Source organism: Fringilla coelebs (genome assembly GCF_963513975.1).
Source record: "Fringilla coelebs genome assembly, chromosome: 9".
Taxonomy (NCBI): domain Eukaryota; kingdom Metazoa; phylum Chordata; class Aves; order Passeriformes; family Fringillidae; genus Fringilla; species Fringilla coelebs.
This window is the reverse complement of record NC_140067.1, coordinates 26,566,878-26,820,949: the sequence shown is the minus strand read 5'-3', so window position 1 is coordinate 26,820,949 and position 254,072 is coordinate 26,566,878. Positions and strand designations below refer to the sequence as shown.

Below are 254,072 nucleotides of genomic sequence, written 5' to 3'. Positions count from 1 at the left end.
CAATGTGAAACCATGCACTGGAGCACACAGGATTAGTTTAACTCCAAGGGATGCTCATTTTAGAGGTGGATGACAAGTGTGATCATTTCAGCATCACTACCTGCCACACTGCTGATGAAAAAGCAGAAGGCAGAGGATGGAACAGTCACATAGGGAATTTGGTTAATTGTCTGTAAGCAAGCAGTACAGAGAGGCAGGTCTGGGATGGTCAGCAGAGCCTGGAGGAGAGTGGACCTTACATTCACCCTGGGGAGTGAACATCTATCTACTGCACATCTCCTTCATATTTTCTCTGGGCTGGGAAAAATTCCACAAGCAAAATAGCAAGGTTTTAACCAGCAGAGATGTGATACTGGGGGCTGAGGAACCCAGTGTACAGAACACACATGGGTTAATGAGCCTTGCCAGCAGACTGGCAGCATTTCCCAGTGCTGCAGGAAGAATAGGGAATGTGCCCAAATAATGAGGAGAACTGCAGACCAAAATAGGGAGAGGTGATAGTCTCAGAAAAGTTCACTCTGATGTAAATTAGGGGGCTATTATTTGTTAGTAGGCTCAAATTTGTTTTTGGAAATCTGAAGTGGATGAGACCAGAGAAGGACAATTAAGAGGAGTCTGCAGCCCAGGTTTCAGAAAGAACAACATGTGTTAAGGCTTGTAAAGTTCATAGAAGCCTCATGTATTGGATCAGCAGGTTCTGGTCATGCTTAGCCAACCAGAGTATCTACAAGCAGGATCCCCCACAAGCCCCCTCCTATCTCTGGAACATCACCCCCCAGGAGCTCCAAAGGCTGCTAGCAGGCTGGCCTGCAGATCCAGATGTCCCTGGGTGCACATTGTTTCCTTTGCATTGGAGAAAGCTGTCTAAATCAAACTTTGCTAAAAAAACCCGAATCATTATCATTGGGTTGTTCTGCAGAGAGTTCTATTTAAGCCTAATCTTTTTCCTCTTCTCTGATAAAGACTTCTTCCTCCTCCCCAGGACTGGCTCATTACTGGAAGACTGAGGACAGATTTTCATAAAAGAGATGGAGAATTCATGTCCTTTCCATGACCCCCAGTTCACACCCTGGGAAAAGACCAAGGAATTTCTCTTACTAAAGTGCCCAGAGCAGGTGCTAGGAGTCTGCCCACCTCAAATACCATTTAACCCTCCAATAAACAGAGACTTTAATTATAATCAGTCTTTCAGACACTCTTAATCTAGATCAAACCTCTGTCTAGCTTGGAACTCAAGAGGACTGCATTTTCTGGCTGCACATAAGCACTGGGGCTAATACTTAATTTTACAAGTTTTACAATGTACTTTCCACAAATCTGAGCATGAGGGTATTGAAGGATAAATCAAAGACTATGGACACAACAACAGCAGCAGGGATTTACCAGTGGCAGAAGCCAGCACTGCTGTTGAGCAAACTCCCATCTGAATAAAAGACACTTTTATTCCCTCTCAGCTGGGAAGCCCCAGAAGTTGCTGCTCCATCAGTTTCTTCATAGAAACTTCCCAGCTTGCCTTTCCAGGCATTTCCCTGGGTTACAGAGCCCTCTCTTCCCCATAAACAAGCAACTCCTCCTTTCTTCAGCATGAGACAGGCCCATGGGCACACTCTCAGTCTCCCTGGGAAGCTGTTCTCCTCAAAGAGAAAAGCTCTTCCTCCATCCTGACCTAAGGAGCTCCACCTCTACTGGCAAGACAAATACAGAGGTGTCAGCATTTGCTTCCCTGTGCAGAGACACCACCAGTACCAGGCCCTCCTCACCAGCATTGTCCCTGTAATTCCCCCCTGACAGCTTGGATCTGTCCCTGCTTGAGGCAACCTGGAGGAACTCATGGACAGCACAGACAGATTCTCTGTCTGCCCACAAATCCACACTGAGCTCGTAGCAGATGGAGCTGCTGCTTGTGAGGTTGTGCAGCTTGTCAAGACCTAGAAACAAAAGACAATTACTCTTTGAAGTAGGAAGCCTGTTCACCTCTGCAGTCTTAGACTCTCACCCCATGACCATTTTGGTAAAATCAGCTATTTCCTGCCTCCTCCTTCTCTGCTTGAGGCTTCACGACAATTTGCCAAGTTTATGCTGTCTTATCTCAGTTTCTGGCAAGAGACAGAAATATCAGAAGAAACAAACAACCTTAACCAGCACAAGACTGGCTGTACTGCAATAGCATTTTTCCCAGAACATTTAAAGACTCTTGCTCCAAAACTTTGCCCTATTTAATGCTGGATTCTCTGATTCACACACTGCATTTTCTGGCTGCACATAAGCACTGGGGCAAATACTTAATTTTACAAGTTTTACAATGTACTTTCCACAAATCTGAGCATGACCTGAACACTTAGACAAAACAAGCTTAGACAAGATCCACAATGCATTTGGGCTTCTAAACTTCACCAGGATCAGAGGGGTTTGACAGTAATACACAACAATTTATTTCAGTGGAGAAAATCCCTTATCACTGAAAGGTGAAAAAGCTAATATTTTTCTCTGGTTGTTTAGGGAGATTGCTATCAGAGAACCTCAGACCTCACTGCTCCACATTCACACACACTCCCCACCACAAGGCATCTGTGCTTCTGCCTCCAGATTCCTTTAAGCCACTCAGCACCTCCTGTGTGGCCAGAGCTGAGGTGCATGCTCACAGCAGCAGCAATGAGAACACCAACAGGCATCAGCTGAACTGCACTGACTGTACATACACATAACCCCACTACCCTCCCTAGGACATGCTACTCCATTCAGGAAGGAGCTGAAGAGAGAAAGGAGCCTCAGCTAGCATTTGTATCATGTCCATGTTATTGCATTCATCAAAAAGCAGGAAGAGGAGCAGAGCCCCTCTCAGTATTCCCCTGCCTCTGTCAGTGCTCATGTCACAGTGCACCTGCAGCAGCCTGCTGCCATCCTTGTTCAGGTAAATGGTGCACATCTCACTGGAGGCATTTCTATTCTGCTGCACCTGGCAGCAGTCTGTGGGATACAGGCAGAGGAAGCTCACTGTGTGAACAGAGCAAGAAAAACTGTCCAGCAGCAAAGCAGGAGGAGGCACTTCACCTTGGGAAGCTGCTATGGACAAGGGTACTGAGAGAGAAGCACAGAAAGCACAGGGCACAGCTGCAGGTAGCAGATGTTGGCCTTCCCCACTGCCTGGGAGCTGGCACAAGGATATGGTCCCCAAGGGCTGCAAGAGATGGAAGTTACTCTTCAACTTCAACTTCCAGAAGAGTAACTCAGGGCCAGCATCCCAAACCTTGAGGAGAGGTCCCTACACATTTCCAAGGAATGTGCAAAAGACCTCTCTTGTGAAAGTTTTGTGTAGCTTTCATAGTTTGTAAAGTGAAGTGTCTGTCAGTCAGAAATTCGAGGCTTATCTCCCTTCAATCTGCTCTCAAGGCAGGATGTTTATGGTCAGCTGGGAATTCCACCTCCCTGGTACCAGAGATAACTCACTACAGGACAGATATCTTGGGTTATGTCACCAATTAGCAGATTCCTGCAAGGGGGGAAGGTGACCTGAGCTGTGGCACCAGCTGATGGAACAGATAAGCTCTTCTGTGGCAGAGGGGAAGTCCTGCTACACCACTGCATAAATGAAAGACACAAACTGCAGTGCAGGTCTTGGGCTGAACTGCAGCTGCCTGAAAGTCCACCAGTGGCCTTCACAGCTGGCAAGCAGCAGAAGCCTAGACCAAACACTGCAAGCCTTCTGCAGATGTGGTTTGGGATGTTCTGTGAGCCCAGCAACTGGCTCAGCTGTGCAGTGCCCAGGAGCCCCTCACATGTCTGCCTAGGAGTGTCCATCAGGCTCATCCCTGAGGAGCACTCACACATAGGACAGGTTTAGGCTCATGCCCCAGTCCTGGAGCACAGCTCTGATGTGGCCTGCTGAGAGCCTCTACCCTTTGTTCCCTACTGCAGATGAAGAATGACTTTACAGGCTTTGTTGCTGTCATGGTTCAGTTTTCTTTAGTAAATGCAGGGATACAAAGAAACCTAGAGCTTTACAGTTCAGCCTGTGCTGGATATGGGATACCAGCTCCTTCACTGGCATCAAAGAGTTTTCCAGTCAACAACAGTCATCAAAAAGTGTCTTATGAGGTGCCAGCAAGGGGGCTGCAGTACTTCCTCAAGATAAATGCAATTTTTAAATGTGTTGAAAGCAGCAACACTAGAAGAAGCTTCTCCCTAATCTTCATCCTCTGCTTACTGTATTCAATATATTTTGGAAACATCTTAAGGAAACAATTTGATGAGGTTTTAGTGGCTTTCTAAGTTGTACAGAGGAGGTCCTTGGTGAGCAGTGCTGACCTCCAGGGAAGAGTGCTCCAGCCCTGAAGTACACCTAAATTTATAACAAACTATAAATGAATAATTTATCTCAATTCCTTGCTCTTCCACAAATTTCCTAGGAGGGCTATGGATACGTTGTTGTCTGTCTTTTTTGTACAAACTAGCCTGGCCCTGAAGAATGCTATGAGGATAATCATAACAAAAATTATAATGCATCAGTTAAACGATGCAGTCACAAAAATGCCACAGAAAAACACAAGGCCACGCTTTGTCTGTCTTAGATAAATGAGAAGAGTCGAGCAGGCTGGCTCCTCCCAGGAAATGCTGCACCCCTCATGCACAGTGCTACTGCTTAAAGCAGATAAAAAGGCAGAGAGGAAGAAATCAAAGCACCAAATGTAAGAGCAGGGACAGTAGCACTGTAGTGCCCAGCCCATGCTGTTTAAAATGCTGTAAGCTCATTACAACTGAAGACCACATTACACCAGGCTCATGAGTTAAGGGTATTCCATTATCTAATCAACTTGTGCTTCATTTAGGAGAGCACTAAACAACTGCTCTAAATGAAACAACCCAGAAATGTCCTCAGACAAGTTCACTACATCTGTATCTGCATCTGGACAGGAGAGGGAGCTAAAAGGTACCAAATCCACCCTAAGAAGGAAGGGATGGGAAGGGCAGCCTCAGAGGCTGCGGTCTCACAGCATTACCCTTAAAGGCAACGGCAGTTCCCATGGGTGCTGGGGGCCATCACTGTTTTATTAGACTATCAAATACATTTGGGAAAACAAATAAAATTTGGGAAATGATTCTATGTCTAAAGACCTAAAATACCTTGCTTGTTTTTTCTCTCCAGCCCAAATTGGTAAATATAACAGAAGTTTTATCTTTTACACTGACCATATAAATAACAGCTACTCCAGCGAGTCACCCTTGGATATTTGTGGAGCCAAATCATTTTGTACTGCTGGACAGAGTGCAAGGAAGATAAAATAGGTGTGCTGCCTGCTTCCATGTCCTGCCATTCTTGGTACACTGGTAACCATATCTGCACATCAGAGCCGAGGTGGCTGAGCTCTGGCAGGGTCAGTCATCCTCTGCCCTGCACTGGGTGAGATGGGCTGCTGGCTTCTGTGAAACAGCTGAGTGAAAAACATGGGTGTCCAAACAGGGCTGCTCTTACTCCTTCTCCTCATGGGCCCTGCTCATTTCTTCCACCTCTCATCCTTTATTTCTTGCCAAGGGTGAGCCTGAACTAGCAAGCTGGGGGGTGCCCGATTCTGAGATATTTCAGCTGGGGTCTCCTCACAGCTAGGAGAGCAGAGCTCTTTCTTTGGGACCAACAGAAGCACAGCCACTACCCAGGCAGAGACAGAGCTCAGGCAGAATATCCTGTCACTGACTTTTGGTTTCTGAAGTTTACAACATCATCTTGCCTGAGTTATTTTGGGAATTAACCAAAAAAACCCCAAATCACCTGCTCAGAATCCGCAAAATGCAGGTCTCTGCCACTTTCAAATCCCTCCCACTGTTACAATCTTTTCCCTGCCCAATTCTCAGATGGAAACAGAACACTAGATTTCAGGAGTCCTGATTTCATATCACAAGACAACAGCCTGCAGTAATGTGGCCCTTTGAGGACAGCCATACAACCCATGACCTTTACAAAGAACAACTTTTTTGTTTGGTTTATTAGGATTTTTTAATTCACTGAACTACTAAATACATCTTAGCAGCCTGAGCAGTGAAGGTCTTGCAGATGCCTCTCAAATTATTGGAACAGCATTTCTTATCCTTCTGGAGCCTCTAAATTCCAGGGCACAAATGCACAACAGCCACAGTGTAATTTACCCCACACCAGCTTAGCTGCACTGTGATTTACCACGCATTAGCTGTGGTAAAAGTTGTGATGTACTAATGAGATATACCACCTGCATGTACAAATCTCAGCTCTTTTGTGAGATGAAAATACATTACTTTTCACTTTAATGAAAGATGCTGAGGCTTGTTTGTACCACCCTAGAGCAGCACACGTTGGGAATTGGGAATTTGAATAATCACAGCTCAGCTCGTTAGCAGTATGAGATGCTCACCTGTGGCAAGAAAAACCAAGCAAATTATTTTCTTGTGTGATATGAAAATCAAGTTTGTTCTTTAGGTCTAATTGCACTGCAGCTGAGTACAGACTGTGCTGCTCTGCTCTTCACTACTGAACTCCCTGTGTGCCACAGGAGCTGCCCAGACATCTGTACCAGTGAGAACATGGGCTGGCTCGAGACAATGAACCAGCTTAAAAGTAGGGGACTGACTGATCCCCTCATGTGAGAGCTTCAGACAGTCCCACAAAGGCCCCTGAGGCATCTCCTGTTATGTCTAGTCTAATTGATATGCTGAAATGTGCTGGCTGACATCCTCAGTTGAGCACCCCAAATATTCCTCCAGGTAATTTTTGTGAAGAAATGCACATTGCATGTACATGAGACTATTTGTCAATAGTCAGTAGAAACTGCTTCTGTACTCGTAGTCACAGATGGATTGGTGGAAATAGAGGCAAAATTTCATTAAGACAACAGTTCAAGAATTTTCTCAATCTAGCTGCAGACTCAACTGCAAACACCCTTCCAATGGAGATTCCCTGTTACCAAAGAACAGCAAGCAAATATACTGTTTGGAGATTTGATTTCCCATGTTTCTTAATTTATATTATTATCCAAATAAACATGTTTTTTCTTTCTAACAAACACTCTGCCATGATTATCTGTCTGAAATGTTTATGAATCCCCTGCCCTGTTGGGAAATGCTACAACAGTCCCCCAAATAAATGCTTGGATATGGTTTATAGCATTTTAAGGGCAAGGCATGAATAACACATTGCAGGTGGTCATGAGGTTTGAGTTTTGGCTGTGGTTCTCTGTACTAATAGCAACTGGTCCCTTGCCATAGAGCCTGTCCACAACAGGACTCAGGAGTCTTAATCTGAGCTGGAGACTTGTTCAGCCACACCAGTAAGAATTACATGGATTTTCTACCTCACTAAAAATGTGTGCAAAGCAGGAGAAGCTTTACCAAAACAAGTAAAATTGATGAAGGATTTTGACAAACTCAGCTCCCTCCAGTGCTGCTACAGCTCACCTGTCACAGTTCTGCTGCTTGCCTTCTATGCTCCTCTGCCCAGATGTTGGTGACATGTTCCATGTCTGGCTTCAGATCCAGTAGGGTGATCCTGTCATTTTCACTGCCCACCTGTATTTCCTTGGGGTCTCCACCTGCTGAGGTGTATCTCCCCATGTGCCTGTCTGTTGCAGTAAAGTGGAAAAATTATAAAAAAAGGCTTCTTAAAATCAAACCTGCTCTCTTGGAATCAATCAGTGGCTGGCTTGGCAAGCTAGCATTTGGCAAGTTCCCATGTGAAAACAATCCTGGTGGGAGCAGCTCATTAGCATAACAAACTGTTCCTGGGTGAAAAAAACAACTAGCACCTGTATAAACTGTTTTTACACTGTTAGAAAAATGAAAACTCTCCCTCACAAACAACCGTCCCTGCACATAGACACCAAGAGTTTTAGTGACCAATCAATACAGAATAACAACTTGTTACTAACAATAAAGTAATTGACAAGAAAGCTACTGACCAATTGGAGTCCCACACGAGGTCTGTAAAACTGTATTAAAAGGAGTTATGTGAATAAAAAATGGGCTTTTTCCACCATGAAGAAAATGGAGTCTGTGTGATTTATTTCCCTACCTAAGGGAGCCTCCACCTTATTCCATGAGACAGTAGTGGTAACTTTGGTCACTCGGTTGGCTGTCACATTGGTTGGGCTATTGACTCCTGAGACAGCATTTCAAAGTGCAGGACTAGCTATCTCCAGTTGAATTAAACCCCTAAAACTCCTGTCATGGCATGTTAGGAGGAATCTCTTCCCTGGGAGTGTGGAACAGCACTGGCATAGGTGCCCAGGGAAGCTGTGGCTGCCCCTGGATCCCTGGAAGTGCCCAAGGCCAGGCTGGATGGGGCTTGGAGCAGCCTGGGATAGTGGGAGGTGTCCCTGCCCATGGCAGGGGGGTGGGTTAGATGATGTTTAAGGTCCCTTCAAATTCAAACCATTCCATATACACATTGCCTTTATTTTTGCCTTACTGCTTTGGCCAGCAAAAACACTCACTTAGGTTTCCCAACAGCCTTTGAAAAAAAAGCATCCATGGGAAACCAGGAGAAAGAAGGAATGTTCTGTCATTTAGATGAAACTCTCCATTTCTTTCTGCAGGCAGAGCTTGCAGGCTACCTGTCTCACCTGCCATAGGTACCAACTTGAGGATTACCTAGGTGCCTTAAAGATCTAGAAATAAAACAACACACTTTTGAGACAATGTTAATATAGGAGGTAACATAAAAGCTGGTCTTTAATTGGAGGCCTCCAGGGGCAAGCATGGAAAAATGCCCACCATGAATACAGTTTTATAAGTTTAGCAAACTAGCATAATTACAAGAATCACCAATTAGAAACACAGGTGAAAAGGCAATTCACCCCCTTGGCTCAAACTCTTCTGGAGCCCCTCTTCTTCCAGTTGTTTATAGCAAAGTGTCTTGGGAGGATGGCTCATCCTTGGTTCCCAGGGGAAGCAAAATTAGGATTGAGGCCTTTGGAATGTGTTTTTCTTTCTGCCTATTGGAGTAGGAAAAATGCTGCAGTGAGCCAGGAGCTATAGAGCAACAGTCTACAGAACTACAAATAAATGAAGAATATATAAAAGCAAAAATCAGTTTGGCATCAACCTTCTGGCTTGCCCCCTCCCAGCTTCAAGTACAGTGCCTACCCTTTCTCTGCCTCCACTGCCAGCCATCTGCTGCTCCTCCCTTTCTGCCTTTCCTGCAGACCTGTCTCAGACTCCCTCAGGTTTTGCTATTTTAGCTGATGAATCAGAACTTGGTGGCAGCTCTTGAAGTAGCTGGTATTTGGTTATTTGCATCTCCTAAATTCCAGGGGTTACATAAGAATATGAGCATGGGAGTTATTATTTTCCTTTTTTAAGAACCTTTGCATTTCCCATGTCTATCAGGAACAGCTTGAAAACACAAATCAAGTGTGTTCCAAAAAATCAGAGTCTACACAGGGCAGAAGAATAGCCTTAAAATGACAACGGGGCTGTTGTAGGTTCTGTTGTTTTTTAAAAATTTCGTTTTAATGGAGTAATTTACACAACAACCTCAGGAATGTCAGGCCTGATATGGAAATTTTCAGTCTTTGGAGGCAGCATGCCTACCCTTTTGTAAGAGATGAATTTCAGAAATTCCATAATCTTGTAAGCAGAATGAGAGTTTAAAATTCTTCGAGGTCTCTTTTGCAATAGAGTAGCTCTATTCAGCCAGTTTTCTTTAAGACAGTCAATTAGCCAACAGAGTTGTTATTCCATACAGAGGCTAACTCACTACACTTAGCCTGTGTCTGGATGGAGCTGTAAGTCAAGTTAAGGGTGAAGTTATTGTAAAAAAGCAAAACACTGAGCTAGGCCTAGGGTTTAGTGTTTAATATGGAATGCAGGAAAGCTCAAATAAGGTATAAGCAGACCTGGCTGCAGGTCATGCATGAAGAAGCAGTCAATTATGAACCTTTTGTGCTGGAATTTTGAAAGATCTGTCCCCAAACCCTGTATTAACATCCCTGTAGCAAAAGCAACTTTCCACATACCAGTCCTGCCAGTCACTGAAGATGGTTTCCCTTCTGTGTTGTCCTTCACAAGTATGACAGTGGCCTCATGTTCTGTTCCAGGTTTGAGGCCTATAAAGAGCAAAAGCACTGCCAACAGTTAGGGAAGATGGCATTTCTTCTTGAAGAAAGCTGTTTTGTTTAGTTTATCCAGCTCCAGGTTTGTCAGAGAGGGGAACTTAAAGTTTAGATTTCTATCCAACTAGCTTTTTGTCTTTTCAATGCTTTGACCTAGGCTTGCCCTTAGGGCAGGCACATAGACTGCTGCAGGTGGGGATTTCCATAATATCAGCTCTGAAACTGAAGAATGCACTTTTTTCCTAACAAGGACAGAATTAAGTGCATGAATATGCCTGGGAACTTGCTACCTAGAAAGCATAGCTTTCTCCCTGTGGAGACATCCCTCCTTATGTGACAGGGAGCCCAAATAGATCTCACTGGACATTCACACAAGAGAGAAGAATTGTGTCTGATTAACAGTCTGACTGTTAATCATTCCTGCCACTTCACCCACGAATCCTCACCAGTGAGGATGTATCTGCTCTTAGGGTCACTGCTTTTGGGCACCATGACCTGCTTCTCATCCATCTCCACCAGGGATCTGAACTTCAGCTGGTAATAATGCACATCTGTTTTAGGGCTCTCCCACCCCACTTCCAGGGAGTACTCCACCTCCTCTGTCACTCAGATGGCATTGGCTGCAGACCAGACTGGGAAACACAGCAGAGAAATGTAGGGAAGCAGCAAAAGCACAAAATAGTAAATAGAAGACAGAAAAGTCACTGAACAATGCTCCTTCCCTGCCCAGATTCCTACTCTGACATTTTCCTCAGCCAAACTGTGGAGTCAAGCAAGGACAGCACTACAGTTACTTCAACAGGTTTAGTTTTATCCATGGTAACAGTCCAGCTCTGGTGTTTGCTGGCTCTCAGTTCCCACCTGCTGTGCTGGAAACAGGAAAAGTGCCAAAATCACCAAGCTTTTCACTGTCTTTGCCCACTACAAGCAGACAGCATAGTATCAGCTGCTAGCCAAAGGACATTTCAGCTCTCAAGGGGCTGCTTCAAATGCACAGCCTTTGCATATTCAACCTCTTAACCTCAGCAGGATCATGCTCATTCAGCCCTGGGAAGAGACTATGAGGGGAAATCACTGCTGCAGACATGTTTGGACAGTGAGTACCTAGGAATGACATCCTGCCTACTTTAAAGTTCTTTCTACATCCAGTGCATTATTCTTAGTAACATGCTGTCTTGATCCTGCATGCTTCCATTCCTGCTTCTTGCAGCAGGCAACACTACAAATTCCCTGGAATTCACAGGTGTCAACACAAGGAAGATTTGGACAAGAAAAATGGAAAGAGAGGAAATACGCAATATAGTCAGCCTTAATGATCCAAGTCTAGGAACAGATTCTCCAGAAAACAATGACATAACTCTAGGCTGGGAAGAGAAAATGCTTTCCCTGAAATCTAACTTTAAAGATTTAAAACATATGACTCTTCAAATAATACTACCTGCTCCTACCTGTACTTGCTTCTAGATGCTTGGGCTCACTGGCAGTCCCCTTCACATGTGATGGAAGTGTGACATTGTGAGATTGTGAGACCCTGGCACCATGCACAATCTCATAGCTGAGCTGCTCTTTGGGCACATGGATTTGTTTCACCAACATTCATACCCAGCTGGATAATCAGGAGGTAATTATCCATATCAGTCACTGGATCCTAGCTGACAGCCAGGGAGCTCTCCATGGAGCTCAGCACCTGTGTATTTTGGGAAGAAAGGACTAAAAGAGAAAGAAAGAAAAACATTGCAGTAAGGATCATGACTTGCCACATGGCCAAGCATGAAATTTTTGCAAACCTATTTTGACTAAGAAAATGCAAAACTAGAGTTCCCAGCCTGTAGTCATCTTGGATTTATCCATTTCTTTCTGCTTAACAGCATATCATTAGGTAGACATAAATAACGCAGCCAGTAATAAATATAATTTCCTGGATGACTCTTTGCCTCTTCTAAACCCACACTGGCACGAGGAAAACTCTTTTATAAAGCTCTCCCTTACCAATGCATCTAGGAAGAGAAAGACAAGTCTAACCCCTCTTTTCCTATAACTGCCAGAGTTAATTAAAAATGCCAACTGATCCCCAAAACTGGGAAGTGCAGCTTCTCCACAGCAGAGGCAGGAAGCTGAGTTTTTCTGACTGAGTACTGATGGAAACTTACATTTGGTGCCTGGAGGAGACCTGGGCCAATCTGCTGCACATAAGACATTTCAGGACACCAACAATACCTCAACAGTTTTGCCATGAGACAGACAGCTCCTTGAAGAAGACCTTGAAAGCAATCTATATAGAATATCTGTTTACCATCAGGTTTACCTGATTTTAATTACAAGTGAGCTCATCCTAAGCTAATCAAATAATCTATCAGCTGTATTTCATTAGCAAGTTTTGTGGTTTGACACTGGCCAAACACCAGGCATCCAAGAGAGTCACTCACTCGCCCTCTCCAGCTACAGCTGGGCTGAGGAGAGAAAAAATTTAAATGAATGGTTCATAAGTTGAAAGAAGGACCAAAACAAACACTCCAAGGGCAAAACAGGCTCAACTTAGAGGTACAGAGTGAGTTTTTTCTGAACAAAATCGAGGAGGATAATGAGAAGTAAAATAAGCCCTTAAAACACCTTTTCTTCCCCCAGCCTCTCCTTCCTTCCCACTGACAGTGCAGGGAGACAGAGCATAGGGGTTTTGGTCAGTTTGTCACCCAAGGGTTTCTTCTGCTGCTCAGGGAGAGAAGTTGTTTCCAGCTATGCTTTCCCACCCCAACCCATCCTCTCCCTCCAAGGGACACAGAAACTAGCTCCACCTTTTTCACCTGCGCAGACTTCTGAAACAAATCAAATATAAGAGATTGCTTCAAAGCTCTGAACAAATTTACGTCTAAATTCTGCAGATTCTCATCACAGTCCATTGCAGGAAACCCCCAAAGCTTTGTTTTGTGTGGTTTACTTCCAAACCCCTGGAGATGAGGTCCCCAAAGAGACAGACACATGCACAAAATCCCTTTGCTCAGCACCTAGTGATTTATAGCATTCTGGGCTGTAACATGATCTTGTGACTAATTAGGGCTTCATGGAATCACAAATTGAGCTCAACATTTTCCTGGGCTTAGAGATCATTTCAGAGGAGAAAACCCTGGGCACAAGCATTTCTGTCAAGCATAATGAAAGAGAACAACTCTTTTGGCTTCCTCATCATATAATAAAGAGATTTTATTTTCCCCTGCTGTTAAAGAGTGGGTTTAGCTGACTTTTTGTGGAGAATATCATGTCATACATATAGCAATAGCACCATATTAGGGAAGAATGCCTAACAGATCTGCCAGGCACAGAATATTCTCCTAAAGGAAAGGATAAAAGAAATCCTGTTCACATCTTTTCAGTTACTGCAGAGGAAATCACAGGACAATGAAAGCTGGAGAGAATATGGAATATTTGTGTGAAAGTTTCCAACAATCTAACTCTGTAAGTCTTCTTCCATCCTACTGCCCTGTGGTTGAAGATTTAGGGTATCTGTCTAATATCATACATTAGGAACAAGCATTCTAAAAAGAAACCCTTCTAGGTTAAACCCTAGCTCCATTAGATCCAAAGGCAAAACTCCCATATATATTAGCAGATATGTAGCTTTATATGGTTGGAGGAGAAAACCTGGGAGAGCTTAAGCCCTTCAAAATGGGCTTAAAAACCCCATTAAACACTATTGTACATTTTGTAATAACAATAATACATGTCCATAATACAGGATTATTGATGTGTGTGTAGGGCTTCAAAATCTTTGGAGGGCATCTGCTCTAAGAAATCAGAGACAAACTGAGCTTTTTCCTCAAAACAAGCAACAGGAATCTCAAAGAAATTTAAAATTCTTTTCTCTTACCTATCAAGTACTTTGAACTGTCTGGTTCAGAGCCCTTCTGATGCAGGCACCACTTGCAAAGGTAATTTGAGCAATCCCAAAAGTGACCAAATCCTCTCCTCTCCCCACTCCAGCTGCAAAGCAGCAGCAGTCCCTGCAGGGAGTTTAAGAGCCCATGGACCAGATGAAAGGAGCCAATAGAGGCCTCGGGGCGTTTCCCTCCTACAAACCACCTAAGGAGCAGGCTGGCTTTGGGAATGATTCCCCTGCTCAGCATTCCTCTTGCCCATCAGCAGGGAGAACCATTTCCCATTTGTTTTATGCTCTGCTACTAGTCAAAAGCCAGAAAGCCTCTCCAGCTCTGTACATGTCTGCAAGAATCACAGGATAGTTACTGAGACAACCATATCAACAAGCACATTTCTAATATTAATGATGAGGAATTCAGGCGCAGCACATCAGAAAATAAAAATTAAAAAAAATAATATAAACTCAGCAGCAGTCAAACATAACATTTATTCAGCACAATACTTTGAAAAATCCCTCAAGAACTACCCACATGGTTATTTAAACAGGTGCATTACTGAGCCCAGTTTTTAGCTGACAAACCCTCAGATTCTGAACAGTTCCTTTGATTTACTACAGCCAGAAGCTGTGCTGAGGGAGGAGAAGATTCTAGCAGCCTGAGGAATGCTAACATGCATCATTAATCCTTGCCAGTCTCAGCTGGGAAAATGCCAATCACACAGGTGATGCTGTTGAGCAAGTGAGGGAGTCAGCCCTGGCTGAAGAAATAGCTCTCCTTGGCATCCTCACCCATTCCTCCTGCATCTGGACCATCTAAAAAACACAAAAGGGGAAGTCATATACAAAATATTGTAGAAAAGAATGCATGCTGTAACATCCAAATCCCCTTTGATTGCACCTATTTTATCTGCTCTGCTGATATATATACCAATTAATTTTACCATCTGGAAAACTAGCAAGTTATAGAGAATTACAAAGCTTGAAATTCTCCCCTTGCAAACAGCAGAAAGCTACCACAGTAAGCACCTAGAAAAGCTGCTGACTGCAGCATGGATAATAAAATTTGATTAGCCAGCCAACCTAGCTAACTCTTCCAGATTATTACATACTTCTGGACCAGTATAATATACCAGTAAAACAACTAGCACACACAGAGCAAGCAGCTTGACAAACAGAGAACCAGCTTCTCGAGTGACTTTTTGAATGTAGCTAATGAGCTGATAGAAACAGAAAACTATGAATTCAACGTCAAAACCATGATACATGTTCTCCCTGAAATCAGGAAATAGACGTATTTTAAATGCTGCCTAAGCGAAGTCCCAGTCAGTGGAACGGGACAGTTTCTCTCACAGAACAAGAACAATGGAAGCAGAATTTCCCATTTGTTTTTCTCTGTTTAGGGTGATGATTATTCAGGTTTGGATATTACCAGAAGTTTGGACAACGCTCTCAGGCACGCAGTGGTATTCTTGGATTTGTCCCGTGGGGGGCCAGAAGCTGAACTCGATGATCCTTATGGGTCCCTTCCAATTCAGAACATTCTACAATTCAAAACCCACCAGCAGGAAAATCCCCTGCAAGCCACAGGTATAAACCCAGGAATTTAGGAACACTCCTAGGTGATAAACAAGCAAAAGAGACCCCTAAGAAACAGAGCTAGCCCAGCCTTTAGCAGAGCTGCTCATCCCGCAGCAGACACGGGGTCAGGACGCTTATGGACGACAGGCTCACAGACACGGACCCACAACGGCGGGGCAATGCCTCTGAGTCAGTTTTCCTGCTGGGACAACTTTCCCTGGCATTTTCACAGCCGCTCCCCTTCCGCCCAGGATAACTCTGCTGCACCCAAGGCCGGACTCCGATGTTCCTGTGGCAGACCCAGCTGCCTGCAATGACGGGAGGTGCCAGCCAGCCCTGACAGCAGCTCTGGGACACACGAAGCACAGCCCTCAGGCGCGGCTGCGGCTCTCCCCGCAATTCCAGCCCGCAATTCCAGCCGCAGAGGGTTAAGGAGCCGGGAATGCACGTTGGGAACGCGGCACGGGCGGGAGGCGGGAGCGGCCCGAGGGGCGGCCTGAGGGCGGGCCCTGCCCGGGCCGTGCGCATGCGTAGTGCAGTGGCAAGATGGCGGCGGCCGCGCTATGTTGGGCGCTGAGGGCGGCTCGGCAGGTCAGACCGACTCCCTCCCCTCCGTTCCTCTTATCCTCCTTCCCCGCGTCTCTCCAGCATCCTATCTGCGCCGGGGAGCGGGCAGGGGAGATGCGGGTAGTGTTGGACCGCTGCGGGCTCGGCCCTGTCCCCGCGGCGCGGGAACATCGCGGGTCCGGTGTTAGGTAGCGTTCGGTGTAGCTTGGGGCTCTCCGTGTCTCTCTGTGAAGAGAACTTGCTAACACTTTATTTAAAGTTCAGAGCTATATACTAATGCGCTAGGGAATCTGGAAAGTATGAAAGCTAAAGCTCTCAAGGCATCACTGTTACTGGTCAGGAAGTCGTAGGCAGCGTAAGAAGTGTAACGTGGGACCCAGGAGTGAAACGATCCCGGAGACACAGGAGCCGAGGGAACGGCTGGAGCCGTGTCAGGGGAGGCTTAGGCTGGATATTAGCAAAAGGTTTTCCCCATGCGGGTGGCCGGGCACTGGAACAGGCTGCCCAGGCAGCGGTGACGGCCCCAAGGCTGCCAGAGCTCAAAGGCTGTTTGGGAAACACCGAGGCACGTGGTGGGATTGTGGGGGCCGTGTTGGGCCAGGCATCGAACTCGATATTTGTCAGTCCCTTCGAACTCTGGATATTCCATGCTTTATGGAAATGACAATTCATCCTTGACTAGGGTAGACTACGTTCAACAGGCAGGTATCACAAATTTTACTTTTTCAATCAGGTTCTCCCCTCGTCCTGCCCAAGGCAGGTGCGGAGCTACTATGTGGACTGGAGGATGCTGCGGGACGTCAAGAGAAGGAAGATGGCCTATGAGTATGCAGATGAGAGGCTGCGGATCAACGCCATCCGCAAGAACTCCATCCTCCCCAAGGAGCTGCAGGTATGCCAGCCGCCTGGACCCAGACAGGGCATGAACCACACGTGGCTCTTGCTGCTCTGGTGTGCTCAGGGCTACAGCCGTCACTTTATAGGTCCAAATGGCTGTCCCAGGTCACACATGTTGTGTTTCCCCAGCTCACAAGCACAGACTCATGTCATACTCCATAGTCCAACAGCATGTTCACCTGACTGGAGGTTGTGTGCATTGGGTTTGGCGGTTTTTGAAACCAGTGCTTGTGGAAGCAGTATATGTAACACTAAATACAGTGAAGTTGCATACATACACTGCCCTTAACATACATTGACAAACCTATTTTCTTTACTTCCAATAATTCAGAATAATAAACTCTAGATTTTTTCTTATTTAAAAATCTGAATGCCTGATCCAGCCCAAACCACCAATCTGTGTGATTACAAATATTTAATTTTACTTCTGGCTGAGCTACAAGCATGTGAAACCTGCATCAGATGTGGGTGTTAAATCTGTTCTTAAAAATCAACTGCCCTGCTCTCAGCCTGCCTTACTAAGACCAAAAACATTTGCACGTATCAGACTATTCCTGTTTGATCTGGCCATGATACTTGCACATCCTGGGAGAGAAAGCGTATGAATTTGCTTTTATATATTGACTTTACCATTCTTGGGCAAGTCTGACTGGTACTGGGTGTTCTTATGAGGCAAAACCAATACAGAAAAAAGCCCCAAAATAAGATCATAAGGTCCTGTAACACCCTCCAAAGAACCCTATATGTGATCCCTTTTACTGACATCTTAGCATGCTACCTTGGCAGGTAGTTAACAAACAAGATATATTTAAATTCAGCTCATCTGAAAGGACCAGCCTACCCTGCAACGAGGAGAAAGCCAAAGGCGTTTTTAACTAAATGTAATTCCTGGCCTGAGGTTATTCAGTCTGTAATAAGATTAAATCTTGGGTCTCTTAGAGGGCTAGCCCACCCTGGGACAGGGACTAAAATCAGTGGCTTGAGATTGTTCTGTCTGGGGGTCTCCACGTGGATCAGTTTACATTCACTATTGGAATGCCCAGAAAGGGTGGGCTGAGCAAGGTGAAAGCTCCCAATTAAATAGCAAAGCTTATTCATGAGGTGGTAGAGAAACTCGTGAGGGTACCTAATCAACATCTGGCTTTTGAGGTCTGGGAGTAAGGCCCCTCTAAATCCCAAGGAACACAGATAAACTTTTGTGTTTTGGTCTTGTGTTTTAGGAAGTGGCTGATAAAGAGATCGCTGCCCTGCCCCGGGACAGCTGCCCCGTGAGGATCCGGAACCGCTGTGTGCTGACGTCCCGCCCCCGGGGGGTTAAGCGGCGTTGGAGGCTCAGCAGAATTGTTTTCCGCCACTTTGCTGACCACGCTCAGATGTCCGGTGTACAGAGAGCCATGTGGTAATAATCTCCACGTGCATGTGCAGTCAGGCAGATGAAACACACCAGGCTCGTTTGTGTGGGTAATTAAAGCAAGACTGTCCTGCCTCAGAGCCCAGCATCAATGTCAAAAAACGAAGGGAAGGAGGAGTTGTGCTGATTCATTAAACTTACTGGATTACAGTTGGTATCAGCTGACCAGCAGCAGCACAACTGCACTGAACTGATCTGTGTGAGAGGCAGTTTGATTGTGAGGAAAAATCACTACGTGATGGTTGCAGAACTAAGCTGAGGTTTGTGGTATGGGCAATATTAGAAATAAAGACATACAGCACAAGGCTTGTTTAAGCATTTTTTTTTTGTTGTTGCCATCATATGGTAAGTTCATCATGGTAATTTGGGTAAAAGCATCAGTAAAACTGCACAACAGGACAGAGTGGTATTCTGCTGTGAACAAGGGCAAGCACAGAGTGGGAATAAAACATGGCCTCAAGTTCAGATACTCTTGCTATGCTAACTCAATATATACCTGTGTTAACGAGAAGACAACGTGGCTAAAGGACCTGTTACAAGCTACACTGTGCTGGTATTTCTCCTGTTCGTAGCTCAGTCCCATGCTTTAAGAACAAGGTGACAAGGAAGCCCTAGTCCAGACCCTAACAGGAGAGTAATGGCTTCCTTAATTCACAGGTAACAACAAATCTGTCCCTGGGAGACACATGAGAAGGAGGCAGGAAGGACACAATTAACAACAGGCTTGCTGCTAAGGTCATGTTTGCCCTGTACTCTTCTTCAAAGCACTGCAGTAAATGGGGAGCAGTGGCTGCTATGTCCCCCTCCTCAGCAGGGGCTGAGAGGTGGCAATGAAAAGGTCAAATACCACTAGCAGGAAACTGACAGCAACCCATCACACCCGGCTGAGTTATAGTTTGGTGTATAAGCCGTCTTAATATATTTACTCTCTTACCGTAAAACCCTTTCAGAGTTGATGGAGAAAGTGGAGCTTATCTCTTGTTTCCTACTTCACACTGCTGGAGCCAGGGCAAGCTCCCTGTCCCTGGTCTCCTGCTGATGACTGCAGACTGCATCCTGACTGATGCCATCTCAAAGATGGGCTCACAGCTAGCCCAAGCACTTTGATTTCCAAAATTCATAGTAATAGTATTATTAGACAGGAATCGTTTCTGAGAGTAATCATTAAATTTGAATACCACAGGATTAACACCATATTGTCTCTGCTTAACTATCAAATGCTTAGATTTCTGCTCTCTTCAGCAGTTCTCCCTTTGTGACATGCTTTATAGTTCAGCACCTCCCCATTTTTTAATCAGAAAGCTACACCCTGTGAAGTGAGCATGACACTAGCCCCAGCAACCACATGGGTCCAGCTGCCACTGGCAACAGAGGCCTTGACCCATCCTAGTTTAAGATTCCTTTACTTTTACATTCTGTTCTCAGTTTCACAGCACTACCTACTCATCTGAGAGGCTTTCTCAAGGAGGATAAGGATATATACCCTATGCTTCACTCCTCAGGAAATGCTGAACCACTTGACTGACAGAAATGCTTTAGAAGCTATTTTATTTAAATATTTTCTCCAACCTGAAATGGAAAATGACTGTCTTTGCTTGGAAGAAGGTTATGTAAACGATGATCTTTGCAGCACAGCGTGTCTCACATGGAAGATCAGTTTTAAGGCGGCCCTTAGAGTGCTTTCAGATATCCATTGGTATGTCCCCTTTGTACTGCTTTTCTCTGCTTTCAACCCAGGCCTTGTTGATGGTGCGCTTCATCTCATCGTCCCCTTCCGCATACATCTTTTTTAAAATGTTCATAAGCCCTTCACTAGGATCTGCGGTGTCATAGGCAGCCTTCCTGTAAGACAGATACGCAAGAAGGTCAGGAATACCCAACAAAAGGAAGTGCTAATGTTTGTTTGAAATGTCCTGGTAAGACTTTGGAAAAGTCTTTAGATCATGGCAGTCTCAGTCAGCTTCCAAATAGGAAGAATCCTAAGAAACATCTTTTAAACCAAGTGCAAGCCGAGTAGTACACCTAGAGATGTCCCATGGGGTGGGACATTATTTTGATGTGAGGCATTGTGCAATAAACGTGACCCTGGAAGCACTCCCAAAATTAACTGCAGGAAACAAAAGTGAATTATAACAGAGAAAGTGCCAATACCTGCCTTGTGTTATGTGACAGGTGAATAAAAATGGAGAAATGACCACATCAAGCACATTCACAACCCAAAAGGCTTTTTTCCTGCTTCCCATTCTTCAGATGATCTCCAGAGGTTAACTGACTTCTTAACACATTGCATTTCAAAGCAATTATTTCAGGTGATGAACAGTGCCACCCACAGTCAGCACCCGTGGAGGACATGAACTGTATGACCTGACTATAAATAATGCCCTCTCTATCCCATTTTCCAAAATCCTGTAGGTAGTCCTAGTGCAGTCGAGCTCAAAAACAGCAGATGAAAACAGATCAGCAGAGGGAGCAATTTCCTCATGCTCAAGGCTAACCATCGGCCGCACAGACCCTGGCTGGGAGCAGCACTGCTGGAGCCACTCGTTTGACAAGCAGTAAATCTTCCAGTAAATCTTTGGGAATTCTCTGCACAAGATACAGGATTAACAAAGTGACCTTGTCCCTCCAAGAAACTGCATTAATTGTCAGGTCACTTTCTCTTAAATCTCCTGTGATGCCATGTGAGTGGATAAGGCTGTTTTGCCCTAAATTCCGGTACTTATACCTGATCAGTTTTAGCAATTCACTCTAAAAACATACACAAAATGAATTGCTGTTGGCAGGGATAAAATTCTCAAAAGTATTCTCATTCTTCAAGGTGTCTGTACATGTAAAATAACATTAAATCATTATATGATATACATATATATATTTTATAAAGTCTCTTGTCCCCAGGTGTTTCCTGTTGTCATTTACCACCCACATCCCTGTGTGTGCCTAAGCTGCCTGCTGCTCCCAAGCACCTGAAGTGTTACAAACTGGCTTGAGACTTTGGAAAACCATCTAAGTAAACAAAGACCTGCTTTGCCAAAGGCATCCTGAGGCTGGGAGTTCTGTGCAGGCAATTCACACACAAGTGACAATAATGATTTTGACCAGTAGAGCTGCAGGGGATCTACCCACGCATTTCTATATAATACACACTTGATCTAAAAACAGTCACCTCACTAATGCAGTTTTTGCAATGAATGCAGCCATCAAAATGCAAATGAATCTTTCATTGGTTGATTGCCTTCAGAATTCTCACTGCAGCTCTTCCCCATCACATGTCCTATGATGCAGCCTTCATCATTAGCAATAAAACAGTGGAGGAGTGGCAGCTACTCAAAGTATATTTCTTCTACTTGCAGTTCTACAAGTATCAAAAGAAATCACAGCCTAATGATCCTCCAACATCTCAGGGCCTGTCCCCCAGACCACCAATCATCAGAATAACTGCAGTCAGTACAGATCTCTCCCAACAGTCCCAAAACAACACAGAGAACAGGAAATGGAAAACAAGATGGAAGGTTGAAAAGACACTTACTCTTTCTCTTTGCTTTCTTTTTCCACTTGAGTGAGACAATCCCATTTTTCCTCCCGCTTCTTCTTACACATGACAAGGATCATGTCTGTCTTTATCTGTATGGTGAACAACAGCAAGGCATGAATTTAGAATGCTTCAAAGGGATGCCAATCAAAATGAGTAAGGTTAGCTTGTAATATAAGCCTTTTCCGTACTCACAAAGCTCTCAGCTATCCATCATTATGTAGCATACAAAAATTATAGCATGTACTCAGCCTCAGGGTACAAAGTATTAACTCTACTGTGGAAAATTTATATATGTGGTTAATATAATACTAGTACAGACTTACAGTACCAATACAGAAGAACATAACGTGCTGCAGGAACACAGTTTAGTGATTTGAAGGATGCTCAAGCACCCAGGACTTCCTGGTAAAGAGTGACTCTATTTACTAGACTTCTCCAAGCATACCAAATTGAGGTAGAGGCTCCTCCAATTTATTTCTCCAAGGACAAGAAACTAGTTTTAGGGTATTGCTTAATATTGCAACACGTTTGCAAGTTACAAAGCCTGTTGACTTGCAACCCTGACCTAAATTTCACAAAGAACTCCTGCCTGCCACAGCAGACAAGGGTCTACTGCAGCTTTAGCTTGGCTTAACAAGTACATGACCACTGCTCGCTTTCATACTGTATTAAGAATCACTCCTGTTTATTTCAGCTGGTTTAGTTTCACTCTGTGCTCATTTTAGGCCAATTTCCAATTGAACCAGTAGTTCTACACATCTGATGTCACCAAGTACAACAAAGAACTCACAGGAGGTATGTGACACATCTCAGCCTGGAAAGGTGCCACAAGCAGGAGAGTACAGATATCAGGAGTCAGCAGCAGTACAATGTTACCAGCTGCCCTGGTTTTGGCAGCATAGAGTTAATTTTTCCCTTATAAAATTAACATCCTGCTAGGGTTAAACCACCACACCAGTGTTCAGTTCTGGAGCAACACACCCTTACTAAGGCAGAGCAGGTTCCAGACTTGGCTTTGGGAATTAAGCCTATTTAAGCTTCCCAAGATTTCAGTCTGCTGACAAATCTCCTACAATCACAAAGAATTTCTCAGAGGTATTTAAAAGCACAAAGATGTAAATGAACACTTGGTGGTATTTTCTGCTTAATTATTTCTGAAATCCTGCTGGTGAGCTATTAAATATCCAGACATGATCTCTTGAAATAGGATTCCAGAGACTAATTCTGCATTATGACAATCACAGATTAATAAGGCTCATGTTCACAGTGCAGAGACTTAGCAGCAGAAGGGAGGGACTGAACATTAGAACGGAGTCTCCTGAACTAGGCAGGCAATGAACACGATACTCTGTGAGGGCTCTCAGTGACCTCTAACAGACAAGGTGCACTGACCTTTCTAGAGCTGCCTTCCACTGAGATGGGCTTCAGGAGGTTGTTGAAGGTCATGGTGTAGTTCTTCCCATTCAGATTCTTCACTAGCAGATCAAATGACCTGGACCCAGGAAGTGGAGGGAGGAAAGGCAAAAATATTCCAATCATTACATTGCCTGAAAACTGTTTACCAGGCTATTCTTTCCCACTTCTTTGGAAAGTAGAGTACTTCTTGGGAAAGCAGGCCAACAGGCTTGAATTACTTTATTCCCAGGCCTCTCAAAATGTTCAGTTCAATTTTAACAGAGAAATTAAAAGGACCAATCCAGACTCACAACAAATCGAGAACTTTAGGATCCTTTCTACCTACAAACTTGGAAAACCAAATTTCCTTAATGTACACCTCAGTTCTATCACCACAAATACCCAGGGCTAACACTGCCTCGTCAAGCATGGTGAGGTGCACTTGTAAAATGAAAACACCCTGATACCCTCAAATGCTACTAAAAGCTAATACAACTGAAGTTTAAAAAAGGAAAAAAGAGAGTGGAGGAAAAAAAAGCTAATCCAGCACTCCTGCATTTCATTGTTTTTGTTGTGCTACAAGATGAACTCACCTCTCTGTGAAATTCACTTGCACATTCTCAGTGGGAAGCTTCTGGACACCATTTAAAGAGATGTAAATCTTAACAAACTTATCTGACTGATCCCAACCTGGAAGTGAAAGAAAGGGATTAAGTTCTACCTTCCCTCCATAACCTTCATGCACTCCAACTTCCCCCACAAAGCCCCCTAGAGCAACTAGGGTCTTTTCCTTACTGAAGCGATTTTCAGAGTGATAAAAGGAAAACATGAATTATTCAGGAATAACTTGAGAGCAAAGGGAGATCCCCCTATGTAGCCCTGTTCCCTAATCCCTGCAAATTCTGAGAAAACCCATGTATCAGCTCAGGTCAAAAGAGAGCAACGCCGGCTGTGCAGGGAGAGTCAGAGCCAGCTGTTTGCTCCCACTGCCGTTTCCTTGACCCAATTCTTCCCCTACTCCCTGCATCTTGAGCAATTCCCTCTCCTCTCACCTACATGGGGAGCAGAGAAGCCAAAGCTTACTCTTACATTCCTGCCAAACACTAAGCAATGGAAAAATACCAGCTGGTACAGCAAGGATACTTAATGCATCCCACCAAATGCTGTCACACAAACATGATCAATACACACTGGAGATGTGGAATAAACAATTAAGGCTTCACTATGATGCTAAATGGCAACTCTAACTCCCAGTAATGCCACCCTGCCATGTCCTCAGAGAGGTGCTGGAGCTCCAGAAAAATCATCTTACCATAATTGTTTATTTTCACTGTGTACCCTCCCAGTGATGACTTTTCTTCCTCTGGCACATCTTTTGGCTTTGGTGGAGGCTGATTCTTGATTTCCAGCTCCAGCTTTTGTTTCTCTGCCACAAGGACATCACGAACCCGCTTCCTAGTGGCTTTCGTGAGCAGCTCTTTAACCTCTTCCAAATCTTTCTGCAACTGGTTCAAAAACAATCAATCACACGTATACATTACATACAGTCTTTGTGCTCAGGGCTCACAGCTTTTTATGACAATTTCACGTATTCCAGAGGCTAGAATTTCAGCTTTATCACGTCAGTACTTTAGTTTCCCACTACAACCATTTAAGCACCCCTTCCTCACCCCCTGTCCACTCCTGTGAAAATGTCCAACCATAAAATCCTCATTCACAGAATGGGTCGGGCTGGAAGGGTGCAACTCCCCTGCTCAACCACGGCCATCTCAGAGCACAAGACTGCAAAAGACCTCCGAGACCACCACTTCAGACAAGGTTTAAGCTCTCAGTGCTTAACTCTTCATACATTAAAAACCAGCAGGAACCAACAGAAGCTGGGCGGATAGCACAGCTCCCTCAACACGCCCGCCGCACGGTGAGACTTCCACAGCCCTCAGCGAACGCGAGGACTGACAGCTCCCCACCTCCCAGCCCTGGCCCCACCGCTGCCCCCCGCCCAAGACCCCGCCTGCGCCCGGGGAGCACAGCCGGGAATCGCCTCACCTCCTCCCGCGCCACGGCCATGGCGGCTCCCCGTGGAACCTCTGGAACCTTCCGGCCGCGGGAAGTGACGCGCGGCCCCCGGCCCCGCCCGCTCCAGCCCTGAGGAGGCGGCACCGGGAGCGTCTCCCCCCGCCTGATTCTGAGGGACGGGCGGGATCGGGAGCGTCTGCCCCCGCCGGGCTCTGAGGGGCGGGCGGGATCGGGAGCTTCTTCCCCCGCCTGATTCTGAGGGACGGGCGGGATCGGGAGCGTCTCCCCCCGCCGGGCTCTGAGGGACGGGCGGCACCGGGAGCGTCTTCCCCCGCCTGATTCTGAGGAACGGGCGGGATCGGGAGCGTCTCCCCCCGCCGGGCTCTGAGGGACGGGCGGCACCGGGAGCGTCTCCCCCCGCCTGATTCTGAGGGACGGGCGGGATCGGGAGTTTTCCCGCCCGCCGGATTCTGAGGGACGGGCGGGATCAGGAGCTTCCCCACCCCTCAGGCTCTGAGGGACCGCGGCGACCAGGAGCTTCCCCCCCCACGAGGGTCCTGAGGGGCGGCGGGGACCAGGAGCTTCCCCTCCTCCCGAGCACTGAGGGACTGCCGGGACCAGGAGCTTCCCCTCCTCCCGAGCACTGAGGCTCTGCCGGGACCAGGAGCTTCCTCGCCTCCCGAGCACTGAGGGACTGCCGGGACCGGGGGCTTTTCCAGTGCCCCGGGCTGCTCAGTGTGAGGGGCGGCCGAGGCGGACACGGGTTAGGTTTTTGTTCGGCGATCGGAAATCTCCACCTGATTTTAAAGCAGGTGCCCCCGAGCTCGTGGCTATCAAGGTCCTAGGATAATTTTGCAAAATAAAGTGTTGTTTTCCTTCTTCTGGGAAAGAGTACAGGCTCATGTGGTGGAGGTAAATAGGGATCAAAAGGGGAGAAATCTCTGTTGGCGGCCTTTAAAGGAAGATGGGTTTATAAGCTAAGTGCCGTGTTCTGTGGCTGCTCCTTATTTTAATGGTTAGTAAGGTAGAAAAAGACCTCCAAGATAAATTCCAGCAAGGTTAAACTTTCAAGTTCTAAGATTTCATCAAATAAAAAAACAACCAAATCCAACAGAAGTTGGGTGGATGGCACAGTGCCCTCAACACACACCACCGCAGAGGGAGACCCCCTCCCCCAAGAACAAATACATAATAAGCTTTCTACAACAAACCCAGAGAGTAAGTTTTATTGTTGGGAAATTGTTCTGACCTGTAAGGTCACAATGTGTACTGTGAGAGTGACTTTGTGAGTAAGAGACTTGGTTATCAAACCATTTGCAAGGAAAATGTGGCTTTTATTTACAGAGCATTTGGCTATATGCATGTAAAAACATACTGGTGTAATGCTACCAAAATTCTCTTTTAAGCATTTTCCTCATCAAAAGAAAAACATGACTGTTGATGCTGTTGCTAAATCAGCGCAGTGAGCACCTACAAAAAAAAAAAAATTTCTGTAGCCCCACTGGGCATTAAGATTTCCCTGGAAGAAAACGATAAGGCAATAGCATTCTTTCTCTCAGCAGGAATGTAGAGGAGGCAGTGTTTGCCCCCAGATGTCCTTTATAAACGGTGTGGCCCAAGGCAGAACTCAGCCCTTCAGCCCTGAAAAAGTCCATTTCTCCAGAACAAGGAGCTAGTTATAACGCCTGTTTTACCAAACTGAGGAATGTCAGCTCATTTGCTGATCTATGGGCTTAGGGTCTGGGTTTCTGTCTCTTCTAAAGGGAACATCCAGGAATTTATCTGTAAAGAGACTGCAGAAGTAGGGAGGAAAAAAGAAATTTGATGAAAATGAGTTTATAGAAGCCCTGAAGCCAAAGATTTATGTTCAAGTTGGCATTCCCCAAAATGGCTTTAGCAGATGTTGCACTGAGGTGTTTATTACAACCCTCTGCTGCAGTGCTTTAGGATCTGCCGTGGAGAAATGATCTGCAAAAATGAACTGTGGGTATTCTAAATTTTCATAGGACTAAGCATAAGCCGGACCATCTTCAAGAATAAAATTTGGAGACAAGGTAGTTGATGTTATCTGGGAAATACAACATGGTAAGCTGGAATGTACTTTTCTGGCATTTTTTTAAATTGGTTAAGGGCAGTTGCTTGTTGCAGAACATGTCACAGTTGAGACAGCCACAATGCACAGAGTATTACCACACCATTTCAGAAGGCTTCCAGCACCAACCTGTACAGAGCATCACCACACCTCTTCAGAAGGCTGCAAGCATCTCCCTTCTTGTTCTTTAGCCCAACCTTTTACACCCCTCATGCTCACACACTGCACCTGTGTGCCCTCTGTTCCCTTTAGTGCTGGTCAGTGCTCCTGGGCACTCCATGGCTCATTGTTGTCAGTGCTGCTCACCTGCTGCTCATAGCTGTAACCCATTGCCCCAAACTGTGTCCCTACAGTTGTTTATTCAAACTACTTCCTTATAATTTTTTTTTCCTGTGTAGCAGCAACTGAGAGAAGGAAATTTTTTTTTGTTTTTTAATTTAGCTACTAATCTTTGAGATTCTCCACACTCAGTTGTGGTCTTATATTATAGTTGTGGTCTTATAGTGGTCAAGTGCTCTTATTTTTACAATTTAAATTGGTGTTGCTTTCTAATTTAAGTTCTGGCTAGAGGAGGAAGTGCTTTTGTTAACATAGAAATGCATTTAAAATGAGTCTGTAGTTTGTTTTTTTACTTAAGTTTTTTTTTTTAAAGTGTTTATTTAGTTTCCTTAAATGGTGAGCATTTCTGTACTCATGGCACTTCCCTTTGAGTGGCAGCTTCCACCTGGAAGAATTGTTACTCTTGTCATGTAAAAACAAGCTCCACATAGCTCTTCTTTGCAGGAAGCTGCAGCAGCATCTGGATGCTGCCTGCTCTCCTGACAAACACTTTGGATAGTGATGTGCAGGTAAATCCATACAAAATGTTATTATTGCTGGTAAATTTAATCTTCAGCTTTTGTCCCTCCTTGCCTTATCTTCCCCTGAAGTCCTGTGTGCTTTTGCTGTTATCTGGGAACAACGGCAGTTCTTCTCAGTTAATGGAAAATAAATCCTGGAGCAGTTGCTCACGTGGAAAAATGGTTTTATAAAGCATTTGGATACTTTTGACTGCGGCACACTCTGCTCTGTGCTGTTCTCGCTCAGCCCTGCCTCTCAGTAGTCACTTGCCAGTTTCTTGCTGTTTCCTTCTGCCCCCTGTGTCTCTTCTGCGGACTCGCTGCCTCAGGGCTTGTGTACTCCAGGGAAGCACGAAGATCTTAACAACAACCATTATCCCACTGCTGTGTAACACCAAGCTTTAGGAAAAGCATTCTCTGTGCTGGACGTGTAGAGCAGAGGAGCAGGGTGAGCCCTCAGCTCGCAGGCACAGCTCCCTCTGAACAGGGACATTATCCTAAGGAACAGGCTGGAATTAGCATGCACCCCCTTCGGACAGCCAGAATGCCAAGTCACTGTGCCCCGGTGAGCAGAGCTGCTGGTGAGAACTGCGTCAGAAAACCTGACACAGCAGCTGCTTCTTCCTGCAAACACATTTAAGCTGCTTCTTAAGTAAATGGCTTAGGAAAATAAGCATCTTATCCCCAAGCTGTTTTCCATTTCCATTTATTTTACAAGGCATCGTTCACACAATGATAACAAGGTACTGATTTGAACAATTCTGTAACAATTAAAAAAGTAAACATTTTTTGTGACCAGGTACATTGAATTGCACTTTTAATAACAAGCATTACACTTATATTTTCATGTTGTACTTTATATAATACATGGATGTGTTACCCAAGTAGTGGTAGTACTGAATGGTTCTCACTTGGAAGTGTGACCTCTGTATGATGCTCTTTTTTCCCTAACTCTTCAGGATTTGTGAATTTGGGACACACCCAAATCACAAAGGCAACCCCATATCTGGAAAACTTCATGGTCATGGAGTCAGAGCTTTGGAGCTGCTCTGTTTTCAGTGTGCTGGAGTAAATCCACCTTAATGGCAGACACAGAGGGAGGTGGATTATGCTTGATTAAACACTTTTCTGCATTCATATGTCATCTTTCCCCAGTTCAAAGTAGCCAGAGCATCTTCTTCCATGGGAAAGCAAGAGTTCCCAAAGCTCAAGAGAGCTCCTGGCACAGCTTTTGAGAGTGGTATAGCAGAATTGCAAACCCAGGGATAACTGAAAGACAGGAATTGAAATCTGAAGAAAAATCTGGGAACATCTGCTGCGGTTTGCATTGGTAGTACCATCCATGTATTATATAAAATACAAAAATAAGAGAAACTGTAAGGAAATTAGTACAGCCCAGGATTCTGGTGGTATCAAATGAAATTTATGATACCAAATCCTTTTGATGTATTTATCCCCTTGTCATTCTGTGTCATATATATTATTCTATACGTAAGATATAGTTCTCCAAAGATACATATATATTCCTTTACAGGTTAAATAAAAGCAAGTCACACTGGAATAAGAAAATAATAAAAAGTAATATTCTAATTCTGTACCCATTTTTTGTTTTTCAGGTAAAAATAGCATGAAATACATTCAGTAGCAAAGCCATTGGGACCCAGGGGAAATGGAGAGCCCTGTATTCCTGGAGAATTGACCTGTATGTGTTAAGTCACAATCCTGAAATAAATTGTGTAGACTTCTGACCTGGGAAGGATAAGGTCTTGATCAATGCTGAGCATTATTTATCCAGTTGCAAATTCCTTGCATTCTCCAAAAACCACCTGTGAGTTAGCTCAGTTCTAAAGGCTGCTGTGACCTACACCTCTCCTAACACCTGAGAGATCCAAACTCGAGTGTTTCATCATGTCTCCCCTTAGTGTTATTACCTGGAAGGAGCTAATGGCACAGTTCCCAGTAGGATATTAGCACAAGAGACAGACAAATAAGTCAGTTTTAACCTCTGTGTTTGCACATCTGGTGCAGCCCCCTCAGCAGGGTCCAGCAGGGACAGTCACAGCAGTCCCTCAGACCCGAGGGGAACATCTCTGCCCTCTCTTCACTATCAATCAGACATGACACTTACTACAGTTTTCTCTCCAGCAGCTGGAAGAACACCAGCACTGTAAGGTAAGAGGGCTTCTGGTATCAAAGCCAAGGGTGTTTAGGCTTAGGAGATGGTGCAGAAGTTGCCAATTATCCCTGAGTCTAACAGTAAATGAAAATCCTCTGAGTAAATGAAAATCACCTGATTATAGTTCTCCCACACATACAAGTAGTTTCATGGATTTCACTGCAGCTACTTAATAGAAGGAAGGGAACAGCCCCACCTTGGTCCTGTGGAGAAAGCATGGCATGTCACTTCCAAATGTTGAGAGTTTAGTGCCAGTAAATGCAGATTTTTATTTACTCCTCAACTACCACTTTCAATCAATGAGTGGCATCACGACCCTGAAGTCAATGGGGTATTTCATGCTTTGTGAAGGGACTGAACTCTTGCAATTCTTGACTTTTTATCTCCATCTCCCCTTGTAAATGGCTGGCTTTATTTCAAGTTGTTCTTAACACAGTTGCAGAGATGATCATGTATCTTCAAAGAAATTTCAAGGGCCAGCTAAGAAAAGTAATTTAAAACGTCTAACAAAGAAAAAAAATACTGCTTACCTGTGTAAGCACTTAGTGTGTTAGCACTTAGCTGTAGCAATGAAAACTCAGCTGCAGCAAATTAAATCCTCATTAATGGACAGGACAAGGGTGAGTTTGTCCACTGGCAGTACTGATTGCATGGCTGACTAGCTTTGCTGAGACTGTTTCTGCCAAACCCTAATGCAGATGCACCTCAGGGATTTCACAGTTTCTTGGCTTCTCTACTCATGGTATTTTCTTTTTTTCTTTTTATTCCTCTCTAGGTACATTTAGAAATGTAAACTAAATGGAATAAGTCCTATTACTTTAGAATATTGAGTTCGGTTCACAAAGATAATACAAGACTAGTTCACAAATGTACCACACAACTAAATCAGCCTTGCTTCATTTAGCCTGTAAAGTGTTACAGTCAAAGGAAAACCAACATTTTAAAGTGAAAAGAAGTACTTTTTTCTTTTTTTTTTTGCCCCCCATATTGGGCATCTCAGGAAGAGATTATAGTCCAACAAGATAAAAGTTGTAGTAAAAATATTCTTTGGAGGTTTGTTCCTAATCAAAGTAAATACTTTATTTCAGAATGGTGCATTCTTAATAAAATTTAAAAATAGGTTTTAGTTCCACATATATATTTATAAAATTCAAATTAATTTTAATAAAAGTTTGATCTGAACACATAGTTTACTACAGACTCAGGGAAAAAAGGTTGATCACTCCAGACTTAGGAGCTATGTTAGCTGTTCCAGTGCCACATGGAAACAACAGTTTCAGTGAGACCTTGATGATGTTTCCTGCTGAAAAGCTGAGCAGTAAGCCAGCTATCCCTGACAAATCCACCAAGGATATGTGTGTAGGTAGTTTTGTCACTCAGAGATCTCTTTTCTTGCAGGAAACTAAATTTCCCAACAGCATCTATAGTCAGCAGATAGAATTTTAACTTGCCTGGTTTAATCATGGAGTCCTGCTCCTTTCCTGCATTCTGAATATTCATCAAGGTAATGCCACAGAGCTATTTTCTTACTCTTTCAGCAATGCTGAGAGGATGCAGTTTCCACCTAAATGTTAATCTTCCAAATGCCATGGCTACAAATGCTACCTTGGATCTACAGCTGGAAGGTGGAACTTGTTTAGTGCCTTTAGGGTCATTGCTTTCTGAACTTCCTTTGGGTGAGGTAAGCCAGCTTCCATCTGTAAAAGGGTTTGAAATCATCATGGCTAGCAGGTAGCAAATGTGGTTTTGCTCCTGAAACTCAACTTCCAAAGTCAGAAAGCAGCTACACTGAGAAAATGAATGTTGTGTCAAAGCTTGTTCTGTGAAGCATGGTGACCTTATTTACCAGTTCCTTTTTGATGAATTTGGGAAGTCCCACTCCCATGATCTACTCATTGGACCCTCTGAGATGATTCAGCTCATTCACTTGATAAAACATGAACTGTAGGGGGATAAATCCACCCACATCTTCTTTTGTTGTTGTTTTTAATTATCTTCAGTACATACTACAACAAGGACAAGGGACAGGACTGTACAATGGGGAGTTGGAGGGCTGAGCAGGAGTGAGCTCTTAACTCATCTGCTCAGGGAATCACAGCCTAACACATTTCTTTACTCATTCTTACTGAGCTTTTCCAATCATGGTTTTAAATCCACTTGTAAGTATGATTTAAGAGAAATGAAACAAGAAATTCAGACACTTGTCAAATAACCAGTTTCCCTCATGGGCACAGTACTCTCAAATGCAACAATCAGATGTTCACCAGGTATCCTTAAATGTCACTTCAGATTTATTATGAATTCAGATTCACATTCTGAATGTGAAGCAGAACTGGTAAATGAATGACTAACACTGGGTTTAGTCAGTTGAGGGAATGGAAACATTTATGCAAATATTATGAGCAAGACAGTGACAAGGGAAAAAGAGCTTTGATAACATTTGCAAAAGGAATACCTTCTGGTTTTCCCCCTTTTGTTCCTCACTGTATTAATAATTCCAGATAATCACTGTTCTTGAAGGTACATTTAAAAATATTAAAGTTTTTAACTCCTTATTTTTAGAAGAGAGAATTGTGTCATGATGGTGATCATATTTTGATCTCTACTTCTATCAGCTGACTGCCTTTTGGAAATTTTCCTTTGGCACTGGTAACATTAAATTTGTCGTAGCCTGTTGAAAATAATTCACAATTATGCTTGACAACAAAGCACAAGATGGGTATTATTAAATTTTATTGTACAAAACCGACAATGTATGGCATTCCTTAGAATTAAAAAAAAAAAAAAGATCAAAACAGAACTAGTGTCCCTGGAAAAATCTTGTAAATGAAACAATTAATACACAACATTTAGTCCAGCAATGACATTTACCTGCAAGACCATCTTCAGACATGACACGTATAATTAAAAAAATATTCCATCAGTTCAAGCAATAGTTTAATTTTCCATGAAATAAGTATTTCTATGAACACTTTATGTTTAGTCAAAACAAATGCTTTTGAACTTTCTTACCTTAAGAGATATAAAACAACCAGACAGGTTTGGGAATCACCAGAGAAGTCTACCCCCACAGGAAAGTCTAGGGCTTGTATTCCACTTGAAAATGCTTGTTTTTATAAAAATAAGTAATACCAACAAAGTGTTTCCTAACCAAACACTTCTAGCAAACAGATCTTGTTTTTAGGGTATTTTATTCATCAGTGCAGCACAAGCCTCCTGGGTGTTTTATTTGATACCTCATTTCTGTGTCAAATTTGGAATCTGAATATAGACCCAGGGCAGGGTTTTCATTACTTTTATTCATGAAACCTACCCTTTATTGCACAGGATTTACAAAAGGTCAAAACCATGCAAGGTCTCCACTCTGCTTCTCAGCAAAAACATCAAATAAGTGTCAAAATGGTTCTCCCTTTATCCCAGTGGAAGGAATTATTCCTTGGAATTCTTAATATAAACATGAATTAAGAAAAGGGAACTAGGGGTCTTTATGTTAAATTCCAGTTGGGCTGTAAATAGCCTTTTAACAACAGGGTTACAAAAACTGCACTGGTTGTATTTCTGAAGGAGAACCAACCCAAACGAAGAAGTTGTAAGGGAAGATCATAGCAGCTGTGCCAGGAGAGCACAAGCCTACCTTTGCTATGGCCTAAGCTTTACAAAAAGTGCTTCTCTGCAGGATGCAGTTGCTGGGATAAACTTCTGAGATGGTCCCAGGGCCTAAGTTATCCTCAATGTCTTACACTGTGCTTTCTAGGGAGAGATTATGCTCTGTATTATGTACTGTACATTTTCCATTCTCTCTCTTCCTCCAGAAGAAGAAAAACCTTCTATGCAAGACAATAATGATTTCAAATTAGATGTGTATTAAAGACCTAGTTTTGAAATATTTATTTAACATCTAGTCATATAAAATAAAGTGTAAAAGTATGAAGGTATCAGAACGTGGCTTTCAGCAAGGCAGTATGGGAAGTAGGAATTCAACATAAACCACGACTTTTTTTTTTTCCTCCCCCTTTGAAAAGGGTCACATCAGAAAATGAATGAAAAACACTGAAGAATTTCACTTCAAGCCTGCACTCCTGCCTCATTGTCCTTTGCCCAGGAGGAGGGAGCAGTGGAAGGATCCTCCAAGGTTTCAGCTGTGTTGTTCTTTGTGCTCTTGAGCCGGCCGTGGCTGAACTATGTGCTGCCCTCTCTGGGAGGCACGGGCGGCTGCGGCTGCGGCGGTGCCTGCGTGCCTGTGGCCGTTTTGATAGAGTTCAGGGTTTTGCTAAACCAAGAGTTTTTGGCAGCTTGGATTTCATTCATAAGGGCTCCTCTCTGGTGCTCCAGCTCCTGAGAAAGCAGAATAGTCAGAATTGATCAAAACCTAATTAATTAACAAAGAAGCATCTTCACACTCAGTCCCTGCAGTCCGGCACTTCCCTTGCAATCTCCCAGGCACTGGGGAGAGAAGACATTCAAACTGCTGAAACAGCACAAAATATTCAAACACAAATAAAATCATCCTCTTCTTTTTAAGACAGCTTTTTTTCCTGAAAGTTCAGATATACAGGCATGCAGGTATGTGCTCCCTTTTGGAACAAGTTTTTGCATGATTCAGAATAATCTTGGACTGAGCATGAAGTTAAGGTGACCACCCTGCTGTACTTGCATTCCACGTACCTGAATTTTGCACTTGGCTTCCACAAGCTGCAGTTTGGTCTGTGCAAGCTCCAGCTCCATCTCTCTCAGCTGCTTCTTCAGTGCATCCTTCTCATCATCTGTTTCGATGCCTTTGTTGTCCGTGCTTACAGCAGGCACCTTCAGTGCCCCCTCCTTGCTGAAAATCTCACTGCAGTGTTTGCAGGCCATCACCTTACCCTGAAATACCCAGAAAGCTCATTCTTAATCCACGTTACAGGAGCTGCTGTACTTCCTGGAAGAGCCATTTTACTTGTCAGACTGCCTCAATCTCAAACCATCTAGTACTGCAGTTTTTATAATAGCCACGAAAAGAATTTGAGTCGTTCATGAACAATTTTCAGGGTATGTTAACCAGTATAAAAATTCCTAAAATCCACTTAGCATGCTCTAAGCACACAGACTTTGCTCCTATATTAGAATCTTCTTGCTACCAAAGCTTTGTAATATTTAGGTCAGCACAACTCAGAAGAGTAAATTATGTCTGAGTAGATGAAACAGCTGGCCTGGCTTGCACAGACTAAAACAGGACATTTAGCTATTTCAGCAGAATATAGGAACATCAATCCTAGAATTACTTTATGTTATCATCAATAACATTATAAAGACACTAAAAAGTCCAGTTCAGCTTGAGTACTAAAGAAATATGTAGTAGCAGAGGGTAAACAACTCTGCCTACTCAGAACTATTACTACTACTACTATTATTATTATTATTATTATTATTATTATTATTATTATTATTATTATTATTATTGTTGTTGTTGTTGTTGTTGTTGTTGTTGTTACTACTACTACTATTATTATTACTACTATTATTACTATTACCTATCAGGAAATGTTTACCTCTCATGCAGGTGTTTCTGTTAAGGGGTTTAGAGAAGGGAGAGGAGCCCCTGTGGATATTCTGAGGATGGCCCTAGCTCTGCCATTTGGTTTAATTACTTAAACCAATTCTACTTAAATTACAGAAACCCAAATATATAAACCTTGTCCCATCTTGCCAATTCCAGTCCCTCTGCTGTGCACACTTTAGAAACAACATGTTTGGTCTTCTTTTTTTTTCCCAGTTAATCAAAGCATCCAAGTAAATATTGTTTTCTCTACATTTTTTACCAAAAAAATGTGTTTTAACAGCAAAAAGAAAAGCCAAGTACTAAATGCACCTCAGTTTGAGAGTTCCATGGTGTCTGATGCAAGATAAAGAACCGTGAAAGGAAATAAACCCTTTCCTTGTTTACATCTGCTGAAAAATGCATGTGGGGCTATTGATGTGCTTTACCTTCAGTTCACATCTCAGTTCTGGACCCCTGGCACTCAGCAACACCTGTGTTAGAAACATCCCCCGTGCAGAGACATTGTTCTCACCTTCACAACTTCCAGTTCATCCTTACTGGCTGCTTGTTGTTTCTCCAGCCTGGTGCTCAGCTGGGAACAAATCTGGAGCAGAGAAAGCAGTCTCTTAGCTCAAGTTTACTGTGCTAAAGTAGAATCTGTGTGCTTTTTAACAATGGTTTTTGCTAGAACCAACTCCTTAAATTCTGCCTCACTCAGTATATGCATTCCCCCCTTAACAACTCCACTGCTGCTGCTAATGGTAAAAACCCAGCAGTATTCAATACAGAACCAGAATACACAGACAGGGACATTTTATGGATGAGTTGGTTTATGATGTTTATACTGCATTATGTCACAAAGTACAGAAGCATTCACCCTACAGTACTAAAATTAGCTGAAAGACAGGTTATTCCTGACTGCCTGATTAGGAGACTATTAGGAAAGCCATAAAAAGATTTATGACAAATTACAACATTGCTCTCTGAAAGCCTGAAAGGTGGAGCTTGTTTGAAGGATGAGATCTGCAATGCTGAAAATTCAGCTCTTGTAACAGGTTGAAAGAAGAAATATGAGAGAGGATCCCTGGAATGGTACCTGTTTATACTCTGCAATAATGGCTGTGGTTTTCTTGATCTCAGATTCTGCCTTCTCCAGCTGCTTCCTGAAGACTTCCTTCAGCTAGGAATTGAAGGAAGAAGTTACACAGTACACTGACAGAACTTGTCATCTGATTGTTTTCTTTGTGTCTTGCTGTGTTTACAACAGCTCTACAGCTGCTGCTTATGAAATTCTAGTTCTCAGACAAGTGTCTGATTTACTCAGTTTACAAATATGGATTAAATCAATGATAACCAAGAAGTCTATACTGTGACCCTTTATCTCTGGTTAGAGAATTCTCCTGTAATTTAATTCCCATTCTCTCTGTTAAATGGTGGTACATCATGGTCCACAGAACACAAAGAAAAGCATTACTGTTAAGTGGGGTTTACTGATTTAGTTTTTGTTTTCCTGCACACTGCCACAGCAGGTTTGGACAGATTGTTTGTTTGTTTGGAACAAGAAGAATCTCGCAACACTGTCATCTCCCTAACAGGAGAAAAAAATCTGTTTGGGTCTGTGGCACTGAGTGGAAGCACAGCTAACTCATCCCTCCTTCAGAACCACTCCACTTGGAGAACCCTTTCAGTAGGAAAAAAGCCTCACTGCCTTACTTATGGCAAACAGAGTCCATTTTAGAGAGACACAATGAATTAACATTAACTGTTGCAGTCACTGTTGCCAAATAGCAAAAATAAAAATCAGGGTATTGCTTTTGAAACCTACATGTTAGATATATAGGATTACAGAACAAAGGCTGAGTATTTTGCAGCTGAGTAGAAACCAGGTCTAGTCAGCAAAATTCTCCCGCCCCTGTTCTTCTGCTGCTGGGTCTGGCTTCAGGCAGGAACATTATTAAAGTGATCCAGCAGCTGAATCCAGAATGGGCTCTTAAAAGGCAACAACTCCTCCAGCTCCTTCATTTAGATGTTTAAGAGAAGTCATTTCTGATCACATCTCCTTAGCTGGGATTGCTCACCACCAGTGACAACAATCATTACAATACTTGGAAGAGGATAAGCTATGAAAAACTAAACATTCACAGCTCAAGTAAAAAAAAACACTGAAAAATGTACTTTGGAAAAAAAAATTACCCTGGCACTAGAAACTTTTAATTGAAACTGCATTTTAAGGACAAAATCCTTTTCACAATTGCAACACAACCACACTTTTCTGCCTATCATTTTTCTTGCACTTACAAACTAAATGGGAAAAGCTGGAGGATGCCTTACCTGAGCAGTTTCCTCTTCCTGCTTCCTTTTCTCTTCCTCAGTCTCCACTAGCTTCTGTTTGGTCAGGAGAAGCTCCTTGTTCAAAACATCTGCTTTGTCTTCAGCCTAGAGTCAGAGACACTTGTGTAAATCAGATGTTCTCTGTCCCAGTACAAACACCCTGGGATGTACAGCTCAGAAATACACCAGGTTCAGGTTTTAGCATTGCCTTTTCTTGCCCTCTAATGGCTCACATAACTTTTTGATATGAAATCCCCATTTAGTGAATTATTTCACTGTGTTTCAACACCTCTGCAAAAGAACCCTTTGGCCAATTGTTTACCTATGCCCAGGTGGCACATAAGCACAGATATTATATCCTAGCACAAACAGTGATGCATAGAATATTTTTGTTGGGGGCAATATTAATCTAAGTGAGAGCAGCATGATTTCCCCCCTGTGTAACTTCAAATAACTCATTCCATTTTTTAATCTGTGAGCAGGGAAAACATAACTGTATAATACTTAGGTGTCTGCATGGTACCCTACAAAGTGATCAGGCAAAGGCAAGTGTAAGAGATAGGACCACCAGGAAAATGGTTTATTGGTGCAAATAAGTATTGCATGAAGAAACCTGATAATTGAGAATATAATTTTCTCTGGAAGGACCAAGCTTGTGGTGACACACACAGGGAATGCTTTGTTTTTGTGAGCGCTGTCCTCACTGATCATCAGGAGAGAAATTCCAATATATCCAAATGTTTCTCAATGTTTGGATTTATCCTGTAGGCCTCCCCAGTTGGGAAACACACATAGCAGTCACCACCCTTCCTGTTCAGTAATGAGGTCCAGGACAGGAAATGTTTGTGGCCAATTAACACTGACTTTGCTGAAATTACAGGAGGGAAAAGGACATTGGAAACAAGTAACTGTATAGAACTTGTCTCTGAGCATAAGTTTGGTTTTCTACCACTGTGGTGGTATCAGCTTATCTTTCTGCCACAGCAATAAAGATTAATGAGGATATTGGTGGTGTCTGAGGGCAGCAGAACCAGCCCCACCATCTCTGTGACTGAAGAGATGGATTAAGGATTCCTTCATTGCTTAGTGTGTGCAATAAGGCTGTATGGGAGGAGAAAGGAAAACAAATGGTGCAAGAATGGAAAACTGATGAGATAAACATCTTAGAACAAAAGTATTTGGGGATTACAAGGATACTTTTGATGAAAGGCCTGTTTAAGATATGCTTTGAAGGAACTACAAATCTTTCTTCCTTTTTTGTGCTCATTCCTGTTTCTCCAAGCACCTGCAGTGTAGAAAGGGAGGGTTGAATGTGTGGTTCTCTGAACACCATTGTGTCTGGGGCAAAGGGCTCTGAATGCTGCTGCCCTCCACATTCCAGCCTCCACAGGGACACCAGCAGTTATCAGTGAACACCCAGGAGCCCGTTGAATTTTTGGTGCTGTGCCACTTCATTATCTCTGAATTTTGTTGGCTGTACTAGAAGTGCTGTGAAAAACAGATCCACACAGACGTTTTGCAATGCTTGAAATTAGTCTCCCAAGAACTACATGACACCTTTTTCAAGGAAATGTTTGTTCTTTGCTATCTGCCTAAAGGTTATGGCCTACGTTTTCTAAACAATCCCCAGCAGAGGAGATGCAATCAGTCTTGGCCAGACCCCACTGAATGCCTACATGGCACACAGAAATACAGCTGAGTGCAGCTAGGAGCGAGGCTGTCAGGAAAATAAAGGCAAACAATAATCACACTTTGAGTGTGTTCATGCTTTCACTTGAGCACAAAGCAGGGCTCCTCCAGCTGCTGCTGCCAGGCCTGAGCTGGGAGCCAGCTCTGTTCCCATTACCTGGTCCAGGTCATTCCTTAAGGCAATTTTGCTGGTCACAAGCTCATGGGCAAGGTCATCGTTCTCCTGCTCCAGCCTCATGCTTGCTTCTTGGAGCCTGCGGTTCTCCCTCTGTGGAAAGAAAGGAACAACCAGGAAAGGAAATTAATCCTCATGATGAGCAATGAGCAAGTGCATGGTGTGTGCCAAACACTGAGAAGGCAAGAGTGCACATTAAGACAGGACTGCTGCTCTGGGAAACAACAGTGAATTAAGCCAGCAGTGCAAATGCAGCTATTCCACTTACATCCCACTGGTTTGTGTTGTGAAAGGGACACACTGATTGTAGTGTTTCCCTGTCAAAAATAAACACTGACCTCTCCACAAAAGCACTTGGTTTCTGCTTGCTCATCATCTAAAGAAACCAGGCAGATAAATCCCCCCCCAGCATCAGTGAACAGGGACCAATTAACAGTTACTCATAATAATGCTTCCAAGCAAAGCAGAAAGCTGTCCTGCTCCACTTTACAAAATCCTGTCTGCAGGGATCCATAAAAATAGTCCACTTTGTAGGTGATGCAGGGCCAACTTCCCATCTCCTGTGGGGCCAGCAAAGAACAGCATTTAGCAGGGAACTCCCTACAGCTCCAACATCCTGTACCACCATTTGTGCACTGCTCTGCACCTCATGCCAGTGACACCAGGGTGTACCTTACAGTGCCAGGTGGAGAGGGCAGCTCAGCCCCCAGGACCTGCTGGGGGCAGTGACAGGAACACAAAATGCACAACTTGGAGCCTGCAGGCTTCTGCTTCACTGCCCTCCCTGCCCACTCCACACAGGCAGAAATGACTATCTGGAGCATTAACCACAGGAGGTGAAAGAACAGGAGAATGAACAATCATTCATGATTTTTAGAAATCTGTGACTGCTGCTCTAGAGTTGAGAAAAAGAACCACTGTGGGTCAGTGGACTTCTAGGGGTTCAACATCAAATACAACTCCTCATTTTCAGAAGAACACAGCCAGGTGGGACAGGCAGAGGTGCCTTCCTCCTAAAGGATTTTAAGACAAAAAAACTGTGCTGGCATTCCATCACTGTATATCTATACCAAAACAAGCTGCAGGGGGAATCTCTGCACTATGGAAATTCAAGGAAAAGCACCATGTTCATATGAAAACTCATAGGTGGAAAAACAATAACCTATATGCTGAAATTTCAAAAAGGACTTATTCTCACCTGAAAGGTAACTTATGTTCTCCAAAACAGAACAGTGAAGTCCAAATGTAACAGTAAAAGTCAATCATATATAATAATATATATTAGCACTTATAACATTTTTCAAGGGTTGTTCAGTGAATGCACTCCTACAAAATCTGATTTCTTGCATAAGTTATTCACCTGTTTTCACTTCTTCCTACTCACCAGCTAAGAAATTGCAATTTTTATTTCTGTTGCAAGCAGATTCTGCATGCTTGTCTTAAACAAAAACAGGAGCTCTAAGAGGATGCAAAAAAAGGTCCCTTCTGTGTGGGAACTTCCTCTGTGGCAGGAAGTGGAACCTCTACAAATTTCCCTTGTTAATGGGACCCTATTGTGTAACTAGAATAGGCACTGCCCTGCACAGGGAAGTAAGATGGTTTCCCTTCCAAAAGATTGTACTTTGAATAACTTGTTTTGTACCAAAGCTAAATAAAATGCCTTTGTCTTAACCCAGTTAAAATAACCACTGCTAAAACATACACAGCTTTGGGGATCTTTCGTATTTTAAATGCACTTTAATCTGTTTGGGACAAGGAATTTTAAAAATTAAAGTAAAATTTTTCCGTAAACATCATAAAAGCTTTAAAGTGTAAAACCAAATTGCAGTCAATAATGATAATACTAATAACAATCTCTGACACATCTTTATTCCTGTATTTCATTCAGATCATCTTAGAAATGCTGATTTTTATAGACTCGGCTCTTGCCAGTTGTCAGAACCTGAGTTCACCTAACACTTGAGACCTCAGTCAGACCAGGTTCTGCAGCACCAATACCTTTTCACAGGGATGTTGCTTAGAGAAAGAAAGCAGCAAATTCTTATGACTTTCACAAAATAACCAGGTTGGCTTTACCATTTTTGCTCCGTCTTTGCCAAAAGCTTCAGTGTCTGCCAAGCGAGGCACGCAGTGTGAGGCTGAGAGCTCCTGCTTTGCATTTGCAGACAAGTGGGTAAGCAAGCTCTGTGCTTGGAAATGCACTATCCTCCTCTTAAACTGGGATTCACGGGGCAGGCTGGCAGTGAGTTAAAGATCTCTTACCTTGGGCATCCAGTCAATAGCTACAAGATGTTTTTAGCTCATTCACCAAACTCTGAGTGTCCGGCTGAAAGGTTCTCACAGGACCACCTTTCCTCTTCCTCCACCCAGGGCAGTATGCCCGATTAGCTGGTTTGTCTTTTGCAGCTCCTCCCCCCAGGTCCAGCAGTGTAAAACTGCCTCCCTTCTCAGGAGGAAACTACTAACTCTGCCTAAGTCTTAAAATAAAAACTAACAGGACACGGTAAAGACAGAAAGAGCAAACAGCGCTCTTCATGTGTAGCAAGCTATTTCCATAGGCTGGGAAATATTTAGAGTTTTATGAAATATGCTCACAATGACAAAGTTCAGCAGATGGAGCTGGTCTGTCACAGCAGGACTCACATCAGAGGCAGCATTTTTAACTGGCATCAGCCAACTAGTCAGACCTGCTAGTTGTCCCTGGTGTAAACAGACAGCTTCCTGCCTCCTCTCCACAACACTACATTTACTATGACAACCATTTCCTTCTCCTCAGCCTCAGAAACTGCTCAGTTTCTACAGTCAGTAAAATAACAGATCCCTCTTTCCCAAATTCCTCCTCCTGGTTACTGAAGGTGGCTGGTGAACTCAGGTTAGCTTTTAAAAGGAGGATACTGCATTTCCAAAGAGGACAAACAAAGCTGATACACACAAACACAAATCAACTTACCTCCTGTAAAGTCACAGACCAATTACTGCTTTCAACCATTGGTGTAAAGACAGTGAAAACAGGATATAAAGAAATTTCTAATACAAAAAAAAAAGTTGCTTATTCTTCAGTGGGTTTTTTGTTAAGAGTTTTAGAGAGAGATACTCCCGCTTCCATCACACACTGGGTGGAAAGAAGATGACAAACTTGAAAGCAGGAGGCAAGCCTCAGTTCAGGATGACTGAAAGGCTGAACTCCACCCTCTGCTCCCTTCCAGGCTGCACCAAGGAGCAATTCCTGAGGAGATTAGTGGCCGTGATGCATCCTCTCTGTGCTGTACCCAGCTGGGGTGTAATGAGTCACCAACCTCGTTAAGCAATTCTGTTTCTGTTCAGCAACACCCTGTGCTGCCCTTGGCTCGGGGAGGGTTAGTTTCCTTCGTGGTGGTTAGTATATTTTGGGTTTGTGCTGGAAAAGGTGCTGATAGGACAGAGATGGTTTGGTTATTGCTGAGCAGGGCTTGCACAGAGCCAAGGCCTTTTCTGCTTCTTGTAGCTCCTCGCCAGTGAGGGGGCTGGGGGTACACACCGAGCTGGGAGGAGGCACAGCTGATCCCAACCCACCCCAAGGGACAGTCCAGCCCACAGGGCACCACGCTGAGTGTGTAAAACAGGGAGAAGGAGAAAGGAGAGGGACCTTTGGAGTGATGGCATTTGGTTTCTCAAGTCACTGACACGTGTGATGGAGCCCTGCCCTCCTGGAGATGGCTGAACAACTACCTGCCCCTGGGAAGGGGTGGCTGAGCTCCTTGTTCAGCTTTGTCAGCTGAAGTGTCTTCATCTCAACCCACAAGTTTTGTCACTATTACTCTGGGGATTCTCTCCCCCACCCTTGTGGTGGAGTGAGCAAGCAGCTGCCTGAGTTGCTGGCTGGGTTAAATCAAGATATCCAAACTCTGAGTATGAACAGCTCCTCAATGATGGAATGAAAACACTGACTAAAATTCACTTTCTGGATGTGAGCAAACTGAGGTCTTCATAAACTCAAAGGAAAGGGCTCTTGATGTTGGAGGAGCTCCAAAGGAAAATCCTGTGAGCCTCCATCTAGAAACCCAAAAAGCTTTTACAGCAAGCAATCCAGGAAAGCCTCTCGTGGTAAGCAACACAGAGTTGTGTTTTCTGTTTGGTGACTCAGGAGAAGCATTCCCCAAAGTGCCCCAGCACATCTTTTAAGAAAACAACAGACAATGTCCCACAGCAAAAGTCACCATGATTTTCCTCATGATGGTTAACATTCAGTACCCCTGACTGAATAAAGATGATCAGTGTATTAATTTTTGCTTCCCCTTCAAAACACAGAGAAGGCTGTTACAGAGAAGGCTGTTATGTCCAAATTACACATTTATTCACACAACTTCTCCATTGCACAAGGAGGTCAACAGAGGAAAAGGAGAGAACAGCAGCATCTGCTTGCAAAACTCCAGCCCTTCTTTGTATAACTACATCCTCTTTATTTTAAATCAGTTCCCAGGCTCACTTCTGGAATTTTCTCATCAAGTCAACCCAAATCTTGTTACATGTGGCATTCTCAAACACAGAAACAAAACTCCATAATATTTAGAAAAACATCAACCTGAAATCTATTCCTATTGTTTTTACACATATGACTCACTTTTCTTCCTAGCTTCTATAGGGAATTTGTAATTTAACTAAAAGTTACAAGATTTGGTGACAAACAACAATTTAGAACATATTTCACTTTTGCACCTTTTAAAAATCTGACAAAAATGTGATAATTTGTTAAAAACAATAGAAAATAAAGTGAAAACATGTCTAGAAAAACTTTTCCTAAATAATACCTGTAAATACAGAACGAAACAAACATCAAAAATAATGGCACTCTTTAATACTGTTCCTCTGGTAAATCAAATCCCACCATGTAAAACAGGTGCTGGGCAGGAACTGCTGTGTGTTTAGCACAGCTCATGGGAGCAGATGAACTGAACCTGTCAGGCAAACACAGCTGGTTCCAGACACTGCAGAACCAGCCCATCTCCCTTGTTCTCAAGACTCCCTCTGAGGGCAGGGTCACAGGGAGGTGCCTCACTCAGACATCCTTCATCTCTGCAGCTCACTACAGCCCCTGCCTCTGTGGGCCTGACAAATTCCTGCTGGTAACAGCAACTCTAAAAACTATAGCTAAAAACTATCAATTGATTTAAAGCTCTTTTCCTTCTTGACCCATATGAGGAACATTCTGCAGGGATCTCTACTCCAGTGATCCCATCCAAGAAACATCCCCTTCCTAGGCAGCAAAACCCTCACTTTGTTTTGGGAAGGGAAACTGTAAAAATTCCAAGGTTGTAGGGCAGTGGGGCACAGCCCACAGAGCAGGAGCTGACAGCAGTGCTGTGCCTGCAGGCAAGGCTGGCTTTTGTCCTTTCCCAAGCCAAGCCTGGCTGCTGGAAGCCCTGCACAGGTGCTGCCCAAATGAAATGCATCTCTGACCATGCAGGCTGCAGAGTGCTCTCCTAAAGGACAAGCAAAAAGCAAGGCTGGCTCTCCACGTGCTGCCTGGGAGGATCCACACAATGACATTTTCTTGCTGCCTTTGGAAACACTCCTGAAATGTCAGTTCCTACAAAACCTCAACTTCACATATCAATAAAATCTAACAAGCAAGACAAGGAACAAAGAACATTTACAAGCATTTTTCCATGACACCCATCAACTGAAAAACGTGTCCAGACTTTGAAGTTAATGTGCAACTAACCTATATTACAGGGACTCTCTAATCACAGCATCCTTAAGAGGATCAGACCCAACACAGCTTAATAAAAAAATCCACAGTGAGATTCAGCAGCACAAGCCAAAACCCTGGGCTGTGATCTTGACTGTGACAGTGACTCACATCAACAGTGGCCCAAGAGTCACTTCCTATATCCTCATTTGTAGCTTGGATAATGTTCTTCACAGTGCATTGACCAGGATTAACTAGTTAATACGCTTCCACCAAGCTTTAAAGAACCCCTCTTTGTTTCCTAAGCATTATTTTAACTCCACAGTACTATAAGTGAACCACTAGGAAAATACTTAAAAGTTAATCAGCAGCCAGTTGTGATTTTTTCCAAATAGGTCATACTTGCTATTGGTTCTCAGCAGCTACAGCAGTCCTAAGTCTCATAAAAAATAAAATCTCCACCCTTTGACAGCAAAAAACCTACACTTAAAATATAATTTTCTCACAGACAAATGATTAAAAAAAAAAAAAAGTCAGTTTGACTTCGTACCTGTAAGTTTTCCTTGTCACATTTATGAATTAAGGCACACTCTCTCACCACAGACCTCCATACTCTGGTTTTCTGAACATGGTGCACTTTTCTTATGTTTACAGGCCATGTCAAGCCTGTTGCACTCTGTGTGATTTGATTATTCACCCCTCCACACCCCTGGAAGACCCCAGAACAACCACAATGGCACTAAGATATTAAGGCACAATGAAGAACAGCAAACAGTACAAGGATATGACAGAAATGTCAGTTCCCAGCCATCCTGGGCAGCAGGCAGTAAAGTGCTTCACCCCTGGCAGCTTCACCTAGAGCAAACTGAATTGTTCCAAAGAGAGGGAGGAATAACCAGATCCCAAACTCTCAGTTCAGTCAGTGCCCAGAGGCAGAGCCTCCAGCACACAAAATCTACGGCAACAGAACGTGACAATGAAAGCAAATACATTGTAAAGCAAAGCTGACCTGAAATTGAAGAACTGTTCTTTTTCAGTGAACTATCAAGCTATCATATTAACAACTGAACCTTATTTCTGTGCTCCTTTAAAGAGGAATATCCATCACTATTAACTCTATTGCAGCAGTACCTCAGGACCCCAGAAGAGCTCTGGGTCCCACCACAATTGTAACAAAAAATTACTGAAGCTTGGTATAAACAGGAATGAATAATAAGGATCATATCAGCCAAGGAAGAGTTCATCTTCCAAAGTCTCTGTGGATGCCACTGCACACAGCTTGCACTAGAACAATGTGTATTTTCTCCTTTCTGTGTCTGCAGCTGAATCACCCTTTGTTTCTGCGGCTCATGAAGATCTCCCGTAAAAGTGCAACAGCAGGAGAGTTACCTACAAACATATAAACTGAAAGAAGAAAAATATTATATGTGGCTACTTGCAGATGTCTTAAGAGTTACAAATTGTGATTGAAATATTCTTGGGAAAAAGGGCTAAGTCCAAAGTTTCAAAATGCTTATTCAAGAAAGGGGATGAGTTCGCCTTCACTTCCCTAAGGTCTGCATCCCTGGCACATCCCAGGGAGGTGAGCACGGTACACACACCTCTATTAACTGCAGGAGACAGCTCACTCCTCGTGGGATTCACCAAATTCCCATAGAGCATCTCCCTACCTTGTATCTGTCCATAGGATCTTCCTGCTGCAGCTGGCTCTCTCGCATGGTTTGGTACTCTCTCTCATATTTCTTCAGCTTTTTCGTTGGCACCTGTGGAGTAGATTTGGGAAACATGCATTTAAAAATGAGAGGAATGCTGGAAAAGCTGACTGAAAGCTCTCCCTACCAACAGGAAAGTGAGGAAGTGCTGGAGAGCTGCTGCTGAATAAAGTCTCTCCCCACTGTCTCCCCTCCCCTAATCATTAAGCTGTGTCAAACACTTACCAATACAGCTCACATCACAGAAATCTTTCTGTGCCCAGTGCTGCTAATTATTCAGACATTTAAAGGGGAACAGAACTGGAGACATTTTAGTAAGACTAACAAGAAGAAAAAAAGCACAGACAAGTGGGAGAACAGGAAAGAGGAAAACACATTTTGATACATATGATTCACCGAAACAATGCTTTAGCAAGACAACTGTTAAAAGTGAGATGAGAACAAAGGAGTGCTCATACAAAAGGACCAGACAATTCCCTGGGGGAGATCCAAGTAATGGTTTTATTGCTGAGAGAGTATTAATGTCTAAATTACAGCCTGTGACCAATGCCCTCACAAAGTCTGGCATCAGAGCCCTCCTAGGCAGATGGAGATGCTGCAGTGCAAGCCAGCAGAGAGGTGGCTCGGAGAAATCACAAACAAATTTGGTAAACAGCCATGCAGAAAGGTCAAAACCCAGGCTGCTGGATCCTGGGAACACTTCCACTTCAAACACTGATCAGAAGGAGCCCGTGTTCTTTTCAACAAGGCATGGGGAGCCTCTGCTTTCCCTTCACCTTCTGGTTGGGTATGCAGTGCTCCCATCTGTCCCTGGAGACCTCTGACAGCATTACTGAGGTCACCTGCTGGCAGCTGCAGAGGTCCCTCCTGCCATGTACCACCAGGAGTACAAACACAAGCTCTCCCTTGATCTGCCATGCAGATACTGCTATGGCCTGCATTGATCATGCTGAGCTGCCTCCTGCTGTGAGGACATGCCACTGTCACCTTGCCTTAGGGCAAAACCTACTGCCACTGAGCAGAGATGGGAGTTTCTGTGTAGTTCTGGAGCTGTTTTCTCTTTGCTGGTTGTCAGCCCAATGCCTCTTTGCTCTGCAGCACCCAAAGGGACCAAGCAAGTGCTCAGTGGTGCAGCAAAGGGAGGTGTAAGTAGCAAACATGAAGCCCATGATCTGCAAAGCATGAATAAAGCAGCACCAATTCCCACAATTACTGATGGAACCTGAAAGCAGCCCCCTTAAAGCAAACAAAGAGAAAACAGAAAAGACAAAAACATGAAGGACATTGGGCAAACATACAAGAAAATTTCACTTTGATGACACAAAACACCATGAAATGGAAGTGACTAAGAGATGCTTTTATACATTTCAACAGAATAATCCTCCTAACACAAACCAGCCAGCTTTGTCTTGGCTGCAGCCTGAAACTGTCGAGGCTATTTAATAATCATAAAAATTAGAAATAATTTCAGTATAGTGTTTTAAGTGAAATAAACCCATCAAATGTCAAAAGCCTGCTCCATCCCCTCCTTTCACCACAATTACTGGACTTTCATTTAGAGAACCAGATCAAAACTCTCCAGCTGGGGTGTGATAAGGACACCCTCCAAACACAGTTCTCAGGTTCTGCTGTGGAGCTTTGTGCTCCACTATGCAACCACCAGGAAATAAAGATAAATATGAGGGAGATTTTGTGGTGCAGCATGGCAGAAAGGCACAGCACAGGTGTAACTTAGATGATGATCTGTTCAACCAAAGATTTTCCTGATTCTTGATGCATTTCACTGAAACCTTTAAAGTGCATATAAGAACTAAATTTCACTTCACAGACAGACAGACAGAGCCCTGTGAGTGCTGCAGGAAGAATCCTGCCATCAGAAAGAACAAGAGACGTAAGACAGATTTTGTGTCTGTGAATTTATAAGCTTGTGTGTCTATAAATTGATTTTGCATGTGTAAACAGGGAGATAAGGGTGGAAAGTGAAGGTAAAGATTGCAGTCCCAGCCCTTTACCCCCTATTCTTATGTGAGCAGTGCTGCTCACCTTAGCCTGGCACTGGGGGATGGGAGCTTCCTCCTCTCATTCATTCCATCACCACTTCTCATCTACACGCTCTCCTTGCTTGTATTTCAGTTCCAGCTGTGAGCAGGACCACGGGTGGGTGCTCTGGGGCCTTGCAGGCATCATCTCCCTCATCCAGCACCACAGGAGCCATCCCATGGGCTGGGCTGAGGGATGGCCCGTGTGCCTGGCACCCTCTCCAGCAAGGAACCAGCACAGCAACACTTTCCTGGGAATACTGACAGTAAATAATGCCTGAAACAGGCATCAGAGCATGCAAGCATCAGGCTTGACACAGGAAACAGCTTCCAGCTCTTTGAAAGGTGATAGTGTCTGATGTTAATATCTATTTCTGCTCCAAACCTTAACTGGGAAGTACCTAAATACAGTGAAATTCTATCTTAAGGGGAACTCCTACCACAAACCAGTCAATAGTAATCCATTTATCTTGTAAAACAGAAACTGGAGCAAGTATGCCCAAGAACTTTGGCAGGGACCACACTTCACTGCCACTGTCTATTCAGCCACATTTCTCCAAGGAGTTTGATAATTTCTTGCAGCACTTTCTTCTTCTGAGTATACACTAATAAATGGAAAAAAGAAATTTAAAAGCCCAATTCCATATTTCCCAACTTAATTCCCTGAAACAGTTTGTGAATTCAACAAGGGATTTCTCAGTAAGCATTTCCATAAGTAAGTGCACAGTGCTAGCTATGCTTCAGTCTTCATGAACTGATCCTGACCAAAGTGCTCATAAATTCTCTGTAAAAGCTTCTGCAATATTGATTCCTTTTTTTCTTTCTTTAGCACCATGGGGTATATTGGCTTGAACTGATGCTTATCAAATTTAGGAGACTCTTACAGTGTATAAACATTCCTCATAATTGTTTATCTCAATATCTTATCTCATTGAGTTGTTTTATTTTATTGCCTTCGAGTATAAAATCATGTTGTAAGTAGTTATATACAGGGAAACACCCAGGCAGAGCATCTTAATAAAACATCCACACAGAAGAACTGAATGAGCAAAACTGCTTCCTGAAAAAACCCAATGGCACCGAATGCTTGAAGGACTCAGTGCATTGTGGAAGAGAAACTTTGGTTTTAGCTGTCCCTGTACATCAGCACCTGCTCAGCTCCAGGAGACCCCTCCCTCACTCTGTGATCTCTTCAGCTGTTTACAGGCAGCTCAGCCTGCCCTTGCTGGATCCATAAATCACACCTAGACTCCTTCCTCCCCCTGTTTTATGGCTCTGATGCAGCTGCAGCACTCAGAGCAGGCAGTTATGGCTGGGCTCATCTGACAGCCGAGGAAATGGAAGCAGAGATGGGAAGTGATTTCCTGAACACACTGCAGACAGCCAGAGGCTGATGCAGAGAGTGAAATCCTATTACTTCATTTCTGATTTCCAGCACCACCACAATGCCAAACTGAGCAGGGGATCTGTTTCCCAGCTCCCCACTTCTTTCTACCTAGCACTGCATTAACACTCCAAAAATACATTGTCCCACCACATTAGCAGTGTAGCCAGTATTCTCTAATCTCCCCACTCTTAACACTTTGCTCTCTCTAGTTCCTGCCTCAGTGTAAAAAAAGAAAAAAAAGAAAAAAAGGCAGCTAAGAAAGTGTGCAGTGCCTTCCTTTCTCATTCTTTGAAGCAAGTGACATAATTTTCTGTTTCACTGGCGATGGATTTGCTTGGTAATTCCAGCTGAGGTGGGGATCCTGCCCCCCTGCAAAGGTGAGCACAGACCCTGGAGCAGCCCAGCCCAGCTCCCATGCATCCATCCCACACAGCTGCCCTGCTGTGAGCCCCAGCACAAGCCAGGCTCTCCCCACTGCTGCCATCAGGACCATTTCCAGCTGAGAAGCCTGCTCAGGAATGCTGGGGCCAGCTCTCACAGCCACAAGAGGCTCTCACAAGCCACACCACAAATGCCTCTCCCTTGAGGAGATGTGAGTTACATCTGTGTGTGCTTCATTTCCTTCACTTTATGATTTAAAACAGTATCAGAAGAAATTTCACAATGAGGCTTGGTTCTGTGAGCTTTAAAAAGAAGCTCAGCAGATTAGCAAGAAAAAATTTCCAATCACATGCAGCATCTTAGTTCACACTCAAAACTGTGCCATTTTGTTCCAGTTAATACTTTATATTTGAAATACAACTACATCAAGTTCCAGGAAGCAAGCAGCTCTATTTTAAGGAATACAGCTCTATTTAAGTACTTTATTAATCCAAATGAAGATTGTAGTGTAACAAAATTAGATTAAAAAAACTGACTTGGTGCTATTCATCTAATTTGTGATAACTATGAGCAACTGTACCATCCTTTCCTTAAAATGTGGTTGGCAAAGCAATGCAGAGTATCCTGTCTAGGAATAAGGCTCACAAGTAGATAAAGCCATTTGTTTTTTTTCCTGGGAGGAGGGAATAATGAAAAAGAAATAACAAACCCCACAGTACTATGGTGACACAACAGACTTGTCTCCTGGATTGGACTTTAAAGGGGGGGGGAAATGGAATATTTTACTTAGCTACTATTGCAGTATAATCTAAACAACTCTATCTCCAATGAGATCTTAGCCACAAGCATGACATCTGAAAGGGAAAATTGTAATTTCTCTCTAAAAACCTCTATTTGGGGTGGGTATTCTGCACAGAAAACCCGCAACATCCATTTGTAACAGCAGGATTGACATCAGCTGCCTAAACAGAAATTCCAGGCTGGAGCACAGCTTGAAGAATTCCCAACTCCCCTTTTGACACCATGCAGGGAAAGGCTCACTGGCACCAGGCTGTTTTACCAGTTTGAAAGCCTGGAAGAGCCCTCCTCCAGTGCTTCCACCATGCCACACTATCCCATTCATCCCATACATCCTGCAGCCAACCCCACTGACAAGCTCCTTCAGCACCACCTGATCCCTGGTTTTGGGGGACAATAAAGCCCCAGCTGTCAGATGCTATTTTACCATCTAAGCCAGAAGGAAGGAGTTGTTCCCTGAAATTCCTTGGAGAGATGTCCTGCTGAAAGCATGCCTGAGCATCTGCTGCACAGCAGCATCTTTCTACCTCGTGTCTGGAAACAGAGCTGAGAGAAATGCTCTTTTTGTAAAAGCAAAACAGCTCCACCCCAGCACACCTGAGCATCCCTTCCATGCAGGGGGAGATGTTTCTTCTTGCTGTAAGTCACCTCCTTGCCAGCTCTGTAAGTTTAAGAATTCCTGAAAGGAGTCTTCAGGATTACAGAAAGCCAACCTGAAGGCAAAGGAAACCAGCACTGCTGTGAATTTTACTTGATTTCTCTGCATTAGCCCATTATCAAAATGTCTCAATTGCAATGGCACATTCAAAGCAATTTATAGAAACAAGAGAAAGGCAGGTTGCAAAACTCACAGAGCACCTGCACAATTTACTGTGATTCGAGCCAGCAGCAGCAGAGTCAGTGATGCTGGATCATTTCCAACACCTGATCCTTTTGTCAGATTTGAATCTCCACAATGTATTTCCATTCAGGAAAATCCACTGAACCAGGTACAGCTCATTATTCTTCTGCAGCCCTGCTGTTTAAAGATCTGCTCAGTTAGGCTCAGTTAGCAAAACACTGAACTCAGAGTAAGCTGAGACAGAGATGTTCAATAAGCCCCATTGTCCAGCAGTCCTGCAGCACCACAGGAAAAGGGAAAGGAATTTGGATTCCCTGAACTGTAACTCTAAACACCAGCTTGTGCTTTTACACTGAGCACAGTGCCTGTGTTTGAGAGGCTGCAGGGGAGCCTGCACCTACAAAAAAGGGCCAAGGAAAGGGTGGTCTCCCTGTGGCAGATGCTTTCCAGAATCCCAAAATGTCTTTCTGCCATCAAAAATTCATTTGACAAATAAGAAATCCTACACAAGCAGAACAAATACATAGGCTTTGCTAATATTTATCCACTGAGGATGTGTAACAGCTAGGGCTGTTCTGTTGCTTTGTTGATGTTTGTTGTATTTTGTTTTTAGCAATATTACCTGCTTTGAGAATAAATGCAGTGCTTTGAGTTCTCACAGGGTGCATGTTAGACTTACTTGTGGTGTCAGGAGCTATATAAGCTTCAGTTGGTGAATTGGTGACGTGTGAAAAACGCCAATCTCTTGTTTTTAAAATTTTAAAAGTTTAATAGTAATTAAATGGTTATAAAAATAGTAATACAATTAGAGTAATAAAAATTTGGACAATTTGAATTAGGACAACATGAGACAATAAAAACAAAGACTTAAGGACAGTCCAGGTACCTCTTTCTGGGCAGAATAAGCCCGAAAAAGGGCTCATGTTAACAGAGGATTAACCCTTAAAAGCAACAGCCTGTTGCATATTCATACAGCTCATCCATGATGCATCAATTCCATTCAAACACAGGATTCTGTCTGGGCAGTGTCAGTTTCTTCCTCTTAATCCTAAAGGCGTCTTCAGGGCTCAGTGAGGCAGGAAGAAGTTTGTTTCTTCTGATAATGGAGCAATAAATTCTCTTTCTCTGAAAGACTGAGGTGTCCTGTGCCTGCTATCTCAGTGCAAGTCCCCTCTTAAAAAAAAAAGAGTATCTCACATAGCATAGCTTCTATTTTAACATTTTGTTATAAACTAAATTTAACACACTTCTTAAAGAGAATTAATACAGCATCACTTTCTAACACAATACATATAAGATTCATTTTAATATTTGTGAAAAACCAATCATAAAATACACATTTTTCACACATGGAAGGTTTATTATCCACTTCAATTCTCTTTGTTTTAGTAACGAAGAGACACCCTGAGTAGCTGAATAGCAGTGCTTGGAAATGGCCAATTATTTCCTGCCCTTGCAGCTGATGTCCAGACAGAAGTGCTTCCTTTGCACAGGTAAGGGCTGCAGCAGTGAGACACACACCGGGACAGGAACAGCCAGAGCCACTGCCAGCCTGCACACCCTCTGCATCTCAATGGCTCTGCTCAACAGGAACCCTGGGGTGTGAAAAATGAGTATTATATGATTGGATTTCACAAATATTCAAATGAATACTATATGTGTTATGTTAGAAAGTGATGCTGTATTTAATTCTCTTAAGTAGTGTGTTAAATATAGTTTTAGGTTATAACATAATGTGAAAATAGAAACTATGCTATGTGAGATACTTTTTTTAAAGAAAGGACTCACACTGAGAGAGCAGCCACAGGACACCTCAAAAAAAAAAAAAAAAGGAAAAATCCTACCCTCCAACACTGTCTGATAAAAGCATCTTTACAGTTTTAAGTCTTCTCTAGCACTGGCTTCACTACCACATGAGGGATTTATTTAGTAAAAGCCAGACCCTCCAAGGAGTATCCAACAACCATAAAGCATGAATTGAAAAGCTCAGGAAATGGGTCAAAAAGCCATTGTGAAAGGGAATCATTATCCAGTGACATCTTTCATTTTTGGTCAGTGACATTCTGGGTCTTTCTGGATCAAAGATCCAGCACTATCAAACACTGCATCAGTGGCCTGCAAATCAAAGATAGAATCCAGCTAATAGAATTTGCAAATGACACACGGAAAGAAAGAACAGTGCAGAAGAAGAACCAGAAACTGCACACACACATCTGAGTTCCTGGAATTGGTACCTCTGCTGAAACACACCACTGTGCTGGCTCCAGAGCACATGTCCACAGGGCTTTACTGCAGCTTGGAGTGGGCTGGGATCCCATGAGGAGATGGGAAGGACAGAGGATGGGGTAGTGGGAGGCACATGCTGGGAAAGCAGCTTGCCATTGTCTGGGCAAGACCCAGCTCTTCCTCCACAGCCCCCTCCCTCTCACCTCACTGCTTGGGGGCAAGCTGACCAGAAAAAACCTGCAAAAATACTTTAATTTAATTATTTGTGAAAATGTTCATTGCATCAATACCACTGAGAGTTCAGCCCTACAAGCAGCTAGGAGGACAGGGAGCAGTGTGGGACTGGGAATAAACACTGCTACAGAGAGAAGGGAGGAAATACCAGACCACCTTACTGCCAAAATGTGACTGTCCTGTCAGAGCCAGGCTGCAGCAGAAGGGCTGGTGTGAGCCCTGGGATGCACAAGGACAGGGGAAAGGAAGCTGATCAGGGAAGGTCAGCCCTGCATTGTCACTGGGACCAACACTGTAATACTGCATCTAGTCCTGGGAGGGGCAGCTGGGGAGAAAACTGAGCAGGATGTAGAGCAGAGCCCCTGAAATGTTCATGCAGAGTGTAAATGCCCCACAGTGAGAGATGTAGGAGCTCAGAATCCTCAGCACAAGGGAGCTGCTCCAAAGGCAAGGCAAGAGGATTGGGACAGAATCTGGCAGCTCCTGCCCACAGAGAGGGAGGGACAGAGGTGGGGACAGCTCCTTGAGACAGCAGGATCCCTCCTTGTGCTGGATAGGAAAGGGTTCAGATGAGGACTGGATCTGTGGAAAGAGCCAATTGCCATAACAGTGACCACCCAAACTCCCCAGCTCCTCTGGCAGCAGCTCCAGGGAAAGATGGGCTTCAAAAAGGGCTGCCAGGGTCTCTGTACTGCAAGACTCCACAGAATTAGAGATTCAAGGAAAAACTGAGACTGGAAGGGCTCCAGGGGGCACACAAACCAAGCTCCTGCTCAGGCAGGGCAGTTCAAAGCCAGAGCACGCTGCTCCTGAAGGGCTGCAAGGATGGAGATGCCAGGGTCTCCCTGGACAGAGCTGCTTTCCCTTGTGCTGAGCCAGAACTGACTGAGCTGCAAATCACACCCATTTGTCATATTGCAATGTCACTGTGTGCCTCAGAGTTTGGCTCTCTGCTTTCTATGAACTTCTTTTAGGTGGCTGGAGACTGCAATTAGATCCCTCCTGAGCTTTCTCCTCCTCAGGCTGAATGCCTCAATTCTCCCATCCTTCACTGTGCAGTCAGACCCCACTATCCCATCAGCCTTCCACTCCACATGCTTTAGCCTGTCAAGATCCCTGGGCTCTGTGGGCTCAGGAGGATTCAGGGAGAGAGACACATTTCACTGGCACCTGTCTGTGCACAGGTGATCCACCACAACTCTGGACATCCTGCACTCATGCTGTCCAGAGATGCAGTCCCCATCCTGCAGAGATGATGGAGTTTATCTGTTGGAAATTCCTCTGGCTGCCCTGCAGGACTCGAGACCCTGACAGGGGGCTCAGAGACCTTGGCACAGAGCCCAAGACCCCTGTGCCTTTGATCTTGACCCATGGAAAAAACAATTGCCAACTTTTATATGAAGAATTACAAGTCAAGAAAGCTTAAGTAGAATAATAGTTGGTCATGGGGTGAAAAATAGCTTTTTCAGGTTTTTAGAATGGGGGCTCGGGGTCCCAAGATGGAGGAATTTGGGCATGCCCTGTCCTTTTTCCTTCTTCTTCCCAGCCTCCATCTTCTGGGCAATGTTGGCATTTTTAGGTTGGTTTAGAGTAGAAGCTCACTGTCTAACATGGGTGATAGGTATTGGGAAGTTATAGTAAATAGTGTACATGTAGTTTTAGTATAAAAAGATAACACTGCCCCAAGGATGGGCAGTGTGGCTCAACCTGACCTGCCAGACAGACCTTGGCGGGTTGGAGAAAGAATTTTATAGATAAGAAACAATGAACAACCTTGAGAACAAGAACTGAAGAGTTCTGACTCCTTCTTCGACTGCTGGGCTGGGAAAAGAGACTTTGTGACACATCTGGGGGTCGCTCTGACCAGCAGAGATTCCGAGATTTATCCACTCAGGATTTTGCATTTGCCTTTGCTGAACCTCAGCAAGCTCCTCTCAGCCCTGGTTTGTGCCCCCTGGAAAACAGGGTGCATCCTCTTCTGGTGTTAAACACAGCCCCACTAGCAACCCCCAAAAATGTTCAGCTCCCTGCCAGTTAGACTTCAACCCATGGATGACCATGTACTGCACTTCTCCCTCCCAAGCCCTTCACCCTCTTTGCAGCTCACCCACCCACTCTAAACCTCCTCAGTTCAGCTGTGATGAGAAGCTGAGAGCTTAAAAATCCTTATGGCAGGGTGTGCCAGTGTGCAACCACAAATTCTTTCTATGAAATGGCTGATAATTCCCCTGAATAGAGAGCTAAACACAGCAAGGCAGGCAGGAAAATGGAAACACAATGAAGCTTTCCACAAGAACGTCCTTCAGCTCTGGATTAAGAGGATTATACCACTTAGAATAGCATTTTTATAACCCCTCGAGTCCAAGTTTTCTGCAGATAAACTGAGAATTGAAATTCCCCACAGTAAAGCTGCTCAATTCTTGCACAAACTACACAGCAGCCCACTTATATATGCTGCTCTCCCTGTCTGTGCAAAGTAATTTCAGAACAACTTGAAATTCTGAAAGCAAGACCACACTGTTCAAAACAACTGCATTTCATGGTGACACTGCAATATGACGAATTTTATTATAATATATGTTGGGGGATTGCTATTATACAGTGAAACATATTTAACAAAACCTTATCTCAGATCATCCACATCCTGTTTAACTGCTTGAGAGCATCAGAACAACATTATAAAAATACTGCTAAGCTTTCCAGTGAAAAATACAGCTAGAAGGGATGGACCCAGATAACTCAGATGGACACAGGTGATGATGGATAACAGCAGACAATTCTGACTGTGCCCAGGTTCATGCCTGCATGGCTGTGTCAGGTCACACAGGGCTGGCCTAAAGCACAAGGAAGCAGCACAGCTCTCACCTGGCCTGGTTTGGCATTAACCCTTTGTCACCTCACATCATGACTCTGTGCAGGGGACACTCCTGTGCACCCCAGCCCATGGCACAAGCCAAAGGAACTGCAATGAGTTGCTTGTAATGCCAGAAACCTTCCAACAAGACCATCCCAGCCACAGAATGAAAACCTTTACAGAACTTTCTTTTTCATTCCTTGCAACCTGACCAGCGTAATAAAAAGCTTTTCAAAATAACTGAAACTGCATTTTGCAAAGCCAGCAGATGAACCTCAGATTGCAACACAGCTGTGCTATTAATATGAACTCTTAGAAAAAACAAAATGTGCACAAATCCTTCCTGCAGAATGTCCCTTTGTGTGTACAGACCACACCTTTGTGCAGGCTGGTGAAGTGACTGTGAGAGAGTCAACACAATTTGCCTGACTTATCTTGACTGTCAGCTTGTCCCACAGTTAAATGTAGCAGCAGAGAACCAAAATAAAACATTTTTGAGCCCTCAGGTCCTGTCCTTTCATAGTGCAGACACCCATGCATTGTCCAGTCCTATCACAATTCTGAGGACAGCTTCCTTTTAAACTTCAGGTTGTATGCACCATTATTTGCTTAGTTATTATCCTTCAAAAACCAGTTAAAAAAGCAGTTAGGTGTTTCCTATGTAAACCCAACAAAAAAAAGATTTCTTAATTTCTTTACTAGTACATGATGCGCTGAAACATGGAATCCTGGAATAATTTGGGTCAAAGAACATTTAAAAACCATCTTGTTCCAGCCCTCTGCTGTGGGCAGGGACACCTTCCACTAGACCAGGCTGCTCAAAGTCCCATGTTAATACACAAATATGTTAAAACACTTTGATTCCAGGGGAAAAAAAAAAAAAAAAGTTGATCAGAACAAACCCTTACAGTAAAGTCAATTAGTCAGACCCTCTAAATAAAAGTAATAATGATATTTTCCTCCCATGGTTGTTCTCTGTTTACTAGGAGGTAAGCAGTTAGTTCGCAGAGAAATATTTTTCATCTTATTTTCAGAGTGGCAGAAATCATCTCGTGATGTGATGTGGGGCTTTCACACCAGTTCCTCTCTCTCCTGGTCACTCATAGCTGATCCAGAGATGCAGAACACAATTCCTGTTGTGCTCTGTAGCTGCCCTGACCTGCAGAGCCATCACTGAGCCCATCCTGGCAGCACTTCCCAAAGGGTTAAATCACAAGGTAAGCCACCATGACAGCTCTTCTCACCACAGGGATTTAATTCAGCAACTGCAAGTGCTAGCTCTAGAACATCCCAGCAGTTCAGGGCAGGAATCCCCCAAGAAAACCCTCTGTTCATCAGCCTTGCTGAAAGAAACTCACCCTAAGGCTCTCCCAGAGCTGCCGGTACCAGGCTCAGGTTAATCCCATTGCAACACCAGGTCCTGTCTGAAGGAGATCCTACTCTGGCCCTGCAGGCAAAAAACACATGCTGCCACAGGCACCAGCCAGGGCAGGGCAAGAGGGAAGGCTGTGGCTGGACAGTGAATTAAGGGACACCACATATCTAAAGTGTGTGACTCCTGACATGCTTTTAACCAAAGCCTGCTCAGAGCCCAGCCTCGATGGTGACCACATCATCTTAGAGCATGGTTTTGGCTATATACTGAATTTCTAGGTTTATTATCTATTTGTTGTAATGGACCTTGAAAATTCTGGCCTGAAGAAGACCAGAGACAGGAAAAAGCATCATAATAAAAGGGATTGGGCAGAATTCTGGTTTTCATCCATACTACGTGAGATGCAGGAAATGAGTTCATGCATCTGAGATCTCCTGAGCATGGACAGGCAGAAAAAAACCTGAGCAGGAAACAAGCACAGCTTTACCCAAGATACAAAAAAGCAAATTTTCCTTTTCTGAGAACACCTTCCTTTGACTGGGTACAAACACACACCCAGCCCCAAATCTGCACCCATGAGCACTTCTTTGGGCTGCTGAATTTGTGTTTAGCCTGAAATGTTAACTGCACCTGCTTACACATTAACTTTAACACCTATACATACATTTTTATTTCAAAGCACTCCCTCTGACTGCTTCTAGGCATCCTGGCTCCAACATGGGCTCAGCTGTAGGATCTGAGGCCAAAAATGAACTCTTGCACCAAATTTCAGAGCCTGCAGCTCCCTCCAAGCACTGATATCTCCATGACAGAGGGAGGTGATCACACTCTACATGCCACTTACAGAAAGAGAGATGCTATCTATGAAGAAATAGCATATTTCATTCAACTAAAAGGTTTTTACAGATATTTATGCTGATTTCAAAACATATACAAGTGAAACATCACCACTCTCCAGGAAGGGACTGTTTCTCTCAGATTTCATGATGAGGGTACCTGCACCCCAGAAACAGCATCTACCCTGACCTCTTGACTTACATTCTAAGACTCTGCAGCTGGATTAGCTTAATTATTATTCCAATTATGTAAAAAATATTATTGTAACTATGATCCTACTGAGCAAATAATCTTCATCTAAACCAAGAAGAAGTTAGAATTTCTTCTTCTTCTTAGAACTCCTAAACTTAAGAAAGCGATTTTAATAATCACATCTGAAATAGATTATTTTCATTTTGTTAATGCACGGCAGCAAATTTCTGAAAAAGCCATAAAACAGAAACTAAGTCATCAAGAGAGAAACTGAAGAACAAAGAAGGGCACTGAACAGCAAACTTTGAGCATGACTGGCAAAGGAGGAACACCTACCACAGCTTTGGGTTTGCTGCCTGCCACCAGGCTGGCCAGCAAATCCTCATCTCGCAGCTGCCCAAACACGTGGGCATCGTAAGCCACCACCATGGAGACCTCTTCCATCATCCTGGCGGCCCTCAGCAGCTCAGCAGCTCCCAGCCCAAGGCTCAGCTCCTGTCAGTTGTTCACACCCAGCTGGAGAGGCTGCTGGGGAAGGAGTGTCACCAGGGAGAAAACATGACCCAGCAGATCGGCTTTGCCTCTCCGGGGCGCCTTCGGTATCACGGGAAGCACACAGGGCACACCTGCTCCCACTCCCGGCTTGCAAAAGGCTGCTGCTCAATCTGGAGGAAGGCAGGAACCTGCTTTAGTCCCAGTATTAGGCCAAAGATGAAGCAGCAGGAGAACAGATTAGGATTAAAGAAGGAAATCACTGCTGTGCTTCTCCAGTTTGGTAGCAATCGTTCATTCTTTATGTCCAGTTTTCTCCCATGAGAGCTGATAATCCTGTCTTCCCTTCCAACAAATTGCTGCTTCTGGATTATTTGTAAATTCACAGAGATCGGTATAATGCTGATTTCTTTCAAGCACTCCTTGAAATTTTCAGCCAGTTTCTAAATCTCTCCTTTAAAATCTTTTAAAACACACACTTTTGCTTTTCTGCAGTCTCATCTGCATTCATGTACCCCTGTAAATACTTTGATTTTAGCAGGAAGATGGTGGCATCAAGTCACAACCCTCCAAAAAAGTGTCCTTCAGTTTCCAAATGTAATAATGGGTAAAACAGCCCTGAAAAATGCAACAAGGCTGTAAAACTCTTTCTTGAATAAACTGCTATCTCCACAAATGAAATGAAAACAATTTATGCAGTTAAAACTTTCCACAGAAGAAGGTTTTGAACTGAGATCTGGCACTGGTCTTGTTTTAGGTAAGAAGTAATATGTTATCTCTTGTCTGTAAATCCTAAATAGCGGAGCAGCCTTCCAAATAGCTCCTGATTACAAATTCATTTATCATAACTTCCTTTAATCTATCTGACACAAAGCAAAAACAGCACAAGGAAAAAAAAAATATGGGAAAAATTAAGACCCAGGACTCTGAAAACTACAAATGAAAATCTAGAAAACCATACAGGATTTGAAGAAACAAACAAAACGTCCCAGAACAAACTCCTTTCAGGACAATCAGACAAGGTAAAACTCCATCCACTACATTTTTATCTTCTCTGGAAGCCTTTTCTTCCTGGTGAAAAATCATACCTGCTCAAGAAACAGAAATTATTCTGGCCATCCATTTGTCTCCAAAAAGAGTCCGTGCTCGATGCAAAAAATCCGACAGAAATGTCCAGTGCAGGTTGGTGTGGCATATGGCTACACTCTTGTTTGCCAGAACGAATAGTCAGACCCACCTTGCTTTTCTTACTCCTCTCTTCCTGGAGTATCGTTATCAAAGATTGCAGCTATCTAAATAGCACCAGGTGCTATTTGCATTTGAATAGGAAACTTGAGCAACAGCTCTAGCGGCCAGGATTAAAACCCTAACATCTCTTCCACTTATATAGTGGGGAGAAATTACATGTTATTGCTAGGAAACACAGAGTTCTAATAGGCTTATGGCAAACAAAAAATGCAGCACTTGAGGTTAAACTCTTGAGACTAAAGCAGATTCTGATCATGCTTAACCCTTGCAGGATGAAGTAAGATATTCTTCCCTTGAAACGCACCTATAGTTCGTTCTTTCCTTGTTTTTCTTCAAAGGCAATTTTTCCCAATGAATGAATTAATTCCTCTAGTAGAAAGACTTCAGATTCCAGCTCGACAAAAAGGTAGCTCTCCGTGTCACCTGTAGAAAATTCCTACCTGCTGTTCCAACCCCCTCTCAGCTTTTCTGAAGCCTTTAAACGCAGCTTCCTGCTCACCTCCACTGCCCTGGGGGGGTTTGGGACCTTCCTGACGAGCGAGTTCCGAGCGTGGGGCTGCAGGTGCCGCTCCCCGGAGTGCTGCTGGAGTTGGGTCCCTTCCCACATCCCTCCCCGCATCCCTCCCAGCCGCTGGCACCCGCTCCAGCAGGGCTTGGCATCGCCTCGGAACAGCCAGGTAGGCAGGGGAGGGAGCAGCTGGTGTAACAGCAAACATTGCCGTGTTAATTAATGAAAGACCAGTTTAATTCTGCAATAAGGGCAGGAGGTGGAGGATGCAAATTGTCAAACGCACTCCACAGCTGCAGCCAGTCGAACCCCTCCCCTCATTTAGCCAACAGGCATTCCCATTTACAAGGAATTATACCTTATTTTTCTTTTCCTCTTTAGACAGAGAGGTTACAATTATTTAACAGAACTACATCTGCATATTATTGTATAATTAGTTCAGTAATTCTCATACCTATTCATAACAAAGGGCTTACAATTTTGGCGTGTTCCAACTAGCAATTGCAAGAACTACCAACTGATTTGTGACGTTGGCTGATGCATCTCTTTAAATAGAATGTTCCTCAGTTGTTTCAAGCTAATGAAGTCGAGCTGCCTGCAAATCCTCTGATCCTGCATTTTACCTCCCTGATAACAGCCTGTGCTCTCCCCTGAATCAGCACACAAAACTGTAACTACCAAGCCAGGCAAATGAAATATTTTGAATTAAACTGACTGAAGGAAACACATCCAGCCAGGCATAAGTGCAGCCTGCTCACACCTGAGTAGCTGGAAGGGACAGGGCAAGCACAGGTGCCCTCCACCACCTCCCCAGGCCACACTGCACACTCCTCCCAGCCCCTCCATGCAGAGCCTTCCCCTCTGCTGGCGTTTTTGGGTGCTGAAGTGATGGATAATCTACCCAAAGACAATAAAACCCACGTAGAAGATTCCTATTTCCTTACAGCAGAACGAGTCTCTGCCTAACACCACATCTACCTCGCAGCAGCCTTTCCCAAGGACCAGGACCACAGCCCCCTCCATGACACAGCTGTGAAATCCTACCTCTAAAGCAGGAATTTTTGGAGAAGCCGTGCAACCAAGCAGTCAGGAGACAGAGGAGAGCCAGCAGAAGGACAGGTGAGCTGCAGGAAACTGTGAACTTGTTAAGGTAAGGAGCTCTAATTGCAGTTGTTGGGATTTATATGCCGGTGGTTAATAGAGGTGAACGGAAAATTCCTTGAATTGAGCAAACCAGCTCTCCTAGCAAAGCAAAATCCTGCTCACTCCCAAGATAAATTCATTCTCACTCCACCCCCAGGAATGTCTTGCTGCTATCTGACAGGGATAGGATCTTCTGACAGACAGGGAAGTGAGGTATGTGCAGCTCCTTGGTAAGCCTCCCCTCCTGCCACAGCTCCAGGAACACAAAGGCCTTTTCTGTGATTTGCCTCTCATGCATTAATGAATCCGGGAAGATCACAGCCATCTTCAGAGAAGGAAACATAAAACCCCTTTCAGAGCACTTGGAATGGCATTTGGCAGTCTTCAAGGTAAGTTTACATGTCTTTTTCCCCCAGTGGGAATGAATAACGATAGTATCAGCTCTTGTAATTCTGAACCCACAGGAAGGGCTTTTTCAGACGCATCCAGCAAGTGAAAACCACCTGGTTCCAAGTCAAACTCTGTGGATCACACACACGGTTCTATTCTCTCCTCACCCACAAAGGGCTTGCCAACCATCAGAGAGCAGCAGAAACTGGAGCTCTGTTCCAGTTTTAGACATGCTTCTGGATTCCACGTGATGCTGGAATGCAGAGTCACCACGGCTCTCAGGAATGACCTGCACCATTCTAGAAATGCAGTTTCCAGGCTCTGACTGATTGGTGACTGCTTCTCCCAAGATTTATTTTTATTATTTAAAATGTCAAATTAGCATGGCCTATTTTCTTCCCCAAAAGAAGTGGGTGTATGCACCTGTGTTTCTCCTAAAATAATTCTCCAAATGTGTGGAAAAATCTGGGCTTGATGTGCTTTAGCACATACAGGGGCAAATCCTCCCTATTAGCTTGCTCCTGGTTTGAAAGCAGGCACAAGTGTAAACTCATTTCTGCAGATTAAAGGCAGCAAAGCCATCCCACTGGAGAGAGGGAATGTGCTCTCCCAGGGGTGGCAGAGGTCAGCCTGGCTGGAATTGCTGAGGCATTCCTATGCCAATTCCCTGTGTATCCCAACACAGGGAAGAGCTGAGGACTTGAAAATCTTCATTTCATGATGCCAAATACCCAAATTCCGCTCTCCCAGCCTCCCCAAATCTGCTGCATGCCACACTAAAAGCTTCCAAGCAACAACTGCTGCATAAGGATTTTCTTCCACAGTGTTCCTATAGATGATCTTTAAAGAAAGAAAGTAAAACTCTTTATCAGCCTCACCCCAAAACTCCCAAGGGGGAAGAGCAGTCCAGCCAATTACTGCCCAGTCTACTGGGACTCACTCCCTGGATACCTCTAAGCTCATTCTCAGCTAATTCTGTTCTGTGTCTTTGCTCTGTTCCTCACCGAGGTGGTTATTAGCACTTGAAATCTTAAGGGTTTGGGTCAAGTTTCCTCTTCATTTCAGGTTTTACATAACTTAGAACTACAGCTAAATAAGGCATGCCCAAAATAAAAATCTGCCTCTTTTGATTTCTAGAACCACACAAACATGAACGAGATTAAACAGCAGCATAGCTGGAACAGCAGCCTACAGGTATGTGCTCATTATTCACCTCAGTCCATTCCAGATTATTTTGAACCTCTTAAAATGAATTCATGAGCCTCTTTTGATTTTTAATTTATTAAGTTCACATTTTTACTTCATGTTTTCATCCATCTTTCCTATTCTGCCACTATCACTTTTTCTAAGGGCAACAGAAGTAATTTCCTCTCTCCAGCTAGGCTTCCTTCAGATGTGAATTGTCTGCCAGAAATATTTTGCTTCACGAATTTCCTTCTTGCCTGCTGAGAATCTGGGTTAGAGTTGCACTGACTTTTTGTTTGTTCATGTTTTTTCCAGTGGCAAAGGCAGCACAGGACTCCAACTGAACAATCCAGTGGATTTTATTGCTTAGCCCCACAAAGAGCTACGGTGTGATAGGTGACAGAGGAACAAGGGAAGAACCAGACATCCCTGAGCCAGTATTGATACCAAGGAAAGGAATACTGACTCTTACTGTGAGTTTTTTAAAATTCTAAGCAGGTTTTACAGGATATTTGGGGCATACTTTGTATTTACCTAATGTAACCAATTGAGCTGAACATATTTCCTCTTTCCCCATCCTTTTGTTCTGCCAAAACGGGGCATTTTTTTTTCCTGTTTGGAAAAGCAAGGGGTGGCACCAGTGAGCTCCCCAACAGGCAAGGCTGGTCTGGAGTAGTGAGAGCACTACAGCCATGCAGAATGAACTGGCAGAAATTCCTCATCTGCCTTGGAGCATAATTCCCTGAAAACCAGCAGGCTTCTGCCACCTGTGTCCTGTGTCACCCCTTCTCTTTGGGGACCCTTTTTCATCTCCTAGACGTCTGATGTCAGTTCCATGACTGCAGACATCCACAAGCAACACAACTCCCCAACTCAGAGATCTGCTGACAGCTCCAGAGCAGGGCCAGGTGCCAGGGACCTTCCTACACCTGCCCACAGCCGTGGCCAGGGTCTCCTAAACCTGTGCAAGCCAAATCACCGCCCCTCAATGGGAAATTAACAACCTGTTTGCCATTACAGGTGTCCCTCATATTCCCTGGGGCTACTAATCCAAGAACTGAATAATGCTTACATGGCATTTAGACGACACAAATGGCATTCAGAGCTGAATTTCATAACAGACTCAACACTACCTGGGAAATGTATTTAAACTTGTTGAGTTTATCGCTTCACTTGGGATTGAAAAGAAAACAAAATGGGTCAAGCATATTATCCAAGAAAATTAGCATAAGAGTTGTATAGGGATGCTTTGCATGGTTTACATGGATTTCTGGCCTGGTTTCAGTACAGGTTGATTCAGAGATTTCAGCCTGCTGTCTTTTCACTTACAGCAAACAAAAGATACTAATTAACATTAATCAGCACATTAAATAGCAACATCTGTCACACAAAGAGACTCACACAGGGCCCAGGATTCCATCTCTCCATGTTTTTCATTCTCTTCCCTAAGAGGGGTTAATGGTTCTTACCTATGTCCCTAAGGAAGACTAATAAAGGTAAAAATACTGGAAAATGCAAAACTCTGAGCTGTACCATTGCTGATGTTGGGTGTCAAGTTTGCCCCAGTGCTGAAGCAGCCATGCTGCACAGGGAGAATGCAGTGACTTGTTCACCTAGATGACCTGAAGTGCCTTGCTTCAGGTTACATTTCAGTATCTTTACTGAACATCACTTTGCACCTGACCTTCAGTCTGGGACAAGAAAAAAAAGGGGAAAGAAGAAAAGGCTGGAGAGCCAGATGCTATGAGAAATTCTTGTAGTTAAGTAACAGGAAGAAAAAGGCAGGACCCCAGCACATCCTCTGCTCATCAATCCCACAGGAGCTGGCCATGCACAGACTCACCTGGGCTGTGCTGGTACCTCACTGACACCCTGACAGGAGCCCTAAGGGAAAGCTGAGACATTTCTGGATGGAAACAGCACAATGGTAATGGCATATTCCCAAAACAGAAAATAAATCTGCCCTATGATTGCTTGAAAGATGAGATAAGGAGTAATTAAGACTGAAGTGATGTGGGTGAGCAGGAAATGGCACATGGTATCAGCCAGGCTGGGCTAAACCAGGCAGACCAGTCCAGGCACCTTCCCTGAGGTTTAGCAGTCAGTGTGACTGTGAGACAGTCTAGACTGAGGCATGCCTGACGACTCTGAAATGAGATCATCTCATGCATTTTGCATTAAAAGTACAAACTAGTGCCACCTTCCAGCAGAGTGGCATGTCCCTCAATGCTGGAGTTAAAAATCAAAGCATTCACTTGGAGGCTGCAGGACTGAGTGCAGCCCAAAACCATCCAGAGCACAGCACTTGCTGCTAAGTGTTGATACCAAAGGTAACAAACAGCCAGCTGAGACAGAGAAAGCATTTGACCTGAGACCCATTTGCTAGGAAAGGCAGAAAGCAGCTAACTCTGCACTCCCCTGGACAAATCCCCTGGCAATTTGCACAGGTCAGCTCCAGGGGAGAAAGGAAGATCAGGACCATGCAAGCAGATCAGCTGTATAAGACTCCCAGTAGTATCCCCTAATCTAAAGCCCACATAATCCCCTGCCCCTAAAGCCCTATTCATCATCATCCAGTACAGTGAAAGGGAAATTCTGTTCTCACAAGATGATTTGGGAGACAAACTATTCCAGTACTTAACTGTGCTGATCTAGTCTCCCACTGGGAAAATCTGCATCTACATTTAATGCTTCAGTATAACAGAATGACAAAAGCTTCTGTATTTACATGTGATTTAAAGATTACCCTGTCTTGATTTGACTGTTAATAAGTTTATTTTAAGAGCTCAAATGGATGTATGGAGGGGCAGAGAAAGCAAATGCTGCCACCAGTTATCAAAAAACTCTGTGTGATAATCAGGTATTTCTTCAGAAACCAGAGTGATTTCCATGTATTTTCCTACCCTCCCAATCTGGCTTATTCCAATCTTGTCTTTTATTTAAAATCTTGACTATGGGTCTTGTATTACTTACTACTATGATACTCAACTAAAAGAAATGAGACACTCCCTAAAAAAGTACCAACATAAGGGATTGCTCCAGCTCAGCAGAGATGTCCACAGGGCTCCTGTTGACTCCTCTCAAGGGCCAGCTAGAGGCCTATATTTTATTTAGAGACAAAATTGAGCCATCGTTTCTAATCTGTATTTTAATTTTTAGTAGAGGAAGTGTTTGTGCAAAATTCGTTTTGCAAGAAATGCAAGGCAAGTGCTGGTAATGAGTGAGAGCTAGATTTTGCTTGATCTAAAGGAAGAAAACCCCATCAAACAAAGAAAAACAAAGGATGCAATAAAATTTAGAATGATTTGCAAAAAAAAGTTTTTAAAAAGAGGCTTCTATCACCATAAAATTCCTTAATGTATTTATAGCACATATTTTATATGATCACCATCATTAGTTTCACTACTTGGAAAGTCAATGAAACAAAATAACCCAGCTCACAAGAAAGCAATAACTAACATGAGGAAGAAAAGCTGTGCTGCTGTCTACAGTGAATTTCATGTGTCATGGAAGTCCAGGCACCTGCACAATGGTTTCCAAGGTTATAGATGTCCTTCCCTCATTGGTGACAGAGTAACTCTGTTTCCCATTACTCTGTCACAGAATCACAGAACGTTTTGGAAAGGACATTTAAAGATCATCTTGCAATGAGCAGGGACATCTTTAAAAATAATTCCTCTAGAAAAGCAGTGAAGGATTTGATCACCTTTCTCAGACAGAATTGTAGATGAAAAAGGTATTAGGGTTGTTTCTTGAAAGGCAGAACCTTCCCAGAGAAATACACATGGACTTAGTAACACTCCTGGCACTGGAAGAGTCGCCTGGTGACTGGCAACTGATTTATCAGGAGGTTACCTGGACATCCCCAGCTTTAAGGAGAGTGAAAAAAATGAGTCCTACTGGTGACACTGGTGATAGAGCCTGAGACTGCTTGGTCTGACATGAGGGTGACGGTATCTCATGGGGAAAACTAAAACCCAAAGGGTTTTTTTCCTTTTTGCTAATTTAACTGTGAAACTGAGAAAGACCAGAAACAGGTCTGAGTCATTCTTCTTATCTCTGCTAATTAAATGTAACAGCAGCAAGAGAAACAGCCCACTCTGAGCTGGAGATGGAACACCCTAACTTGGTCTGTAAGTGCTTTTGGCCATCCCTTATCAGCAGGGCATGGCAAAACATCCAGGATATTTTGTTGGGCAATACTGTGATTTTTTTTTTTCTCACTTTTAATATTTTTTTTTCATTTTTCCAGTAAGAATTCACAACTGGTACTCTGTTTATCAGTACTGTTTGCATTCCTGTGCTGCTCTTGAATCTTTCAGAGTTACAGGAGCTCAGGGTGTAGAGAGCTGGCTGGGCCCACTCCCACCAAAGAGAGAAGAAGAGTCTGCAGCACAGGTCAGTGATCAGCACAGCCATGGGGCAGCTGTGTCTCTGCAATGCCCCTGGCAGCTCAGGGTTACTTTGCCCTTTTTCAGCATTGCAGACCACCCCACATTTTGCCAGAGCTCTGAGAGTTCAAGAGTGACAGCTGAGTGTGCTGGGTGGGAAGAACCAGAATGAGAAATGCAGAGATCCTCACCCATCCCAGCCACTTCTCTGCTTCTGGGTGTTAAACATCATCTCCTGTTCCCTAATTTTCTGACATCTTGTAGGAAAGATCCTATTCTTCCTATCTTCAACACAGGAAATTAAGATGTGTTGAGTCATCTTTTCAAATGTACCTGAAAACCCCTCTCAGGGCACCAAAAGTTATTCCTGGCCCTTCAGGCTGGTACCAAGTCTCCTGAGCTTTGTTCAGCTGAGAGAATACATGAGGTAACTTCCCCACCTGAGCTCTGGGTGAATGATGGCACCAAACTCACACCTGACACAAACAGCACAGCTTGGCTTGTGAAATCTCAGATGTATTAAAAATCTACTTGAGCTGCTGGTCAGCAAAAGTTTTACCATAAGCAACCCCTCTGGGTGTAAAGAAGTGGACACCCCAGTGACAGATGTGACATAAATGACAAGACCAAGAGTCTATTCTGAAAAAATGAGAATACATTATGAGCATGCCAAGCCACTCAGATATAATTTAGCTTTCCAAATGGGTAATTGAATGCTTGAAGTAAATAAGAAGAAAATTCAATCTGGAGTTAAAACTTCACCTTCCTCATCTCCCTTCAAAGTAAAAAAAATTTGCATCTGGCCTTGTGCACAACCCTTGTTCTGCAGGGCTGTATGTACAAACCCAAGTGTTCATGTGCTTCTCCAGAGAGTCAGGCAATAGCTGGATCATCAAAGCAGAAAAATTATTTTCTAGCAAAAGGAATTCCACAATGAAAACTACAGCAGTTAGACAAAGAAGCTGTCAGCTAGTGCAGCCAAAGGCTGTAAGGAGAGGGCCCAAAAGGCAACATCTCTTGAAGAAGTATAGTCCAGAGACTGAGCTTCATCAGTGTTGGCTCTGCTTCATGAAACAAAAAGGAAATAGGGGGAAAAGCCAGTTTGGTCCCTGTTTGTTGCAAATAAATCTCTACAGGATTCACTCACTTCTTTCTCAAGCTACAGTATTGTTCAGGAGGTGCAAAATACTGGAGCTTCTGAGAGGCTCTGGATTATCTCTGAAGTTTTTACTGAGGAGTGTGGCAGTGCTTTCACCAAAGAAAGATGTGAAAAATGAGTATTTTAAGATTGGCTTTTCACAAATATTCAAATGAATATTATATGTGTTATGTTAGAAAGTGATGCTGTATTAATTCTCTTAAGTAGTATGTTAAATATAGTTTTAGGTTATAACATAATGTGAAAATAGAAACTATGCTATGTGAGATACTTTTTTTAAAGAAAGGACTCGCAGTGAGAGAGCAGCCACAGGACACCTGAATCTTTCAGAGAAAGAGAATTTATTGCTCCATTATCAGAAGAAATGAACTTCTTCTTGCCTCACTCCACCCTGAAGATGCCATCAGGATTCAGAGGAAGAAGCTGACACTGCCCAGACAGAATCCTGTGTGTGAATGGAATTGATGCATCATGGATGAGCTGTATGAATATGCAACAGGCTGTTGCTTTTAAGGGTTAATCCTCTGTTACCATGGGTCCTTTTTTTGGGCTTATTTTGCCCAGAAAGAGGTACCTGGACTGTCCTTAAGTCTTTGTTTTTGTTGTCTCATATTGTCTTAATCCCAACTGTCCAAAATTATTATCACTCTAATTGTATTGCTATTTTTTATAACCATTTTATTACTATTACATTTTTAAATTTTTAAAAATAAGTGGTTGGTGTTTTTCACAAAAGACAAGCAGGACAAACAGCCAGGCCATGGTGCAGAATTCCTGCCTGACGCTTTCCTGGTTCTGAGCAGTGACTCACACCAGTGTAACCCATTCTCTGCTTGCCAAGGAGGCTCTCTGGGCAATGCAGGATGGAACAGAGCACACCAACCACTTCCAGCTTCTCTGCTTTGGGGAGCACATCTGGAACAAATGGCACAGCAACATCTTCATTACTCCTCTGCTCTCCTCAGCAATCCACCTGTAGCCACTAGAAATGCTCTGCCAGTTTCTCTGTGCATGCACACTCCATCAGCAGCCTGCTCCTGCCCTGGATACAATTTCAGACAAAGCTGTGCCCTGGCTGGGATCCCAGCCCCACCCTACAAAAATGCAGTTGGTCCTGCAGAACTGCCTGTACAGCAGGGCTCGTCCCTGCACTGCTGGCCAGGGAAGGATAACCATCTCCTCACTCTGGCAGAGCTGGTTGGGCTACAAGAAGCCTGGAATGTGGACACTGCTGAAATTAAAGCAGCCAGAAATGAAGAAAGAAGAAAAATTGGCTTAAAGCCATCTTTGTTCTGACCCTTTTTATTTCCATCAAGGACTTTGTGACCAAACACTGGGTAGGTAATCCAGCTATGCCTTTAAAACATACTTCCATTACACTCCTGGATGCCACTCCAGCTCAACAAATATCCTGAGAAGTTTGCTCAGTTGATGAACAGGAAAAACAGGGCAGAGGATGGTGCTGGACAAGCAGCTATGCAAGTCAAGGCACCCTGGTGCAACCTGGAGCCTTGTGGCTCTGCTTCTGCAGCAGGGAAGAGATCTGTTTAGCTATGTAAATAAGATGCATAAATAAATAAATAAGAATTGGGCTGAATAAAAAGCACCCAGACCCTGGCCTTTTCAGTATCTTAGCAACAGGCTGGCTGCTGCAGGGTAAGAGAGCATGAAATCAGCATCTTTTCAGCTAAAGACAAATTGAATGGAAATGTGGGGAGGTGGCTTTTTCCTGGCAGCAGTGAGGAAAGAAGAAGTAACTGGTGAATCTGATCCTGTGGGCATCCTTTAGGAGAGGCTCCTGAATGCAGGGATTGTTAATTAACATGACTGAGAGGCTTTGTCCTGCCAGCAAACTGATAAATTCCAGAGCATGCCTGGGAAACCAATAATTCAATCTTGATTCAAATGATGTCTGTTACAGTCACCTCCTGGGTTAATTACTTATTAACCATCTTAAATAGCTCAAACCCAGTTCTGTTGGGCTCCCCTGGCTATGTTAGTGCCAGCTGACCACAGAGCATGTTTTCAGTGGCAGTTACCTAAAACATTTCCCCAGCACTGCATGCTGAGGTGTTATCACCATGCTATCTCTTCGTTCACTAAAGGAATGTGCACCCTGTGAATCTTTAAGTAACTCAATCTCAGCAATGCAAATCCATTTATTCTGGCCAGGTAATTCCTCCCCAGCCTTCTGGAACAGCCCTGTGTGGACACAGAAGAGGATCATTATATAGGCAACAGCTACTAGAGAGAACTGAGCTATGAGAGCAGCAAGAACAACATGTGGACATTTAGTGGAGGATTTAAATGAGAGTTCTGAATAAAAGATTTCTCTGGGTCACCTAATCTGGTGTGGGATGGTGGCTGGGGCAGCTGAGGGGCTGAGCAGCTTGTCCAGGAATCCAGCACGAGGAGCAAAGGGAAAACACAGTGACCTTGCTCCCTGCTTTATACACACCCTGCACAGTGATAAGTCATTTCACTCCCTATTTACAGATAACTTGTACTTATGTGACACTTCAGCTACAGTGAAAACCATCTGGGGGCTACCAGTGAACCAAATTTATTTAGAGCAGGGAAATTTCTCACCTGCATTTTATCCCCTGAGTGCCCCATCACAGCACTTCATCTTTCCTCTGATGGGGTTTAGAAGCCATGCCCAGTTCCATAGGCAGGAAATTACCTAGGACAGAGCAGGATGGCTGCTTTCAATCTTTACAACTTTAAAAACGAATTCTGCGTCCTTGGGAGCTGCACACAGAGATGCATTTGGCGATTTTTTGTTCCCCTCTTTGTCTGGGGTTGAAAGGAAGGCGACTGTGGCTCAGTGAGTGAACACTTAGAGGAGATAGCCTCCATTTCCTTAATGAGCCTATTAAGTGACTCATCAAAGGTGTAACGAGCAGTCTCAGAAGGGAGAGACACAGAGAGAACTGACTGCACGGAGATATTCCTAGTGCACACAAACCAGCCCATATGCTGCAGGAGTTAATTGGGAATAACGTGATTCCAGGGCTAGAGGAGTACACAGATGGAAAATACCTTGTCACTTTTCCTTTTTGCTGGCTGGTGTTGCCTGTGTCTGAGCTCCCAGCTCCATCTTTTCCTGCCCTGATCGAGGGATGACAAAATGCTGCTGTGACACATCCATCTCTGGGGTAAATGCAGAGTCAAGCACCTGGTTTGTGCTCCCTGAGCCTGAGCAAAATCCATGACTGAAGGAGGAGAGTCTTGGTTTAGGTCACAAGAACCAATGACCATATCAAAAGTCAAATGGAATTTTGTTTGCTTTCCTAAATGAGTCCCTGAAGGTGTGCATGCCAGGATTGAATCTCTCCAAAGAGATGAAAAAGTACTGCTATATTAACACAAATACAGCAGGCATACAGCAACCAGCTCACATCACTCTCCAGCACACTGGATTTTATTTACAAGGTTCACTATGATCCACTGTTGCACATTTTCCAGAATCTTGTGTTCTGATTGTGCATTAGGAGTGGAGCAAGAGAAGCAGGAAGAACAAATAGCATCAATAATGCTTAGGAGACTGCAAGAGATGTACTAAAACACATGCCTGTTTCTCCTGAAATGTCACTTTATGTCAACTGCCATGGTTTCCAGACTGACAGAATTGAATTATATTGTAATTACATCCTATTTGGACAAGGTCACAAGAATAAAAGCTTAGTGCTTTCCTCCATTACAGGTGCTATATGTTCTTACACTCCTGGACTTTTTCTAATGGCAACAAATTTGCCTTCAGCACAAAATGCTGGTTTAATTCCATTAGTGCAAGGTGAGACACATAAAAAAATGAAGAGCCATCATTAGTGACGTTTCTGAGAAGTCTCCCACAGCACAGATGTCTAAATTCTCTAAATTCTCTTCCTAATCCTTACAGTTCATATCATAACAGCAACAAAAAGGGAACAAACACAAACCCAGACCTGTGTAACCTCACAACAGCTGCTTGTTTTACTCGAGCCCTCACCAGTGAGCACAGGTGTGTGAAACCCCTTGCACCAGGAACTTGAACATTTCTCAGGCTTTCTCACCTTTCCAGCAGTTTCCCCCCAAATTCCTGTGAAATTCTGTGTTTTGTGTCAGGTACACACAGGCAATGTGTGCATTTGTGATTGTGATATGTGTGGAAACCGACCATGGGACAGTTATAAAGAGGAATTCTAATAAGAACTGAGAAAAGTAAAGCATGGAAGAAGCCTTTGAACCTGTCCTTGGTTTGCAATTAACCTTTATAAGCCTTAAATTGATTTAGGAGCATTTGAATTAAAGCTTTAAGGATGTTGTTTTTTGACAGGAACTTTCTGCTTGTAGTTAAGCCTTAAAGAGTTTTGCAATAATAACCTTTTGAGGTATAATTTTAGAATATTGCTGGTAGTAAGGGTCTTTTGAAACTATAGCTTTAGAATATATAAAAAGGAAACCTGCAGCTTGAGAAAGGAAGATGGACATCAACTCAAGGACTTATAGGGTCGACCAAGGCAAGCTGAACATCACTGTTATGAGATTTATAGTCCTTGCAATCAAAAGGTGGACCCACATCTGGCAGCTGGACTTCACCAGATGAAATACTCCCTCCTTCTTTTGGAAACTGGACCATCACCTGGGATACTCCTTTTGGGATGTACATCCTGAGAAAAACTAAATCCCAATAGTGTATAGAATTGTGACATAAAAATTTGGAATAGAAACTGCTGATGAGTAAAAATTGGGAATAGAAACTGCTGAGAAAGCTCATGAGTTCCCCTATAAATACCTGTGAGCCCCAACCATCAGTGTGCAGTTGGAGGGAAAACTTCCCCCACTGCACCCAGCACTGTATTGCTCATACTTTACCACATTAATTAATAAATTGATTGCTGCTTGAATATTGGCCTAGTCAAGCTTCTTATTTCTAATGTTCCTATGACAGTGTATAACCTTGTATAATATTCCTGCATGGTGGATCAAGGGTTGAAAATCCACAAGTCACACAGGTAAACAGCTGTGTTGTTTGAACAGGGAGCCTGTGTGGCAAAGCCCTTCTTACTGACATTTTGTGGATGTCACAACAAAGACAGACTAAAGGAAAATAGAGAGGGAGTCTTGGCTGTTCCCAGGGGAGCCTGGGCTCCCAACAAGCCCCTGTGTGAGCTCCCAGCCCAGTGCTGGATCTATAAATGTGCTGCTCCTTCCCATTAGAGACTCAGCCAGCAGAGCAGACGCTGCTTGATGGATGAGAGCAGTGGAACATGAGATGGGCTCTGGCCCAGCCCACAGCCAGCCCTGCTCCCAATTCCCCTCAGCAATTACTGCTGCCCCTGGGATGAGCATTTGCACTCCAGGCTGGCAGTTCAGAACCTGGTGGAGTTCTCCAGGCTCACTGAGTGCAGGCAGCACCTTCTTCCCCTTTACACCCCCAGCCCTGACCAGAAGTGTTTTTTATCGAGTCTTGAAGCACTTGGATTTGTGGTGTTGGCTGGAGAAGATGGCTCTGGTACATACTGGGACAAGAGGAAAAAACATATGGCTAAACCAGATCCCCATCAGCTAGAGAGTCATTTCCTTTGCAGAACCCCTCATCAGGGCAAACACAAACTGTGCCAAGGAAAATGCTCCTTTCCCACCACATGTCCCTCCTCCTGCAAAAGGAACATGCCCTGCTTCACAATGTGCTTAGAAAAGGGAAAAACGAAGCAAGTTCTTTTGAAGGAAGCTCATTACAACACAAACCTGCATTTCACTTTGCATTACAAGAAAAACAAGGGCCAAATTTGCCTCAGAGCTTCCTGCTGCTACTTAAAGCAATGGAGTTTGTGTCCCTACAAGCTTACCTGAGTATGATGGTCTGGACAAGCAGCTGTAATGAAGAAAACTGTGCTGGGATCTGTGTTCTGTGGCACCAAAATACAGTTCCTTGCAGTGAGAGAAATCTCTTTCACCACTGCCTCATGAGGAAACACATCACACTTACTGTTTTCAGCACTGTTTCACATTTGAAAGTAAGGCAGTGGTGACAAGGTGATTGAATTTTTTCCTTATTTCTGACAGGTCTGGTAGATTGCACAATCATCAAAGGGAACAGCCTGACAATAAAGTTTTGTGTGTCATCGACAGTGGGAGAAGAAATGAGCCTGAGGTAAGGAAAGCAGGTGCTCAGATGCTGAAGCACTCTTCCATTGCTAAAGAATTCTTCAATTGCTAAAGCATTATTTAATCCAGCTGCTTGCAACAGGTGCCCTGGGACACACAGGAGCAAGTGGAACATGGCACCCTCACCAGTTAGGAAGCATGTCACTGTCATAATTTCTGAAAAATTCTCTTTGCCAGGATTTCTTCTCCTGGGAAGCTGAAAAGCTTCAGAGAAAAATGAAAACACTGTTATCTCATTTGCTTCTGCTGTGTTTTGCTGCTTTGGAATGTGGTTGGAGATTGTTTATCCAACAGGTGGTTGTTTGATTGGTTTCATGTGAATTGTTTTCACTTAATGACCAATCACAGCCAGCTGTGTCAGGACTCTGGAAGAGTCATGAGTTTTTCATTATTATCTTTTAGCCTTCTCCTGTAAGCATCCTTTCTCTATTCTTTAGTGTAGTTTTTAGTACAGCATAATATAATGAAATATCATATCATACAATATCATAGATCATATAATAATAAATTAGCCTTTTAAGAACATGGAGTCAGCTTCATCAATTCCTCCTCTGACAGGGGACCCAGAAAATACCACAGAAGCAAAGCCCTGATCCCTTCTGCAGCTCTTCCCACTGCTCCTGACTGGCTGAAACAGAATCAGTATTCCCTGCTGGGCAAAGAGGGAGCATCCTGGGTGGCACAGTCAGGTGGCTCACTCAGACTGCCATCAAATTGCTCCTCACAAGGATGCACTGTAAGGGCATTGATCTTGTGCTCTGAGCTGTGGGTTAACCAAATGATGTCTGAGATTACACAGGAGCTGCTCAGACAGCTGCTTGACTCTGTGAAGAACATCAGCTAGAGTTTAACTGGTTTTCCCCCAGAGGTTGATGCATTAAGCTCTGAGCCTCTTCAAGCCATGCCAGCCCAGTGTGTGTGTGTGTGTGTTAGTGAGCACACACCTGTGTTTCCTGTGCAGGTCAGGAGTGAGGAGCACCCTCCAGGCTGGTGCCATGTGCAGCTGCACCTGGGCTGGGGAACTGTTGAACCTGAAGATTTTGCAGCTCTGCTGTCACAGTAACTGAGTGATTTAAGGTGACACTGGCCCCTGAGCCATGCATGCACACTGAATTCATGCCTGTACTTCCAGATTTAAGAGTTTATTTATTAACACAGAATCACAAAATGATTTGGGTTGGAAGGGACCTTAAAGCCCATCTTGCTTCAATTCTGTGCCATGGGCAGGGACACTTTTCACTATCCCAGGTTGTTCCAAGCCCCATCCAGCCTGGCCTTGGACACTTCCAGGGATCCAGGGGCAGCCACAGCTTCTCTGGGCACCCTGTTCTGAGAGCCTCACCACCCTCACATGGAAGAATTCCTTCCCAAAACCCCATCTAAATCTGTTCTCAGTTTGAAGCCACTGCCTCTTGCCCTGTCACTCCATGCCCTTGTAAACAGCTCCTCTCCAGATTTCTGCATCTATACTAATTATTATGCTGATTAATAACTTGGAGATGAGGTTTTCAGTTTTTTTCATGGCTTTTGACTAACTTGCAGAATCAAATTTTGGTTAAAAATTATTGTCCAGGAAATTGCATAAATTAATTAAGCAAAGGAAGTTGAAAGAATAACAGACAGCTAGGGCAACCCAGTGAGGAGGTCTGATCTTCATCTGCTGCTTGACATGAGGTACCAGCCAGATGTAATCTACTTATGCCCAAACACAAACAAATTGAACAATATAAACAATGTAACACCATGTTTACCATACTACTCAATCTCCACAAGGGAAGCAAGGCTACAATATGCTAAAAAAAAAAGCAATTAACTGTAGGAAACCAGAGAATCTTGAAGCAAAGCAATCAGAAGATCCTAAAAATGTGAATATTGCCCTGATAAAGCACCCAGCTACAGTCCTGCTCCAGTAGCTGCACACTGCTCAGAGAACAGCCAAGTTACTACTTGCTGAATTTAATTTCCAACAGTGTCAATAACGCCAAAAACAATGCCTGGGGTTTGTAATGGCAAGTTATTAATAAGACTTTGAGCTCTCAAAGCTGCTGTCCCTGCAGAGCTCTGTGTTTATGAAATGCAGCCACTGTCTCCTATACTTAGTTTTGTTTGTCCCCTCATTTTCAAAGCAGAGGAATAAATCCAAGTGCAGGTGCCTGAGAAATCAAACACCAGCAAAAATACATGAAGACAGTGCCCCCAGTGCTTCTTCTGTTTGTTTGCAAAAGGCCTGGGGGAAGTAAGGGGAAATTGTTAGGCTTTGCCTTTTCTTTTCCTTCTCCTCCCAATTATTTTTACAGGTTTAGCTCTAGGTCTCAGCGCTTCAGAATTTGTCACCTCCTTTAATTTGTCAGAAACCAAAATGAATCCAAAGTCCCATCCCAGCTGTTCTCTGTGCTACACTGAGAGTGAATCTCTGCTCTCCCCCTGAGCCACTGTGGCCATTGGCCATGAGCTCTGGATTATTGGGGCTTTCTGCAACAGAGAATCCCAGGATGGAATCGCGGGATGGAATCGCGGGATGGAATTGCGGGATGGAAGCGCGGGATGGTTTGGCTTGGGAGAGATCTTAAATCTCCACTTGTTCCACCCCTCTGCTGTGGGCAGGGACTCCTTCCCCTAGGGCAGCCACAGCTTCTCTGGGCAACCACACCAAACCCCACCTATGGCTGTTTCCAAAAACTTCTTTTTTTTTTATTCTGTTACATCTGCAGGAATAAAATAACCACATCTTTTCTGAGAAGGACACATACCATAATGGCTGATCAAAAAAGACAAAAGGCAGCTTGAATTTTTTTCCCTAAACACAATCACTTCCCAATGCACGTATTCTAAGATTTCTAGACTTAAAAAGAAAAGCTAATTCTCTGTGGGTGCCCTGAACTCCCAGCAGACAACAGAGCTTCTTCCTCTGCTGTTCAGAGGAGAAAATTCAGAGTTTCTCAGGTCACAGGAGTTGAGTTCTAAGAAAATAAAGATATAATATTTTTCAGGGTCATAGACAGCACCAAAACTTTGGCTGGCAAGGGTCATGCCTTGGCCCCAGGGTCTTTCTCAGAATTACTATGCTGACTACTGCCAAGCTGCTACCTGCTTCCTCAGACCTGACTGCCTGAAAGAGATCCAAGAGAAGCACAGAGGAATTCCCACCTCCAGGGAGGTTTTGCCATCTTAGGTCTCAACAGTTTTGTTGATGTTTAAGTCAGCATCAAGGAACACTTCTTTGCCAGCATAAACATGGGGTGCAGAGCTTGTTTGCAGGTATTTCTGCATCTGCACTTTTACCTACACCTCTTTTTCCACAAAATGTGAAATCCTGTGGGTTTGTTCCTTTTAATTATGGTTGTAAGTGCTGATGCTGGGATACATTTCTTCCTCTACAGCCTCTTGTGCATCACAGAAGTGTCTTTAAAAAGGACACCATCTTACTGGGGGAATAAGAGGTACTGCAAACCTGCCAGGCACCACATGCTTTCTCCATAGTCAAACTCAAGGAAAATCAGTTACTGGGTTTGTTTCCTCCAAAGAAAGAGAGAGTTGAGACTTTCCCCTCTCACTGTGCTGTTAGAGGAACTCCAGACACTGCTACTGCTCAGCATACAGGCCACTGCAAGGAGAGAACTTTGTATGAGATATTTTAATGTGTCACCTCACAGGGGGTGAGTCAATGCTCCAGCCAACCTCCATCTGGGACTGGAGTTCAGTTTGGGAAAAAGGTTCCTTTCCTCTTACTTCTGGAGCTGAGTTATTTTAGACACATTCTGGCAAAGATGCTAAAGACAGAGCTGTCAACCAGTGTGGCTCCTGCCATCTCCATCTCCTGCTCTCTGCACTATTTCCAGACCCAAGGATGGAAAGCAGCTGGTTTTCATCCAGGGGAAGGAGTCAGATTCAAGAAGCTCAGGCCAGAAGGCCCTGCTGAGGATGCTCTCCTGCTCCCACTTGGAACAGAAACATCTGGTGTCACACTGAAAAGCCCTGACTCCTGATGGCACCAAGGGGAACAACGTGGATTTAGGTGCTCTGCTGAACCATGGAGCAGCTTTCAGGTGCCCTCCTTACCTTGCTGAATGAAGCCAAATTAAGAATTTGGGCAAAGTGATACAACTGCTGGGGATAGAGACAAGAAATGTTTGTATCAACTTTTCCACATCAAACTTGTACAATTCTTGGAAGACCTTTACACTGCAACACTACTCTGGTTGATGCCACTGCTCACAAGTACATATGACAACTAGTGATTAATACAAAGACACCAAAATATTTATACTCACTACTTTAAATTGTTAAAATGGGATTATACTTAAATAATAATAACATTGTATTCCTTTCCTATTGATAAAGAATTAATGACATACCTGAAGTCTCTTAAAATACCAACTCAGTGCAAATGAATAGAAACCAAACCAACCAAACTAAATAAAATAACTGAACAATTTTACTAATGCTTAAACACCATGAAAATATAGCCTCACTACTGGGCAACATGCCTGCTCACTGGAATATTAAATAAGTATTCTAAGTTAAAACAAATAAACATTTCAAGCTCCAACTGCTGTTTTACATTAACAACATTCCTTTCTACGGTGTGAACACTGATTACCAAGATTACAATCACATTTAACATCCAACTCCACTGCAGGCACTTTAATGTGATTTCCAGAGGCTGGCTCATTGCAGTGCCCTACACCACAAAGCTGAGCAGAAAGAAGGAAGCTGGAGCTGCAACAGGACAGGAATTAAAAACCATGACCCTTGTCACCAGGACAAGTGGATCTGCACTTCAGAGATAACAGCACAGACATAATAAGGCCAATTGATCATTAGCTTTTAATAAGAAATTGCATACAAGCATGGCAGGGTTTTCTGTACATCTAAACCAAATTCTTTTCAATTTGGTTTGGCCTTTTCTGAAGAAGTTGATAAATGAGCAATTTTTAACCTGTCCTTTACACTGGAAGGTTAAAGAGATACAACACTGGTAGAACCAATGCTTGTGCACTTTCAGGGCCTTTCTGCAGTGACCTCCTCTGCTTTCCTGTTGCATTTTGTGTTGTCTTACCATGATAGCAAGATCCCCAAGTATCTGGATAAGTACACACATATAGAGATAAGCACAGAGTGAGGGAATGCTCTAGAGAGAAGAGAGACAGCAAACCAGCTCTTTTTAATCCTACCCATTGAAACTCACATAAATCAACAGGTGAGTTAAACCATGCCTGTAAAAAATCACATCCAGACAGAAGATCAACAGAGGTGTGAAGCAAGTCAGTCATCCCCACCAGTAAGGTGTGAGCTTCCAATCACCACTCTCAATTGAAAACATTTAAATGGCAACATTATAAAGTAAACCTGCTTTAAATGTCACCAAGGAACAATTCTGAAATGAGAACAAGCTTAGCACAGCTCCTGCTACTGTAGCCTGTTCTCCTTAACTCTGCTATTATCCAGGCCCTGGTGCCAGCTCCAGCTGTGGGTGACAGCCTTGGCAGTACAGTGAGAGGTGACAAAAATGTGTGTGGCTGCTTTGCACTGGAAAAGGCACTGTTTTTATTCAGGGCCACTTGCTGGTCTCACTGAAGGTGCTGCTGGGGGGCCCAGTATCATCCAGAAGGGAGATTTACACCGTTGGGAAGAAACTTCTCCTAGAAGAAGTTCAGTGTTTGAGATCTTTCCTGCTGCTGAGGATGGTGAAAGATGAGACCAGGAGTCACTGCAGTACCTGAGCCAGGTGACAGAAGGTGTCCTAGAGATGCTACAGAACATCCTGCCCTGCAGGTTCCTGTGCATCTCATCCCACATGTTCACCTCACCTTCCCTGGGCACAGGGGGGACATCCCACAGCTAATCCTGAGGTTGTCCCCACCTGTCCCTCTGGTACACTCAACCTCTGACATTTCCAGAGCTGTACTAGAACACATTCTGAATTTCCAGAGCTAACATATGCTGAATGTCAGCTCTGCTTGTTTCCAAATGCCACGGGGCAGTCAAAGAGAAATGGGCACAACTCCCTGAATTCACTGGAAAATGACAATCCAGGCAATGTTCATATGGAATAGATCTCCCAGTGAGACTTTCTCCTGTTCCACACCTCACCTGCCTGAAGCCAGCTGTAAGCAGATGTGATGGGATTCCTCTATTAAAATCCAAGCTCATTACAAGTTCTTTAGGACACACACGGATCTGTGCAAGAGAAACTGCAAGAAGATGCAAAAGGCAACTGAGGCAGATGTGAGCATTAAGAATTTGTCAGATGTTTTCATAAAATAGCACCATTAGGATTAACCTCCATGAAAACTAGAAGAGAGTCTTCATTCATTCATTTATAAAATTTGGCCTCCAGAGACACAGAAAAACTTCTGAAAAATCTTGTAAAGACAGGAAAATGAGGAAAGTAAAAAATCTCTGCCCCAAAGCATAAGCATAAAAATCCCTCTATGATTTCTATATTGTTTCTTAGGCTCTGTTATTTCATAGCATGAATTAGTTCAAAATGCTCTTCAACAATGGAATATGACCCAACAAGCTCTGCAGGAAAACACTACTGTTAATTCTAATTCCACTGATGTTCCCAGTGATTTACTAGTAAATGACTGAAATCCAAATCCAGTGAAAAACCACCAAAAATAATTCTTAATTGAAAATGACATTCTCTAGCACATTCTACACAGAAATTTCATTTAATAGCAGCTTTTTTCTTTGTATTTGCAGATCTACTCTTGAGAGGAAGACAGATACCAACCTTTTTCTCACAAAGTAGTATGATAGACCTATTTCCAACACAGCACTTTCAAAATCCAAGGGTTACATCTTGAATTCACTGAAAAGTTGTGAAATTAAGGAGAAAAAGCACCAAGTAGTTTTAAATTTGCCTTCTGCAGGACTAGAATTAGCTCAGCTAAAGCTCAAGAAAAAAGCAAGCAAGGAGAGGTGGATTTTTATTACATGTTAAACTCCTGTTTTGTTTTGCAGTAATGTGGGAACAAAATTAAAAGAAACACTGGAAAAGATACAGCTCACAATGAAGCCTGGCCACAAGACAGTTCTGTCTTTAGGGTTTTATGCCTCTGTAATTAGCTGAGGAGTCTGAAGAAAATCCTCCATTCACTTACTGTGTGATACTTGCTCTAACACCCTCTATTGTTTCGTCTACAAGTACCAATACAACCCACAGGCAGTAGAAAGACACACAGTGCCTCTTTCATACAGCACAAAAAAAGCAGTTTAAGGCTCTGGTTTGGTGTTTTTTTTTAACAGAACAAGTTTTGCTGCATTCAACAAGACAGACTACTGCTCTTGATACAACCTCTGCTCTCCCTGGGACTCTACCACTGGTGATGGTCAAGACTAAAATCTCCTGTTTGAGCATGTCAGCTCCTGCAATTTTTAGCACCTGTTGGCAAATAATTAAATGATTCTAATGTGTAATTATAGAATCATGGACTAGTTTAGGTTGGAAGTGATCTCTGGAGGATATCTTGTCTAATCCATCCCCTGAAGGAGGGTGACCTTCAGCAGTCACTCAGGGCAACCTGTTTTGAGTGTCTCCACAGATGGACACTCCAGAACCACCATGGCCAACACCTTCCTGGCCCTCCTAGACAGCACAAAAAACATGTCCAAAAGCCAATTTATTGTCACCAGTTAAGAGGATCCCAGGACACATTGAGGACTCAACAGCCACTGCTCCTCATCCTCATCCCACACCAGAGACCATGGCCAGAGGGATGCTCCAGTGACCATGGGGACAAGTGGCACCTGTGACAAGGGTGCAAGTCTGGGGACACACACTCATTTAATGTAAGTTTCACCCTCCCTCCAACAGGGTCTTGAGCTGAGTTTCCTCACTGAGTTCCTGAAGTCCCTTACAGGATGAGTTGTACACCCAGGGAGTCAGCAGAGCCCAACTCAAGTCCTAATCACACCAGAGCAGCAGTTACTGACACAGCAGAAGGTGACTTCAGCCTTCCACTTCTTCCCCTCCTGATAGCCCCAGGTCTTGGCTCTGAAGTCTCTGTTCTTTTCAGTAATTCCTACTAATCCTCACACACTTCTCTACAAGTCACACACATAAGGGGGGGGTGACTCAACTCCACGTTTGCTACACTCACCTGAGCTTTTCTCTTAAGCAGAACCCACAATGTGTGAAATCCTGTGCAAGCAGTGAATTAATTCCCTGTCAAACCCTGCCCCTTCCTGTCAACTAACAGTTCAGAATGTCACTCTCTTCCCATAACTGGCCCCAGGTGCTGAACCCTGAGCACTGAGCAACTGCCTCAGGTGTATTTCAAAATACTTCCCCATCACATACACATACATCCAGTACTAAATGAAAAACTAATGACAAATAACATCATGTGACATACAAAATATTGCACAAGGAAAGGAGAAAGGCATGAGAAAATTGATAAATAGCTCTTACAACAGGTACCATGAAGACTTCTACTTCAACCTCCCACCAGAAAATACACACTGAGTAAGTAGCATAAAGATAATTATCCTGTACTTGCTAAGTCCTTCAATTACTCATTTTCAACAACCAAGCAGAGGACTAAATACTAAACATCAAACTGCAGCCTTGTACTCACAAATAGTCTCCTTCAGCAGCAGAATTGAAATTCAAGTACAATTTTACTAAAACATTTGCACAGATCTTCTTTTCCTTGGCTGGAATAAACATTCAGATGGCAAGACCTATTTTTTCCTAAGATCAGTGTTTTAGCCAGAAGGGAAAAAGCCCTTGCTTAATAAATGATGAAATTAAGCAGCACAAGGGAAATTAACAAATATATTGAGAGAGATAAATAAATATATTGAGGCAGAGTGCTGCAAGAACATTCTTCCTAGTGGGATGTTCTCTGTCCATCACTGGGCCACACCAAACATGCACTTCCCATCAGAAATGACTAAAACACTTCTTCTCCAAGATCAAACATTAAGCCCCTCCATAGCAATGCATATTTCAACCAAAATAAGAAAAAAAAAAATCCAGGACCTTCCAGAAGACCACTTTATGAACCTCTGCAGCCATTTTAAACAGGTTTTCACCCTCAACAATTTACAGTCATGCTTCTCTGATTTGGTTCAAGTCCAATACTTGTAGTCAGTAAGTTCAGAGTAGCCTAATTTCTGACAGCAGAATCTTGAGTAGGGTAGAATATAAAAACATATTCTGTCTTGGTAAGCTTGATATACAAACAAAACTCTTTTCTACCTCAATTCAAATGTATTATACACAGCACTCAGCAGATAAACAACTTCTGAGCAAAACAAATAATATCTGAGCTCTGTTTGCATGATTATCATACAGTGATTAATTGGTTTACTGCAGTCACTGTTTATAAAACAAATAAGGAATTAGTGAGTTCTGATAATTGTTGATGATGCACCATTTTTCTGTTTTAATTATTAGCTTGTACCCAAGCAGACAAAGAGAGAAAAGGTTACAGATTCACTTTCTTTAAAGACAGAAGGTGTGTGTGTAATTATACAAACACATGTAAAAAGCAATAAACCAGTGATTTAATTTCTTTACTTTCCACATGCTACTGCCATTCTTAACGTTGCATTTTACTCTTCCTGTACAAAGTGCTGGCTGAATGAGTGGCAATGAAGTCCATCCTTACCTTAATATTGCAAGCTTGTTCCATGAGTCTCCGGGCGTTCTCCTCAGCTCTGTACCTCTTGGGCAACTGAACCCTGAAGAATTTTAAAGCTCCTTCAAAATCAGCCTGTAGAAGGTCCTCTTTGGAGGTCTGCAATTAAACACAGGGAACTACAGTAAACCCTGGGAACATGCAGTCACGCTCTTCTACTTGATTTGTCATTTACTGGATGCATTCCAGACCACCAATATTCACATTAGCTCTAAGTCATCCTCCTTGAAATCAGCTCTTTTAACTCTGCTCCATAAAACAGAGGCTAAAGGCCATCCAAGGAATCCTAGGCAGGGCAGTACAGAGGACTGCAACATAGGAATGGATTTTATCCTTCTATACCTGCCAGGTAAGAAAGGGATTCTGGCTCAGCCTGTCAAGATGTCAGTGAAGAATAAAAAAACCCCAAACAAGCAAATGACAAAAACCTAGGAGAAATTCTTACATTTCCTGGAAAGCTTGTGCATTAGACCATTACTGATTCTCATGGTACTGCCTTAAAAAGACAAAGCATATATATTTAATGTATGTATGGTCACAGACATGAAGAGCAGAAGCACATGATTCATACAAGGCATCAGCAAGTCAATGTGCTGAAGTCTGTGACACAATTTCTCAAAGAACACTGTGCCAGAAAACGTTCTACATGTTTATTTCTACATCTCCCATGCTCCTGCACCTCTCAGTGGTGTCAAGCCTAAAAAGCCAGAAGATGTTACACCTGCACCATGAATCCAATCATGTCCCTGACAGAGCCATGTGATTCACAGGGACAAATGTGTTCATCCTCCAGGTTACTGAGACCTGCACCAAGAGTTCAGAAGGTACCAAATCCCAAGCCTTGGGATAGTTCCTTTAAACGGTTCACAGAAACTGAAGGTCCTGATGGGACATTCAGGACATCATCTCAAAAATGTGAATTTCAAGGGGTTTAGCCCAGAAAAGAGTAAACAAAACTCTGTCAACACAGGTACTCATATGGTGGAGATCTACTCTGTATAATGTGTGCAACTGCAAATACCTCAGCAGCAGCACATGCACTTTTGGTTAAGGTTAATTGCTGAATTAATTACTCACGTACCACCACCACCACTTCCATGTGTGCCAACATTTTCATGTGGGCATCCTCTCCTTTCTCATGAGTAACAAACACCCAGTGTCATTTTTTGCCTCATAACACACAGTGGGTACATTACACACACATCGGTTCAAAGTCTGATTCTTAATGATGTTGTTATCCACTGGAAACCAGAGGATCCCAAAATGGCTTGGGCTGGCAGGGACCTTAAAGGCCACCTCATTCCTACCTCCTGCCGTGGGCAGGAACACCTTCCACTAGACCAAGCTGGTCCAAGTCCCATCCAACCTGGCCTTGGACACTTCCAGGGATCCAGGGGCAGCCACAGCTTCTCTGGGCACCCTGTGCCAGGGCATCAGCACCCTCACAGGGAAGAATTTTTTCCAGATACCCCATCTACCCCAGTCCTCTGGCAGTTTGAAGCCATTTCCCCTTGTCCTGTCACTCCAGGCCCTTTTCAAAGTCCATGTCCATCTCTGTTCTTTTCTTTCCTCAGTGAGTTCACCCAACATCTGTTTGATCCTCCTGTTGCTCCCTGCTGAAGAAGCTGCTGGGTCATCACTGCCAGGCCCTTTTCAAAGTCCATGTCCAGCTCTGTTCTTTTCTTTCCTCATTGAGTTCACCCAACATCTGTTTGATCCTCCTGTTGCTCACTGCTGAAGAAGCTGCTGGGTCATCACTGAAGGGACCCAGGAAAAGCTGCCTTGGGGGTGCTGATGAGAAACATCAGCTTTACAAACCATCCCATCTGATCCCATCCACAACCAGAAATGTTCAGCTTTACAAACCATCCCATCTGATCCCATCCACAACCAGAAATGTTCACCTTTACAAACCATCCCATCTGATCCCATCCACAACCAGAAATGTTCAGCTTTACAAACCATCCCATCTGATCCCATCCACAACCAGGAAACATTCAGCTTTACAAACCATCCCATCTGATCCCATCCACAACCAGGAAACATTCACCTTTACAAACCATCCCATCTGATCCCATGCACAACCAGGAAACGTTCAGCTTTACAAACCATCCCATCTGATCCCATCCACAACCAGAAATGTTCACCTTTACAAACCATCCCATCTGATCCTGTCCACAACCAGAAATGTTCAGCTTTACAAACCATCCCATCTGATCCCATCCACAACCAGGAAATGTTCACCTTTACAAACCATCCCATCTGATCCTGTCCACAATCATTGGCAGCTGCACAACTTGGCTGAAGCCCAATCTGATGAGGCTGAAGTGTTGACAGAAAGCTGGGGCAGTTGGTATGGGATGAATTAGATCCACCATCCAACATCATACTTCCCTGGGATGAGTCCTCCTGAGGCTGTGAATGCTCTTCCCCACTTCAAGCCAGATCACTGGGCTGGTTGTTGGAAGCTGTTGAGTGTGGTGGGAGCAGCTGGTCGTGCCCAGCACCTCTGCCAAACCCATGCTGGAGCCCAAGGGCTTCCAGGGAAGTTCAGTGGATAACAGTGGTGGAGAAGCAGTAAAGGTTTCATGGGATCACAGAATCCTTAAGGTTGGAAAAGCCCTCTAAGATCATCAAGCCCAAGCACTTACCCAGAACTGCCAAGTCCACTGCTGAACCATGTCCCTAAGTGCCACATGTGCACAGCTTTGGAATTCTTTCATCACTTCCCCAGGCAGCCTGTTACAATACCTGAGCACCTCTCCAGTGAAGAATTGTTTACTAATGTCCAATCTAATAGATATTAGGAAAAAATTCTATTTTGATACGCAGCTCATCTCTCTTCCTTTGTTCTCAGCCATGTTGGTATCTGCCATCACTACCCAATTCAAACAGATTTCCCAATTACATTGCCAGTTTGCCTTCTTGGGATGCCCCTGCACATCCAGTCCCCTCCTCTTCCCTTCCTTTACAGCAATTCTGTGTAAAACATTTCAAATCAGATTTAATTTTCCCAGGTCTCTGCTTGAATCATTGTTATAGTACTATTTTTAACAGTCCCCAAAAAATTACATTTATTAAACTGTGACTATTGACAACTTTGAGTTCTCCATGCTGAAAAGTCTATAGTCAAAGAAAATCCCACAAGATCATGGAAATAAGAACTTCTCTAACAGAGTCTGCTCAACTAAGATTATAGTTATGAAAACTGCAAACCATCAAATTGTACAGGTTGGTTAAATGAGTGATAGAGCCCAGGCATGTCAGTTCCTTCCACTTCACTGAGAATATTTCCATTTCCTTAAAATCATCTGTTCACCAAAATACTAGTTTCACTATTAAAATCACATTTTAAAAAAGTGAAAAATAGAAATTTTGGCATCCCAGGATTGACATTTCTTGACATTTTGTGGCTTTAATCAATAAATTATGAATATATCTCTGGAAACTTCTGCCAGCTGTTTGAGAGGCAGAGATTTGTAAATCCTTGGCTGAAGTCACTCAACTCCTGAAACTCATCAACAGCTGATTTCTAAACAGCTGATCTCTCTTATTAAACCAGCTCTAAGTTTAATGAGCTAATCACTAAAGTTTGGCAGGTGCGTTGCATTTTTGAACTTCATAAAATTTGTTTATTATTATAGATGTTATATTTAACATATTTTTGATTAAAATCTATTTTCAAACCCAAGCAAATAAAGAGACTCAGAATTATGACCCAAAGGCTCAGTTTGCATTCTAGGGTTTGAGTAAATATGTTCTCAAATGTTCTTCCCACATCACTTAAGTATTTCAATATAGTCATAAAATTATCTTAAATGAATGAGCTGAAAATTAGGAAAAGCCCTTTCCCAAAAGTATTAGCAAAGCTTTCAAATCTCAAGGTAAAGTTTGGAAAAACAGCAAATGTTCAAAAAGCAAGAACAGAATCTGAGAGACTTAAACAATGTTAATTCTTTTTTTTACTAAATACCATTACTGCTACTTTCCCCAAAATATTTAAGAAACTGTGATTAAGACAAAGGGAAAAGCCTTAGATTTTTTCTTTAATTTAATTTCTCTGTCTTCAATTATTAATCCTGCTGCTTCATTTATTACTGACTCTATCAAAACTCCTATTCCCACCTGGGAACCAACACAGCAGAAGAAATTTTGGATGAACCACATTGCACATCCTTAATTTAGTTCTTCCTCTTTCATACAAACAGATAAAAATTACTTATTTCCATGGAATTTTAGGTATATATTTAGATTCCTGTAGAATGTCAGTGAGCATAAACCACCTGTTTTACACTTTATTGAACATGTGTCAGAGAAGAGGCCAAGAAGATGAAGACTGAAAAGAACCTGGCTGTGCTTTACTATTAAATTTGCTTCTGGCACACTCAAAATGTATGTAAGTATCCTCCAATTTTTCAGCATTTATATACATAAACATGGAATTAATTTTTATATATTAATATATATATGTTTTTGTATATATTTCAGTATTTATATACATAAACACGAAATTTAATACTATATTAATAAATATACATTTATGCATATATTCTATATATAAATATGAAAATTATACATTTATGTATATAAATGTATACACGTAAATATTTGTATATACAATTATAAACAGACAGTATTTATACACATAAATATGTATAATATAGATTATATAGAGTATGATGTCTATTTATATGATATAAATAATTATAATATACATAATAGGAAAGTATATATTATAGGTATAATTATATACATAATAGGAAAGTATCTATGATATATATAAAAGTATAATAGGAAAATACAATATGAAAGTATATATTATTTATTTAATTATAATTTTTATATATAGATATATATAAAATATTCAAGTATCTTTTGTTATTTAATGCCCATAACACACAGATCTTAACTTCTTTAAAAATTTTCTGGTTTTAGCTTCTTAAAAAAGATACACAGTGCCAAACCCAGGTACACAAGCTATTTATTGCTGACCAAGAGTGCAGTGCTGCATGCTGCAGGACTTAGCTCTGTGCTGCCCTTTGACATGAGTCACAGAGCTGAGAGCTGCTCAGTGAAATTTACATTTCACAGAGGAAATGTAAATCCCCTGACCTTCTGTGCTGGAGAAATTTTAGCTCCAGGCCTGGGCAAGTTTGGTGGGCAAAACTGTGCTGCAGTAACATCAGAACACACACAGGGCAATACACCAAACTCCTGCTCTGGCTTTTTTTAGGCTATATTATCAAACACTTCTTTTCCTAAATAAAATCCACGCTCTCTGTAACATGTTGGTACAAAAATGCTGTGGGGGAAAAAAAAGCCCTCAAGGTTTGTGAGTGGAGAGTTGGGATCCACAACCACAGCGCTGATCTCGTGCACACTCAGTGAATGCCTCTTCAGCCCTGCCTTTCTATGCAGCTCCACACTTACATGGCAAAGTTCATTCTGCCACACACTGAACTGATGCAGGTGGGTAAGAAAATCTCCTGGCTTCACCCACTCTGGGTCATTCCAAAGGGAGCAAAACCCCAGAACTGCTGCTGTTCTACCTGGCCAGAAGTGTGCTCAGGTAGGAGGTGATCAGAATTTTTCTAAGACTGGCATAGATTGTATTTATCAAATAACACTGCAATGACACATGCTCTACCCACCCCAGGCATTTATCCCCAAAACCACAGCAGAGAAAGAAGCTATGCACATTAAAAAATAAAAAAGTGTGTAATTTTAAGAAACACTACTTAAATTTAAGAAACACTGTTTTGAAGGATCTTCAGTTCTGATCAAAGTGCAAATTCCTGGTCCTCAGACGTGTCTCATTTTTGAAATGTCATCAGAACACAGTCTCTCCTTTCTGAGAAGGGTGTGTGTCAAAAGGCCTGTATGTCAGGAGAGGCATGTTTGACTAATAAAACCTGACAGGGAATCACATTGACTCTGCAAGTCAAGTCTCTCTCATTACACAAAGCACTATTTGTATTATTTTAGCTTTTCCACACTCTTTATTTCCTTTTAATAAACAATACCATGCCACTCAGCAAAGCCAAACTGCCTGGAAGATAAGGGATGTGAAATTGCCTGGTGATCTCCATGGGCCAGATACAAAGCCTGGTTAAGTGAAAAAAAGCTGGGTGGTTTTGTCTCTGCTTTCCTTAGAGCTCATCACAGCACAATTCAGGGTGATTTGGCAACCCTTGCCCAGGAAAAACCATCAGCAGGATGAGTGTTTTGGTATACTGGGAGATAAGTGGAATAATGATAACACACCCAAGAGCTCAAACCATGCATCATCAGGGACCAGACTCAATTCTACAGGTGACTGTAAATCCCCAAATGCAGCTGCACTGTAGCAATGTGAATTTTTGATTTTTTATGTGACATCTCCCAGAGCAGGGACACAGTGTTCCAAGCACCCACGCTGTTTGTACCACTGAACAGGTTGTAACACACAGAGCACATGGATTCCTGTGGATCCTGAGCAGCACCAAGATGGGTTCAGTAGGATGAAAAAAATGGACAGGTCACTGTATATAACAACATTATATGGGTGTGGGAATAAAGGAAAGGCACCATAGGAAATGAGGGGGAGCAGGAAAGGACTGTGTTCCCATGGATCACACAGAAATGCCGTTCTGGTGCGCCAGGCCAGGGACAGAGCTGCAGCCAGGCGTGGTTACAGCACCCTGAGCAGACCCAGCCAGGTCCAGGCACTGACTCCTGGATTTGCCACTCTTCTGTGGGTTTGGGGCTGCTTTCTACAGGAGCAGAAATGGTAAAAGCATGTTCTCTCATAGCATGGCACACCAACTGCAGGCACCCCCCCCCACAAACAGCATTTGCCATGATGGATGAAAACACCCATAACAATTTATTTCTCAGATCATTCTACACAGGCATTTTCAACTTTTTTACATACTGTCAACTGCCTTTTGAAAACCAATCACAGAAACAGCCAAAAGCCAAAATGCATCAACACAGCCTGATTTTGAAATGATGAGTCTGTAAAGCCAACCTATGATGTGAAAAGTATAAAATCTGAAATGCTGACCATTAATGCATTTGGCATCAGTACCTAGAGGGTGACTGGGCACACTGCTTATCTGGAATCATTACTGAGAACAAAAGCACTCGGGGATTTAGAAAAGATGGTTTTTATGATTCAGCCCTGGCTGATGATCCTTCAAGCTAGTTAAGGAGTGGCACTGGTCCCCATTAGCAGGACTAGTGTCCAGCCTTGCTGAGCCAACATCAGAAAGAAGGACTCCCTGCTCAAGAGATGGATTATGAGGAGCTGAGAGGAAAAAACAAGAGCCCTCTCATCCCTCCTGGGGGCAGAGGCAGGGTTGGGAGGGAGAATGGCAAACTCCCAAGGCATTCATTTCATGAAAAGGTGATCTCACCGCAAGCAGCCGAGGCACAAAGAGGCGATGCCCCATGCCCAGAAGTTCCAGCACCCGACACGCGTATTCATTCACCAGCTTGCTCCTCTCGTCGTGCATGTCCTGGGACTTCTTGGCAGGTGGGGTGAGCTTGGCAGCCGGGCTTTTGCAAGGTACCCCTTCTTCCATGAGCAGCAAGTAGTAAGAATCCAGAGTGAGAAGAACGGGCTTTATGGACGGCAATTTCCAAAAGTGCAAGATTAGGAGAGCCAGCCTCCAGTCTCTGGAATGGGTTTGGATGGCTGCTCCAGCAACGCCCCTTTAGCCTCTCAAGAGGAGAAAAGCATCTTTGCTAAGAATCAAGGAAAAATATGATCCACCGTGCTGGCTCAGCCAGAGTCCGAAGGAGATTTGAAAAACAAACCAGAGAAACCATGGATCTAAAAATGCACATAAAAAGCAGGAAAATGGCAGGGAACGAGCACGGGGCAGCTGGGCTGGGAGCAGAGCAAGGGCGAGCTGCGGGGGCTCAGTTCCAGCGCGGGTGTGCGGGAGCCGGGAGCGGCAGGAAGGGCAGCACAGCCCGGGCAGTTGTGAGGCTGCACAGAGAAAAGGATGAGCTCATTGCAATCCTGCTCCGACAGCAGCGCTCGCTCAGCATCAGCCACGAACGGGTGGGAAAGGGGGGCTGGGAGCAGCAGGAGGAGGGGAAAGAGGAGGAGGAGGAGGAGGAGGGGGTGCCTGGGCACCGGGAGCCTCTCAGGGGGAGAATGCCGTAATAAGAAACCAATGGTGAGCACGGACGGACGGCCGGGCTCCCACCCTGCCACCCTCCATCAGCAGCACATCAGCCGCATCTTTTCAGGCTCCCTAGCGGGGAGGGATCGGCCTCCCAGCCGATGGAATCGCTTGTACATGCAGTCTGCTCGGGAATGATGAAACACAGCCACGGTGTGGGTGGGGCAGGGCACCCTAACCCTCCCGATGGCCACCGGAGAGGGGCCAGGGTGCCGGGATGCGCCCGGGGAGCCACACGCAGCCCGTCCGCTGGCTGAAACGCGGTCATGTAAAACACCAGCAACGCCAGCGCCGTGCTCTCGGGAGCTGTTTCTAAATCTGGAGGCGATGGGCAGCCAGGGAGTGATGTCAGCACTCGCGTTTGGATGGATTCTAGAACAGCGAGCGGGATGCGGTGATGTCACACCTGGAGCGGCCCCGCCGCCTCCCCGCGCGGAGCGCAGCCCCCTGCCCCGGCCATCTGCTGCAGGCACCCGGCAGGTGCTGCTCCGGCTCACCCGGCTCGCAAAACACGGCTTTGTGCTCCTTCCTTCCAGCCTCACCGTAACGTGGGGTGTGGAACACAACAACACCCATTTCCTATTGCTTTCCAACTGCAATACACCGAAATACTCCACGTTTCTAACATAAAGCTCATCATTTAAAACATCGTGAGAAGCTCTAAACCACATCAATGGCAAACATTTCTGTAACTGTATATTTAAACTCTAAAAATAATTTTCCTAACATATCAAGAAAAAACATATTTACTTCAAATACTAATAGAAAGCAAATATCCATAGGATGGGGTCACTGATTTGAAATAATAAACATGATCAAGGTGTAGCCTTTGCTAATGTAATTAGCCCTGAAGAACAGAAAACACAAAGTAGCTAAAATGTGGACATCGTGGAGTGAAAAGTGAAGTGAGGTATAATTATACTAGGAATCTGTATTTTAATATATAGGGGGATAGGGAGTGATATGTGAAGTTGCTGGCCTGAGGTGACACGTGAAGGAGCTGGAAAAGCATTAAAGCAGAAGTCAGAGGTCCAAGGCACCAGAAGATGCCAGTGGGGCCTCAAAGATGATGACAGAGGATTGACTCAGCTCAAGGCCCTGCAGATGTGCAGTGGTGAACAGGCTGCTAGCACAGATGGTGCTCTGCCAGCTGATTTCAATCCCCCAGCTTACAAACCAGTGTTCTGCAGGTGAAAATCTGCAAAGGCTGCTGCAACTCTGCCAGGCTGAGATGCAGATGTTCACTGAGGGCCTTGTGCACAGAAGCCACAACCAACACACATTTCATTCCAGTTTAAGGCTGTGGGCAGGATGGGAACCTTCCCATTCTTTCCAAGCTCCATCCACAGGCAGTTCCAGGGATTCAGGTTTATTTTTCAGCCTGTGACTCTGCACACGGGTGCCCAACCCAGCACAGGTTACACACCAGAAATGTTTGTAGGGAAAGGGTTTAAAGGAAAGGAGGCAGCTTTGCCTATTTCTGAATTCTATGTGAAACACAAGCTGGTCAGTGTGATATTCTAGAAACATCTGCTGCTCTGTGTGAATGAAAACCTTGCTTAAAACATTAAAAAAGGAAGAAGTGTGGGTGCTGGGAACAGGTTACAGAACTGACCAGGTACAGAGGCACCTGTGACCTGAGGGCTCAACAGGCAGTGGGATGGGGGATTCAGAGCACCAGCAGAAATTACTTTGTGTTTTCTGTTCTTCAGGGCTAATTACATTAGCAAAGGCTACACCTTGATCATTATACACAGAGAGAACACATGAAACCAACTGGTTTCCAGAGCAGGTTCCAGCAGGGATCCATGCTGGTTGGTTCTTGGGAAGAGGATGAAGGATGGGATGACTGTCTGCAGATCTCCTAAATTATTCAGAGATTTAAAGACAGGGGTTACAATAAAGAACTGCAGAGGGGCCATAAATGAGTGACTGGGCAGTAGAACAGCCAAGGAAAGTCAATGCAGATAAATCTAAATTGATGCATATGGAGAACAGCATCAATTTTCCACATAAATGACAGACTGAGAGCTTGACAATTGCTACTCAGAAATGGATCTTGGGACTCACTGAGGAGAGTCCCAAGGTCTGATATGTGGAGGTCAACAAAATGCATCAAATGGTGGGGGCTAACAGGGAAAGAGCAGAGATCTAAGCAGAGAACACCATTACTCTTCAGTAACTTCATGTGGGATTCTTCTCTGGTGTCATTCACCATGCTGATCCTCCCTTTTCAAAAAAGGGATTTCAGAGATGGAGAAGTATTTAGAGAGAATCAGAAGGCTCCAAAGGAGGAGATACAAACAGACTGTGATTATTAAGCCTGGAAAACAGAAATTGCTGTGGGGTATGTAGACTTATGAAGTCCTGAGCGTTGTGGAGAAAGGGAAGAGATACCAAGTGTCCAAAATGCCTGCTGACACAGGAACCTCACAGGGTCCAAAGCAAACAAAATGATCATTAAACTGAGAAAATCTCTGGGCTACTCACTTACATGTGTTCAAAAAGCCAACAACAACAACAAAAAAAACCAAACATGAAATAACTACCCATGCAGAATTATTAAACATGAGACACCACTTCTGTCTTGGAGTTTGCAAGACATAAATTGCCAGAGGCAAAAGAAAATTCTTAGAAGTCTTTCCCACATATCTGCTGCTGGCAATGAGGCACTGGGGTAGACAAGCCAGCACAAGTCTGGTGTGGAATGATGATTTGGTATGTTTTCATTCACTTCAATTACATACTTGGAGAAAATATTTTCCCAAAGAAGGATAAAATTTGCTAGGTACATGAGAAAGACACACTATATTCAAATTATACATAAAATGATTAAATTAATTATAATCTTTATTTATATATATATAAAAGATGTAATAGTTATTTAAAATAATTATAATAAAAATAATGGTTTCAGTCAGAACTGTATGCAACCCTGAAAACACCATCTTCCCTTTCCAACATCTAGAAATTACCAACACGTGATATAATAGGAGTCATTATTACCTAAATCAGAGTTCAGTGCTGCTAAATAAATCCAGGTCAACAAATTTCATGTTATTTACTCTGCTATCAAACCTCCTTTTGAAAAGGGAGTATGTCTCCACCCTCAAAATTCAAACTTAGGGTGACCATTCACCTCATAGGAACAGAACTGATTTTAGGTGTTAGGAGGAGATCAATGGGCAGAGAGAGTAACTAATCAGCAAAGGATGGATTTTCAACACACAAATAAATGTGGACTTCTAAAAATAGAAAATTTGTTATATTAAGGCTGGAAAATCAGTGGTCTGGAAGTAGAATGATTCTGAACATTTTCAGGCACAGATTTCTCTTTCTAAAGAGATCATCTCCAAAAGTCACCCAGGACAGGCTTTTGGGGTAGAGGAAGTAGGCCTGTGGGAAGAATTATTTAGCCCAGAAAAACTTAAAATTTAAGGAAATCTTCAATTTAGAAACTAGAAATACAAAACCAATTGAGGGCCTCTTAAAGCCTGAATTTCTTGTGCTCTGCCCAATGCAGAAGGCCTTAAAGGAGATGAGATAGTTCTGATCTTTAGCTCCACTTCCTCAGGAGTCAGCTCTTACCCTGGGATCAGTTACATGAAGAAGATATAAAAAAAGGGATATAAAAATAAAAGACATCTCTTTTGCCTTGGATTCTCATGTGGACATTTCTGATTTTTTCCTTGAGAAGAGCCTTTTGAAAATGTACTGCAATTACAGAGCGGACTAAACAAGCTCACCTAGAATCAAACCCCATTCTGGCTGGGAAGGAGTCCTGCTTGTCATTTTGTCAACTCTTGCCCTAAAGTAATGATTTAAAAATCAGTTCAGGCTCCTCAAGCCATTGCAAATGCAAAGAAAGAACAGACCAAGAATAAAAACTCTTTAACACAAGGCCTAAGTGACATTACCTACAATCTTTCATCTGATACCTCTCAAAAAATTACAGTAATTGCCCTAATTTCATTCCTGACTCAAAGGCAATTGACATTTCTGAATTATCTGCATTGGTAATATGCAAGTTTTACCTAAAACAAGCACCTGTGCAGTCTTCACTGCCTTCAGAGGTTTAGCCAATAAGATTATAGAGAATTTCTGTAAGATATGGAAGAAGTTGGTCACTCAAACTTTTTCTTATATTGCTTGCTTTTATATAAAGGATAAAACTGATTTCCTTACTTGCTGTGATGACTTGAACCCCTTGGGTTTTTCCTTTTCCACTTCCTTAAAAGACAACATTACTTTTGAAACATTAATGCTCCAGGCTAGATTGTGGCAAGTGATAATTTCAGGAGCAGATGATAAAGGGAGGCACAATCCCAAGGGATGTCACACTGGTCATTTCAGTTTCCACTGGCAGCCACACATCCCTGAGGGAATGCGTGGAACCTTCCCATGATCAGCAGGACCTAAGGTGCTCAAAGACAGATGACTGCTCTGATTACCTCCACTTCTCACAAGGAGAAAGTTTTAAACTGTGCCTTTAACACAGAACAAAACTTCAGATCTGGTTTGAAGGTTCTGGTGCAAGTGGTAATTCAGGAGAGAACTGGTCTGGGTAAAATCTGAGAGGGGTTAGGTCAGATGTCTGCCCAAGGAAGACAAAGTGAAAAAAGAAAAGCTGCAATTGATGATGTGTTCCTTAAGAATTGAAATGTAAATCTATACAGAAGTACAGCCCAATTTTATTCAGAATTTTTGCTCTTACACAAATTCCCTTCTAAGGTAGGGACAAAGTGTTTGTGGAACCCTCTGGTTAGTCAGGAATAATATTTCACACAAACATAAGAGCACAACACAGTCCTCAGAGTTATCAGAGCAAAATTCCTTAGAAATAAGAAAATACAACATGAATAGAGAAAACATGTTGTGACGTCTGTTAGAGATCCAGTCACCTCTGGAGGTGATGCAGGAGAGAATGGCTAAGATGCAGTTCAACCACCCTGAGAGTACTGGCTTATTTAATAAACAATGTGAATGGGATCTATCAACACTTCAAGGTGAGAAAAGCACGTGGGAGTGGTGCTGGAAGGGAACTGTTCAAGCTGAAGGACAATGCTGATGTAAGAGTAGCTGAGGGTTAAAACCATCAGTAATAAATCCAGTCAGGACTAAGAGAAATGGCCTTCCAGCAGCAGTTGTGAAAGCTGCTGGTGCAGGTTCTGAAATAAATGCTCTGTCACATAATGGCACAACAGAGCAGGGAGCAGCTCTTCAGCCCAGGAGGTCCTTTTCAGTCCAGATACAGAATGAAATAAAGGTAACAAATAACCCTCCTTATCCAAGGTAATTTGGACACATTTTCTTTTAGAATCTGTATCTGCCATCCCTGCCATTGTAACTGGGGTAGTGCTCCCTGATGCCTGGGACACTGACTGACACAAAGGGCTTTGAGACTGAAAGTGCCAGCAGAAATAACCAAGAAACACAACTCTCCTGTTTGTGAAATGCTCAGAGATCTCCTATCACATGCAGAGAGGAGGAGTGAGTGTCAGAACTCACAGGCCCCATTAGAAATGCTGCTCACCTTGACCTGAATTCAAGGAATGATTTAGAAAAGCACTGGGTTTAAGGTATTATAGGGCCCAGAGTAAATCTCTGTAAGATAACAAAGCACTGGCTGGAAAACACAAGCACCAACAAAACCATTTCTCACTCTTTTCTACCCATTTTCTTTTCAGTATCATAAACCTTCCTGATCAGAACTATGGCTTTCCCCTAGCAATAAGTAACACATTTTTTAACAGTCATACAAAAAAATTCAATTTGCAAAATGTTAAGTGTTGTGAATCACAAACTCTGTGAGAAGATGAACTCTAAAAATGAAAGGTTTGGACATGCACCTGGTTCATTCTTACATTTCCAGTGACCATGTGCTCTTCCCTGCCTTTTCAGGAATTAACAGCAGCGAATCTAGAGGCTGAATTCTGCACAATCATGTATTTTAATTCCCGCCTCCGTTTGCTAATTCCAAAATAAAGTTTGCCTTTAGCTAGTTTTGCTGAGTTCTAAGATCATAAACAAGATTTAAGAATTAATCAGTGAAATCCCTCTGGTGACCAGGACCAGGAGCCAGGGGATGGCTGGAGCAGTGCCAGGGCAGGGTCAGGCTGGAGATCAGGGAAGGTTCTTCCCCAGAGGGTGCTGGGCACTGCCCAGGCTCCCCAGGGAATGGGCACAGCCCCAAGGCTGCCAGAGCTCCAGGAGGGTTTGGACAACACTCCCAGGGTGGGATTGCTGGGGTGTCTGTGCAGGGACAGGGGCTGGACTTTGATGGTTCTTGGGGATCCTTTCCAGCTCAGGACATTCTATGATTCTATGAAATACTAAAATAAGAAAGGAAACTTACAATTTATTTCTTTTTCTTAGCATACATGAGGATTTTAATGCTTTTAATTTCCAGCAAAGAAACAGACTAGCTGATGACACATGGGATTAGGAAGTGTGCTGGCACTGGAAGGGTGTATTTTCCTGTCCTTCTCATTAATCACCTTAATTGGGATTTTAAACATGAAAATATCAATGCTGTTTGTTGTTTTAAACCACGGATTTTTATGCTTTTCCCACCCTGGGGTTCTCCTCACATGCCAGTGCTCCAGTGCATTTTCCACTGCTCAGAAAATGAGAAGTGAGGAGTCAGGATTTCCAGCAGCTCAGGATCCTGAAGGGTAATTCAGATGCAGTCCCTACATGATGCAAGTCAATGACTCCCAGTGTGAGACAGTGCCACCAGCTGGGGACCCTGAGCAGGCTGAGCAGCACATTTGGATGCTACAGAACACAACTCCATGTTTGCCTTTGATAAGAAATCAGATTAATGCCCAAATGATGACTTTCACAGCTAAAGAGCTTTAATCCTCTAGCTGTTCATTGCTGCTAGCATGCTCAGAGTGTGGGAGAAGGGAAGAGGAAGGATTCCTGTGAGTCTCAAATGTTTATTTTCAAAGATGACTGCACCAAGATGTCTCAGGCCATTGGTCACAGAAGCAGCACTGTCATTTCCAAACTAACAGCCCTGAGTGCAGGAGAGTTCCAGATAAAAGCTTCTCTTCCACTGCTATTTAGTGAGGGATTTGGATGCACACACCTCACTAGAAGCAAGGAAAATGGCATTTACACAATAACAGCTCCAGTATTCCACTGATGAAGGAGTCCCTTATCCAAATTTACAATAATCCAGTAGGTTGTGGATGAGAGAATAATTGCTCTGTTTTAACAAAGAACAAATCCTTAGGAGCTGTTTTTATTCACTCCAGAAGCAGAGACAGACAAGAGCTTTGAAACAGTTTTTAAAGCAGTTTTTCTGCAGCATATTCAGTTTCTATAACTTGAAAAGAGCACCACACTAAACCACTCTGCTCCTAATGATTAGGAGAGATTATGAACACATTTGAATAGGACAAAAATTACTTCATTCTCAACTCTTTTCTTCCCTAACAGAAGAGTAATTCCTGCTGAAAGCAAATCAGAATGCTAATTCAATTTTATGTAAGCATCAGCTCCATCTCCATGCCACTGTAGAACTGTGCTCTTAGATGAGTGTTTCTGACTTAGAATCTTATCTTTCTTACCTCGGTTTTCTTTGTTTGGCTGCACTATAGAAATACTTTGTCACATGAAACCTCCTTTACCATTTATTTAGTGTCTATTACTGCTGAAACAGGCATACACATGCAAGAAGAACTACCATTACTGCTACAAGCGGAATGAAACCCAACTCTTTACCTTAGAAAATAGTTATAAATAAGAGTGAAAAATTAAATTATTGAATTTTCTATTGTATTTGTGGGGTGTCCCGATGAAGAAAGGAATGATGAATTTGACTTTATGTTCTTAGAAGGTTAATTTATTATTTTATAATATTATATTAAAGAATGTTATACTAAACTATATTGAAGAATACAGAAAGGATATTTACACAATGCTAAAAAGATAATAATGAAAACTTGTGGCTCTTTCCAGAGCCCTGACACAGCTTGGCCCAGATTGGCCAAAGAGTGAACTCAGAGCAGAATGCAATGGAACAATCACCTGTGGGTGAACAATCTCCAAACACATTCCAGATGAGCACAACACAGGAGAAGCAAATGAGATAAGAATTGTTTTCCTTTTCTCTGAGGTCTCTCAGCTTCCCAGGAGAAAAACCCTGGGCAAAGGAATTTTATCAGAGAATGTGAATGCCACAGTTCTCCTCTGGAATATCCAAAGAGAAGCATTCAACTGGAAAAGCAGCATGTCATGGGGTATACATAAAATGAAGACTGAACACTTGTGGTTAAAAGAAACTGGGCTAATTATTCAGCAGGAAACAAATTCCTTATTGGCTGTATGACACCCATGAAGTCTTTCCAAAGTTATATTTTCTAAACACTTGTTCTGCTGCTAACCTTGGTTCAACCTTTCCCTCTCACAGCAGCAGGAAATATAAAGCAGGTGGTCCCAAAGCCATCCTTCATAATTAAATTGAACTCAGTTCTCCTTCCCTGAAAACCCTGTCAGCCATCTGCAGCTCTGTGCAAGTTCTCTTCCTTTTCTTCTTTAGCTTTAAGATCCCTGAGTTGGCACCTCTGCCTCTTCCCAGAACCTGTTCCTGCCATGACAGCACCAAAACCTGCTGGGTGTGGGCTGGGTTCTTCCTTTCCCTTCCTCACTAGTGTTAGGAAAATTAATCCACAAACACCAGAGGTTTATGTCCAAAGAGGAGACAGAGGAGTCCTTTTACTCTATTGCAATAAAGGGAGAGGCCATGGGGCATTCCCCCAGGATCTCTCCAATTTTTGGAGGACGCAACCTCCTTTTTATCCCAATTTCCTGGCCACATTTCCCTTCTGTCTTTCCCCACTGGCTGAGGTACTTGAGAGGTACAGACTGCCTGCAATGCCTGATACCAAGGATTCCCCTCTAATGTACAACCCTCCCTTTTAATTTTGAATTCTTATGGAATTTAGGGGGTTTTCTTCTCAATTGTTTCTTTCATCTTTCAATGTCTAATTTCATTTATCAGCAAACCTACAGTTTATTTGTAAAAGCAAATATCTTTTTTTCCATTCATCAATCAATGGAATCCTTCCCATTGTTTCTTTTATCTCCCAGTGCTGGTTTTATCTCCCAGCAGACCCACAGCTTGTTTGTAAAGACAAATCCACTATTCCTCCCACTAGCATGACATAAGCTACTAGATTTCCTATTATTCATACTGGCCTGGAAAAATTGAATATTAACAAGCCGCCACAGCTGCAAATAAAACATGGAACAGGAAGAAAAGAGCACACATTTCCCTCCCTCCTTTTTACAAATTTCAATTTGTGCAGGAGCACTTCCCTGGAAAGATATATGAAACCAATTTCCCGTTTATAGGAGTCTTCATTAAATACATGCACTCAAGTAGAGTCACAGCCCCATTTTCCACACCAGCTGGTATTTCCACACCAGGTTATTTATTTTGGACATTTCCTCACCATAAGGATATGCACCCATCTCCTGCCCACACTGCAGTACTTCACTGAAGTCACCTGCCCTCAAGTTGGACTCAGTGATCCTTTGGTCCCTCCCACCTCAGGAGATGCCATGATTCTCTGAAAATATACATGTTTGAAAATTTCAAATTGTTTTGTTCACAGCAGCACATGGATGTATATTCCTGGTGGGGAGCACTTCTGCCATAGGATTTTGTGCCACAGAAGCTGAATCTCTGGGAATTACTCATTGCTGAGCACCTCAATCAGCAGCTGTTTGCTCTTTTGAGGAAAATGCCAAGGAAATCCCACTGGAGAAGGAGCAAGAGGGCAGTGGTTCCAGTCTGTATCCCCATTATGGGGTGGGTGTGTTAGGAGTGACAGGTTGTTCTACCCTGTCAAATTTCAAATTCCATACTGTGTGCTTGCATGTGGGCTGGATTTGAACCAGAGCCAACTCGTGGAGGTCACTGTCAGATAACTCTGAGCTTATCTCACTGCACTCAGTGCTTTACCTGCAGGTTTATTTGTTTAGGTAAATTTTGTGTCCATGCCAAAGACAGAAGTGTGGTATTTTCTGGTGGCAGGAAGGAATGAATCTGACTCCATGTTCTTAGAAGGCTAATTTATTATTTTATGATATTATATTATATTCAAGAATGCTATACTAAAACTCTACTAAAGAATAGAGAAAGGACACTTTTCAGAAGGCTACAAAGAATGATGATGAATCTCATGACTCTCTCCAGAGTTCCAACACAGCTGGCTGTGATTGGTCATTAAGTGAAAACAATTCACATGAAACCAATCAAACAACCACCTGTTGGATAAACAACCTCCAACCACATTCCAAAGCAGCAAAACACAGGAGAATGAGATAATATTGTTTTCCTTTTTCTCTGAGGCTTCTCAGCTTCCCAGGAGAAGAATCCTGGGCAAAGAGGATTTTTCAGAAAATATGATGGTGACACAGAAGTTCCCCATATTAGAGATTACTGTTCCTATCACAAATACATTTGATACCAGCCAATCACATTTTATACAAAAGAACCCAGACAGAAAATAGGTTTGCTGTGAAATGAATCTGAATTGTTTTCTTAACAGTAATTATATGAGACATTTAAATCTTTACACTGCATCCCTTGTTCCACAAGCTTGATGATGCTATTAAGTTTAATAAAAACAGATCTATCCTAAGCACAATTTTGAAGACACCTCTATCCAAATGGATATTTCTCCTTCATTCCCTTCTTCAGAGAGAGAAGGGAATGAAGGATGAACATGAAATGAACACTATTCTTGTTCCTTTAGACATGATATTAAGATAATCAGTATTTTAGTTTAATAAAATATTTTTTTTAAAATTACTTACCTTTAAGAGAGCCAAAGCCACATGGAAGATTATGTTCATACCCTGAAAAGAAGAAGAGCCTTCAATCAGTCCCAGCATACAAACCTTTTTTCATACTTATTTTGTGGCATCAAAACTCAATGTAAGTCCCTAGGGAACACTTCCCTTTTCCTGCTACCCTTGGAAGTTCCTCACTGAAGCCCCAAGGGAGTTTCCAAACTGCCACCCTGGGGGAAGATCTCAGCTCTTTGGGGCTTTGGGAAAGTTCAGTGGTGCCTCAGGTGCTGTGGATGTGACAGGCTGTCCCTCCCTGGCAATGCTGGCTTCCATGACCAGTGCAGGATATTGGCATCAGCAAAATGCATAATAATATTAATAAATATTCCAGGTGATAGATTTTTGTTAAGTAACCAAGCTCAGCTATGATTTATCAGGTATAATCTTGCATACTCAAACTATAAAAAAACCCAAAGTAGAACAACCCCCAAAAGACAACCCCACAGGTACACAAGAGACCTTTTTTTACTGTGTTTAGCCAAAAGTCAAAACTATTTCAAAGCTAAACAAGCTGCTCTCTGTATCCAGTAGTTGCTTGCTGGTTTGCAAAAGCTGGAAATACAAATGCATTCAGTGAGAAATACAGGGACAGCAGGCATTTATTTGAAGATTAAAGAAAGTCTGCAGCCTACATATGTTGATAATTTAAGATTATAAACAACTTTATCTTCATCCAAATATGAAAAATACCATATGCAGTTCCCATGTACTTCGTGTTCAGACTGTTTTCCTGAATTGCATTTTCCAAATCTTCTTGCCTTGTTTAATGGCATGATAAATCTTTTCTAACAATAGCTCCCAGAGCTGGTATCTAGAAACATCTCACCACATTTGCACACAAGTAATACTGCAATTATATTTTATTGTTGTGGGATAACAACAAGACTTGTGACAAGGAAATGTTTCCAAGCAATTTCTGCTTCTGCAATTGAATGTGTTTCCAATCCTCTTCCTGAAAGCCTGAGACCATCCTTCTATAAAAATTAGCTTTTATAAAAACATGCTGGGACTTTACAGGAGCTTTCTTGGGAATAAATTGTATTTTTAACGTAGATAGTATGGTGCCTTTCAGGCATTGTCCCATTAATGAGTCCTGGAAACGCTGCAACATCAGACATAATGAATATTGCAACAATGAATTACTTTGCAATTCACTGCATTATCATTGATAACGAACTGGTTTTTCCCACTAGAGGTCACAATTGCAGCAGGACTGAATCTTGCTTCATCACTAGGAAACCCTTCTTCCAAATGGGATAACAATTATTTCGAGTTGTTTGGCTTTATGTGCTTCTTTTTAATTGAGAAATGTAGAAAAACAGAAGTCCAGTTGTGACTTTCAGTCATGACATTGATAATACCAGAGCTCCAGCAGCACTGAGTAAGTTCATAGTACTTTCAGGTTTATTTCAAATATCAACCTGAAGTCAAGAGTTAATTCCACACAGTTATGCCATTCACAACTTTTACTTTCCAGCAGAGAGGACTGACAAACACACTATCTAAAATGATAGGGATGAGAATGTAAATGAGAGGAATATCAACAAGCTATCACAAACACTGCACTTTGTTCTTAACAAGCTGATCAGATTTTGTTATGATATGAGTAAGACTACTGCATCTAATAGTTGGAGTGATGCCTCAGGTTTGGGCTTTTCTAGTTTTCAGATTCTGTGCTGCTTTAGTGTGTGGGTCTGGGCTTCGTATGAGGGGATGGTGAGCTCTGTGCACAGAGCAGGGAGACAAAACAATTCCTGCTCCAGCTGGGCACCAAGGACAAATGATCCAAATCTCAGGCCAGGAGCACAAACCCCGTGGGCTGGAGAGAGAAAAACAAGCAGGGTGGGACTGCAGGGGCTAAAGCTGGGATGGGACAATGAACTGCAAGGTGCAAATGGAGCAGAACTGATCCCAGGGAGAGACCCCGTGAGCACTTGTCCATTTTGGGGCCATTTTGGTTCACCTTGGGTGCAGCCCTGGCTGGGCTCTGGTGCTGCCCAAGGTGGATCCATGGAGGCCTTTTAATAAATCCCTGCTTTATTCTGTAACTCTGCCCAGCCCCTGCTCCAGGCCAGCCTTCACAAGGCATCAGGTCTACTGAGGAATTAGTGCTCTGTGTATTTTCTGGCACAACCATAAGGAGATGTACATCAGTTCTCATTTATTTTCTAAACATTTTTTTTTCTGATCTGCCTGAAACTAATGCTGTTTCTGAATTCAAATGAATAAACTCTCTCCTGGTACTCCTCTTACACCACCACTCCTCACATGGACAGCAGCTGCAGCAGAAATAGGTTTCTACCTGCCTTGAGAATCCCAGTCTCTTTCTCAAGCCTCACCAGGCAAGGGGCAGCTCACAGACCTGCTCCTGTTACTTGAGGTAACTCCATCAAGGCTCAAGCACCCTAAAATCAGAACATGAAAGGACTTAAAATATCCCCATCCAACTATCCTGAGCAGCATTCTGCTACTCTCAGCACCAGAAAAACACCTGCAGCCTCCTCCTTCCTCCAAGGCAGAGGCAAGTCCTGAATCAATGCAGCATTTTCAGCTGAGGCAGTTTCCTCCTGCCCAGTGGGACTTGCAGGGCCAGTGCAGCGAACAGCTGGGTGGACTGGAGCTGGATGCTCCTCCAGGTGGATTTCAAAGCACTGAAAAAACTCACCCCATGTTTGAACAGCACACTGGATAACCACTGATCTGCCTGCTGCAGTTATTTGTCCTAATTCATGCAAGATTCTTCTTCCACAGCCAAGTTTAATGATGATGATTATGAAAAAGAAGGCTCAGCTCATTTTGTCACAATCTCTTATTTAAAACCTTACTTAATTTACCCCACAGTGATTTATAAGCTTCAGCTTAAGCTTCTTCAGCTATTTTAGAAGGAAGACCAAAAATACCAAAGTGCACCAGACATATAAATCATTGGTAGCAATATCCCTCCAGCAGTTTGAGAATGGAAACATGGAAGTACATACAAATCATCCATGAGGGGGAAAGAGAAGGGAGCCCATCTGAAATGAGCTTTTGAGAATCACTTTTTAAAACCAAAGGTCATGTGCTTAACTAGGCATTTTGAAAGAAATGCTGCATGTCTTGGAAATGGTTTATATCTCATATCTTGGGTGGGGTTTTTTTTTGGTTGGTTTTTTGTTTTGTTTTTTTGGTGGTTTGTTTTGGTTTTTGGTGTGTGTGGCTTTTTTTTGCTGTTGTTGTTGTTTGGTTTGTGTTGCTTTTGGAGGATTTTTTTCTTGTTTGGTTTTTTTGGTTTGTTTTTTTGTTTTATGTCCAGAATGGTCACTGCCTCTTTCAAACCACGACACTGTAATACCATGCAGATCTCAAATTGAGATTTAAAAAATTTGCATGTGTGAAAGTTGTCCAGAATTTCCTTAACACTTTTTTTAATACAGAACAGTCAAGAGTAAAATTACACACTTTTAAACAAGAACTTGTAAGAGCACAGGAATGGTGAAGGGCTTGTCATCATGTCCTGTCACAGCATGAGGTGTTATTTAAGGACCCTCTGAAGCTTGTGTAGAGGCCTTGAGAACTTTAAGAGAGCTCATGAAACTGGTACTGGGATGAACCCTCACCATCCAGGAAGTCCCCATTTAATTCCCAAAGATTGTGCTTCACAGGAACATCTGCTTCTTTGAGCTATGTGTCAAAAACCCTGTAATTTCCAACCACCACTGGAAGAATGTTCTCATGGGCAAACCAGTGAAACTCTCTCATGAGACTGTAAAAATGAAATTACTCATGTGCACTGAAATTCAGACTGGCTGAAAGTAAATGGAAATCTTAAGATGCTAACTCTAGTCTAGTGAGAAATTTTCCAGTTCTTAACTCCCTCCAAAGTCAAGATTCCTCCTGCAGATAGAAGCCTCTTTGAAGAGTCCTCCCTTTGAGTCCCTCTGCACTCTGAAACAAAATGACTTTTGAAAAGGCCTAAAAATTAGGCTGGGAACAAAAACCAAACTGAGACTGGTAAAGCTGCTATTCTATGGGACCCAGTTTGCATTCAGTGGGACCTCTGTGACAGAAAGGCTGCCTGTGGCTTCCTGCTGAAGGGAGGAGGGACAGATTTCTACAGCTGACCCAGCCAATCTGCCCAGAAGCCAGGAAAAAGGAAGTCAAGGGGCAGCAAACCAATATTTGCTATGACCAAAATTCAACAGCCAAGCACAGAGCTAAGTGAGGATAAACAATTCAGTTGTGTATATCTGGGCAGCATTTGCACTGGGGATTACTTTAGAATTTTTCTCGTGTTTCTCTTGCAGCTTCTGTTTAGTGACAGAAGCTGCAAGAGAAGACAGACTATATTCAATATTAGCATCTCTCCAACCAAGCAACCAAGACCTCCTGACAGACCTTCCTCTGGTTACACAGTAATACCCTTGGCACCATCTTCACCAACAAAAGGAAGTGATTATCTTAAAAAAAAAAAAAAAAGGAAATTTAATTCATCAGTGTCCTTATCTGTGGTTTTTTCCCCTGGATATTCATGACACGTGAAAGGAAACAGTGAAAGCCCTGATAAAATATTTCACAAGTTCAGCACCAGGTAAAAAGACAGATATAAGAGCCAAATAATCACCTCCTTAAGGGCTGAGAAATCTCAAGCCCCACATGACATGAACCTCTTCCAGCTTTCTAATAACTGAATTTTCCTGTCTTTAAAGGGAGACTAGCTATTCAACTGAAGTTAACTTGACATTGCTTCATAATTCCAAAGGGTTTCATAATTATGTGTTCAGTTGCACAGTCTTTCAAGGGAGCTGCAGAGGGTAATTGGGGTTACAGACTCTAAAGGAGAATTAAAATTCTATTTATGTTTTGGATGGGTTTCAGCAAAACAATTACTTGGCAACTCTAATATGTTGAGAACACACAAGAAACTTTAGCAATGTCACAAATATCTTTGTTTTGTTGACAAGATGAATATATGGTCTGAAGCTCAAAGTTGCCTTTGTAAGCAGGGCAGCCTTGGAACATGCTCTGCAGAGGCATGCACGTTAATTAACATCTTTTAGGCAGTTTGTGTAGCTTGTACATTTATTCTAGCTCAGTGACAAGATGACTAAAGGAAAAAAAGGTTGAAACACTTGTTCAAATAAGGCACAACACGAATTAGCAGGTTTTGTGTAAACAACAGATACAGCTTTCTTAGTGCAGGAAAAGATCAAACAAAAAGCAAATTACAAAGAGATCTCACTGCTAACCTGTGAGTTCAGCGGAGTTCTCAGACTGGGCTTCCCCAAGTGACTCCACATACATATACAGCCTGAAATTCTGCCACACAGGGAAGGAGAGAACCCAGAAATCTCCCCCTGATCTATGAGTCCATGAAAAACACACACAGCCAATTAAAACCACTTGACTGAACTATTAGAGAAGCAGGTACCAGGGAGATGGCAAAAACAGCACCAGGGGATTCTGTATTGATTTCTGTCACTTTTCTGTATTTTGCAGCACAAAACAGCACACAATAAATACCAGGTATGATTTCATATGAGATTTTGTTTGTTTGGATGCTTTTATAGAAATAAATGGGATTTAGGAGTGAATATTTGCATGTTTTGGGTGGTTTTCATGTAATTTGCTGCTGAGGTGTTGCTATGGCTGAATGAAAGTAGAGGCTGCTGTGAGAGCAACATTTTTTTTCCTCTCCACCTTCTGTGACTGTTTGCAAAGAATAAAAATTTACAGCCACAGAATTCAAAGTCTTTTCCACATATCAAACTGTTCCCTTGCATGAGGTACTTCTGCAGTGATACATTCCTAATTCACCAGCAACTGCTTATGGGCTAGCAGCATTTGTCAACCAAGGCAGACACTAACTCCACTTTTCTGGTTTGTAAAGCTTTCAGTTGAAGGGGTTTTAGACATTCCTGTGCCTTTTCCAAAACTGATTGATACAGGACAAAGAAGGGGGCCTCAATCCACACTGGGCACCAAGGGGGTTATCACACACAAGGAGACAAAAAGAGGTCTTATCTCTTTATTTAACACAGGTCCTCCAGCTCTGGGATGGAAACAGGGAATGGCTGTTAGATGTGCTCAAGGAGGAGGAATCTTCTAGATCCCAGTTTTCATGAGAGCAGACAAGGTGAGGGCTTCAGAACATCTCTTGACAGAGAGCTGTGCCTCGTTCTCCCTCTACCTGTGCTCACATACCACGAACAAAAATACATCCCCATGCTAAATCAACATCTGCCCCCCTGCACTCCCTCTGATCTTCTTCCCAGTGTTATTCCTCCTCATCCTCCCCCTTTCCCTGCCATGACACAGCCCTGGCTGCTGTCTCTGTGAACCCTGACATTGATCTTCCCTTTCCAATGATAAGCCAAATGCAAAGTTCACATTTTTATTTTACATATTCAGAAAGTCCGTAACAGCCTCAGATTCCAAGCACAAAGCAACAGAAAGTGTTTCAGCACAGGCAGACTGCACTACCCTCTTCTTTAAAAACACTTCCTAAATTAGCTCAGCTTCCTGGATTTGCTCATGGAATATCACTCTCTCATTTATGATACTTTCCTTCAGTTTCTAAAGTGTTTTTGAAGCTTGCCAAAACTGTTTAGGATATGCTGCTATTCCAATACAGCAGATGGCACTAGTGTTAAGTAAGCATTATGGAAATTTACTGTATTCCTAGAAAAAACAACCAAATGAACATCAACTAGCAGGTGGCTAAAATATTTCATGAGCAATGGGGAGAGTAATGCAGAGCCACAGTGTGAACATGGCATTAGATGTGTCACCCCTCTAAGGCCTGAACAAAGTCATTCAAACCAGTCACTCATCATTTTCACCCAGATCTTAGAACATTTCTAAGAAGCAGCCTTAACATTTAGGACCACAAAATTTATCAACATCACCCAACAGGTGCCTTCTGTTCTTGTAAGTTATCTTGGAGTGCAGACTCTTGGGAGACTGTTTTTCCTTTGCTCATGCTGAGTGTTCATCATCAGCCTTGTTATTTTGGGGATGAACAGGCAGCACCATGACTGGAAGATACATAAATTATGGATGCTCACAGGAACAGCTGGACATCCTTGAGTCAAGGGTTATGCCAGAACCTCTCAGATTCCATTCTCTATTAAAACACCCTTCTCCTTGGCTCAAGCCTGAATTATTATAAATTCTCTTAGAACATTTTGTGTCCCCAGTCCCCATGGCAATACAGAACATGGTATTACACACCTCCAGCAGTTCTGCTGTTGACTGAATTTTAAATGCAAACACCTTATACTACTTGTAACCTTCACTTTGAAAAGAACTTAAAATTGTTTATCATTATAATCAGAATGTTTTTAACACACACATCCAAAAGCTTTAAGAAGTTCCTCATGCAGCACACACACAATCAAATCCTACACCCTTCTTTCTTTCTATCTTAATTTCTGTTCTAGTGCTGAAAAGCCCCCACAGTAGATTACAGCTGTAGATCATCACATGAATTAGGCAAAAATCACTTTTCCTTTGGATTTAATAACTCATCTAACTGCATGAAAGCCAAACATCTGGGTCTAGTAAACCTGAGGTTATCTCCATTGCAGACCTCCCACAATGGTCATGATGGTTGACATGTCAACAGATCCTTGAGTGCAGCAAGCCAGCATTACCACTGGACATCCACATTCAAATTCCAGTCATCCCTCTGGACTCTGAGAAAACCTATTCTTCTCCTTCTTCTAAATTAATTAAAAGCTAATTATAGCAGTCTGGGAAAGAAGTCCTTTCCAGTCTCTACATGAAACAGCAGTGGCTGATAAGGATTTCAGCAAGACTCAGCCCTCCAGCAGGCCGGATGCAAAAGGATTGGGCAGGAGGAAGGACACAGCCTAAATGCCAACATTTATTTGCCTGTATTCCTAAAAGGAACACAAACAGATGGCTCCTGGCCTTTTCCAACCAACATGTATGACATTGACTTCACTCTGGGAAATAGTACTGGAATAACATAGACAGCTCCAGCACAGATCTGTGCCTACTTAGAATTTAAGCCCTGGTTTTAATATGCTGTTACCGTAAGAGATTTTATTTCTAGCAAGTTCATTCTTGTGTTTTGTATGATTTCTTAAAATATTCATAACTGGAAGGGTTAACAAATGTAGACAACATGGCAATACAAGTAAGTTTAAAAAGTTTGATTTTTCTTCCCCTATAGATCCACAAAAGACAAACAAATGTGCACAGTCTTCTATTTAATTCACATTTCATCTCAGTACAGATTTACAGAGGAAGTGGGCTTGTTCTTGACTCAATTCCTGAGGAAGTTTAATAAATTGAAATGTTCATCTGTTCTTTCTCAGCTCTGTTGAAGGCATCACAGAAGACTCTGACAGTGACAGATAAAAAATAGCAGGCTGTTATGGTCCCTCCTCCTCGGCCGGCCCTGAGCGCTACCAGACGGCGTCTCCTGGCACATCCATCCCCAGCAAGACACACACAAGACAGAAATCAACTCCTCAGCATCAATACTTGTGATTCTGCTCTGATTTTCAGTGTTTCATTAGGAAGGAGTGCTCCCAATAAGCAAATCTCCACAATGTGGTGCCAGGTTTTAGCTATCTGTAAGTGCTCACTTAGCAACATCGCGGTGTTCACATTTTACATGATTTTTTTAAGACACCTATCAGCCTTTGTTGTAACAGAAAATTTCTCAAAATCGATTATAAAAATTATTTTACACAATATTCTGAAAGCAACAGTTGATAAATAAAGGCCAAGGAGTGATGGTGTCCTAGCTTTCAATCCCCCTTTCTGGCACTGCACTCTGTGGGGTCCTGTGAGAGGCACTTTCCCTTCTTTGCTATGAGCTGTATTAGTAAATATTAAATTATTTAAAACCCAAACCTGATAATTAGCTGCATCCCTTTGTATCCAGTCATGATCAGTCAGAATGGCAGCTTAGTAGTCAAATTACATAGTCAAATTATGCATTATGTACTAAAATAAACAACTGTCTGTGTCAGCCCAGGAAGGGCAGCATGCAGGAGAGGTTTTTGCATATTGCCTAAAAGGAGAGAAGTACTGTTCTTAAGAATTTTATATCCCCCAAACCTGCACATAAAAATAGCCAGATTAACCTAAAATGGAGGTTACCCATAGTGTTTCAAAATTCTCAGCAAATAATGGAATGACAGCTTGAGCTCTGCACCTCCTTTAGTTTTGCCAGAACTGTATATATCACAAAAGGTTAAAGAAATTTATTTTTTAAGCAGAAAAAAAAAATCATGACAATTTTGAAAACGCTAACAGATTATCTGCCAGCTGGTTTGGGTTGTTTTTCTCTTCTAAATGCCTACTGAAGGTCATTTATTTAGTGTTTTTAAAACAAATATTTTCATTTTAAATTGAATAGTTTAAAACACAAAATGAAGTGAAATGTCAACTGTTTGATATTCTGTAGCACAGCCGAGGTGCAGCTGTTGCACTGAGGACAGCTCTGAGTGACAAGAGCTTTACCTAGATGAATTGCTATTTCTGAGCATGACTTTAAATAAATAATTTAAAATAGAACAAAAAGAGACAGCAAAACAGAGCAGGCTTGAGAAGTGTTCAATAACATCATGTCATATTGACAGCTAAGACTGACAAATCCAAATACAACTCTGCTTTTCATCAACAAAAATGTTCTTCAATGCAAACAGAAATAGCAAAGGGGAAAGTACAAATGAAACAGCTGCAACAGGCAGCTAAAAGGAGCCTTGTAGGAAGATCTCCAGGCTCCAACTCACACAGTTTGCTGTTATCACATTAAAACTTTCACCTGGATCAATAGGTTTGTGTTTTTATTACAAGCAGCTGAGCCTTCTAAGATGTACCAGGTACTGTGGTGGTGTACCTGCCTAAAGCCCTAAATTATCTTCAAGCTTCTGTCACAGGGAAGAAAAAGAATTCCAAAATGCTTCTGCCCCAGAACTACTCAGGTAATATTCTAAGATCACTGGAAATTGAAGCAATTTAAAGAGTTTATTCACATTTTCAACAGCCTGGTGGCAATTTTAAAAATTCATCTGTATCTATGACAAATTAAGGAAAAGCCTGGAAGCTTGTTTTTAAATACTTAAGACAATTCACTTCAAAGTCTTCTTGCTTTTCTGGGGATTTTTTTCTGCAGAATATGTTTCAGTGTTAGCAGCTGCCACTGTTTTTTCTCCTTCCAGTTGCCAAAATTACCAGCATGCTGGTTGTTCAGAGATAAAGTAAGGAACAATTTCATGCAGAAAAAAAAAAAGATGTTTTGATTTCCTCCCTAACTCCTTTTAGAGGCTGACTGGACACACAACTTCAGTCCTTTGTCATGGAATGGCTTCTTCCTGGTTCATACACCTACAGAATTGACTTGGTGTCTACAATGAGGGCCAACTAGATTTTTATTTTAATATGACTTTAATCTCAGAGCCACCTGTTACTTGAGGGTGGTTGACTCCTGACTCTGAGGAGCATTTTTCTGATAGCCCACACTGGTGCCTCAGGACACTGCCTCCTCACCGCCCCAAATCTTTCTCAAGATGTCTGCATGCCTCTTCTCACTGGAAATAAACTTTCTTACTCTTTCTGGTGTATTTTAGCTGTAGTAAAAGCTTTACTCCTTTTTAGCTGTGTGTGATGACCCTCCACAAACACTGACCAGTTTCCCTTTCCCTAGCATGTTCTAATGTTGCACTCTCTTACTTTCCCCTTGGATTCTCCTTGGATTTTCACCTTCTTTCCCACCCCAATTGCTTCAGACACACTGAGATAAACATAGCCTTGCTTTGATAACTGAGCACCAATATGCAGAAATGAAATAGTCTCAAGGACTGAATCCTACCAAGGCACCTGCAGCAAGCCTGAAGATTCTCAGAGAAAATATTTCACAATAAAAAGTAACAAAATGAACTCAACAGTGTTTCATATTAGTGAAGCCTTCACCATTTAAAAGTATCAAATGTTTTATCTATCTATTTATATTCATGTTAGTGACCCCTTGAAAGTGGAGAGGAAATCAGTGACAGGTTTAAAAGCAGGTGTAATGCCATGGACACTCTGACTCCCCATTTACAGAAGTAAGGACTGGTATTTTACCAAAATAAATATTCTAGATTATCAGCCTATTCTGACTGGCTTTTAAAAGAAAATTAGATAGATCTACAGCACAAGCACACACCATTTTGCATCTGGAGTAGTGCATTTCTAGCTAGGAAAAGAACCCAAAGAAAGGAGCTTCCTTCAGTTGTGTTTGGCCCTTCTCACTCTTTGTTCAATATCAGGCCAACATGCACCCTGTCTATCTGTGGGCACTCTGAGTCAGGCCCCTTGGAGAGCTTTCCTTGCTAGGTGTCTTCAAGAAATTACAATTCCTAACTCTGAATAATCATTTAACAAATTAAATGAAAAACAGATGTGTGCATCAGATATTCCTCATTAGACCCCTCAGCAAAAATAATGAGGCAATCCACAGTTCTAACTTGGAAACCAAACCACTGTTACACTGAACACCTTCTGTTCCATACAACCAAGGTTTCTACATAACCACACACATTTTATAATCAAGCAGTAAAGGACTTCAACAAACAAAATAAACCAAGAAGAAACATTGATGGAATGCAGGAAGAAATTTCTGATTCAATATTTTTTTTTACCTCACAAAGTAGTAAGTCAATGATGTGGAAGACCATGCAGAGTGGAAACTTGGCAGTAAAAAGAGTGAGAAACCACTGGGATGCATACATGTGAGCTTCCAAATTGAGGTCCAAGAAATGGCTGTGCAAGTCTGGTAGCTGCTCCTGCAATAAAGGAAAAAAATCAATGTCTCAGAGTTACTCATTAATTTGAGTTCTTCATCCATACTTGCAGTAAGGAGCAGGGTTGCTAAATATCTAAAACCACAACAAAATGAAAGCCTGGCTTCTTTTGAGCAATGAAAACATTTTCTTGATAAATTTCAGTGCCCATGGTTACAGTTTCAGTAAGATATTCTATGGATTCTGTGGATTCTATCACAGTTTCAAAGAATATACTGAGACTATACTGAGAAATTCAACAGTGGAAAGGCAGAGCAGTTGTAAAATCTCTGTCATGGTGTGCATTTTTAAGTTATTCCTTTGCTGTGTCTTGCTGTAAATGCTTCTGCCACAAAAAAACAGTGGCTGCAGGAACCAGATCACTTTGCAGAGCTTGAAAGCAACAGAGCACACAACTCCAGCAGACCATTTCTCTACCTAGGAGCACATACAAGCAACACAAAATAAGCACTGAAAATCCTACTGAACAGTGATGACATGGTCACTTAATAAAGTATCTTTGTTAAGAGTATATTTGTTGATAAAATCTGTTTTGTTTGTTAACAAAACTCTTAGTGGACATGAGTAAATATTGAGAAGCCCATATGCTGAAGTGTCACATTAATTAGTATGCAATTCCACTCCATCAAGTATGAAATATGCACAATTTGACATCTGAAAAAATACCATTAAATTAGCAATAGTCTGTTTTGTTTGGTTTCAACATATCCCACAGAGGTACCTGTGGTTATCTGTGAGAGTTGACTTCACCAAGCAGCTTTTCACTGTGCCAGCAGAAGGGCAGGGCTTAATGAACTCTCAGTAATTCCTTATTAGTCACAACAACAATGTATAACATTTACAGCCCTTCAGTTGTGCTAAACTGCTTGATGAAATAATTCCAGCTGAAAAAAAGAGCAGAGTCTTGGAAGAGACAATAAAACCAGCCCAGTGGTCCACACTTGATTGGTATTTCATAAGCATCAGGATGTCCTGATTTGCCTGACCTCTTAACCCACATAAGTCATGGGAAGTAGGACAATGATGGAGGCAGTCCAAAGGATACACTGGCCTCAGCAGCACAGAGATATTCTCTCTAAGCAACATCAGAAACAGAGAGGGGGAAAAGGCAAATACCTGCTTGCATACAAAGATTAGCTGCAGAGACAAAAGAAATTAGAAACAAATCTGAATCAAGATGTTTGAATTCAGCTATTAAACTTTGCTTTACCCCACCTCTAAAAGGAGAGGGGGTTTGATTGTGCAATAGCTTTAGGAAGCAAAACATTCATCTCTTTCACACCAGTATTTCCATTTAGGAAACAAACTGAAGGAGAATTTGTTACTCTGGCCCCACCTGCATTAACTTCTCCAGCTGGAAAAATTTGCAATGGAGATCTTCAAAGTTATTTCTGTAGAGGTCCCTCAAGCCATAGTCATACATTATTTTCACAAATACACAGAATGCCTGCTCCTCTGGCATCTGTTGGGAAAAAGACACAAAAATAAGGTTAATAACAGAGCTAAGGCTGGACATGGCTTACACAGACACACACTTCAACACCTTGGGCACAATGAATTCAGAACCTGGGATGCATCAGAATTTTCAGCCAAGTACTGTGAATGCTGAATTAACCAACTAAAATGCCAGTTATCCTCCTTGATGAGCATCTGGATTTAGCCCTGTAAGGCCTCCTTTGAAGAAAATGTGGGATCATGTCACAAGTTCACGTGTGTCTACATCCCTACAGCAGCACAAGTGCCAGCAGCATTCTTTCTGTCAAACAGGTATGAGAACAACCAGTACAAAACACTCAGGCACATAAAAACAAAACAAAAAAAGGAATGAAAATAAAATAAATAAAAAGACAACTACTCATGACAGGGATGTCTAATGAGAGATACTTGGTTAAATTGGAAAAATTCAGGAGAACAAAGGTACAGCCAACCTCTAGTGAGAACAATGCTCATCCACTGTCATCCAAACCCCAGGATGTCAAACTCTGAAGTCTGGTTTCCCACAATCCCATCTATTAGCATGCTGACTTCTTCAGAAGCCCTGCATCCATAATCTCTTTCATTCTGCCCAAAATGTCTCACCCAAGAGTGCTTTGGAAGGTGGCACTAACAATTGTCTGAGCCACTCCACACTTCTGTTTGTTGGGTGGGCCCAGTGAATGCTGACCTGGTGGGAAGCCCTGTGTCACAAAAACCCCACATCACCTTCCCCTGTGCCTTCAGGTAACACAATAAATGACAGGCACAAACAGAACACAAATCAACCTTTCCATCACATTCAAAATGTGCTTTCTTTTGGAAGCACCAGATTGTAACAAATAAAAACAAGAATGAGAATCAAGAACAACTCTTGACCTTTTAGTGTATTCACTCATTTGGCCTGCTGCCAGCTTCTTATCAAATAGCAGCTACAGATAAAAGCTCAGCATTTTCTTCAAAGTGAATTTTAGGCTCTTGATATTTCCCTTCAGGGTTTCATCTTATGCTCAGCCCATGATTGGGGCCTGTCTCCAGGGCCATGGGCAGACAGTTTCATTTTCATTTTCAGACACAGCACAAAGTATTTCCAGATTGGATGATGCCTATCAGTCTGGGCTTGATTTACCCAAGACAAATTCTTAGGAATTTCAAAGTTCTTCATCACAATTTTATCTGGATGGAATGATCCCCACTGACAGCATAAAAAAGCTGCAGACAAAGTAAAGGGAAGAAATAATTTGATCCTGACCAAAAGGCTTGAATCTGTTCTGTAAGACAATGAGTGTACATTTCAGGGGTTTTGGTAAAATACAATTATTTCTAATGAAATGTCAGGTGCTCATGCACAGGCACATCTGCCCTACATGCTCAGTCAGACTCTTGTACTTTGCCAACCATCTCTGCCCCAAGACAAGGAGATGGAACAGAGGTCAGGACTGGGCCAAAGAGCTCCCCCAAGTCCTTGCTCTCAGTGAACAGAGGTTCTCCAGTATTACCAACCCCAAGAATTCAAAATCATAAATCAAATTTTCATTTTTTTTTAATTTAAGCAGAACACAAATTTTGGGCATTGCCATTCTGATTTTTAGCATTTAGATATTACCCTTTGCTATAGTTTCTCTGAAGTCACATAAGCCAGACATTTTAAATTTTTTAAAGTGAAATTTTAGGTGGAGGTTTTTTTCCCCCCACAGACAATTACTCTGAAAAATAGACAAGAAAAGAAAAGTCAAGTACTGTGAGCCTCACAGTACAATTATTAGAGTTGGCAACACTGTTTCCCTGTGACTGGAAGCTACCTGCATTCCCTTGATGAGAATTTCATCAAAGAAGCAAAATCACAAAACCAGAGGATGGAGGTTCAGGTTACCCAACCATGCCAGAAACACAGGAACATTGAAGAGAAAGGATAACCTGTCCCAGGGAAAAAGGCAAAGGAAGGGGTCTGGAAATCCATGAGAAGGTAGAACAGTTAGGAGGGTCTTACAAGTGTTCACAGCATACAGATTTTTGGAGAATTTGAGAAAAAGAGAAGTTTGAGGGCATCTTAGGAAGCTCCCCAATCACATGGGCTCATTGAGACTCCTTGCTTCTCCCTTTCTCTCAGCATTTCACTTTAATACCCTGTGATGAAACCAAAATTTATATAGGGTTTATTAAAATGAGTGTAATTTCCATTTAACAGTCCCTGTGTACAGGCAACTTCCTCCAGCTCCAGAAACTCTAAGAACAGAGTTGATTCTCTGTAGCAATTGACAGTACAGCACTAAGGGAGAGGAGCTGAGGTATTAGTCAAATGTTAAGAATGTGACACCCACACATTTCTAAGTAACTCTGGGATTGAAAACAGCTCATTTTTCCAGTGCAGCTTCAAAATCCTGCTTTGGGTAAAAAATTAATTGCAAACTAAGTGGTAGATAAGCTGTTTTACAGTATATGTTAGACTGCAGTAATGGGACTAGTTGGGGTTTATTCTTAAAAGATGTCAAGCTTCTCTGCAATGCTGTTGCTGTGTACCATGGTTCTCAAGACTTCAAGGAGTCTCAGCTTTCCCTAGGAATTACAACTTAAATTCATCTGAATTTCAGTTCCCAATGCCCTGGGAAGTGTGTGTGTAACATACATAACACCAGCAGCTGTCTCAAACCCACACTTCAAAAGGTATTTCAATCCTGACTGATTTTACTAATTAAAACCTGAGAGAAAAAGCAGGCAAGAGCTTGAGTAAGAATTGTGGTTGAGCTTTGGGGTGGCTTATTCAGATAGAATTTACCTCAATAAATACTCTATCTGAAACTGCTGCTTTGCCACTGAAATATCAGATGTAAAGCACCTTGCACCTATAAAACTGTGCATTTATTTATTTATCTCTGGACACATAGCCATGTGTTTATAAAGGAAGCAACAGATTAAAGTTTGTACAGTTTTTGATTACAGGCTAAAATATCAAGGTTAAAAAAATCAGCTTTCCCTCAGAAGATATTACAAAATGTCCCTAGTAGAAAAAATCTTCCAAAAAATCAGTGAAATTATTAGCTTTGATGATCTGCTCTGAGAATGTCTCCTGGAGTTAAATTCCCCATAAACACAAAGGGAGCTTACTTAGGTGACAACTAAATTAAAAGAAAAAATTAACACATAGCAAATTGGTTTCAGGTTTTGACACAGAAGTACTTGAGAATTTAATTGATTTCTCCTAGATAAAGGAAATCTACACTCATGAAGATAGAAACCATTAATCTCTACAGCCAAAAAGCAACAAGAGGAAAATTAATACAGGCAAATAAATAACAATAAATATCTGTCAAACAGCATGGCTGCACTACAAGTGATTTTACAGCTGCCTTGGTTTCAAATATCAAAGCTTTCATTCTGCAATTAACTCACATGAAGCAGAAGCACAGCTGCAAGGAAGGACTGTCCCTGGCAATAGCCAATGTCTTCATCATACACAGAATAGGCCTAGAAAAAAGAAAATTAAACTGTATTTAAAATGCATACAGGCATCACCAAACTGGGACATCAAGGAGGACACAGCCAGGGTCTCAAGGGGACTGCAAGGAAATGGAAGAGATTGATTCCATCAGGAGCTGGAGTGACAGGACACAGGGCAGGGTGAGATGGGACATTGGGAGAAAATTCCTCCCTGTGAGGGTGGGGATGCCCTGGCACAGGGTGCCCAGAGAAGCTGTGGCTGCCCCTGGATCCCTGGCAGTGCCCAAAGCCAGGCTGGATGGGGCTTGGAGCAAACCTGGGACAGTGGAAGGTGTCCCTGCCCATGGCAGGGATGGGATGGGATGAACTTTAGGGTCTTTTCCAGCCAAAGCCATTCCATGATTCTCTGTGTAACACTACTCAGGCTAAAATCACATAGGGGGTAAAACTGTAACCACTCTCACCCACAGGTCCCTCTGAGCCCCCACCAGATGCTGGAGTTGTAAATTATTATTTTTATTTTTCAATCAGCCTAAAAAGAGATGGATGCAATTTCCCTTCACCTAAATCAAGGATAATTCAGCTCAGGTGCTAATGATAGAATTTTACCAGTGCAACAAATATAACATGAAAGCCAGGGTAGTTTGTGCTGGGGGGAAAGTGAATGTTTGTTTTTGGAAAAACAAGTTCTGACATTATGCAAGTACAGGACCTAAGGTTAGAAAACTGCTGAGAACTACTCTAACCTGAAGATTTCATCAGAAACAGTTTCTCCATGCCCTTGTTATGCTGAAGAATGAGCAAAACTCATTTTCCTACGCTATGACAGACATGCTTTTTCTTACTCTTAAAAAATCCCCAAACTAAAATAACTAACCTTTCCTTCCCCTTCACTTTTCCAAGATGAGAAGACAGATACTGTTTTTAAAGAGCTGTCAGAGGATGTGAAGAATTTGTGGAAATTTGTGAAAGTCTAAGCAGGAGCAGCAGGACTGACACCAGGGTCAGGGACATCCTGAGGGGAAAAAGCAAAATACTGAGGGTGCAGCTGGGGAAAACCAAAGCAAAGGACAGAGCCAGAGAGGAAGGAGCCACAAGGATCAGACAATCCACTTTTCAGTCAGATGGACTTGGGAGGAATTCTGCAATGACTCTGGAAGACAGGATTTCTCTAAGTGCAGAATATTCTGAGTATTCCCTTAAAGGTCACTGTTTCTGAACAATCCAGCCTTACATTTCCTTTGGGAAAAGCTGACCTGGGACTTGCAGCCCTCTGCAAGTCTGTGCTGCTCACCACCCCTTTGAAAGCTGTTAGATGGCATTAGTCAGGAACTGAGTGAAAATAATCCCAGCCCCGTGCTCAGTTTCAGTGGACAAGAAAATCCAAGAAGTCACAGAAATCATTGAAAAATGTTTAATAAACCATCACAATCCAGCTTACCAGCTTAAAACAGCTCCAGTCACAAAAGTCAAACATAAAATCTAACCTGAGAAGTGTGCACTGGCAGATACAAGATTCAATTGGGAAAAAAAAAGGATGCTCTTCATAAAGAAGTTAATTAGCCACTAAGTATTAAATTCACAGAAATGACTTTAGATGCTTAAATTAATATTTTATATCATAAACTAGAATCATTCACTGGTTAATCACCATCATGAGTCTTTATCTATTTGTTGCCCAGATCTATCAGTCTGTAGATGCCTAATGTCTTGTCTCTGTAGCTTTCCTAAATGATGTATTATTCGTGGTTTTGATAGCCCAGCTCCACTTAGAAACAGATGTGCAGAATTACAAATGAGAAATTTGATTTATGATTTCTTCATACTATAAAAAACCACTTCTAATTTACTTCAAAAAAATCTAGGCTGAAAAATGAGCATCAAATTATCAATGCCTGGGGATTCTCTGTTGTGAGAAGCATTATAGTGAATAATTTGCTGAAAATAGCAATAAATTAATCCAGACAAGTGATTTTAAAATAAGTATTGAGAAACCAACACACTGGAGAAAACAAAACTGCTTCCAAAACTGACAAAGATTGAAAAGTACAGGAAGTTGAAAGAAATAAAAACATACTTCTTATGAGATTCTGAAAGAAGTTGAAATTACAGCAAAAGAGGGAAAACAAGGAGGGTACAAAAAAAACCTCACTCTGCAGTTAAATACTAAAATATGATGGAAGAACAGCAAAGTTTCTCATAATCAACTTCTTAAACACCTTTGAGCTCATAATAAATCCATTTCAAACACATCCAGAGCAGGAAGGTAAAGTCTCTGCTTGGAAAATAGATGGTCAATGTAAGGAAGTTGTATTTAAGCTCCAGCAGAAAATCCCTGTGAACTTTCCTTGTGTTTGTTTTATCACAGAAGAATCACAGGGTTTATTATCCTGCTGGAGCCATTCCTAACAGGGGATGTGTTGAAGGATCTGTGTCCAACAGAGTATCAGAAGAAATCATAAATTAAAAGGAATAAAATTACAGAAAAATTATTAAGAACAGACAGTATTCACCCAAAAAGCTTGAGGGAACAAGTAAACTAGTAAATCACAAATTGCCTGATTAAAAGAGAAGAGATAAAAAAATGGAAACTTTTCTAAAAAGGTTGATCCACAGAACTACAAATCAGCAAGCAGTGGATAATTTGATTTAAATAAAAAGATGAAATTAATTAGTGGACACTGCCTATATAGGAGAAAAATGTCAAAGGGCCCCAGTAAAAAGATGTAGCTATTGAAATGCCTTTGAAGCAACTAAAAACCATGAAAAAAAATTAACTGCTTGATCCATTTTTTCCACTTTTTAAAAAGTTTTTTTGAAGAAGATTTTTTTTGAAATTCATTTCCACAAGGTCCTTCCCCAAAATCTGATCTTGACAAGCAGCTGTCTGCAGATACTTGGACACAAACTTCAGTTCTGCAACAGAATTAGATCAAACAAAGAAAGATTCTGCTCTTAAGTCAAAACATCATAATCCTGACAACCAAAGGTTTAGTTTTTAATGAAGCCTCTAAAATATGCAGGATTTTATTGCATCTACCCAATGCAAAGAGACTTTGGAATCTTAATGCACATCACATTTCCAATTATACTGTTTTATTTTTAAGCAACCTATGGGATTTGCTAGTGCTGAAATATGATGTAATTAACCAGAATAACCTCAAAAATAAGGATGCTGCCTACAGATACCACCATTATATCATATCATTAACTAACAGTCTAAGATTAACTAGTTAAGATTTATGCTTCTAAGGAACTTTCATTTTCCACATGAAATAAAAACAAAGCAAAATCCCAAATCCCCTATTTCCACTGCAGTCATTGTAACTTTTTAATTTCAAGAGGATGGGATTTTTCCCATGACAACCTGTGACATCTCACAGTTTTTAACTTATTACTCTCCTAAACTCTTGAGGAACTTCCAATTACAATTCCCCAGTTAACTGAGATTTTAAATATTCTCTGTCTCATAAATGGGATTTAATGAAGGTTCTGACTTGAAGCCTATTTTCATTCATTTTTAACTAAATGAAGATCTCACAGAATTGAGACATCTTTTTAATAATTATCTGTATTCTGAAAAGAGCTACTATGGAGTTATTAGCACTTCATCAATAGAAAGTGAATTCTTTGGAAGCAGATTCTTCTCAAAGTCCATGACTGAGAACCATCTGCACTTTGGGAAAGTGAACCAAGAACTGGGCTGGGCAGAAAATCTTCTCCAAAATAATTAACAGAAGAAAATCTCCCAAAGTTCAGTCTTCTGTTGACAGAAAAATTCCATGTACTAGCATTTAAAAGATGAAGGGAATTTTAAACTTGAGTTTGGATTTCTGTAATTCTGTCTGTGAGTGCCAGCAGATTTAAATGAGGAAGAGGAGAGGTTATGCCTCTCTATGAAATGACCAAGGGAAGCTACTCAGGGTTTAACACAGATGTAGCTCTGTGCTGAAATCTGCTTTAGGAGACTTAAAAGACTTCCATGGTGTCTGAAATTCAGAGTGTCTCAGGAAAACATCCATACTTTGATGCAGACTTTTCACCCAACAAGGTATTTTATTATTTTTCTCGTTATTTAAATTATTATTATTAAAAGTATTGATATTTTATTATATTTTTATTACTTTCAATTTTATTTTAATGTTTTTACAACAAGGTATTTTGTTAGCTGCTCAGTCACTAAATAATTTTAGTAACAGCAGAATTTAAAACTCCATACCTGAATAATAAGACTAACAGTCTGAAAGTAATAATATTCCTAAGGGTGCAGCATTGAGTATTTCTGGAATTTCTGCATTAACTGAAAACTGTATTTTTAGACATTAGTTACTCACTTATGGAGTACCAGGAAGAGGCTGTTACACAATGTGCCTCTGCCAGAGCTGGGAGAGCTGAGAGGATGAAGAAATCTTCACTCTCAACCAGGCAGGCCCCAAGCAGAGCATTCCCAGAATTCTTCAGGATTCCAGAGCTGACCTCCCCACTGGTTCAAGCTCAGCAGAAAATTCTACATAATTTCATTGCATCTTTCACTGTGTGTAAGAATGGGGCTGCTGAGTACAGATGCACAGAGAAGGATCTTTATTACAATGCAAAGAGAAGGAGACAAAGTAACACTAAATATCCTTTGAATGAAACAAAACAATATTTACTAGCACTGCTCCTTCAGCTCAGGAGCAAAGAAAATAACTAAAATAGGTGAAAAATAATTTTTCACTGATTGTGTTTATCCTATAATTGGCAAATAGATTTCTGCAGGAAGAAAAGAGATCTGCTCTCTGACATATAATTACACCTGGACAAACACTGAAACTTCCCATTTGTAAATCTGAGGAGTTACTAAGGATTGAAAAATGTGGAAGAATACGTGCACAGTGAGGTGACTACCTGAAAAGACATGCTGAAATAAAATGGAAATGAAAATGTAAAAAAAAAATACCCTATGAAAATTAGACTCAGGCAGCACTAAGCAGCAGCACTGCTGAAGCATAACCCATCACTCACAGCTTATCATGGGCATGGAAGCTGCTGGTTACAGAAGAGCAGCTCCAAGGGATTTCCATATTTCAATATACAGCAACAAAAACTAAACCACCCCATAACAGAGCCCTCTCAGTGTTAGCATTGCTAGAATGCAGTCTGAATTCTCTCTTTTAATGTGGGTACCAAAAAACACACCCTGTAACTAAAAAATAAAAAAAGTGTTTGGTCTCACAGCAAACCAGCTACCACACTGATCCTGCACCTAAAACCTTCAGGCAAGTGAGACCAGGACTGGGAAAAAAAAAAAGCTACAAATCTCATCCACAAAGGGATAAGTATTTAGTAACAAAATAGATCCTGATACAAATAATTCATATCCTTCTGCAAGGCCTCAGCTTACTGAGAAACACTAACACCAACTCTGAACCTCTGAGCAGTAATTCTACCATTTTCTGAAAATCACTGTGTGTGTTCTCCCAGTCTGCCCAGTCCCAGCTCACTGACTGATTTTCCTGCACCATGCTCCCTGTTCCCCATGAGAGTCACAGCAGTTGTTTGTTAAATAGGAGTTACTTTAATCAGAAAATTAGGGAAAACTCATCTCATGTTAAATTCTGCACTGCACACACTACAGAGAGCTGAGAGGATTAATTCTGCCAGGTGCTTTTATTCCCTGGAGCCTCGAGCTGGGAGTATGGACAGAGCTTGGAAGCAGGCACTGAGCACTACTCAGTTATGCATTGTAACACTGAGGTGAGCTCTTCAAACACAGCTAGAATTTGCAGAGTATTTCAACAGAAAACAGGCAAGAAGCAGTTTTCCCAAAGATTCCCCAAAATTTGCTCTGTGAAAATCCAGCTTAAGTGGTGTCCTCAAGTGAAATCTCCAGTCTAGAATCTGAAACTCTTTTCATTCCTTATCACCACTGTCAGTCCTGAAGTTTATTTTTAGGCACTTTGTCACATAAATGTTCTGCAACAGAAAAAGTTCCCATCTTTCCTGGTTTCCTACTGTTCTGAAGAGGAGATAAAGAGTTGGAACAAAAACTGGCCGACCTGTTAAAAAGAGGCAGTGAGCTTTTAATGATTTTCCTTTTTATCTGACAGCTCAGATCATCTCTCATTTCAGTGGAGAATGAAGAAAATGCTCCTCAGCTTTCTGCCCTCTCACTTGAGGACAGACCCTTCCCAGCCATATTCAATAATCTCATTCTTCAAACTTCTTGTTTTCACATTAGAATAAAGGGATAAGTACCCAGCACCTCTGGTAAAAGTTATTCTAGTAACACAAAGCTGCCACATTAATACTTTCAACACAGATTATTATTTTTTATTCCCAATAGAATGACAATTTTATAAGCAATATTTCTTGAAAACCCACATACTGGAGAAAACATTTCATTAATTATAAATTCAAGATTCAGTCAGACCTAAACAGACATCTGTCACAGCCACAGCCATTTAAGAAAACCATGAGAGGATGAAGGAGAAGTGAAAATGCTGGAAATCTCTGCCTGGAAACCTCCCCAGCAGCTGTGTCTGATCTCAATACTGGCAAGTAGGTATGAACCCTTCAATGTACAGAGTAAATTTCTGAGTAATTCCATGTTGAAGACTGGATGTGGCTGTTCTACCAGAAAGCAATGCTTGCCAAATCCTTCTTTGAACCAATGAGCACATGAAAGAATGAGGGAGTCGCTTAAGATCACCAGGATTTTTATAAACCCTTCACCAAGATCCCAAAGGCTTTTCAGGGAACTGAGCTGCTATAGAACATCCCCTTACACACTCAAATAATTCAATAAAGGAGAGAAAGCCAAAGGCAGGAACAAAGTCACTTCTAACCCAGAGAGTGAAGGTGAGGTCACTCATAGAACCCTGCAGAAAGATGTGCTGCAAACATTCACAAACCTTCAAGAACACGTAAAAATAGCACAGTAAAAATAAAAATACATAAAACCAGTAAAAATAAAACCCCATAAAAATAGCACAAAAGGCTGCTGATGAGACAAAGCTGTTTGGAGTAGGGAATTAGAAAGTGACTGCAAAGCTGCTATGCAGAACATGTTCTATCAAGAACAAGTGTCTGGGTGACAGAGGTCATTAAACTCCAGGTACACACAAAATGTTTCACAGGAAGAGCTTGATGGACACACAGAGAGGTCTCTGATCAAAGATCACAGGATCCCAGAATGGTTTGGGTTGGAAAGGACCCTAAAGCTCATCCAATTCCACCTCCTGCCATGGGCAGGGACACCTTCCACTAGCCCAGCTTGCTCCAAGCCCCCCAGCCTGGCCTTGGACACTGCCAGAGCTGCAAGGATGGGGCAGCCACAGCTTCTCTGGGCAACCTCTGCCAGGAAAAGAGCTCCCCATATCCCACCTATCCCTGCCCTCTGTCAGTGGGAAGCCATTCCCTGTGTCCTGTTACTCCAGGTCCTTTTCCAAAGTGCCTCTTCAGCTCTTTTGGAGCTCCTTTAGGCACTGGGAGGAGCTCAAAGGCCTCTCTGGAGCCTTCTCTTCTTGCATTTTTAAAAATGGGGGTTATGTTTCCTCAATTTCACTCAGTGGGAACTTCACAGGATGCCCACGACTGAAATACAATGGACAGTGGCTTAGTAACTTCACCTGCCAATTCTCTCAGAGCCACAGATGCATCTCACCAGGTTCCATGGCCTCTCAGGCTCCTTGGAACATCTCAAACCTGATCTTCTCCTGCACTGGGCAGTTTTCCATTCTCTCTGCCCCTGCCTTTGCCTTCTGTGGCCTCAGCAGTGATGGTGGAGCACTTGCCAGTGAAAACAGAGGCAAAATGTCACTGAGTACCTCAGCCTTGTCCGTGTCCAGGGTTAAGCAGGTTTGCCCTTTCCTTCTGGACAGGAAGGAACAGTTTCTCCCACACTGTCTCTAATCTTAGTTTTATCACAGATGTACCCATGGAATGTTTTCTTGTCATCCTTCACATCCATGGCCACATTTAATTCTATCAAGGCTTTGGTTTCCTAAACCTGATCCCTGTCTGCTTGGACAATTACTCTGTACTCCTACCAGACTAGGTGCCCTGGTTTGCACCCTCTCTAGGCTTCCTTTTGTCTTTGAGTTTCTCCAGGAGCACCTTGTTCATGCACACAGGCCTCCTAGAGTTTTTGCCTGACTTTCTCTTTGTCAAGGATGCAGCACTTCTGAGTTTCAAAATCATTCAAGACAAGAGAACTAACTGTGGCTCTGACATTCTCTGAACAGAGAATGTCAGAGCAATCCTCTCTCCCAGGATTTTTCCTGGGGAAGGCACTGAGAAGCACAGAGAGAGGAAAAGAAAACAATTCTTATCTCTAGTCACTGCTCCTGTTGTTTGGCACGTGTGGAATGTTATGGGGATTGTTTACCCAAAGTGATTTGTCAATTGGATTCTGCTGGGGATTGTTTCATTTCCTTGGCCAATTGGGTCAAAGCTGTGTCCTGTCTCAGAGTGTCATGGTTTTTTCTTTACTATCTTTTGTATAGTATAATATCTCTTTAGTACAGTTACAAAATAGAATTAATGTAATATAGTATATTTTTAATAAAGCAATTGTTCAGCCTTCTGAATCATGGAGTCAGAGCACCTTACTCCCGAGGTTGGGGGCACCTTGATACAATAACTAACAGCTACAGCAGCTTTCTCTGCAGGAGCAGGAGAGGCCTTGAGAACAAGGAGAGCCCCCAGATATAGAAAACATGCAGAACTAGTCACATTATTTCCTACAGGAAACAACCCAGGAAGGTCTGTGCCCCTCTGAAGCTGCCTGCTGGACAGATAATTCCTCTAAGTTGTTTCCAATTCAGACAGATTCACTCCTTTATTTGTTCTTTACTAAACAAAATAGACTGAGATACCTTAATGAAAAAGAATTTTTCTTTTCAAAGAATATTCCCAAATTCTTTCATCATTCTCACAGAACTACAGATTCTTTCCAACCTAGAATAGTTGTCTTTAATTCTAGACACTGTAACTAAAAGCAGCTGCAAAACACTGAGGTCCATCCATCTCCACATCTTTTACACCTCATTATTTACAATCCCCTTTTTCTCTGTGTCATCATGATATCTTCATGAGAAAGAACTTCCTGGTTTCTTCCAGGTGACTTACCAGAGTACATGGAATGAAGAAGGGATATTCCTAATGCTTTGACTGAAATCCATTTATTCCTTGTTTAGGAACCTGCTGGCCAATCTTTAACTCCTTAAAGTCTATCCTGTTCATGCTCTAACTTGTCCAGAATTTATACATTCTGACCTTAGCAGGCTACAGGAGCTACAGAATTCCAATCAAAACACCTTCACTAGGTGTACAGGAACCTGTACTTCTGGCTTTTTGTGTTAGCTTGTCATGATCTATTTTCAGTAAACTCCCAGGCCTTCATTATAAAATACTTCTCACATTTAATTCTTGAAAAACTGAATTATTCCATCATTGTTCACTTAACTGGTATCAAAGTGAGAAGTCCACAATTGCCTGCATTGTTTTTCTTATCATAGACTGGCACATGAACTGATTCCTGTAGCCCTCTAGAGCCCTTCAAGATTAGGAAGAAATCACTACCATTGGTTGAAAGTTCTCTTTATTCCCTAATTTTGTACTTTTTTAAACTGTGAATTGCTCACAATACTGAATCCCAGTAGCTAAGCAGCTATATTTCATAGTCATCTAAATTATTATTTGAATAGGAGTTTGTATCACCACAGAATTTATCTGGGGAACAGGAAAATGTGTCATTATACCCCAAAGGCTGATCACTTTTTTCTGCTTGCTATGACAACTCCATTATTTCTAGTAATCAGCAGGAGGTGGAAACAGCAACAAGGAAGAGGAAGGGAAAGGGAAATGGCTTTGCCTAAGGCAATCATTCATTCTGTAGGAACAGAATGAATTCTACATTATATAACATCCTACAGAATATTCTACATGAATTTTAGAAAGAAAAAAAAAAGTGAAACAAAAACTGACTGCCAAAACCACAGCAAAGTCTAAAACTGCCAGGCAGAGGAGTCCCTGCCTGGCTGCAATATTTTACCTCCTGGATCTCTCTCGAACAACAGAAGTCTGTCTGTACAAGATGGACAAATCTATTGACTTAGTACCTCAACTTTCCCAGGTGCAAATTGGAAAACTTTAAGAGTGTTTTTCATCAGAGGTGATCTGGCAGCTCAGAGTGAAAAACTCTGCTCACACACTGCATGTGGAATGGTCAAAAGCTTGTTCTCCAGGTAATTACCTACAGACATTCCGGTTTAACCTCACAGCAGAGCTTCTCTGTGGGTTTGTTTCTCCCCCTGTGCAAATCTCTCCACCTCAGAGCAGAAGAGGAGTTCCTACACTACTCCCTCTGAAGAGGTTCCTCCCTCTCACCTCAGCAAAGCCAGCTTGAGCCTCTTCTCACCTGCACCTTGGGAGGTACAAAATGCAAGGCTGTGAAAGGGAATGCAGAAACACCACAGCCTCCACACACAATCTAAACAAAGCTTTAAAATCTTACTGATTAACAGCTTGGACCAGAACAGGGTTAGCAGGGCAAAAGAAAGTCACACAAAATAGGGAACTTTAAAATTGAGAGCACTGACTGTACCTTACAGATTTTGTACAGAGATTCCTGCCCATCTCCTTCTGTATCCTTAAAATAATCATGTGCTGGATATGTACGATGGATATCTCGCTTGATGACACTCTCCTGAGCAGAATCCTGTAAAAAAGAGAGAGAAATCCTGACACATGAACCCATTACCAGCATAATTAAATGTAACATAATAGAGAATTCAGCATGTACTCAACATGGATACATTAGATAACTGCTTTGCTGACTTGTCCTAAATGCTTTGAGAAGAAAATGAAAATCCTTTTTAGTCTCTTACGCAGTTATAGCTTGACAGTTGAACAAGAGCAACGTGGTATGTTTTTTGTCCTGCAGGCTTAAGGTTCAGCTTTAGAACTCTGAGGAAATTACCAGTTGTTTATTGTTGGTGAGGTTTTACCACAGATCATATTCTAACTGCATTGCCCTGGCAGTAAAAAAAAACAACAACAAAAAAAATCCCAAACAAACAAAATAAACGCACGAAAAAAACCCATTTAAAAAAACCAACCGAAAAATCCCCAAAACCCACAAAAAATTAGGCTGCCTCTGTCTTGCAAGCTTAAAGCTACTAATCTGAAATGTTGTATGTATGAATCAACCATAAAAAGTGTTAATTGAAAACTCATAAAGGATTTCTATAAAAATATGGGAATCAGTGCAGACAGACCTAAAGAACACCACTGTGTGGATGAGGAAGTTGTATCAAAATGTCAGAGAAGGAACTACAACAGTTAATTGTCTTCAGGTTCCAGTGAGCTGGACCTTCAGGTTGGCAAATATCAAATGGTGCTTTTCTCCATTACCTTTGTAATCCTAAAGGAAAAACCAACAAAACCTTCTCCTGGTTACCTGGAATATAAATCCCTTACAAATAACTTTTATCTTGAAAACAGAGTATTTCTGTTACAGAAAAGCTTCTAAGCTCTCAGATTGTGTCTTGTTAACCAGGATTCTCCATTAAAAAGCTTCTTTACACCAGCTGGAGTCAGCAAGAAGGTAATGTCTTGAATTTCAGTGGTTTTTTTAATTTCATAAAGTCTCTAGAGAGAGCCTGTGCCACACAGGAATGCAGCTGCCAGGTAGGCTTAGGCAGAAGTCTGCAGCAATTCCCAGCTCCAGTTCCTTTTTGGATCCAGAACACCCCAAGGAGTCACTCCAGGGGAGATGATCCTACCCCAGAGATGCCAGCTGCATTTCTCCATTCCCTTCAATGGCAGCTAAGGAAATGGCTGCAAGAAGCTCAAACATCACTTTGTGTTGTCTCCCTAAAGTTGATGGCTTCTCTGAATCTTGGCTATCATTGATCTGTCCAATTACAACATTCTCATGCTCAGTGATCTCAGCTGTGGCTTCCCCTTTGTTTGACATTAATACCTCTAGTACCAGAGAGCAATATGATCTGTGTTTTGTGAAGCCAGAGAATCCCAGAATGGGATTGGGTTGGAAAGGACCCTAAAGCTCATCCAATTCCACCCTCCTGCCATGGGCAGGGACACCTTCCACTGGCCCAGCTTGCTCCAAGCCCCATCCAGCCTGGCCTTGGACACTTCCAGAGATGCAGGGATGGAGGGAACCTCTGCCAGGGCCTCACTGCCTCACAGGAAAAGAATTTCTTCCCAATATCCCACCTATCCCTGCCCTCTGTCACTGTGGAGCCATTCCCCTGTCCTGTCACTCCAGGTCCTTTCCCTAAGTCCCTCTACAGCTCTTTTGGAACCCCATTAGGCACTGGGAGGTTTCCCTGAATCCTTCTCTTCTCCAGGCTGAACACCCCTGGCTCTCTCAGCCATCCTTTCCTCACAGGAGAGGTGTTCCAGCCCTCTAAAATGCCAGGCACATTTTTATATGCTATGAAATGAAAGGTTACAAAGAAAGGTGATGCTTTCATTATGCCAGCTGGTACCACAGGAGAAAATAAACACATTTTTATGCTTTTGCTGTGTTATCATAATTATTCTCAGGACATCTAAGCAGCGTGCAGCCATCAGCAACCAAAAATAACCACACTGTCTAAATCACAAGCAAACAAACACGGGCTAATAACAAAAAATTTATAACAAGCAGTTCTCTAATCAGACTTCTCTAATGATTTTTTTTCATTTACGTGGCTTCCAAATACCAAAGAGGCTGAAGAACTGCAGTCTGCCTCCCAAATCCATCTGACCATGCAGTTAAATTGTGAGAAAATGCCTGAAGCAGCATTTAAGATCTACCAGCAAAGTTACAGAACCTATTATAGAAATCTGTTACAGATATTTTTCAGCATGAACTTGAGAAGATCCAGGGGAGGTTTCAGGAAAATCCAGCACAAGGTTTTCTAGTCAAGCTGAGACATTGTGCTTGACTGCTCAGTGCTTCTCTTGTCTTGAGTGGAAAAGCCAAAGTATAACTGAGCACACAGAAGTTGACAAGGAGAATGCCCAAGTTAGGGCCAAAGATATTTGTGTAAAAGCCCAAATGCACATGAATTTTACTGAATTAAAAGGAGCCTAAAGCAGTCTTAATTCAGCCCTATTAATGAAAGCTGTGTCCAAAAAATAGAGAGGAAAATAATTAAATGGGCCCAAAATAAGATTTACATGCAACAACTGGAGAATTAACTCCTTCTCAAAAGACAACCTCTCTTGGAAATAGAATAAACCCATAAAGGAAGAAAACAAGGTAATTAGTCTAGAGGGAAAATAGAAAAATAGAAAATAGAACTACTTAAAATAGATAGAAACTTAACTAAAGTATTTTTGATCTTTTTCCAAGTAGAGTTTGTAGACAGCACTGCTCTCAAGTACCAAAGCACATGAGTTTACAGACACCTCCATTTAGCCTTTCAGACCATTTTTAGTCTTCTGAAAGTCATGATTAGTTAGTTTATCAGGAAAAAAAAACCAAGGTGAGGTGGCTATCAAGGCATTCAGGGTTCTAATGATCTTACTTCTAAAATTCCTGTCAACTCAGAGAAAATACTCTACTGAGGAAATCATCTTCATATGCCAATGCTATGACAGCTGCCATGCTACTGAACAAGCTCTGCCTCGAGTTCTCTCTCTTCTAGAGCAGCTGAATTTCTGCAGTGGAGCAATGCTGACTCCTTGACACTCCTGTCATTCCCAGCTATCAAGAAGCTGCTGAATATGGGCCATTAATGCCAGAAGGCAGATCAACACAGAAATAAAACAGAGAGAACAGAAAACTGTTTATGTTAAATAAATGTTAAAAGAAAATGAGGAGTACATAAGCAATCATAATAAAGAAATACAGGGCAATCTTTATGCATTCATTTCAGGAATTTTTTAATTAAGAACATCTCACACACACACACTCCAAAAAGAATCTCTACTCATTTGCTGTCACAAGTGGAGCCAGTCTGGTGATGAATTACAATTAGGGAGCAGAAGAGACTCCTGGAGGTAGAGCCTTGTTTATTTTGTTCCAAGAACTGAAGAATAAGCATTGTATCAGCCAGAAGAAACTTTTTAAGAAAGAAAAATCTCTTGAGACTTAATACTTGCCCCAGTTTTGCCCAAAATTGCTTTCATGAAAACAGGCACATTCCTAATGAAAAAACTGCCAAAAGCACTCAGCTGAGTTTTCCTTACTGTACTGCCCACATTCCAACTTCTGACTCAGTATGAGAGATGCAGAATTGCAGTTGCAATTAAAGGAATTCAAGAGTTTAATGTGACTACTGAATAAATAATAAACCAGATAACAGGTGTCTCAAAGCTGGCATTCAAACTGGGCAGCACTTCTGACCTCAATCTCCTTGTGCTCCATTTCCCTGGTTAATAATAATTCCCCCCTCTCAGTGGGGTGTTATGAAAATCAATTAACATCTGAAGCACTGAAATTCTGTAGTGATGAGTCCTGCAGAAATGCCTGATAGGAGAATAGCAACTCCAGCCTCAAATCCTGATCTGAATGGTGTCCAGTGAGGCACAGGGTTACACAAAGCAAAAACAGCAAGGGGAAAGAAAAAGAAAGCAGCTCATTAAATATGCACTATTCCTTGTGTGCACAACCAGGCAGAGATCCCTGGAAGAAAACAACCCAAAACAAAAGAGCTCAGTGGGATCAAGAATATACCATTATGTACATGAGTAGGCAATTTTCATGCTGTACTTCACTTCCAAAAGCTTATCTCTGACCTTTAACTCATTCAAGTTGGGTTTTATCACATGTGTCCACATTTTCTAGTGCAAGGTATCACTACCCATGGCAGGGGGTTGGAAGGAGATGAGATTTAGGGTCCCTTCCAACACAAACCAGTCTGGGATTCTCTGTGCTGGAGACTCAGTTCAAGTACATCTGCTTGGTCCATTTTAAAGGTCTGCATCTCTGGTGAGGCTGAAAGAGCTGATTTTGAAGCAGGCTGTCCTGCCTGTACTTCATCCCCTCACTAGATAAAACTGCTAGATCCTGAACACCAAAGAAAGTAAGAAAAGGGGAAAAAACCAAAATGGGCTTTCAACATTGAAAATTACCATGCCCAGGAAATGTAGTGTGCCATGCTTCTTAAGGATCAGGTACTGAAACTTTTCTACATGTTGTATGGAAAGTAAAAATTCCTGGGCCAATGCAGACATGCACCACTTGTTTATCCAGGATGTCAAACACGTCTGCTGATAACTGGAGTTGGAGGTACCCTCAATAAACTGCCTCCTAATCCTGAAAAGCCATAAATTTAAACACTGACTTGCCAGATGCACGTTACTGACATTATGACATTGTTTCAGCAGCCAAGTGTTTGCTGAAGGAACAGATTTTTGGTGTATTTTTAAATTTTGTTCCTTCAAGTTCTCTATGGTTCTGTGCAGTTCCCCCCCCATGCACGTGGGAATATGAATAATAACTTGAAGCCCTCTAAAACACAATCACAAACAGGCAAAAAAATACAGAATACACAAAAGTGATGAGGTCAATCAGCCTGGGTTTGAAATGATCTGCAAAACCAGCACGTAGCTCTGTTCTGTTATTACTGATGTCCTACCAAATTCCTGCTTTCAGTGAAACCTGACAGCACATTTGCCAACACATCTTATACACATCATCAATCCCTTTCCCCTCCTCATTTTCCATACATATTATACCCTCCAAGTAGAATGTGTGATCCAAGAAAATCCCAGGTTCTCTACTAATCAGTATTTGAAAAAAAGATAAAAAAAATCAATAGCTCTTCCTTTGAAAGACATTGAATAAAAGATGTCTGGCTTGTTCTCAGTTCTTCTGTAGTGTTTTTGTAACATATACCTTGTCATTCAGCTCCTGTCTATAAATAGATTTTCTTTCAATCAGCATCAGCTTTTATTCAACCAAGAGCATCTAAAACTCAGAGAGTATTAATCAACAGACAAACAGAAACTGAGAAAAAACCAGAGGATTATTCTTTAGAGTATTTTTTTAAAAAACAGTTACATATCAATATGCTGAAAGTCAACACAGTATTTAGGTTAATTCAGTAAATACCCTGCTCATCTGAACTTTGCCAATCCTGGCTCACTATCTGCTGTATTTATTGCCCTTTGGACAAAACTGCTTTCCACAAGCAGAAGGAACAGAAGGGTTCCTGGCCACAGGGCCAGATCAATAGTTTGTTTCTGAGCAGCCCTGGCAGGTCACAACTGGAGCTAAATTTAGTATCAAAGTCTCTCTTCTCTCATCATTTTGGATTACTAATATAGCTCTGCCCAAAAGAAGTAAACACCTTTTATCAAATTATACCCCATTTTTCTCAAGCTGTGTTTGAGCAGGTAGTGACCAAATTTTGAGAATTTCCAAGACAGGATCCTCAGAAACAATCTACAACATGTCTCTTTTTAGGCCAAGTATGCAAATTCACCTATAATTTCTAAATAGACTGGTCTCTACTTGTTAATAAGCTGGTGGGATGGGACTCTGCTGCTTTTACACATATTACCAGTGGAACTGCACTAGCCAGGAGCTTGTTAGGAACTGGTGTATCACCCACATGACTGCCAAGGAACTGGGAAATGATGCTCACTTTGGAAGGCTGTCAAAGTGTTTCACAGAATCCCAGAGGATCATTAAGATTGGAAGAGACCTTTAAGAAAGAGCTGTGTTCACCACTAGATCACATCCCCAAGTGCCACAGCCACACATTCCTTCAATGCTTTCAAGGATGGTGACTCCATCACTGCCCAGGGCAGTCTGCTCCAGTGCCAAGTCACCCTTTCAGAGAAAAAAAGATTCCCTAATATCTAAATTAAACCTGCCCTGGCCCAACTTGAAGCCATGTCCTCTCATCCTGGCAGACAGTTTTTCTCAACACTTAAATCAATCTTAAAACTACTTGGGAGCAGGATGATGAGGACATATTGACCACCTGTCCAGCATAAGGTTTTTATCCCTCTCAGAAGCTGCTGCTGATAGTTTTTAGCTGCAAGATGCTGGGCAAGGTAGACCTGGGTGACAAAGAATGACAATTCCATGGTTCTTAAAGACTGTGGAAGGAAAAGGAACTCTGAGAATAATATAATACCTATGTCAATACTATTCTGCAGGCAGCTTTAAAAAAGAAAGTGATGTGTTGTGACAATTATCTTGAGAAGGAACTGTTGGAGCAAGTCCAGAGGATGCCACAAAGTTGATATGAGGACTGGAGTTTCTGCCCAATGGAGAAAATCTGAGAAAGTTGTGGCTGTTCAGCCTGGAGAAGGGTCTGTGGAGACCTCACATCATGTTCCAGCATCTGAAGGGGCTACAAGGAACCTGGAGAGAGACTCCACACCAGGAACTGAAGTGGCAGGACAAGGGGGAATGGCTTCACAGGGCAGGGTTAGATGGAATATTGGGGAGAAATTCCTCCCTGTGAGGGTGGGAGGCCCTGGCACAGGTCCTCCAGTGAAGCTGTGTTTGCACCACTCTGGAAGTGTCCAAGGCCAGGCTGGAGTGGAAGGTGTCCCTGCCCATGGCAAGTGGGTGGAATGAGAGGGTCTTTAAATTCTCTTCCAACCCAAACCATTCTGGGATTCTATAGTGTAGCAGTCACAGAGGCAAAAAAACCAGCTCAGCCCTTAGCAGGATTGAGTCATCAATCAGCAACTGAGGAGATGACATTTTTCTCTAAAAAAATCCCAACAAAATTAGATCAGACACAAAACAACTCTCCATAAACTCTGTTGTTCTGAAAAATAAAAGATATCCATGACCTTTATTATCTTTGTGGTTTGTTTTCCTTCTCCCTCTGCCATTCTGTACACTCTCTCTCTCTCCTATGCTACTGAAACATAATGTATTCTCCTTACTCTCTGCCATATCCTCTCTGAATGTTGTTGACAGAAGAAAAACACTATTTGTGCTACTGGGCAAGAGGTCAGCTTCTGAATGCACCAGGCTTGATGCTTTACTACTGGCATGGAATGGGATGAATTCAGAGTTACTGCCAAGGACTCAGCTTGGAAGCTCCCTGGAAGAGCTGGGGTGCTCTGTACACCACCTCATGGCATTTTGGATATGTTTTTTCCCCACATCTGTTTGTGGATCCCACAGTATTTCCATTTCTATTTAACTATGTTGGGGCTTTATTTGGGTTATGCTATCTTTAGCAGGTATGATATCGAGCATTCATTTGTTAAATGTTGAAGACAATTGTTTAAGCACTGGATTTTGGCTGAGATTTGATCTGGTTTTTAAAGGCTAGCACACACCACAAGGTTGGCTCTCTGGAGGACATGAGGATAGATTAGCCCAAGTAAATGCCACATTACCCAGTTTATTCATGGCCATTTCACCTTTTTCTCTGATAGGTCTATAGGCACTACTTTAGAAACAGACACTTTGTAAAACTGACAAACAATGAAAAGGTAACCAACAGATTCATCCATGCAGCAAATAATTTTGTCCAAGCTCCTTCTGGTTTGCTGATTTTTAGGTTAGGTTTCTGATTATGTCTCCTCTAGTAAAGCCACAAATGTATTTCTAAAGATCAGAAAAAATGTTCTTGTAATGAATCTGCAATTTGACATTCGAGTATTTCTGACTCTACCACCAACTCAGAATAATCTGCAGAAGCAAGTGGAAAGGTTAAGGCCTGTTTCTAACAAGAAATGTTTGATTGCCCCAGTATCAGATGGTTGTGGAAAATTCATGTGAAATGGAAGAAGTGGTGTATTTGAATCCTTGACTCCTACCTATCTACCCCAACTGATTGTGCTCCAAAACTTACTATGATTTTTTTCACAAATGCCTAGAAATTTTTACAACAAGAAGTATAAAACCCCAAAAATACTGTAATTATTAAAAAAAAAATCAATTTTTTAAGAAGAAAACCCTGGGTCTTAGAAGGTAAGTTTCCTATAGCATTATTGACCAGGAGATGTTTATCCAGTCACATTTCTATAAATTCTGAAATTAGGCTACTTTTGCCATCAAAAGATAACACGATCAATGTAACCAGTTCAAGTCTCATTTTCCAGACTTGTCCTTTACAAGTCTGGAAGTCTACAAGTCTAAGGAAGAATTCCAATCAAATTCACAGCTATACCCCAGCACACCCTGACCTTTGGCATCTGCTTGCTGCTAGCAAAACATTAATAAAAGGAGAAAATGCTGCAAGTTTATCCAATTCAGTGACACTGATTTTAACAAGGAGGAAATGCCTTGCAGCAGCATGCACATAAAGAATTGCCAATATATTGTCTTTTAAAAGCTCCCTAAGCTTGTAGTCATTGAAGCACACAGACTTGTTTCTTCAAAAAGGAAGCTGCTGTCCCTCATTTTCTTAAACAATGGAGTTCTTCCAATAATCCAGGCAGAAACACTTCAGCAAGACCCAGGGCAAGATGGAATGTTTACATACCAACTCAGCTACAACCCAGACCCACTCCCTGACAACAGCTCTGTATTTCAGCAATCCTTTGATATCCTGGACACCTCACTTTAATACTTGCTGTCACAACATCATCCTCACCTTTTCTTTGCTGCAAAAGGAACTTCATTATTTGGAAGGACATTGTTCTGTAATGGAATCTTAATAGTCCTGGAAGGTGAGCGGTTGTAAAAACAATCTTCTCAATTCTCTTTGTAAGAAATCCAAAAGCTGGTGGGTTTGTTGACTTGAGAGCCCTTTGCACCACTGAACACTGACTTCAGCCCACCAGACCAAAGACTCGGGCTCTTTGGGAGCATCAAAGATCAAAATCACTTTTCAACAAGATCTCTAAGTCTTCACTCCAGACTGAGGAAACAGTGCATGGCAGAAGATGAAGGCCAGCCAGAGAGTTAGGGAGAAAGAGAAAAATACAAGCACATGGGGTTTGTGCCTGCCTCAGTCACAATGTGGAAGAAATTATGAATGTGCTGTTAATGCTGTACTAGAAGGAAAAGTTAAGTAAGGCCAGCTATTGGTGCCCACAACACTTCATCCTATTTTCTTCCTGGTTTTTACACAAATTTACTTTAAAAAGTCCTGATTATTTACAATTTCTGAATCCTTCCCAGTGTCTGAGACACTGAAGACAGCTGCTGAACCTGCAGCCCTTCAGGTGTCTGCTGAGCAACCAGCAGGCAGTGTGCCCTGTGAGTGCATCCTGCAGTTGGCTGCAGGACGAAGCATGGGCATAAGCAATTTAGAGATGCTGATACAAGGAGACTACTTAGCCCTTCCCTTGAGTCTTCCCCTGGTTTCAAGGAGAGGGAATGCAGCACACAGAGACACTGCATATAGCTAAAAGCAGGTTTAGGCAGATGCTGCTTAGGCTTACAGTGAGTTGTAGCAGAGCTTATTCCTAGAAGTCTTTAATACAGCTTTAGATGAAATGATGAAGAAAAATGCTGGAAGGACAAGCATCAAATCTTTGACCAGGAAAGGACCTCTGGAGGTCATCCAACCTGCCTGGCAGGGCAGGGCTTGTTGTCCTGGACCATTTCCAAGCAGCACTGGAGGTGAAGACTCCACAATCCCCTGGGCAACCTGTCCTTGCTCACCCCCACGGTAAAGGAATTTCCCTGTATGTTCTGATGAGGCCTCCTGTGTGCCCAGTGAGGAGAGCCTGGCTCTGGCTTCTTTACAACCTCCCTCCAGGTATTTATGCACATCAATAAGATCCCTGGAACCTCTTCTGCTCCAGGCTGAACAGTCACAGCTTTCCCCACAGCAGAGATGTTCCAGAACCTTCACCTCCTCACTGGCCCTTTCTGACTCCTTGAGTGTCTCAGGGTGCTACAAATTGCCATGCCCACCAGCTCATTCTGTGTCTCCAACTCCCAGCAAACCAGCACATTCAGGCTACAGAGATTTCTGGATCCAGCTTCCCCAAGTTCCCAAAGCCCCATTTCCCAGCAGAGAGAACAGCACCACACAGGACAAGTGAAGGGCCATGCTGGAAACCTCTGCATGTAATTGGGACCTGTGGGGGCCATGTGTGAATCACCACAAGAAACTCTATTTTTGCTTTTTAAAATATTGATCCAGTTAATTCCTATTGTTGGAAAACTGGAATTCACTTTCGATTGCCTCCTCAGATTCAGATCAATACAGCACTGACATCAGACAGGATTTATCTGGTCACATATGGGTCATAACCACCAAGAACAGACAGGGAAAGGACAGCACAGTACACAGAAATAATCCAAACTTAAATTTCAAATGTTACCAGTCTTCTATATACTGCTTTTTTTGTGTATTTGAACATCTCTCAAGCACGTCGTAGAGGCTTTTATAGGAAAAATTAGATTTTAGGGATACTGCAGCAGTTTTGTCTGCTTGTCAGAAATCAAGGAACCCTATGTGCATCTCTTATTTAATGATTAAGTTTAGTTATTCCAATTTTTGTTACTATAATGGGGAAGTTACCCTGATTTACACATAATCCTGTTACTTCACAATAATCTCTTACTGATTGCTTTGATTTTCAAAATAAGACATGAACAGAATTTCTGTTGATGTCTATGCAAACTCTCTCAATGACAAAAGTGAATCTGTTTAAACATGCTAATTCAAAGTGAACCAACACTGTCTCCTTGGCACCTCTGACATTTCTGCCAATGAGCAATACAAAAGGGAAAATCAATGATTTCCCATCCCATAAGAAACAAGGAATAACCATGAAACATATCAAACCAACTGCTTTCATCATCATAAGATGCAATTAACTCATTTCAGTATAAACCCTTCCAGGCAAAGAAGAGTAAAGCAAAGTTGTAATGATAAAATGAAAACAAACCACAACATTCCTTACAGGGAACGGTGCATTTGCCATTTTTACCACCATGGACAACTGTCACCTCACAAAGTGAAGGAAATATTAATTGGAAGAACCATTTAAAAGTTCATAAATGCATACTAGGAAAAATTAAAGATAGCTTTCTGCTACCTCTGAACCCACATTTCTGTAACATCACATTGATTTATACATCCATTTCCCTCCATTTATATGCAACAATCACATTTTCATGTGAGCAGTATTTGTGAGTCACGTGCAGTTTATATTTTTTTTTGTATTTTCAGAGGCTGTTCTTTCTGGAAAAGTGAGTAGCCTTTCAGTATCTATGCATTTGCAGACTAACAGACTGCTTTAGTTTGGGTCACTTGGCTTATAAAAATGAGATCCACACAAGGTTTAGAACATTAAATATGAAAAGTTCAACTGAGAACATTAAAATCAATTTATTGTGTTCTCTTCTTTTATTTAGTACTGATTTAAAACTGAATGCCATACACTGTGCTCAGTCAGAGGCATGACACCCCTTGTAGTGCAAGGTCCCAACTAGAGCTTGGGATTAGGACTCAGTGGAGCTGATGATTTTTGTGTGTCCCTTCCAAGTCAGGTTTTTCTAGGATAGGTTTCTAAGTGTGTACATCACCATTTTCAGGAAGTACATAGCATGGCCAGAGGATTAGAGTAAGACCCAAAGAACATCACATGATACTCAAATACATTCCCTAATGGCAATCTAAGGAGAAAACTACTTTACAAAAGTCATTGTTATTACTGGCACATGCAAGCAAGTTAATAATAAAAAAAATTTACCAACAAGCAGGAGAGCTGGCACCCTTTCCTTAAAACATGAAGCACATCTAAATTAAGATACAGACAACCCCATGTACCAAATCTGTGAAATTGGGACTCTCCTGTCACAGACTGTGGCAGAGAGGGCAAACCTAATCTTGGAAATGCCTTCCCTTCAGGGCAGGAGGAAAAACCTGCCAAGGAGCTCAGTTCAGTGTAGGGAGAGATGTCTCCTCACTCAAGGGGTCTCACATGAAATATGGATGCATGTGCTGCTGGCAGTTGCTGAAACTTCAGTTAATGGGTAAGAAACAGTGAAATAAAATTCAAAACTCACAAAAAATTGTATTAGGTCTTCTTAAGGACTGCAACAGAGCTATCCCACTACATCACTGAAATAAAACCTGATCTTTGGAGCAGGATGATCACAGAATCACAAAATAATGAGATTGGAAGAGACCTCTAAGATCAGCAAGTCCAACCTATGCCCTAACACCTCAAATAGCCTTTAGCACCAAGTGCCATGTCCAATCTTTTTTAAACACATCCAGAGATGGCGATTCTACCATCTCCCTGGGAAGAGCATTCCAGTACTTCATTATTCTTTTGGTGAAAAACTTCCTCCTAATATCCAACCTATCCCTTCCCTGAGGTAGATGATAAAGCTGCAGAGCCCATTGGGATTGGCATCTTGTGTCTCTGCCTTACACAGGATGTATCCAATTCTTTTAGGGTACAAAGAGCATCTGAACAGAGGTGAACAACACCCTTGATAACATGTCTAAATCTTTAGTCAGCCCTGAAGTATTTAGTTGGACTGGATGATTGCTGTAGGTCCCTTCCAACCAAACCACTTATTTCATTTTATTTCAAACCTCCAAAGCCACAACGCACTTCCACTCACTCCTCTCATCTTCCAGTTCCTGTGTGATCCCTTCAGCAGAGCACAGAGGCTCCCAAATCACAGCAAATTCCCTGAGGGCACACAGCCCATCCAAGCACAGAGCACAGTCACAAGGACATTTCTACCAACTCAGTGGGTCACAAACAGAACTCTGCTTAGGAAAAAAATCAGACTAAATGAGCACATCTCTTTGTGGATATGCTAATTACTACAGGGCAGCATAATGGTGAACATTTTTTATGTGCACTTTGGCATTGTAAACTTCCCCAAATTGTTTTATAATTATGACCCAAAAGGCAGGTGTACCTTGTCTAAGGATCCATCTAAATGACTTTATTAAGATAATGAGTCTGGTTTTTGTAGGAATGGACAGAACAAATGTTGATCAGGGCATTAGCAGTATTGAGTCTCAACAGCAGTTCCACCTTCTCAAGAGCAAGAAAGAAAAATAAATTTACTGTTACAGAAAGTAGGTTACAGCTTTTCACTTAGAGATTAAGCAGAGGGAAAAGATTAATGTCCCATTATATAAATGTCTTACTAAGATAGAATATAAAATGTGGAAAACATAAAAACTAGATAAAACCAGATTCAATAAAACCAGATCTGAGTCTAAACACAAAATGGAAGTTTTCCATAAAGTACCTGCAGCTTTTTCTGCAATGATTCAGTGAGCATAAACACGGGTTTCTATTTATAGGAAAACCAAAAAATGTGTGTCCAGGACACACCTGGAGTGTCTCAGCCTTCTGCTCTCCTACATGACAGTGCCCACTTACCCAAGTTTCCTTTTAATAAAAAAAAATTTATCAACAAAGATCCCAAAAGTATTTGGCTTGATGCACAATTTCTTACAAATCTAACATGAAACCAGGATATAGTATTAAATTTCTATTATGAATAAATTGCTATGTAAGTCTCAGTGTAACATAGGGAGCTAATAATTTAGCAGATAATTCTAGTTTTATAATTGAAGATTTTATTTAAGTTTTTTTAACCCCATTAAATCTCCCAACACAGTGCCACAGTGGCTCAATCAGCAGTTAACAATATTAAAGTTCACAGCCTGTTATTTTCAGTTCAGCCTTGCTTTGTGTGATAGAAAAAAAGAAAAAAATATAGCAGTTCAGTCTCAAGACAGATTTTTAAATTATCTCTATAGTTTTCTTGAAGCTAAATTTGCTGTTTCAAAGCAAGTGGTAGAAAAATTACTTAAATGTTCTGCCCAATCTGAGCAGCAGTGTCAGCTACATATCAAAAAATGGGATATTAAAGTGATAAGAAACTTGAAGGAAAAAAAAAAAAAGGGCGGGGGGGTAAACTTCCAGATTTAAAGCTCCAGGGATTTATCATACCTAAAATACAATGATTGTAATTTTTAAGTTCCCTTATGTTACTTCATATACTCTAGTGTTTAAAGAGCTCATCACAAATCAAAGTGTGGGGAGAAAGATAAGAATTCCCAATTTCACCTGAAAGATGACTTAAAACTCAGTGTAGGGGAGATGGAGCATCCATCTTTCCTCTGATAACACTCACAAAAGTGCAGTTTCACCATGTCCAGGAGACATGGACTTTGCATATTTCCCAGCTGACCTAGGGATGACCCCTTCCTCCATGAAACACATTTTTGGTTGGGCTATGAAGAGTTAAAACTCACAGCACTGACTGTCTAATTCTCAGGCCTGTCATATAATTAAACAATCCACCAGATCTTTTGCTTGTATGTCCTTTAACACAAACAAACAAAATACTAATATCTAAATTACTAACTTAAAAATATTTATTGTTCCATATGCAAATCACATAATTCCTATAATTCTTGGTCATCCATGACATGTCATGTATTTTAGCTTCACAGAAAAAAAATATAATGCATAAAACTTCAAACAAAGTGGCTTTTGCTTTGGATTGTTTCTCCCTGTGCACTGTTCCAAGAAAACAATATAACACACACTGCAGAAGGGCAATACATTAAATTTGCAGAGGGGTCTCCTATTTGTCTTTGAAATTATTCACAACAAACAAATGGTCCAAGAGCAGACCTCATCAATAATTGACAGGATGATAGGAGGAACCTTGCAGGACAGAAACAAACAGTGCTGGGAAACCTCTGGGCAAGAACAAGGAAGAAAAATACAAAAGAAAAGCTCAGGAACTACACTCATGTGGGTTAAGATAAACCACATCATCACTCAGTGAAGCAGCAAACTAGAGCTGGTTAAACTTTAGAGCTGGCAGAAGTCTCTGTCTTCATGAAATAATATCAAAGTGATGACTGGCACAAAAATATTCCATTCTAAATACACTGAACACACCTTCAATACAGACTGAAGTGCATTGCTATCACTGCAAGTGAAAAGCAAATGTATTTTCCACACCTATTTTCCAGTGGATAGCCAATTTTCCAGGTATAGCCAATGATGTTGTTTTTTGAGAGAAGAAACAAGTATTTCAGGAAGCTTGCAAAAAAAATCCCCTCAAACCAACAGCCCAGACCTTTAAGTATTTAACTGTTAATTTGTAGGTCAATAGTTCTTCATGCTTTGTTAAGCTTACTACTGATTTTCCAGCTGGCTCCCAGAGAGAGGAGAAGAGCAGCTCTTAGCAGCAGGCTGAAATTACAGCCTGAGTGCTGGGAACATGTGAAGCTGCTCAGAGGTTCCCACACATCACCTCAAAGACAAAGGAAAAAGCCAAGAAAGGGATTTATTCCAGCTAAGCAAAATCAAATTGTATCTAGGAGTTGTCTAAAATCCACATTTTCAGGGGTTTTTAGAGAAAGAACCAAGGGATGACTGAAATCACTAAAGATACTGCCTGGCTTCTGTTGTTACTTTCTGTCAGTAGAACTACTGGAATTTTTCAAGATCTTAAGGAGTGTCTTTACATGAAAGTAAAGAAATTAAAAGATTACTTTACATGAAAGTAATAAAGATTACTTTACATGAAAGTAATCTTTTAATTTCTAAGGATAAAACTGTCATTATGGAAAAGTGTGCAGTATTACTATAATATTTTCTGAGAAGTTTTCTTTCCCCAGGATTTTTTCCTGGGAAGCTGAGAAGCCTCAGAGAGAAATGAAAACAATAATTATCTCATTGCTTGGGAATGTGGTCTGGAGATGGTTTATCAACAGGTGCATCTTTGATTGATTCCATGTGAATTGTTTTTACTTAACCAATCACAGCCAGCTGTGTCACACTCTCTGAGTCAGCCATGAGCTTTCATTATTCATTCTTGCTAAGCCTTCTGATGTATTCCTTCTCTTTCTTTAGTACAGCATTTTTTAATATAATATCATAAAATAATAAATCTAAGTTCTGAGAACTTAGAACCAAATTCCCATCTCATTCTAGGGACCTCACAAACACCACAGTGCAGCTCCAACCTGCATAGCCACTCACAAAAATTCAAGTCAACAGCTTGTAGAATTGTGTTTTATACTTCAGAACTAATTCTGTGAGGCCAAATGATGACAATTTAACCCTACAAAGACACAATGATCCTATTGGAAATTAAGGGGATTAAACATACTGAGCATCACTTTGAGTCAAAGGGCAAATTAAGCTGTGCCTCCATTAGCCATCCCCTTCTGAAATCCTGTACCCCAGCTCTGTAAGGAGCACATGGCAACTGCAGTGACCATGGCTTGTGCTGCCCCTCCCCTTGGCTGTGCATCCCACACACTCCCCCAAGCCAGCAGCAGCACTTATCTGGTCACACACTGAACTAATCTAGGCCACAGCTACCCCAGAGGGAAATACATCATTAATTTCCATCCAGGTCAGCTCCCTGATGACTCTTCTGGCTGCTCACACGAGCCACAGCGGCAGTGCAAAAGCAGAGGAGGTGGCAGTGGTCAGCAGGGCAGGCCAGGGGGCAGGACTGCAGCCAGCCCAATTTAGAGCAGCTGCAGCTCTCAAGGAACTCCCTCTCATCTCTACCAAAAGCAGCAGCTCTGTACCACTTCATCTTTCATGGAGGGAAAAGTTTAAAGGTCCTCTGCAACTGAAAGTACTGGAAAGAAGAAGGCACAGCAGCAGCTGCCCTAAAGAGGGGCTGCCATGATTCATCAGCAGCTGTGACACAGAATCTCCCAGATCACCTGTCTGCCTGCTGTGCTTACTTCTACCATTTAAATATGTGTATATTTACTCAACATTGTTGTCATTTTACTGCAAAAGTTCCATACCTTCTCAGTGATGTCTCACGGGCAGCTCCTCACAGCACTGACTCCTTCTTCACAGCCCAGCCAACAAACTCCAGCTCTCTCCTCACCCCTAACCCACTGTTTTATAGCACCCATCCCTATTAGACACAGCTGTGGCCTGTTAAGGGCAGGGCTGTTCCTCATCTTTGATAATGAGTGCAGCTGCAACTCCTCAGGGCTGAGATTACCTTCTCTTTATTTTCTTACATTCTATCCCCCCACAAAATCTTATGCATATTATTATATATAATATAATGTTATAATATAAGGATAATATATACACAAGTCTAAAATTATGTATATTGTTAAATATGTGTATATCTATAGGAAGAATTCTGTCTGCTGAAGCAGTGTAGGAATGGACATTTGTTATCAACAAAGAGATGGGCTTTGCCTGATTGCTCATTAACTTCTTGGAGATTTCAGTGCCTCCTACCATCATGCAGTGCTCCCTATAATACTAGTTAGCTCTCTACTCAGCAAAGTTATCTGCATCTCTAGCAGCCAATCCTATTTTATTTTCCTCCCTTAACTAGTTTTTAATGTATTTCAGTATTAACACAAACAATATTTCTAAATGCAGCAGTAATATGCTGTGGTTATTTCTTAATCTTGAAAATGCATTGAAACCAACACACTTGAAGCTTTTAAAAACAAAGTAATTTACATGGTAACTAGTCAGGCACAGAAGATCAAAACTTGGCCAAAGATTCCTCTACCAGGTAACTGAAGGTAAAAAGAAAAACCTCAGCTACAAAGAAATGGAGACCAGCCAAGTTAATTTTGCACAAAACCACACCAAGTAAGAGAGCAAACCACACCAAGCAGAGAATTGGATTTCCAATCTCTCATCTTTTCTGTGAAAGATGCACAACGTTGACAGCACAGATGGCACCGACTCAATCCTAATCAAAACTAATGAAGTTGAACTTGATACACAACTCTTTAATGAGCAGAATGTATTTTTGTTTTCTCATCCATTTTAAAACTATCATGCAGCAATAAAATAATTTAGACAGCACAAGAAATGCACAATGCATTATAACAGAGGTAGTATTTTGTGAACACCTGAGAAAGTTTGTAGTAAATGATGACATATAGAGATATAATTGAATTGAATTTAGGTAATTTTCCTGTCCATATATAAAGATCAATTGGTATCATACCATTTATCTTTAAACAAAGAAGTCCTGTTCAGTTTTTTTATTTTTAAAAGAAACTCTACAAGGCAACACACTTCAAAAAATACCCTCATTAGCATTTAAATTCATATAATGCACATATAGGGGAAAAAATATGGTAATGACTTAGATGACATTTCACTTTGCTGGCAGCTACAGAATTAAAATCTTCATGCTTGAGGGTCAGAGAAACAGGGAAAACCTGGAATAACTAAAAAGATGTACCCCATCTAGATCACTATGTCAGTGCTGCATACAATTCAAAATGAAAAAAAAAATCTATATTTTTATTAGATGTCTTTAATTATTTTCAAAATAAAAATACCTACAATATTTCATAACAAGTAATATTACCCAAAAGAAAATAGAATTAGTGCATGGCTTACAGTTAAAAAAAAAAAATCAATCACAAAAACAATACAATGGGCTTTAATTGTCAATAAGATGAAGCAAGAAAATTCATCTCCAGCATGGATCAGGCACAGTGCATTATGCCTCCATTTTGAGTTATTGACAAGCTGTGGCTGCAGTTCCATGTTATTCCATGGAAACATGGCTGTGCTGCCCCAGGCACTGAGGGAAGCAAGGGAGGGTTCTGGCACAACTGCAGCAGCACCCAGTTTGGCACCCAGCAAACACCTGCACTGCACTGCAAGGCAGGAGTGGCTGGAAGGTGAGAGGAATAGTGGATTTGTCTTTACAAACAAGCTGTGGGTCTGCTGGGACATAAAACCAGCACTGGGAGGTAAAAGAAACAATGGGAAGGATTCCACTGACTGATGAATGGAAAAAGATTTTTGCTTCTACTCATGAACTTTAGGTTTGCTGATAAATGAAATTAGGCATTGAAAGATGAAAGAAACAATAGAGAAGAAAAACCCCTAAATTCCATAAGAATTAAAAATAAAAAGGGAGGGTTGTACATTAGAGGGGAATCCTTGGTATCAGGCATTGCAGGCAGTCTGTACCTCTCCAGTACTTCAGCCAGTGGGGAAAGAGAGAAGGGAAATAGGGCCAGGAAATTGGGATAAAAAGGAGGCTGCATCCTCCAAAAATTTGAGAGATCCCAGGAGAATGCCCCATGGCCTCTCCCTTTATTTAAATAAAGTAAAAGGACTCCTCTGTCTCCTTTTTGGACATAAACCTCTGGTGTTTGTGGGTTAATTTTCCTAACAAAGGTAAGGGCAGTTTCCTTGGATAATACAGAACTTCAGGGCATCTCTCCTTATTCTGCCTCCTCACAGGCTTTTATCAGGCAGGCACCTGGAGCTGCAGGACTGCAGGCATCCAACTGCACAAGTCCTGCTGCTTTGGTAAGAAATGATGCTGTGAAATTCTCCTTATAGCTTTTTATAAATGTGCTGTCAAACCCCAAATCAAAAGTACACAAATAGGTTAAAAACTGAAAAATCCCATGTTTCATCTGATCTGATTTGAAATAAAAAATAAAAGAAAACACCAAATTTCATGATGGGAACAGTAAAATTAGTGTTTTTAACCCTCCCTGCCTCACTTAACTGTTGTGCAAACAAGAGTGAAAAGCACATTACAAAAGATACTCTGAATGTAATAAAAACAGCCTGTTAGCATTTTTATTAATTATCTTCATAAATATATATTGTGCCTTGCAATTAAAATTCCGTGTGCCTGAGTTGCCATGGCAGCACAACTTCCACAGCACAATAAATTCTTCCAGCTCAGCCAGGGCCAAGGCTACAAAGCTGGAGGCAGGCTGGATTTGGAACATTTCAGGGCAACCAGTGGAGACAGGGCAGAGATTATGAGGAAAAAATAGCTTCCACTGGATAGAAAATGCAGGAATCGATATTAAGCGAGCCTTGGGCGTTTCCAGGGTGACTTGTGAGGAATGCAAATTCTGAGTTCTTTCTCTTTTTTCCTCCCATTTGAAATTGCCTTCCTGGTGCCCTAATAGCTAAAAACAACTGTGCCAGACTCTTTGGGCAGCACTCACCTTGGGCAGCCCGGCTGGAGCTATAAATAGTGCTGCTGCCATCTGCCACTCTGTCCCACACTGTCCCTGTGCTGCCAGGGCATGGCCAGACCTTTTGCCAGGCCTGCAGGACCACACTGCCAGGCACAGATAATGAGGTGAGGAGCAAAAATGGGACCACTGTAATTAACTGCTGCTTTGGTAGGCATTACTAGGATGACTGCTAAGAGAATCTGTAAAAGTACAATTAATAATATTGTCTACAGTGTGTGCAGGCATTTCTCTTACTGTGGAGTTCAGACACAGTTCTCACAATGACACCCTGCTTGCTTTCAGTTTCACAGAAATAAGTAATAGGTAAAAATAAACCTCAAATATCAACTGCAGTAGCCAAAAATAATCCAGTTGGGGAGCCTAATCTAATGATCTGAGTGAGTCAGCACCAAGAAAGCAGAGTGAGCTGAGAGAGCAGGGTTTGCCCTCTGCTGCCCTTTTGCTCTGTCCACCATCCCCAAAGCAGAACAGACAATGGGGCAGACCCTGTTACTGCTGCTGCAAGACAAAAGATGACAGGAAATCATCTTTTCCCTTCCAGAGTAATCCAGACAGCTCGGAATTTCAGAAGCAACCCTCATGCTGTTGGCATGTCTGTGTTCAACATCTTTCATGTAATGCCTATCCCAAGGAACAGTGGGGCCCCTCGAGCACATGAGGCCACCATGGCTGAGAAACCCCTGATTTCACTGGTGCAATACACTGCACTGAGTTGACTGCAAAATTATTGTCTGGCACTGCCAAATAACATTGCTAATTTGGGAAAAAACGTTGTATTGGAAGTGTTCAGGGCCATGTTGGACAAAGTGGTCTAGTGGAAGATGTCCCTGCCCATGGCAGGGAGGTGGAACCAGATGAGATTCAAGGTCCTTTCCAAACCAAACCATTCCATGGTTCTATGACAACTGATCTCTATTTTCCCATTATTAAATACTTTTGGGCTTGATTCTCTTCTTACTATGGTCAGAGGCAGAACTGCTACTGGTTTAGCTATGCTATGGCCACACTGTTCATAAATAAAAGTGACATCTGCATAAAGCTTTTGACACAATAATTCAGAAATTATATATAAAATTCGGCAATGCATACCTTATATTTCTAAATCTATCCTTGTAGACTTGCAATCAACTGACTCATAAAAAGCACACATTGCTTAATTTTTTTAAATGTGCTTCTGAGTACCTTGGGTTGCCCAATATTCTTAATGCTTTGAACATCAATCTCCTGTTTCTCTGTTTGCTCCTGTGTTCATCCCATATTGATGTGATTCATATACCCATATTACCATGGGGATATAATATACCCATATTTCTATGGCTAATCCTTCTGTACTCAGCACCTGTGGTGCTGCCCATGGAACTCTGCATGCCCTGGGTCAGGTCCATCAGTTTCATCTCCTGTAACTACAAAGTGGAGAGGGAGCAGCAGAGAACCACCAGGATGGCTTAAGGCTAAAGCCTGTGACCCAAGAAAAGGCCAGGACTGCCTGGTTTGAGTGGACAAAGAGAAGGTCAAAGTGCAAGACAACTGCAGTGTACCATGAGGGAAACATCCTGCTCTGATTCTCTATGTTCTATACTTACAGAATCTCCAAATCATTTAAGCCAAGTACTTTTTTTCTGCAATTAGGACATGGCTTGTATGTAATGGTACACTGGTATTTTCTTAGTACAGGAAATTTAAATTTTCTATCATTCTGATAAAGAAACTGGTTTGACATAAACCATAACTGCCCAAAGCCTTTTCAGGTAGAAAAAAATAACATCAAGTGATAACCTTTTGTTTATCATAGCAATATCTCTGAACAAGTTTGTTACTTTATAGCCTCTACATAAATGTCTCCAGCAGTGCTCAAACCTACTCTAAGTTTTCTGCCACCAAATCAAGCAGTAGTTTCCAACATTTTCCTAAAGGATCATGCTAATTGCATCATTTTATGATGATGCATTTTAAGCCTGATTTTGCCTGCAGTCTTCCAGCTTTTGGGGGTCTGTCAAATTCTAAAGAAAATACTTATTTCCTCTACATATAAAATCTAACAGGTGCAGAATGGGAGTTGTAGTTTCAGACCCATCTGCACTCAGTTTTAAATGCCAGGAATGGTCACACCAACAGCTTTGTGAGCACAGTCACACTAACACAACTGCCACTCACCTTCACAAAGGAGAGGTGAGAATAACAAAATCTCATCTACCCCAGGCTATTTTCCTCTGAGATATCCTCTACTCATGCTGTGCAGTGATGGGACATTGGGAAGCCAGAGCACCAGCACATTATCCAGAGAGGATTCAGAGAGGTCTGTCAGGTTTTCCTAGACCCAGCTGTAGCTGCCTTGATTTAGTGACAGCCAACAGTGCTGTTCCCAGGGAAAGGCCTAACTGCATGTCCTTTAGACAGCCCTTGTCCACCTTATAAGGGCTGTGCCTCCTGGATGCCCCTGCAGGCACATGAAGCTTTCCTGTCTCTGCATCTATTTAAGACTGGAGCTCTTCAAGCACACTTGGAGTAGAGAAGAGATTGGTAAATAGAGATTCCACTTGGGAATCATGCTACTAACTTGCCTAACTAACAAAAGTCACTGCTGAGTGGGCTGAGAACATGTTCCAGCTCAGCTCTCTAGTTTGCAGGATCACAGAACAGTTTGGGTTGGAAGGGACCCTGAGGATCATTTTTATCTGCACCTTCCACAACACCAAAGCATTCCAAACCCCACCCAGCCTGGCCTTGAACACTCCAGGGATGCATCAGCCACAACTTCCAGTGTGGGTCTCACCAGAGGCACTGGTTCAGGAGGATGACACCTGGGGATCAGTGTTTTATCCCCTGACAGCAGCCAGGATCTTCCCAAGCTTTCCCACTTCCTCTGAGTGACCACACACCACGCCTGCCTGCACACAGAGATTTGTCAGTAGTGAGGTACCTAAAGAAGTCACTTCAGTACCTAGAGAGCAAGCCAGTAGGAGGAGATAACAAATATTCACACATGTTTTTTCCAAGGCAATCTTTCTGACAAGGTAATCTCTAATGTACTCTAACCCACGTACTGTTAACTTGTGCACTCTTGGCACTTTAAATATCCACTTTTGCTTCACATGGGAATTTTTGCTTCAGCAGTGGAGCCAGTGAAATAGGAACATGACTGTTCTCTAGGCAGCCAGCAGAATTGAAATTTCTCATAAGTGAGTCTATCAACGATTTTGTTTCAATTGTATGTTCAGACTGCCAAATTGGATAAAATGAATCCTTTGTTTAACTTTCATCTCATCCCTGAAAAGATAAATTCACCTGCCTGAATAAGCAAAACAAGCACAGATGAGTTTTTTTCTAAGCACAGAGAAATAGTAAGTCATGGAAAACTGGAGGTACAATCAACTAGCTTAAAAAAATCTTTTATCAGTACAGAAATAAAGAGCCAAATTCATCTGCAATTTTAGAGTTTTTTGACTACAACAGAATCACAGAGGTGTTGAGGTTGGGAGGGACCTCTGAAGATTGGCCAGTCCAAGCTCTGCTCACAGCAGGGCTGCTCAGGACCACATCCAGTCAGGGTTTGAATATCTCCAGGGATAGAGATTTGGCTGCCTGTTCCCTTATTTCACAATTCTCACAGTAACAAGTTTTTTTCTGAGCATTCAACAGAATATCCTGTATTTCAGTCTCTGACCACTGCCTTTTGTCCTGTCACTGGATGACTGTGTTTGCCTCACCTTCCTTACCAGCCCCAGGTTTTTGTACACATGGGTGAGACCTTCCCCTTCCCCTTGCCCTTGATGTGTGTTTGGCACTAACATTTCAAACCTGAGCCTTTAGGAAGAGGTCACATTTTCTGAGCACATCAGCTCCCTCTGGACAGTACACCTTCCAAAACTGCAGCACTGCTATAAATGGGTAAAACACACCAAGCTCTCAAACCAATACCTTTGGAAACAGCATATTTCTTTGATAATGTCTGTATTTAGAGGAGATTTAACAACATTTTTTCCTTTTTTGCATCAGACAGAAAGTTTCCATCACAGTGAGGTTTCCAGACCAGAAATCAGTGTTTTGCTTGTAAAATACTAAGCCTGAAGCACTACAGGAGAGTAGCAGAACAAAAGGGTTTTATCATTATTCTTCACGCTTTAATTACCTTTATCAAATGCCAACTGAGACAAGCTATTTTTAAACCCTACCACTGATTCTGTAATTACATTACATTACATTAACTTAACACAGATTTTATTCTTCTCTGCTTATACAGGTCTGCCCTAAATAAACCTTAAAATATTTGTGCAGAAAGTGCCACAGGATATTTACACAGCAACCAATTTGAAAACAGCAACTTCCAGACACAACTTGAAGTTAAACTTGTCAGTTGAACACCCACAAATTACAAAAGAAAACCAAAGGATACACTGAAATGATTTAGCACTTCAGTAACAGAGATGAGTGGTCATTAAATGATTTCCTATTATGTGGTGGAAATACAATTTGTAATAGTGCAAATACAAATTGACATGGTGTCATTTTAGTATTACTTATGTGGCATCATTGTTATACATCCCTCGAGAAAACAAACAATGAAAACACTTTTTTCTTTTTTTATCATCACTTTCAGAGTTAATATCTGCCACTAAAATAGTAATATTTGCCAAAAAGCAATGGAAAGCTATTAAATTAGATCATAATGATTGATATTAAAAACTTCCAGTTTTACTTATCATCAGTTTTGTAAGGAAGCTTCTTTACCTTAGATAAATCTATATTTTGAGTTAGATAGATGAGTCTTTCTGGAGGCCCTGGATAGAAGGTATCCAGCACTGCAGCCATCTTAACACAGAGAAATTGGGAAGAAAAAAGCCACAAACCTACCACAAAAGTCCTATGAAGAACAGCTGAATGAGCAGGGCTTGTTCAACCTGGAGAAAAAGAGGCTCAGTGGGGACCTGTGCTCTCCACAATTCCCTGACAGGAGGTTGTGGCCAGGTGGGCATCAGGCTCTGCTCTAAGGTAACAAGTGACAGGATAAGAGGAAATGGCCTTATCCCAGCCAGGGGAGGTTTGGATTGGAGATCAGGAAGAATTTCCTCACAGAAAGGATGCTCAGGCATTGCAAAGGGCTGCCCAGGGAGGTGTGGAGTCCCCATCCCAGGAGCTGCTCAAGGAATAGCTGGACATGGCACTCAGTGCTCTGTTCTGGTGACAAGGTGGTGATCACAGGCTGGACTTGCTGACCTTGGAGGCCTTTTTTCCAGTCTAAATAATTCTGGGATTCTATTCTATAGAGAGGGAAACTGTGCACCTGCATACTGAGAGAAGGCAGGAGAGCAGCCCACTGGAAAGGAAGGAGAAGTTGGCACAGCCCAGCCAGAACCAACACAGGGTTTACATCTAACACATCAAAAGTAGGGACACAGGGAGAAAAATGAGTGAAATGTCATGGACTAACACACACAAGCAGCACTACAAATTGGAACTAGAGCTGAAAGGTTTTCCACAAATTTCCTTTTCTGGGCAGGGTCCTAATAAGGATTTGGACTCACGCTCAGAAGGGCTTTTTCTGGCCAAGCAACCCTTACAATTGTTAATGCCTGATGGCTGAGCACAGCAAGAAAGGCAGAGCACACCCATCTCACATCTGCTGTCTGCCTCAAAGCTGGGACCTTCAGACATGAGAAACATCTATTTAAATCCTTAAGCCCAGGAGAAAATTTAATCCAATTCTTCCGTATCCAGCCCACTGAGTGCTCAAAGGCTTCTCAAATATTCAGCTCTTTCTCAAACAATCAAAGAAAGCAGAATATCATCACAAGGGGGGGGTCAAAGGATGGACAAAGGAGGGAGAAAAAAACTCAATCTATTACCATGAAAAATTATTTTTAATAAATCCAGATCTTGGTAGACAGTCTATTAACACAAGCTTAAAAGGTGAAGAATAGAAAGAAGGAGCAAAGATCCCAACACATAAAAAATTCATGCTGTTTGATTTGAAAGGCCTCTCTCTTTCACACATTTTGAGCTGGAGCAATAAATGCTTTTTAGGAATATTCTTAGCATTGTGTAACTTGCACATATGTGCAAACTCAAAATATAATGCAACCCTTCATTGTTCTGGAAAACTAAAGGAATGCTAAGTATAGCTCAAATCCTGACAATATTTTTTTTTTAAAAATACCTAATTTGTTCATTCTATGTTCTTCTGCTTTGATAATTATTTCTTTTCATCTCTCCCTGACTCACACACTGAGGCGACCAAAGGAGAATGAACAAATAGAGGTGGGAGGGGAGTTGAGAAGTGGCATGGACTTGAAAAGCTCTGAATGCCTTCAATCATCTGGAAAATCACAAGTACCAATCTTTTAACTTCTGTAATTAAAGACTCATGACATGAGCTGAGCAGCTCTTAGGAGTTCACTGCTAGGTACAATTACATTTAAAGGCTTTTCCTCATTTTTTGGTGCTGCTTTTAGTATCTAACACAATATTTAAACCACTATACTTTTAATTCCATACTGAACAACAGGGCCTGACTTGCAGTTGTGAAGGGCAAGAAAAAACTGTTGGAGAGGCACTAGAGAGGAGCCAGAGCTCTGCCATTCCCCAGCCATGCTGGTTTGAGACATGGCTTGATGGAAAACTACACCTTGATTTTATGGGTGACAGAAATGACAGCAAACCATGCTGAAAATAACCAAAAGTGAGGAGAAGTTGCATTTTCCCCACAGTGATGTGTCAACAGTGCTGCATCCATCTGTGCTGCCTTGGGGGGGGTCCCTCAAATCTCTGAGGGCTTGTCTTCTTCTTAATACTGCTAGAGTGCCCTCGTGATATGAAATAAAAACTGAGAGCAGAAAGAATCTTAAACATGGGGAAAGAGAATAGGCATGGTGGTGTCCTCCATGGTCAGATTTAAACTAGATTTTGAGTTGCTGCTTCTAATATCTCCTTTCCTCTCAATTTTCTGCCTAATTTTGGCAGCTATTGTCAGCAGGTATTTTAGAAGTACAATGCACACTTCTCAAAAAGGATATTGCATGTCACCACTTGCTGCGCCACATCCACACCAACCCACACCCACAAGGAATTGTATTGGATAATTGGTCACATTTGAAGAATAAGAACTGAATTTTCTAAGGACTAAAAATTGCTCAGCACTCCCTACAATTAAAAGACAATAGTATGTACAATATGCTGTATTTCAACTCTAAATTTAGAAAAATCACTATCTCCAAGTTGAATACAGAAAGTCTTAAAAGAAATTATATGCATCAAACACACAAGTAGCATTTTATATTTAAAAGAAAGAAGTGAAATATAAAATTTAAAAAAAATTGCCATTTAAATCAAGTTGAAGTGCACGAAAATAACATTGTGGGGCCAAAACACAAGGCTGTAAAAGAAGGAGCTTGGAGGTTCTTTTTTTTCAAGGAGAAAGAGCAGTAATTCTGTCAGGGCTCAGGCCCAGGAGATAGGAATCAGGATATAGGGGAATGCACTTGAAAGTAATCCATGTCAGACTGCTAATACCAACATTCATCTCTTTGACATTTACAGAGACCAACAAACACAAATAATGTGCAGACAGTAGATAATCTGTTTATATTTCCACTTTGCTTTTTAGTTAAGAATAGATTTTGTGTAATGAAAGGGTTTACTGAAAGCTACAGACAAAGTTCTGCAATTTTTCAGCAATTATTTAGCAATTGTTGCAATTAAAGAGACAAAACCAGTGGTTGATAATTTCTCCTAAAGAACAGCAATCTCTGTTGATATGAGGAAGGTTCTCCATCACTCAGTTTTTAATCCTGATTCTCCTAAACGAAAATAACATATATTCTCCTTATTCTCCTAACAAAATGAAGTAATTATTAATTTTTAACTCTGCAAATACAAATTTTATCAAGGCCTTAACAAATCCTCAGACCTTGTGGATTCCAAGCCCTCTGGTTTTTAATAATATTATCATATCCAGAATCGGTTTGGCATGTAAATGTAGCAAAGTAACATGTTCAGAGAGTCAGTTTGTACCGAATGAAATGGCTGTATAAATAAATTTATCTTTTTTCCCCTCCAGTATTTTCAAGCAGGAAGAAAGCTTCTAAGTTCTGCCAATTAAAAAAAAAAAATCCCAAACATTTCTTTCTAAATACCTAAGAGCAGAAACAGAAAATAGCACTGTTCAAAGGATTGTGGAGATAGAATTAGGACTGGTAAATCCTCCCAAGACAGATTTTTCCCACTTTCACACTAGAGACAGGGCAGGCAAATGGACTGAATTAATTTTTCACAACAGTGAAAAGAAGGAGAGAGGTATTTTTAGAAGAGAAATAAAACCAAGGTTAGTTTTTAAGAGAAACTCTCACTGGAGACCTTCTCCTTCCAGGATTCCTACCAAAAATTCCTCTTAGCAAATATAAATACAAGAAAATCTAAACCCCAAATAAAGGAATAAGAGTAAGGCAAGAGCCTGGGCTGGTAAGGAAGGTGCACAAAGCAAATTAATTACTTTTATTAGTAGCTGTACACTCTGGGAACCACAACATATATACCTGACCAGCTGAGTCTAAACATGCAATGACTTGTACAGACATAACTTAATTTATCTTTCATATAAAGTAGAACAAATGATTGAACATTAATACCTGAGTTTGAACAGCTACACTAGAGCCCATATTGGGTACTGGAACTGAGCAGTTCAGTGACCTACAAAATATGGGCCTTGCTTAGAAAACTGAAAAAATACCTGAAATTTTTCAGAGCTGAAAGCTAACTCAACTCAATTACATTCAGCATGATTTGGAGATTTCTTTTTGCATACACTTCCACAATGATTCAAAATTTTCCTCACATCAAACAGTAACAAAACAAGCAAATTTTTTGTATGTATGTGCTGTGATGACACCATTTGCCTGTTTTGTGCAACTACTGGAAAACATTCCATGGGAGTGAGTACATTACCCCAAACCTCCTCCTTGCTTGTGCTGTGTGGGATATTTCTTGTCTTACCGAGCAGCCTCATTGGAAACTCCTCCCTTTGTTTGCAAATCCTCCATCTCACTAACAGCAGAACTCCCACATCAGTAAATACTACCTAGAGCCCATATCATTTCCATTGCTAACACTGATGGCAGTGAGGCTGCTGCCTCATTTTAGCTTCATGTGAGCAGCACAACTCTACCTCAGCTCTGACTCAGACATCCTCATTTTACCGTCATTATTCTTCAAACTCTTAGCTGAGCAGTGCTCTAAATCATTATTACTCTTGGTTTTTACTCTTAGTTTTTGATTTTAGCACAATTACAGTTGCTTTGCTAATAAAAAATTACTGGTTTTCCACATAACCATGGAATATTTCCCAAGCCTTTTGGCATGATGGGAATCAGAACATGGAGAGATACAGGTTTTAAAGAATAAGATCAGCAGCCAACTGAACACTATAATACAAAAGTTCTTAACAAAAATGGGGAATATGATAATAATTATTAAAATTTGTGCAACAGTTGTAACATTTGATTTAAATTGTGTATATATATATATTTAATATGTTAGATACTAAAGGAATCTGAATAACACAAAAATTAAAAGGAAAACTGTATTAACATTTGACTTGTAAGGAGAAAATGACTGGCTATAATTAAGACAAATGAGTACACTACATTTCCATTTAGCATACAGAACACTATACACTGTCCCTGGATTTAGAACACTTTCTGCTAAAACCTTTCTTAAAACAGACAGGTGCCATTTCCACTTAACAGTGGTTAAAATCTCTTGGCAGTAGTACATGCATTAAATATGACCAATGTGAACAGGAATAAAGGTTATTTTCTTTTAGACAGCAGCATTCAGAAGAAGCAATTATCTCTAATTGGCTTCTGCCTACCAGCACCTACTCTTTTGGAGATGACAGAGGCAGAGAAGCAGTGCTGCCATGCAGTACACCAGCAGGGCAGATGGTTTGTAACAAGAAATGAAGATGAGACATTTGAAAGTCTACTGACACTCTTACAGTGCAAATTACAAAGCAGTTCCTGAGAAAAACTGAACTTATTTTAAATAATTACTAATGTAAAGTCATAACATGAAGTAAGGTAAACTGAAGTTGTTAATTGAACTTGATGCCCCTCCTGAAGAAAATTAACAACCAAACAGCTCTGTTTCCCTCTGGCTCCTCAGCAGTAGCCTGAGAGCATCCCAGCTGACACCTGCTGGGCAGTATTGTCCTTCTATCTCACCGGCCAAACGGAACAATCCTCTCAGATAAAGCACATCTACAGCCATCCTGAGCCACCCTGCAGCCACACTCCCTGCAGTGCTGCCCAGCACAGCTCAGGGCCTCCAGCATTTCCCCCTGGGCAAATGGACAAAGCCAAGTGTGCCATGGGAGGCAGAAGGAAAGCTCCTTCAGACCTATCAGTTACTCCCTCCTCGTGAAACAACAAGAGCAGGATGTGGCAACACAGGGAGCTACCAGACTACTCCAGCTGAGCCTGTGCCTCCTCTCCTGCTTTCAGTCCCGTGTCATTTAAAGTTCTGTTCTGTAGACTGGAAACGGGAGCATCAAAAGCTAAGAACAGCAATGTCCAGAGGAATCCCCACACAGTGCTTCAGGTAAAAGCACTGCGTTATACACTCCACTTTCAATATATTCATTATCTCTTCTCTTTCTTCTCCCAAGTGTTTTGCTGTTGAATCAGCTGAGCAGGATTTACAAAACTTTGCCTTCCTCCTGAAACATGCTCAGTTTCAGTAACTTTAATAGCGCTGACTAAATGCTAGCACTAAAAGCATTCACACACCATCCTCTAATTAAAAGTGTTCATCGGTGTTGTTTCTGTTTCAAATTTGTTTGTAAAAGCTTCACCACCACTCTGCGACCTCTCCTTTATCTTTTCAGTTCCTCTACATTTGTAGCAAAAAGTCCCAAGGCTGCTTTCAGTACCCAATTACAGAACAATGTTATCCTCTAACTGCCTGAGACAGCTTTTCATGAAACTTGCACTCACCAATCCATCACTATTAGCAATGCATTAAAATGTATTTTTAGCCTCATTTCTTATGGAAATGAATCTTTCCCACTTACTCCAGCCTTCTCTCAGTTTGTATCTCCATCCAATACCCATGGCCAGGGGCAGCAGGAAGGGATTTTCACTGACATATATGAGAAAGGCACTTGGCATTTTTAATTGCAGCCCATTTAAATATTTTTAGAAAAACTGTTTATGACCAGTAGGTCAGAAAAAAACCCCAAATTACTTCAAAATTTGTGTTTTCACTAAATCCTTACCTGGATTTCACTAAATCTGTCCTTCCCAGCACTGACTGCAAAGCCAATACTTGCTGTACTTGTGAGTAACTAGCTAGTTACTTACCAAAATGTATTTCAAAAAGGCTGGAACACTACATTTAGAGTGGGATTTTTTTTTATTTCTGGGTGTGTGGTCCTGGGGACTTGAGCAGAGGTAGATTGGAAGGTTAAAACCCATGACAAAAATCCGTCTTGATTTAAATTTTGGCCCAAACCTTCTTCTGCTTTGTGGTGTACATACCTCTGTTTGATATTTAGGTAACTGAGCAAATTGCTCTTGCATCAGTTTCTTCTATGTGGTTCACTTTTCTTGTTTCTCCAACACTGAAATTAATTCTCATGTAGAAACGTACAGCACCATTTCCTTCACAAAGGGAACCACAATTACACCCCTGTCCGTAGCTTTGTACCTTCATTTTTGTTACTTTTGAGGTCAGCTGTGTTTTAATCATTACTAAAACATTTTAATTCTGCTCTTTCCTTGATAACTTCAAGTATTTAGTTGTTTTGGGGAGGACTGAGACCTTTGCATCTAAACCTGGTCAGAAGACAGTAAAATACACATGATAATCAACAATAATAATTGGCATCATCTGCAGCAGGAGGCACCTGGGGAACAGCACTGCAGCAATCACAGATGTATCTATTCACAGTAATAATATCTTTTCTCAGCTCCTTATTTTGAATAAAGCATCATGAGTTACACTCTAAACAGTGCTTCAAATCCTTACATTTATTTACAGTCAGTAATTCATCCCCATCCACATTTTCCATAAATACACTACCAGTACAATTTATAGCTCATTTAATCTTCCCATAAGCAATGCTACAACAATCCCATAAACCACTGATTTAAGCCTCCATAGCACATCCATGTAAGTATTAGAATTATCCTGCTATTTTACTCAGGCTTTTTAAAAAGCTGTATGTGGTGGTGAACCAGTATTTCCTGCACTAACAACCTAGACTCTTACTAGAATTTTGCTGCCCTGACCATATAGCTTGGATATTATTCACATCCTCTTATCCACCTAGAAATGCCATAAACATGAACAACCAACTGTACCTGGAGGCTTGGGAAGTGTGGTTAAGTTGGTATCAAAAAGTTCATTTTTCACTGAAGAGTATTTCTTTTTTAATGGTACCAGAATGACCCTCAGTTCAGACAGAGCATCAGTGACCTCTGCCAGAGGCTGCAGCATCCCTCAGATTTTAGAGCACTGGCTGTAACAAAAGGAACTGCTGAACACTTTCCTGCTTTACAGATAATTTACAGAGGCCCGTTCTGAAGCATGCTGACTCCCCAGGATAAGAGTTTTCACACCACTCTTCTGATCCTTCACATTATTTTTATGGGGATAAACTTGCCAGTAATGTCAGTGTAAGATTTTTCATAGTGGTTTTTGTTGCAGGGTATTTTTTGGGTTGATCTGTAGAAAATGCAGCCTCATCAGAAGCAGAAGTTTTCTTCACACTTTAAGGCAGAAAATTTCCAAACTCTGAAAATCAGCCTGTCTGGTTATCCTGAGAAACACATTGACAGCTTTCCTGAGAAATCTTCTGCTAAGCTTTCAGTTTCACAGAATTATAGAATCAATTAGGTTGGAACAGACTTCCAAGATCATCGAGCAGAACCTATGACCCATCCCCACTTTGTCAACCAGACCAGAGCACTGAGTGCCACGTTCAGCTGCTCCTTGAACAGCTCCAGGGATGGGGACTCCAGCACCTCCCTGGGCAGCCCCTTCCAATGCCTCAGCACCAGCAGCATTTCTTCATTCCCATGAATGAATTCCCATTTCTTCATTCCCATGAAGAAATTCCTTCTGATGTCCAACCTGAATCTCTCCTGGCTCAGCTTGAGGCTGTGTCCTCTTATCCTGCTCCCACAAGCCAGGAAAATTACCAATTCTAGCAAAGCCCTTCTCCACAGTCCCATAAAAGCTTGGAATTGTGTGACTGTTGGGGACAACATTAAGAATTGGAGTTCTAAAACTTAATTTTTAAAAAATGCATTATTCATCTCAATGAATTTACATACCTGGCCCACTAAAGACATTGGTTCATTCCTTAGACAAGGGATGCTGCTGATCACTCTGGTGCAGTCTTGCTTCACACCAAGAATTCCCAGAGACTGAGCAAACAAGGTGTTCCCAAACACTGTTTTTCAGCTGATGCTTTTCTAACCCTGTTTTACAGCTATTATTGCTCAAATCAAGACAGCACATACCAATGTAACAGTACTGACTTCTAAGAAAACTCTTATTTCTAACAGAACTGTTTTGTTCCATAAACAGTGGAATTGGAAAAAAACAGAGTGAAAGAATGGATGTTTTCTGCTTCTTGACATTAACAAGAAGTTAAAAAGAAATCTTTACTGGATGATGGAAACAGATAGAAGAAAAATTACTGCCTGTTCCAACAGAGCAGAATTGTGATTTATTCCAACCCACTTGTTACCTCCTATTTTCTTTTTTATACCAATCTCATATCTAATAGATGAAGTGTAAGTCACCCATCCTGGACATTGGACAAAGTGGAACTGCTGAGATTAGGAGCACAACTTAAAAAATAAATTCAAGAATAATTAGGAGCAACTTAATGGAAACTCAGCCCAGCAAGACCAAGCTCTCCATGAGGGTGCCACCACTGCACCAGCAATGGCAAACACAGGCTGCAGCATTTGTTTCACTTGATTTCATTTACCCCCATATTGTTCAACCTTTCACCCAGTTAAAATCTCTTTTGGAGTAGAAATCTGAGTCTTGGAAATAGTTTTTGTTGATCAAAATCCTTCTTGGTTTGCAACAGCAATTGCTAGTGCCACGGAGACTTTCAGTTCCCAATTTAAACTCCAAAGTAGAAAATGTGCTATTTTGACACTTTGTTGTTAGGAGGAAGCACCTAAACAGACCTTTGAAAAGAATTCAAACTTCCATTAGTTTCAGTTCCCTCTTCCAACAGCTCTTCCTCACTTCCTCTCATTCTGCTTCCACCCACAATGCTCTCAGGACAACATGGAGCTCTGCTTGCTAGAAAAGCCTAAAAAAACCTGGCTGCAACTACATGGGAAAGGGAGAATCAGAAAAAGAGAAGAATGACAAAATAAACAGAATTAAATATATAAATGAATGAAAAAGAGGAGGAATGTAAACAACCCATTACATTTAGCTGATAACTGTTCCTGTCAGTAGCGTCACCATCAGTTCCAGGGAGACAACAAAACAATCAGAATTGAATTTAGGTTAAGTAACTGTAATCCCTCCCTTGGCTAAAAAAACAATCCTCATGTAATAGATGAGTTAGAAGAAAATAATCAAATTTCAGATCTCAGTAGGTTTATAGGCTATCTGTGAGGATTATTTACTTGTTTTAGTACGAAATCCAGAGTTGCTGAGTCACCTCTATGAGATGTTGCTCAGCAATGCTGAAAAATCAGGCCAGGTCTATTTAGGAGCTTCAAGTGAGTGTTTGAGAATTTTACTTTAAACCCCCAGATATCCAAGTGCTGTTCTATCTTTGCTACACCTCAAAAAAGTTCACAATATCCAAAGCTCTAAAAGCCATGAGATACAATTTTTGTCTCCAAAAGCCCTAGCTATTCTTGATTATTTATTGCCACTCTCACAGCCATTTGAGAGTGACCTTTAAATTTCAAGATCTTTCCCTGTGGATATCTACTTTACAATAGTGAGTTTTGGAAGAGGAGCAGTGAGGTTACTGATGTGCCAGGAATAGGGAACCTCTGAGAGGGAAACAAGGATCACCAAGAACTGCAAAATTGGTTAGAACCCCTCTGGATCAGCTTTTGGTCATATCCTAATAAATGAGGGGGCAGGGGGAAGGTGGATTTATCTTAGGTATATTACAGGATAGAGAATTTATTCCTGAAATATGAAAAAATATTAGCTGAAGATTAAACAATATAAAGAGAATATAAGCTTAGAGACTGAGAAGGTGCCAGAACAGATCAAATTTAGATCATCAGGTATTTTCTTCAAGATAAAAGTAATAATGCACAACCAAGTAGAAAAAGTGGTTGTTTGAAACCACAAAAAAGCCCATCTTTTTTTTCCTAATTAATTTTTAGTAGGAAAATTTAGTAATTAAAAAAGCAGCAAGCTTTTCTAAGTAATTTTCCCCTTCACAGGTCTAAATAAATTATTTTCATAGAAAAAAAAAAAGAAAATTATAGAAATCAAACCTAGTAAAGGTGAATATAACTAAGCTGGCTTCTCTTTTCTTTATGCTCTGTCCTACTGAGAGGAATAAATTAGCTAATCAGAAGTGTAAAAAAAAATTACTCCAGAAGCCAATATTTGATAACAATACAAAGAAACACCCTCACAAATAAGGAAAAGGTTTTAGGCAAAATATTCTGACTCCAGCTCAAACTTACACCTTTCCACAGCTTCCCACACTGAGTGAAGGGAATGAATGCTTTGCAGTATCACTGACTAAAATCCATTTTGTCATTGGAGGGGTCAGTGCTGGTGAAGGGATTGCTCTGGTCGAGCTTTGTTCTGTTGTTTGCTCCAAGGTGTTGGTAACAGCAACTGGATGAGTTCCAATCCCAATCTGGAGTTCATTCCATGCTCCCAGATGGGATCTCTGCATGTGACAGGCAGAAGAGGAAGGACATTCTCCTTCACCCTAGCTCAGCATGGATTTGTGCCTTTCCCTATACACTTACACATACTTACCTACACCTATATACACATATATATATATATATATAGAGGTAAGTACACTTATGTATACCTTACCTACATCCTATACTTACCTCCTGTGAGTTCTCCAACTAACAATGAAATGAGTGTGAATGGAACAATGTCCATTCTAAGAAGAGATCAAACCAAAACCAAAAAGAAGGCAAGTGCCCTTTCTATCAGTGTTGAAAGCAAGTTTTCATCACGCTGGTTTATCAAAACTACTCATCTGTTAGGAGAAGTAAACAACTGGGTCTATGTTCAATGTTAGTGACATTTTTCTATATGTTACAACTAAAATAATTATAAATATGATGAACATGTCAGGTTCAGAGCAAAGATTATGGTACCAATCTTCTGAACCAGGCCTAAAAACTGGAAGTTACCAAACCAGGATCCAATTCCACGGCACAAAATATTGAATTCCATTCTAATTCTAACTGTGAATTCATCGAACTCCAAGAAGAATGGAAGCTAAATATAGCACAATGTATGCTAATATTGCCCTAATTTTGAAAGGAAATGATTAATAAGAAAGCAGGTCAACTCAAACACTGCCAGAGATGCTGCTGCAAAGAACCAAAAGAAGTGAAGAGACTGACTCAAGAGAAATCATTCTGTCCAGGTCTAACAGCAAAAGCCACAAACTGAGCTTGATTTAAATGCTGGGGTTGTTTCGTTGTGGACAATTAAAGCAGAAGAATAATAAACTGAAGTGTGGCTAACAACCTTCTGTTATGTACAAAGTTCTCACAGGATAAAAAAGGCTTCTTGCAGCAACAGCCCAGGAAACAAATAATCTAACAAAAGTTCTACACACCATAAAACAGTTACAGAATAGTTTTCTGTTTTTAACATTACAGTTTCATAGAAAATAAGGTTTTTCATAAGAAGTTCCCCACATACTCCCTAGAGCAGTTGAGATTCCAACTCTAATTTTGAATTTTCGAATGGTCCATCAGACAACCTGGACAATAACAGCTGACAGCAACAAAAGTGAGACTGAATCTTTCATCTAGTCATGGAATGGCTTAGTGCCTTTCATATGGTCATATTTCACTTCAAGGAAAAAGGGCAATATCCTGTTCAATTAAAAAAAAAAATCAAAGCAATGCAATTAGGGGGAGAGGGAAGACTCGACAAAGAAACTAAAATACAATTTAGCCAAACTCTTTGGAGATACAAAGTAGAGCTACAAAGTTTTTAGAAGTATAACTCGAGGATATTATTTGAGCTGTTCTGTGTTTACCATGACAATCTATATATTTAAACAGGTTTTTTACTAATGTGAAATACTACAGCAGAATATTCCTAGAACTAGTGTTTTTACATGCACGAAAAAATAAAGCTGTTTTCAAATCCTGCCTGTCAACTTGCTCATTGCAAAAATAGACAGAAAACGTGAAGTGCAATGTAGCAAACCAGAGCTAAGTGCTCTCTCCCTTTCCTCTTTCACAGTCTATGATTTTTTAGCAGCATTTTTTAACAGAGATGAGAAATGGGAATTTTGGTACATATGTTAACATATTGTCTCCAGCTGAGCACACAAACACAGATGCACATTTGTTTCATTAGCAACGCTCCTGCTCCACTCCAGGCTGCTGGGAAGGAGATCTAGTGAGTCACGGGTGTAGCTGCAGAAAAAAAATCAGTTTAGGGCTTGCCATATCACTGTTAGGCTGAATATGCAAAATTGAGTCAAACTTCCTTAAAATTCCAAGGTTCCCCTGAGGGAATGGGAATTTTCTTGCAGCAGGAATGAAGGGTGAATATAACTGAGTTATATTCACCTGTGATAGGTTTGATTTCTATAAAAATGTACATAACTAACGACACTAACACACAATTATACTTAAAAGCTGCAGAAATGCTTTTGGATAAAAATATTGCCAAGCTTTGATGATTTCTAGACTGCAAACATTGTTAGGAGACATATTAGAAATACCTGCCTGTGCCCACACCTTCCTTTTTCAGTACTTTAAACTGGCAGTGACAACAATATTTCCAGAACAGTAACAGAAAAAAAAAAAACCTTCAGTACAATCCAAATATCCACCTGCATCAAGCTTTTCTGTACAAGCACTTTTCTTTTCAAATAGTAATTACTCTATAAGAAAAAAAATGAAAATACTCATGGTCTTGCTGGCTTCTGCAAGCAGGATGAGAAATTGTACTCTATGAAAATGAAAAAGACAAACTCAGTCATCAAAATAACTTAAACACTGACATCCAAAACTGCAATTTTGCCTGATATTTTCCCATCTTCTCCACAACATGAAGAAGAGCAATTGAAGCTAGCCTGAAGGTGCAGGAGTACATGGAGCTGCAAAACAGGAAAACAAACTGGAGCACAGAGAATCCACCTCATGATTTAGGCACTCAAATCTAGTAAAGGACAGATCAAGAATGCACCTTAAAAAAAATCACATTTTATTCACAGAACATTACTATCAATACTGGCTTTAAAAGCAAAGGAGAAAATGTCATTAGGGACAAACCTATGTTAACTGATCCATTTTAAAATGAAAGAGTAAGATGGAACAGCCTTCCTCTCTAAAAAACTAACAAGGATATATAGTTTTGGAGATTTGCTGACAGGCAGAGCTGTTTCCAATTCTATAAATACATCAGTGACAGTTTTCTCCAGATCTAGTTTGGTTTTATTTCTCAATAGATAACACATAATTTCAGAAAAGAGATAACATTCTGCTGATTAGGAGTGGAAGAAGGTTGCTGGATGGGATTCTCATCATGGCTCATTAAGGTACCTGCCTCAGCTTAGCTGTTCTTTATTATCAACTTTGGGGACTGCAGGAATACTTGAGAAAATACCAGTTATTTGTTGGGAACTGTAAACTATATGTGATCAGCCATAACAGGCTGTCAGGGCAAAGAGATTTTACCAAGGATTTTTTAATTCCTTCTTGAATCCCCCACTGCAATCCCTGCCTTTTCTTATCCTGCAGGTTTGACACAAGTTTTCCAGTGTCATGCTGAAGGGAAGGACTTGCTGGATTTCTGATGAGCCAACTGCAGACTGGTTGGGGCACTTGACTCACCCCATGGGGAGCCAGCAACCCTGCCTGTGCAGCATCCCTTAGGCTTCTAAAAAACCCTGCTATTTACATGGGGTTAAAAAGCACTTTCTGCCATGACTGCCTATAAAATAGCTTGGCTCTAACCTACTATGTATATTTTTTTCAAGTATATCCCTAAATACTTGATCTCTGAACTAGCAATACAGTCCCCTTCATAACTGCTTTGTTGGTGCTTTTCCAAAAGGTATTTTGCTCCTGTAGCAGGAAAAGTTGGAGACAGTTGATGATAGTGACACTTCCCCCACTGCCACCTTACACACACACACACATACAAAAACACACTCTTCCCTAAACCCTCTGGAATTTTAAACCCACTTCAGCCTTTACCACCCAGAGAGTTTTTGGTCAGTGCATCCCATCATTCACTATACACACAGTTTGTTTTTATAGCGCTACCTTCTTTTTCCTGGGTTCGGGTGTTTTTTTTTTTTTTGGTTGTTTAGCTTTTTGGTTTTTTTAATTTTTGAAACAGTATACCCAGTTCTCCCCCAGGACAATCCCACCCTCAGAGATTTCTCAAACTCCCCTGTACCTTAACCCTCTTTTCTAAGTTAGAAAATCCTAGAGCCTAACTCTCCCTTTGCCATTCCTCAGAATTCCTTCCAGCTGTGCTACCATGGACTAGTCACAGCTGGGGTTCAAGGTCTAGGCACATCATGGTGATGGTAGAGATGATTTCCAGTAATCTAATTATTATTTTTATAATTACTAATATCTCAACAGTTTTTGGTAAGCCATGGCTCCTTAAACTACCATCTCTACAAGGTGATGTACAGAAACCCAAAATTCCCTCACAAAAAGCAGATTGAATTAATTTTATCATTGTATGAAAAGCAAGACCAGCTTTTCTTCAGAATTAATATTTAATCTCTTGAATTTCAACTGTCCCTGGGAATCCAAATCTTTTCCAAAACAAATTATCAGCAGGTATTCCTCACATACAACACATTTCAAATGTCTCTATACCATGATAAAGAATTTTCATCTTGGTATAATTTATTTTTAAACAAAATCAATACCATTATTACAAGAGCACTTCGTTATGATTTTTATTTTCAAATTACAGCCATTACTAATGCAATGAATTTCATAAAAATAAGATGATCACTGAAGTCCAATTGTATCAATGACCCACCATCACAGACATACTTTTCCCAAAAAAAGGGGGGGAAGTGGACAGAACTCCCAGCAGCATTTAAGCAATGACCTTCCAGTTCCACCAATAGAACCAGAGAAAATACAACAGACAGATAAATTATCTTCATAAACCCCATCCAAAATACTGATTCACCACCAAAATAGAGTTTTTTAGTTAACAACATTTACAAACAAAATCAGAGGCAAACGTTTTAGGCCAACAGAGGATGTTAGAGAACTTGTTATCTGCCACTGGTGCTCTTGCCAAGAGACCTGAAATGTGGAGAACGAGGTACAGCAATCCTTCTTTCAGACACAATGAAATGCAGCCCAAGTACATTTCAGACTGGATGCAGTTCCCTTCAAGGACATGACCTTTCCAATACTCCAAAAAAAGTTTTTACATGAGTCAAGTGAAGAACACAGCTACAAACAAGCAAAACTGGACCGAAAACTCAAATTTAAAACAGAACTTCCAAAATTCAAAAGCCGGAGTTCAAGTAAAGCACAGCCAGAAAATGGAAATAATGAACTGGTTAGAAGGTCCCAAAGTAAGAGATCACAGAAAGCATGTGAGTCCAGAGTTGAAAAATCAAAAATCTTGAACATAATTTCATTATGTCAGCATGTAGTTCTGCTTACATGTGTTAGATTTCATTCCTTTCTGTAAGGCAACATGAGATAATTGCCTGGACAATATCAAGTATCCAGTATTACAGGGAAAGTAGTTTTGGATAAACACTTTGCATTTACAGCTTGTGGTTGCTAGCTTGGCTTTGGTAATTTCAGCACACACTTAGAACTTATCCAGCTTGAGCCACAAAGTGGTCCCCAAAGCCCCTGAAATGTAGGAAAAGCTGCCCCTGGAATCTTGCCTTATATGACTATTTACAGTCCTTATGTACATACAGTGGCATTAAAACTCCCTGTAAAAATTGCAGTGCCTGAAAATCTACCTGATTATAATAAAATTCTCATATGAAGATCCTTTGGCATGTTGAGACCACAGATGAAAACCAGATTACTCTGTTCTTGACCTGATAACAACTCAATACTCACAGCACATAGATCTGTCTTTTTTAAATGACAATGAATTTCCTTACCATTAAAAACCCTGATAACCACAGCTCTGGAAAAGTCCTGCTGAGGCAGTTTAAGGCATTATTGCCTCCAGCTGTCTCTCATCCCATCTGCAGAGAATGACAGGCACATGCATAAGTTCAGGCCCACACACCAGTACCCAAAACTGGGTTTGTGCAGAACTGCCAAACAGCAGAGCTATGAGGAGGTTCAGCCAGTGACTTTCCTAAAGCAGAACAAACCTATCACAGAAAACATCATTTGTCTATTCACAATTCTAAATTCAGTTGCTCCACAAGAAGGACTTCTCCATAATACCTGCACAAGCATAAACAACACTGGAGAGATGATACAAGGGCTGGAAACCCTCACCTGGGACAGGTATTTGAAGATGTTCCTGCCTAAAGTGTATGAAATTTGAAGTAGAACATGTTTTCACAAGTAACTAGGGACATCTGTTATATTTGCCCAAACCACTACCCTGTCCCTCATTTAAATATCTCATTAATTGGACTTTTTCCATAATGAGAAGAATTTGTGCTTATTGTAATAATATATAGAAGAAGGGGGGAAAAAAAAGGCATTTCATTTAAAGAAAACAAAGAATAATGCTGTCAAGTTGCAGAAGTGCCCTCAGATGATGACACTGACATCTCTGAGCTTCCCCTCCTCAAAAGCTTTGAGTTTGTCTCTTTTTCTAACACTGCCAGCTGTCAACTGTAGATTGTGAGCTTTGAGGCAGGGATGAACATCACACAGGAAAAAAAGAAAAGAAACTCTTTTTCCCTGGTAATCACTGCACTTAGAGAAGTTTCATTTTGCTCCCAGTCACCTTTTTTTTTGTCCAGACGGAGTCACATGGCGTTTAAAATGAATCCCTGCAGCCCTGCTGTCACAGTCTGCTCCAGAGGGTTAAGGCTGGCAGCAGGCAGTGGAAGACTGGGATAAAGTCCCAAAGGTTTTACTGCCTGAAATTACTTTTCCTAGCCAGCTGAAAGCACTAAGGTTTCCTTAGATTCATCCTACCTTTCACAGTCCTTGCACAAAGGAGGAGCCTAAAGAAAACTGGATGTAAAAATGAGGGGTTTTCAATATTTTCCCAGGGCTGTGCTGGGGCACGGAGCCATTAACAGCTTCTTCTCCATTCACATCCCACTCCTTCAGCACTTACAGCTCATGGAGCTCAGGGGATTGTCCTAGTATCAGATGGGGAAAGGAATAATTTCTTTACAGAATGACTAGAAAAAAAATATGTGTAGGAAGTTCCTCTTAAATACCCTTCTACATTGCTTTCATGCCATCAACAATAATGGCATAGGCTTTGGTTAAAAATGCTGAGATCTATGTATAAATTCAGTACATACTTAGAAAAAAATTGTATATGTCTATGTAAAAAATGGAGGGGGGAAATCAGGTTTACTTGAACTCTATATTTGGTTTAGCAAAAAACATGTAATCTTTGGAAAGTGCTTCCTTTAATTAATGTTCCAGGCAACACTGTAAATAACAGGAAAACACCACCTCAGTGATGCTGCCGTTTCTGGAAAGGTCTGCTAATTAATTGGCACCTAGTTAACAAAGCAGTGTTTGGTTTGGCCACTTAAATGACATACATGAAAATTTTCAGTGAAAAAAACCCAACAAAATCAATCAAATTCAGCTCTTCAGTAGAAAGATGTGTAAGAAAAAGAGCCAGAGGGAACAGAGGGCAAGGATGAAGTCAAAGCCTTAAACTTCTCCTTTTGGTGATAGGGACAATAAAAAATCTGCAAATCAGCAGGTCCTGGTGGATGGCTGGGGAGGCCACTGCCATCTTCAGTGACATTCCTCCCCCACAGCAACACCTGGCACTGCTCCCCGGCACACTCAGCTCCAGGACCCTGGTGCTGCCCAGCGTGCTGCAACTGAGCTGGAAAGCTGCTAAAGGGATATTCCCACCCTGGGAACAGCAGGGCTTGGCCTCAGAGATACAGACCCCCAGCATCCCAACACCAACTCTCAAAAGGGAAGAATCTGGATATTTATGTGCTTAGCTACAACTGTAATATGGAAAGAGAAAACAGCTCCACGTTGAAATGAAATAGCTATTGAATAACTCATCATTAAATCTCGATTTCTAATATTGACTGCTAAGTTCATTTACCCATAAAACGACATTTTACTGCTTTTGTTGAGTGTAAAAACTAAGTGTACTCAAGGATGTTTCCTTGTCAGACACTAATGAATGAAAATTAATCAAAAAAACAATAAACCCACTATTTTTAAAAGGTCTTACTAAATTACCTGTGAAAGGCAGGTCAATAAAGCAACTTTTCCCAACTTTTCAACAGAGGAAACACAAAGACTGCACAAAAATAAAACCTGCACACTACCTCATGCTTCACCAAGTACAATTACAAAATGGATTCTTAAGCAGAAATAGGGAAAGAATATCTTACTATAAAACAACAAGTAAACCTTAAAAGATAGCAATGTGTTTTTCATCACTACAGTTCCCTTTCCTGTTCAACAATAGTATTTTAAGAAGAAATTTACTTAGCTAGAAAATAAGGGAGCACATAAAATTTAGTGAAGAAAAAAAATACTTCTCTGGTAGCTCTTTTGCTGCCATTACATAGTTTTTTTGACTTTTCCTTAGGCTGCACACATGAGGTTCCAGAAATGGTAAGGTAATTGACCTTGACATTGCCCCTGATATGCTGCAAACATAAGTAGTCCAGAGAAATGCAACCGCACAACACAATCCACCTGCCTAAAGGAGTTTTTTGTATATATATATTTATATTTGTTTTGTTTATCTATCAGGCACATAGCTTCATTTTTGGTTTTTTTGTTTAGTATTTTACATCTCATTCTTTTTCATTACCTGTATTATCAACAATGATTTTTTCACATCAACTTCTTTAATCAGTGTCTGGTCTCCCATTTACCAGGTATTGCATAAATCGTATAGATCCTCAGGCACAAGAAAGTGGGAACCAGCTTTAAAAGCATCATTGTTTAATTAGGTTTTCCTACAAGAACATGCAGCTTTATATAATGACAGAACAAAAATCAAAAGTGACAGATTGGGTGACTGGAATTTCTGGTTTTTAATCCATTAAAATGCCCAGCCTTCTAATTCTGGAAGAGAATTTGGCACCAGCTGGAATCCTCAGACAGCATTAGTAAACAGTAACAAAACGTCCCTCAAATAAAAACTTTAAATCATGAGTTTAGAAAACACTTCCATAAAATGAAACACCCATACTAAATTTAAAGATTCACGTGACTGACCAGGTCAAATCCTGTCACCTGGGAAACAGAAAGAAGAAAAGCAATACTTAAATCTGCTGAGGATGTTTCATTTGACAGATTCCTGGAGACTTATAGAGAAAAGGGGAAATGTGACTTTACAGCAGCTGAAATTCCGAGTCCAGGGAAGCAAATTAGTGTTTCAAACACATGAAACCAGTGTTCAACAAACCAAAAAACTCTTAAAAGGGGTGGAGGACCTTGGAACTTACAAGCTGGTTCCAGGCTATTGGATTTCTCTCATATTCTCTCCCTCCAAGAACAGCCTGAGGAAAAAGGCAATCTCTAGTTCCACCCAACAAATCCACAGACTAAACAGGATGGCAAAGAGGAACACATTGCTGACTGTGCCCCTCAGGGTGAGCAAACTTTGAGGTGCAGCCCCTGAGGCCAAGCCCTACCCCTGACCCACCATTTTCAGGCAATAAACCTTCAAGGAGCTGCACATCAACAGCCCTTACTGAGGTCACACAAACAGGGTTCAGCTAAGGCACAACTGAGTTTGCTTGGGTGTTTGTCACATCTGGAATTACAGTACCACAGTCACAACACACTTGCTGCCCATAGCCCCGGCTCACTAAATGCCAGTTTGACTTTAAGCACCTGCTTAGAACTTTTCTTGGATTCCAGAAGGTCCCATAGAAACTTGACACCAGAAACACCAATGAAAATCAGATGCTCTGAGTGGCCAGCTCTGGAGAACAGAAATAAAATGACTTTACTGGTAAGAAACCAGCCCTGGGAATTGTGAAAAATAAGATATTTCATTGCTCCCTATCTAAGCCTTTCTTGGAAAAAAATGACAAAAAAGTGACAAAACTAAATGAATCCAAGTCATGTTTGTAGGAAGAGTTGGGTTACACAACCATACAGAGCAGCAGTGAGCCAAAAGAGCCTCCTGAAATAAACATGGACTTGGCAAAATAAGGCAGCAAATACATTCCTGTAGACATGGAGCATTCTGAGATCCATGCCAAGGGCACTACTCATTTTTCCCTAATATCTGTGAGTTGGGTGTCAGCAACAGCTCAGCTCAAGGAATGCTTCAATGAATCTACTTTGAAGATGTACAATGCCAGAAACCAGAATATGAACATTGTAGACATCAAGTAAGCAGCTTTGAAATTTGGATTTGAAATTGTTCACTCGAGTCCTAACCCAAAAGGACTTTCCCAGAAAACACGGTGTAACATCAGGGAACTAACGCAAGGCTGAGTTTGATTGATATAATACTACTTTATTCCATTGTTTCAACTTTCTTACAGGTTTTAAAAAATGTATAGGGGTTCAGAACCACCTCAACAGAACAAAGAGTACAGTATTAAGGGAGCTCTAGAGTCAAACCACAAGTGTGCACACGTGGTCAGCTTTCATTACAAAAAGTAATAGGCACAATCTTTACATATGCATTTTGGTGAAAAAAGGAATAATAGTGCAGTGTTAAAAGGCACCAATGATCAATAATTGGGCCTTTTTTTAAAAGCCAATAACCATCTAAGAAAATTACATTTGGTTCAAAGTTATAATTTAAATATTGTATTGATTGGCATGCATCTGAACCCCTGGCAATTTATTACACAAACTTTATGTGTGCCCTTGCAAAATCAAAAAGATTTCATCAGTGGACCTGAAAGTCAGTTCAGTACAAAAGGACATACCAAAGCTCTCAGTCTGTATTTAACACCAAACTGTCTTGTTTACCTCCTCTGAGAACACTTGTCTAACAAAGAGCTGCACAGATGTATTTCTCTTAAAGCAAGTGTAAATTTTATGATCCTGTAGCATTGACCTACTCCATGTGCTATGAAAACATTAGGCACAGACCACAATTTACATTTTCCTTAAAAAAAATATGGTATGTGCAAGTGAGGTTCACACAACAGACTGACAGCTACAAGAGTAAGCTCTTTAGATTTCCCAAAGAAAAGGGTCAGTTATTTTTAATTTTCTAAGCAGTGCTGCACTCTGCTGCGTGCCATTATCGTATCTGCATTAGGAGCACCTGTGGAACCAGTAAGGAAAAGCTTCAGTACACCCTAAAGGACACTACACAGACTCCATGTGCTGATTGAAGTGGGTCAAGAGAGCGAACAACTGAAGAAATCATTGTACTGCAGCCAGCCAGGGAGGGCCATTGGATGGTTTGGAACTCAGGTAACCTCACAGGTGCCCTCAAACTCACCCACCTGCACACGGGAAAACAGGGATGCACAGGATGGGAAAAAAGGGGCAAATGAGAGGGAGAGCTGCTGTGTAAGTTGTACCACAAGGTGCCAGTTTGTCCCAAAGCGTCATGCCCAGGGCAGGGTTTGTTTATGCACTGCAGATTTTTTGTACAACTGAAATTGTACAACATGTGAGCAAAGACAGAGCTGATTATTACCTGCAGTATCTACTACAGTCCTCAAGTATATAATTTACGGATAGCTGCATACTGTGGTGTTGATTGCTTCCTCTTAAATGCATTAAAATTCTGAAGGCTACAGTATACTCTGACACAAAGACAACTTGTCTACGAGGGGGAAAATGTAAGATAGTAACTAACTAATTTGTTTTACAAGGAACCTCCTCTGATGTGCTAGTTAATTCATGCCCTTTAGAAGATTTTTATTTCTGACTTTCTTCATCATCTCTGTTGAATTGTTCTCCTGACAATTTCACAAGAGTTCAGTGACCCTTCCTACAGCCGCCTTTGCCTTTTCCAGAATCCCTTTTAAATTCACTCTAACACCACGGCAAGCTGTTCAAGTAAACATTTCTCTCTGGCAAGTTTCCAGATACCACAAATACTATCAAAACTCAGCATTTGATTACATGCACCAGTTTTCTTTAAATGGAGCAGGAATTAGCCCGTTTCCTTGGCTTAGGGTCCCGTACATCCCTGTCTTTTGAACACACACAAGATGAACATATTGTCTCTGACAGTCTCCGTAGTCCCAGCCTGAAAACGCTGTTGGAGAGGCTATATATCACACAGTTGCAGAAACTATTGCTTATAGCAAGCCACGTAGTTAGGAAGGAGAGCGCCGGGTTCTCCAGCACCCTGGAGCTCTCCAGCAGAAAGTATATGATATAAGGGAGCCAGAGCACGTAGAAGACGCTGGTTATCCGGAACAGAACCATGGCATAGCGGCGGTCGGGGCTGTGCCCAGCCTCCCCAGCAGCGTCCCCCTCGTGGTTGGGAAACCGAGCTCTGCGGTCACTGATCTCTTTGGTGTGCTGCCGGCAGATTTTAAAGATGTGGAAATAGGTGAAACATATGACAAAGGCAGCGGGAGCGTAGAGTAAGCACACGATAAAGCCAGTAAAGTAGGCATTAGTTAGCCAGGAGGTAGCACACCATTCAAAAATATCTCCGTGGTAACCAGGCTTTCCCCAACCGAAAAAAGAAGGCAAGAAGATCAGGCAAGAGTATATCCAGATGAGACTGATGCAGATTCTCAAGCGACAAGGTGTGACCAGTTGGTTATAGGAGAGGGGCTTTGTTATAGCGAGATAGCGATCCACACTGATGCAAGCAAGACATGCCATAGAGACGCTTTTGAGCACAGAGATGATGTATCCAAAAACTTGACAAGTCAAGGACTCGTGGACACCTGTTGAGTAGTGGAGCAGGGACAAAGTAGGAACCAAGCAGCTGACTCCAACAAAAAGATCAGCATAGGCCATGGTCTGAATAAAATAGCTGGTGGTGTAATGATGCAGGAGCGGAGCGCAGTGGAAAACAAATATCACAGTTAAGTTACCCGCAATAATTAAAAATGTTAGCAAGACAATAACAACTGTCTCAAGGATACAGATGTCAACTGCATTGTAGTGACCAAATCCAAGAGGGCAGGAGAGGTGCTCAGATATGTTCATAACACTACTGCTCATATTCAGAGTCCTCCATTCAATCCATCGGGACTGGTTCATGTTTTGTGCTTAGGGAACAGTGCAATCTGAGCCTTAGTGAGCAGGTGACCTGCTGAACAGCAGCTAAACTCTGCTTCAGCGCCTCACGGTCTCTCCTTGCAGACACTGCCAGTGCTTACATGGGAGAGGATTAGAGTCCCATAGCTGTTGATGCCTCCTCAGCATCAGTGCATCACCTCTGGCACACCTTGGCTTTAAGGAAAGAATGAAAGAAAGAAAGAGAGAAAGAAAGAAAAGAAAAACAAAAGCCAGAAAGAGAAAGGCCACTGATCAGCTCCTCCAGTGCTCTTGACCCATCTTTAGCAAACACAAGGCACTTCTAAAACAAATAGAAATAAAAACTGACAAAAGAGACACATTCATTTCCCAGGGAAGGAGGGGAGGGAAATCTCTGACTTATTTTCCTGAGAAAGGCATTTACTTTGGAATATACTGGGGAGAGGGAGAGGAAGGGAAGGAGGAACCTCAGTACAGCTCAGGTTTCCTGGACCAGCCGTTACTGGAGATAATCTTTATGTCTTAGTTTAAATCACAGACTGATTGGAGATTAAAGGAAAAAGTTCATCCTCTAATGCTGTCTTTTCTTGTTCGATTCAGAAGATGGTACTCCATCTTATCCATGCTATTCATTGGAAAGGTAAGGGAAACATCTTTGTCAAGGTTAATTCCAATAGACTCACCACTATTTGGGTATGAATAATGAATTTTATTTAGGGGGAGACAGGTAGGGGATGAAGGAGATTTGTCCTCTGACTCCCAAGAAAGAAAACATACATCTCACATACAATGAGGAAGATCATGTCTATTCATTTAGAAATGAAAATAATTTAAAAATAGATTTTGGAGACTCATGTCAATATTTACAGTTCCTTTAAACAGTTATAGTCCATTACAATTACGAATGCCAAAATCATAATTCAGTGTCCCCACAGACAAAATAAATCCTCTTGAATTTAATTTCAGCAATGGCAATTTATAAGAATCATCTTTAGAAACTCTGCCATATCTACTACAGTGGATCAGCACCCAGGAGTTCATAGGTATATCCATGATATTGCTCACCTCTGTAGCAACAACTGAATCATTTCACAAAACCCCACACAACGAGCTCAGAAACTTCCATCTGCATTCTGCTGGGAAGCTAATGAAATGCTGATTTGACTAGAAAAGCTGCCATTGTTTACTACTCCATTATTCTGTTGCTCAGCTTCATCTTCTCAGGGATTTAAGGTTTCTATATTTATTAGAAGATCTGCATAATAAATAGTTGCTTAAAAATTATTCTTCTATTTGCAGGACATTACCTCGTTCATTTTATTCACAGCTATGGAGAGAGAAAACATTAAAAGCATCTTCTGTGTTCAGTTTTAAGTAAATGCTTGATTAGTTCAGGAATCATTAGGCAGGTAATTAAATGTATACAATCTTGTTTTTTGAAAGGCCCCTAAAACGTTAAAACCATCATTAATCCTAGAGTTCCTGAGACTAGAAGACCAGCAGTGAAAATTAATGAATCCACATAAAATCATCTCCAAGGTCATTCAGCTGGCATTTGCTTTAAGTCTCTTTAAAAGTACCAGGATCTCTCTGATGTTTCTGATAGTCCTTGCCGTGTCTTCAGGACGAATTTCAGATACTAGAAAAGCCAAATGTTCAATTCTGTCGCAGCACTTTGAGAGAAAGCATTCTTTTTGGAGTTAATATCCTGTCGTGCACCGCCACGCTGTACAGAAAGTCCTTTCAGATTTTATAACATCCCCGAATATTTCCGCCTATTTGCTCCCTTTGTCTATAAGCAACAGAGCACGTACAAAACCACTCGTTTCTCCAATTCCCTGCTAAAGCAATAGAGAAGCTTTCTCACCTACACGCATCCTCACCAGCCGCTATGTCCAATACTTGTCAGGGAGTCAGCGCTGTTACCGCGGTGCGGCTGGAGCGGCTGCCGCTGCCTCCCTGCTCCCCCCGTGCGATCATTGCCCGCACCTGAGCCCGCTCCTCCTCCTCCTCCTCCTCCTCGCCGCCGCAGCCCGCCGGGCGCTGGAGCGCTGCCGGCCGCTCCCCTGCTCCCGGCACATCCAATGGCGCCGCCGCTGGCACCGGGAACGGGAACCGGGAACGGCACCGGGAGCGGCAATGGGAAAGGGAACCGGGAACGGCACCGGGAGCGGCAATGGGAACGGGAACCGGGAACGGCACCGGGAGCGGCAATGGGAACGGGAACCGGGAACGGCACCGGGAGCGGCAATGGGAACGGGAACCGGGAACGGCACCGGGAGCGGCACCGGACCCAACGAGCCGGGCACCCGCGGCTCCCGAACCGCTCCGAGTGCCTCGGGAGGAAGGCAACACGTCCCTCCCGGAGAGATGTGTGTGCATAATCCAGACATAACCCAATGAACTACCGTCATCACCCCACTGAAAGTGTTTGCTAAAACAATCCCGTGTTATTCATTGGGCACTCACCTTTCAAGGATCACCTGCTGGGGTTTAGCTTGGTAAATATCGGCTACAGTGCCACACTAATTTTCTAGTCTCCCTCATAAGCCCCCTCTGTAAATTACATGCCCAAGTTAATTACTTCTAAACTTAACACATATAGGTTACAAAACTCACCTGTACCCATTTTTGATACTGTACCAGTATTACCAGCGCCCTAATAGCTTCAACATCAGTTTAAATACAAATACTTGAAACACATTATTTTCCAAACTGAACCAATTAACTCAGCTCTCTACTCCTGCAAACAGATGCAGCTATTCCCTTAATAAGTACTCAGAACTTTTGGTTACTTTGTGCTTCCTAAAAATAAACCCAGTCACAGAAGTACAAGCATCAAAGTTATCTTACAGACACTCCATGCATCCTCAGACACTGAAACAGCAAATTTAAATACCAGAACACCAACCACAGAACAGCATTTTGGGCTATTGACCAGCAGAAGACGTGTCATGGATGCTTTAACCAAGCAAGTGATTAGAAACTGCAGTGATTTAAGTCCTTCTAGCTCCATGGCAAACCAAAGGCAAAATTTTAATAAGCTGCTCCTGAGTTAACATCTTGTATTTCGAGTATTGCCTGGAGCCAGCGTCGAAGTCTGAATGACAAGTCTGTAGCAATGTGAAGCAGCACAAACTGCAGCAGTGTAAGAGTGGTTTGCAGCAAGGGCATGTGATCCTTTCAAAGTCTTCTAGCAGAGGATTTAAGAAAAAATTAAACTATCTCCGATAGCTCAGAATGGTAAATGGATGTAACAACAGACTTAACGACTAAATCTAGACCCTGAGCACAGCTTTAAGCCACAGTTATCCATACCAGAGCAGAACAATAGGGAGCAATTTTTATTCCTCCTCTTCTCACTCCTCCTGTGGGGGAGGAGGAGGAGAACAAACAGCGTGTACAGGCATGGCAGTGACCAGCACTTCTCCCACTTCCCCTTAGGGCAGATCGTGGTTGGCACCAGGGATGTGAACAGCTAAAACATCTTAAAATGGACATCAGGGAGCCCCAAAGGTACACAGGGGCATGAGATAAGCAAAGGTACAGCCTGACAAAGCAGATCAGAGGAACTTCGTGCTCAGTACATCCTGCTCCACACAGATTTAAGGACTGGTAACTACTGAAGCTTCCAGATGTCACAGTGACCATCGAGTCACCTTGGTGTCAGGTCAGTCCCAGCTGGTGCCTGCTGTGTGAGCCCAGAGTGCTCAGCTCTGAGAACAAGCACTCCTGGCAGCCATATGTTTCAGGTCTGCTAGGAGAAGTCCAGGCTCTGCTGAGCAGATAAGAGGAAAATCAATGGCAACCTCTGCTGGCTGGTTCTAGACACAGGTAAAATGTGTCCTCTAAAGAAATTTTAACTGAAGGGACAAAGGGGTTCAAAGGCAGGGAAGTTTGACTTCTTTGGGAATAGGAGCAGTCTTCCTTCACTACCAAAAAACCAGTCATGCTGCAAGCTGCCAGTGGCTTTATCACCTCAGCCACTCGCTGTAAACTGCACCATGCTAACAGCACTAAGTTGTACTATTTTATGTATATTTAGAGGAATATATATGAATGAAATAGATTTAAGTGAAAATTAATCAGAAATCAGCTAGTCCTGGTGGAACTATGCAGTTAAACATGGAATTTTACAAACTATAGCAATACCAGAATGTTGTATCAGAGACACACATTAAAAGCTCTATGGGAAGTTTTTTTATTTGGAGATTAGAGGCACATTTGGACCTCTGGCACAGTTTTAAACAAAACCTGCTTCAGGATTTTTTCTAATTTGTGTATTAAGGAAAGGAAGTGAGGAAGAGAAAAGTTCTAGTGGAAGAATTGCCTTACTGTCATCAAGGCAGCATCCTACACAGTGCACATGCTCCCACAGCTGGTTACATGCAGCTGGTGGACCTGAACATGCTTCAAGCCCAACAGAAGGAGCAATTCCTCACCTTCTTTATAAATTACATCAGCTACAAACAATACAAATCACCATACAAAACAGAAGGCTCACACCATCTGATCCTGCTGAAAACAGAGGGGATGTGGCAGGAGCATGAGCTTTATATATGCAAAGTAATGCTGTGAAAGCAGTGGTGATGTGTGACCCTGAAAGGAAACCAGATAAAGCTTCTCAGACAGAAAAAGTCCATATGGAAGGAGATTTAGAAGCTCCAAGCAAGAAAACAATCTATTAGTCATTCTGTTTGAAAAGGAATAGCAATATTTGCTTGCTAAATCCTTTGTTGTAAGGAAACAAGACTGATAGAAGCAATCCCTGCAGCGCACAAAGCAGCATCTCAATCACACCACTCATTTCTGGTTTCAAGTCTTCCCTTGTTAAATTATTGATGGTCAGCTGGATTAAATGGACAACAATAATTTCTGTAAAATCTTTCTGAAAGGCATTGATGAGAGAAAGCAGGTCCAGCTGAGTGTGGGATGAGGAACACAGTAGTTATTTATTTAGATGCAGACCTGAATGACAGTGCTGATACACACACCAGCTCATCAACCTCTATTTTTTTCTGCCCAACTGCTTTTTTTTTTGTTATTTTACAGTATTTTTTTCTTTTATATACTTTCTCATAAGCCTAAAGAATAAAGGTGTTTCTTTCAGTTTGATTTTTTAAAAAATCTTAATTACATCTGGCATTATTTACTTTTACATGTATCTTATGGACACCCTGGTTTTGTTTTTAATGCCTCCAGAATAATTCTATTCTATAAAGCTTGCATTTGTAGTGCAGCTTAAAAGTAGCAGAGAATGAAGAAAAAATCATTTGTTGCCTTAAAAATTGTGCGTGTGCATGTGTGCATAGATAGGGTTTTCTACATCATACTGGTGTCTGAAGTTGCTCTATGAAGTCATATTAGTGCTGTATTTAAAGCAGAAATGTGTTCTATTTGTTATTTGGAATATAAAGCCTCTTCCCAGATCCACCCACTGCAGCTGTCTATTTAAAACCTGCTGGAGAGCTCGCGCTCACAGAACACACGGGGATTGTGACCTCAGTGCAGGCATATGATGAGATTTAAGAAGTGTCTATATATTTATAAATAAACCCATTCTTTTTTTCTCAAAACAAGCTTAGGCTTCTCAAACCCCTCATAGCCTGTGGATACCATCTGAACCCATGTCTTGCTCCAAAGCAGGGGGACAAAGTTCTAAGTCAGAGCCAACACCAAATTTAAGCCAAGTTGTGCTGGGCTCTACGTTCAGATGAGCTATGACCATCTCCAAGGATGGAGTTTTCACATTGGGACCCTGTTCCAATGCCTGACCACTCTCTCTGTGAGTCTCACCATCAGCTCATTTGTCCTCATCCTCCTCAACACTACACACTGTGGTGAAAACCCACAAATATCAGCTCTAAAGGAAACAGTATATTGTAGAAACTTCTAGACCATTTCTCCATTTGCTAGACTCATTTTTCAGTTTTGCTATCAGAGACAAGCTCCTTTCCTTCTCCCTCCCACCCTAAAGATCCTAAAGAATGCCATAAATCATTTTACAGTGCTATGGCTCATGTAACTGGTGCTGCAACAAAAATCAAGAGACACCAGGTACAGCTGCTGCTCTGAAATGCAGATGCTCTTGTGGAGCTCTCACCTCCTGGCACAGGAAAAAAGTCAGCACAGGCCTTTTCTGCACTAGGGCAAAACTGGATTTGGTGGCAGCAGAAGATAGGGTCTGTAAGGTGAGGCAGAAGGAAGAGGCTGGTATGTATAACTTGGAGTTAAGGGTGGGGGCAGTTCAGGAGAAAGCAAGGGGACAGCAGCCTTCTAAAAAGTCAAGAGATGTGAAGGGAGCTAATGATCCCTTTGCCTTTTACACTGCTACTCCAGCAGGCTGAGGCTCAGCCTGATCCTCTGCTGCACTCACAGCTCAGCCCTTTTCCAGCACTGTTTCTAATGATGCAAATATTAGCCAGTATCACACAAGTGTTAAGCAATTAGGATGCTGTGATGCAGAACAAAAAGAAATGGGCAAATAATTTTTTTTATGTGGATCAGTAGAGAGAGATGGGCATCCACATTTGCAAGTTTATTGTGCAGTCTTTTCATGCTGTTAAGCAACAATTACATCAAATGCTTCTAAAGTTTGAAACTTTCAAATTACTCCTCATATTATTCATGTATTTAATAAATATTATGCAATATTTTGGAGTAAATTGCTACAATCTCCTTTTAAACATTACTGCCTGCGATCTCATGGATTTTATTTCCTAGCCTCACAGAATGGTTTGGGTTGGAAGGAATTTTAAAGATCATTTTGTTCCAAGCCTCCTCACCACGGGCAGAGATGCCATTCAAAGATGCATACAAAGCAAATATTTTTCTGAATTTCTGAATTCTAGCTTCCCTCAAGATGATATTGATGGTCCTACAACAAATTGAATCCACTTACAAGCTCAATCCTGATGACAAATACCACCATACTCCTGTGCCCTGAATCGATGGAAATAAAACTCTGTGCAATAAACTATCAATCAAGAAGGGAATTTACTTCAGGGAAATGCTGTGCAGCCAACTGAATGGTGATAATTAACATTTTTCAGGAGCCAAAGAGCATTTGCTTTAAACAGCACACAAACTACAGAAGGATGAGAAGGATGCTATTTACTGACTGACCACATATGATAAGATGCACCAGATAAACTTAGGATGGTACAAAAAGCAAAAATTTAAACATGTGCCCTCTGACAGTTTCATGCATGTGCCACTTACATTAAACCACCTGCTCTTACACTAGCAGCAGTTTAAAAAAGAAAAAGTATACTGGCAAACACCAACTTACTATCTTCCACTGCTCCCATCTTTCAAGGGATGGTTAAAATATTAAATCACAGGACAAAAGCAATTAAGAGAACTGTAAATGAAGAAATGCTGAAATGTAGAGAATAGTCTGCACTGTGCAGGTAGCACAGACCTTTCCTGTGGGAATAATTTTTCATATTTCAAAATAACACAAGAGATTTCAGTACTCCATTCATTCAAACCTTTTAGAGACATATTTTGACACAGTTGTACTTTTTACTAATACTTTTGTCTGTATGAAGCTAGGAATTACATTCCATAGATATTGGTATTCTAAAAGCATATTTCAAGTGGGCACCAAGAAATTTTATGTTGAATAGGATTCCAGCTTGCCTGGCAGGAGCATTAGCTCAGTCAGCATTAGCAGTAATTCCATTTCAGCAGAGCTAGAATAAGAAATTTTAAAGCTATTTTAAAAAAAAAGAATCCCAAACATTGTGATCGCCTGCTTCAATTTTTCACACACTGCAAGCCAAACAGTTTTCTTAAACTACAGCATGACCTTTTAAAAGGCAAGCAATTTTGATTTAATGAGTTCAACTGATGAATAATTTATTGCAGCCTTAATTAGGCAGCCAACTTGTAGGGCCCATGCAAAAGCAACTCCTAAGAACATGAGGATTAAACTCACATACACCTGTCCTTCAAAACCAGAAGTCTGGAAGTACCACAGAATAGCTCCACTTCAGTCTAATTCTCTCTTCTTCTAGTAGTTCTTAGTGAACTGCCAGCTCTTATGTGACAAACTCACTCAGACAGCAAGAAGAGATTCAAATCCCCTCTCCATGGATGTGGCTGGGGTTAAACCATCACAGAACATCCTCCCAGAACATCCAGTCTAACCCAGACAGGCTGGCTGGAAACATGTGTCTGGTCACACCAACAATTTATGCTTTAGTTGATCACAGAACTGACACATCCCACCCTAAACTGTTCCTTTAATAGATTTCTTTAGAAATAGTTCCTCCTCAAGGACACGAGAGGTGGCTCAGAAAAGCACTGAACAATCAGGATCATTTAGGGGATGAAGGCACAGCTCCAGCTGTTGGTGGGGGCAGACTCAGTTCAGAACTAAAGAGCTGCTATTTATTTTAGTGCTGCAGGGTCTACTGGGGAGCAGGTGGTACCAACCTCAAATCCTACTAAACCCAATTCCACTACTTCTTGAGAACAAAAAAGCTAAAAATAAGGTAAATAGTGGATTTTAAAGACTATTTTCAACTAAGTGTTACTCAGGATTACTATTCTACAACATTGTGAAGAAATAGGAAAGAGGAACATGAGAAGGATGTGGCACAATAACTATTTATAACCTGAAGGGTGGCACAATTTCTTTTTATGGATTTTAAGCTCAGCTTCATTTAGACCAAATCTTCCTCCCAGCTGGAAGTGCTGAAGAGGTATCACTTCTGTTCTCCTCCAGCATGGATCTAAACACACTTGCATCAATATCCATATATGAGAAAGGACAAGGAATAGCTTCCTGCTGAGAATGATCTACAGGGAAAATGTTGCCAATAACAGTGGAAGTACATTCCTGGGTAACTCACAGACATGGAATCCAGAAATGAGAGGTGTTAGGAAAATGCCACTGAAAGCAAGAATTACTGACTTCCCCCCCGCCCCAGTCCTGAGTTAAAAATTAGCTAATTAAAATTTATAAAGTCATCATACATATGATAACTATTTTTCAAGATTAACGACATCTAAATACACTCAACTTCCAATAACTAGCAAAATTTGTCTTATTAGATAATGAGGACATTTTTATTTATAGCCAGAAATTGGCACATGTAAAATGTTATGTGAGCTAAGAAATCATTTATTCTAGAAGAAATACCAAACCTGATATTATCTTCCATCTCTAAAAAAACTTGATCAGAATTAAGAAGAAATTAAATATAAAGACAACATTGTTATCTACAAATCCTTTTGGAAAGAACACTAACAGGAAAGGGAGGAGTCAAATCTGTAGATCACATTCAAGGCCAACTTCTTTCACCAATATTAAATTCACACAAAAACCTCTCCCCTCTGCTCAAGAGTATGTCTTGAAGCTGGAAGTCAATCTTTTTGGTCATATATTTTAAAGATATATCACATCAAACTGCCCCAAACACAGAACATTCACATGCTGAACAAAATACTGCCTCTAACTCAGTGACTTTATAGACATTCTGTATATTGAAAAAAAGATATTAGAAATTACCCTCTTAGCAGTTAAGGTTTTCTAATAACACTCACTAAAAGAAATAAGAATGAGGAAAAGCAATTTTTTTACTAAGCACGGTTTTAAGCTAGTAAAAATTATTTGCAGAAAATGATTTGCATTCATTTTTCTAAGTTATGAAAATGCTCAGTAGTCAGAAAAAATGCCATAGAAATGGAATAAGGCTAGATTAAAAAAAGCCTTATTTTTCAGCTAATGTTCTAATCCAAATGCTCACAGGGGATGAGCTTTAGCATATTTCCTTTCCCCCCAAGAAGGTTCTTTATAAAACAAAGCAAAAAAAAAGTAAGGGAAAATGATTACATTCAAAAAGCTATATTTTATTGTTATGGCAACTGATGTGCTAAAAATAAAGAAATAAAGTTGTTATGGCAACTAGAATTTTAAAGGCAGTCAAAAGTAGAATAATCAAACATTCTGCTGGCTTAAATGTATCATCTATGACTCAATTTACAGGAAGAGCTTCAGAGACAAATAGAGGTTGGGTTTTTTGGGGGGGACTCTGCTTTAGAGACCACAATTAGTACAATTCCAGAAGAACTCGAAGGAATGAAAGGGAGCATCTCAAGGTGAATAGAAAATTGCACATTGCAAGTTCTCACAGTCAGGAGGAAGAAACAAACACATTTTACCACTTCTCTGATGTGCAGTGACCTTACCTAGACCCATAAAATATACCAGGCTGCCCAGAGAAGCTGTGGCTGCCCTGGATCCCTGGCAGTGTCCCAGGCCAGGTTGGATGGGGCTTGGAGCACCCTGGGATTGTGGAAGGTGTCCCTGCCCATGGGAACTGAGTGATCTTTAACGTCCCTTCCAACACAAACCATTCTGTGATTCCATGATAAAGGTTACTTAATGATTTTAAATTAAGTACTGGAAAGTTAGGATGTACCAAAATGGATTTGTCTGAAGCAGCAGAGGTCTGTCTCTGTATGTATGGAATTATAAAGGTGCCTATGACTACAAGATGATCATATCTTTAAATTTCCGATACCTCCTTGATGACCATTTCAGGGCTCCTAATTACACAAGCACTTTCAATCTCAGAGAACTCTTCTCCAATCCATTATTTCTCAGATTGTCAAAACTGGTACTTCTATTTAAAATTAACAGTACTGTATGCACTGTGAAATATTTCAAAAGCCATACTGAGACAAGCCTTAATTAATAATAAGCAAAGTATTTAACAGGAAATTATGACTAGAAACAGTAACTTGTACTGGAAATATTTGCACTTGAACCATGTACATAGCATGTGCTAGGATCCCAGTGTAAGCTGGCATTTTTACACAGCATGTGCCTTTTCTTTTGGCTTCACTGCACTGAAAATTAAGGTTGTTACTGGCAGTACTCATATCTCTTTTCTGACCCACATGAAAAGGCTCTCACCACAATCCACAAGAGCTTCCAGTGACCAGAACTAGCATGGCAAAAAATACACCTCAAAGTCAGGCTCTTTGCTGGTACTAAACAGAGAAGAATCAGATTAATTCCTTATTGCAGCAAAAATTCAGATACACACTGGAAATTCAAATAATACACAGGGCTGTGCAACAAGGCTAACACTGAAAATTCAAGTGGATTTCTGTAGTTTTGCTTCCCCAGCTCCAGTATTAATCCTTGAGGCTGGACACACAGTTAACTCATCCCCTCTCAAGCATCATGTGAAGCTAGCATTTCTAGAAATGTAAATTATGTAGGTAAGTATCTTACTTAATCTATGACCAAGTCAACAGCTTCTGCAAAGGAAACTCCATGTACAATATTCATCCTACGTACATTTTCAGGAGCCAGGATAAATCTTAGACATGGGAATATCAAGACTTTAAAATCCAAGTTTCAGAAGTGTGTCTCTGCTTGGGCTAAAGGAGCCTGGCTGCCTGTTTCCAAGGCTTGTTGCTGACTCAACCAGACACTGCAGACAGTCCTGAAAAGACAACCAGCTACTGCTGCTCTGAGCTTTCTATGAAATTAACTTCCTCATTGTATAATAGCCTAAACTTAATCAAGTGCATGGCTGCCTGAAATATATGGTTTTGAGCTCAAAAAAAAAAAAAAAAAAGAGTACACATCCAAATATTACTCCTTGACTGCCAGCTGTGTAAATCCACTGCTGGCATTCAGCATCAGCATTCTTCTTGTATCAGGGGCAGCCATTCTGTTTTGAGCACACATACATGCATGTATAAATGCATCACCAAAGAATACTCATTCTAGCATTTTTGGGTGTATTTTGTCCCTAATTTGTGTTTATATATTTTCAAATTTCCATTAAAGAAGAATTGGAGAGTCTTTACAGAAAGGAAAAGGAGAAAGCCTACAAGTGACAACAAAGACCAAAAGAACTTTCTGGAATTATATTTACAAAATCATGAAAGAAAGGGGGCATGGTTCCAAAAGGTAGCTCCAATTCCACTGCCATACAGGTACCAAAAGGTGTAATTAGACTGCAATGTTACATTAACCTGCCTAAGGCTGCCTTACCCACCCATCCTGCCCAGCCCCAGCGCTTGCTCCCATCTCACCCTGACACCACACCTGAACAGTGATCCTCTCTGAGAGCAGTGAGGTGAAGGAAATTTTCTAAATAAAACTCCACAATTACTGTGACTAGCCCTGCAAATGCTAGGTAAAGGTGAAAAAAAAGAGATGGAACATGCAGTAAAAGAAACCTCTTTTGGCAAGCATGCTGTCTGAAACTGCAATCCCCATTAATGACTATTTAGTTTTAATGCAGGCTGTATCTTGTACTACTGAGTCAAAAAAAAGGCTGTATTTTGAAACTGGATTACTTTGAAGACAAACCACCCATCTGAAGACAGCTTTGTCATATGCAGGATATGATTAAAATATGTGACGCTCCATATCATCAGCATTTGCTTGTCAGTTTAAAAAGCAACTGATGAAAACCTTTAGCAAGAAAAAAAAAATCCCTAGCTGCCAAAATATTTGTCTGTGTCCACAAAAACCTACATAAAAGATTGTTAGAAAGAGTATATGCAATAGCAGACTGCAAACAATCTCCTTCTGGTTAGTTTACCTCAGCAGCTGCAAATTTGCTTGCTGACAGGAGATATGACTCTTCATTTGTATGAGCACACTCATCACTGCAAAGGGAAAAAATTCCTTAATGGATACAGACTGTAAAGAAGATCTACAGGTTTCTAATCTCTTCTGAAGTGATTACTGTAAAATCTACCTTAATACCAGCTCAGGCCCTTGGAAGAAATCCTATAGAATACATAAAGAACCCTGTCATTGGGGGTTTTATCATGAAGATGTTATATGTAAAGGTTCAGAAGTCACTCCTATATCAAATTCCAGTTTGGATTTAAGTGATGTGTTCATCACTTCTGTACACTTCAATATTCTACACATGCAGCTCAAGCTTTGCTGGGTTTGTTACTACGCCCATTGTTCTGAACTGCTGTCCATAGCTATGGTAAAACACTTAATAAAGTGTTGACCACCAGCATTGGTGTTAACAAAGGCATTTTAAGAGACTTTAAATGTTTAATGTTTGGATTCTTCCTGTTCCTCTGTAAGTACTTAGAACATTCTTTAATTTTTAAAGCATCAAATATTAACATACTGAAATCAACAACTAATAGTCAGGAAAAGGTGGTTTGCTCTCTCCAATAAAGGTATTTAAGATTTCTAAAGATCCATCTCTGGAGTGCTGCAACCTCCTGATGCCAGTTATGCAATCTTTATTTGAAAACAGAGGCTAGTTAGGAAGAAGTGGTTTGGAGAGGAAAGAGGAATACCAAGAGCAAGATGATTGCCTCAAACACAATTATCCCTCAGCAATCCCAGCTCTGGCAGTGGACACAGACATTACCTTTTCCTTCAGGTAAGCAGTGGCCTGTGCTGACAGGGAAGATCATACCCACAGAATTCCATAAAGACAACACACCCTGCAGGGAACTTCTAAAACAATCCAGTTTCACTCAGGGATGTAGAAAACCATGGTTTAAAATGTCTCTACTACAGCTGCTCTTTCAGCATTAGCCTCATTATTGCTACAGGAAAACAACACTGACTAACAAACCAACATTCAAATTCAGCTGGGATATCTATTTATGTTTTATCCAGGAAGGAATAGCAGGGATTTTTAAACCAGCACTGAGGTGCCAAGTCCTAGCAGCTCTTACCACACTCTGAGGGAACAGCGAGGCAATGACACATCCCAATTGCATCCTACTTAAAAACCACTTGTTATCTGCATCAATATTCATATTTCCTGAGCTTATGACACTATCTGGTGCAATATCAATTCTCCCAGTAACCATCATTTAAACCTATCCAGGCCATAATACTGATACTCCCTTTGTTTTGTCACTGTTTGAAATGATGGGCAACTCTGCTCCCCTGGTTTATAGATAATGGATTAGAAATTCACACAGACAAAACAGAACAGGCTCCAAGAGGGCAAATCTCACTTGTACTCCACCCTTCAGAATAAATGTGCCAATTGATGTAACTTTTAGGGCAGAGAGGTCATACATAACCTCAAGAGCCAGGAATTGTATTGTGTTATTTGAATGTTCTTCTATGTGGTTATGTATGGAAAAGAAACTGCAGAAAAATTCTTAATGCAGCAGAATATTTTATCATTTTATGCAGGCCCTGAAAAGAAAATACTACTGTGATATTTTCCACCTCAAGTATCATACAGAAACATTAAAATTTACATTACATAAAAATAAAAATTACTAATTGATGCTCCTCCTTTATTTCCTGAAGGGACTTGTCACTAAACTGATGAATTCCTTTGAAGATGAAGACTTAGCATAAGATTTTCCCTTCTGTGCACACAAAATTGAAAGACTTTCTCCAGATGAGTGCTAAATGAATCAAAACTTGGCAAATTAAATTCACCTTAGGGACATTTTATTCCTGAGTTTGTAAGAGAAATATTAACATTTGCTGTGGAACTAGGTACCCTGGTACATTTATCATAAACTAAACCTTTTATCTGAAGTCTGAATTTAAATGAAGCTATTTAAAGAATTAAAATTGTATCAACCTTTACTCTTCAGAGACAATAATTTTCCACTGATTTCTAGTAAGTATTTTCAGTTCATACATACTTTATTGCCCCACAGTGTTGCAGCACCACTAAAATAATTCAAAGTAGGTGACTGTAACTGTCAGCACCAACAGATCAGCTTACACCAAACATGAAACTTCCTATCACTCCAACCAGCAGGAGCTGATTTGTCTCTACAAATCACATTACATTATAAAAATATCAAGACTCTACTTGCCATGAAATGAATTATCTCAGTTTAAGAGAAGAGTTGAGTAACAGCCATCCTATCCTTATCCTTTGAGAAAACATGGGGAAAAGCAAAACCTAAGAAACTGCCTCTATACACAGAATTTCAAAGAAACAGGAAACTCAGAAAAAGTCATCAGTTCCTCCAGAATTATTTTGCTTAATGCCCAAGTGCCTCATTCAAAAAGCAAAGTAACAGAAGTAACAGGTATTAGCTTTTTCTCTTCTCAATCAACTGAAAAAAAAAAATCACATTTTTATTATAATAAAATATCCTTATGTAATAGGATCTTTTACAATTGTTTAGCATACTGATATGCCATCCTTGATATCTATTTCTTTTGAAAGTCAAGAGAGACAACTCTGAATTATTAAGGAGACAAAATAAATATACAAAAAAAAATCTATTCCTTGCTATGGAGGCCTAAACTCCCCCATTTTCAATCAGGACAAACAGATGCAGCATTCTGAACACAAATATTTCCTACAAAAACACTCTAATGTTTCAGTCCATTAACCAGCCTGCTGTGGCAGCTAGTGAACAGTCATCTTTTTAATTAGACACCCTTACTGATTAATTAGTCTCAGAACACTGAGCAGTGGAACCCTGCACAATGCCACTGGGACAAAAAAATATTCCTCTTCCCCTCCTTAGTGCTAACTTCACATCCTTTGGTATTGCTGCAAATAACAAGCTTGATTCATTTTCTACTCCCACTAAAATAGCCTTCCTGTGTAAGGAATTCTCCCAATTCCCAGCTAAACTGTTTCACACAAATTGTATTTGCTTCACACAAATAAAATAAATTAAAAAACTAAATGAACAAAACCACACAAACATGGCATCAAGGCACCAATTTCAAAGTAAACTGCATTTAATCTTCTTTGGATAGAAAGAGTGACTCACTTGTGATCTCCTCAGTTTTCCTACCTGTGCAAGCAAACTGGCAATAAAAATTTAAAAAAACAGGGAAATATTAAGTGTGAAACAAAGAAGCAAATACCTTTTGTTGTTTGAACAATTTGGATAAATTCAAAATTTAAAAAATAAATACATTTCTGCATTAGGTTTACATGAAAGTTGATCTTCAGCCCTTGGAGCTCAGTCTGAAGACAGATGCACTAATAAACAGATAATTAAGAGTTAATTCAATACATGGAAATTTGTGTTTAAACTTCAACAGCAGGTTTTGCTGTTTTCTTCTATCCTATTTCTAACTTTTGATTTAGGACAAGACACAGTTCCAGAAACCTGCAACCTTAACTTTTGAGGTTTTTTTTTTCTTTTGCTTTTAAAAAAGAGGATTTGTCTTGTAGGAATAAGAAATAACAATGCTGGTCCAAACTGAACAAATAAACTACATATATTCACTCTAAATTGATTAATTTCATCCAGCCCCAAATCCAATCCATTTGCTCCACCTTCTGCAGCAATGGAAAATACTTTCCTATAATTGCTCACCATTGCATGAGAATTATACTGCTGGAGTAGTGACACCCCTGATTAGTGCCATTTTCAAATTATTAAATTACTGAGATCTGTTACTTTCATGATATGGCATATTTAATCCCCAAATCAATGCCTCTCAGAGATTGGAAGAATTCTTAGGATTTTCACTCATATGTGGAGTGCCTTGATATGTTATTGGTCCAGAGACAAAACACCAAAAAATAGAGTCAGCAGAAAAAGCTGGGTTTTGGCCAAGTCTTCTGAAGCCTGACCCTTTAATTAGTTATTATCTCTAACTGCCCTGGGCACATGCTCATATTGCCAAAGGAAATTATGACAATAAACAAATAATCCTATTTTTAGTTCTCTTACAAGTCATTTGGAAGGACAGACATTCAATCTTTCTTTAAGAACTTCAACTCAATGTCACCACCCAGTTCAAAACCAGGCATTCTCATTCCTTCACAAACTTTCATTGTTTTGAGTAATACAATACTAGCTACATCTGCTTTATTGAGGCTTCTTTTTCTGATCTTACTTTAAAAATAATAATAAATTTAAAACAAGTTTTGTTTCCTTAAACCACAGCAGCTGCTGCATTTAGAATAAGTCTATATGTGCTGTTAGATGAACATACAGGTAATTTCTTAAGGGAAGTCCTATTGCAAACTGGAAGTCTTTTATGAATAAATCTTACAGTTTAGAACCAGAAATGCTACCTTAAAACAGTCCACCCAAAAGTTTTCAAACTACAGAACATGAGTGACAGACTCCTGTTCCTGTTCTCATTTTACTACACTCAGCCCTGAAAGGAAACAAGTCTCACCCTAGAAATTCAGCAGTGAGAATTCATCCAAGAATGAAACCATCACACACAGAGAAGCAAAACTCTGCTAATAAGGAGTGTAAGAGACAATAAATAAAACATCTGTGCCCATGCAGATGCAACAAGTATTTTAGGCTGTTGCTGCATCACTGCCATCATGTGACAGCAAATTTCTACTCATGCACACAGTGACAGTGCCTGACACCTGCTCTGACAAGGACACACTGGGGCAAGGGGAGCACCATCCTTGGTTTCTGCAGCAGACAATCACCACTCACTCCAGTCATAAACAGGCTACACTGTGGCTTGGCAGCCACCAGTTTATCAGAGCTCTGAATACACCTCATCATGGAAAAATTCATTCCAGTCTCTGGAGAGGAACCAGTGAAGATGAAATAATGCCAAGCAGGCAGGAGAAAACACTCTGTCAATGAATTGACCTCAGCTCGTGCACATTTTTCTATTTTCTTTTAACAAACAGATCACACATGCTTTTTCAAAAGCTTTTGAAGTACCAATATTACCCCTCCATTATCACAAGCAGGTTTTTCTCACTCTGATTTTATTTTCTTACAATAATTTCATAAATAAAAATACACATTTATCCCTACTGGTGTATATTTGACTTCCCCCTTCCTGTCAGTGCCACGTGCAGCACTGTGAAGAGCCCAGGGCAAGGGAAGTAAGGCAGATTTTGATTGTCATACAGAACACATTTACATATATGTCAGAAATGAAACAGCTGCCAAATCACAACTCCCACTCTCTAAAATTGTATGCAAGGCCTATTATTGTGCTCCAGTCAAAATTCCTGAGCAGCTCATGGTAATCATCAAGCTGGAACTCAGCAGGAGACCTAAGAGAGTGCTTGTCAGTACTTGGTTGAGAGCACAAGGATTTCTTTCTCCCTTCCCTCCTGGAACTCCAAACTCACCTAGAAATGGGAAATGAATCCTCTGATCGAGAGAAAAGGGAACACAGCTCACCAGATCATTCCTGACAGACTGCTGATCTCCAGTGCACAGGACTAGAGAACATGGAGGCCTTTTGGAGAAAATAAGTGCAGCATTGACTTTTCTAAATGAGACATTTTATTTTGCTTTCAGTGCTGAATTGAGACTCTAAAACAAGCCCCAAATTACCCTCTCCTACAGAACACACTGCACCAAGCACTCCTGTAGCTGAGAAACACTGCAGCAGGTTCCAGAGCTTTGCATACAGATGGATAAATACAGGATAAATGCACAGCCAGATTTCTTAGGTGATGGGACTTATAGCTGGCCAATCTAACACAGCATTGCTGCACAAGACTGGAAGAGAACAACTAATGTGTCTACACCATGGTCTCTGAACTAAATTTAAATGCTGAGAGTCTGCTGTCACTCAGAGTATCACAAGGCACACATTTTTGGCCTGCTAACAACACAACTCTCACTAGTGAGCACAGTTTCACCAGAAGTTAACCAGTAACACTGTACAAAAATCAGTTTTTACCAGATTTTGCTCTGTCCCCAGAAGAGGCAACCATTAATCAGGTTGTCAGTACTAATAATTCCAAGTATTGAGTTCATCTTTCAAGCTGTGACAGATTCATGGCAGAGATTTTTCTACTGGTCTCCAGTGCTCTGTTTCTCACAGAGGTGCTGCAATTTAACCCAGGGGTGCAGGTCAGGCTGGATGAGCAGGGAAGGGCTGGAGTGCTGGGAGAGCAGGCTCAGAGGAAGGATCTGTTACCATGGGACAGAACCTCAGGGACTGCTCCAGGGACTGGCAGCAAAATGATGGGTTTGATGGGAAGATTAAATAATTGTGGAAAAAATAAATTTTGTGGTGTTGGTATATTAGCATAGCAAAAATAGAGATAAAAGAAATCAGTTCTGCTTTCTCATACAGGAGAAGCAAGTGAACAGTCATTAATACCCAAATAAATCTGAAGTTTATCGTTATTAAGTTATTATTGACACACATAAAACCAAGATTTTAGCAGCATATACTACTAAAATATATATTCTACTACTCTCTCTGCTTAATTCAAATTACTGACACACCAAAATGAAACCAAAAAGTTCTGTTCACAGACATAAATATCAGATAATAACTAATTTTTAAAAAACAGCTGACACTTTTTTTCTGGAGTGTCCCATATTAACTCTTCCCAAAGATGGGCCCTAGGCTTTGGCATGGTACAGGCTCTCTCTTGTTCATTTCTTTCATGAGTCTTTTACTGCCAAATGATGTGATTGCCAGCAGTTTAGACAGATAGACTACAGAAGAAGTTTTGTCACTTCAGAAAGAAAATTATTCACTTTAGAAAAAAACCCTGTTTGCATAAATGCTTCCGTTCAGCAGAGGATTTAAATTTTTCCATCAGTAACACTGCAATATTTCATTTTAAATACTGTATGAAATATTATCTTCCAAAATACACATCACTACAATATCACTGTAGTGAAAAGGCCAAGTGTTACAAGGTTTTTTTAAGGCACAAAGCCCCAGCATCAAGACAAACCTTGCATCTTAGAAGTTTTCCACTCCCTCCTCCGCCCTGAAACAAACATCTTTCCCACTTTTGGAAAGCAGGAGCAAATAATGGAGGTGGCTTTGATGCACCATACAGCCAACAGATGTCCTGTGAATGGTTTCTAAGGAAAATATAACAGAGCTACAACATCAAAATGAAAAATTTACACTAGCAAAACATTCTTCCTTCTTGGTAAAGAAAAAAGTAGCCACCAGGACAGCTCTCACTGTGGGGATGTTTCTAAACTTCACAAGCATAATTAATTATGTCAAATTAAGAGGACAAGTAGCAAAACAACATGACAATATTAGGAAAGGAAAGTCTGAGTAGCAACATCTACCCCAGAATTTCTGTGTGGGCAGATAATTCATAAGCCAGGTAACAAACCCAGCACCTGCTCTGAGCAGCACAGGAAATGATCTCCATCCATTTCTGCCACTGAAAGTGTATCTGAGACTGCTGCACTTCCCAGAGCTGTGACAGGGGCAGAGCCTCAGAACCCCAAACACTGAGATTATCCCTGACACTGCACAGAGCTTGTGCTGCACAACAAGAGCTCCTCCCTCGTGCCAGCACAAACCAAACAGCTCCAGAGACTTCTTAGAATGCTCACTGACTGCAGTGATGGACACAGAGTGGGAGTTGATTCCCAAAAGGATTCTCCTCTCAGCTCACCCATACAGCAAAGACTGGTTTCCTGCTAGGTCCAAATGTTTTTAACATTCTTTTTAAAAATAAACAACAGAAAGAAGAAATACTCAATTTTGTGTCATTTTGTTTGAGATTTTTTTAAGAAATGAAACCCCTAAAATGAAGACATACATAAAATAAACTTTTGAAAAAACAAAGTGATGGATGTGAGTTTATAAAAAACCCACAGGCAAACACCTGAACAAGGTGATGTTCTTCTCATCATCACAGCAAGAGAACAGAAAGCAAAATGTCAAGCATTACTACAGATATGGGTCAGCAATTTCTATTGCTAATGCCATGCAGCAGGCACCCATGGCAGGAGATAAAGTCACATAATCACAATTTCAGTTGCTTAAAACAAGTCAAACTGTTTCACTCTTCTGCTACCCTGCCACTGACTAAAACTGCTGCCTAGCAGAACTCATCTCAACTACAGGAGAGTGAATAAAAGAAGGAAAGAACAAATAAGAAATCCCTTACCATTGTGATGAGCAACCTGTATTTATCCAGCATTGCCTGGTTGTCATGGCATCCTGCCAGCAGCTGCCAGATCTCTGCCCTCAGTGCTTCTGGAACACCACTCTTCACCAGAGTGGACAACCCATTTGGCCTCACAACAAGGTTATTGTGCCTGAAACAAAGATAATCATTTACCTGTTATACTGTAACTACAGGAGTCAAAATAAAGATTAAAAACATTAAAAATCTTTAAAGTTATTCACTAAAGCAGAGTCAGCAATTGGCAACACAAACTTCTTTCCAATGGTTATGGTAGTTAGTGTTTGTCAGATGGAAAGCAAAAACTCTGCAAGGATTTACAGTAAGAGCCACTGGCAAAATGTAGTGATATCCAATTTCTCAAGGTGTGGAGACATTAAGGAAAATTAGCAATAAGCACTTGCAGAAATCGAACTAAGTTGGCTAATGAGGAACAATTTGAACTAAAAGAGAAAAACATGCCATCTGTGCAGACAATTCAATTTAAATATTTGTTCAACATATATATTTTAGCTCAGGTTCAGAAAAATAAATTAAAAATAATGCAAGCAGTACAGAAAAAAATTTTGGAAAACAAAGACAATTTAAAAGTAGTATTATTAAGACTCAATTTCTATTCCACACTTCATGCCAAGAGTATGCTCCAAGTGCCACAAACCAGGAACACTTGCACACACATTTGTACAATCCTAATATTTCAAATAAATCTGCCTGTTGGTCTGAGCTGGTGTTTTAATACCTGGTTGTACACACACACAACAAGAAATGCAGGAATACAAAAATCACTGCATGTGCACAACGTTACAGAGCTCTCAATCACAGATGTTGCAAAGCCCTTTTGGAGATACCACTATTTGCTGATCTAGATATAAACCCTCTTAGACTCATGACAATTTTCAGAGCAATGCTGCAGAAGGCTGCCCAAACTGATTTTTGGCTCTCTCTGCTGTAGGAAGTGCTGTGCTCTCTCAAGTGCTTTGACCACTGTGGTGTTTCCCAGCTCTCCTGCAAGCAGAGCAGTGAGAGTGGCTGTTTAGCCAAATGACAGCAAGCAGTGATTAATTAAAGCACCTGCAATTTGAGCCTGGATTTGCAGTGAAAGTTTAGAGCACTCATTCTATGAAACAGGTCATTAGGACACAAACAGGTTACCACTGCTGTTTAAATTTAAAAGATACTCTAACCTATTTCATTTTCCTATGCTTTGGGGATGATATCCCTATTTTTCTAAATGGCCTGAGAACTGAAAAGAATGTGATTATATAACACCCTTATTCTCTTAAAAAACAATACTTATTTTTATTTTTAAATGTGCAGTGCTATACAAGTAATTTCATCCTTATCTTCATCCCTCAGATACCCAAGTAAAAACTTGCTCCTTTTATCTTTTTCAGTCCATTCAGTCACATTACTTTAACAGTCTTGTGATGGGAAAGAGCTAGAAGGAAAACCAGTATCCACAGAAACATTAAAGGCACTAAAAAACAAGTGTTTACTTAAAAAGATTTGCACTGGTTCTGAGGAGCGCACAGGGATGCTCCAAGGGCTGGAACCTCTTTGCTATGGACACAGGTTGGGATAGCTGGGGGTGTTCAGCCAGGAGAAAAAAAAGGCTGCAGGGAGACCTTATCATGGCCTTTCAGTACCTTAAAGGAGCTTATGAAAAGGAGAGAGAGAACCTTTGTAGGGACAGATAGTGACAGGAGAAGGGGAAATGGTTTTAAACTGACAGAGAGGCCAGGTTACATGGGTACTGGGGAGAAATTCTTCTCTATGAGAGTGGGGAGGCCCTGGCACAGGGTACCCAGAAAAGCTGTGGCTGCCCCTGGATCCCTAGAAGTGTTCAAGGCCAGGCTGGACAGGAATTGGAGCAGCCTGGGATAGTGGAAGGTGTCCCTATCCATGGCAGGGAGTTGGAATGAGATGAGCTTTGAGTCCTTTCCAACCCAAACTATTCAGTGATTCTACGACCAGATACTCTGAGCAGTTACAGAATTATGACATGCATGTTGAGGAATAGATATATAGTAAATACATCAGAAAGTTGAAGCTCTAGGTTGTGGATTAGTCTGGTTATTACATGGTTCTGGTCATATGTGCCATCCCCTGAGGACTGGACAAGCTGATCAAATAAACAGCTAAAAAGGGACATTTCCATAGAAACATAACAGGGAAATTTTCAGCAATACCAGGGAAACAATACAAGGTAACAACTAACATCCATGCTGTAACATCATCCTGAATATAATCCCAACTGAGAATTAAACAACCAGACTTTACTGGCCCTGTCCTAGATTTGTGTTTTATGGCAGAGGTAATACCTTAGCAATATGAGTCCATGCTGGACAGGATTACCAAATTCCACAGCCAACTTTCCAAGTACTGGATGGCTCTTTGGGAAACAGCTTGTGCATCCATAATCCTTGCTCAGAACAACAGAAGTGAGCATAAAATAAAAGCTCTTCTTACTCTATCCTTACCCTTCATCATGTGGGGGAGTCACCACTCATGAATGTTGACATCTTTAATTTGTTACAAAATGTTGCAATTCTCCTGCACAAACTCATAAATACAATTTTAAAATAACAGAGCAAGGACACAGACCAGCAATGCACAGAATATGCTCCAACTTGACAAACACATTTCTGATCAAGAGACTGTTATTGATCATTGCTACTACTTTATTTTTAAGAAATAGTTGAGCAGTCAGCTAAACCAGCTTAGCTGGCAAGAACAACTTTAATGCTGAGGATGCAGTAAATAGTAAAATAAACAGATATAGCATCACTTGACAATTGTTTGTTCTATCTTTTGGGTAAATTATTTTATTCTCATTTCTGTTTATATCCTTGAAGGAGAGTAGTGCAGCAGTGTTTCTGCTGAGTCCAATAGGTTACAGTGACATTTTAATGAAATGGAAAAAAGCAATTAAAATGCAAGAAATTTTTAATCTAAGAGACAAATCAGCACACCAGTTCCTCAAGTGGAAATGTTAATTCTTGTTTATTTACATTTTTTACAAGAGCACAGATCTTCTACTAACATATGGCGCAGCTTTCAACAACACTACAAGATTTTATTTTGATTTATTTTTAGTTTTCAAATCCTTACCACTTCTCACCTGTTACTCTAAGTTTTGTTCTTAGAATGTAACATAACACTATTCAAGAACTCAAGTAGTTTACAAATTTGAATTTCTCTCCACAGGTAATATTGTTTGAGACACTCCTGAAGAAATGTTTGCTAGTCTTCAAACAGGCTGGGATCACCCATTTAAAACTAATTTTAGGCTGCTTTAACTACTAAACAATTATCTTGATTTATGCGTAAGTTATGTTAGGATTGCAAAATAGTTTATTTCAAAAGGCTTAAATGTTTTGTCTTGTTGATTAGTATACTTGAGTAACAAGAAACAGCTGGATACATGAAACTAAAAACCATGAGCTGTGGGTGCCTTTACCTCAGCATGCTCATCCACAGAGTCCAGGTATTTATCAAGGACACAGGTTAAAAACAGAAGAATTACCTGACAAATGAATTTTTAAAAAAAAAATTGAATTGAAAATTGGCATCTTCCAATCTTGGATCAAGGGCAGAAACTTGGGTGACAGAACAGGTAAAAGCAACCAGGAGAGGGTTCAGTTAAGCTCAGTAAAACCTCCTGATCCTCATGCAGAAACCTCTGTGTGAGATCTCCATACAGATGAGGTCAGCAGTAAGAGGCTGTTTCTCCAAAGCTACAGAGTAGCCAAGTAAAGGGAAGAGTTACCCAAATAAATCCTTAAAATGCTGTTCATCTCCCTTTTTGGAGTTAGGAAAAGGAAACAGCCAATTCCAGAATAAGGGCCTCTGATTATTTTTGTCTCCAGCAGCAGGAGCTATTGCTTACACAGGGAAAACCAAGTAAGTAGTTCTGGCACTTGCTCAGGTCTCTCTGAGGCAGCAGACAGACAGACTTTTCCCTCTCTTGGCACTCTATGCACCGCTACTGAAGCACTTAATTAAACAACAGAAATAACACTGTTGAGAACATAGTCTGGGCTTACAAATACTCTTCATTTTATTCACCAACAGAAAGTGTTTCAGTGAGGATTCACACTGTTTCTAGATTCCTTTTCAAGTGCTTACATATAGTACATTTACAAAAATAGGGGAAAAAGTGCTTCTAAACAAATTAAATGTACACCAGCTGGCATGCATGGCTTAGATGGGACACATGGGAGTTGCTCTATCTGTCCCATCCTGGCACTGAGTTTCCTGAGGATTTAACAGCCAGCCCCAAATGACCACAAAGTTCTGCCTGTGAAGACCCATACCTGCTGTGTGAGCACATATAAATACACCCTCAAACACCAAACCATACGACTTTTGCACATGGTACAGGAAAGATTTGTCAAAAACCTCCAAGTCTCCTTTAAATTAAGATTAAAAACTACAATGTGTCTTGCATTTCAGTTTTTAAAGTGTGTAAGCTGAAGAATGTCAAACCTCCTTCTCAGGAGCATATAGTGTGATAAACCAAATAAAAGGTTAATATCTAAATATCTAATGTAAGAAATTAAGCATTACCATCTCCCCAGTAACTCTCCCCAGGAATACAAAATCTTCTCAGGACAATCCTTTGACACATCACCAGTGCCACTGGAGAGTTCATTATCACTCTCTGTAAAAATAAAGAAAAAACAAGAAAACAAAAGCATGCACAGGTTTACCCAAGAGCACAGACACTAGACATGCATACATACAGGTCTCAGACAATTTTATCTCATATATCAGTTTTAAAAGCATAAAAAGACACAAAATTTTAATGGAATCATAAAGAATGTTTAGCAGACTTCACCAAACAAGTGTATTAATGAAGTTACCATAAAGTTTAAAAGAACAGGACTAGGGAATAATTCACAGCAAGAGAAAGGACTGGGACCTAGAAAAGCATTATGTGAGAAATGCTTCAAGGCTGTCAACTCTCCATTTAATGAAATGTGACAGTGTTACCAAGAAGTCACATCCACTCCAGACTTCACATAGAGAGAAGTCTCCATTAAATCTTCTTTGTTACATCACATCCCTTTGGCTGTCCTGTGGTACCCTGAGCTTAGGAAGCCTTCTCTATGCCACAAAATCATCTTTTTTTACCGAAGTAAGCCCATGGTTGAGCAGAAAAAAACCAAGACTGTGACATGAAAGGCTATAGTGCATGGAACACTTCAAATGAAAGCTCATAACTATTAAGATGAAACACTTAGGGAGGGTTATAAGCCAATATATGACAAACACCCAAACCCAGAAGGGATCACGTGGGCCTGGAATAATATGCTTAAGAAACCATCCAGACCAAGTGTTCATTGGGATTTCAAGTGCCTCACAGGCCTGTGCAGCTGCCCACAGTAAGCTGGACAGTCTAACTCCATATGGCAAGTCCTCATGCAAATATGGTCTTGCATGGATTTGGCTTTTTTCCAGTTTTACATTAATAAAATACTGATAAGAATTAAACCAGTGCAACTCCAACAACAGCAGATGCTGAGAGGCTCCAGCTTTCAGTGTCTTTAGTAGGACACACGAAAAGAGACACAGCCACAGCCCTCTTATCATCATTACAGAATCCCACAATTTGCTTTGGAAGGGTCCTTAAAGCCCACCCAGTCCCAATCCCCTGCCATGGGCAGGGACACCTTCCACCAGCCCAGGCTGCTCCAAACCCAGTGTCCAGGCTGGCCTAGAACATTTCCAGGGATGGGGCAGCCACAGCTCCTCTGGGCAGCCAGTCACCTTCAGAGGCTGCTGAAGCCATGGGCAGTTTGATGTTAGAGGGCTCCAAGGCTGCTCTCTGCTATGATCTGAACTGTCTCCAGAAGTTAATATGCAACAAGGAAAGAAGAACCAAAGCTACATCTGCCCCCCAAATCCCTTCAATATTCTCTTCCACACAGCTCTGTCACATCTTGTTGCTGATCTAATCCCCTGAATTCCCTCAGGTGCATTAAACACTTCAACTCCAGCTTTATGTCGACAACATGGTTCAGGTAAAAGAGGATCCTTCAGCACTTGTGCAATTACCCTGTTAACTCTTCATCTTTATCATTCTCACTTCAATTACAGATTTCTAATTTATATTCTTAGCAGTTGTCAAATACAAGTCATTAATAAAATATCAGTGCTTGAATTTGACAGTGAGCTGTGAAGACAAAGACAGCATATACTGTATTTCAAGGACAATTAACAATAAAAACATTGCCCTGAGAGAAGCATATCAGAAGTCACTGTGTTTCAAAATGAACACTACATGGGTGAAAGGCTTCAGCTTGGAACCTGTTTGCACAGCTTTACAGTTGCCAAATACCAGCCCAACCTCCATTCAAATACTTCCACATTACAGTTAAAAATAATCCAAACAAAGTAACTACCCACCTGCATCACCAATCTACAAAAACCTTGATTTTATGGTTTCCCAGTCTTTTGCACGCATTCACTATACCTAAAGATGGAAATAAGTTCTAAAAGCCCCAAGTTTATAATTTTAACTAATATTTTCTATCACAGTGACAGGTTTCCCAGTAACCAAAGGAATCAATTGTATCCTGAGGGAAAAAAATGTATTTGAAGACTCAGCTTCCCCCTTAAAATTACCAAAAATAGTGTAAGGGCCAATTTCCTCACTTACCATACAGACATGGCAATAACTAACAAAAATAAGGAAATACATGTGTTATATTTGTTTAATTCTCTCCTCTCTTGAATTGCACAACTGTGTGAGAGGAACCAACAATTAATGGACCCTTCTACTTCCCATGGCAAGAAGAAAAAAAAATTGAGGAAACCTCTGAGATTTCCCATTTGCCATTCAGAGACATAGGGTATATGATAATGATACTGGTATGTATTAGGAAAGTCAAGAAACCCAGCTCACATCAGGAATTTATCACAAACCACAATTTCAGAAAGGTTTTATGCATTCAAAGTAAAGGAAGAAAATTTGGCACCAAATGCTGAAAGGAAGAGATCAGACATTCTTTGGAGAGACTGAAGAACTCCAGCAACTCTACAAGAGTTAATGTTGAAAATACACACAAACAAACCCTGCAGCCTGGAATGAAATCTGATAAAGATGACTAAAATCCCCCAGCAGACCAAAACGCTTCAAAATGCAGCTACACTGAATCCTTTGAGCAACAAAGCACAGCAGCTCTTATTGGATCCAAACCTGAGCTTGCCAAGGAATACTGACATCAGCCTACAGAAACAAACCCCTGGATTTCTCACTGAGCTGGTATTCCCAGCAAAATCCTTCCAAGTTCTAAAGGAGACCAGGGTTACACAGCACATACACTCCAGTGCTTCAGCTAGAAAAGTCTCTCATCTGGAAGGCTTGGCAGTGTTTGAAATGTATTATTCAGTTATAAGTCAGAAAATCTCAGGCCTTAATTAGAAATGCCATATGCTCGCTTTCAAAAGATGCTAATGTCAAACTTCAAAATAGAACAGGGCAATGGGAAGAGAATAAACAGCCTTAAAAACCTCTCCTTCTTTTCCATTCTAAAGAGTATTTACATATTCTAACCTCTTAAAGCATTAAGGTATAAGCTAAGAAATAAAAGATGCCATGGGAGGGATATTTAGATGTTTTTCTCTGAGTATTTCTACACGTTTTTTTCCGTGTTCCATAGCATCTATAAGGCAGCAGAATTTGCCAAAGCATAATTTAATCCACCCTTACTCTGCTGGGGAAGCCACAGATCCCTTTTTCTAAACGTTCTGTGTATTTCTCCTTCCTCCTGTACTTACCCTGACCTCTCAGAGCCATCAGCTGGGCAATAAAACTTTGTCAGAGCAGGTGGACAATGGAAGAGATCTCAAGGGAGCAAACCTAGGGGTTGTGAGCGTGTGTACACACAAACAGGCTTTAAGACCAACTCCAGGGAACAGGAAGTCTCAAAGGTTTTCTGTTTTGCTTTGAATTGCATCATGATTCACAAAACTCACAAAAAGGTCATGCCTCATGAATCAATTCCCTGAATTTAGAGCCTTTTTAAAGCAAGCCTGAGGGATCATACTCCCACAGCAAGCACTGCTCTGTATGGTTTCAGCACGGACTAATACTTTGGGCTGGAAGAGACCTCTGGAGATCAGCTAGTCTGATCCACTCCAAGCTCTGGTTAGATCAGCTCACTCCAGGACCTGAGTGAGAGGTGTGCTGGGTTTGGCTGGGAGCACCCAAAGGGTGGGTGCACAGGAATTTGGGAGGGAACACAGCTGGAACAGATGACCCCAAGTGACCCAAGGGATGCTCCAGACCATAGGGCATCATGCTCAGCATGTAGAGCAGGAAGGAAACTGTGATGTGATGCCATTCATCTTCCCAAGCCACTGTTACATGTGATGGAACCCTCACAGAAAAGAAGATTGGCAGTCTCTATGGATATACATCATTTTATCAGCTCATTCCAAGGATTTCACTGCTCTTTTGACTCAGCTCAAGCCTAATTTTTTCTAACCTGCAATTTATGCCAATTACTTTTTTTTCTCCTAAACAATTTTAGCACATCTCACAAAAAATCCCCCAAAACCTTTGCCTTTATTGTTTCTTCTCTAGGATACTCTACTCAAAGGATAAATTCTCCACACTTCTGCTCATTTCCCATTTTCTACTCCAGTCTGTATTTTTTCTTGATGAGAGATGTTCAAACAAAACACTGAGGCATCCAGTGCTCAAACCAGAAGAATTACACACACAGTAACTAGCATAAACAAATACCCCACAGGAAAAAAAAAACATACACAGAGGAACACAACAGCTTGGCCTCCTTCCCATCTCTTATTTTGATAGTCCAGGGTACCAAACAGAGGTCATGCTCAGAGTACCTAGACTAGGCAAAGACTAATAGTAAAAAATACTCTGGGAAACCAACCCAGAGCAAAGTCAGCAGAGAGGTTCCTCTTTCTCATCAGGGATTAACAAACTCAACTTTGTTTATTGGCTTTCCCATTTTTGGCTTGAGGAAAAAAATTCTGGTGAAGGACTCAAACCAACAAAAATTGAGGTATTTAATGTGCTTGAATGTCATTTTTCATCTTCCCTGTTTGACAATAAAAAGGTTGTTTTGTTTGGTTGGTTTAGGATGCTTGTTTTTTTCAGTGGGCTGGTTTTTTTGCATCACACTTTGAAATTTAGCTTTAAACAATACTCCCCTCATCCACATTTTATACCAGTTATATAGCTATAGAGCAGCTTTTCTGAGTGGTTTGAGTTCTTCTTCAGGAAATTCTACTAGTTCATCTGAACTATGACCATACCTCAGAAGTCAAACTCCTTTTTCAGTTAACAAAAACAGAAACAAGATGGAAAACTAGAGAGTTGTTTCAGAGATGCTGAGCATAGAAGTAAATAAGTGAAGTACCTCATAAAATGTGTAGAAAAGGATGAATAAATCAGATTAAAAAATGAACAGGTGAGATTTGAGCACTGTTGTGAAGGCGAAAAAAAGATATTTAATGTGTTTTAATTTAGAAGCTGTTACATGTGAAATAAAAAGAGTAGGTGGAACTGAAAAATAATATAGCTGAAGCAGTCTGAAGGAGAAGGAAATCAGGTCTCTAAGATAGGTGGGAATAGAATTGGAATAATTCAAATATGAACAGTTTGATTTTTATGTAAGAGAAGAACAAACCTGAAGGAGGAGCTGAAGTTGGCAGCATATTATCAGAGAACAAGACATAGTGTTACTGACATGGAACCTTGCCATACATACAAGATAAAAGAGGATCGTGAGAAAGGCCACAAAACCAGCAAATTTTCATTTATAAGGTAACAGGGAATTATAGAGCATGAACTAGAGTTCTGCCACGGAGGATGAGACTGAAACAAAGTTTAAGTCACGAAAGTCATTGTATTAAATAAGGCAGATTTTCAGAAATGTCCAACTTTTAGCGCATTACAAAATAGTCTGATGAACACAGAAGGATTTCCAAATGCCTTCCAAAAAACTGATTTATGAAATGACAATCCTCAGTATAGTCTCTTATTTAGAAGGAAAAGCAAAAAAATACAGATTAATGAATCTGAACAAACTTACATTGAATTCTGCTCACAATTTTCTGCTCACATTAGTTATGTAACTAACTTAAAAAATTAATTTGGCAACTACTGAAGTACATGTAAAGAGAGCAAAAACAAAAAATAAAGGTAACAATTTCACACTTAAAGCAAACCAGTAATAGAAAATACCCAGTATTTTGATTTTCATTCCTTTTTATGAATTATATTATACACATTTTTCACTTAGAATCATTCAAGTGAAACCTAATGCTGACATATCACAAAATTTTGATTACCTTGCAAAAGGCTACAGATTTAATTGCTTCTTTATGTAACACAAAAACTGAATCCCAAACCCTGTATTTGATAAAGACAGAGAGGGTGGCACAGCATGCAGCTGGATGACCTCTGCCCTTTCCTCACTGCACACTACTTTCACATTTTAAGGATTGTGCAAAATTCTCCCAAAACATTTGTACTTGAGAGGAGCCCTGTCGTGTTGGTTGTGTGCAATGGACAGCCCAAATTATCTTTTTCTTTTTAATACAACAAATTCTGCATTTTGAACCCTATCTTATATCCTGATATATATCTGATATGCCCTACCTTTAAAACACTTTGTTCTCTGTCATACAGCTTCAACACAGACCCTGCATAACAGTCATATGAAATGAGAATTATTTTTAAATGTCCCAAAAAATAAACCTTAACTGGGCATCCAAGAGATGATCCTCCCCTCGTGTATTGCACATAAAATTGAGCCACCATGACATCTCTAGATGTGATGTACAAATGCTTAAAGCTGAATAAAAGAAAGTGCAGAAGAATTATTGTTTCAGTTCAGTAGTTTTGCTCCCACACAGATGACAAAGCCAACTGAATGCTGCACAGTGGAGGTAGTCTTGTAAACACAAACATGTTCCACACATACCGCGCTGTCTGATCCCTGACATCTCAGAGAGCAGGCAAGGAAATAAAACTGGAGGTGTTGTCACAACTCTAGGGCAATGCATTAGTAATTTACCAATTTGTAGATTAGAATCTACTCCCATCTTTGATATAATCAATGAGAAAAAAGAAGTATCAGTGTTAGAAACACTCAGAAGTTATGTATTGCCTGGCATTTAAGGCAGTATGCCAGGCACTTGGATTAGACCGCACTTACACAAAATACCAGAAAGCTAATGATCAATGCTAAAAAAGAAAAGAATCTCACACTGAGGTTAGGGGAACTGTTGGCTGAAACCAGTCTTTTTAATAATCTTTATACAAAAGTGGTTAATTTAATTATATGAAATGTGCAATTATCTAAGCAGTGGCAGCTTGAGGCCACCCAAAACTTCTGACTGAAAAACCTGAGAAGATCCTTTAGCAACAGGAAGTTTGAATTCCTAATAAGACAGCAGGATTGCAAGTCCTTTTTCAAACTGATTACAGATAGACAAGGAAAGACAACCACTAATGAATAAAGCATCCAAATTATTCAAAATAATCTGCAATTGCTTCCAGACAAGATGAAAACAGCAATTTATGCTCATTTTGTGTCTATTTTGTACCACAATCTGAAGAGATTTTATGAGTTATAAAAAAAAACCAAACAGCCTGAAATCCAAAAAACAGAATTCACTATGCTCCCACAGAGTTGAAGCCTACCTTTATTTGAAAATATCTTTTTCAATCATTCTGCAGAAATAAACCAAAGGCATCAACAGATTTCCCTGGAGCATTCATGAACCACAGGCCAGAATTAGGGAATTATCTTTTGCCTTGAACCCCACAAAGGAAATGTGAGGAGCAGATTTTATCAAAGAAAAATTCCCTACCCACAGAGTGTTCCCACACACACTGTGCAGGAATGTTGAGTGGACACTGGGGAAGAAGAGAGAGATAAAAGAGCTCAGGGTAAGTCACACTCCCTGGGTGTGTTCCACTTCCTGGAACGGAAAAAAAACTTTAAAAACCCCAATTTTCATTTTAATTGATAACCTTGCAATTCCATTAAATATTTCTGCAAGCCACAGACGTGCTTCAAGTTCAAAATATTTCAAATACTCACCGTGTTACACAAAGGCCATACTTGCATGAACAAATCTAAATACAACTGGAACTATCAACTGCCACCATATTAAAAATGACAAGTCCTCTGCACTCTGTGTTTTTATGTTTATTTAGGAAAGTACCATATGATCACTTTCCTCCTGGCAGCACAATAACAGCTGCAGAAGTCAACTGAGTGCATTTATTTTATGATTTTTAATAGCACACGTGAACTTGTAAGGTGTGAAAATAATCCATTTTGGATTATTTTACAAACAGCAGAGTCCATAAAATGACATCAGGCTTGTCAGGAGTATTTTCTTTTCATTTGGATGCTATTCTTAGTAGTGTCTGTATTTGAAAACTCTTCCCTTGTGGAACTGCAGAAAGGGTTCTTGTCTGGGGATAGCTACTGGCCAAATGGCCTCATGTATTTAGGATTTGTAATATATTAGTTCATTTTTGTGGAGATAGCAAAATGACTCCAAGACAGACTTAACTGATCTTCTTCAGGACCCATCAACTTTACTCTGTGTTGGATTAATATAACAAACAGTTCCTGTGAAGTACACAAAGCTATTTTTAATTGGGATTAAAATGCAGAGTTGACTATTTCAACACTAGTCATGTAATTTTTCTCACACAATCACCCTCATTTGTTCACATCATAACCCCTATTTTATCACTAAATACTTAGTAGTTCTATTCACTCCTAAAACATCACCTCCTCTACTCCTTTGCCTTCCTGTGTACTGAAAACAGCCTCTACCCTCCCACAACATTTGACACACATTTTGACTTCCTCTGGCTGATTATCTCTGATTGTCCAGCATTGCCCACCTCTCCCCTCCTGTACACACCTTTTTTGGTGACCAGCACAACACCCCCAGAGTTCTTCTGAAACTTTCATGGTTCTTTATTCTTTCATGTCTATTTTCAATGTCAATTCCTACCATCTCCACACTGAACTTCCACACTCCTGAAGTTCATTTTTCTTTTGTCTATCTCTTTTTGTTCTTGGCGTCCAGACAGCTAACAGGAATAGGAAGATGAAAGTTTTACTTCCTTCAGTTTTTTATTTTTTCCCCCTGGCAAACAAAACACAAATGGAAACGGTTCTGTGTTTCTGGAAGTCATTTTAGAGTGTTCCAGAACCACCCCATAGCTCATGCTCAGAAGCTTCTTTTTAGTAGGCAAGTCATCCTTTACCTGAATTATCTTTTACCTGTTTCAGGATATCTGCTAAACATTCTGTGCTTACTCTGCAGTCAACTCACAGATGGGAACAAGAGCTCCTAACCACACACTTGGGACCACAGAAAGCTTCAGCAAAAGTAGCTTCAACTCAGTAACAATCAGCTTAAAGCATATTTTCTGGTTTTGAACAGAACTTCTCCTGCTTACAGTCATCCTCAACTTTCCAACTCGATCCTGACTCCAGAAGAAACTCAAATGGAGTTATCTAGTGTTCTTCTGAAATGTTACATATCATTAAAAAAAAATAATTCAAATATTAGAGCCAAAGGAAGGTCATCATTTCACACACAGCCTCAACAAGGACTGCTGCTAAAAGCAGCCTACCCTTTCTCCCTTTGTTATTTATTCCTGGGACTACATCCTCCTTTAAATGCTTCTGCTGGAAAGCTATTTGCTATTTCCCCCAACCCTTAAGCTCACAAGTGCAGCCAGCCACTTCATCCTCTGCAGAACAATACTACCATAAAATCTCTCTGAGCTCTGCTTTTTTCAATACTGCAGTATCCACACCATCAGTTCTGGGCATGCTCTCACCTTCCTTAATTCTCCAGAAAGGAGAAAAAGGAGTTCAACCAAATGTGCTCTGCACCTGCTTACAAGGTTCTACTTCAGGTTAACAGTGACCTTTTCTGCATATTAATAAGAGCTGATACTCAAATCCACTTTATTTGAAACCTTTCCAGAAATGGCAAGAATTTCCTCATTATACATTTGAATATTTTAAAAATTTTATTTAGAGTTCAATAGAAAGCTCTTTATTAAGAAGAGCACTTTACATTTTAGGTTTTGACAAGAGATTATTAATTTATTTTTTTAAATTATCACCTCCAAAGCAAGGGACCAGAAGTGATTGGATTTCCAGAAATATCTACTACAATATTAGTAATTAAAAAAAAAAGTGAGGTTGAAATATCTCTAAGTAACAACTGCACAATCTTAGCGAAGGTCTTAACTTTTTATACAGCTATGCATGTGAAAAATCAAGCTAAAATGTGAAAAAAATATTGAAAGCTAAGAATGTTATTTAGAGAGTGTATGAGCTCCATTTTCTACAAGCAATTGCTAAAAGATACTAGGCCTAACTTTAGTATAGTGATTATTTAAAATCATTCTTGGCAGGTACCATGTTTGGCCTTTCATTAAAACAAAAAGAAAAGAATATTGGAAAATGCCTTCTTTTATATGACCATCTTTATTCATATACTCATGGCACAAGACATCCCAGTGAGCTGTGTGCATGCAGAGTACACAGAAATCAGATACAGTGCATTCTTATACCAGAAAAATGCAAAGTATAGAGCTTTTGAAATCAATTAAAAAATAGTCTGTGGGCATAGAAGGAAAAAGTAAAAAAAAATTTAAAAAGTAGAAAAGTAAAAAGAACCTATATAGCCAGGTAGCTATCACACTTAACATTAAAAAAGAAAAAGCCTTCTTCCAAGGCCAAGACATGACATTGTAAACTCAAGGGGTTTTTTTCCATCATCATAATTAGTACCCTGAAAAGAAAAAGAAAAAAAAAATAAAAATGAAGAGATTTATTTAGAAAAACTGCAAATGACTCATTGAACCTGCATATCCTCCAGGATAAAGAACTTCTCAGCACAGAACTCTAAATGTGGTTTCCATGAGAACAGAGGCACATCATATTTTTAATGTCTTCTCTGAGGAAGTAATCTACATTTAAAATATGGAAACTAGCATTAGAGAACTAAACCAAAGTTAAACTTAGGTTCATACTCCAGTGGAATACTTGTTCTCTGTAATAAAATAAAGCCACTCTGTAATAGTACCAAGAGGACAGTATCCATGTTATTCCTAATTGTGCTGCATTCACCACATTCAGGAACAGCTGCATCCTTCCCAATAAATGCCATATTGAAAAAAAAAAAATTATTCAATTATTTAAACTCTACCTTATCAAACAAGTCTCAGAAATCAATTTGGCTCTACAACTCACACATCCAGCAAGGAAAAACACCAACAGCTGAATTACATTACACCCATCCACAAGTTCCAAAGGCCATATCTGAACTAATTCTTGCTATGAACAGCAAAGCAATCCCAAACACCAATGAAAAAGAAGAAATCCTTTGGAGAAAATAGCATTTGTACCATTCAGAAGTGGTACTTGATACAAAGGGGGGACTGACATTGCTGATCTTTGCCTATTCCCCCCCTTTTCAGGAATCAGATCAAAGTTCAAAAAGCACCTGACTGTGGGTTTTTGTAAGCTTGGTGTCACCTGGGATAAGTGAGGGTTTGGCTTGTGAGAATAACATTGCCTGCCTGCTCTAGCCTCTGTTCATCCCAGGGTTCTGACTCATATTGCACAAGCTAAAATCCAACACTTACCAATAACTAAGAATGAAGGAAGAAATTTTCCATGGTAGTGAGTGAGACTTTTTACACTATTGACAGAACAGTGGCAGAGATCTGAAGAACAGCTTGGTAAAACAATCCCAATTCCTGGTAGGTCAGACATGCAGATCAAAAATGGCACAGGGAAAGCCTATTCTGAATGCTATGGGCTAATCCTCAGAGCACAAAGAGACAACAGTTTTTTCAAACAGAAAAAACAAAACAAATTCTACCCACCAGGAGGGAAAAAAAAATAAATCCCAAACCACCAGTGGGAAATACACTGAGGTAGGCACTGGAAGGGGCAGGCAAATACACTGGGTCCACAAACTGCAGCAATCCCCAAGGGAACCAGGAGATATTTTAATAAACCCAATCACATGTTGAACAGAGAGTTAGGGGGTGAGGAAATTCCCCATGGGAATTTTTTTTTTTGGCATTTGAAACCTGCCATTCCAAAGCCTATCTTCATGTTGTCCTCTTCAGTAGCACAACACATTCAAAGTGCCCAGAAGAAAATCCCTTTGAAAAGCATTTTCTAACCTGCTGGCAGAGCACAGGTGCCTCAGAAATGCATTTGGAAGCACACAAAGATGGACACACATCATCTGCTGCTGCTATTAGAAGACACCCAAACAATGGCTTGGCAAAAATGCTATTACTCCTAATAGAAAAATAGTGGTGATCTTTTTGTCCAAAGCAGTTGTATTAAGAATTAATTGAGTAAATTAACAGCAGAAATATAACAGTATACTATCCATGGAAACTGATTTATCCTTACCTTCTTCTGCCTCATCCTCCTGGGATGACATAGGCCCTCCTCCACTTGTTGGGGTGACTAATTCTTCCTCTCTGGCAGATTCTCTTTGCAAGCTGACAACTTCATAAATTGCGTCTCCAGTGCTTGTGTGGCTTTTTCCTTCAGACTAAATGAAAATATGGGTATGTATTAAGTTGAAAAATAAGGGTATGAAAGGCTAAACAATAGTTTGGTCAGGATTGCCTCAGATTTCTTTGCCTTGGCAAAAATAGATGACAGTATCTGACAGTTCTGTTTCTCTCAGTTTTACAGGTAGAAAATATAAATAAAACTGCATTATTTCCAAAGGTGGCTCTTAACAACCATTTTTTGTATTGTTCAGAACAATGATTAAAAAAACTTGCCAATTTAAACAGCTATAATGAGATTAAATCACAGAGAAATCTCAGCTAAAGAAAAGAGGAGAGAAAAAAGAGGAAAGATACTGGAGTAAGTGGAACAGGAACTGAATGCCTGAGGGGGAAAAAATAACGCTAAGAGTTTTTTTTTAGGTAAAGAGGAGACTACAGAAGAAACAAAACCTCACCCTTTTGAAAAGCCTTAAATTGTGAAAAGCTCTTTTTATTCCTTTACTCACTAAAAACCAGGAAAACGTATCTTTCTTCAGCAGAACACAATTTAAAATACACTCCTTCCAACAAGAAATGTAATGGAACCCCATGGCAGGGGGTCTAGAACTAGATGATCTTGAAGGTTCCTGTGACTCCACACCACCTCACGATTCTCTGACTTTCTTATGAAAAAGAAGACAGTTAACTATAGTTTAAGCAGTTGCAAGTTTTAAAATAAAAGGAGAATTTGTTTTTCCTTTGAGTTACAGTTATGGACACAGTTATTTTTCAGTGACATCAAGCGATTCCTATATTTTTAGAGAATTGTATATAACTGCAAACTAATGATGGTATTAAATGAAGCAACCCAAAATGCTGTGCTATTTTTTCCTTTGTGCATCTTGTCGAATCAATTAAAATAAAGTAATTATTGGAACATACTAAAATCATCAAATTAGCCATGAAAAAGAACACAGCTTCAGTTAGAGTACCCTTAACTTGTTTGGAAAACAAATATGATAAAGCTGAAAGGCTCCACAATACCTGCACTGGAGATATACACAAACTACTGACCAACACTTGCAATTTCAACCAGCTGGTGAAATTATGCAGATGAGCAGCTTAAACAGGGACTGTTTGGACTGACACAATACAAGTTATTTTTTAGTGAGAAAACTTTCCTCATTTATTTTAGATTAACAATTGAGACCCACTTCTCTTAAAGCAGAGGCTCCAATTATCAGTTTGCTGACCAAATTTCTCATGAAGCCAGTTTAATGAATTTTGGGGTGTAGGCATGAAATAGCCTGAATTTTGTAAAAATTAAGCAGGGTAACATTTGAGCTGTTGTCCCTGTTTTATTCTCACATAACACCATTATTGAGCAATTACAAAGTACCTGGTAAAATCAATCAAGTATTGATAGCACTAACGTTATTAAGCTATTAATAACATTATTATGGCTATCTATAGCTTTTATTTGTGAGAGAGTAAGGCATGAGATACTGTGGGTTTTTCTGTATGTTAAAAGTATCACAAGTCATCAGCTCCTTGCAGATGTTCTGGTTAACTGCAAGACCCACCCGTATAAAATGTAAAAAATTTGATTATTGGTTTTCTCTGAAGCACAAACCCACCATTACAAGGACCATGTCCTAACAATAAAAATGTGCATGAGCAATACAGTAAGATAGCTAGAAAGAACAATCCTAAATGACACATTAACCAGCATTTCTGTCAGCTTTTAGCATTCTTTATACCTGAGCACACCTTACCCATCTCAGTTCAGACTATTAAATGTGCCTGAATCTTTCCTCAGAAGGGTTATGATTTTTCTACCATCTCCTTAAAGCTCAACTGCTTTCCCAAGAAGCTCTCAAATGGCTGATCCCACTGCCATCTGAAGAGTTATTTCCCAAGGAGTAACAGTGCCCTGAGGTACAGGATCTCTCAAAGGTGTTGGCAGGAACAGCTACTGCAATGCAAACTGTCCAACTGAGAATTGGTGAAATAAAGACTTGATACAAGTCACCCAAAGAGATCCTGGCAAACACAATGAGGACCTAATCTTGCAGAAGGATCACTAAGACTAAAAATAGTCCTCTTTCAAAGTTCTGCACAACAGACTCTGAATTTTGCAGCAGGAAGAAACGCATGTGTTTCTTCAGGGAAGAGAGGCATGTGTATGTTTGTCACATTTTAAGGGGTGAGAAAAAGAAAGAACCCATATTACTTAATTAAAAATGGTACAGTTGCAAGTGATTTAAAAGGCAAGCTGAACTGATAAAAGATAAGTACCTAACAGCTGAGAACAGAATACTTTTAAATGTATTTTCTTTAATGTCAAAATGCAGATATTCTTATTTGAAAATGCAGATATTCTTATTTGCATGTAAAAGTCAGCTTTCTCAGATTTCCTTAAATTCCAAGTTGCTATGCTAATCTCTAGAAGAAATACAAGAAACAACACTGCTTGAGATTTATTTACTCCCTAAGTGTTAAACACAGCAGCAATTTTTCCATGTAACATCAACACAGCTTGGTTTTTTTCAGATCTATTGCTGTGCCCCACAAAAAGATGGCAACTCAAATAGTCCCATTAGGCTCAGTAAAATTAAATCACTGCTCTTTGGTTGCATTAGACAAAGATCATGCACCACTTCCCAATGCCCACAGTACAACCTGGACTCTGCTCTTCACTTTTTGAGCCAATACCAAGACATAAGTCTTTGGAGAAACCAGGGCAGCAGTAGCTGCAGAAGGATGCAGCTGCACATCCTTCTACAGTGAATGGGCAGATGTAGCTCCGGTATGTACCTCAGCCAATGCCAAAACCAGAAGGGACTTGAGCTACAATCACAACAGCCTCACTCTCTTACAGCTCAGCATCATCACCTTTGTCTTTAGCAGGCCACATTCTTACAGCCATCTGCCCTCATATTGTCAATGTCAGCAGCCCTTGGATTTTACAATGAACAATTATAGAGCCATTGCCCAATTCTACCAGTTAAGTGGACTTGCTTTAGAGACTGTAGAGAATTAAAGAGAATTCAATAGGCAGGTTAAAAATAGTTTAAGCCCACAAAACCAATGACTTACAACTCATTGCAATTCAGTTTACAAAGCGAGGTGGGTGAGAGTAATTTCCTTCACAATGGCTGCTTTGGGCTTCTGCTGGAAACAGTGTGGATAACACAGGGGAGTTTCAGCTCCTGCCCAGCAGCTGCTGACAGAATCAGGGCCTTTGCTGCTCTTCATGCCACCCCACCAGCAGAAGGGCTTGAGGTGCACAGAAAGCTGGGAGGGGACACAGCCAGCACAGCTAACCCCAACCGACCCTAGGGATGCTCCAGACCATATGGCATCATGCCTGGCATGTAAAGTGAGGGAAAGCAGGAAGAAGGGGGGATGTTTGAATGATGGCATCTGTCTTCCCAAGCCAGTGTTAAATCGTTCCCCTGGGGATGGCTGAGCACCTGCCTGCCCATGGGAAGTGGTGAATGAATTCCCTGTTTTGCTTTGCTTGAGCACATGGCTTTTGCTTTCCCTACTGAACTGTCTCCATCTCAACCCACGAGTTTTCTCACTTCTACTCTGCTGATTCTCTTCTCCATCCCACCATGGGGGAGTGAGTGAGTGGCTGTGTGGGCCTTGCTGGCTGGGGTTAAACCATGACACAAAAGCACTGAAACCATACACATGCTACTTAATTCTTACGCATTAGAGCATCCCTGAAATAAACAGTTAAAAGAAGCAACCTGCTGAGGAGCAGGTGCCATGCTAACTTTTATAAAGGCAAAATTAGGACATATGAGACTGTGGTGGTGTTTGAGGTCCCAGGATGAGGGAAGAGATGAGAATCTTGACTCCATGTTTCAGAAGGCTGATTTATTATTTTATGATATATATTATATTAAAAGAAAATTATATGCTAAAACTACACTAAAGGAAGAGAAAGGAGACATCAGAAGGCTGGAAAAGAATGATAATAAAATCTTGTGACTGACCAGAGAGTCTGACACAGCCGGACCCTGACTGGTCATACAAGTAGAAACAATTCACATGACACCAAACAAAGATGCACCTGCCACATTCCACAGCAGCAAATAATTATTGTTTACATTTCGTTTCTAAGGCCTCTCAGCTTTCTCAGGAGAAAAATCCTGGTAAAGGTATTTTTGAGAAAATATGTCAGTGACATGAGACAAATGTTCTAAATTAAAAAAAAAAACAAAGGCACTACCTGCTTTAGCTTCATATAGAAAGTTTCTGTGAAGGTTTTCCTGCTGAAGTACCAGAAGCGTTCGTTGGCAGGATACACACGCACCACGGTCTCCAGCAGGAACCTGACTGGCTCCACCACCTCAGTAACAACCATGTCCACAGCCACGGTCATGAACACACGCTTATCTGAAACACAAACAGAAAAACTAGTCACAGCTCAAACTGAAAATCCTTTCTGTTTCATTAATGACTCTATTGCACCTGTTTTATTTGAATTCTACGCCCTCCATGCCTGTTGCACAGAATGAAACTGTGCATTAACTATCTGATAACTTCAAAAACAAAGATATTATGTCCTTGTTTTAAAGGCATGGGGAAGATACCATGCAAAGAAAAATCCATTAAAGTACAAAATCTCCATCAAACAAAAGGAGCATGCAGAGGATAAGGTCACACTGTGAAGTGTAAGGAGTTCTGTTACATGCTACTAGAAATAATGTGGTGTGAAAATCCAGCAGCAGGAACAGTGACACTGGCTGTAGGTACTTGGATATTCCTTTAAGCAAATGACCTGAGCTCTGCCTCAGGGCAGGAAGCAAACTCCAAACTTATATTCCAAGTTTTTTAATCCCATCATAGAATGTCAGTTCCAGCAATAAGAAACCCTGCTATATAATCAAGCACTTGAATGAATCATTGCCAGCTGACCCAACATGCAGGGGATGAAATTTGTAATCACCTGCCAGCCAGAAGGAGGAGAACCCCAATGCCTGCTATTCATACTGCTTTGCTGAGTACAACAATTTGCAAATGCTTAGAACAAAAAATCCCAATAACCAGGGACAGGCACATCAGCCCCAAACACTAATGTAACATCTCCAAATCAGCACCACACACTGTTCCATGAACAGTTATTTACAACTCTGTGTTGGGCAGCTTTATGCAGAAAAATTCCTAGCAATGGACTCAGGGAACAAAGTTTCATGGATTTAGACATGCAGCATGATTGCCAAGAGAAAGTGCATACACCAAACCCCTGCTGGGTAAAACAAACACACAGATTAGGTTCCACTACCTTTTGGAGTTTCCTCATTAAGTACTAGAAACATGGGTGCATTAGGATTCCACATTCCAGTAATGACATAAGCCTTCCCATCAGAACTCTTTCCCATGGATTCCTAAAAATAAAATCATACAGGATTGTATTACAGTCATGGGTTGAGATCAAAGTGAGGGGCATGGTGATGAGAAATAGTTCTAGGAACCTTAAGGAACATGAATTAATGGAATTAACTATTACTAGTATCAGGCAAGTAGATGCTTCCTGAAGTTCTCAGGAACAGTCCCTATGGATCACACAGGCCTGTTTGGTAGCCTCTATAGAAAAAAGGAGACTGATGTTCCCTCTCTGCAATTCAGTTAGGGATGTAAGAATGAGTTCAGGTTTAAATGTGGAGAAAGGAGGCTGAAAGGAAATCACAAATGTCTATTTCTGTGCTACAGTCAAGAAACAAACAAACAATTCATTACATCCAGAAGTGAAATGTACCTGGAATGTGAATGTAAATAGAATTCAAGGTGGAGTAAAGAAAGGAATTCAAATACAGTAAAAAGGTGTTGTATAGATTTATAGGAACAACACCACTCCAAAACTCATGATAATTCATTCAGTTTTGTAATCAAATAAAAAAGGGAAAATCTGAACTGATTTCAGCAAATAAAATCAGGAAAAAAATGAGGCCAATAAATGAGTTTGCCAAGAGAACTAAATACTGATAAATAGAACCAGCAGCATGGGCTCAGAAATGAACTAGGCAAAACTGGGACAACTGTAAAACCACAAAAGGTCTGATGGGTTTAACTCTCCCAAATTTGCCCTAAACCAGGACACTCTAGCACTTCATAACTTGAAAATGGCTGTATTATTATCCACAGAGAGAAAGTAAATTGGCATTATTACAGAAAGGATCACATTGTTTTGCAGTTCTCTCAGACATAACACTAAGAAATAGAATATTGCAGAAGACAAGTGAATACTTCAAACTCTGGGTGAGAATTTAAAATCAAATGAAGGAAACAAAGACAAAGCTTTCAACCCCTTGGAAAAATAAGAGCACTTCCCTGGCAACCAAATATGAAAGCAATTATTTGTTCTAAATTTTTAGGGAACATGCTTAACACAATGCAGAAAGCTCAGTTATTTGTAACAACCCAATCTCTGCTTCACTAATTGAACAAAAACCAGGTACCACAGGTTTTAATGTGAAATGAAATTATTTGTCCATCTTACGATTTCAGATATCAAATCTAAGGATTTAAGAAACAATGCAAAAGATATTAAAAGCTCATTTTGCTGGAGTTTGTGGGGTTTTTTTGTTTTTTCTCTTTTTTTCCAATCACCTTATCTTATTTAACAGGTTATTAGGGCTAAGTATTACCATGTCTAGTAAATGCATGTCACTGTTCTTCACATTTCGTCCAGGGCTTAGCAACATCCCAAAACACCTGTGAAGTTTATTTAAAACAAAACAAAACAAAAAAAAAAAAAAAAAAAAAAAAAAAAAAAAAGAAAAGGAAAAGGACATATATTAGCTTTTCACAATACAATAATCTTTGCTTGAACATAATGGACAGCCACCTACTGCTTCTAATTTTAAAAGTACCTTTCAGAGAATTGTTGTTATTGTTATGGCAACGCTCAGGAAACAACACAATTCATGTTACAGAAAAGACAATTAAATTATTTTACAGAATGAAGATGGCAGAAACTAGCATCTGGCCAGTGAAAACTCAACTGCCACTAAAGACCATTTATAATAATGAGTTCAAAGATACCAACAATTCCTACACATTAGAGATGGAGACTGGCAAGAAAAAATTCAGTCTCTCCCCAGTTGATTTTAAAAATTGTTCTCATGTAATCATAGGAAAAAAATACAAATTCATTCATTCTGTTATTCACAATAGTATTGGTGCAAAAAAATCACATAGCAAAACAGACCTTTAAGAAAAAAAAAAGAAACAACAATTTGCTCAATTTTAAGACTTCATTCTTCATTTTTTTTAATCTGAATTTGTGTGATATACAGAGCCTTGAATTCCAGTCAAATCATTTTAAAAAAACCAAAAAAAACCCTCTTGATATTTTTAAGAGAAAATAAAAAAAAACACCCAAAAAATTTCCTCAAAGATTCAGATTTTCAAACTTCCTGACTACTGAAGGCACAAATCCAGGTCTGAGGTCACTGCAAATCATCTATCTCTTTCTCTCCTTCGAACACACTCCATTATGAATAAAAACACCAAACAGAATTATGTATTTGCAACAAACAGCAAGCTGCCTTGCACATGTTTTTAAAAATCCTTAGTTCTCAAATGAAGAAAGAAAAAGAATTGAAAGTAATTGCTATTTGAAATACTGTGGAAAATTGGGGTTGTAATTCAGAGGGTTTTGTTGGAAGAATTTTTCTTCTGTTTGGTTCTCTGATAACCAAACTGCTTTTTCTCATTGACTTTTAGAACTTCTGAACAATATTGCTTGGACATATAAACAACATCAACTAAAATTTTAATAACACTATTAACTGTAAGTCTCAAGATATGCAATCACTACCCCACCTAGCTTTCTCCTATTACATTAGGGATATATGGTTTTCATTTTTCACCTCATTACACTTAACATCCACAACAGTATTTTCCATACTTTTTCACCACTAGAATCACAAAAATCTAAGTGGTAAATAAAGCAATAGAGAACAATTTTGATTTATCTATATCCATAATGCAGTGCCATGTAAAGCACCCCAGGGCAGCTCACATCCAGGATTTGGATTTAGCCACACAAACCAGATTCTCTGAGAGACTAAATAAACTGGGCAGAACCTAACATCATACCTACTTCTTTTTGTCCTGGGCCGAAGCAGCTCTGAGAGAGCTACAGCTGACAGTAGTAGGGGGATCACCAGCTCCTGCTACAGCTGCTACAGAGAAATGTAAGGCCAAGATGCAGAGGCAGGCCAAATATTTGTGCCTTTCAAAGACAACAGCTCCCAGAGGCTGCTCCTGCTGCACATCACTCAGATGTACAGAAGTTCTGATGTGTGACAGCCAAAATTTTTGGGAATTATATTTCCAAAAGAATGGGAGTCAGGAATAAGTAACCCCTGCTTCTCAAAGAAGCAGACTTATGATGCCTAGCAGCATGCTGCTGCAAGAGTCAGGGCTACTCTTCCCTCTTATTTCAAAGAGGAAAACCTGTTCAAACCAGGTCAGGACCCTCACTTGCAGAAGATGGATTTTACAGAACCAGTTATCAGCACATTCAGCCTCTGACATGAGGTGGCTCAACCACACACCCAGGATTTAAAATGACTTGCACAGGTTGTGGGCCTCAGTCTCACATCAGACTTGCTGGATTTCTGCACTTAAAGGTGGCTACCAAGCAGCTCTGTGCAAGTGCATATACTCCACTACTTTCTAGACCAGCAGGAAAAAAAAAAAAAAACAAAACAAAAGAACTGTAATTGTTATTCACTAATGTATATTTTCATTTATAAAAATAAAAATGCTAGCCATAGATAAAACTGATAGTATTAAGTGAACACCATGACAGGACAAGGAAGGATAGCTTCACACTGTCTATGGGGCAGGATTACATGAGGTATTAGGAATAAATTCTTCCCTGTGGGGGTGTGAGGCCCTGCCACAGGCTGCCCAGAGAAGCTGTGGTTACTCCATCCCTGGCAGTGTTCAAGCTGGACACGGCTTGAAGCAATCTGGTCTAATGGAATGTGTCCCTGCCCATGACAGAGCAGAGTGGTCTTTAAGGTCCCTTCCAACCCAAACCCTTCTGGTATTCTGTGATCATGAAGAATTTCCACTACTAATGAGAAACCAACCAATATTTTGTAATGCAGTTCTAAGGATAGCAGCCTAGACTTTCCCCTAAGGTACACCTACATTAACCAGAACACTCTCCTGTATGACTGGTAGCAAACTATATATAAACAGCAGTGTACTGAAAAGTGTCAATCCTTCCATCTCTGAGAATGAAAGGCTATTTCACTCTTAAGAACAGCCTCCTTAAAGCCCCTGACCATCACCCAGAATTTTCTTCCTGATTCCTATAAACAACTGAGACTTGATATCCCCCATGGTGGGACTGAAGCTATGTAGTGCCACACATGACTCAGAAATGAACACCATCTCTTCAGCTGCTCTGATCCAAATAAAAACTGGCAAAACCCAGGTCAAACAGGGCACAAGAGCAGGAAGGGCCAAAGTAATGCATGAGAGTGACTGTCTGCATCACCCTGACCCAGCCCCAGGCTCTGTCTGAACACCAGGAGGGAGCACTTTCTCTCAGCAGCAACCAAGTTTGATCTCCTGAAGTCATGACAAAAGATTTTTGAAATCTTTAGACTGAGGACTAAATTTCTTCAGAAATATTTTTTTTGCATTGTAATTTCCCCTTTGAAATACTTTTGAAGACACATTAAATTGTTCAGAAGCTCAGTCTGATGTAACCCACATTCATCTTTCATCAGTTCTGAATGTTAATCTTGTCAGGGGTAAGTACATAAAATGACACCACCAAAATAAAAGCTAATTTCTAAGAAAGGTAGTTTTACATTGGGGAGAAAAGCAATAATCAAATGCTATTCATAAATGCCTCATTAACCGAATCCTGAAGGCAAAACTGTTTAAATCAAAACCACACTGAAAATAGATTTTTTTTTTAAGTAAATCTTGCAACACAAAAACAAAGACAAAAATTTTTACTGTATATTCCTTGTTTAAAACTTTAGCTTCTGTTCTGAAGTAAAAGCTTGAAACCAAGTAAAGAGATCAGTCAGGTTTAGGGGGGGTTAGGGGGCAGTTTTCCTTGATTGTCCTTTTATCTTGAATTTCCTTTTCACTACAACCAAATTCTCCCATCGTTACTCTTTTGCTAAGATTGCCATCTGGTGGCACTAATTCTGTTGTGCAATCATTTGAGTTATTGGTACATTTTTTTCTATCACATAACTTGCCAAGTCAAGAGAAAACTATATTAAATACCATTCTTTCAAAAATCTAACCATCATTTTTGTAAAATTTTTACCTTTCAATGGCCAGTTCTTTGTTGGAAAGTTGCTGAACTGTGATCACCACTTTCTTCTCAATTCCCTGTTTAAGCTTGAAGTACAATTTATCTCTATCCTTTGGCACAGGGCTAAAAGAACAGAAACATCTTTCAGCACGTATAGAACATGAATTGTTAAATACAGTAAAGAGATTATGCTTTCTAAATTTTAAATTAATTCAAAATTCATTAGATAAAAAAAAATTAAAAGAAACCACTAGACTGTATTTACTCAAGAAACTTAGTTTGAGTAAAGTTTTTAAAAGACTTCTTAGTATCTTTTCCATTTGCACAGGCATCCACTGAGTATCCCTAAAAGGAATGATGCAGTGAAAAGAAATTCACTTGAAGAAGGTATCCTGAATTTTTATCTTTTTACAGAAAGAATACAGAGAAGAAAATTGTACCATCAAAAGAACAGCTTCCTATTTAGAGCATGCCTGCTCGTGAAAAGAGGTCAAATGAATTTTGTTTCAACACAGTAGCTGTGCGTGTGGAAAATAGCTTTGTGTTTCTTCCAAAGAGATTTCTGCTTTTCCCTTTCCATTCTGATTACCTAAAATTTCCTTTTCCATCATCTTCTTTGACTTCTAAGGAGACACTGAAAGTGTACACATCACTGTCTGGTGTGGGAAGAACAAAGTCCTTCACATGATCAGATGCTTGTTTGGAAGAACGCTTGAATGCTGTGGAGAAACTATACAAAATTCGGCTGACCTGCAGAAAAGCAAAATCATTAACAGTGTGATCAAACAAAAGGGTGTTTTTTCATGAGGCACTGTGAGGTTTTTGAAGGTCAAAAATCACTTGGCCTCTTATACTGCACACAAATCACCCCTCACGTACCATAAAGCACCCAACACCACGTGTTCCGTAACCAAGCCATTTCAGTAACAACATCTCCTATTTCCATTCCTGATACATTCCCTGCTCATGTCATGCTCAGTGAGTTAATATAAATTAGATTAGAGATTAGGAATGTAGCTCATTAGAGGACTTGCATAATGTACTTTTCAAGTTGTGTTTTTAACAACGTAACATACAACTTGGTCTGGCAGATGTCAAAACCCAAGGAGACGACTTCTTTTTCAGCCTCTTTTTCCACCCTAAAAAGTCCTTTTCTCCCAGACTGCCACAGAGTACTTTCTAAAACAGCTAGGGGAGAGTACTGATACGGTTCTTTTTAATTCCAAAGGTATACAATGCAGCTCCAGTATCAAACATACCCAAATGAGGCCTGCAAAAGCCCCAGATGAGACTCTCCAAATCTTCCCATTACAGTGCACTTTCGAATTTTGTTGAAATACTAAAACCAAATCCTTAAAATCATAATAATATTCATGTATGACTAGCTGCACATTCTGCAAAACTCATTCATATGTGCTAACACATTTTTCAAGGCACTATATACTATGTCCACATTGGGAATGACCTCTTCAAACACTGCTTGCATCCTTTTTCCCAGTCACTGCACACCACAGAATACTTACAGCTTCTTTAATCTCACAGGAGAAAACATGGATCTGGAATTCTTCTGTCCCACAGCTGCTCTCAGTAAATGCAAAGCAGTCACTCTCTGAAGTCCCATTTTGTCCCCTCACACAAAACAACACCTTATAGATGGGAAACGAGGCTATCTCCAAATTGCTCAATTGATTAATTATTCTGGCAAGAAAAGGAACAGGGAAGATAAAAGGAACAGGTCATTAAAACAGACAGGCCTACCTAAAAGGCTTTTCTGCATTTAAATAAACAAGGATCTAAACTCTAATTACTGCTAGATTCAAGTAGATGAGATGGGCAGCAGGAACAGAAATGTTATGCTTTACAAATTAAAGGTGTAAATGTTCCTGATTGTAACATTGACTTAATTTCTTTTATATGCCATAGTACAGACAAATACAGTACCTCTACATCAGACAGTAAACAATGGCCATTGCTTGTGAAAAACACAAAAGAAGAAATGCAGAAATCACAGAAAACCCTAAAAATGTGATTTGTATACAAAGAAAAATGCAACACTAAAAAGAAATTTAAATATCTGTTTAAGAAATCGTTATGAAAATTATTTCAGAATCAACAGGACTACACAGCTTAGCAAACGCTGCCACATTCAGGTGAATATTTAGCACAGACCTAAGATTTCACCCAAAATTTTAAAATACTCTCAAGCACAAAACCCAAAGAATATTTCAGAAACTTGAAAGCAGGAGTAGTGTTTCAGAACAGACTGGTGGACAGTGACTCTTAGAGAATAACAAATGTTCTCTGTCTTTTCACTACTTTTCCATACACACATTCACATCAAGGACCAATAAACATTAGTCACTTAGAATCTCAAGTCTGGAACAATAAAAATATACAAATAATCTAAAGGCAAGAAGAGCCCTGGGAGGATTCAGCACACTGAAATTTTGGTGGGATGTAACAGGAACCTCACAGGACAAGTATTCAGACAGCAGGAATGAACACACTCCTCAAAGCCAACACTAGTACCACCTAAGCTTTGATGGAATGTGTTATGTCACACGTGGATTCAACTTTTCAGTTCTGTGGAGGTTCTTAGGCAGTCCCACAATTGCTGATCTCCTCTGAAATGAAAGATCAAAGGAACCTGCTGTTTCACTTGCAAAACAGCCCTCCTGAATGGCCACACTGAGTACAAAAAATAGGCACAGAACACCTAACATTATGTAAAGATGACTGCTGCCATTGTAGAAGTACAGAAATACAGTATTTTCTGATGGCAAATGAAATCTAAATTCAAAGAACAAAATGGAAGAAAATAAAACAGATTCTTGAAGGTCCTTCTCTTCCTCTCCAAGATGACAGTCAATACAGAAACACAGCTCAGGCAAGGAAGGAAATCTAATCACATCCTTCAGATACCTTGATATCAGAGCTTAAAAATAAACATCTTAGATACTGAGATGTTCCCTACTTCAGGATGCAAAAATGCTACAGGTGCATGTTTAGTGCACCCTGATCAAGAACCTTGGACTCCCTCATCACCAATTAAAAGAGCCTTCCCACACAGGGAAAGTAAATATCTTCTAATATCTGGAGACTGTCAGCACTGGCATCAGGAGGCAGACATGGGTCAGAGCTGGCTTCTGCACAGTAATAGCTGGAAGCAGAGACTGGCATCTCAACTCTGAAACATAGATGGAAGAGTCTAAACTGACACTTCTGCAGCAAACCCAAGGTCAGAAGGACTCCTGCAACTCCTGGACCTTGGAGGCATTGACAGACTAGGGAGGTCAGGAGAGCACAGGTATTATCAGCTCTCCCTTTCCACTAGCTCTCTTATTATCATATTTGAACAGACATTAAGGTAGAAAGAGATGCTTCTGCTGACACTGTGTGGTAGCTGGTACCACCAGCCACTGCATGGTAAATCTGAGCACACATTTTGCTGCTTCAGAAGAATTTCTCAAAATTAACTGTCTGCAGCAAGAACCTCAGGCACAAATCCAGCAATTCTACTTCCCTGTGCAAGTAACAAAGTGAGAAACCACTTCTTATGTGTCTGCTTAAGCAACAAATGAAACTCTTGTGTGTTACCTTACAGAGCCTTCTGGAATGTTTGGGACATAGAGTGTTACAGGTAAAGGGGTTTGACTTGAGGACTTCATGTTTGCCATGGCATGTAGAGCTTCTGGTTCATTCCGTGGGGCTGACACCTTTGTACAACCCAAATAAGTCAGTTTGTTAAACAACACACTGTCCTCTTCCAGGGGTTCACTTGGAGAAGATGGCCTTGGTGCAGAGATTTCTGAAAATGAAGAAAATGCTTCTTTAGCCATTTGCTTTTATTTCCACACATTTTTTATTTCCAATGAGTTCCACAGCCAAATCTCCTACATTTGCCAGGAAAGGACATGAGAGCAGACAGTTCAGCTCCAACAGCAAGAAATCCATTTGACAGCTTCATATTACTGTGAAGTCTGTTTTAATCTAATTCATGTTTCCAAGGGTGGCATGAGGACAAACTGCATTTTGATTCTCTTTAGCACCCCACAGGAACACAGCACGGGCATTCTAAATCTTTCTAAGCAGTCACAGAATCACAGAACCACAGAACATTAAAGGGCTGGAATAGACCTTGAAAATCACCTAGCCCTAACCCTTCTCTGTGCCCTGTTACTTTATTCCTTATTACTAGATACTGCCATAATACTTAGAATCATGAAGGCTGCAAAACTGAATTATTCCTGTTGGGGCTGGAGTGGGGTGAGAGAAACATATCTACAAGTCTTTCTTTGTTCATTCATGTTAAGGGCTGGGTTTTGTTTGAAGAATGTCAAACAGGAAGACAGTAAGGTAAGTTTCTCAGAAATATAGCAGACATGTAATTAAGAGAAGGGTGTTTCCATTCCATATAAATTATTTCTTTTATTTCCAACAAATGTTATGGGAATTAGCTGACAGAATACCACAGAAGTAGCATGCTATTGAGGTAAAAAAAGAAAGAACAAAAAGATGACCACAGCCTTGTATTCTTAATATATGTAACAGAATGCATGTATTTTTATATTGCAAGTTTTTTATATGTATCTAAAAAAGCTACAATATATTTACTTAAAATTTATACAATATAGTTTACATTAAAAGCTTTCAGTCTTCCCCTTTTCATGAAAGCTTCAAACAGCAGGCAAGTAGCACAATCATTCTTAGCAAATATCAAGTCCTAAGCTAGCCTTACTGCTACCTGGTGACACCATCAGAGATGGCCAGTTCAATCAGTTTACTCAGGGTGTATTTCATTTGCAGGTAGCACTACCCATGAACACTGTCCTGAAACTTCTTGAGCTCCAGCAGCAGCAGATCCACCTCAATTATCACCCACTCAGCAACTCACAAAATCCTCAATCCCAACTAAACCTTGGCTGAAGGAAAAATGAACATTATCCTGACCAAAGCAGAGTAGCTCAAGGCATCAATCTGATGATAATCTATTCTTATCTATAATCTTCAACTAAAAATAAGAGGAGGTCCACAGGTATTCCCCAACATAGTTTTAGAATGAAGCTCTGGAAAGCATTTTAGGGTTAACTTGAAGCTGCATAAAGAAAAAGCCTGCCATGTGTGATGAAGGGGGAAAGCACTCAGGCAATACCTGTAGCAGAAGGGTCTAAAACAAGCTGCAAAGCTGGCTGGGTTGTTTGTCCTGCTGACCCATCTCCAGCTGCCTGGCCACTGCCATCACTGGAACCTTCTGGGAGTGCAGTGACATACTGGTCTTTCTCAGAATCCCGCAGTATCTCTTCCATTGCCTTCTCCAGCTCCTCATCTCCATCTGAAAATACCTGTAAGCAGAAGGAGATGACATTTTTGGAAGGTACTTGTAGTTTTACTTTCACTATTAGTTTTCAAATACATAGTCTTACTAATTGCAAAAGTTAAGAAACTTTGCTGAATGAGACAACAACCCAAGAATCAATAAAATCAAATCAAATATAATCCTGTGTCACATTCCCTTACATAAAATGCAGATGTTCTCAAAGTTAATCCAAAAACCATTCATCAAAAAACTACAGACTTCTCTTAGAATAACAGATTTGTGTGTTTAGAGCCTCCATTCAGACTAGAAATCAATAGACTTTGCTATAATTAGTCTTAAAGAAAATTTTACTTTCTTAGTCATATCTAGTCCATTTCAGTTGCTTCACCAATTTTCCCACACATGAGTGGTGCAAGCCTAAGGAAATTAAAAAAGAACTGGAGATACACACTCCCTAAAAGAAAACTAGAATCTTTCACAAGTACTAGCTTTCAGACAAAAGAAAACCACAGCCAATGCTGCATCACGGATCCTGCCTCCAGTCCACCAGCCTCTTCCCAGACTAAAGAAGCAGATAATGTCTAATATAGACAGAAATTGTCAGCTGTAAATAACTGTCAAAGAGTACAGCAAAGACAGACTAGGCACTTACTGTCATTTCAGGGGGAATAAATTCCTTTTGTTCCAAGCAGAGCAAAACCAGTGCATTGGCAACTACAGTTCAAATGGCAAAATTTGTATTTAATCAATCAGCTGTCATCCAAGTGCTAAAATATTCTGCTATTTAGAGGTAGAAATCTTTTAGAAAAGGTCCTACTCATGCCTAAAGTAGCATCAAGCAGGAAAACTAAATTAGAAACTAAAGTGCAAGACATGGTGTTATCTATCCCTATATAGACTAATTGCATGCTTTTAAGGTAACAGTCCTGATCCCTCAATAAAGAACATTAAGCTTTAAACCAAATCTCATTCATTGTAAAGTCCTTTACTAATGTATAGATCCACAGAATACAACAAAGCTAACTCCCAAAGAAGTTATTAAAAGAAAACCTGAACTGCCAGTTTTGGACAGATTTGTTTAATCCAAGCTGTTAATTTCACTGGCAGTCAGCAAGGACAAAAATTACAGTCTAAGGCTCTCCTCAAGCACACACCAATTATGCACTCTTTCCATCAATACAAACCTTGCCACACATTTAAAAATAAAGTCAGAGCAAACCTTTAGCTGCGGCTTCTCATCGTTTCCAGAGGCATCCTCAGATTTCTGATGAACCAAGACAAATTCTTCATTAATTAACGTGGATACGGCCTCAGGAATCCTGCTGGCTTTGCTAAATGATGTTTTGACTTCCATCTCAGGTCAGTATTCTCCTCCTGCCACCAGAACCTAATAATGAAAAATAAATAAGTAGTTTTGAAGTTGTACACAGTATGTTAATAGTATAATATAAAGATATTGTGGAATAATAAAACACTTAAGATTATACTACTGTATTTCTCAAACTCTGATTTCATTGGTATAAGGAATCCTATGATTTTTAGGCTGGTGTTTAAAAGTCCTGTGATTTAACAGCAGAGGCTGTTATCTATGCAAATAGACAACAAATGAAGAGGGGTCACCCCAGAGCTTTGACTTCCCCTGTTTTTAATCTTCCAGAGTCTGCTTCCTCTGCCTCCCTAATTTGTGCCCCAGGTTCTCCCTCATACAGGTATTTGCCCTAACCAGTGTGTCACAAAAGTCACATGAAGATACAGATTACCTGAAGGCTAATTTCCCTAAAACTGCAGACTAAGTTCTCCACATAAAAACATTATTTAGCAATCACTTATGTTAGGGGCTTTACTTATCCTTTATATCTATAGTTGGTGAAGTCAAAAGTGATGCTAAACCACAATCAGATCCTTCTCACCTTATTTCCCTGAAACTACCTCCAATAGTTAGGATTAACCATACCATTTAAAAATATAAACATAAGTAATATAAACATAAATATACAATATAAACAACAAAATTCTAAATATTACAGCAACCAAAAACAAGATTTCCTATCTCTGCACAAGGAAAAAAAACAAATCTAGAAAAAAAAGAGAAAGGGCAAAATAATGTTCAGCCTATACATTACAAGTTCATATAAAAATAGAGAGCTGAAACTTTCCAAGCATGTCAGCATGAGGACACCTATTGTAGGTATCCACCAAATAAAGCCAGCATGACCTACATTAACTCAGAATGTCTTCCCTCACTCCTTAGGGAATAAAGAGCTGAATCTTAAGACTTTTTTTTCTTATCTATTTTTATATTTTCTGTGTCAAAAAAGGGAAAATGTATTTTCAGACTTTATAAAGAGCATGCACTTCTACACATGGTCTACTTCCATTCCAGTTTCCTGAAAAACACTGCTCTGGCTAAGTGCTGGGATGCATTGTGCTTAGGAGTCAGAGTTCAGGTGAGTCACACACAGCACAGGGGGGGAAAAAAAAAAATCTGTGACTGTCACCTTTGGGAGGCTGGAAAGTGCCCAAGGAGGAACAGCTCAAGCCACATCTGCTGTGAGCAGGAACAAGAGGAGGTTAAGCTTCACCCTGCCCTTCCCAGCAGTACCAAGGAGCAGAACTGCACCACTCTTGCTTCTCTTCCAATTCCAACCACCCGGTGATCAAGAGAAGAATGCTGACTTAGGTCTAGCTATAGGGAAGCAGAAAAACAGCACATGAAAGAACAAAGACATGCATGCTCTCCACCATTTTGAACAGGTGTTACTTATGATGTTAGCAGGAACAGAAAGTTTAGCAATTTCAAACCAAAAAAAGCAAGTGGGGGAACTAGACAACTTTCAATACAATTTTCTATCATTTTTGAAATTACAGCTAACATGCTTTTGCCCTTTCACAGACTTGGCTGAGCATAACTTACATGCAACTCCTCAAAAAGCTTTTCCCTCTCCCTAACCAAGCCACAGTGTTACCTGTGCAAAAAAAACCCCAAACTGCAAAAAAAAACCCCAACACTGGGAAATAAGCTATATCTATTTTCAGAACTATGGTTCTTCAAGAGAATCTCTGGAACCTTTGTGAAGAGGAAGGTCCAATAGAGCAATGCAGAAATTAGCCTTCTGATAACTGAAGTCTGAAGTAGCAATATACACCAAAAGGCATGGTTTATTCCCTTTTTTGAGCTACAGGACCCAGTGCAGGACAGCAAAATGAGCATTAAACTGACAAGCCTTGCAATCACTCCATGACTCAGATTTCCAGATGACTGAAGTGGTGTGGTGACTGTCTAATGCCCCTCAGGGAACAGGACATGGACAGTGCCCCACACACAAACACATCACCAGGGGTCTCAGGCACAGCATCTCCTTTTCAGACATGTATCCAAACTCTGCATTAGCCTGGCTCCCACCCCACAAGCTCCCTACCTTTAATGGGGGCACCTTCCCCAGAAAGCCACAAGTGCTGCAAACACACAAAGCTTCACCTTTTCTATTCTTCTTCCCTGGAAGACTAAACAATAAAATTCTATATGATTCTCTGTGTTGAAGAAGTACAGCTCACCAGCTGCTCCAAAACCCTCTATTCCACTGACATTTGCAAAAGAAAATTCTAGATGTCATAAAATCAGTTTGTTTAAATCCCACTGACCACAACAGCATGACGATTTCAGCTTTCACATCAACTCCTCTCTGTGTAATCTTTTTATGAGAAACTGCCTCTGTGCTCATACTAAAAACGGTTGTATTATCCACAAATTGTTTCCCAATCTTATCTCTGGCAGTGAAACACTATGTAAAGAACATAATGGAAAAAACAAACAACCTTTTATTTGGCTTACTGATATGATTTCCCAGGAATGAGATCAATTTAATAAGCAACAGAGCTGTATCACTGTATTTTAAACACATATATATATGTAGATAAACAATCCTTATTTCCAGAAAAGCACTGTTAAGAACAAAAATCTTTTCAAATTAAAAAAAACAAAACAGCAACAAAACAAAACAGAGCCACAAAAAATAAAGCAAAAAGAAAAACCCCAAACCAGAAAGTAACCACTGGCTTATTTTGGCAACACTGTCTCCTCTGAGAAAGCAAACCCCCACTATGCAGCCAACATCAAATAATTAGTCTGTTCATGATGGCAAACAGTTTGGAATTGTTGTACTGGGTGCCTAGATACAGAGGTTTTTCCAGATTCTCTTACAGTTCAATAGCCAAAATCAATGTCATAGCCAAAGAAGAGCAATTTAAGGAAAACAGAATCAAAAAAGAACTACACAAACAAGGAAATATCTGTTCTCCTTCAAAAACATACTACATCTGCATCTCCTCAAATAAATGATAAGCAGCACTCGTCAGGCACATCTCAGTGTGAATACTGAGAAAGGAGAGAACCAGCTTTCCTGAATTGAACCTCTGTGGTACACACAACCCACTGAACCACTTACATATTACACAGTCACAGTGTGGAGCTGCTTGAGGGAAAAATACTGCTTTTATTTAGCTTAAAGTTAAAACCACAGAGATGAAGATCCATTCCCAGAGGAATGGTGGGCATATGGCTGGTACTGAGCTGGAGCATGACTCAAGAAAGTCAAACAGAAAAAACTGATCTCAAGGCCTAAAATGCACATACTGGGTGGCAGAAGCACCATGAACACTAGATGAAATTCCAGGTAAGTGGCAGCATGTCAGGAAAGCTGCTGGCTACAGAAGCAGCCTCCCAGCAAACTGGGGGCTTCCTTCTGTTTACTTGTACAATTCGAGCAAGCAGGAGCCATGGATGACAAGCTGCACCTTAGACAAAACAAAGTTAGTGGGATTCTTTTGAACAATTGTTTAAATAAATTTTCAGGCCTAAGATTTGTCCACACACAGAAGAAAGACATCAGTAGGAGAACAGAGCACACAAGCACACTTGCCTCTTCCTGCCACAGACTGATTTATGTTTCAAAGTATAGTTGATGTTAGCTTATCCAATTAGTGTTTAACCAACCTAAGGAAATGTATTTTATTCTCAGCCACTTAAGAGAAAAACTTTTCTTGTATTTATTCCCCTCCAAAGAGTATAACAGGTAAGTGTTCTTCTGCTACTCAATAGGGCTGTTACCAGTGTTTATGTCTAATTTATTAAAAATAAATCAACAAACCATAGCTTATACATCAAGTTCTGGCAAATAGGTTTATTCATTTAAGCAGCAGCTCATTCTGCCTCAAGGATAAAGCAACTTCAGTACACTTTCACACTGTTTCCCTGACACCAACTGAAAACTAACACTTTAATTTTTGCAGCCAGTAATTGATTTATTACCTTTGGAAAACATAAAGTAGCAAGTAAGAGTTTGCAATTTTTCAAAGCTGGAGTCTGGCAAACCCAAGTTGCTCTTTTTGTCATTGCTACATGATGCTTGCAGGCAGCATTCAAATTGAAACCAATCACCAGCCAAGTCACCAAACTGTATCACCACTCAAAAATATAATGACCTATATTCCAGAGGAAAGCATAAGGATGATGCAATCCTTGTTTTAAGGAGATTATTCAATGCATTATTCCCTAACTGTAAAAATAACAGTGTGGGTCTAATGCAGCCAGTGGAACAACCTCTGTCCATTAAATAAATTGACTATTTCAACTAGGAATTTTCTTCACATGCTGCTATGTCCAGAAATAATTACATGATGTAGAGCAAAAGAGCCCATATGGAAGAGCAGTATGAGACAAGGCAGCAGAGATCCCAGGTGCCAGTCCTCTTCTGTGCCAAACAAGTGCCTTATCCTGTGCCACCACGCCACTGAAACCCACCAGAAATCCTGACTCCCTGCCCTGCACTGACTGCCTTCAGGGTTAGTGAAATCCTCATTCCTCCAAGCCAGAATTGGAAGTTATGACAATTATTACCTTGAGGTTTGCAACATACATTCTGGGAATAAATAACAGCAAAAAATCTTGCAAAAATACAGCAAAAGTCATTAATTTTCTTGATGCAATTTTTTTGTCTCACATTAGCCAACAATCATGAACAAACCCAGTACCTATCTCATGAGGCTGGCTATCCAGAGCAGTTTGAATTTTAAGTATTTAATCATATTTTCAGCTTGATAAATTCACTTGATTGCAAAACAGAAGACATGAGAAGCCAAAAGTCTGTGTTTATTATGTCTTTTTCTCTTTCCTTTTTTTTTTAATCAGAGTATCACTCCCAGAGCTTCAGAGATCTTCCCAAGTATTACCACACTGTACTGTCAGTTTCAACATAAATGGTGCATGGTGTTCATTAAACGTAGACATGAAAACTTACTATCCATGTTTACATACTGAATACCCCCACAAAATACTTTTACTTAAGGAAACAAACAAAGTCAAAGGCAGCAATCTAAAAGTAAAAAAAAAAATCACAGAAAGGTGAAGTGGTCAAACAAAAGGCCATGCTCTTTGAAGTGGTTCTATAAACCTATCCTTTCTGAAGCCTTGCTTTCAGCATCCTGCCCCTGTCTCCTTTAAGTTAAGAGTGTTAAGTTATGGTCAAAGACACAGTCAAGAGATTGCACTACCAAAGGCAGTGCCTCAATCAGCCTCAGAGCCAGAGAGGGCAGTGCTGCCCTGACAGGAACAAACCCATGGAACAAGTAAAGCGTGTTCACAGCAAGGAATCCAAACCTGTCACAGCACATGTTGCAGTCAGGATGGCCAGGATACACAGAGTATCACCATCCACTATCAGAAAGCTCCAGCCCACACAGAGCATCACCACACCTCATCAGAAGGCTGCAAGCATCTCCCTTTCTTGTTCTTTAGCCCAACCTTTCAGCTGCCTCACACTCACACATTTCACCTGTGTGCCCTCTGCTCCCTTTGGTGTTGGTCAGTGCTCCTGGGCACTCCATGGCTCATTGCTGTCCGTGCTGCTCACAGCTGTGCCCACTGGGGATGAGGCTGGGCCAGCCCCACTCCCAATCATCCCAAACTGTGTGCCTACACAAACCTGAATATGAAGAGTGACCTAGAAGAGCACCAGCATCCCACCCTTTATCTGAGCCAGAGCCAGTTCTGTGCAAAGTCACCAGTGGGGTGTTCAGAAGCCCCAGCAAAAGCAATGGTAATAAACTGCACAACTGCACTGTGCAAATGCAGAATTGCTGTGGCACCTCACATGAATATCCTGGGCAATGAACACAGTAACTCACCTACTCTTTGAATATTCACAAATGAGACCCCTGGAGTTCAGCTACTGCCAGAAATAACAAAAAACAGAATCACAAAGGCCAGAGAGAGAAACTGGGAGAGACTGCTGGAACAAGGATCACTTAAATTGATCTTATGATACCCTTTGATTTCTCTGGCTACTGTCAAAAGCTCGATTCTAAACCACACTTCAATCTGATCCCTTTATGTTCAGTCTGACTTACAGATTTCTCTATATGATGAAAGAAAAGAAGAATCAGGAAGAGGAAGCTAAAAGGGTGAAAAGCAAATTATTACTCAAAAAAACTATGGAGAACTTCCAACTTCACATTACTGTTTCAAAACTTGACAAAATATTTTCTTGGACAGTTTGATCAACTCATTTCCCCTCTCCCCTCACAGTTTCTGTACACATCTAATAGGAATAAACAGTAAGTTTAACCTTCAAAACAATGTAAAAATCAGTTGCTGACTTCCATTCCTTACTTGTTTCCTCAGAATTGTTTAACAGTTATGTCCAAGAATAATTCTAGTTATCAGTTCCTGACTTCTTGTGAGTTTATACTGCCAACACTAATTTTTAACAATTAGGATCAAGTATGGCAGGGTTAGAAACACCTCTTAGGATATGAGTGTACCTCTGTAAACAAACTGTCTACAGAAACAGAAGGGACCAATGTCACCAGACTGCCTGACCCAAGCTCCAGCTGAAGTTTTACTCCAGAAACAACTGCTGCCACACACAAAAAGTTCTCATTCGACTCCTCTGCTGTTTTGCACTCCTGGGCTCACAAGCACTTAAGTTCAAGCAGAAGTACTGAAAAGTTACCTAGATTTCAGTAGTATCTGGAAGATGCAGGAGGTGGAAAATGGCCTTTAAAAAAGCTGTAAATCTTCCTGCCTTCTCTGCTAAGACCATACTTCATTACCGAGCACCAAAGTGAGCACAACAATGCACAGAACACAGACCAAACTCAGCAGCCAGCACCAGGGGCAGCCATGCAGCACTGCCACCAACCAGTTATTTGAGAGTTCTCTTCAAAATAACAGGAAATTATGAAAGTATACACCAGTGGAACAAAATAAAATGAAGGGTTTACAGAATGAAAAAAAAAAATCCATTTCCTGCCACATGCATTTCACATTAGTCAGTCTAAATCATATAATCTAGTATTTGTTTCTCAGTAACAGGTAATTAAAAAACCTCCAAGCTTCTAAGGAAAAAAATACCAGCTTGCAGCATTCAAACTCTTAATAAAGGGAAAACCAGCAATATCTTATTTAAATACAAAGAAAAAATAATTATTTTCCAATTATTTTCAATTTTTAGTCAGCTTTTAAATTTCTCTACCAACTTCTAAATTAAAATTCTGGACCCTGTATTTTGTATCTAAATATCCTTGTATTTGTCACAGGCAGAGACAAAGCACTAGACTAAGAATATTTGCATTTTATTTTCACACTGATTTGCCTGCAGAGGCCTGAGCACCGAAAAGGCACAGCATGGCCTTTGCCCTAAATTAAAATCTTGGGACAAGAATAAAGAGTTAGAAAACAAAGAGAAAAATAACATATACATACTTTTAAAATTATTTTGTATTTGTTAAAAATATAAATAGTTATTTGTATTTTTACAAATTTGTGTACGGCAATAGATCTGTGGATCTCTTAAAAATAATTTTGTCTAATTTCTGAAAAAAACCAGTCATATTTTGCATAGGCAATAGAAGTACAAATTACTGTAGTACAAACTGTCTTACTGAAAGTAAGATTAAAAGATTAAAATGACTGAAGTACAAACCGCCTTACTTACTATGCTGAAATAGAGGATAAAAAGACACCAGATCTCTGCAAAGTGCAGTAATCAAGTCAAAATATTTAAATTGATCATCTTTAAACTGTTTTCCGCTGAAGGAACTTCAGAAAAGAGAGAGTGCTACAGAATTTACAACCAAAACATTCAAACCCACCTGGAAACATGCCACTCTTACACCACCTTGAAGCTCTAACACCTCCTGAGTAATTGTACTCAGCAGAAAAGCAAAGCATTCAAATGTAACTACTTCTCAAATAAACACTGTAGGGAACAGAGGAGGAAATTCATTTCTGGTTCAAACAAAAACCAATTTACCAGAACAGGATTCATTTCCCTAAACCGAAGCAAAGATTATCAAAACTAACTATACAATTAGTTTACAATAAAAGTTAATCCTTTGAATAAGATTCTTGGACAAAGCCACAACTCCCATTCTTTTTCCTTCCAAAACAAAAAATTAAGTCATATGCATGGACAACTGCAACAGATGAACATCGGCAATCTGCTTTCTACCCCCAAAAAATTTGGCTGTGTGACTTAAGGTACATACAACAGACATGACCTAATCAGAAAGGACAACAATACCTGAACTGAAAGCACAGCTACCTAACTTAGCTCAACACCCTGAAAGTCAGAGGTTTAAGCATCACTTATCACTGACAAGAAGTGTAACCTCAAGACTATCTCATAATGACTAAATAGGTGTCTTGTGGAAACTTGCACCATCACACCTTGCAATACAACATACAGAGGTTTTGTAGAATAAATAAATAAATAAATATATGCACAAAATGTAAGAGACCTTCTGAGAGCTGTGTTTATTTATTTACCTTCAAGAGAAGACCACTGAGAGATTGGTCATGACCAAGTTTTATAGCACATGCTGAGAAAGGACTTTGTTGTCAGTCACATTCAAACTGATTCATTCCTCACCTGTGTCACTGATACACTGTATGACAGAAACCAACCTATTTCACTTCTAAGCCCAAGAGTGACATGGAAACCTTACTAAGCCATTTAGCAAACAGCCTTCAAGACCCACTCTTAGATTCACTCATTGACTAAAATCCTGTTCTGACAGTTTACTGCTTCTAAAAATACCTTTCTCTTTCCTCTTCTCTGCCCTTTTAACTTTTCTTCTTCAGTTAGAAATCTTGTGGGAGATACCAAGAATTTGAGCAATTAAAACAGGAAGCTGTCCCCCATCATTAGCAATGAGCTTTACTATTTAAGAGTTTGCCATTAGTCTAATGTAAAATGAAAGATCACACATGAAGGCAAATGTGCAGATTATAATTTTACCATTAATTACCACAGTTAATGTGCACTGTTTTGTATCAAAGTGTAGCTCCACCTCAAAATCTTTCTACTACACCAGAAAACACCTCAGAACTCCCAACCATGCTAAATTTCTAGTCCACACAGACTAAAAATATTACCCATATTATCCATACCAAAGCCCTATTTGGACACAGCAGCCAGACCAGTAACTGACATACTCAAGGCTTTGCCTTGATATCACTGAATGACCAGAACATCAGCACAAATCACACCAGTTAGGAAACTGTAGGATACATCAAGCACCTGCAGAAGGTTTAAACTAACCAAGAACTTAGTTTCAGACTGTCTACACAGATTATAACTCAAGAACTCATTTCCTTATTTATCTTGAATAAAAAATGCTTCAGTTTCCAAAATTTTAGTTTATCCCAATGATTTCTCAAATGGATTAATGCATCAACAGAAAATAATGAAATTAATTCCAACTGGAAGTATTTATGTACAGATGGCATCAAATATTTATCCACCCATCTTGCTGTTAAATATTAACATCTCCTTTTAAATGAAAGGGGAAACGTGAAGCCTTTACTCTACTGAAGATGTACATTTCTACATGGATTTAGTTATTTTAGTGATGAGCGAAGAAAATGAATTAAAAAAAAAATGTGGATAATTTTTCTCATTGCTTTGTCTCCTTGGTACAAATTGCACTCTACATCTCAGGCACTTACCCCCTTATACAAGAGCATGATACTGCTTGCTGCTTGTTTAGGGGGAACTGAAATCTTTCCTTCAACCACAACAAGCTGAGGTTAGAATCATTCATAAACCAACACTTCAACTAATTTCAAAATTTTACATATTTACAGATCCAAAAGTTTTGATCTCTGCTTCACAAGCAGCCAGCAGGCACATGCTGGAGAAACTACCCAAGAGCAGCCCAAAGACACAGGCTTTAGGATGGCATTAGGAAAAACCAACATTGACAGCAGAAGGAAAGGGAAGGAAGATGTGCTCTCCTTGCTCAGTGGAATAAGTCACCTGTTAACAAAGTACATGGAAAAGGGTAACATAATGTGGTTTTCACTGGCAAGGTCTGCTCAGAAGCCTTCCAGAGCCCTGAGCCCAGTAGCACAGCAGCAGTCTGCTGGAGTGAGAAGTCCCCTCCAAATGAGAAAGATGAAGTTTGGAAGCACTTCAGGAAATTGGAAATACCTAATCTATGTAACCAGATGGGCTATATCTGAGAATCCTGACAGAGCTGGCCAGTGTAGCTGAGCTATCACACTCTACCATTTTTTGAACAGCCATGAGACTGTGAGAGGCTCCTTCAGACAAGTAAAAAGACAAATATCACAACCAATTTCAAGAGCAAGGAGGAGGATCCAGGCAACCACAGATCAGCCAGCCTAACCTAAGTCCACGAGAGGATTATAGAGCAAATCCTCCTGGAAGGCATCCCTCTGCTCAAGGAGCACAGGAAGATGACAGGGAAGAGCCACCATGGATTTAACAAGGACAAGTGATGCCTGAAGAACACAAGAGCTTACTGCAAGGAGATTACTGCCTTAGCAGAGGATGGCAGAGCACAGAACACAGAAAGCCAGTAACAGCCTCCCACAGAATCCATACAGCCGAACTGGTGAGACAGGCATGGGGTAAGGCAGCAGGGAGGTGTTTGGGAATTTGCCTGGACTGCTGAGCTGAAAGAACAGCCACAGCTGTACCAAGCTCCATCCAAGAAGTTGCAATGGCATCCTCTAGGGATCACCTGGATGAAACCAGCAGTACCATCCAATGTCTGAAGGAATCATCTAGATGATGGGACAGGCTGCATCCTCAGGAAGTTTCCAATGACACCAAAGTGGAGGAGTGGTCAGCTCCACTCAGACCTGGCCAGGCTGCAGAAAGGCACCTTGTGAAGTTCAGTGAAGGCACATGCTGGGTCCTGTATCAGTGGCAGAACAACCTCCTGGGACAAGACAGGCTGAACATGAACTAGACAAAGACCCCCTTTTTCAGAAAAGTGTTTGGAGATCCCAGCAGACAAAATTGTGAAAACAAGTCACCAGTACATGCTCATAGCAAAGGCAGCTGAGCACAGTGTGGGCTGGATGCAGGAGTCCAGGCAGGAGGTCCAGGGAAGGATCGGTCCCCTCTGCTGAGCACCTGTGAGTCCATGTTTGCAGTGCAGCCAGGTCTGGCTCCCTGGTGCAGGACTCACACAGACACTCTGGAGCATGTCCAGTGGCCAAGCTGGCCAGATGGCAGGAGCACATGATGTACAATGAGAGGCTGATGGAACTGAGTTTGCACAATCTGCTCAAGAAAAGAGCTCTAAAGAATCCTTATTACTGTCAGCTCTCTAATGAAAGGCTGCAGAAGAGAGAACTGGACTCTTCTGGATGATGGGCACTGACATGTTAAGAGGCAACAGACACAAGTTGGAAAGCAAAGTTTAACTACCTTAAAGGGAAGGAGGAAAGAAAAAATCACTGAGTGCAGTCAAGTGTGGAAACAGATTGCCCAGAAAGGCGTTAAAGGCTGGAACAATCTTATCTAAATTATTCCTATTTAACCTATGCAGGGAGCTGGATTAGATGACCTCCAGAAGCCCCTGCCAGCATAAATGACTCTGTTTTAGGAATTTACTATTTGACCTGCCAATTATTCTATATTAGAAACTTTCCTTCAGCAGGTTTTGCACCAGGTTTATTGCTTTGAATAATGTGTTTCAAAATTCCAGTTCTCCTGTACCTACAATAAGCCTACATCCAGTGTTACACACCTCTTATCTTCTTGCCCTTAGAACTTCTTCCCTTTGTACTGCTGTGCTTCCCCCACAAACAGGGAACATGTTTTCAGCATTAGAAAAATTCTGCACTTTTAAGCTTACCTGATCTAAAAAAACCCACACCTTCTTCAGTATTCTGGCTCATGATACAGGGATGGTAAGAGTAGGAAAGCAGATGGCTGTGGTGCATCTCATTGTGGCAAAAGCTACTTTTTCCCTCTGACCACTTAAAAACATTAGAAAGACAGTTGTGCTAGTCTTTCCAAAGAGTAGGAAATATTCCATGGAAGACACAATCCAACACGTTTTCCACAAGGGCCCTACTCACCTTTCAGAGCAATCTATTTTACTAAGCAGATTTTGGTGCCCCATTTATGTATTTATGTTCTGTTTACAAACAGTCACACCCACCAAACTAGTTTGTCAGCATCACAAAGTCCCCTCTGGGAACACCCCTGACAGCAAATTTAAATAAACACCTTAAAAGCCACAGAGGTTTTCTAATAATTTACACATTGGTTTTGCTTCTCTTTAAAGTTAAGAATACAGAAAAAAGGTGAAATAAATAATTTTCAAACATGCCAGTCTTTTATATGGACTAGGACTCCATCAAAGAACAAAGAATCCCTTCACCAGTCCAGGTTACAATAATAGCTCCTTCAACAGCTGTACCAGTGTAACAGAGTAAGATTGAGACTGGAACAAACTGCCAAAGGTATGAATTTCAAAAAACACATCTTCCCAAAATATACTTGAAAACAACTTAACCTTCACTAAAAGGACACCTTCAGGAAGCTCAATGTTAATGCCTGAAAGGTGCATTTTAATTCTCACTTAATAGGTCAAGATTAAAATTCATGGGGAGAAGCTGAGAATTATTACAGGAATGATTAGCGCAGCTGGTGGCCCAAAGAGCAAACAAACCTTCCATGGTGTATTTCCACACATTTTTGCATCCTTTTGTTAAAAGTGCCTTTTTTTTTTTTAAATACCAAGATCATGAGTGCCAATAAAACCTATCAGTCCATGGGATGCATAAAATGAGTATAATCCCATGACAAATTAATCTAGACTAGAAATCAGAAAGTGTGTAATTACTAAGGTCAGTCAAGTTTGAAACAGCCTTCCTATTACAGCAGAGGTAATAGCAATATACAACTAATTATTTTTAAATTAGAGCTGAGTAAATTTACAAAACCCCCTAACAATGCTGAGATCACTCCCTGAAATTAAGAACTCACCAAAAAGTTCAGAGAGCAGAACAGATGAACAAAGGAGTGAAGAAAACCACAGCAATTTCTGTGGGCCAAGGGAAGAACACAGACACATAGATGGCTCTTGAGTCCATTTAATGTTGTCAGAAGTCAATCAAAAATTACACCATGGCTTCATAATCAATATAAGACAGTATTGGCATAAAAAAATAAGAGCTACCACCCTTGCTATCTTTGCTGCCTTCACCACAAGCCAATCAAACCCACAATGTAGGTTCTTCTAGCAGCACTGCCTTCTGCCATTAACTCATGACCACAAAGCCAGGTCCCAGCTAAGGACATCACAACACCTGTGACTGTTCCACTCTCTCCCCTACCAACACTCAGCTTCCTCCTCTGGACTGAGCTAACGTCCACATGGCCAGGCAAGAGAGCTGGGTCAGGAAGTTGTTGTAATCAGAGTACCTCAGGGAACAAAAAAAAGAAGAAATAGAAGTACATCTTTTTAACCAGATTAGTTCTTTTTACTCACTTCCTGACTGTGGAAGTCCCTGTAATGAGAGAAGAGAAGGAGCAGCCACAATGCAGGCTGTCTTGAAATGCTAGGGAGAACACCAGGAACACAAGAGAGCCACATTATAAACTTGATCTTTTTGCAATCCCCTCACTAACAGCACCACAACTTAATCTGTGAATCACTTTTTAAAGAACTGAATGCTATTTTTAACAAAGCAATACATTTCACTGTAACCATTTTAAAGCAAACACTGCAGAGCAATTTTTACAGTTCTCATATGTACAGCCAAGCTGCTCATAGCCCCTGAGTCCTTTTGGAAAAAAAGCAGTTATTTTAAAAATTATATTTAAAAATAAAACAAAACTAACCCAGCATGATTTTCCACCTCTACCTAAAGCAGAAGGAAGTAGTAGAAGGCTCTGTCACTCATGAGCTTTGGGGTTCATCAGCTGGGGCTGGCTCCTCTCCAGACACTCACTGGCAGCATTCTTGCAACACTGGAGTCAATTTGTGCTTACTGTAACTGTATTTGTAATCTTTTCAAGTTTAAACTACAAAGTTATTCATCATATAATTATTACTATCTAACCCACATAAACAGAGTTAGCTACAATCTTACTTAAAACCTAGGCAGAGGCATAATTTGCAGAACCAACCTTATAGGCCCAGTAAAACTTTATACAATCTGGAGCCAGGCTGGTCTGACAGGCAGTCAGGATTTGGCCTATATCATAGAGGTTTGGTTAAATAAAGCCACAGCACCTTTTCTGCACCTAAAGGGATAACAAAATGTTGCCTGTACCATCAACAAGACATCCCTCTGGAAACTGAAAGCACACCTGCCCTTCTGAAAGTTTCAACCGAAAAACAACGTGGTTGTGAGACTACAGCACGACAGGGAGAGAGACAAGCAACGCTTACCTAAGCAAGTTACTTCTTAATTGTCACTAGATTTTTTTCTCTGTTTTAAAGAAGAGATGACATTTTGAATCTTTTTTTCCCCTTCTTAGGCCCACGATGGATGGATACAGCTGTGAAATGTGGTAGGATATGCCTTATTCACAGCACTATCAAACCAAGCACTCGTGGCAACACAGCTTCAGAGAGAGTGACAGCAGGAGCAAAGTACACACGACACTGCAGGAACTTATCCAGGAGAGTCAGCAAGTCCATTTCCTTCACTGCCGTCCCTGCTTCAGATGGTATCAGCAGGTTTTCAAGTACTTTTATCTAAAGACAAGAATTTTGTACCAGCTTACGGGTCGGGAGAAAGTGGAAGAGGGCTTAAAAAAACCAAAAAAAACAAACCACCAGAAATGAAACAAACAACCAGGGAAAAAAAAAAAAAAAAAAAAAAAAAAGACAACCAGCCCAAAACAAAACATAACGTAGATGAAATTGAATGGAAATTGAATGCAATTGAATGAAACTGAGTGAAACTGACGCATGCAGACGGCACGGATTTAGGACAGTAGTTTGCTAGTGCGGGCTCTTGGGAAGTGACTTCACTTTTCCCGCGGAGGAGGCAGGGAGATGAACGCTTCCACAGCGCTCTCGCATTCCTGACCACGAAAACAACTTTATTTTTTAAATCCTGCACTGTGCTCCAGCTCCTCTCCTCCCGGAGCGCCAATGCCCAGGGAACTCCGCACGCACAGACAAACACAAATACCACGAACCGGCGGAACCATCACCCCGCGCCCCGCCGCCCTGGGGGCCCGCGGCCAGCGGAGGAGCCCCCTCAGGTCAGCGGGCACTCTCTATCTATCCCCCGTCACACGGGCTGGCCGCCGGCTCCCTCTCCTCCCGCGCCCCTTCTCCTGCGGGAGCGGCGACCTCCCCGCCCGCGCCCCTCATGACACCCGCTCCGCTCCGCTCCGCTCGCCCCGGCGCGGCAGGCCCGGGACAGCGTCGCGATCTCTCACCGGCGCAGCCGGGCCGTCCTCCCCGCGCTGCCGCTGCCTCCAGCCCGGCGGGGCCGCGCAGCCGCCTCAGGGCCGGGACAGCGTCGCCCACATTCCGGCGGCGAGAGGGCGGGCGGGTGCGCGCGCACGGCTGACACGGCGTGAGGGCGGGAGGGAAGGAGGGACGGCGGAGGGACTGCGGCCGCTCTCGGCAGCGACAGCCCCGCCGGCAGCCCGGGGCTGCTCCGTGCTGCCCGGGCGGCGCGGGGGGCGAGCGGCTCCGCAGCCGGCACGGCTCGGCTCGCTGTCGGTGTTGAAGTCTTGTGCGGCCCCATGGGAGTGCCCCTTCTGGGACACAATTATAGAATGGTTTGGGTTGGAAGGGGGCTCAAAGACCATCTGATCCCATCCTCCTGCCGTGGGCAGGGACACCTTCCACTAGAGCAGGTTCCTTCAAGCTCCGTCCAGCCTGGCTTTGGACACTTCGGGGGATGGGGCAGCCACAGCTTCTTGGGCAGCCTCCGGCAGGGCCTCACCGCTCTCACAGGGAGAGATTTGTTCCTAATATCTAATCTAACCCTGCTCTCTAGTGGTAAGCAATTCTTCTGGGTCCTGTAACTACGTGCTGTTGTAAGTAAATTCTCCCTGTAGGTTCCCTTCAGGTACTGAAAGGCCACAATGCCTTCTCTTCACCCCAAAGCCTTCTCTTTTCCAGGCTGAACAACCCAACTCTCTCAGCCTTTTATCACAGCAGAGCTGCTCCATCCCCCTGAGCATCCTGGTGCCTTCTCTGGACACTCCAGCAGGTCTGTGTTCCTCCTCTGCTGGGACCCCAGAGCTGGGGGCAGGTAGGGTCTCACCTGAGCAGAGGGGCTGAATCCTCCCCTCTGCTGCTACCCACACTAATTTTGATAAATGCTTCTCTCCCACCTGTCAGAAAGCATCCAGCAGGCACTGAAATGTGTCAAAATCCTCTCCCACAACTGAAGGACAACGGAAGCAGCCTATAAATCATGGCACTCTGGAAAAAATGAATTAAGCTTGCCTTCAGATTTTGTAGCCTGGTCTTGCCAAGTGGGGTAGAGATGTTTGCTTATAGACAGTGGTTTGGTGTGGTTAAACAAATATTTAAAAAGTAAATATCTATTCTTAATTAAGTATCACTATTGTTTGTGTTTAAATAAAATATGTTTAAATTACGACAGCTTGTCTTGTTGTGTGTGAAACAAATTACATTTAAACTACCTACAGCATCTATACAGCTTGTCTGTGTCTCCATTTCAGATGTGGTTCAGCAAAATCTTAAGGAATGTCAGGTCACAGCCTTCAATAAAACAACTTTAGCATAAAAGCCAGTGGGCTGTGTCCTGTTGCCTCTGGGACAGCCAGACTGCCCATGTGGGCATTGATTTTAGGCTATTTTCTCCTCACTGGGGTCGAGAGGTTTGTTTGTTACATGGTCTTTTTTGAGCTGAACTGTCATAAAAAAACCTCTTTCAAAGGCAAGCAGGCCAAGGAGAGCATTTCACAGAAAAAAAAAAAGAAAAAAAAAAAAAGAAAAGCCAGACTCTCTGGCCAGCTCCCCATTTAAGAATTGTTACTATTTGCCTATAAATGGTGTAAATTAAATTACCTGCAGATTACTTTTATCCCACCACGGGTTCAGAGAAACCACAAAAGCATAGGGAAAGCAGAAGAATTCAGGGAGAGGAGGAAAATTATTTTAATGACTATGGCAATAGAGAAATAGTAAGAAGAGAGTATCCCTGGCACTGTACCCAGGCACTGCACACTGGTGTACAAATGTGAGTAATAAACAGGAGGAACAGAAAATCCAAACAAGGCAAGGCAAGAAGGGATGAGGCAAAGAAGGGGAAAGGGAAGGACAGGGAGGGGCTGTGCCATGGAGGGGGGGGCAAGGTAAGGTAAGGCAAGGAAAAGCCAAACAAGGGAGGGGCAAAACAGGGCAAGGGCAGACAAAAGGGGGGCAAGGAAAGGCAAGGGGAAAGGCAACAGCAAGTTAAGGCAAGGCAAAGAAATAAAGGGAGGAGGTCAGCAAGGCAAGGGATAGGCAAAGGAAGGAAAGCAAAGGAAGGATAATGGAGGGAGGGAAAAGGCAGTGGAGGGGGAAGGAAGGCAAGGGAGGGGCAATGAAAGGAAAATGACAGCAAGGCGAGGGAGAGGTAGGCAAGAGAGGGCAAGGCAAGG

General features: G+C 41.1%; 4 protein-coding genes and 1 pseudogene across 13 annotated transcripts; 1 reads left to right on the top strand and 4 right to left on the bottom strand.

Annotated features, from left to right (window-relative positions):
* Window positions 1–7,422: 7,422 nt before the first annotated feature.
* LOC311156958 (tenascin-N-like) lies at window positions 7,423–12,970 on the bottom strand (annotated as a pseudogene). Its single transcript has 5 exons — window positions 12,938–12,970; window positions 11,522–11,721; window positions 10,520–10,705; window positions 9,978–10,067; window positions 7,423–7,583 (listed from the first exon to the last, which is right to left on the bottom strand). The product of its transcript is annotated as a tenascin-N-like (transcript).
* A 3,094-nt stretch (window positions 12,971–16,064) lies between these two features.
* Window positions 16,065–19,767, top strand: MRPS14 (mitochondrial ribosomal protein S14). Its single transcript, XM_084211056.1, has 3 exons — window positions 16,065–16,110; window positions 16,820–16,978; window positions 18,204–19,767. The coding sequence occupies exons 1-3, from the start codon at window positions 16,066–16,068 to the stop codon at window positions 18,384–18,386; spliced, it is 387 nt and encodes a 128-aa protein (XP_084067182.1). The 5' UTR covers window position 16,065; the 3' UTR covers window positions 18,387–19,767.
* A 149-nt stretch (window positions 19,768–19,916) lies between these two features.
* On the bottom strand, window positions 19,917–25,473 carry CACYBP (calcyclin binding protein). The gene is made up of 6 exons (XM_084211055.1): window positions 25,368–25,473; window positions 24,634–24,826; window positions 23,915–24,011; window positions 23,319–23,418; window positions 21,921–22,015; window positions 19,917–20,236 (listed from the first exon to the last, which is right to left on the bottom strand). Exons 1-6 carry the CDS (start codon window positions 25,386–25,388, stop codon window positions 20,077–20,079), a joined length of 666 nt encoding a protein of 221 aa, XP_084067181.1. The 5' UTR covers window positions 25,389–25,473; the 3' UTR covers window positions 19,917–20,076.
* Window positions 25,474–32,785: 7,312 nt separating this feature from the next.
* RABGAP1L (RAB GTPase activating protein 1 like) lies at window positions 32,786–251,978 on the bottom strand (the record flags this gene model as incomplete). Of its 9 annotated transcripts, none has more annotated exons than XM_084211137.1 (27): window positions 32,786–34,779; window positions 35,110–35,307; window positions 36,495–36,566; window positions 37,059–37,142; window positions 38,294–38,398; window positions 40,140–40,250; window positions 47,496–47,588; window positions 86,994–87,122; window positions 106,031–106,072; window positions 117,706–117,849; window positions 119,204–119,329; window positions 122,731–122,805; window positions 133,367–133,480; window positions 202,948–203,098; window positions 207,535–207,628; window positions 219,438–219,582; window positions 223,770–223,936; window positions 224,826–224,928; window positions 226,189–226,255; window positions 229,854–229,964; window positions 230,431–230,591; window positions 231,365–231,539; window positions 233,439–233,649; window positions 234,994–235,183; window positions 236,378–236,545; window positions 237,657–237,844; window positions 251,886–251,978. In XM_084211137.1, 25 exons carry the CDS (start codon window positions 236,510–236,512, stop codon window positions 34,624–34,626), a joined length of 3,159 nt encoding a protein of 1,052 aa, XP_084067263.1. In that variant the 3' UTR covers window positions 32,786–34,623. The 9 variants fall into 9 exon arrangements, with proteins under 9 accessions (XP_084067263.1, XP_084067264.1, XP_084067262.1 ...); XM_084211138.1 differs by lacking the exon at window positions 237,657–237,844 and adding an exon at window positions 238,578–238,662 and having other exon boundaries at window positions 251,886–251,941; XM_084211136.1 differs by lacking the exon at window positions 237,657–237,844 and having other exon boundaries at window positions 251,886–251,954.
* GPR52 (G protein-coupled receptor 52) lies at window positions 181,073–182,158 on the bottom strand (the record flags this gene model as incomplete). Its single annotated transcript, XM_084211365.1, has 1 exon — window positions 181,073–182,158. One exon carries the CDS (start codon window positions 182,156–182,158, stop codon window positions 181,073–181,075), a length of 1,086 nt encoding a protein of 361 aa, XP_084067491.1.
* Window positions 251,979–254,072: the final 2,094 nt, after the last annotated feature.

Bases quoted from the DNA above. Each gene is read 5' to 3' on its own strand.
- MRPS14 (XM_084211056.1), top strand. From the start codon at position 16,066: ATGGCGGCGGCCGCGCTATGTTGGGCGCTGAGGGCGGCTCGGCAG. The intron at 16,111-16,819 runs GTCAGACCGACT...TTTTTCAATCAG, and splicing joins CGCTGAGGGCGGCTCGGCAG to GTTCTCCCCTCGTCCTGCCC. The intron at 16,979-18,203 runs GTATGCCAGCCG...CTTGTGTTTTAG, and splicing joins TCCTCCCCAAGGAGCTGCAG to GAAGTGGCTGATAAAGAGAT.
- CACYBP (XM_084211055.1), bottom strand. From the start codon at position 25,388: ATGGCCGTGGCGCGGGAGGAG. The intron at 24,012-24,633 runs GTAAGATGATTT...TTTCACTTCCAG, and splicing joins AGTGAAAATAAACAATTATG to GTTGGGATCAGTCAGATAAG. The intron at 23,419-23,914 runs GTGAGTTCATCT...TCCTGGGTCCAG, and splicing joins CAAGTGAATTTCACAGAGAG to GTCATTTGATCTGCTAGTGA.